General features: G+C 44.0%; 2 protein-coding genes and 1 long non-coding RNA gene across 6 annotated transcripts; 2 read left to right on the top strand and 1 right to left on the bottom strand.

Annotated features, from left to right (window-relative positions):
- The first annotated feature begins 4705 nt into the window (after positions 1-4705).
- Positions 4706-197067, top strand: PALD1 (phosphatase domain containing paladin 1). 4 transcript variants are annotated; one of them, XM_075130902.1, is made up of 20 exons: positions 4706-4928; positions 78727-78921; positions 79659-79761; positions 80653-80832; positions 83720-83884; positions 84675-84835; positions 85635-85710; positions 88529-88680; positions 90175-90271; positions 90482-90586; positions 106831-106926; positions 107674-107808; positions 108331-108447; positions 108595-108774; positions 112551-112748; positions 114647-114787; positions 116818-116889; positions 121029-121169; positions 173438-173593; positions 195273-197067. In XM_075130902.1, the coding sequence occupies exons 2-20, from the start codon at positions 78740-78742 to the stop codon at positions 195420-195422; spliced, it is 2607 nt and encodes an 868-aa protein (XP_074987003.1). In that variant the 5' UTR covers positions 4706-4928; positions 78727-78739; the 3' UTR covers positions 195423-197067. The 4 variants fall into 4 exon arrangements, with proteins under 4 accessions (XP_074987003.1, XP_074987001.1, XP_048715498.2 ...); XM_075130900.1 differs by having other exon boundaries at positions 4706-4955; XM_048859541.2 differs by lacking the exon at positions 4706-4928 and adding an exon at positions 19811-20182.
- LOC125640686 (uncharacterized) lies at positions 44788-47481 on the bottom strand. Its single transcript, XR_007357858.2, has 2 exons — positions 47305-47481; positions 44788-46639 (listed from the first exon to the last, which is right to left on the bottom strand). It is a non-coding gene; the product is annotated as an uncharacterized LOC125640686 (long non-coding RNA).
- On the top strand, positions 182769-185854 carry LOC142072903 (uncharacterized). Its single transcript, XM_075131176.1, has 2 exons — positions 182769-184735; positions 185317-185854. The coding sequence occupies exons 1-2, from the start codon at positions 184330-184332 to the stop codon at positions 185835-185837; spliced, it is 927 nt and encodes a 308-aa protein (XP_074987277.1). The 5' UTR covers positions 182769-184329; the 3' UTR covers positions 185838-185854.
- Positions 197068-217464: the final 20397 nt, after the last annotated feature.

Here is a 217464-nt window from a genome sequence, read left to right as displayed (position 1 = left end):
GATATTTGAGCTTGCATATTTTGGATGAGATCTAAAACTAAAGTAATGCAATCTTCTGTGTTGTTTTTGCAAGAGATGATGTGCTAACTGATGTACAAGTTAAATTTCAATTTGGGCAGTCACATTCTGCCTACCTGGAGGTTCAATCAGAGAAGCTCAAATCCCTTCCTAAAAGTGTTGTTTTGTACAGCATTGCTCAGAGAGGTAGCTTCATTTTAGTCTTGGCAGAGGGATCTCGGTATACAATGCTTTGGTATCTTTTAGGATGAAATATGTCATGTACATGTAAGAATTAAATTTACTTTTGGTTATAGATAAATATGGGGTGGGAGGGGAAATGCCATTCAAGAAATACATTTTGGCGTTTCACCTTTTCTGATGGATTTCTCTAGGCTTATGCTATGGTGTCCAGAATTTTCCTGCTAGCAGGCAGCAACTAAGAGAAATTAGAGGCCAGATCACCACCCCCTCTCATGAAGAAAACTACAGGAAGGGGCCATAGGGCCAGGAAAACTCTGAAGGAATTTCCTGTTATGAAGCAGCCTCTCAAGAGGGAGCAGTTTGGGCAGTTGTGGAGTGGGCAGAGGATGGTGCCTCCTAACATCTTAGTAGAATTTATATTGTCTGTTGGGCTTTCCTGCTATTACAAATACTGAAACTGGGGAAGCCTGATAAGATTATACCAGTGAGATTGCAAATTCACTATGTTGTCAGCTAGCACTGAGATAAATTAACTTGTTCTTTGACAGAAATATATGCTGAGGCAAACTGTTTTCTCAGATTTCGTCCAATATGTGATCTTAATGGGGCATAATATGCTGTATTTGTAGAATTCATGTCATGTAGCTGTTTCACTTTTACATACTACTTCATTTGTATTAAGATATATAATGTAAAATAAGTCACTTTTTATAACTTAAAACAAATAAAAAAACCACCATGGAGCCTATGGTTCCATAAGGAAATGGAAAGATTCCCTCCTCCCCACACCCCACGCCTAGTCTAGAGAGAGAAGAGACAGCTGTGTGCATGCAGACTGTACCGGGCCTCCTTCCACTAGCAGCATAACTCTCGCAGGAGCCATTCTGCTATTGATGGGGTACTCCCACGGCAGCACAGCAGCAGCTGCTGAGGAAACACAGAGTAAATGTTACTATAAGCAATTTTCTTTTTAGTAATGATTCTCTCTTTACTCCATGAGAGAGCATTAAGTGTTTTCCTCACACTCTCTGGTTATTAAGGTATTATTTCAATATTTGGGTAATTCTGTTGCACTTCTTGCTATTAATGTATATACTCCGCTTTGCTGTACAATACTCAAATGTCAGTAAAATAAGTAAAATAGATAATGATGTAAAGTACATAGTCAATAGCATGCTTTAGAAAGGAACAGCTGCTTACAGATTTTGGTCCCAGTCTTCAGGCAGCTCTAGACAGGTGGACCTTTGCACCAATGACTTCATTTAAGACTCTGCATGGAGGCAGAGGTCCATTTGAATGGAATTTTTGCACTTCTGGGGCTTCTAACATCATATGAAGGAAAAGGTATTAAAGGCATCTTGCAGAAATGAATAAGTAGAAAATCAAGGCTCACTATTCATATTTTGTCATTTGCCTTTGCAATAAGAAACAGAGCAAGCCTTAATACAAATTCACACTTTGGATGGTGCAGAATAGAAGAATATTGCAATATTTTTCAAAGACTGTGAAAGATCTCTCAGGCAGAATACATATGGAGAACAAAAAAGTACTGGTATTCATTAAAATTAAACTCTGTGTATATCTAAGAAAGGACAAAATAATAATCTTCCTTTTCCATAAATAATTTTAATAAAAACACTCTTGGTGCTTTTGTGCCATGGACAGTATTATATGGATTTTCACTGACTACATTCCTAGATACATTTAATGTCAATGAACAGTATGAACATATGTAGAGAAATACATGATAAACCTATAGATTTGGCTCTATTTGGGTTTAATTTTAAAGTTTTTTGTTCCCTGACACACAGTCCTTCATACATAGGGCCCTTTGTTTTCGGGGGGTTTTTTATTTAATTTTTCTTGGGAATTTATTGGTGTTTATTACTACAACAACAAAAACAGGTGAAAATAGGTGGAAAAAACTATTAATATTTTTTCTGGGTAAATATTGGGGTTTGTTTTGGTGCATGGAAGGATGGGGCTGAAATATTCAGTAGATTACTACTTTGGTTAATGGAATTCAATGCAGTTTGCTGCAAAACTAAAATAGAACTCAAAACAGTGCTATCTCTGAGTTTAAAAAACAATATAGCTCTAATCCTAATTAAAACTTTTCATTTCAATAAACAGTTTACTGCTGTAGACTTAAAAATATTAGCCTATAAATGTTTACATTTAATAATTGGGCCACACCTTTTGCAGTGTATACACTAAATTTAATCCTTTTCTCTTGTTTTTTTTTAAACATTCGAATACTTCCTTGTGTTCTGAAATGTATTCTGATACCGATTTTCATTTTCCTCCCATTTTAATGTGTCAGATCTTCAAAGCATTACCTACTAACAGCTTGAAATGTGTACATGGTGAGCGTGAGATTCATCAGTACGTTCAGATGCGCACACACTTCAGAGCTTGTGTGCATGCCTGTTTGTTTATTGTGTGTATCTTCTAGACTAATACATAGCCTTACTTCATCAGGTAGTTTTGCATATACGCACAGACTAACATATTATTGTAATACACATATCTCATGCAATGTATTGTATTTTCCTAATAAAACAAGTTATTTTTTATATATTTGAATTATATAAAATTAGGGTGAAAATTGGAAAAAAACAAATACTTTTTGTAAAACCTGGGATTTTTTTTGTAAAAATTGGTTTAAACTAAAATGAAGGGGCTTATTAATAGATTAGGAAATATGACTTTTTATCAAGATATAGATCTTTAGGTTTATATAAAAATAAAAGTCGATATTTTCTTAATAGAATTATTTTAAAAGGGCTACTGCTTTCAAGCCTAGAAAACTACTTTGTGTTACCTCAATGATGGAAATCTGTTATAAGCCCATTTTAATTGGCCAGTTAAACCAGGTTTGTGGCTGTCTGGTTCACTGGAGAAATGGAAAGCAGCCAGAGATTAGCCAATGTTCTTTTTAAACCAAATTATTTTTTTAAATACTTGCTGTCACCATGACTGAATGAGCAATGGTCATCATTTTGGTATCCCTATTTGTCAGAAATCTGTACCTCCTGTAGGATCCCATATGAACTAATCAAATAGGAAAGATTTACTTAGTGTCTAAGGTTTATCCCTATCAGTGCAGGACTGTTAGCATATCTTCAGTACTTTGTCCAGTATAGTGTTAGGGGCCTCAAGTGATGAGACTTCCTGCCATTACTTTTTGGGGGACTATTTCACCATCTTATTCATATTGTAGTTAAGAACTTGAGCCTAAATTGATCTTTGCTTATTTTCACTCCATTCCTCCTTGTTGTACATAACGCCTTTCCGCTAAGGAAAGCAAAACCACAGAGAATGCAGTTCACAAGATATGTGCCAAACATAGGGCCACTTTGCCTTTATCCCACCTCTGCACCTTTGCTTGATTACATGTAGATTGTACACTCTTTTGAGAAGAGGGATGTTTTCTTTATATATGGTTTCAGAGTAACAGCTGTGTTAGTCTCTAAGGTGCCACAAGTACTCCTTTTCTTTTTTCTTTATGTATGTCCATAAAGCAGCAAGCACACCTCTGGAATTACATATGTAAATAATAAGTATAACAAAATGATAACACTTTTAAAAAGTAAGCTATATGCCATATTCTTGCTTGGCCCTTCTATGAGTGCACAATGGAGGCTTGGGGGTGGGGGGTAGGAGCAGCTTTCCTCTTTCACTTGGCTTCTGTAAGGACCAGGCAGAAGGGTGTTACCTGCACTCAGCAGAAATGAAGGGCTGTCCTCCTTTTCCTTCCCCGGGGGCACAGTGGCCCAAAGAAGGTGGGGGGCAATAGATATGATTCCAAAGGACACCAGTTAAATTCATTTATATTCTGTGGCCTTTACTTAACTTCACGGGACACTTTCAGGCTAAACACCCTATATTAGAAACATAAATCTTAAACTGTTATGACTAACACCTGACCTTAGACTCCCTAAACCAAAATAATAAACTAACAATTGTTCACTGCTTAATTGCTTTTGCACTTGTCTCATCTTAGACGACACAAAGGGGATGATGTGCACTTTCTGGCTCTCAAACAGTAGCCCCGCGCGACCACATTTGAGTGCAAAATATTGCAGGGGATTGTTTGTCGGAATAATAACTAATATTATATATATATATATATATATATATATATATATATAATATACAAAATATAATAACTAATCCCATAAATGATTATCAGGGAGAATACTAACAAGGGAATCATGCCATCACACATGGAAACGTTTCCATAGAAAAGAACTTTGTGGTGCTTTTTGGTGGTGTTGTTTCTCTTTCTTTTAAAAGCACTTCAATGTTGGGTCAAATAACAGCGGATCGGGTCGGTTCACTTATTTCCGCTGCAAGGAAGGAAGGAAGGAGGAAGGAAAGGGGGTGTGGGGGGGAGATGAAGAAGGTGAGGGGAGGCTCAGAGGGAGGGGCTGGGCAGCGCTCTCTGCCCCGCTGCTGGAGCACAGCTGTTGCAGCTGTGGCGGGGAGACGGCGCATGCTCAGGAGGCGGCCGGCGCCAGGGGTTGTCTCCCTGCGGTGGGGCACCCGCCTTGCAGAGCTCGGCTCCCCGAGGGAGGCAGGCGGCGGGGTCCCTCCGAGGCGGTGAGAGCACCGCCGGCTCCCCGCACGCCGGGTGTGTGCCTGGAAAGAAAGACAGAAAGTTGATGAGCCGGAGCCAGAGGCTGCTGCAGCGTGCGCGGCCGGTGCGCGCTGCCCCCGGCCCGGTGAGTGCGGGGGATGCTGGCGGCCCGGTGAGTACCCCACGCATTTCCGGGAAGCCCCTTCCTGCTGCCGCTTCACAGCGCACCGAGGGCCGGAGGGGAGCCGCAGCTGCCTTGGGTTAGATGCACAAGCTTCCCAGAGCCCCGGAGAGGAGCGTGGCTGTTCTAGCTGCTGCACCGGGGCCAGTGCCTCTTTCTTCCCTGGCTCTGCGGCCGCTTGGGGGTTTCTCTCGCCGCCCCCGTGGGGAGGAGCGGCATGGGGCATTTGCGGGAGGCTGGGTGGGAAGGGGGAGCTGTCTCGTGGGCAGGACATTCCACGCTTCCAACTTCCCTCCAGCAAAAAACCAGGTTTGAGGAAGGTTCCTGTGTGTGCTCCTCCTATCGGGCAGTCTCTGGTATGCTCTCTTCCCCCTCCTGCAACACCACATCCCTCCGGTCAGACACTGGGTTGATTGTCCTCTTTCTTGCCCCATCAAAACGGTAACTCGGTAGCGCCCTAGCTGGGTGATCATCTTCTTCCCCAAGTTATATAAGTGTCAGTCTTGCTCCTTTCACATGTAATAATACCCGTTTCGCTAAATATATTGGGAAAAATATTCCAAGCCTCTCTTTGGAATGGCTGATAAAATCAAAAAGAACAGGAGTACCTCTGGCATCTTAGAGACGAACAAATTTATTAGAGCATAAGCTTTTGTGGGCTACAGCCCACTTCATCAGATGCACAGAATGGAACAATTTATATATATATATATATATATATATATACACACACACATACACGCACAGATAAATTGGAAGTTACCATACAAACTGTGAGAGGCTAATTAGTTAAGATGAGCTATTATCAGCAGGAGAAAAAAACTTTTGTAGTGATAATAAAGATGGTCCATTTAGACAGTTGACAAGAAGGTGTGAGGATACTTAACATGGGGAAGTAGATTCAATATGTGTAATGACCCAGCCACTCCCAGTCTCTATTCAAACCCAAGTTAATGGTATCTAGTTTGCATATTATTTCAAGCTCAGTAATTTCTCCTTGGAGTCTGTTTTTGAAGCTTTTCTGTTGCAAAATTGCCACCCTTAAATCTTTTACTGAGTGGCCAGAGAGGTTGAAGTGTTCTCCTACCAGTTTTTGAATGTTATGATTCCTGATGTCAGATTTGTGTCCATTTATTCTTTTGCGTAGAGACTGTCTGGTTTGGCCAATGTACGTGGCAGAGGGTCATAGCTGGCACTCTATGTTCCATTTACGCATCCGATTAAGTGGTCTGTAGCCCAGGAAAGCTTATGCTCCAATAAATTTTGTTAGTCTCTAAGGTGCCACAAGTACTCCTGTTCTTTTTGCAGATACAGACTAACACGGCTGCTACTCTGAAACCTGATAAAATCAAACCACCCAGACCTATTTTGAAACTTCTGCAGCAGAGGGAAATGAATGTGATTAGTGGGTTTGGCATTTGTGTTGTATTTGGAGATACAAGCAGGGGCACAACATTTTGCATTCAGGATCCTCCTGAAAGAGTTACCGCTATACCAGTCCCCATTGTGTATTCTTCGTCCCCATCGCTCTACCAGATATACCTTTGACCAGCAGGGTAGTTCAATTTTTGTGCCCCTTTAGTTGTTGGCCACTCAATTATCAATGATATAAGGGATGTCAGTGATGTGTGGCAGAGTGTTTATGACAGGGGTGGGCAAACTATGGCCCATGGTCTGGATCCTGTCTGCGAGCCGTTTTAAGCCAGCCCGCGAGCTCGTGCTGGGGAGTGGGGTCTGGGGCTTGCCCTGCTCTGGTGCTCCATCCACGGTGCTGGGTCGGGGGCCGCACCACATGGCTCGGCCCCGCTCCGGTGCTCTAGCCAGGGCGCTGGGTCAGGAGCTGCTCCGGCGCTCCAGACGGGGCGCTGGGTCAGGGGCTGCACGGCTCCTGGAAACTGCTGCATGGCCCCCGTTCCAGTTCCTATGTGCTTCAATGGGAGCTGCAGGGGTGGTGTCTGCGGATGGGGCAGTGTGCAGAGCCACCTGGCTGCACCTATATGTAGGAGCCGGAGAAGGGACATGCCACTGCTTCCGGGAGCTGCTTGAGGTAAGCGCTGCTCAAAGCCTGCACCCCTGAGCCTCTCCACTCTCCCCACCTCCCTGCTGCAGCCCTGATCCCCCTCCTGCTCTCCAAACTCCTTGATCCCAGACTGGAATGCTCTACTGTACTCCAAACATCCCCAGCCCCACCCCAGAGCCTGCACCCCCAGCCGGAACCTACACCTCTTTTTGCACCCCTCCCCCAACCCTGATCCCCCTCCTGCATTGTGAACCCCTCGGTCCCAGCCCAGAGCACCCTCCTAGACCCCAAACTCCTCTTAGGCCTAGATCCACAAAGGTATTGGGCTCTTAACTTCCATTGAAATCAGTGTGTATCCCCCCCCCACCTTCTCCAGTAGAAGCACTTGTGCCACCATCCAGAAAGGCAGAGTACCAGACATAATCTTTGATTCTGTATTCTGCACGTGTTTGAACAGAGTTGTATTTAGTGGTTAAAATTATACATACTCCTTACACAGTTTTAAAACAAACCCTAAACTCTGATGATATTGATTTAAGAGGACACAGTCTAAAAACTGCTGATTTTGTTAATGAAGTTTCCCTCCATCCTGAAAACATTTCCACTGGCGTACTTATCGAATTATTGTACAATACATTTCCTGAGGAGAAATACCTATGTAGATATCTGAAGTGTGCTTTATGGGGGATGGCCTTACTTTAACTTTCCAACAGGGGTCACTACAGGGCAAACAACATTCATAGAGATTATAGTGTAAAAACAACTACTATTGCGGGCAAAGGCCTGAATAGAATATTTTAAAATAAAATTGCAAGTTAAAGCATTATGTTTTAAATTTATGAACTACAAGTTTTAAGTGGTGTAACAAAAAGGTTTATAGAACACACTTGACAGTGTTTCTCAAATTTGTAACTGAAGCAAGTCTGGAAGTATCATACACTCTGCTTCAATAACAACTTTAACATTATTAATGAAGTGGTTGGTTTCTGAGTTGTTTTGAGGTTGTGGAATCTATGTAATCCACAATCTGGAAGCCTTGGATTTCTCTGTAGACATAATGCTGTGCCTGGTCTGTTTTCATTATACATTCTGGCTAATAGAATTGATGGGATCAGCTGCCATAATTTCATACAGAGATACTTGTCCCTTTTGCAGAGGGCTAAATAGGAGAATGGCAACTTCAGCCTTGAACATCTTGCTTCTCTCCTTTTCCTAAAAGAAATTCCACCACAAATAAGCAAACCCCCAACTACAAAACAATCTTTATTGCTCCTGGTGGAAAAAAATCAATGTTCACATCACAGCAGGAGTCAAATGAATTTACATCAGCCATATGAATCTGGAACTGCTCATTGTCATGGAATGGTGAATATTTTGGAAAGTTCCTGAATGAATGTGATGCAATTACACATTCTTCCTGTTGTGAAAATGACAGCTTTATGCTAAGGACATGTCTACACTACCACTTATGTCAGCAAAACTTATGTCGCTCAGGGGTGTGAATATTCCACCGCTCTGAGTGATTTAAATTATGCCAGCATAAGTGCTAGTTTGCACAGCGCTATGTCAACGTGAGAGCTTCTCCTGTCAGCATAAAGCATCTTCGCCACACATGCTGTAGCGGCGCAGCTGTAGGTGTAGACGTGCCCTGTGTCAAATGATGAATAGCAGTTTAAGGAAACAGGTGCATGTTGCCCTGAGAAGGAGAAGCCTTTTGGAATGAGACCAAATGTATTATTTTGAAAGAGATACAGTCCTTTCCATTTTTGATAGGGCCCTGACAACCCTATTTACACCTCACCCTTGAGTTTTCATATTGCATCCCCTGCCACTCTGGTGTAGACGCCTTGTGGAATGTATTAATTCAGTTGTTCAAATAGCCAGAGGAATCGTTGAATGGCTCCGTCAGCTGCTAGAAGCTTGGAATGTTGTTTGTTCCAGTTCCTGCTGGCCTTGGGAGTAGAAGGTTGGGAATTGAACCCAAATCTGCTGCATGGCCATGCAGTGCACTGGGGTTGTCTACAGGTAACTTACAGTCAGTCATGCTTCGGAAATACTCAAATCCACACACCTGTAGCATCGTAGAGCAACTCATTGTGCATCTCATGCTGGCTGCAGGGAATTATGATCCTTGATTTACTGACTATTGCTCAGTTTCCTTGGAGTTGCTTGCTGCTGCATTTCAGAGTAGCAGCCATGTTAGTCTGTATCTGCAAAAAGAAAAGGAGTACCTGTGGCACCTTAGAGACTAACAAATTTATTTGAGCGTAAGCTTTCATGCGCTACAGCATGCATCCGATGAAGTGAGCTGTAGCTCACGAAAGCTCATGCTCAAAGAAATTTGTTAGTCTCTAAGGTGCCACAAGTACTCCTTTTCTTTTTGCTGCTGCATGAGTCTGCTAAAAAGATGTACAATAAGCTATGTTGTCTGCATTCTGTTCCTCTAAATTTGGTCTCCTTGTTCACTTTCTCCTTTCTTGTTGAGGGATGGTATTGAGGATAAAGAGTTTCTGGGGCTACTGCAGTATTCATAATAAACCATAGAAATAACATGGATGGGTGATGGCCAGTCATTATATAGCTGCCTCAGATAACATCATACACATGGATGAATTTCACTGAAGTTTGTTGTTTTGGCAATGCCCTTGGCAGAATTCTGTGCATTATCTATACGTTATCTTGTATAGCATTCAAGTCCCTTAAAGACAGGTTTCAGAGTAACAGCCGTGTTAGTCTGTATTCCCTTAAAGGAACATTATCAATATGAAAATCACATTTCCATCTGAAAATATTGTTCCTACCAATTCTTGTTATGGGTAACCCCACAGATAATGAGGACAGAGCAGGCCTGGAGAAAAAGTGTACATTTCTCTGTTTTCTGTTGCTCTGTGCATTTGGTGGCCCTCTGTTTCACTGTTCTGTTGAGGCCCATGCAGTGCTCTGTGCACCGGCGTAGCGCTCACATGCATGCTCCATTAGACTCTGCAATTCGGTTTTCTGCAGTAGGAGCATCAGCAAAGCTGGCCTTTCGGTGCTACTGTTATTTAAATTTAAAAAAAAAAAAAAAAGGTAGTAACACGCATTCCAGTAAAAAAGACTAGAAGTTATATTATGTAGAAAATAATGTGGTGTGCACATCAGCATGCTCAAATGGATTAAGTCCAGGCAAGTTTAATATTTAAGTCTCCCCATTCTTAATAGTTTTGGATTTGATTGCACCCTCTATAATTTGCAATTGCTTTTGTTATAGATAGGGCTCCCTGCCCAGGCCTTGTCAATAATGGATTTTTATGGATTGGTTTTAAAATCATTGCCTAGAGGATTGAATAATAATAATAAAACCTCTGGGGTTCAGAGGATGGGGGAAATATCAAATTCCAAATAGCTGTTTTTAAATAGCAGATAAAACACACATGTGGTTTGCTGACAAAACCTTTTTATAGAACTTTAACTTCACATATCCTCTCTTCCATTTTCAAGTATTTGAATATGAAGATTTCTTTTCATATATAAAGTTTGTTAAGCTCTTCTCTTTTTTCAGCACTTGAGCTTCATAAATAGTATCATGGCACAAAATCTATGAGAGGAAAGCTCTGTTGCTTAGAAACAGTCTGGCAACAGACCCAATTTAAAAAAAAACAGAGAGAAAAAAGGCAAGACAAAAACACGCTCCCTCCTCCGCTAAAAGGGGATGGTTGAAAAAATTCTGAAATGTTAGCAAAAATTTTGGGAAAGAATAAACAGGAAAAGTGTCGGTGACATTCTTGCAAATTCCTTTCTTTCTCTACTTCCTGCCCATTTTTAACCAGTTAACGAGTTTGTCATTTTTGTCTAAATTTGAAGGAAAAAGGGAAATATTGCAATTTCCCCCGTTTCTTTCTCACCCATTTCTACTGCTAAAGTTTCTCCAGGGTAATAAACCAATGATCTAGTGTGGTTAGCTCAGACAATTGAAAAATGGGTGCAGATTGGAGGGAGGGGAGCTGGTGGAGTGACAATTCAACACTTTCTCGTGATTCTTAAAGAAGAAATGATGAAAAGTGATCTTGAAGCTAAAAGGCTAAAATGTCCAGTGTTTCTTCCTGGATTGTAAACTCTTTGGGGGTGGGACTTTTTGTTCTCTTTGTGCAGCATCTAGCACAATAGGGTCCTTGGTCTGTGACTGGGGCTTCTAGGTGCTACCAGGACATAAGTAACAAATGAATGAGGGGCACATTAGGTTTATTTTGATTTTGCTCATTTTTTTACGTTTACATTTTTTAATCTTATTGTTAATGTTATGTTTCAGAGGAACAGCCGTGTTAGTCTGTATTCGCAAAAAGAAAAGGAGTACTTGTGGCACCTTCACCTGATGAAGTGAGCTGTGGCTCACGAAAGCTCATGCTCAAATAAATTGGTTAGTCTCTAAGGTGCCACAAGTACTCCTTTTCTTTTTGTTAATGTTATGTTATTCTTGATAAGACAATATAAATACAGGAGTGTGTGAGAGAGAGATATGATCACAAAGAGTTTTACAAACTGTATAGAAATTTCCTCCCCCTCCCCTCCGAAAAGCAATTAGATTTGGGATACAATGCAGCAGCTATTTAATGTTTATATTATTATAGACTATGTCTTTTTTCCTTTGAAAGTTCTTCAAAAATTGTACTACATTCCTAACATATTCTGCCCTTGTTGTTATGCTTCTGTGGTTCCCACCAGCAGATTAAAATGTGATATTTTTTCCCACCTCTGTTACATTCTTACACCTTCCTGTTGGTAGTTTTCCCTGTTGCCCTTACATGTAATGTACACTTTTGTTTACATCACCACTGAATTTGGCCCATATGTCTAATTCTTGTCTATCACTTAATTTTCAAAGGAGGATTGTAAATATTTTGGCTTATCAGTGAGTGTGTATTCTCTGTGGAGAACTTAATGAAAGCTCAAGATTTTTATCTCTTTCCTATTTTTTCTTGTTTATTTCCCCATGGAAGCTCCGTTCAGAAGCACCACCTAGTTTTGCAGGGGAGGGTCTTGCTTTCTAGTCCATTCTCTAACTGGGGCACTGCAGATCAGTGGTTTTCAAACTTTTTTTCTGGGGACCCAGTTGAAGAAAATTGTTAATGCCCGCGACCCAGCAGAGCTGGAGATGAGGGGTTTGAGGTGTGGGAGGGGCTCAGGACTGGGGCATAGGGTGTGGGGGTGAGGGCTGCGGGGTGGGGCTGGGAACGAGGGATTCAGGGTTTGGAGGGGGCTCAGGGCTTGGGCAGGGGGTTGTCGTGCAGGAGGGGGTCAGGGCTCTGGGCTGGGGGTGCAAGCTCTGGGGTGGGACCAGGGGTGAGGGGTTTGGGGTGCAGGAAGGGGCTCTGGGTTTGTGGGGGGCTCAGGGTGAGGCAGGGTTTGGGGCATGGGGTTGGGGCACGGACTTACCTCCGGCGGTTCCCAGACAGTGGTACAGCCAAGGTTTTAGAGGCAGGCTTCTCGCCTGTTCTGGTACTGAGGACCATGCTGCACCCTGGAAGCGGCCAGCAGTGGGTCCGGCCCCTAGGCAGAGGTGCTCAAGCGGCTTCACACGGCTCTCACCTGCAGGCGCAACCCCCCCAGCTTCTGTTGGCCGGTGACTGGCCAATGGGAGTGCAGAGTGGGTGCTCGGGGTGGGGGCAGCGCACGGAGCCCAATGGCCACCCTGTCTAGAAGCCGGACTCGCAGCTGGCCGCTTCCGGGGCGCAGTGCAGAGTTGGAACAGGTAGGCACTAGCCTGCCTTAGCTGGGCAGCACTGCCGACGGGACTTTTAACGTCCTGGTCGGCGGTGCTGATCAGAGCCGCTAGGGTCCCTGGGTGCTGAGCAAAGCAACCCAGTGCCTTACATGCTGGCCCAAACTTTGAAAAACACTGCTATGGATGATTTGCCTCCAGTCATACAGAACATCAGAGGCCTGGCAGAGAATCCAGATTAGAACCCTGAGTCCTGTTAGCTCCCATCTCTTTGCTTCTAAACAAGACCACATGGTCTAATTGGCTTGTCTGGAGTTGTTATTGGCTTTGCTATGACAATGAAACTGTTGCTGTGGTCAGTGTGCTCTTATGGCCCAGCAAGGAGTTTTCATCCCTGCCTAAAGTAAACCAATTCCTAGAGCAGCCTGTAAGGTAGGGAGTCTGGCTATTATCTAGTAGCCTTGGCACATGCGTCATATTAACAAACTTTCAAGCCCCGTCTTCCAGCCTTACCATTTTCGGATTGCATATGGGCTCCGTTTACATTCCTTTCCCTCACTCCCACTGACATCTAATGTGTTAATACTATTTTTCTTTTCCGTTATCCTGTGGTATTCTATAAATATTTATTTGGCTTCTGCTGGGCAGCTGTAGTGTGAACTGACAGTGTCTTCAAAGGAGGCATAATATCCACAGAGGATATTCAGTATATTCTTAATTTGGAGGCTCTGAAAATACCCATACCATTTCCTAAAATTAAAAATCTCTTACATGGTTGAGGCAGAGAGGAGAGAGAGAGAACTTTAAATTAGCGCCGTATGCAGATAGAATGCTTCAGTTGCACCTCAGCATTTAACCATGTCTAGATCAGTCTAGAAGATCTTGGGATTGGTTTTAGCTCTCTGTGACACAGGTTAAGAATGCTGCCCAGGAAATGTCAGTGGGCAGCAGCCACTCTGGATGATTTAGGAGCAGCAGTGATTGGCTTCAGAGGGAGCTGTATCTAGTTCTTGTCTTTGTGACTGAGGATTTAAATCTGTGTGGTCAAGTAAAACTAAGCAGGATAATAGATGGGAGTCCTTGTGTCTCTGATATGAGCTAAAATGACCCTCTCCCGCCCCTTCACTTCCTTGGAGTTGAGAGGAAAAAGGAGTTAGGACTCTGACTGATTTTTTTTTTTTTCTGGTTGAATTTTCTCTTTTCATCAATCTGTACTCAGGAAAAAATTGGCTGCCTGGCTTGAGGTTTCTGATGAGGAACTGAGACGGAAAGTGGATGCAAAGCCATTGTCTGCTCTGCCAGCTCTGATCTTACTTGGATTGTTTCCAAAGCCTGAAGAATGTTCATAGTACTTTCCATTTCCAGTGGTGCCTCTTCTCTGGAGAACTCAAAGTGCTCTACAACAGCCTCCCAACAGGCCAGGGTTGGGATTTTAATTAGGATTTAAATCAGCTAGCAGGAAACCTTGATTTATATTACTGACTTCAGTTGTGATTGTACTTTTTAGTTATGGACCTAAAAGAAAGTTTAATTCTCATTAGTTGGTAACTGTTAAAACATGTTGATTTGCAACAAATATAGCCTTACATTAAATTTGGTGCTTTCTTATGCTAACCAAAAGGGTATGCTATATTTATACATATTTATTTAAGCAATTAAAAATTAAAATAAAAAAGTAGCCAATTTAAATACAAAACTGATTTTGATTTTAAAAAATCCGTTTTTATCCATTCGTCACCAGTCGCGTGCAGTGGATAAATATCAGTATACCTGTCTAACCGAGGTTAAGTGTCTTGTTCAAAATCATACTGTCTATAAATGGCAGAGTCAGAAACAAAAACCAAGAGGTCCCAAGTCTTCTGATTTAACTGTGAGATCATATTGTCTTTCGTAGGTCAGGATCATAAGAACAGACTGAGATGTGGAGTGTGTTGAATACTTCACTTGCTGTTATTCAGAAGAAACAACTCTGCCTGGCCATGCTGAGGTTCTTGTTGGTTCATGCTCATTCCTATTTGCCATCTTTTGCATCACTGACCCTTCCTGCCTGTGGCTCACCAGTGTTTACCATCAGTGAAATAATATTTTTCCATCTAAATGATGATGGTTATTATTTATATAGCTCTAGTGCTAGACACTTTACAGATAAGAAGCCTAGCTCATCTTTTCCACAAAGAACTTACATTCCTTGTCCAACATTTTATTTTGACTGCAAATCAGGGTGTGATGCTTGGCCAGAAAGCTTTAAACATCATGCAAAATAAATGACTCAAATTCAACCCTTGAAGACATATGGGGAGATAATGTTTGTGTTTTTGTGTATTTACATATGTATGCGTAGTGGTAAACAATGTAATCAACAGTCCCTGTCTGTGCTGTATTCTGATCATTCAAAGATCAAAAGAACATCCTAGCATTTAAATGAAGTGTAAACATGGGATATCTCTGTATTCATCTCTCTTTGAAATGTATAGCAAATCAGTGGTGAATGGTGAAGGAATAGGTGATTGTCTTATGTTAATTCATATCGTTAAGTACCGGAGATAGACTGCCTGATGGATAAATTGCCATAATTAATCTGTGTGAATAATTATAATGATGGATGCTTAGGAAATAAGGGCCTATTGTTCCCCGAAGGACTCCAATTTGTCAAAGAAGACCTGAAATTGTATAAAAGATCCTTGGGTCCTGATCCTTTTAATCTCAGATCTGCTTAAGCTTCATCTGGGGAAGTTTGAATTGCAAGATGAGATCCCAGTTAAACTGGTACAACCTGAATATGATATTGGACATTGGACTTTAACCTATGAACTGCATTCTAAAAAACTCTTTGCAACTACAAAGCTCACTATCTCTGCTATGAATCTGAACCTCAACAATTGAACTCATGTCTGTATGTATATTGATCTTTTAATCATACTCTCTCTCTTTTGTTTTTTAACAAATTTTAGTTTAGTTAATAAGAATTGGCTGCATGCGTGTATTTGGGTAAGATTGGGAATATCCATTAACCTGGGAGGTAATGTGCCCAATCCTTTGGGATTAGTAGAACCTTTTCTTTTATATGATAAAATCAGATTTTCAGAAATCTTCATCATATTTGACTTGGGAATCTGTATGGAGGCCTGAGGCTGGGTTACTTCAAAGGAACTGTGTTGTTGGCTTCTGGACAACCAATGAGGTAATAAAGAAGCTGTTTTATGCTGGCTTGGTAAATCTAAGTATTGAAATATCCACTGGTTTTGGGGATTATCTGCCCCATTCTTTGCAGTTCATCCTAATTGGGTGACCTCGCCTGGCCCCCTCTGGGACCCCGGTCACACTGGGGCAGGAGTAAAAGCAAGAAGAAAACCCTAAATGAGAACAGACAAAACTTAAAGATTTTTGTGTGTGTGTGAATCAGCTATAATTGGTGATAGTAAGCTGCAGCAAGATACAAGTGGCATGGTGCTAGGACTTTGTAGGGTACAGGGAAAAAACCTGGTTCCATAGGAATGTGACTTCCCCCTATTGTGCAAGATAGGGACAGCCTTGCTGTTTGACTTTCCATTAAATGTGAAACCTAGAGGAAGGAGAACAGGGAAGCTAGATTATTGTAATTGGCCATGGTGGGGAGAGAAGAGATGGCTACCTGGCTCCTCTGTGTGAAGGTTCCCTGACACCATGCAGTATGCTCAGGAATTCTAGGGGATGTGTATGTTTGTGGTGATGGCCTTCAGCCATTGAGATATTCTTTCAGTACTACTAAATCTAGTCCAGACAGAGTCCTGAGGTTCTCTCCACCTTTTTTCATTTTGAGAGAACCATCACTCTGCTCCTCTTATAATATTTTTGCCCATAGGTGGTGCTAGCCCACTGGGGGGCCACCCACAAACAACACATATTAAAAAAAGCGAATGGGGGCCCGCTTTTGCTGCTTGGGGCCCTAAGCAATATAGCCTTAGTCTGCTTACGCCTAGCGTTGGCTCTGTTTTTGCCTTTAGGCAACCACCACTGTAGCAGGTGAGCATTCTCCTTCCCACGCTGTGCCATCTTTTGATCAGCGAGCAGAAGCTGTTTCCATAGCAGCTGTCAGTATTGACTCTTCAGAAGCAAAGTATTGCGCACCAACCAAACCAGGGAGCAGAAGACTTAACATTGTATTGGAACGTAGGTTTCCTGCAGTCACCAACTGTTGGGGTAGCTGATCTGAGACACTGGAGATATAAAGAGTGTGTGTAGTAGACTTCCAGAGTATTGAAAGAAAAACAGAGAACCATGTAGAGGTGTACAAATTAGTGAGTAATCGTCTCTATTTGCAGCCCTAAGTAACATAGACAGCACCACTCAGAAATGGAGTTTGACCACAGATTCCATATTGGCATGAAGTGGACAGTACTAGTGGGAAATGGAGCTCTAAATTCGATCCCAAATTATTTTTTGTTAATGTAGTCTCATTGAGTACAGTTACAATGTGCAAACTTAATAAAAAAAGTGAGAGACTATAGGGAGACTGCTTGTCTTTAGGGATATTGCCCTATTCTGGACTGTCATAAATATAAAGGGAAGGGTAAACACCTTTAAAATCGCTCCTGGCCAGAGGAAAAACCATTTCATCTGTAAAGGGTTTAGAAGCTAGGATAAACTCACTGGCACCTGACCAAAATGACCCATGAGGAGACAAGATACTTTCAAAGCTGGAGTGGGGGAGAAACAAAGGTTCTCTCTGTCTATGTGATGCTTTTGCCGGGAACAGAAAAGGAACGGAGTCTTAGAACCTTAGAACTTAGTAAGTAATCTAGCTAGATATGCATTAGATTCTGTTTTGTTTAAATGGCTGATAAAATTAAGCTGTGCTGGAGGGAACATATATTCCTGTTTTTGTGTCTTTTTGTAACTTAAGGTTTTGCCTAGAGGGATTCTCTATGTTTTGAATCTGATTACCCTGTAAGGTATTTACCATCCTGATTTTACAGAGGTGACTCTTTTACTTTTTCTTTTCTTTTAAGAACCTGATTGCTTTTTCATTGTTCTTAAGATCCAAGGGTTTGCATCTGTGTTCACCGTTGCAAATTGGTGAGGATTTTTATCAAGCCTTCCCCAGGAAAGGGGGTGTAGGGTTTGGGAGGATTTTTGTGGGAAAGACATTTCCAAACGGGCTCTTTCCCTGTTATATATTTGTTAGATGCTTGGTGATGGCAGCAATAAAGTCCAAGGGCAAAAGGTAAAATAGTTTGTACCTTGGGGAAGTTTTAACCTAAGCTGGTAAAAATAAGCTTAGGGGGTTTTTCATGCAGGTTCCCACATCTGTACCCTAGAGTTCAGAGTGGGGAAGGAACCTTGACATGGACAGATGGCTCCTCCCTTTGAGAGGGAGAGTGGAGCACTCTGTATGGCTCATGCTTTGGCATTATTTGTATAGTTTGTCATGTCAGTGAAGTGTTATTGAATTGAAATGAATGTGTGTGGGTGTCTGGCTGGATGGGGACACTAAAAACTACAAGGAAGCGTAGAAACAAGGGGAAGGTGAGACATCCAGCAAGAAGAGATGTGGTTGTAGTGAATAATTCAGAGGAAGAGGAGTCTGATTTATCCTGGGCCCTGTAAATCTCGGTTAGATGCATTTTTTGCATTGAATTCATTGTAATAAAATGTCTTTCCTGGTTGCAATAAATTGACTTTGTTGTCAAGTGCCCTGGTATAAATGGAAGGAGTTAGGGTGAAAAATGTAAATACTTAAAAAAAAAAAAAAAAAAGAAATTCACAGATCCTATATGGGAGGAGATTAGAGATCAACCAAGATCAGGGCCCTACTGTGCTTGACGCTATGTAAAGATAGGATGAGAGTCAGTCTTTGCCCTGAGGAGCTAGCAGTGTAAATAGACAAGATGGCAAGGGGTGGGGGAAAGGAATATAACATACAAGTAGAGTGAACAGCGTGGTGGTCTCCAAACAGCATGAGAGTTCCATGAATGTTTGCCTTTTTAAAAACTTATGTATCTGTTTTATTTTTTAGGTGTCAATTTGTTAGAGGAAGAGTAGATAAATGGGTAGGAAGGAAAGTGAGATGTTAAAGGGGGAGAGGCATGGAGGAAAGGAAAGCAAGTGTGGAGGGTGGGTCAAGTGAGGCTGAAGTGCAGTCACTGTGTGGCGTAAACTTTATCCATGTGTGATAAGCATGACATTTCTAGCTTCAGCAAATTGATCCAGCAGGACCTAAATAAATGCTCTAAAAGGTAGTAAAAAGTGGTCATTTTGAAAGCTTCTAACTGTTAACCTCATCAATAAGCTTATATCAGACATTCTGAGAAATTCAAGCTGGGCACATGCGTGCCTTTAGGGAAGGAATAATTTTGTTTTTCTAATACAATCAGTGGGGTAGCTCCCCACTCAAAACAGCATTTTCACACAGATTTATCTGTGGGATTGAGACCAGTGCCTGGCTTGTGTATGTCACATGCTCTGATCACTGTCTCTCATTCTTTATGCTTAAATGGGTAAGAAATTGCAGTTTGTAATTCTGGTGTGCAGCTGCCAGGTAGTGCCTTTGACATTGCAGGAATGAAAAAATGTGTGACCCTTTCCTCCCCTTTCCCTCTTTTTTACCACTTAGAGTCTGGTTTTAGGCTGGACACACTGATCCTGTTCTGTTCACCCTGGGACTGCTGATCTGGGCAATTCACAGATTCCAAGCACTTGGGAGATCCAGATGAAGAGACAAATAACTGTTGCTCCCCACCCCTGCTACTGTTGTTCTCTCCCCCTTCCAATCCAAGGGCAGCTGAGGGCCCCTTAAAATGGGCAGCATAAAAAGAAGGTAACATCAAACAGCTTAAATATCAAACATTAAAGACTCTACACTTTAATGTTAACTGAGACTAAAATCGCTTGACAGCTGTTCTTGTCAGTAAAGTGCAGTGCTGTCTTGCCCAGTAGGTGGGGATAGGGGTCAGGGTGGGAAGAAGACCTCCTGCTTTTGAGCCTTTTATCAGCATGGCCTGCATTGAGCTACTCCTGCTGCAGCAGTCCCCATGTAGTGCACTCACTTAGGTTGTGTGCTGCTGTTGTCAGGAGTCCCAGGCCTTTGATTGGCAGAGAGAGGCCCACGGAGTTGGCCCTCTTTAAAGTCCGCCCCCACATCCTCCAGCACACAGACAGTCAAGGCTGTTCTGCTCACAGAGTGAGAGAGCGGGCGAATGAGCCAGTGCCTGTTGCTTGGCTGGTGCTGTTTTTGCTGGCAATGGGTAGGGTTTGATCACTGACAACAAACTATTACAGATTTTGCTTCTCCTACTGGCTCCTCGATCAGCCCAGAAGGATGGGTTTAACTGCTTTGTCGCCATAGCAGCCCTTAATGGATTGTTCTGAAAAGTTACAAAGGAGAGCGAGAGGATTTGTTTAAACCTGTGCGGGGAAACTGCTTTCTGCAGCTCTGAGCTTTACGGTTTTTTTTGGTTTTTTTGCGCCCCTTCAGCACAGCAAAGAGGAAACTGAATGATCTCTGGAGCTGCTGGAATCCAGGTACTGTAGCAGCTTTGTGCAGGTTGTTTTGCTCCTTTTGGGTGAGTTTGAACCCCCTACCACCTCACGTTGAGAATTTTGTGTGTGTGGTGTTTTTTGTGATGCTGTTGTGCTACTTTCAATAGAGATTAGTTGGGACTTAACTAGGTCTTGTTTGCCAACTTCAGATGGACTCGGCTTTCTTATTGTGTTTGGTCTTTGTCAACAAAATTCCCACTCTCTCTCTTCCCCTACCTCTCCATTGTGCGTGGTATTATTTCTATAGTCTCTGATGTTGGAGTGATTTTCTTCCTTGCTTTCTCAGCATGGCTGAGCTATACCAAGCACAGGGCTTCCATATCTTCTGTCTTCATGTATGAGACCAAGGACGTTTTCCTGTCTTGTCCTTCTGAGATCTTAGTTATTGTCCTACTGTTGGTGGAAATATTTAGATTTCTGCCCCTCTCTTTTGCAGAGGCAGGAAAGCACCCAGGTAACTAGTGCTTCTTTGAGAGGGTGGCCTAATATAATCGTAATGCAATATAAGTCTCTAATGTCTTTCTTTGCCTGCACTGGGGACCATCAGTTTTATAATGGGCTTCTGCCTATGTAAAAAAACAAAATATTGCTGTGGAGACAGCAGACTTTACTCCTTGGGGTGAGGAGTGGAAAGGGAGTTCAGATCGTCACAGGTCTGTCTGAGATGCAGAAAACCAGAATTGACAGAAAGAGGGGTGTGTGTGTGTACACTTGCATAGCTAGTTGTATATGTTGATGAAAAGTGCTGTGTAAATGTAAATTATTAATTATTCTGTGTTCCATTTAGCTTTGATTACTTCTTAAAGTTTGTAAACATTTCAATCTAAAATGGATGTTGTTTTAGCTTGTGTTTTTAACTATATACACTGGTCTTTCTGTGGGCTGCACTGTCCCTTGGGGGTAGATATACAACACAAGATACCCAGTTTCATTCCTTGTACCATATAGTTGGTGAGGCCTGGCATTCTCATAATTCAAGTCCTTCAGCCTGGTATAAGTTCTTTGTGCCTAAGGCACCTGTCACTTCCATTAATGTTAATAGAGCTGACACATGTGCAGAGTGGCTAGAAAATAGATGCTTTTTATTTTCTGTTTACAGCATGAATTTAAGATACCTAAATCAAAGGACTTGTCTTGGGCTTGATTTTTCAGAAGTGTTAAGCACCCACAACTGCACTTGAAAGTCAGTGGGAGCTGTAGATGCTCAGCACTTCTGAAAAATCAGGCCCTTAACATGTTACTCTATGTTGATACGTTAAAGTAGTCTTGTGATAACAGTTACATTACAGGATAGGAAATGTGGTTTTTCTTAACCTCTACATTTGGCGCACAGACATTCACCCATGTTTGCAGACACGCAGCCTGAGACACACCCATGTATACATGTGCTGGTCTCAAGGCTTCAGTTCTGTAAAAATTTATACTTTATAAAGTTGCTTTTAAGTCACAAACAACATGACAGCACTGTAAGAGCTTTAGCCTTGGTGATGCAATTGTCTGTTCAGGCTGATTTCTTAAATACTAAATTAAACACAACCCAGCCAGTACCCGAAAGGAAACTCTCCCCTGTACATCAGACACTGTTGTGAATCTACATGGTATTTAATGACACCATCCCTGGTCATAACTATGCTTTGCAGAAGCCCACTGTAAACATGACTTGCTCTAACACACTTCTGGCAATAACACACGCACATACTCTTGCATTCCAGTGCTCTCAAGTCTACCAGTTTTTTTTTGTCCTCATCCAACACAGCAAGAATTGACAGAAAATATTTTTAGCTTTCGAGGATGATGTTCAGCTCCATCTGTCTGCAAAAAAAAGTCCATGTGCTGGAGAGAGAAGGGGACTAGTCTCTCATATAGGCTAAAAATGAGTGCTGCTGTTACCGAAAAAAGGGCATCAAATCAAAATAATATGTTGCATGTGTATACATTTGACTTTCTCTTTCTTTAGAGTGACACTGCCTTATATCTGCTTGATTTCAGTGAGAACATGAAGAAACCAGTTTGACTTTGTGATGTAGAGACCTTCATTGCTGCCCATCTTGTAAAATCAACATGTGCACAGTAGTTTTTTCTGTTTTTTAAAAAAACAGAAAAAACCCCCACAACAATGTATGTGATAACACAGGCAACACATCCACATCTCTGAGAGTAGAACCAGGCCCTTAGGAGGTTAATGGTACAGGTGGTTGTGTTAAGAATGGACCACTTTGTGATGTTAGTTGCCACAGATGTCTGTGACTGTAAGATGAAGAAACAAAGTCAGCCATTGAAATTTATCCGTCTCCAGTTTAATTTCATCATGCTGGCTTTGATTCCTGCCAGAGAGGTTCTTAACAGTAATGGGAATCAACCTGTGACCCTTGTTTGACTCTCTAGATAGAGCCTGGCATGCAGCTCTCTTTATCTGTAGGTCTGCTGTTGGTAATAGTTTGCACTTCTCTAATGCCTCCCATCTATTAATATTAGAGCATTTTTCCAACTCTAGTAAATTAAGCTTCACAATATCCCTATGAGACAGAAGTAATATTAATGCTCATTTTGCAAAGGAGTAAATGAAGACAGAGAGAAATAGCTTGGTTTTTAACCCCATCAAAGCCAGTGGGGACTGTTGGTTCTCAGAACCTCTGAAAAAACAGATCCTAAATAATACCTAGCTCTTAGGTAGTGTTTTTCTTCCATAGAAGAGCTTTATGGTGGGGTGGGTGTGTGTGTGTGTGAGAGAGAGAGAGAGAAATATGAGTATCATTATCCCCATGATTTGCCCAGGGTTGTGCAGGATGCCTGTTACAGAGATAAGAGTCACACCCAGATCTCCTGAGACCAGTTTGGTGCTTTAAAGGGACACTGTCAATATGAAATCTTGTCAGTTTTAGAAACCCGAGATATAGGTAATTTCAGGTCCTATGTCTTCCCCGCAGACCCCTGCCAACTTTTGTGGCTTTGGAATCATATTTTTCTGTTTTTAAAAGTAGTTTTTCTCTCCCCTGTTGCTGTGTGAAAACCCCACACAAAGAAAAGAGGAAACTCACCTTACAGGGGAAATGGTGAAAATGGCTGTACGCAAAGTACTGTCAAATGCACACAATAACACTGAGAAACAGAGACAAATATTTTCTCCACTTGCCTTTGTACTTGCACTTGTTACAACAGTAGCTAAGAAATTTCCAGACAGAAGTGTTCTATTTAAGTCAATGGTGTCCCTTTAACCAGCATTCCTGCCTGACTCACATGAAGCAGTGCAGGGGTGCTTTGTGTACACCCATCCTGTCACAGAAATGAGAAGCTGCTGGAATCTCCCCTTACTTAAATAATGAAGAAAGATAGAGGAAGAAGAAAGAGAGGACACAACTCCCACTTCCTCCTATCAAAATGGGTGGGGAGGAAGGCAAGAAAATTGGGCATTAAACTTAGTCAAAGAAAGTTATAAAATAACCCAAATGTAGTGTTTTGATACTGTGATATAGCATCAGTTCCATACCTCTGGTGTGAAGAGAATGTTAATTGCACCCAAGTCAGGAAATGCCGGTCAAGACTGATGCATAACCTTAACTCTGTCCATTAATACATATGCATTACGTTAGTCTTTAGTTGTGCAATCACATACTATTTCTCAGCAATGCAATAGAATATTATATCAATTTTTCTAGAACTCTAGGTACATGTGTATGGCAGGGAGTCTTAAATTCAAGTATGTGGAAAGGATATGGTAACTGACACATAGAAGGCTTTCGGGGGGGGGGGGAAGAAAGAAGGCTTGGCATGCAATTAGGAGTGCAGTTTGCAGTACTGTTGTACATGCTCTGTTTTATAGCTGGAAACCACCATAAGATGCCAAAAGTTGAATCCTGGAGCTGTTTTCTATTGCAGCCTGTATGCAGTGGAACACCAGCATTTCAGAGGAGCATAACTGGTACTTTGGCTGCAGCTAGACTTACGCATCCCCTGATGTGTGAGGAACATAAGGCACTGAGGTACCCAAATGGTTCTTACGTGGAATGCCTCATTTAACCAATCCCAAATTCCTCACTAAGGCAAATCTCCTATGGAAATCTTAAAGTGATTTTCATTGGCATCAAATCCTGCTTTTTCATATGTGCATGCAAGTCCCATTGAAATCAAATGGAATTAAGTTAACACCTAGGAGGGCAGAATGGAGCATCCTGTATTAAAAGGGATACTGTGAGCTCAGTCGTGAGGGACAGGGAGAAGAGGGCAGGGGGAGAACTGATTTATTTAAAAATAAATACATTTTCCATAGAGTGTGTTTTTATTGTTTTTATTTAAAGAATTAAAATGTTCAGAAGACTTTTTCTGCCCCCAAACTGTGCTCATAAGTTTCTTCTAGGTACCCCTCTCCATTGTACATCCTCTACCTTCCCCCCCCCCCACCTCTTTCCTTTCTCTCTGTACACATGCCTGCTTGCTGATTCTTCAGTTTCAGCTCTGCTGCTGTTGGTGGCGGTGAACACCCTTTTGCAGAGCTTGTGGCTTGGTGTGCAAGGGAGCTCCTTCCAGTGTAGTGTATGAGTCTTCCACCAACAAATCAGTGAACTGTACACCAGATGTTATCTAATGCACAAAGTAAACAAATTGGGGGGGAAACACCAGGAAAATAATGTTGTTTTCAGTTATAAAGATCTTATGGGTAAATAAGCGGTACAAAGTTTTGGATGAAACTATGATTTTTTCAGGTTGAGGGTGTCCTTTTAATGCCCCTGGCTGTAGCCTGTGGTGGGAGTAAGGTGGTTGCGGGGAACCTTCCTCCTTGGAAGCCAGGAGACTGTTGTCTGGGGGTCTTGGACTATTCAGGCCTGGTCTGCATTTAGAATGTAAGTCAACATAGCCACGGCACTTGGGTATGAAAAATCCACGCACGATCATCATAGTATGCAAACCTAATGCCTGGTGGGGATGCAGCTAGGCTGACAGAAGAATGCTTCCATTGACCTAGCTACCGTTGGTCAGAGAGGTGGAGTTCCTACAGTGATTCAAAAACCCGTTCCATTGCTGTAGTCTGTCTATGTTACGAACTTACAATGGCATAGATAGGGCACTGCTACAGCGCTTGAAGTGTGGAAATGGCCTCGGTCTCAGAGACATTCATGCAAACTAGTTTTGCTGTTTTGAATACACCAAAACAACTTGTTATGAAAGTGCTGAGAGAGAGAGACAGTCGGTTTTCATTGTCCCCATATTGAATACAAAGATGTGGAGGGAGGAAAGGAAATTTTTTTTGTTTTGCAAAAGGTGTGGCTTATAAGAACCCGGTTTAAGAACAACTGTCTCTTGTGTGCGCTGCAGGAATGTGGAAAGACCATGCGTGGCTTGTAAACTGATCCACCTTGTTGCTTTCAGAACTTTCTAATCAGGAGGGGAGGTGGTGGTTAACTATGAATAGAACAAAATCATAGCTTTCAGTTTCCAAATATGCATCTTCTCATATGCAGTGTGCTCTCTGAGCTGAGTATTATGTACACAAGCTTTTCATGTTGCCTTAGCTGGCACTTAGCACTTGGGTTTGCTTGGGTGTTTCCTTTTCTCTAGGTCAAAAACCCCACTCAATTTAATGAAGGGTTGTTCCTGTCATCTAGCTTCTTATTTTGGCCTATGCTATTGGCCTCCATGTAGGAAGAACCAGGGTCATACTGTGGCATTATCTTCTGTAAAACGGTCTGCTTCATCTGCAAAAGGAAACTAGTCCCTTTTTCTTTCCCTTGCCAGCTAGTGCAGTGTTGCTTTTGGAGGAGTAGGGATATTTGTTGTCATTCACTAATGATTGCTGTAAGAAGTTAAATAGCGTTTTATTGGAGGAAATGCATTTCACTTTGAGGACACCTGTGAAGGAGCAGGAGAGAAGGCTGCCAGGCACAGCAGGGATTAAAGAAAACCTCTGGGCTCAGTTAGCTCTGCCTCGTTCTACCTGCAGCCAATGCCAAGCCTGGAGGGGGAGAAAAGAAGGGAGCCCGGCTCAGTCAAGGTCTGACTGGTGAAGAGGCAGGAGCTCTCTGTATGCCTGCCTGAAGGCACAGACCAGCAACCTGCCTGCCAGCACAGCCACTGGAGGCAAGTGAGTCTTCCCCTGCCAAGGGGAACCTACAGAGAAGCCTCAACTGTGGGGCAACTGGACTAAGCCAGGCCACGCCCCAAACTAAAGGACTTACATAGGGAGCAGGCCAGGAAAACAGGCCATGAACTCCCCCTTATGGCTGGGAGAAAGCTCCATCTCCCCTGTTTAGGGGTTGAGCGACACGGGACCCTGAGCCAAGACCTGAGGGAAAAGGATGAGTCAGGTCACTCTACTGCCCCTATAACCAACTATCTAGCCACTAGGCTGTCTGGCCACTGAAGACCCTATCACAACACCCTATAGTGTTACCATCTAAGTAATGATTGGGAGTGGTGGGTGCTTTGACCAGTGGCTTGCAAAATCTGCACATGCTCCCCAGTAACTGCTGTCTTGGATTCCCTCTGACAAAAGGGAGTCCTTGGCAGCATAGCTAAACTGGTGGACATGCAGCTTTTTACATGATTCGCTCTCCCAAAACCCTGATGGGATCCCATGGATTGGAAATATTATTGGGCCACAAATTCTGAAGGGGCAATGGAACTTGGAATTCCCATTATGGGGAGTGGAAATAGATTTCAACTTTCTGAAATTATGTTGGCAGGAAGACGATCTAGGATTTTTCATTTATGTATGTATTTATTTATTTATTTATTTGATTTCCACCCGACCCCCACGACCCACACTTAATAGTTAACATCGAGTTCCAAAGAGAATCCTGGTATAGGTTTTAGCTGTTGAGACAATGGCCCAGACCCATAGCTGGTGTAAATCAGTGAATGAAGTTAAGATCTGGTCTGGCAATGATACTTTGCACTTGCATATGACTCCCATTTGAAGATCTCAAATATTTGAGGTTTGCTCATTTTTTAAAATATCCCTCTGATGTAGGGAAGTAATATTACACTATGTTACGGAGGAGTAAACTGGCACAGAAAGAGGCTAGAGTAAAGGGACTTACCCAGGTCACATAATGAGTTGGTGCTGGAAGAAGAATATAGGAGTTATGACTGGCATTGATGTAACCGATAAGCATCCCCACCATAGTTGGTCTGTTATCATCAAGCTCCTGAAATTTGATTAGACTGCGAAGTAGTCTTCCAAGAGAATAATACTTAGTACTTATATAGTGCTCTTAATGTTCAAACATGGAAGTGCATTATACACATTATTTAATGAATCCTCACAACAGTCCTTTGAAGGGTAGGTGTGATGTTGCACTCTATATGATTTCATAAAAATATGCTAATGAGTGTGAATATAATGTAACTGGGATATGCTTCATGCAAAAGGTCTCTTGTAAGGTATCATTACAAAATTTATAATATACTGAATGTGTTCATCCTATTTGTATGAATGTATCATTCTTGTATCTGAAACTAGAAATATAAAATATAACTCTGAGGGCCTATTGTAATTATGCAAAGTGTGGGCCATTAATGGTGGTTTGGAATCTTGATGGCTTCCGTTAACCAGGACAATTGACTGTAGATGGCTCTGTTTTATTGGTAAGTTTTCCTGTATACTTGTGTGCTGGGAAATGGGTAATGAAGTCTTTCACTGAACTGGAATCCATCTTTAACCTGGTGTTTTTCCATTGAGAAGGAGGGGTGGGAACCCAGAGAGGGACAAAGGATTCCTGCCTTATGCAAAAGATACATAAGTGGCTGGAACAGAACAAAGGGGGTGGCCATCATGAGAAATCCCCTAGCTACCACCTGAGCTGGAACAAGGGCTGTACCAGGGGAAAGGATTGTGCCCAGACTAGGCAGGCGTCCAGTCTGTGAAAGAAACTTATTGAAACATCTCTGACGGTGAGATTTTATCTGTATTCAGTTTTATTACTGTACTAGACTTAGACTTGCATGTTTTATTTTATTTTGCTTGGTAATTCACTTTGTTCTGTCTGTTATTACTTGGAACCACTTAAATCCTACTTTCTGTATTTAATAAAATCACTTTTTACTTATTAATTAACCCAGAGTATGTATTAATACCTAGGGAGGTGGCAATCAGCTGTGTATATCTCTCTATCAGAGTTATAGAGGGCGAACAATTTATGAGTTTACCCTGTATAAGCTTTATACAGGGTAAAATGGATTTATTTGGGGTTTGGACCCCATTGGGAGTTGAGCATCTGAGTGTTAAAGACAGGAACACTTCTTAAGTTGCTTTCAGTTAGGTCCGCAGCTTTGGGGCACGTGGTTCAGACCCTGGGTCTGTGTTGGAGCAGACTGGCGTGTCTGGCTCAGCAAGACAGGGTGCTGGAGTCCCAAGCTGGCTGGGAAAGCAGGGGCAGAAGTAGTCTTGGCACATCAGTTGGCAGCTCCAAAGGGGTTTCTGTGATCCAATCCGTCACAGTAGGTTAACAATTATCCCCCTTTTATAACTGGGAAAACTGAAACAGGGACATTATGGGATGTGCCCAAGTCTACAGAATTAGACAGTGGCATATCCAATAATAGGAATTGATGATTCTCCATCCTGTGGCCCAACCACTGGACTAGGATTCTCATGGAATCCCTGTTGCTGGAATTATTTTAAAATAGGCTGGGCACAGGATTTGGCAATATACTTTGGGAAATAATCCTTCACAGACTAGTGAATGGACTTGATTAACTACTGTGGGATTTTTCCTCCCCTATAGAATAGGTGTATAATTTTTGAAAGAGTTTTTGTGGTTAGTTGACTGGAAATGTCTCATGGACATCTGTGCAGTCTTTCAGTTGTGTCATAAGTTTAATGTGGTTCTGGTTCTCAGTCTTGGAGATCCAGTCCCCATTCTTATCCCCTTTATCATAACTACTGCAACTTATTTGAATGGTGGCTTTAGTCTGGCAAATGTCAATCCTTGCAAAATTGATGTCAGAGGAGAGAAGGAGAAGCAGTTTTTCTGAGTGTATTCATTGTGAAAGTTTGAATACCTACTTTCAAAACAAAATAGCATGTCTAGGAGTTCCTTTCTAACCAGATTCAATTCTGCAGTGGCAACTCCAGACTAACAGGCAGAACATGAGGTACAGGGCAGGAGGTTTGCTGATGAGAGATTTTCATATATATAAAAATGACACACAAGGAATCCTCTATTTCTTTCTCTCTCTTTGTTTTGGTGTGGGTATCTTCCTTGTGATAGCATCATGGACCTTCTAGAAGCCTTCTCTTTTAAATGGAGTAAATTGCCTTTTCAAGACAGTGAATTGAGTCAAGGGTGAAGAGGGCAGGTCTACTGGTCAAGTCACAGGATGTAACTGAAATGAGGCTACTGTGAGGGTAAAGCCTGGTTTGATCCTTGAATGGTGAATGCTTTTAGGGATACTTTTGGGGATTGAGGCTTTCCTATTTGTAGGCCTTGTCTACATTAGTCCTACTAGCCATGAGTCGTATTCCACTTGGGTTCTCAGAGCCCATTTTGGAATATCTATTGGGGTCATAATGGTGGTTTGATTGATAATGACCCCTAGAGGGATTAATGGGTAGACCCAGGCTATGCTAGCATTAAAGATGGTAAGTATATCAAATTTGCTCCTTTTGCCATGCGCCAGCAGGGTTGACACAGGCCTGCTGCACATTAGAACTTAAATCCCTGCTGGTGTGCACTAAGGCACCATGTAGACAAGTTCTAAACAGAAATTACTTGCTGTGCAAATTCATCCTTTTGTGCAAACTCCATTTTCTTCAGCCTAGTTATATCAGGGATGAATTTGGCCCATAATGAACTTCTTCTTAGCTTGTTTTCCTTCTGCTCTAGAGATTCTATCTTTGCTTTATCTCCTTCTTCTGCATCAGTGTTTACTGTGTCTTCCTTTCCCCTGGCAACTTGCAATAGTGTCTAAGTATTTATATGGCCCCTCGGCCTTCACCTCAGTATCTGAGCACCTCTCAAGCATTTTAAAATAGGAATAACAATTTCTGTTCCTTCCTAGCCTGGAGGAGAACATAACTCGATTAGTTTAGTGGTTTTTGTTTTATTTGTGTTTGTGAGAAACACTTGTTGAAGGGAAGCTAAGGCTCAGAGCTGAGATTTGTCGTTATTTCTGAACATGGAAAGGTCTGTGGCCAGTTATATCAAAAATGGATTCCAGAGGTTAGGCCTAGTTCCTGTGACGATTCCCCTATTGGTTGACCATTGAGTTGCTCCAATGGAACAGAGTCATGGGAGGTCATGGTTGTGGAGGGAAGGATGATTTTTCAGGTAGTTTCCAAGCTCTGGGATATCAGAGCAGTGATTACAAACTGGACTATGTATTCAATAGGGAACCAGTGGAGAGGGTTTGAGAAGTAACATATTGGATCCTGATGTGGTGATGTGGTCGGAGAGGTGCCATAGAAAGCAGACTTGGAAAAAACCTGTTTTTTTTTTTACAGATTGATCTTGTGTAGAGCAGATCATCATCCTGCATAATATTGTACAGAAAAACAATGCATGGCAGTTGCCAGTAGCCCTGAACTTTGTGGATTTTCAAAAGGCTTTTGATCAGGTAGAGAATCACTGTGGCAGATAATACGAATCTATGGAGTCCCCAGCAAAATCATTCAAATTATTAGGAATTTGTATTGGAATGTTCAATGTGCAATAAAGATAAACTAGGAGCTAACAGACTGGTTTAAAGTGACTACTGGTGTTAGACAAGGTTGTATCTTGTCCCCCATTTTGTTTGTAGACGCTATTGACTTTGTGACAGACTGTCAACATGATTATCAACGTTGCCAGTCAGATGCCCTTGCAATCTCTGCTAACCAGAAAGGTGTTGTTAATAAATCAAAGATGGAAGTTATGAAAATTAATTTAGGTTGTCCATAGATTGAAGTGTTATGAAAACTAAATCTAAAGCACCACAGAACTGTTTCTATATACATTTGGTTTATAATGCCAATGGAAAAAGTGGGCTTTTAAAAGAAGCAAATTCCCTTTTAGAGTCTGCAGCTCAAGACCTGCAGCACTTTACTAGAAGCTGAGTGGCTCGAAACTGGGCATTGTATTTTCATTGTGCAAATAAGCAAACAGTGTTATTGGCAGATAATTAAGTTAGTGGCCTTCTAAGCCTTGTTATAGAAAGAGGAGGGTCTGGAACAAGAAAAGAGTTTTAGAAGACCAGTATGCAATTAGGTTTTGTGTCATTTTAAATTATCTCCTTTTTTGTTAAAAAGTGGTAAAATGATATTAGGGAATTCTGTGATCTTATTAGTCGTCATTAATGATGTTTTATTGATCTCTTTTCTTAGAGAGTGAAGTAGTTCAGCAACTAAAAGTAGGTCTCACCCAAGTTCTGTTGCCAGGATATTCAAGTTTTGTTCCTAAAACATCTTTTTACCATCTCTGGCATAGTGCCAGACCTTTGCTTAAAAAGGAAGATTTGAAATGGGTGATAAATGCTTTACAAAAGGGCAGCCTGGAAAAGGCATCTTAGTCAGAGGAGGCACCTCTGATTATATATTGTCCAGAATGTAGCATATTCAGAATACAGGAGCACAAGGGTGAGATTCACCCCTGGTATGAAGGGGGCCACGTTCTAAGGAGGGAGAGTGAATTTCACTGCTAAACATCAAGATGGCTTTATGGGTACCAACCCTGCTCTAAAATCGCTGTACTGATTTCCTGATAAAATTCAGAATTGAGATCAAAGTATTTTTTGCTAAAGTAAAGCACAAAGGAACTGTGGTAATGCGTACTTGATAAACCTTTTATTACCATATGTTAGTTGCACAGTGAAGTCTGAATCAACAAACCATTATCAGTGTCTGCGATACAACTTCAGGTCTGATTCTGATCTCACTTAAACCGGTTTAATTCAAGAGTAATTCCTCTAAAATTAGTGGAGTTAGACAAATATGAGAGGAGAATCAAGCCCTTACTATCTGAGACTGTCTACACTAGCACTTTTGTCGGTCAGGGTGTGGAAAAAACCACCCCTCACACTGACATAAGTTTCACCAACAGAAGCACTGGTGTGGACAGTCTTCCGCCAACACAGCTACCGCTGCTCATTGGGGGTGGTTTAATTATGCCGATGGGAGAGCTCTCTCCTGTTGGCATAGAGCAGCTACATGGGAGATCTTACAGCGGTGCAGCTTTAGCGGTACAGCTGTGCTGCTCGAAGGTGTGTAGTGTTGGCATAGCCTAGAGATACAAGGCCTATAGTAATTGTATGTCTATTGGGGAGACTCATTACTCAGCTTTCTCTGTAGCATCTCATCTGTCACCATGACATGAAGACTGTGCAAGAGAGAACCTGTTTGTTGTAGCCTTTGCTTTCAAAATTTTAGAAATGCTAGTGCTTTATTGGGCAGTGTTTTATGTCTCTCCCTGGACAAAAGAAGCTGTATGTAAATACATTCTGTTGTGGCTATCACCATGGTTATTGAAAAATATCCTAATGTAACTTTTATTGCATGTATATACAGTATACATACGTGCAATGTATGTGTATTTGTTGGTTTGCAGTTGCTGTGGTTGAAATTGATCAGGGGTTTTCCTGGCGCCTTACCTTGCTTTCATCACTGTTGTCAATAAAAAGGACCAGCTGGCAGGTCAAGGTCCCTCCAGGTACTAGTGATAACAATTATTCTATAATAATGATTGATGCAATAATTATAATCATAGTAAAAACCCTTTTTAAGACAGTTTTAACCCTTTCTGAAGTCTTTTTAGACCCTTTTTTAATTGTGGTTCCTCATGGTAGTTTCTTGGCCTCATCTGTGCACCCCTCCATTTTAATACCCATCTTCCCTGGTTAACAATAGTGGTGGCAGCAGAAAACAATGTCTTGCCTTGATTAGTCTAGTTGGATCCTCATACCCCATCCCGATGTATATATCAGGTGATGGTAGGGGTTTTTACACTTCATATATTAGCAATAGATACGGTGTTATTTATTTTCTATCTCTAGTTGCAGGCACAGCAAGCATAAAACAACAATTAAAGCAGAACAAATTAACCAAATCTTAACTCAAAAGAATCCCTCCTCAAACCATAATGAAAGTACAGCATGCATACCCTCCAGTCCACACTAAGGCAAAAGCATGAGTGATGATAAATTCTCCAACAAATGCAGATTCTGTGAGAGCAAGTAGGAAGCAAATTCACAAGCTGAGGGTTCTGCACTGAAAAAGCTATTCCTCCAGGTCCCAGAGTTCAAATCTAGGATCTGAAAATGAGCATTCCAGCTAATGTCCATTGTCAGCACAAAATATGATCTCCAGGGTATCTAGAACTGAAACTAAACAGACTTTATTGATCAAAACCTACACCTTGAATTGCATCCAGAAACAAATGTTTAATTTAGTGCAAACTATGGAGCACATGTATGATATGTTTTGAGTGTGAAACACTAAGTAAGCAGGCTGCCACTTTCAGCATTAACTGAAGTTTGAGTGGACTTAAGTGTAACCCCATGTAGAGAGCATTAAATGAATCCATTGTGGATTTGATAAAAGCATGGATAACTATGAGGAGGTCAACATCCAGAAGAAGAGATCACGGTCTTCTCAACAAGCAAAGATGCGGAAAAAAACGTGTTCTTGGCTGGTGATGTTTCCTGGAAATCCAAGAGCAGCCACAGACACAGCAGGATCCTTATATTGTGAACCTTAACACAAGGAGTTGTTACGCTGCAGTTGAGGAACCAGATATTGCTTCGCCAGATGTTGGCTGGGTGGAAGAAATCTTATCCACATTGAACCTTAACCAAGTAACAAGCCCAAATCTCAGCTGGGACACGGAGAAAGAAAAGGATATGTCTATGCTGCAATAAAGGACCCAAAGTATGGCCACTGCTGGCCCAGGTCCGATGACTGAGGTTTGTGAGGCTCAGGCTGCAGCACTATAAAATAGCAGTGTAGGCATTTGGGCTTTGAGATCCTGCAAGGCAGGGGAGGGTCTCAGAGCCTGGGCTCCAGCCTGAGCCTGAATGTCGAACTCTGCTGTTTTTAGTCCTGTGAGCCCGAGTCGCCTGGCCTGGGCTCTGAGATTGGGTGTAACAGGTTTTTTTTTTTTTTTTTTTGCATTGCAGTGTTGGCATACCCAAAGAAGTTATACCACCTGGGTCCGATGAAAGAAGATACAGAGCTGAGTCAGCACACACACGTGACATGGCAGTCAAAATGGTTTTCCTTGGCAACTTCTTGGTTACTTTTACTGGTTTATTCTGGCACATCTCCCATTCAATCTTCCATGAGGGCCCATAGGTCAGATGCAGCCTATAAGAGGATGTTTTTCTCCTGTAAGGGCTAGAGGGCCTGGAGCCAGGCAGCCCTATTTGATTATCAGACCCAGTTGGGAAGGGATCAAGTGATCATAAAAGCCAACAAACAGCTCAACTGGGCAGGGGGAGAGCTGCAGAAGGGAGGTTGGCTCCTGTGACTGCCCCTGGAGAAGAGAGGGATATTGACTGAAAGGTCTTTGGGCCCCCAGCAGGCTCTGTTGGTGAGGGGAATAGCTTTATTTTGCGTTAGGAGTAATAAACTGTCCTGAGGGAAGAGCCTGAAAGAGATCTGAGTATGGCATTAGGGTTATTTTCCTTGGCTGGTGAGGAAGACCCTAGGCCCAATACCTCAGGGCCAATACTGTCCTCTGGGTCCTTTCTGAAAGGAATGAATGATGCCACCCAAACATTACTCTGCCTTCCCTGCTGGGCACACACCAATATCTGGTGGTCAGTGCTATCAAAGGCAGCCGGCAGATTTGAAAGTATCTATATGGACACCTGCCATTTGTCTATCATCAACAAGACACACACCTTCTGTCTGAGGATCCTATATAATAATAGAGCTGACTCATTACAACCTTCTTAAAACAGAAAGACTAGAATCAGACTGACTCTTGTGTCTGTCAGCATCAAGAGGTGATTTCTTGAGCGTGGGCCTACCAGTCGCTTGCTTATGTGGGGCCGGCACCTTGTCCTCTTAAAGGAAGGCATTGACAGTTTATACCAATAAAGGTCCCAGTGTTCCTCTGATAGATTAGGCCAGCCATGATTAGCATGGCCCCAAATTATGTAGGTGACAGCCCAAATCTTCCACAGCAATTTTAGAACCTCAGTGACAGTGGCTGAAACTCAGACTTTGCTTTTTCCCAGGCAAGGATTTATCACCCTGGAGGTAGCCAAGCCATTCTGAATCTGATAAATCTTGTCCTCAAAGTGAAGAGAAATCTATGCAATGGGAAAACTTGTCTTTGCTTGTGAATGATGGCAGGCAGGCTTTACAGGACGTTGTGTCACTGTCAGAAGACTGAGAGTCATCTGAACAACAAACTGTTTTGCTTTGAGTAGGCAGAGAAAATAGTAATAAAAAATGACTGAGCCCTATTTATAGTGCAGCTTCTATCACTGCTACCACCACTGGAACTTCACCAGTGTTGAATGGTGGGTCCCATCTATTCCAGCATAGACCAGCCCAAGAGTTACTGTGACCAGTATACATTTTTATTATTTATTATGGTAATTTATTTGAATTATGATAGCACCGAGACACTCCAAGCAAGGATCAGGGCCTCATTCTAGGCATTGTACATACAAACAAGACTGTCTCTGCTGGAGAGGGCTCACAATTTACATGTTTGACAACACAACGGGTGGACAAAATAGATAAATGGGTGCAGTGGATATGAACTAACCAAACAGAGCTTAGCAGAAAAACATTTTCCTTGCCCCCCTTCAACATGGTTTCTCTAAATACTCCACAGGAAATAATTTTGTGAAGCTTGGGCCAGGTATATAATGCAGCTTTCACGTTCTGGGGTGGAATACAGACTAGTGAGGTGTTGTGTCACTGCCTGCCCTGAATGCCCCAAGTGTCTATGCTGCTGTGGTTCTCTTGTCTGGTAACTCCCAGCCAGTATACAAGCCTGCACTGAGTGTCTGTGGGTTAAGCAGCTCTGACTCAGCATTCCGTTTCCAGCAGCCTGCTTGTCACATCCCAGCCACACTCTGGTTACCCCAGGCAAGATGACCCTACCAGTCCCAAATTTTCTCAAAACCACATGGTCTGAAGCTTGGAACACTCAGAGAAATAATAAGGTTTATTTTCTCCTTTAAAGAGAGAGCCCAACAACTTGCCACATTAACTCCCGTTAAACATCCACTTTAAATCAAACACAGCACTGGTTGGTTTATATTACAAGTAAAAAAGCTCATTAACAAAACGAGATAGGACTTTAAGTGTGTTCAAGTATAAAGGACAGAGTTAGAAATGGTTACAAGCAAATCAAAGTGAAGAACACTTTCTAGACTTAGCCAAACAAGCTGCAGTCTTTTTTCAAGGTAGTTTTCTTACCACTCTTCCTTTCATCAGGATGGCCGACCAAACCCTCTGGTCAGGATCTTCCACAAAGTCCAAAGTGCTCAGTTCCTTTGTCGTCTTAGGTGAAAGATAATTTGGGGTTCTTCACCCCTTTCATTTATAGTCTAGTCCAGTGGTTCTCAACTTTTCCAGACTACTGTACCCCTTTCAGGAGTCTGATTTGGCTTGTGTACCCCCAAATTTCACCTCACTTAAAAAAGACTTGCTTACAAAATCAGACATAATAATACAGATGTCACAGCACACTATTACTGAAAAGTTGTTTACTTTCTCATTTTTACCATATAATTATAAAATCAACTGGAATATAAATACTGTACTTACATTTCAGTGTATAGTATATAGAGCAGTATAAATAAGTCATTGTTGGTAGGAAATTTTAGTTTGTAAGGACTTCGCTAGTGCTTTTTATGTGGCCTGTTGTAAAACTAGGCAAATATCTAGATGAGTTGATGTACCTCTGTGTGCTCCCAGGGGTATACATATCCCTGGTTGAGAACCACTGGTCTAGTCAATCTTTGAAATGGATTCTTCTGACGATTACTCTACAAAGTAAAGTTTGCTCAAGCTCTGAGGAAAGCAACATGGAGTCTTGTGGTGAAGGAAGCTCCATGCTGACTTCTTCTCCTGCTGGTGTCTGCTAAAATGCAAATTATTCTGTTTCCTGCAATGTCTTCCGTCTGCAGTGATGCTGAGTGGTTACCTCCTCTCCTTGTTAGCTTGATGGTCCTGTTTATCTTCTATGTAAATTGTACTCCCATTGTCTCCTCTTAATGTACCGTTTAGGTGGCAGAACCACCTTCCTTTGTCTAGGGTGGGGTAACTTGAGGGCTTGTCTACACTGGCACTTTACAGCGCTGCAACTTTTTCGCTTAGGGGTGTGAAAAAACACCTGGCTGGCCGCAGCAAGTTTCAGCACTGTAACGTTCCAGTGTAGACAGTGATGGTAGGTAGGCCACTCGTGGAGGTGGTTAACGTTGCCAGTGTAGGCTAGCCCTTAGTTCTGCCTGGCAGACACATTTTGGTAACAATTCCCAATATGTTTGTAATTTTGCGTTTGCCCTTGTTACATACAGCACACAATAATATTGATGATCAGTATGTTGTTAGCTTTCCATTGATATCTTGCATGATACCTTTTTAGATACAGGTTATGACATTACTTGAGGTACAGTGAACTGGTCAGGCCAGCTGATACTTACCACCAGATATCAGGGAGCCCTTGCCCTCTTTCATTGGGATGCTGTTAAGGTCACAACAGCATAAGTTGTGTGGTGTGTTTTTTTTTTTTTTTGGTGTGTGCTTTTTTTTTTAAACTGTTTTATTTTCTCTTTAAGTACAGGGCCTATTTGTGTCCACCCATAGGGAGCTGGAATCTAGGTGTAGCACATCCGTTTTGCAGTGCTGTTATGCTCCAGCCACTTAAGACACTGGAAAAATAATCAACCGTAAAGGATTCTCTGCTGTCAGAGGTGGACAGGTATCTGTGAAGTCCTATAAGGGTTGCTTCTTGAAGTTACTGGACAACATTTTAGCAGAGGACACACAGACACTTGATAAATATACAAATGGAAAAGATATTTTAAAATCTAAATGTTTGCAGTTCACTTTCTATGGCATTTGAAATACTAATAATTACAGACAATAAATCTAGTCTGTATCCAGAGTATTTAAATACACTAAATTTACAATAAAACAAGTACAGGCCCTTTGTTTAGCTCTTGCCAGTGATTGTTCCTCTTGCATATACATAATGAAAGCCATCTGTTATGTCTAGTTTTTCCAACTCTGCTTCCTATGCTGACATTAGGTGGTGTTTGGTCAGTGTCTTCATCTGTAGCTGTCTCCATTAAATTACCAGCTCTCTCAGTGGAGGTAGAATATCAAGGTATAATGTAATTATTAAAGATATTTGTGTGTAAATCCATTTCTTAATCAATAGATTAAATCTTAATAAACCCACAAACCCAATGTTAAGGTGGAACAGACCTAGATTAGATTGGGTGCTTTTAAGGTGACATGCAGGGGGCCTGAGTTTGAGTTCTGATTTTGGGTTTGCTGGGCTGGGCCTTGTGGTGGTCGTGAATGAAGAGAATTGTTTGACTCTGTTACTCATGAAGGACTGATAGCCATATGTATAAACCTTAATTTTACTATGTCCATAGCAACATTCATTTTTAAATTAACATAGTAACACTCAGTTGCTGCTACCATGGTAGTCCATGCACGTGCTTGGGAGCTGCTAATGCAGTTAGCAATCAGGAGGTGTGGGTTCCATTCCCAGTTCTGCCCCTGAATTGCTGGGCAAGTTCCTCCTCCTGTCCTGGCTGTTTTGTCTATTTAGGTTGTAAATTCTGAGGCAAGGGCTGTTTATTATATGATTATACAGTGGGGCTCCAATCTCGGGACATCCTGGTGATACTGTAATACAAATAATAGTAACCACCCTGACCCTAGCGCAAACAGGGAGAATGCAAGGAGCCTTCTCCATCACCTGTGTAAGGGCCAGGGACAGTTGCAGCAACACTTGGGGTGTGTGTGTCTTGTTTGCCATCTCTCCTCTTTACTTTGCTATGATGTTATCAGCAGTTTCAAGTGATTAACAAGTGAAGTGCAACATTCTCAAACAAGTATAGACAGACAAGAGTCAGTGTTTCTTCTGTAAAAAAAATCCCTAGTTCTAAAAGAGCTGTGCAGTTCCTATTCCCCCACCTCCTTTCTAGTTAATCTAGTTGCCACCCTTTATAAACAACCTGCGAAGTGGACACTTTAGTGATATCATCTTATCGTGTTCTTTTGCGTGGTGGTTTTCCTGCAGTATTATGTAGAGCACTTTAGAAAAATGGCCTAAAAATGACTACTGCATTTGGCCGCTGTGTTTGTCAATTGTTTTCAAGAAGGGCAGATTGAAGGCTCTCTTGAAGCCTGAAACTGAGCCATTCAGGAATCTTCAAGCTACTCCAACCCTGAGGAAATGAAGATCAACACTGCCTGTCGCAAAACAACTATACAGCACAATGCAACAAGGCTTCTCTGCTCAAGAGATTGTTGGAAATATTAAGGTTTCTGTCTCTCCGAATTGAGAGAACTGTGGTGGGGAGGGAACGTGTAATGCCAAGGTTCACAGAAGGTCAGGATTAGGGGTGAGCCGTGGCAGCTTCCGCTTGTGCAAGTTGTTCTGTGCACAAATAATGGGCTCAGCTTTAATGAGTCTTAAACTAACTTCAAATCAAGCAAAGTGCTGAATGTTCTCTGTGTAGGAAATGCACGCAGACCTGAAGTATTCCGGTCTGAAGTGATCTGGTAGCAAACGGTACTAGAGAATACTACAGCTGTCCTGCTGCACAGGATGTCTCTTGGCTCTGATCTGCCTTAACTCCAGGGCTATCAAGGGTTAGTGCACTGACTTAGGGGAAAAAAGGCCTTTCCATCTTCCTGTTTTCCTCTTAAGGGCTGCATGCTTAATGTTCTGTCCCTTCCCTTTCCCACTTTTACAAAGCTTATTGCCACTGCTATAATGTTCCTTGAGGTTTCTATCATCATTGAAATGGTTAAAGTTGAGAAGTTAGTGCTGGTGAAAGGAGCCACGCTGATAGCTTTGGTGAACCTTAGCCACAGGACAAACACAATAGGGACAGTGCCTTCTTCCCTTACATCGTCCTATCAGTGTACGTTGGTCCTGATGTGGAGGGATTGCATTGAGTGGCTGTAGGAGAATTCACTCTGTTTTCATTCACTTCTCAGACTCTTGGCAGAAGTTGCCATCCTAAAGTGCCAGCTGGTACTGACTGAGGTGATCTTTTATAATGTGGCCATCAACCCACTAGAAACCACCGGGCTGAAACCATCAACTCATTTCACCTAAGTCACAGGGTGTAAGATGCCAGCTACTTTCTCTCATTACTGATACAGTGTTCTAGAGATAAAGAAAAGGAGTACTTGTGGCATCTTAGAGACTAACCAATTTATTTGAGCATGAGCTTTCGTGAGCTACAGCTCACTTCATCGGATGCATACCGTGGAAACTGCAGAAGACATTATATACACACAGAGACCATGAAACAATACCCCCTCCCATCCCACTGTCCTCATGGTCTCTGTGAACATTTCCTCATGTATATAATGTCTTCTGCAGTTTCCACGGTATGCATCCGATGAAGTGAGCTGTAGCTCACGAAAGCTCATGCTCAAATAAATTGGTTAGTCTCTAAGGTGCCACAAGTACTCCTTTTCTTTTTGCAAAGATAGACTAACACGGCTGTTACTCTGAAACTAGAGATAAAGGGCTCTGTATCCTATAACAAGTCTCCTCAACCATCCATTTTCCCTTTTTATAATCCTGGAGCCACGTACGCACAGAGGAGAAATAACTGAGGTGTCTTAGTCTCATTTAATTGCTCTTTCCTGACTCTTTTCTTTAATCTACCACAACCTTCTGCAGAGAAAGATGCGGGCAGCATGTCCACCAAGGGATCTTTATTTATGGTGGCATGGGAAGAATATAATGCACAAGGTATCAGATCTGGGTGTGTTTTGTTTTAGTTTACTATTAAAGGGATTCTGTGGTATAATGAAGGGAGCAGGTCTAGCAATTGTTAATAGCTGCAATTAAAGAGAGCAGGATCCTGCTGTTTTTGGTCCCTCCCCTACTCTAGCTCACTGATCTTACCCTATCACACATTTACAAGCTGTTTGCTTAACACTGTTCAAAACAAGAAGTACAGTGTGATGGCTGGGAATGCAAAGATAAGGAGCCATCCAGATCCCCTCTGCTGGAAATAGGATACACTGCATCCGATGAAATGAGCTGTAGCTCACGAAAGCTTATGCTCAAAGAAATTTGTTAGTCTCTAAGGTGCCACAAGTCTTCCTTTTCTTTTTGCGAATACAGACTAACACAGCTGCTACTCTGAAACCTGTAGATTTTAAGAGGCTGTTGCTTTGTGAAACAGGGTGAAAGAGGCGTGCATAGGATGCACAGGATGTTCAGTGGGAAATAACAGAGGACAGAATGCTTGATTAAGTCACTTCCTTCCAGGTTCAATCCTCTGACTGCTACTGTCTTCCACAATAACATATTTCCGTTTTTACTGCCACACATTTCCCATTCCATTTATTCCAATGGCCCAGTTCGCAAGCAGATGTGTGCCTCTCAATTAACATATTGCCCTCGGACAGAAAATGTCTTTGTCCATTTGTGTGATCACTTCCTGTCAAGGTAGGCCAGCACTTCCTGCTTGGGTATTTATTTATTTTCTGTCTTACTAAGAGAAGAGTATCTGCTGAGACTAGTGCTTGTTTTCTCTTTAATAGGCTGACCTCCAAAAGGGGAAAAGTTTAGAAAACCTTAAAGAGTGATACATTGCAAACTGTGGGCCTGATTCTCATTTACTACTGCCAGTGTGGAGTAAAGGGGCCTTACTGTAAATCTGAATCAGGGCCTTTGTGCTTTGGTTTTATCTTAAATTAAAAATACTAGGAGGGACAGATAGCGCCTCTTTTCATCCATTCTCTACCAAACTTTTAGAGCTTTGGAAGAAACCCTGGTAGGTGAATTAAGCCTTTGATTTTTACTAATGTTTTGGTGAATATAGAGAATATAAATGTTCAGGGTTTACCATTCCAGCAGCATGATTTGGTGGACTTAGCATAAAGTAGGAATCAGGAACCCTGATTTTTAAAAAAAAAATACTTACCTTTATTTTCATTTTGCTGGTATTGTGATGTGACCTGATTGACATAGGATAAACTTGAGAAAACATAATCAATGATATAAATAACTGATTTGGGGAGGGGGGGATTGGGCACTTAAATTTCAACCCAACCTAATTAATTTTTATTTTTATTACATTTTAACACTATTTAAAATGATTTTTTTCTAAATTTGTTGAAAATAATGAATTTATTTCTAATCCAGTTCCACTGTTCATTTAGGAACCAGTTCTTCAATCCGATTCTTGCAAGATCTGTGCCCAACTCTGCATCTTTGAGCAAGTCACATAATCCCTGTCTCTCTATTTGTAAAACAGAGATGATTATTTACCTAACTACCTACCTACTTATGTACATTGGGTGTTGTGTGGATTAACTGGTTAGTGTTTATAGAGCACATGGGAAACATAAAACACTAAAGTGCTGTATATTATTTTTATATTTATCATCACCAAGATAATTAGACTGGATTCTGTAAACCTTTTTTTCTATTTCCCTACAAATACCTGTAGTCAAGCTGTATGCCACAAAGCATTGAACTATCTGTCCTATTTCTAAACAGACGAAAGGCTTCATCATGTGAGGTGATGACCACTCCCGCCTTGATCCACTTAAGCACGTGGGTAGTCCTGTTGACTTCAGTGGGACTGCTGGTGCTTATTTGCTCTGCTGGATTGGGGCCAGAAATACTCAGCACCTTGTAGTATCAAGCCCTAAGTGATGATGCCAGGAATTAAAATACAGTAGAATCTCAAAGATACAAACCCCAGAGTTATGGACTGATCGATCAACCAGACGCCATGTGAAACCAGAAGTAACCAATCAGGCAGCAACAGAGATCCAAAAAAAAGAGGCAAGTACTGTACTGGGCCTGTATTGTGTCTTAAAGATAGGCACATCTGGGCTGCCTGTCCCCACTCCCATTCACAGGGCAGCCACTTACAGCAAGATGCTGGGGCTGCCAGCCCAAGGCAGCCGGAGACAACAGCGCAGGAGCAGCTCTGGGGTCTGCGCAGCTTTCACCCCTCCCGCCGGGGGGAGGACATGCTGTTTTTACCCCTCCTCCCCCCTCTGCTGGGAGGGAGACAAGCTTGCAAACTCATGCTGCGGCTGAATCCTGTCCTGGCATGTCAGCTGGAGCCCAAACTCCATTCCCGCGGTGTCCATAACTCGGAGGTTCTACGGTATCGCTGTTGTTTTGAACTATGCACAGGGTTGGGAAAAGAGCTGTGATTCCAGGTTTGGAAGTGTCACAGGAAAAGAGAAAACTTGCAGTATCCCTCTGTGTATGCGTGGCCACATCAACATACTTGACACACACTAATGCACGTTGCTAGTCTCTGTTCAGGAGAAAAGTGGGACTAGAATATCTGTGGGTGTTGTAGATTAAGGATGAAGTGCATTGACACTGCTGCGTGCAGTGGCAGGAAGCGCCGCAAGTTAGGACTGTGAGAGCTGTTTATAAGAAATAGCAGGAAAAAAAACAATGAAATTCAACGTTGCTTGAACATCATCCCCTCATTAAGAATTGTGCGTTTGAATAATTTAACTTTCTATGTAATAAGTTTTTAATGTGCTAGTCTGGTGCCATATGCAAGTGGGTCAGACTAGTGCTTTATATACAGTACAGATGGAGATGTCAGTGGAGTAGGAATGAAGAGCTAAAGTTTCGTTGTATGATACCGTACACCATGCTTTTCATGGAGGGCATTTGTTTCTTTATAGGAATTCTAAGGGCCTCACCACTGTAGTGTTTGTGCCAATCCCAGACTGAGTAAATGAGCCTTGCGGCCTGTGACAGTGGTGGGCAACAGCAGCTCAGCCAGCAGTCTGATCACTGCAACTCCAATTAGTTGCATCAGAGCACACCTCTGTACGGGATCTTCTCCCAAGTGATAGAACTGGAATGGAGTGGGAGAGTTAAAGGGCTAACTAACTCATTAGCCCAGATGGTACAAAAGGCACAGGAAGGAAGTGCAAATGGAGAGGTGGGAAGGGGGAGAGGTGGATGCTGGTAGGCAGAGTTAGAGCCGTGAGAGATCTCTCCTCTCTTTGCCTCAGAAGCTGAGGACTCCATCTTACTGTTGGTATGTAGTGGCATAGTCTATAAAGGTGGTGGAGAAGTACTTTGTAAATGAACTGCATGAGGTGCTTTACCTGGAGTTAGAAAGTAGGTAGGAGAGAGTCTGCCTTTTCCACAATGTCCTGAATAACAACTTGCCATACATAACAATTAGGAGCAATGCTGACTATTCCTTTATGGGGACTGGTTGTTCCATTTACCAAGGGTCTTGAAGACTTGCTACAGTACATCTGTAGATAGATGAGAGTTTAAAATATTTGGTCAAAAATGCCCCTTAACTACTAGACTGTTCTTGGTGGTTTTGGGAGGTTGCCCATCTGTGAAATAAGAGAGCCCTTCAGAGTAAAGTCTAAAAGTTCGGTACTTCATGGCTCTGTATGTAATGCATCTAAAGAAATGTATGCCTCTGACGCTGACAACCTGATGCATAATTATATTTTGAGTATTCAGTTAGATGGAAATGAGATACTGTATAAAACATATGGAGACTTACCATTGTTGAATTTTTATCTGTAGACATAGGTATAGTATATATATCTGCAATGCAAAGCCAGTGACCTCGGTAGTGAACCAGGAACATGTCCCTTTCTCAACCCCACAAGTTCATTTGTCTTCCCTGGAACGGAGATGTAAACTATCCATACCATTCCCTTGCAAAGGGACACTGCCTATTCATTTTTTTTTAAACTGACTAATTAAAAAAAAAATTCTGCCTGCTCTCTAAGTAGACATTCTAATATATTTTAAATCATTTTAAAATCATTTACAGTTTTGTTAATTAGGTTTTTTGCTCCTTTGTTGATGTTTGAGAATCTCTTTAGCAAGGGAGAAACTGACAATGCAGAGGAACAGTGCTGTCAGATACACAAAGTAAAGAAACGTATTTTTGTTTAGTTTCTGAGTTTAAGTTCTAGTAATCTCAGTTGTTGTTTGTGCCTTCTGTAGGCACAGCATTTCCAAGCAGAAATGCGATTCCCTCCCTCCCTCCCCCAAGTTGAGAATGTCCCTTTTAATCTCAGTCTGTGGTATGAATTTTAAACTATCTGGCACAATCAAATAGCATCAGACAAAGCCATTGAGACATGTACATAACAGAGTCCAGTCCTGGTGTAACACTTTTAAGCAGGGTAAGAGCCATACTTGGCTGACTGATTGGCTTGTGCGTGTGCACTCTGTCCTGTGTGGGGTCAGGTGTCTGATTAAACCCTGGGCAGTACTGCTATGTAAAGATTGCTTTCCCTTTACTTCTGTAGCAAAGGGTATGTCTACGCTACGAAATTAGGTCGATATTATAGAAATCGATTTTTATAAATCGATTTTATACAGTCGATTATGTACGTCCACACTAAGCGCATTAAGTCGGTGGCTAGCATCGACTTACGGAGCGTTGCACTGTGGGTAGCTATCCCACAGTTCCGGAAGTCTCTGCCGCCCATTGGAATTCTGGGTTAAGCTCCCAATGTCCGATGGGGCAAAAACATTGTCGCGGGTGGTTTTGGGTACATGTCGTCAGTCGCCCGTCCCTCCGTGAAAGCAACGGCAGACAATCATTTCATGCCTTTTTTCCATGCGGACGCCATACTGCTTTCAGCAGACGGTGCAGTAGGATTGCTAACCGTCGTCATCCACCACTGCCGCTGCAACTCTGCTATGCTGCTATTGTCTCAATAGCGAATTTCTCCATGTTGTCTGTTATGGGCTCCCGGGAATGTGTGTTCTTCCTCGGGAAATGTACGCGGTACTAACTGTCATCATCCACTGCTTCTGCTGCAACTCTGCTCTCCTGCTTTCATGAATCCATCTCGCAGGTCCTCTCGTCATTCTCTATAAATATCTGTTCTTGTGGCATCCGTCGTCAGCCACCGCCTCTGCTGCAACTCTGCTGTCCTGCAGATGCCATACCACGGGAAGCATGGAGCCTGCTTAGATCACCGCGGCAGTTAAGAGCATTGTAAACACCTTGCGCATTATTCTGCAGTATATGTAGAACCAGAACCTGTAAGAGCAGGCGAGGAGGCGAAGGCAGTGTGGTGATGAGAGTGATGAGGACATGGACACAGACGTCTCTCAAAGTACGGGCCCTGGCAGTTTGGCCATCCTGGTGGCAGTGGGGCAGGCTCATGTCGTGGAACGCTGATTCTGGGCCCGGGAAACAAGCACAGACTGGTGGAACTGCAAAGTGTTGCAGGTCTGGAATGATTCCCAGTGGCTGAGAAACTTTTGCATGCATAAGGGCACTTTCATGGAACTTTGTGACTTGCTTTCCTCTGCCCTGAAGTGCAAGAATACCAAGATGAGAGTAGCCCTCACAGTTCACAAGCGAGTGGCGATAGCCCTCTGGAAGCTTGCAACGCCAGACAGCTACCGGTCAGTCGGGAATCAATTTGGAGTGGGCAAAACTACTGTGGGGGCTGCTGTGCTGCAAGTAGCCAACGCAATCACTGAGCTGCTGCTCTCAAGGGTAGTGACTCTGGGAAATGTGCAGGTCATAGTGGATGGCTTTGCTGCAATGGCATTCTTTATTAATTCGTCACACAAATAGGGGGATAACTGCCAAGGTAGCCCGAGAGGGGTGCGGGAGGAGGGAAGCACTGGGTAGGGTGGTGGAAGAGGGAAGGACAAGGCCACACTGCACTTCAAAACTTATTGAATGCCAGCGTTCTGTTGCTTGGGCAGTCCTCTGGGGTGGAGTGGTTGGGTGCCTGGAGCCCTCTTCTCTTCTCTCCTCTCCCTCCCCCCCCGTTCTTGGGCATCTGGGTGAGGAGGCTATGGAACTTGGGGAGGAGGGCGGGTGGTTACGCAGGGGCTGTAGCAGCAGTCTGTGCTCCTGCTGCCTTTCCTGCAGCACCATCAGACCTCAGAGCATATCAGTTTGATCCCCCAGTAGCCTCAGCATTGCATCCTGCCTCCTCTTATCACACTGCCGCCACCTCTCACCTTGCTCGTCCCTCCTGTCCTCGTGTTCATTTTCTGCTTTTGTGGACTCTGCCATTGTTTGTCTCCACGCATTCTGCTGAGCTCTTTCAGTGCGGGAGGACTGCATGAGCTCAGGACATTTCATCACGAGTGCGGTTTTTTTTGCCTTCTTATCTGCGCTAGCCTCTGGGACGGAGATGATAGGGGGAGCGTTGAAACATTTGCAGCTGCGGGAGGGGAAAAAAGGGAAAGTAGTATTTAAAGAGACACATTCTAGAGAACAGTGGGTAGACTCTTTCACGATGAACCAAGCTGTTAACGTTAAATAGCACGTGCTTTTGGTACAAGGTCGCATTTTGCCTCTTATGTTGAGGACTGCTGGTTTGGTGTGAGAGATCACACACGCAGGGCCGGGCAACAGAATTCGGCTTGCAGACAGCTGTGGTAAACCACAGTCTTTTGGCTTCTTCAGCCTTCATAACACCTGGGAATGCTTTCAAACAGCAGCGCCCTCCTTTCCCAAACCAAGCACCAGTTGGGTTGGCCATTTAAAACGAGGGGCTGCGGTTTTCTGGTTAATGCGCAACACAAACCCAATTTACCCCTCCCCCCCATTCTCTGGGATGATCGCTTCGCCCCTCCTCCCACCGCGTGACTAGTAACAGGGAAGATCCCTGCCAGCCAAATGTGAACAGCTCAGCGTGAACCAGTTCCCCCCCTCTCCACCGCATGGCTAAAAGTGGGGATGGTTTCTTTTCAGCCACAGGCAAACAGCCCAGCAGGAATGGCCACCTCTGAATGTCCCCTTAATAATGTCCCTGGAGGATTTCTGCTCCATCCCTAGACACGTTAACAGACTTTTCAGTAGCTGTACTGGCTGCAAATGCATCCCACGTCTTCTGGGCAAATTAATCATTAAACACACTTGCTTTTAAACCATGTATTTATATTTACAAAGGTACACTCACCAGAGGTGCCTTCTCCAGCTTCATGGTCCGGGAGCCCGCCTTGGGAGGGTATTGGCTCCAGGGTGATAAACAGTTCCTGGCTGTCGGGGAGAACGGTTTCTCCGCTTGCCTGATGTGCACTCTCCTCCTCCTCATCTTCCTCGTCCCCAAAATCCTCATGCCTGTTGTGTGAGATTCCCCCCCCCTTGCAGGTGTCCACGGACAGAGATGGGTTAGGGGTAGTGGTAGGGGCACCCACTAGAATTGCGTCTTTTGGAACGGAGTTCTGATAGCACAGATTTGTCCCCCATACAGCGATCAGATCCAGTACCTCCCGTTCAGTCCGTGCTGGAGCTCTTTTGCGATTCTGGGACTACATGGTCACCTGTGCTGATGAGCTCGCCACGCTGGCCAAACAGGAAATGAAATTCAAAAATTCCTGGTGCTTATCCTGTGTACCTGGTTAGTGCATCTGAGTTGAAAGTGCTGTCCAGAGCGGTCACAATGGAGCACTCTGGGATAGCTCCTGGAGACCAATACCATTGAATTGCATCCACACTATCCCAAATTCGACCCGGCAATGTCGATTTCAGCGCTAATCCCCTCATCGGGGAGGAGTACAGAAATCGATTTTAAGAGCCCTTTAAGTCGACAAAAATGGCTTCGTCGTGTGGACGGGTGCAGGGTTAAATCGATCTAATGCTGCTAAATTCGACCTAAACTTGTAGTGTAGACCAGGGCTAAGACTGTGTTGCTTATCTGCTGTCAGACCAAGAAATCTGCATGGGGATGCAAGGTGTGGGATTTGGTTTCTGAAAAGCCAGTGTACAAAATATGGAAATGTTGTATCAAGGGCTTCTGCTTTAAACTGATATTTATAGTCAGCCCAGCAGTCACACTACCACAGGTCCCCTGCTTTTTCCGGCCAGTCAGGCTGAGAGCACTGGGAGGCAGTCTTGCTTGTTGATCCACCTTTGGTTGGTTGGTATGTGTCTGTAATGTGTAGGGTGTTTGGCTTGGGTGATAGATGGAGAAAGTGAGGAGGTAAAATATAAGAGCAGAAATGGGTTAGAGCTCAGAGATCCCAAATCCCCTGATATTAAAGGCTGATTAAATCCTAAACAAGTTATATTATTGGTATGATTAGTTTAACAGTTGTTTGAACTGCAAAACCTCATCCCCCTCTACTTTATCTCCTATGATCTCGGCTCCTAGTCAGGTTAAATTAGGAAATGGTGTCTGGCAGCAGCTGACAAGGAAAGTGTAGTGGAAATACTCAGAATGAAGTTCCCCATGCCCTAAATTGGTTCCTTTTGGCTGAACATTTATTCCCCTCTTACTCCACAAATCCTGCTCACCATACTCACACATCAGTAGTCCTAGTGACTTGGGTGGGATTAGTCACATGAGTTTAGGTGAGCAGGATTTCACTTTCTACCTATAGACCTAGATGACAACTAAAGGCATTTTAAAACTTTAGTATTTGAAAATCAGTTAGTCCAGGGGTTGGCAACCTATGGCACGTGTGCCAATTTTTAATGGCACGCTGCTGTCTGCTGGACCCTGGTGGTGTAAGATCAGCATTTTAATTTAACTTTAAATGAAGCTTCTTAAACATTTTGAAAACCTTGTTTACATACGACAATAGTTTAGTTATATAATATATAGACTTATAGAGCGAGACCATCTAAAAAAACGTTAAAATGTATTATTGGCACGCACCTTAAATTAAAGTGAATAAATGAAGACTCGGCACACCACTTCTGAAAGGTTGCCGACCCCTGAGTTAGTCTCTCTATTACCCACCCAAATGGATAAGAAAAGTGTTTTCTCCAGGGCAGCAAATGAGCCTCAATGGACTTAGGGTTGGCCTTAGCATGGGAGACTTGGGAACCTTCCCAGAGCACCAAAAAAGTAGGAGGCACATTTCATGCATGCTGGACATTACAGAGGATACTCCTGAGGGCATGCTGCGCCAAAAAATTAAAAATGTTGTGCACAATATTTTAAAATTCTGCAAACGTTTTGTCAAATAAATGCGGAGGCTCCAGCATAACATTGAGGAGCACAGGCCACTGGCTGCACAGAGGTGGAAGATCACTGTGCAGCTCCCCCTGGGACATGGACTCAGCAGTGAGGTTGCACCCAACCCTGACACAGTGCAAGGACCGGGCCTGCCCAAGAAACACTCCAGGGCTGTGCCCCTCCTTGCCAGGTGTGGGCAGGCAGGCTCAACAAGGCAGCACCCAAGTGTGGAGGGGCTTAGTGGGGGGGGAGGATTCAGGTGTGGGTTGAGAGGTTTCTGTGTGGGGCAATCTGGGTGCAGGCAGCTCAGTGGGGGATCCGGGTGCGGGGGTGGGATTTGGATGTACAGGGGCTTGTTTGGGGGTTCTGGGTGCAATAGTAATGGGCCTCTGCAGGGGGGTCCAGGTGAAGGTGGTTGGGGCTCAGTGGGGGGGGGGGGCTGGGTGTGGGAGGGAATAGAGCTTGGCATAGGGGGTATGGGTGTGGGGAACTCAGTGGAGGGTCCAGATGCAACTGGTTGGGGCTTGGTGGCGTGTGGGTGTGGGTGGCTCGGTGGCGTAGTGCATGGGAAGTGGGGCTCACTGGGAGGGGGCGGTTCTGAGTGCAGGGTTGTGAAGCTCATTGGGACGGTCTGGGTATGAGCGGGCCTGGATGCACAGTGGTTGGTCGGATTGGGGAGCAGCTCCTTGCACAGGGATCCCACCCCCTGAAGCTGAGGAGCGATGGGTGCAAGAAGCGAGGGGTGGGGGGTAGAAAGACTTTGCAGAGCTTCCTTCAGCCGAGGGAGAAATCTGCGGGTGGGTCTGACCCAGCAAGGGAAGAGCAAGTCCCATCCTCCCCAGCCCAGCCAAGACTAGCAGCTGAGCTGGCACAGGGTAGGAGCCACCAGCCGGGTCTTCCCCAGTCCTGCCTGCTGCCTCACAGTTACTTATCACTCTGCTGGCTGCCCTGAGCCTCTGAAACTTATCGTTGCGGAGGGTCGCATGACCACTCTTGTGGCTTCCCTTTGCTTCCCTGTCAGAACGTCATTTTTCTGAAGGGAAGCAAAGATATCTGCGGGGGACACACATTCTGCGCATACGCAGTGGCATAGAATTCCCCCAGGAGTAAGAGGGATAGAGAGTGTGCTTCTGAAGTTTAGAATTGTCATGCTGGCTATGGGCTATGAAAATCTGGCTTACCCAGGCACTATTTATCCATGTGTGGAACCAACTATGTTAGCAGACAAGGGAATTAAGGTGCTTTTGCCTCAGGAGAAAAAAGGGACGATAGCCCTCCAATGTGCTGTTTGTGACAGGTATATCTGCTGTGACTCCCTGAGTAGCACTGTGGTAAGAAGCTAAAAAAGGGCACCTGGGAATTCAGAAATCATGCAACCTTTGTATCCTTCTCTCAGTGCTCTTGCAGTTCCTGTTCAGGACAGATGAAAATGTACTAAATAGGGAACAAAGAACATTAATTTGAATCCAGAGTACGTTAATAGCTAAAAACTTAAAAGAAACATGCCTAATTGTTTCCAAAATGTACAAAAATAGCCCATTCTCCAAGTGCATCCCCCTTTGAAGCCCTCCTGAAATGGTGCCGCTAAATCATGTGGAGCCCTGGCAAAGCTGTGTGAAGGAAAGTTTGCATGGTACTTGCCTATGGCATGATTAGGACCAGTTAGTGCTGCGAGTCCTTTGTTTGCAGAGAATCATATTCACTGTCATTTTTTATCATTCAAATCTCTCTAAATACACTATCCATAGCAACTCTGTCATTTTTGTAGTCATGTCACAGTACGAAGACTGAAATCTAATGGAGCCTCATTAAATATTCTTGGTTACTGTAAATGTAGTAGCTTTATTCACAAAGCAAAACCTTAGCTAGTACATTTCTCCCAGAACTGGTTCAGGTGACTCAATAGCATGACTTACCATGTTTGGTTTGGAACATCTCCCATTCGGTAGAGTTTATATGCTTTGTTGGAGGCATTGTACTTGGGACAGGAGAACCAAATGCTGGCTACTGTTTACAAGAGTGCCTGCGGCTATGCATGTTGGGATTGACGTTGGTCTCTGAATGGTGGTTTGGGTGCATATCTTCCCTGGACAGAAAGTGAGAGAGATCTCTGGAGAGAGGGCTTGGGGCAGAAGAAGGGAAGAAGAAAGGTGGGAAGACAGTGGTTCCTGTAGTCAGGGGCAGCCCTAGACCAAATGGTGCCCCAGATGAGGAGAGTCTCCCCACCCCCACCCCATTTGTTAAACCTTGGAATACGTTACAGAACTCCCCAAGCCCGGCACTCTTGGCGATTGCCTGGGTCGCCTGCCCCTAAATCCGGCCCTGCCTGCAGTGGAAGAATCCTCAAGATACCATTTGGCTGAATCTTCACGTAGAGTCAGTCAGGGTAAAGATTTGGGAAAGACTTTTACCACCAGAAAAGTGAGTGTGTGTGTGTGTGTGGGGGGGGGGGGGGAGTTGGGGAGGTAGGGAGAGAACAAACAGAGGCATAGTTGTGTTGATTCCTCAAGCTCACAATGAGAGAGCCAGGCAAGTATACGCTTCCTTCTAATTAGTGCAGTCCTAGACAGATGCATCCTGCAGCTGCGGGGCTCTTCCTCCTCCCAGATAGACACACTGTCTATATTTAGTCCTTTTGTTAAGTCTGTCTTTGAATCCTTGCCAAGTTCCCTACTTTGGTGGAATGTAAATTCAAGATGTATGAATAATTGTGGTGCTGGACATTGGGGGGTGGGGGTGGGGGGAAGCAGTGAGTCTGAAACATGTAGAGTTGGCAGAAAATTACCTTGTTGTCATTCTGTTTCTAGGGGCAGAGAAAAGAAATGCTGCTTTGGGATGTTGAGGGATTTTTTGTTTTGCCTACTGAAGAAAATGCTCAGTGTGTTTGACTGGGAATCAGGTTCAAGTATTTTCCTACATTTGTACCCCCACTCTACAGTTAAGATTGCCAGGCGTCTGGTTTTCAACTGGAACACCCAACTGAAAAAGGACCCACGGTGCTAAAAGTCCGGTTGGCAGCGCAGCAGGGCTAAGGCAGGCCCTGACGCCATGCGGCTCCCAGAAGCATCCGGCATGTCCTGGCTCCTAGGCACAGGGGACGGAGCTCTGTGCGCTGCTCCCACCCTGAGTGCTGGCTCCACAGCTCCCATTGGCTGGGAACTGTGGCCAATGGGAGCTGCGTGGGCAGTGCATACTGACGCGGGCAGTGCGCAGAGTTGCCTGGCCACCCCTGCACCTAGGAGCCGGACATGCTGGCTGCTTCTGGGAGCCGCCTTAGGGAAGCGCTGTGGGGCTGGAGCCTGCACCCTGAACCCTCTCCCACACACCAACCCCCTGTCCCAGGTTGGAACCCCTCCCACACCCAAACTCCCTCCCAGAGCCTGCACCCCACACCCTCTCCCACACCCCAACCCCCTGCCCCAGCCCGGAGCCTCCTTTTACACCCCAAACCCCTCATCCCTGGCCCCACCCCAGAGCCTGCGCAACCAGCCAGAGTCCTCACTCCCTCCCACACCCCAGTCCCCTGCCCCATCCCAGTGAAAGTGAGTGACGGTGGGAAGAGCAAGGGAGGATGGAGTGAGCAAGGGGCGGGGACTTGGAGAAGGGGTGGGGCAGGGGCGGGGCAAGGGTGTTCGGTTTTGTGTGATTAGAAAGTTGGCAACCCTAACCACAGCGCAATGTAATGGTTTATTGTGTCCTTTAAACTCTGATACCATATGGTAAAAACAGATTTTTCCTGGAAGGTACAGGAGAGTATTAGCATAGACATAGAATTAGATCCTCAACCCAGCAGGAGTTGGGGGTTCCTCAAGATAATCTCAAGGATCTATAGGCAGGGTTTTGTGTCTGCTTCACATCTTAATCTCCAAGCATTATAAAATATTTATATTTTAAAATCTTTATTAATCTAGGCAGGATTTTTTCCAAATTTTATTTAGCACAAAAGAGGTAGATTTTAGGAAACCAAAACCAAAACCCCAACCCATTTAACTTAATGAAGAGTAGTACATCAAAAGTGCAGATTCAGCAGTGTGCGTGTGTTGAGGGTAATACTGCATCTTGATAGCTCTTTTGTATTTTAGAGTGGGGGTGGAAGAAATCAATGAAAAGATGTTTTATAAGAAGAAAAATTCTTAATGGAAGCAGTGAATGCTTCTGTGAAGCTCTTCCTGGGACTTGGTTTTGCTGTGCAAATGCGATGTTTATTCCTTTAAAGTGTTTGCTTGTTTATGATTATTCTTCTGCTCTTTTCCTTCATGCGTTTCTTCTGCTTTCTCTCTTGCTCTTTATTTCTGCTGTTGCTGTCACTCCCTCTTCCCTTGCTGCCGTCCCTTTTTTGTTTACAACCCTGTGACACTTGTAGGAGAACTGCCTGCCTCTCTAGCCTGTAAGCCACTGCTTTCTATGAAAAGGTGAAAGACCGCAGTCAGTCTTTCAGGGAATTTATTGCAGCATTCTTGAAGCAGGTTGGCCCTTTCTTACATCATCTTATTGCTTCATGCCAAAGTAAATGTTTTCAACTATAGCTCTGTTCTCAAATCAAGACTGAGAGAGCCTGGGTTTCAGAGGTTCTAAGCACCTGCAGCTCCCATAGGCTTCATCTGGAGTGGTGGGTGTTCAGCACGTCTGTAAATTGGGCCTGGTACCATGCCATGGCTTCTTTGCAGAGGACTACAGCACAGATGGGTGATTTTAATAGAGCGAAAGTAGGCGTGCTTCATAGTTCATGTTGCCATCTATTTCTAGTCCCTTTTACCTTCTAGTAAAGTGTTTATTAATCACAGAAAATGATGAAACCTCAAGGGGAGAGAATAAGAGAGACTTTCACCTGAAGCAAATGTTAGCTCAAACTGAGCCAGTGGTTAATTTTCTCAACTGGACCTGGTTTCTGATCCCTTACTCACCTGGCTGGGAGCGTAGTGAAGGAAATACACTTAGCGCCAAAGAAGAGTATTTCAAATCACTTGAGCAATCACAACAGCCAATTAATAACAGCAATATTAAATTACAGCACACAGTGGCATTGACAGGTCATGAAGGGACATCTGATTAATCCTCATTTCTGGAAGGATGGTGGCTGCTGTGGTGGGAAACGCAGGGGATCCTTGGGCCTGTACAAGGGATCGGGAGAAAATGGGGGTGATGGGAAGGGAAACCACAGTCCCAGTTGGCACAAACAGACTGCTTTTGTTGGACTTCCCATTTAGAACACAGGAATTAAAAGCCGGCAAACTTTCAAGCCCACTTCCAGCAAAGCTGTACTGGACTTATTTATTGGAGTAAATGTACATTTTAGCCATAGGCTGCTGGAAAACAAAAATTACTTCTTGCCAGTCCTTCACAATTTTCTCATTTGTGGGGGATGAATGGAGATGTACACTTGCTATTAAATCTCACCGTGCTCCATGCAGTACAATTCCTTGGTCATTTAAATTCATAGCCTCATTTTAAATTTTAAGCAAATCACCTAGCAAGTTAAACTAGCCGTTTTGGTTCAGTTGGGCCTATCATCTCCAAAAATGTCAGGCCTTTCTATCTACGATCTGAAAATATTATTGTCCTCAGACCATGGCAGTTGATTGGTTGCTGGTGTCTAGAGCCTGTTCTGTGTCTCCTGTGAGTGAGAAGGTACTCAGATACTATGACAATGATCATGGACCAGAACTGACTTGTGTGATTCCTAGAATCCCACTCTCTGGATGCGAAAGGACTGGGAGTTCCTCAAAAGCAGCACATCCAGCCCTTTGAGAGAAAACAGAGAGGTGAGGTGCTTTGCGTTGCCCAAAAGTGGGCCACCTGTTGATTACGGGAAGGAGTTGGGAGGCTACAAATGGAATTTTATATGTTCCCCCTCATCTCAAAGAAAAGTGGGTGGGTGTAAATACAAGGCCTCAAGCTTGTGGCTAATGGTAAGAGGTCAGGTTACCATGTTTCGAGTTCCCAAAAAGAGGACACTGCCAAAGGGGTGGGGGTACAGTTGTGGGGTGCTGGAGGTGTGTGTACTGGGAAAGGGAATTTGTGGGTGTTGGAGGGGAATTTGGGGGGTGCTGGAAGGGGAGTGTGTGTCTGTGCTGAAGGGGGTACCTGGGACCTCACTCTTGTTTCGTGTGACAGTGGCTGGTGCAGACCCAGGAGTCAGCGACAGCTGTCAGTCAGTGTTCCCCGTGGGGCGCTCCCATTCCCCAGGGCTGGGATCTAGGACTTGGGTGGGTGGGATCTGGCAGCTGTGAGGGACCAGTCAGATGTGGGATCAGGGGAAGGACCAATTGGGAAGTGGACCAATAAAGGCTCTTTCTGAGCTGCAACGTCTGCTCACAAAAAACCTGGACATTTCCTCTTATTTGAAAAATCTGCTTGGACAGAGGGCAGAAGATCTAAAAAGAGGCACTGTCTGGGGAAAGCCGGACGTAGGGTAACCCTAGTAAGAGGAGTACTTTGTATGAGAGCAGAGAAATCCTTGGGGTTATGGGGGTAGCCATTTACCAGATGTCCTTACAATAACTGCTTAGTGGCTTCATTTTTTAAGAAAGCCAGAGAATGCTACACTGAAATCTCAGCAAAGCACTTTGATTCTTGGTTTTAAGTTCATATACAGTTTTCCTCCTCCTTTTTCATCAACCACAAGAACTACAGGCCACAGACATTCCTGAGAATTGATTCTTCCATTGCTATGATTGGAAGAGAAACCATATTAGACACTTTCAGATCTCGTGATGCCCCTCATATTACAGGAATCTCTTCTAATTGTACACAGAAACAGTAAAATAATCCACCCTTTTGGGTAGGTAAGCGGAGAGAGGGAGTATGTGGCTGTAGGCATTATAAACTGTTAGAACTGGCAGAGTAATACATCAGAGATTTGAATGTTCAGATAGTCTGTGACATTTCCTCCATATCCACCTCAGAGGGATATAGCTTAACCAGTTGCCATCTGTGAAGCTCTTTGAGGTCCTTGGGTGGAAGGTATAATAGCAGTGCTAGATGCTATTGTAGGCTGAACATCTGACCTCTATATAGTGTAGAATAGAAGAATGTCAGGATATTAGGGAAGAGAGTGGAATCTTGTTTCCCTGGCCTCAATTCAGGCCCTGAGGGCTCAGATTGTAGGGAATTTCCCGATACTATACACCCCTTGTGCAGGGCCAGTGCAACCACTAGGCGAAATAGGCGGTCGCCTAGGGCGCCAAGTGGTTGGGGGCGGCCAAAAGCGCGCTCTGGGGAGGCGGTGGAGTGGAGGTGAGCTGGGGCAGGGGGGCGCGGGGAGGGCCGCCTGCAGCAAGTAACGGGGGGGGGGGGGGCGGGGCGGGCGCACAGGAGAACCGCTCCCCACCCCAGCTCACCTCTGCTCCGCCTCCTCCCCTGAGCATACCGCCCCACTCTGCTTCTCTCCCTCCCAGGCTTGCGTGCCAAACAGCTGATTGGTGCCGCAAGCTTGGGAGGCGGGAGAAGCGGCAGCGTGCTCAGGGAGGAGGTGGAGCAGAGGTGAGGTGGGGCGGGGAGCTGCTGCACGCGGCTCCCCGGGCTGAGGGGAGGGAGGGAGAGAGGGGGCGTCAGGGAGCTGCCGCAGGGGGGGTGCCTCAGGGCGGGGGGGGGGGAGCTGCCATGGGGCTGTAGGGGGGGGTGGTGGGTGCAAGGTAGAAATTTCACCTAGGGCACGAAACATCCTTGCACTGGCCCTGCCCTTGTGAGCATCGTGCGCTGCCATCACATTGTTCCCAGCGCCTGCCAGGAATTCTTTAAGTTTATCTTGGAAGAAAGAAATGTTGCTCTGCTCCTCTTCTGTATTGCAGCACTTAGGGAAGTGAAAGTGATGAGGAAGACTCGCTCAGAGGCAGCGTTGCACTGCACAGCATTCCAACAAGAGAGAGGTTTTATCGCCTGGACTTCTAGTCACTGGAAAGAGACAAAGTGTTGGCAAGGCCATTATTTTAATAGGGGGTTTTGGCTCTACGTCATTTCTGGTACATAAAGAGAAACCATAAATACTAGTTTGTACAAAGAAGGCAAAGCATGAAACCCAGCAGAACATTCAGGCTAATGATTAACTTGTGTATTTCTACAGTTTTCCCTCTTCCCTCACTTCCCACAAAATTATTTGCTTTTCCTGAATGTAAAGACAGGCTTTTAGTATGTTCTCCCAACCTGACAAAACTCTCTTCTCATGCAAATGTTTCTGTGTCTTTTGCATTTCTGATTACAAAGCCAAATATTCAGCACTCCAACAATACACCCTTGCAGTGTGGCTTGTTGTTTAGCCCTTGCAAAGTGGTGCCCGTGGCTGGATAATCCTATGTGGTGTGGTGATATATCTAATTGTAACAACTTTTCATAGCAATAGGCATGTACAGTAATGCAAAGTTCCTGGTAGCTAGAGTCCACTGTAAAGAAACAGGCCTGTTTAAAGGAATCATTTTTTTACACCTCATAGTGAAACACAGGCAAAAATAGTGAGGCCCTTTGAAACAAATATTAGGTAAAATAATAACTTTATTTTAAAAACTAAATTGCTCGGAGGAAACTCATGCATTGGTTTATTACCACTATTTTAAAAAGGGTTAAATATAGTAGCAGCCAGGGTTGGAGTAAGGCAGTCCAGTGCTCTAGGCACTCTCTGACACAGGGCTCCCAGCAGCCCTGCTTTATCCTGCGCTGTGGTCTTGTCTCACATTTGGACTGATAGTGGCAGAGGTCACCTTTTCTTCAAGAGAGGCAAGGACAATGGTATGGGGCCCCCTGGTACTTACCCCAGTAGTAGAGCATATCCACTTGGATGGATAAGGCCTGCTGCACTGTTACCCTGCCATACACACAGTGTGCTGCTCTGGTGGGCCCACCAGGGCAGTGGTGTTAATTTCAACACCCCATTGAGATGAATGGGTTAGTTCTTTCTCTCTGAACCTGTCTCAGGTTGCCTGCAGACTCAGGTAGACAGTGCTGCATCACCTACACTGGGTCACATTTTCATGGTTTTCTTCACAACCATGAAAGCTGGAAACTCACTTCGTTAGTGAAAGCTGAGATTCTGATGTAATCATGTGACTCTAGGAGCAGAGGTGCTGTGCATGGGCCTGTAATGCTATGCTCAATTCGGCCCTGTATTAGCAGCTGTTTGGGTAGGAGAGGTTCCAAGTACAAACCATTCCAATGAACTAGTGCAGAGCAGGTTGTTCCATTTCTAGAGATGTGCCAGTTCAGGTATGTGCCAAAATTCCTTAGCCTCTTTTAAGTTCACATGGCTTCACACCCCAGGAGTTTTTCCTTTCGACTTTCAAGTTCATTCAAAGTCAAACTGGCAATGGCAACGCTCAAATGGAAACAGGAAGGCTAGTTAAGCTCTGTTCATTGCATGTGCATTTTTGAGGGTTGGTTTGACTAAAAGACCTGTCAGGTGACCAGCTCTCTTGCTTTGAAACCAAAATGATACTACAACATTCCAAATTTAAAAATCTGTGCCTATCCAGAGATTGCAAAAAGTTTTACTTTGAGCTTTGATGAATGATGTGTGCATCAAAAAAGTTCGGCATAAAACTGCAGGGCCTGTTTCCATTTTCAACCCCAGCCCTAGCTGAATTTTGCATAAATTCAGGACCCAGTGTGGTAGTTTCAAATGGCTCTTAAATCCTTTCTTTTGTAGGTTTTTTTCCTTGTAAATGGGTAATGAGTACATTTAGGGTATGTCTACACTGCAGTTAGACTGTTCCATGTCTGGCCCACACCAGTTGACTGTACGCTCCCTGGGCTCAGGCTAAGGGGCTGATTAATTGTGGTGTAGATATTTGGCGTCAGGCTGCAGCTTGAGCTCTGGGACTCTCTCACCTTGTAGGGTCCTAGAGACCAGGCTGCAGCCTGAACCCCAAGTGTCTGCACTGCAGTAAAATAGCCCTTTAGCCTGAGCCGCACAGGCCTGAGTCAGCTGGGATGGGACAGCCGCAGGTTTTTAATTGCAGTTAGACATATACTTAGAAGGTAGAAGAGGTAACTTTTTTCATGGCGTTTATAGTATTTCCTCCCTACTCTTCGTAGTAATCCCTTGGAAATTTGAAATCAAAATCTCTGTCCTGACTGAGATCTCCTCTATTGTATCTGCATGCATTGGTAGAGCCCCGCAAATCTGCAGATAGCCGTGGACCGTGTTTGTGGATTGGATGCGGGTACACATTTTGTATCTCCGCAGGGCTCTATGCGTTGGCTGCCTGTTGTTAGTTGAGGAGTGGGCAGCTGGTTGCTCCCACTTCTTTGGGGGCAGGGGGATTAAAGAGCTCATTGACGTGTTTGGAGCGTGGGACAGATCTTAGGCCTGTTACTATGCTTGATCTGCTCTCATGATGAGGCTTGTAGCAAACTGGGAGAGGGAGGGCAAGATGCACGTGCATTCTGATCTCCTGATCGTGTCAGTGTTGTAGGTAGAGCTAGTCTGAAAAACTACAAACAGTTCTGTGTTGAACGTTTTTTGTCCTCCTTTGTGTTGACATTGAAATCTTTCGGAATCTTTCACATTCAGTTCTTGTCCCAAGTGCAGACGTCCCACCAATCCTGAGTTTGCTGTGTTTGGGGCAGCAAGTCTAAGAATAAAACTGTCAGAGTGGCTATGTAATTAAGCTGGAAGAGATTAAGACTTGCTCTGCTCTCAGTTACTCTGGTGTAAATGACTTTGGTTTGTGTTATGGTAGCTCCTAGAGGCTCCAAATGAGATCAGGACCCCACTGTGTACAAACGCACAGTGAGCCATGGTCCCTACCCCAAAGAGCTAACAGTCTAAATTGACAAACCCGACACTGGGGGGGGGGGGGGGAGATAGAGCTAAGGGAGGTGAAGTAAGTGGCTGAAGGTCACATAGGAGATCAGTTTCAGAGCCAAGAACTAAATCCACGCCCATTGACTCTGGCCAGTGCTCTCTCCGTTAGACCATGGTGGCTCCCAAAGCAGAAGTAATGCTGTTGAAAGCAGTGTCCAGTATGTGAGCTGTTAAGCATGAGTGACAAACTCTAAAGTGACAAACTAAAATTTTTGACCTATTAACTGCTTACAGTCTCTTGTGGAATGACTTACAAGTAATTGTTTACCAAAAAATAAGAAATCTCAGTTCTTGTAGGAGACTTATAAAGCATGCTGAGTTCTTACGTGCCCCCTATTGCCACTCTCCAACACTTCTCTGAGAACTGTATCAAAAACAATTTTATTAATAAACCAGTTAGGAGAGAAATCAAATGTTCCTGGTTAGAGTGGGTGTGAGCTGGAGAGCAAGGAGGCAGAGGAGCTCCTTTGGGATTGTCATGTTGCTCCTTTTGGTCTGGAAGCTCACAGCAAATATCAGCTGTGCTTACAGAAACTGCTGAACATGGTTTGACCCTTCTCTGACATCGTAGTCAACCTGCACCCTTTCCTGACAACTACTGTCAGCCGAGGCAAATGTCCAGGGCCAGTGCAACCACTAGGTAAACTAGGCAGTCGCCTAGGGTGCCAAGTGGTTGTGGGCGGCCAAAAGCGCGCTCTGGGGAGGCGGTAGAGTGGAGGTGAGCTGGGGCAGGGGGGCGCGGGGAGGGCCGCCTGCAGCAAGTAACGGGGGGGGCGGCGCACAGGAGAACCGCTCCCCCCCCGCTCACCTCTGCTCGGCCTCCTCCCCTGAGCATACCGCCCTGCTCTGCTTCTCTCCCTCCCAGGCTTGTGCGCCAAACAGCTGATTGGCGCCACAAGCCTGGGAGGCTGGAGAAGCGGTGGCGTGCTCAGGGAGGAGGCGGAGCAGAGGTGAGGTGGGGCGGGGAGCTGCTGCACGTGGCTCCCCAGGCTGAGGGAGGGGGCTGCGGGGAGCTGCCGCAAGTGGCTCACTGGGCTGAGGGGAGAGAGGGGGGCGACAGGGAGCTGCCGCGGGGTGGGCGCCTCAGGGTGGGGGGGCGTGGAGCTGCCGCAGGGGGGCGCCTCAGGGCAAGGGGGGGGCAGGGAGCTGCCGCAGGGCTGGGCGGGCGCAAGGTGGAAGCTTCGCCTAGGGCACGAAACATCCTTGCACCGGCCCTGCAAATGTCCTAGGGAAGACAAGATGTTTGAATGGAGTAGTCATCATGTTCCACATGGCCTTTATAGTGCTGGGATCGGGATACCGGACTAGATGGATTGCTGGTCTGATCTATTATGGCAATTCCAGTGTTTCGTTAACAGGAATCTGGTTATTAAATCAGAATATTATAGAGCTCTTGAGGGGTCACTGTTAGAGCATAATTTGGGGGGAATGGTACATGGAGAGCATATTTCCTATAACATTATACGTGGGCCCCAGCTAGAGTTGCATTCCTGATCCAAACTGTCCCAAAGTTCAAGGGTGTCCGAATCTATGGTTTTGATTCAGTACACTGCAGAGAAAGAGGGAGCGAGGGAGAGTCCAGATGTGAAATTAGAGTCTGGATCAAAACTCTTATGCAGAGTCTGGAAGCGTTCAGAGTGCAGTCCAACTCTAGTATGTATGTATTAGTTATAAAAGAAGAAAGTCCTTAGAAAATGGCAAGTTCCTCAGTCAAGTTCAGAATATTTATAGATAACAAAACTGAGTCTATAATGGGACGGGGGGAACCTCTTTTCTCTCCTCTCTCTTACCCCCACCTATCCTTTTTTCTTTTTGCTGACCTGCAACAGAAGCTTATGCCTGTTTTGGAAGATGTTTCTTGGCTATCCCCTCTTAGCACAAATAACATAAACGCTTCCCTATTATGGTGGTTTTCTCCAGAGTTGTTTCACTGGGCACACAAGATGCCACTGTCAGGATGCACAGCCTTGATAGTGACTAGAGAGTACTAGATCTTCCCTTATTATAACCTCTTCTCCCTCCGTGTAGAGTTCTGTGTGTACATATGCACTTGTGTGGTGGTGAGCAGCAATGAAATAATTCTTTCTTGATTTTCACTGTGCATTCAGTGTGGTTTTAAAGAACATTTCAAAATCTGTCAATTTTTTTTCATGCAATTCATTGTTGTTCACTGCTGTGGTTTATTGCTTTAAAAAAAAAACCCCTCCTTTGGAGGTTTGCCATGAAATACCATGGATTTCTAGGGCAGGACTGGAGAGACATATATAAGGCTGGAAGGGACCATTGTGATAATCTATTTTGACCTCCTGCATAACGCAGGCCATAGGACTTCCCTGAATTAATTCCTGTTTTAGAAAAACATCAAAGATCTGCTCTATTTCAATCTTGATTTAAAACCATATCACCTTCACCGTACACATGCAAGTATAGGGCATTCAGTATTCCTCAGGGTCAGGGGGATCCTGTGCCCAGAACATGCATATTTGCAGTGAAGATAGCAAAGTCATCTGGGCATGTTGGATAATTGTAGTGTATTGAGTTGTGTTTGCTGTTCGTAAAGTTCTGCTGAATCTGAATGAAACAAAATTTTGCAGAAAACAATTCTGGCTAAAAGCTTTTCTCCTGCTCAAGTCCTTGAACTTTTAAAACCAGCTGAGGGCTGCTACAAATTTTGAAATCCTTTTGATGTAAAGTTTTTCTCATTGTTAATGTGGGAGAGGTAGTGGCCAAGACGGTGAAGCCTCAAATTCTACTTCTATTATAGCCCCCATTTTTTATTTTTTCAGTGGCCCATACTTTCTCAAACAAACTTGGGCATCGAGTTTATCATGCTTGGACTCTTCCCAGGATTGACTTGTTCAGAAAGTGTCAACAAAATCAAGGTATTCATAAAGTGAGTGTATGTACACACACACACACACACAATTTTAGGTGAGGGTGTATGTGTGTGTGTGTGTGTGTCTCAATTTCTTAATCAGTTTTTTCAAGTTAGTTTGTTTCCCTGTGGATGCGATAGGATATTAGGTTTTTTATGGCTTAGAACATTGAGGGCACACATGCATAGCAGACTGCGCTGCTAGGCTTGAGGTGAGATCACTAGTTGTTGCTGTTGAGATGATGAAATTGCAGAAGATTTTTATTTCAATCAAAGAATAATCTCCAGGAGCCAAAGTTTCTCAGAAATAATCTATTTTTATGCAACTACCTTTAGTAGTAAGGAGCAAGAGAAGAACTGGGGAAAAAAATTGCTACAGAAGGTAGAATAGTCTCAAAATAGGACATTTTCCAAAGTGTTCTGTGAAGTGTCAGCAGCTGTTTAAGGGCATCATGTTTCCCCAGGGGGAGCCTTTTCTGTAAATACTCTTAGTATCTATGTGCATAGATTTATGTGGTTTTGGTTTCTTCCAATCTGGTTGATATGTAGAGAGGGCTTGCTGCTTTCAGCTGCCTCCCAGAGGTTTTGCCATGTTGGTCCCAGGATATTAGAGAGGAAAGGTGGGTAAGGTAATATCTTTTATTGGATCTACTTCTGATGGTGAGAGAGACTAGCTTTCAGGCTACACACAGCTCTTCTTCAGGGCTGGAGGAAGTACTCAGAGGGTACATCCACACTGAGATAAAACACCCACAACACTGAGTCTTACAGCCCAGGTCAGCTGACTCTGGCTTGCAGGACTCTGGCTGCGGGGCTGTTTCATAGCTGTGTAGACTTCTGGACTCTGGGATCCTGCGGGGTGGGAGGGTCCCAGAGCTCGGACTCCAGCCTGAGCCCAGAAGTCCATACAGCACAACACTTTCAAAAGACAAGTCTAGGAGCTTAAATTCATTACTCTGCCAGACACTAAAAATCATGGTCATAATACAGACACCAGATTTATGTCTTTTTACAATAATCTGTAACCCACTAACTCCCCTTGTTTGTCCATGACTGTAGAAGTATTAAAAGGCCACTTCACCTTGAATGGTCTCTTAAAATATGTGTTAATTGCTTGTGCTAAGCAATCTGTTCCTGCTTGTATTTAGCTGTGATGCTCCTGAGGCTAAGAGCTTGTCTACACTTGAAATGTTAACTTTCTGTTGGTGTAGAGCTTCAGTGTAGACCTTATATGCAAGTGGGAGGGGTTCTCCCTTCGCCATAGGTAATCCACCTCCCTGAGTCCTGGTCTACACTACAAAGTTAGGTTGACATAAGCCACTTTGCGTTGACATAGTTGTGTGTGTCTGCACTTACATTTGTAAGCACCCTGTTATACCAAGAATTGAGTGGCACTGAGCCATGGTTGATGTACTGAGGTTGACGCACTGCATTGCTTTTGTCAACCTTAACAGTCCTCCAGCAGCTGTCCCACAATGCTAGACACTGACCGCTCTGGTCTCAGTTGTGAACTCCATTGCTCAGGGATCACAGAGACCGGAAGGCTCCCCGACTCTCTAAAGCTCCACAGATTTTTGAAATGCCTTTTTCTGATTACCCAGTTTGGTGAGCAAACTTAGCAGCCCTCCATTGTTGTGCACAAGTGCCCAGCTGACCATGTTGGCTACATGCTCCAGATGTGCTGTGGCTTGGAGTAGATGGGAGATATTGGATCTCCTGGGCCTGTGGGGAGAAGAGGCTCTGCAGGCACGGCTATGGACCAGCTGTAGAAACATTGATATCTAAGAGTAGATTTCATGGGGGATGCAGGAGAAGAGGTAGGGCAGGGACCAGCAGCAGGGCCAGGTGAAAGTGAAGGAACTACAGCAGGGAGGCCCACAGTCGATCCGGTGCTGAGCTGCAGACCTGTTGCATTTACAAAGAGCTGTATACCATACTTGGCGGAGACCCCACAACCACCCTGCATATCACCATGGAGCTTCCAAGGAGCCCAAGCCACAGGCCCTTGTCCTGAACAGAGAGGACAAGGAGAAGGATGGGGGAACATGTGACTGAGGGGTCCAGCTAAGCCACTTGTCAGGAGCTGTTTGAGACTCCACCACAAACAAGTCAGTCCTGTCAGTGGAGCATGGAAGAACCCAATGTAGAGAAGGATCCTGGGGTAAGTGTAAATGTATTTCCCATTACAGTGATGGGAACTTAACAAGACACAGCTATTAACTTTGCATTAATTTACTTGTACTGGAAGTGGACAAGAGCTAGTGTTATCTGCTTTTCATTCCCCTGTAGAGTCAGGTGAGGAAGGGCATGTGGAGCAGTTTGTTTACATACATAGAGATGTCCCTTGAATCCTCCTGAGAGATCTCAATGAAACTTTCATGGAGGTATTCTGCAGTCCTCTCCTGAAGGTTTCTAGGGATGGCGGCCTTATTTCTTCCTCAGCAGTAGGACACTTTACTTCGGCAGGCAATATACGGGCCCGGGCATCTTTGGGATGCCAGCAGCAGCTGTGCTCTCTCTGCCTTTGTTACCCTCAGGAGTGAGAGATGGGCTAAAATCACCACTACCTGTGGAAAGTAGTGCCAGTATTCAATGCGATTGACCTATACTCATAGTTTCATGCAACTGAGCTATTCCCTTCTCGTTTTCCTCACCCCTCGTGGGTCATACTCACCATGACTGGTGCTGTGAGTGATGCCGTGCACAAGGTCTCTGAAGCAGAAGTGTCAATAAGCACGTCTTGTTTAAAACGTTAGGGGGACAAAGGAAGGCAGTTCAGAATCTTAAGTTTCGCTTGCCATTGTGACTGTACCGACAACAATAGTACCTCTGTGTATTGTATCTGCAGCTGTTGCCATTGTAGCCTGGAGGGGTTCCCCCTTCACAGCTGCAGTGTGTCTGTCAGATAAAGAGGACAAAGAAGACAACTCAGGTGACATGTTCAAGGGGATCCTGCAAGCTACTGCTGGATCACCCTTGAGGCCCTTTGCTCACAGTTAAACATTGTAGCAGCCTGGAGAAGGAAGGAGTGGAGTGGAAAAGCACCAGGACAAAATGGGGCTTCTCTAGCAGCAAATACAAATGCTGCAGACTCTTGTGAATCTACAGATTTAACACGCCCAGGCTCACCTCCCTTTGCAGTCCATGGAGAACTCCATTGCGGCGCATCCCTACACGCCCCTCAGCATTCCATGTGGCATCAGGGGCCACATCCCTACCCTACCTCTCCACCCGTGGGACATTAAGGACAACCTTAAGGACACAGCTTCACATGCACTGACCTGTGAAAGCCATGGCAGCTGTATGTGTAGCTAAAATGGATATGAATGTTCTTGCCTTTTGATACATTAAAAACCTAAAACTAATAGAATAGAATTTATTTGATTTTAAATTGCAGATTTTTCTTTTCACTGGTCTGTTACTGAATAAAATTCTATTATTTGGAACATATGTTTTCTTTATTAGTTCACATTATATACTGCAGGGTGCCTAGCAGTTCTGAAACCACCCACATACTTGTTACTTTTCAGTGTGACACAACTCATAGGATTAGTGACAAACACACACAGTGTAGTAATCATAAATGTACAGCAAGCGCTGCAAAATTAGTAGGGGCATTGACAGTGTTATATTAATACATGTACACCAAGCACCACACAATTCCTAACAGGCCCTGAAACAGCAGGGCCAGGCAGAGCATGTTACACCATAACGCATTACTGAAGCTCACAATTCTTACAATCATAGAATATCAGGGTTGGAAGGGACCTCAGGAGGTTATCTAGTCCAACCCCCTGCTCAAAGCAGGACAGAACCAATCCCCAATTTTTGCCCCAGATCCCTAAATGGCCCCCTCAAGGATTAAACTCACAACCCTGGGTTTAGCAGGCCAATGCTCAATTAAAGTGTTCCTTCAGCACCTCCCTGAGCCGTATAGCTTGTGTCTGGCTCTTCAAACTCAGCAGACATCCACTCCATTTCCACCCTTCACTCCGGCAGCAACTTTCCCCCCTTTGCTTCACAGATATTACATAGGACACAGCAGGCAGCTATAACCGTTGGGATTTTTTTTTCACTGAGATCCAATCTTGTGAGTGAACAATGCCAGCATCCTTTTGATCTACCAAAAGCACATTCAACTGTCAGCCTGCACCTGCTGAGCTGGTAGTTGAGTCTTTCCTTGCTGCTGTTCGGGTGGCTAGCATATGGCTTCCTGAGCTAGGGGAACAAGGAGTAGGCTGAGTCCCCCAGGATCACTGCTGGCATTTCAGCATTGCCAGTAGTATTCCACTGGTCAAGGAATAAAAGTCCCTGCTTGGAGCTTTCTGAAAAGTCCTGTGTTCTTAAAGATGCGAACATCATGCACCTTCCCTGACCAGCACACAGTAATGTCGGCGAAGTGTCCACGTTGATCCACAACCATAGAAAAGTAGCCCTTTCTGTTGATGTTCTCTGTGACAAGGGAGTCTGCTGCCAAAAGGGGGATAAATGTGCCATCTGTTACTTCACAGTTTGGGAACCCCATTGCTGCAAATCTATCCCCTGGGTCCTGCACATTGCCGAGAGTCACAGTCCTACGTAGTCCTGTACACGTGCATGACAACAGCCTTCACAGTGAAGTTTCCAACTCCAAACTGATTTCCCACTTCTTAGTGTATGTGCAACATGCCTCAGGCGGCATGTGACCAGGATTCATCACCGAATTTGGTCCACTGGTTGGATCATTAGCTTCCCTGACCGGTGCTGTATACTGAAGGGGAGTGCGACGTGAACGCTGATCCATGTCGCCCATTTCCCACTGACTGGTAGCAATCCAGCATTGCAAGTTTCCACAGTGCGATTGCCACTTACTTCTCCACTGTCAGTGCAGCTCTCATTTTGATGTCTTTGCACTGGACATCTGGGGTGGGGTGAGCTCAGCACACGGATCCAGGAATGTGGCCTTGTGCATCCAAAAGTTCTGCAGCTTGTCATCCCAGGCTTGCATTATGATGCAATGCCACCAGGCAGTGCTTGTTTCTCAGGCCCAGAATTGGTGCTCTACCATGTGCTCCATGAATGCCAACAATAACCTTGAATTGGTTCTCGCTATGTGCCACAGCAGTCTGCCCTCCAGGAAATCGTCATTTTCCTTGCAGATTTGGTTATTCTTGCTTCTCTGCAAATACCAGAGTGTCCTGTACTTGCAATGTTTATGACAATAATGGAGCCTGCGCAGCTCTGCATGCTTCTGTCAGAGATGGCGAATAGCAAGGAAGGACATACGGGTTCATGGGATTTTTTGAAAAGGCGTGAAAAATTTGGGATATAGACTACATTATGGGATGGAGACAGCTGCACACTGGGAAGTTGACCTTCTGCTCCCAGTCACCCCTGCATGATTCATTTTGGACCCACCAGGCATTGCCAAAACTTCCCAAAAGACAATGCGCTGGCGGTGGCAGGTTGCACAGTGGGATACTATGATGCACTGCATTATGCATTGATGCAAGCACTTTTGGTGAGTATGCACAGCGCCAACACAAGGAGACAAGTATGTACATGGACAAGCGATATACAGATTATGGCAGCTTAATGCTGACGTAACTTGCAGTGACCAAAGTTTGTAGCGTAGACATGGCCTGAGAGGCAGTAGGTAGGTTGATAGAAAGAATTCTTCTATCAACCTAGCGTTGTCTATACCGGGGGTTAAGTTGGCTTAACTGCGTTGGTCGGGGATGTGGATTTTTCACACATCAGAGAGACATAACTGTGCTGATGTCTAAACTGAAAACTTACTAGCCCTGTGTCTCCACTAGAAATGCTGCAGCAGCAGTGCGTCAGTATAGATCCTCTCTACAGTGACAGTTAATCCACCTCCCCGAGAGGCATTAGCGAGGTCGACGGAAGAATTCTTCATTGACCTAGTGCTGTCTACATTGGGGGTTAGGTTGGCTTTATTAGGTAATTCAGGGAATCTCACTTTATAGTGTAGACCGGGCCTGAGTACCTTTCCCAGACCGGAAGAAGAGCTCTGTGTAGCACAAAAGTTGGTCCAATAAAAGATTTTTCCCTCATTCCTTTTGCCTCTCCCAGAGGTTTTGTAAGTTGTTTTGGGGCTCACTAGCCATACAGTAAATTTTCTGCCTCCAGAAAGAAAATCTCCACAATAAACTCCTTCAGTCTCAAGTCAACCTCCTGTATTGAGAGTTATTCATCTTTGGACTGTTGACTTTTATCTGCTAGCATAAAGATATTGTCCTGTTGCTCTGTTTACTTAGCTTAGCACCTACCGGCAGCCAAGCTCGCCTCTTCCGCCCAGTGCCTCCCCCCGCCGGCGCCCCCACTGATCAACTTCTCTTCCTCCCTAGTGCACCTCCTGCTCGCCATGATCAGCTGTTCCACGGCGTGCAGGAGGCGCTGGGAGGAGTAGGGGTGGGAAGAGGGAGGTGGGGGTTTTGGGGGAAGGGATCCGGTGGGGGCAGAGCTTGGTGTTGAGCACCCCTGGGTGAATTGAAACAAGAAAAACAAACAAAGCTTGCTTAGTTGAAACAAAAAAGTCAATAATTTTATCACATCGGTGTTAATTCATAAGAGCAGATTGCAGAATTCAGTAAAAGACCTATCAGAACTCATCCCTCAGTCACAAACAGTCCTTCTTTCTTTCAACATCTGAAGGAAGAGACAGTTGAGGGTTTTGTGGTCCGGAAGTTGTCTTGCTTTAAGAAACGATTTCTTATCACTAAGTTCTCTTGATGTATCACTACTTTCTTCTACGTGATCAGAAATTAGAAAAATATCTTAACATCGTGACTTACAATAGTGTAGTCCTAACATAAAACTGTATACTAGCATCATGTGCATCCAAACAGATTTGTTTTTAAATTGTTTATCTTCAGTAAAAAAAATAAAAAAATTATTTTTTAGCTGCTTGTAGGATTTTGTTTTTCTTTTAAAGTCAGGGTGTTAAATACAACAGGAAAGAGTGACATTTCAAACTAGAGGTTGGAGCAAGTTATTGGGCATCGGGGGGCTATTCCTTTCTCTGCCACTAAATTGCTATGTGACTTTAGGCACGTCACTTCACCTCTCTGCTTCAGTTTGCCCATTTACAACCCTGTGAGGTAGTTAATTCACTGAGATTTACAAAGAGCTTGGAGATCCCTGATTTAAAGATTCTATGTACACCAAATGAGTATTACTGTATACTTCTGGGTCTAAAACCTTGACAAGCTTCCCTTTAAGTCTAAGATGTAAACTACCAGGGTGGATTTTCTGATGTGATCTCTTCTGCAATGCCATGTTGTTAGTCAAAACTGTAACTCTGTTCAGTTCTTTCTGTATTGTTTTTGATGGGTGTGAGTCCTCTAGAATTCATCTCACTTCCTCTCCATCCTGAACCGGAGTCATACTTTTCTTCTTTCTTCCATACCGAGACCTCCAGTGACAACAATCTTTTTTTTTTTTTTTGTTTGGGTGACAAGTTCTGGGCATGGCCCACTCCAGTGCCCATCAGTGACAGTTGACGTATTGTTCTAAAGGGGTCAAGTGATGCAAGATACTCTTAGCTGGTGCCAATTCAGGGGAGGATCCTCCTGCTTAACTGTTTGCTTTTGTCTGGATTTTAGAGTGTTGGTCTTGTGAAGTAGGACAAATGGAGTTTCATAAGAGCACAAAGTCAGTGCAGTGTGAGAGCTCTGAACTGGATTTGATTCTTTGTGCTACTAATTTGGGGGGAAGGTGGGGGAACGTCTTTGCCACAAACTCAAGGGGGAATCTTTGGCTAAAGCAGAGCTTGGGGGAGGGAAGGAGGTAGGTTCTGGCACACATTTTTTCTACAGAATTACAGAGATGCTTTTATAGTGAAGGAAGGAAATCCCCGATGACAGTGGCTGTCTAGTAGCCAGCTGCTGGGTGGATGACTGCAAACATCTGTCTTGTCTGGGTTCTTCTGCGTTGAGCAGCTGGATCTTGTCACCAGCACCATGTTTTCCTGTAGACTCGAGTGAGAGGGCTGCAGGCGACTAAAGGGAAGTATTGCCATTCCATTAAACCTCCAGAGTTGCTCAGAATAATTCTCCCAGCTCAGTAGTGACAACAGCGTTATTCCGCAGCAAATAACTTACTGTAACTGTTTCACTCTTCTGTTCAGAGCAATGTTGCATGGTAAATTCTTTCCATCGTGCCTAGACTCCATTTCAGTGTATCCCAACTTGTCGTTGCAGATAGTTCCCGGTCTTGTACCCTCTTAGGGTCTGAACCTGCTCCTGTTGAGTCAGTGGTGCAAGATCAGTCCCTGGAATTGTTTCCTTTCTTGTTTCAAGGCTTGGATCTGTGTTTAATTGCAGTGTTGCTTGGTGGTGTTTTTTTAATTTTTATTTTGGTACTTTGTGGAGAAACATTACTAGATAATAATTATTATTATTATTTATTTATTGTAGAGTGCCTAAGTGGTATTCTACAAACATTGGGAGGCTGGATGCACCTCAACATTAGCGTTGGAAACAATCCATGGAAACAATTGCTGCACGTGAAACTGTGTTTAAAGGCGCCTGAGATGCCGGCACACAGCTGCTATATTTTCAATATACACAAATCTCCCAGTGATTAGCAATGATGGGATGGTAAAAGGAAATGCTAATATTTTACCAAACTCTAATTAAACTTTTGTGCATTTTCTTTAATCTGTCAAGATTGCCTGTGGGGCAAGTACAGGGGAGGAGAATGTGCATGGCTGGAGAGGCTGGATTGGATTAGTAGAGACTTTCTGAACCGGCTTTGACAAATCAGAGGATATACACTACTGGCCTGGAGGCTGCCAGTAAGTCTGAAAAGCAGCCACGAGGCAATTCCGTTAATGATGGAATGATAAAAATCTGCCTCCTCTCCACCTTCCTTGAAGAGAGCAATGCCACGTGAATGCAAGCAGTCCGCTAGCTTGATGTCGTCTTCCCACTCCACACATATTCCAAATGTAGGCTGGAGCAGGGAAAATTTGCATTCCTTGAGCAGAATAGAATAATCCCTAAGTCAAACAACGGTTGCACAGTGTCTACTCCAGATATACATCAAAAATTCCCAAAGTGACCAGAATTAATCATGACGCAGTTAACAATCAAAATACCACCTGTTATTAAAGCACCAGATCCATGTAAACAGCAGCCAAGACCACTTCAGAATTATTTAACCACATCCAGAGTAGACCGTATTTATATTTGCATAATACTTAGTCACTAGCATCTGCAAAGTCAGAAATGCCAGGTGTAATCAGGGCAGCTGGGGCAGAAGTTGATCCAATCTGTTAGCAGGCGTTGAAATCCTTCAGGGAATGGCTGACTGACTTCTGCTGATATATTGTGGTAGGTTTGGCTTGTTAATGCCATCCTGAATGTAAGTGAGATGGGAGTGGTTATAGAATAGAGGAATCTAGGATTTGAGACAGAGGAGTCTATAGGGAAGCCTTACAAACAGCCAAGCTAACAAATAAAGGCAAACCCCAGGGAGGGGGATGTTTATGTGGATTGCATTTCATGTAGACTCTCTCTAGAACAGCTAGGGAACTGCACCCGCTTATGCCTTAGTTGACTTATCTCTCTCTATTCCATGCAGAACATAGGGCCTTCAACATTGCCTCCCATCTTTGACAGTTTCTTGCTTCTGTCTTAGCTTCCTGTTGTCATTTTGATAGCTTTCAGTTCCGCTTCTACTGTGCGCTTTCATAGAGCCCTGGATCTACCTCATCACCTCTTGACCTGGGGATTTCAGTCCAATGCCTGCGTAACTTTGTCATTTGGGTCTTTCCTCCATGTACGTCCTAGCCGTCTCCATTTTCGTTTTGTCCTCCTCCAGAGTTCCTCGTTTTGTGAATTTTTTTTTTGACCATCTGATATTGAGAATTTGTCTAAGGCAGTTGTTTATAAAAACTTGGAGTCCAGGTAGTAAGGTCTTAATAAATCTCCACGTTGCTTATAGTAAGACTGACATTTACAATGGTGTTAAATATTCAAAGTTCAGTTTGGAGGACAAAATTTGTTTCTCCAGATTGGCTTTAGAGTTAGGCAGGCGTGTTTGGCTTTCACTTTTCTGGCTTTAATGCCTTCGTCTGTTCCTCCTGTTGTACTTACAATGCTGCCAAGATGGGAAATATCTGACCCCTTCCATGTCAGTCCTAGAAAGTGTTGTTGGTGTTTCTTGTTGTGTGCTAATTCTCATGGTTTTAGTTTTCTCAGTTGGTCTTGATTTTTCACCCCTACTAATTGTGCATAGACCTGAATATATTTGTTTTGGCTTGCATGTTTCTGTGGGTATAGGATAGCAAGTTGATGTCATCTGCTAAGTTAAGGTCTTCTAACTTCTGTGTGAAAGTCCATTGTTTATCCTGTGGTCTTTCTCATTACCACATCTGCTATCAGTAAAATGATTATCTGTGACATAAGACATCCCTGTCTGACACCAGTTTGCTGTTGTATATTACTTGGCATGTTATATTTTCATAGATGCTCTGAATGATGTTCAAAACTTTCTGTTCTAAACTGTTTTATTCACTGTATCAAAGGCGTTTTGGAAAGCTATAAAATTCATGTAAAGGTGTGATTGCCAATCGATCAACAATTCTGTGATGATACGTAGAGTTATTTGATCTATACATGATTTCTCCTGTCTGAACCCTATCTGTTCTTGTCATAACCTTGAACCTACTGCTTTCTTTATTCTGTCTAGAATGATGCATGTAAAAACCTTACTTGGGATAGACAGCAATTGAATATCCCTCAATTTTTGAACTGACTGATATCTCCTTTCTTTGGCAACTTCACTGTATGACCCTTTTCCAACTCCTTTAGTATTTTTTTCTTCTTCCTCCTCCCATATCTTTTGTAAGATGCCCATCAAAATGACTTGTGCTCTTCAAGTTTCCCTTAAGAACCTCTGTTGGGATCTTATCTGGACCTGGTTGGTGCCTTTCCACTTTTTAATCATTCTTATACCAAGGGGAAAGTAGTGTTTCTTGCCTTTAACTTCCGCTGTCTTGAATTTGGATGAGAGACTGCTATATCCCTGACATTTTATTTACCGTCAGAAGTGAAAGGTCATGCTGGCTGAAGTATTAGGCATGAATATAAATGCTTGATTGGGGCTGGGGAGGTAGAATGGAGTTCTTAGCTCCAGGAAAACTAAGTCAGATGGAGGCTTAAAATATCTTTACTAAAAAAGCAACATTACCTAACTGCAGGAGAGGAAGGTGTTTCAATTTATATCAAGCACAATCAATATTTGGTGAACTCAGTCACCTTTTTAAAAAACCTGAACATTTTTGTTAGGAGGCAGAATTAGCATATTAGCTATGCATCTTAACATAAAATAAAGAAACACGGGCAGAAACTTTAATCAGACTTGGAAATGAGGTGAGAGGCTTAGAGGAAAAAAAAGTCACTTGGACATTCAAAATAAATATTTATTAATATTTACTCTTTAAAGCATCTTCAGTCTGGGGCAGGGACCTTGTCTGTAGAGTAACACACTGTTTGGCACTGTACAAATAAACAATAATGCTAATCTTCCTTCTCTGAGGCAGAAGGCGCTGGGAGTACTTTGTGCTTTTTGCTACTGGGAAAACCTTATATCATGTAATGGTGCCACCTGCTGGCTGGTATGAGTGACACAACCTTAGATGTTGAAGAATATATGACAATGGATCCTTGGTAGTTATTGTCCTATTATGTTCACCGCTCCCTCTCTCCCCCAAATCTTAAAGCAAAATGTCCCTTTGGTAGGTTCTCTTGGTAGAATGGAGTTTAGAGAGGCATATTTTCCCTCGCCAGATGTCTCTATGTTAGCAGGTAGACTAAGGGAGTTCCCTACAACCCTTCTAGTTAGGGGGATTCATAACAATATGAATGAAGAGTTTTATATGGGGGAGCAAATGAGAACCTCCGGAATGGGCTGGCTGATCTGAAATGCACCTCTTCCCTGCCTTCACAGTTCCCATAACTTAACCAGGTTGAGGTGGTGTGTAGTCATTCTGCTGGAGTATTGCCAGATGACAGCAGTATAGGATTGCTGCTTCCTAGTTCTGAAGAGTAACCGTCCATGAGCAAACAAAAGGAAAAAATATAGGCATCCAACCTTTCTGTAAGACTCACTGCTAAAGCTCTATCTTCAGAGAGAGAATATTTCCCTTATGGTCTGAGAGCCAGTGACAGCCATCAGGGAGCGACTGAAGCACTTGTCCCTGCTCTTCTAGCCAAGTTCCTCAGATGGAATATAATCTTAGCTTTTGCAACACTTCCCTTGGATCCTGTACAGTTCTCCCTGCAGCTTCCTCATATCCCTTGAAATTAGTCTGAGAGGTCAGTATTTCTATCTAGGAAAAACTGTTTTCATTTTCCTCTTGCATATTAATTTCCAGCCTCCATCACCATTCAGTCTCATGCTCTCTATTTAGTTATCACTGGAAAGATGCTCGTGTGTGTGTCTGCTGTGTTGGCTAAGAGCAATTGAAGACCTCAGGAAAGCAGATGGCTAGACTCTGCATTCTCCTGATCCCTGCAAAAGCATCTTTGTTCTGTGTCTCTCACCAGAGTCCTTTGGGAGAGTGGCATGTTACCAGTTTCAAAGATCCTGCCAAGAATCTGTTGAATTTGAAGGGGGTGAGTGGGAGCTGATGAGTTGTGTTTGGAAGGGTGCTGTCATCTAGAGAAGGTTTGGGTGTAAGAGCATAGTTAGTCTGCAGCTAGAGGAGAGTTGAAGACACCCTCCCCCCAGAACAGCAGAGTCCCCACTAATAGCTCACATGCCTCCTTAGCTCCTCTCCTTCCAAACTCAAGGATCTTCATTTCTTCATGCCCCGTCAGCTTGTGTTTGTGCAAAGGGGACACTCAGTTAAGGAACTTACATCATGTTATGTTATGGGTTTAGGACTGTCATAAGAAGGCGGCTGGCTAGACACTTCCCTCAACCAGCAAATCTGGTGCTCTGATATGTACAACATGGCTGACTTCTGAGTTAACAAGAGATGTTAACCAAGGGGCCCTATCATTTCGTCCCTGAACTCAGTCCATCCCATACTTCCTTCCCCCGACTCCATTCATAAAGGCCTTCAATAGCCCCTAGATTGGGCTTTGAACTATTTTTAAAAGTGAGGGAAAACCAAGAGGAGCAATGTGACTGCTGGGACAACTGAACTGAATACTAAGGATTGAGTAAGAAGCCAGTACCTGTTCTGCGTCCTATCCCTTTTTCTAAAGTTAAAAGGATCTTGCTCTGAGGGCGATCTCTCATTCCCCTCCAGGTCTTTAGTGGGGACATCAGCAATACTTAGCGTGCTGTTCAGTATGTCTACACTGCAGTTAGACACCCATGGCTGGCCTGTGCCAGCTGACTTGGGCTCCTGGGACTTGGGCTAAAAGACTGTTTTCAATGCAGTGTAGACATTCGGGCTCAGGCTGGAGCCTGGTCTTTAGGACCCTGCAAGGCAAGAAGGTCCCAGAGTTTGGGCCGCAGACCAGGCTGGAATGTCTACACTGCAATGAAACAGCCCCTTAGCCCAAGGCCCATGAGCGCGAGTCAGCTGGCCTGGGCCAGCCACAGGTATCTAATTGCAGTGTAGACATAACTTTTCATCAGTAGCTTTCAAAGCCCTGTGCAAAGGGGAAAGCAGATGGAGAAAGTGAGGCACACAGAAGTTGTGTTTTGCCCAAAGCCACTGTAAGGGTACTTCCAGGCAGTGAGTCGAACCTGGGTTGGCTGACTTGGGCTTGCAGATCTCATGCTACTGCGCTGCAAACAGCTGTGCTGATGTTGCAACTCGGGCTGCAGCTTGAGCTCTGAAGCCCACCCCTACCCAGGCTTTCAGAAAGCAGGGCTGGGCTTCAGAGCCCTAGCTACCATGTCTACACAGATATTTTTAGTGCAGTAGCACAAGCCCCGCCTGCCCCAGCCTGTTGACCTAGGCTCTGAGACTCACTGCCACAGATTGCCGTTCACGGTGTAGACATATCCTCAGCAACTCAGTGGCAGAGCGAGGGTAGCACCTAGGTCTGCTGGGACAGCATGGGAGACTGCAGTGCTTATGTATTCCTTGAACTGGAGGGACAGAGACCCCACTTTAAACCGTGAGAGCGGAGTTCAGCCTACCCTTAAACAGCAAGATAGCTTAGCATTCATGACCAAGGGGACCATGTGTGTCCATATCCTGAAATGCCAGATTAATTCCATATATTCTTTGGAGGCCATTATTACTTTGCAATTTTATTTTATGTTTTGAAAATTGGGAATAGATGAGCTAAACCTCCTGGGTTCGGTTTCACATGGATCACTCACCAATGAAACGTGGGGATGTGCGTGTTTTAGTTGTCTGTCTGTCTGCCTGGTCAGAGTCCCCACAGGCTGACACATCTCTGTTGCTCAGGAGAGGCTGTAGGCCTACAGTAGCAGGGTTGGATTGAGGGATGGCCAGCCCCATGTTTGTTTGTGTGACCTGGGTGTTGGCTGTGAGAGCTGAAGGATATAACTGAGTTGCATTGGCAGAGGGGTGTGTGTGAACGGAGGTGGAATCTGCCCAGGCAGCTGCCCACACTCTGTCTGGCTCTACCCACACTTTAATGAGCATCAAAACCATCCAATTATGCGAAACCTTTAAAGGGGGAGACATGGTCAACAATTGTCTGTACAGTGTCAGATCTGAGCCTGTTTAAAGTGTAGCATCTGGTAATTCTGTCGTGACGTTTGGTTGGCGTTAAGTCCTCTTTAGATCAGCCCTAATGTTTTGTCTCATCGTTTCTCCTCCCTTTCCTACCGCCTGTTCTCCTGGCTGTTTTATGAAGCTGCCTGTGGATTATGGGTACAACTGCCAGCACAGCTCAGCAAACGGTCTCAGCAGCTACGTTTGAGAACGTTCACGGCAACGGGACCATGGAGGACCGCCACTCGCTTAGCATCCACTCCTGCCAGACGGTTGGCCTCCACAACAACAAAGCCAAGTCCATCATCACCAACAAGGTGGCGCCTGTTGTCATCACGTGAGTAGCTTCAGGCTGGAGTGCTTCTGTAAATCACATAACCTTTGCCCCAGCCCGTCAGCATCCAGAGTTTCCCCTCTGCTAACATTCTAGGAGCATTGCCCTACTGGTTTTGTTGAAGACTGGGGATTCTCCTCCTTTCATCCTCTCAACCCCCCCCAGCTCTCTGTGCTGAGAGAACAGACCTTCCCACAATTAATCTCCTGGGGAGAAGCAGCGAGTCCTACAACCTCTCCCTGCCTCCTGCTTCCCCTGTAGGAACAGCCTTCAAGAGACCCAGGCTCCTCTTTCCCTCCCCTCTCCTGCATCCCCAGATGAGCAGACTATTTGGTGGGTGCAGGATTCTGGACCATCCTTTTCCCCCCACCCCACTTTCTCCACCCTGTCCCATTGGAGCAGCCTGGCTCTCGCTTGTCGAAGCCTCTGCCAGTTATCTCTGTGCTGCCAGCAACTGTTCTGCCCCACAGCCTGTGTAGCATATCTGTGGTGGTGATTACCATGTATAGCACACAATTTAGTTTCTGTCACATGATAACATTTCAACCAGTGGTTGTAGTTATAGAGAATATATTGTACTTGGGGTTTACCAAGTGAATAGGATAGGGATGGGTGGCTTTTTTCACAGCCTGTGTCCCTGAGCTTCAATCCCTTGACATTCTTGGTCCATGATCCCCATGCTTACTGGAGAAAAAGTCTTTGTCTTAAATGCTGTATGTTTTGGTGTGTGGCTTTCACAGCTACAACTGCAAAGAGGAATTTCAGATTCATGATGACCTGCTGAAGGCCAACTACACAGTGGGGCAGATTTCAGAGACCACGTTGGAACACTACCTTGTACAGGTAAAGGCTGCTAACCCTGTTGTGCCATAAGCACGCTTTGTCACAGTATATGTAGAGCAAGCAAGTCACATTACCTGAGGTGAAAATTATACTGTGCATTTTATGAGCTAAGGGAAGGGTAACACAGCTGTGCAGATGCCACGGGATTCATTTCACAAACCCTGCAAGCATTGTTATCAGGGACTGGGAGTGAGGTTTCCTTAGAGGCTTTGGATCAGCTAATTTGATCCCAGAAAGGGATCCCTGTGCTTGTGGGGATGGAGGTGGGTAGCTGTTTGGGGATAGGAAAGGAAAGGGGAAGGAGAGAGAGGCAGCTGCGGTTAGTGTATTGTGTTATGTGAACACTTTCACCCCAGGCAGCTTTGCAATCTCTCTGAGCAGGCAGGCTGATGTTTACAAACACGTGGAAACCTTCATTTCTAGGCTGTGGTCATGTGGGGTCTAAGCTTCATATCGGTATTTCACTCAGTTTTGAAATTGAATCAGACTTGCTGCTCAGTGTATAAGCTAATCACCTTCAGGGGAAAGACCTGAAGAAGTTTTTTTCATTGCACATTTGGCTAAGTGAATTCTGAAGTTGTTTTGCATTTCTTAGAATGAGCAGCCACTATGAGCTGGTAAGACACTGTTTCTGCTGGCTGGTACTCTGCTTTCCCATTCTGCTATGTGCTTGTGATCAGGGATGATGGGGATATGGGCACATTGAACATATGTCTAGGAAGAGTTTCTTTTGAGTGAAGTGGTTGAAATACACTTCTTGGTCATCTCTTGCCCCTCTCCCTTCCTGCTGAATTAGAATATGCTCAGTTCTATGTAGATGCATAGTTTTATATAAAATGCTTGTTGTTTCACACTCAAATCATTGTCTTTTCTCCACCACTTATTTTGCAGGGGAAATATTTTATGGTCAGAGATGTATACAGTAAATTAGATGTCTTGAACACTACAGGCAATTGTGGAGCTCCAAATTTCCGACAGGCCAAAGGAGGGTATGAAGTGTTTGGAATGGGACAGCCCAGTCTCAATGGATTCAAGCAGGTGCTGCAGAAACTCCAGAGCTATGGGCACAAGGTAGGGGTGTGTGTGAAAGAAAACCAAATGCACACCTGTCTAGGTGATAAAAATTAGTGTTCCATATTACATGAGATATTCACCTCTTAATGTGCATATATAATCCCATCCATCAATGAGAATGGGAGTTACAAAATTTATTCCCAGGGCCAACTGAACCCTCGTAGAGTGAACTCAGATGCACTGTAAAGCTGTTTATAATAAAGTAGATGTTACATGAGGGTGGTGAGCTGTCAGCTCCACAGAGCTGACAGCCCCGAATCCCCATTAAATTAAATTAAACTCCCTTATTTTTAATTTATAAAGGGCGGGGGGGGGGGGGTGTCACACTCAGAGGCTTGCTGTGTAAAAGAGGTCACCAATACAAAAAGTTTGAAAACCACTGGCCTACAGTGAAAAAAATTCATTGCTATGAGTTTTCCACTGTATTTCTTAATGTGGATCTTAATGTGGAGAGGGGTGTGATAGGGCTCCTGGGATGCAATCTGGACTGTGGGGCCACTCAGCCCTCTGTCCCACCAACCTGGGGTATCCCTCACACTGTGTTGCTGTTTTCAAGCTACAAACCTCTGGCAGGTACTGCACTTACACAGACATCTACAGGCAGGGGCACACCCAACTGAATTATATGAATGCTTGTCCTAGCCACTCATGAACCAACAATAGAGAGTCTTCAATCAATTCTCCCCAGCCTTGCACCTCAGAACTGTACTGTCTTGCCCTGCTCAGAAGCCTGACCAGTGTAAGTTCATCACCTAATCTGCCCCTTCCTCGATGTGGAGAGGACACACACTAGCCTTTGTAAACTGAGCTGAGATTTCCCAAGCACTTCAACCAGAACGCACTGTTTTAGGTAAAATATAAAACAGATTTATTAAGTGATTAAGATATATTTTAAGTGATTATAAGTAGCCAGCATAGAGATCAGTGTTGGTTACCTAAGAAATAAATTTGCAGTCTAAGTTCTATAAACAAAATAGGAATTGAATCAAGCAATGTCTCACCCTGACAGATAGTATATTCCTCAATATACAGGCTGGAAGTTCAAAGTTCAGAATCTTTGTCCTCCAGATGTGTTTCCAGGTGTTGAATTGTGGGGGGAGTGAGGCCAAGTCATGATGCCACTTCCCCTTTTTGTAGTTTCTTCCAGCTTGCTGGAAAGATCTGTGCTTGTGACGTGGGGGTCCGCCCCCATTGGTTAAGTATTCTCCATTGTTTATGTGCTCTGTCTGAGAAGTCTTCTGGGATGGCTGTTGGGAAAGTGCATTCCCTTTAATGGGCCACTAGCACGTCTGACTACTCCATCTTTGTACCTGAAAGGCTGGTTGTGTCCCAACCTCACAACATATTTCAGTAACACACACATAGCAAAACTTCATAACTGCGCATACAATGATAGCATATACAATCCAAGAGGACATTAGTGTTCAACAGATCAAGACTTTTAAAATGATATCTCACAAGACATACTTTGCACAAAATATATCCTAATTATATGGAGGTGGTGAATATGGGGGTTCCAGGGGTCTGCTTTGCGGTATATAGAGTGCCACGTGGGGGAGGCGGGGAAGAGAGTCCATTAAATGTTTAACTTTGTTAAAATAACTTTAGTGTGTTTGATTTGCTCACACAAGCAGGTTAAAACTGCCACTCTTCTCTGTGCCTACATATAACAATGGGCAATGATACTTAGAGTAAGTGCTGCAGCCTTAAGCACAAGAGGGTGAGGTGAGGATGGATTTCCTGCTTGTCAGTGTGAGTGAAACTGTTTGATTTGTTTGGATGTAATGGCTCCTTTTAGAGTTCTGCAACTTCTGATTTTCATTGACATATTGGGCCTGTGGGTAACTGTGGACAGTATGAAGTGAAAGTAACTGTATAGTCTCCACAGGCTGCTGATGTTGTGAGTACACTGTAGCTATGACTTTAAGTCAAAATACAAACAGCTCATTGCTGGCCAATTCTAGTTTTAAACAAAAGCCTGTTGGTGTGTGATACAGTTACCTCCAGACAGCAGTGGGAGGGACCCAGGAACCTCACTCTGTGCACTGGTGGGTGGTGAATCATAGGAGTGGAATGCTCCTGTGGAAGTTATTAGCTGCAGTCCCCCTGTGGAATACCCAAGATAGCATTAGCCTTGAAAGAAGCCACTCTGCTCACTTGGATGTGGGTGGAAGTAGAATGATGCTCTGGTGGTGTTGCCCCTTACCTATTTATTTTTAATCCCTCTTGTTCCCCTTTTTTACTGAGTTGGGCATCTGGGAAGCACTATCCATTGCGGTGAGAGTGGCATGAAAGAGAGGGTTTGCCTTCTGCAATTCACACCAGTCATAAAATGGCCCTGCCTTAAGAGCTGTGACTGAAATAATTACCTCCAAAAATAAGGCAGCCTTCCAAAATTTTATGCCCCCCACTCATCTAGGACAAATACTTGGTGATTAATAATCTCATCCTCATCGTGGCACCAGGAGGTAGGTAATGCACATATTGGTGAATTTTCATGACACCTTTTTAACGCTGTCATAAGCACCTGTTGTGACAGGATTAAAGCTCAAGATCTTAAGTTCCTCCGAACACACAAAACAAATAATGAAAAATAACAATCCTGTCTCTTTAATATTTTCCTTGCACCGTCCCAGTGTTGGACACTGAGACCTTCACTCCCCCAGCTTGACTGGGGAAAAAAATGGCACAGCAGTATCCATCTGTCTAGGTCAGTATATCATGTCTGCCACTATATGCCTCACAAGCTTTTAAAAACCAGAATAAGAGTCTCTCTAGTCTAGTCTCCTCTCTCTAGATGCTGAGCTCAGCTAGGCATTCATCAACCATTCACAAAGCTGGAGCAGTGGAGGCTGTTGGCTGGCATGTACCTGTGTCTTTGCAGGAGTGCATCTTCTTCTGTGTTCGTGAGGAGCCGGTTCTATTTCTACGCATGGAAAACGACTTTGTGCCCTACACACCAAGAGGAAAGGAGAACTTGCATGAAAACCTGCACAGCCTGCCAAGAGGGGTCAAAGTTGACAACATGGAGCTTGCAATTCGGAAAGAGGTGATTGGGAGGCATAAGGAAGCTGTTCCACTGTATGAAATAGCGGGACCTGGGGTGTCGGTCAGTTTTGGTTTCGGGGACTGAGGTGAACTGAGGTGTGTGTTTGGCAGGGAATGGGGACACTTGATTGGAACCACCTGATAATTCTGATACACTGTATAGTGGAGGTTTTTTTCACTGTCCAGTGGGAAGTGACCCTTGGGAGGGGCCATGATTTTTATTTATATATAAAAAATCATTTCTTCGCTTTCCTTGGTGACTTTTAATGGCCAAAAAATAGAGGCTAAAACCCCACAGAATATTACATTGCACTTTGTTCCTGGCCTAAAGAATCCCTGCTCTGGGCCCTTACCCAGCTTTGCAAGTAAACCAAAGTCCTGACCCACAAGCATCCATGCTATTCCACCTTTGAACACCTGTACAGCTCTCCCATTGTGTCTCCACCTAGACCTCCAGCTGCTCTCATGCCTGCTACTTCAGTTCTAGATCTGCACACAATTTTACCAATTCACCTCAGTCCTTATATGCAACATCCTCCTTCCTGTTCCAGTCCTGAGCCTCTTGTGAGTGGGCACTGCCCGTTGTGCCAGATTGTGTAGCATGAACAAACTTCTAGTGACCAATATGTTGAGCCCAGTCAAGTTGTTTGTTTTTCCTTTGTCCAAAACAGCACATGCTGTATATAAGCACTGCGATTCCCATGTGCTGCTGGGTTGGTGGAGTTGAAAATGGGGATCAAACTGTAAAGCAGTTGTTTTAAACGTGGTTTTGTTGCATTTGTTTACTGAAGATACATGATTTTGCTCAGCTGAGTGAGAACATTTACTACATCTATAATGACATTGAACACTTCAAAGATGAACCGCACTCCGTGACCATCCAGCGCGAAGAGGACATCCATGTGATGGAGGAGGTGTACAAGCGGCCTGTCTTCCTGCTGCCATTTTACAGGTAACCCACAGGCACATAAAACATTCCTGGCCTTTAAATCACCCACATAGTTTGGCAGCCTCCTCTTTTTCTTTTCTGCTCTTTCTTTTCTGTTCCTCTGCATGTTTATTTAAAAAAAGTTTTATTTATGCCATGCCAAGGGAACCAATCAAATATTCAGTCTTATCAATACTTTTCCTAAAGTCCCAGAACTGTAACATAGACCTGGTGTTCTCATAAATGTACTTCTGGGTCATGCTCCCAATCTCCCAGAGGTCACAGATTCTGTGGTTTCAACATGTAATAACTTGAGCTCTGGTTAGAGAGAAGGAAGGAAGATTCCTTCTGTCCAGCTGGAGAGCAATACTGATGGGAAGTTCTGTCCAGTCCACCCTATTGGAAGAATGGCAATTGTGTTATGCAGCCTCAAGGCTGAGAGGTGTGAAGGGTGGGAAGGAGACTCAAACAACCCCCAGCATGGATGTGCATTTCTCCTACCCCCATAAAACCATGCTGTTCTCCGCCCAAAGGATGAATGGCAGAAGCACTCTACTTTTATAACCATGAAAGATGCCCCAAAACATGTGGATAATCCTCTTCTAAATTTAGAAACACAGTGACCATTACTGAATACATAACTATTTTTAGAGTCGTTCTTTTTACATCATTCTTCTTTTAAGTGAGGCCCTCACACACATCAGAAGGCAGCATTTCCAGTTGTCTGTGCTCTAGAACTTTATTAGAGTGTAAAATCTGCTTATTTTCAATGAATGGCATTTTGCTCACATCCTGATGAATGTCTTTTTACTGTGTTTGGCAGGTACCATCGGCTGCCATTGCCTGTGGATGGGGCACCTCTAGAAGCACAGTTTGATGCTTTCACCGATTTCCTCAGGGTAAGGACTGCAGACTGTGGAACTGCAGAAGGTGTCTCACATTAGCAGCTTGGAGGCAGTCAGAGTTAAAATATCAGATTTCTGTTAGCATGACCAGAAAGACTAGCAGCAATTACTTCACTAACTGTCACCTGTTCGTTGTTTATTTCCCTCCAGAGAAGCTACTTGGGTCAGATGCTGCATCTGATTTCTAATGAGGTTTCTGTGTTTTTTTTTAAGGCAGGTTCCCTCCTGAGATAAATCTTAAGGGGGTGGCAAATGACTTTGTCAAGGGCACATGAGTCAGTGGCTGAGCCTGGGTTAGGGCCAAGAACTCCCTGAGGTCAAATGTCTTAAGCAGAAGACCAATGGCCTGCTTAATGTGTACGTGTTGAATGGTTTTAATGTTAGTTACCACAGCTCCAGATCCACATTCCAGTCTGTTGGCAAGCTTGTGTGTCTGTTTTTAAACTTCTTTTGAAGCTTCTAGCTTTGTAGTAGCTGGCCAGAAATACAGTGTGGAACCCCTGTGCTTCGGGAAGGAGCACCTGTCATGATGAGCAACGGTATGGTATAGTTGGATCGAATCCAGTCCCAAAATGGCTTCCAAAGTTACTGATGGGATTGATCCAAGCTCTGACACACAAGCGCAGCGTGTGAGAGATGCCAAGAGCACAGCACTCTGGCTCTTTATTGCAAAGTTCTCAGGAGTGATTGTTTGTCTCCGGGGCCCTTAAAATATTTAAAATAACTTGAGGTCTGAAAATCATGTTTGGGATACTCTACATTGCTGATGCACATCTGGCTTGGGTTCATAGTGGTCAAAAGTTTTTGCCATCTTGTGACTGTTCATTGGCCTCTGAATTGAGTTGGAGGCCTTAGTTCTGTTCCTGGTTAACAATGGCTTTCATTATATTTGGCACTATGGTGGGAGAGTGATCCTTAGAGGTGGTCTCTTCAGGTGAAGGTGAGGTATGTTGGTGGGACATTGCAGGGGAAGCTAGCACTGCTACTGCTTGATTTGTACCTGTTCCATGGATAAACTGAGGGATTGAGTCTTCAGGGCTGCTGTTCTGGCGCTTCTCACCAGATAACTCTCTCACACAAATAACCACTCATCTTTTGCCTGGCCCAACCCCTGTGTGTGGCTGTACAAAACACTAGCCCCTAGGAAAACGTGTCTATTTTGTGTTAATTTCAAAAAAGATTTTTTTTTTTCAGTAGGATTTAAGGGGAGTGGAATGAACCTTTTTTCTAGGAACCAATGAAAATGTCACTAATGCTTTCTTGGCACCAAAATCTGCCTTAGAGTGAGATTTTTTTGTTTAGACTCAAGTTGTCTCAACCCTAAATGATAAACAGCTGCTTTGAGTTCATTTTGCTTCAGATGTAGTCACATGTTCTTGCTTTGACGCAGTGATTTAGAAAAACTGGGCAACCTGTGTTTATCTTAGTTCCTTCCTGTTTGAGGTGCACACTGAGGGCTTGTGTTCTTCCAGAACATTTTCCATCCTGCTTCATGTTCTTTCATGCATTCTCCTTTTTGCTCTGCCTTTTTTGGAGCATATGTGCTGGATGTAGCAGGATGCTTGCTCAACTGATTGGAAACATCACCATTTTTGTACGCAGAGAGCTCTGAGTGCTTCTTGTTCCCAAAAGACCAATGAAATACAAAATCTATTTTCTCTTTTCCTCCACCATCTCCCACTCTGCCTTTTTTCTCCCTAGACCATTTACTTTAGCCATTAATTTCTCTGCTGTTTGTAATTCGGATAGAATGTCTCCAGATGTCTTGATCCAGGTATGGTAGCTGCTTTTGGTCTAGGGCTCATTTAACCACTTACTCCTGCTTAATTCTCGTCAGTCCTGTAAATTAAGAGCTGCTGTGCTCAGTATGACATTCCGAAGAGTGCAATCAAGACCAGTGAGGGGCTGTCTCACCCATGCCTGGCAAACTTGGGTGTGTCTCAGTGCTTTCTGTCTCCCACCTTGGCCACTCACAAACAGCCTTTCAGCATGCAGGTAACACACTTGGTGTCTGTGTATAGCTGCAGATTGCCAGCCACACTTCAGTCACACTCTGGGTTCCACCAGCCTGGGTTACCACTTGCAGCGTATGGCATATTGTTGCATTTTGAAAGCTAGGGGTATAATTAATCTGTTGTAATTCCACTGACTCCAGGGGTAAAATTGGCCTAGTAGATTTAATTCTTTTTCTGTACTGCTGCAAAAATATCGTATGGCTTACATTGTTCCAGAAATCCCCAGCAAACATACAATTAGTTATTGTTTGTTCCCTGCACTTTAGTGTAACAAAAACTACAATGAAAAGAGAAATTGAAGGCTTAAGCCATAAAACAAGCAGGTCAAATGTATAACTGAAGTGACAGAGCAACACAATAGGTACCCAAAAGCTGGGCTGCTAAGGAGAACCTGGTGTCTGGTAGAGAGATGCAATAGATCTGCTCTACTCCTAAAGCCAAACAGAAAGTAGCAGGTCAGTGGTGATAGAGGAGGTAAACCCCGTCTAAGATGATCACACCATTATCTGTCCCTGGTATTACAGACCTAAGGGACAGCTCTCTGCTTATGCAGCACTGCGTGAACTTGAAACAGCTAAAGGAGTGTGAATGTGACCCAACTCATTTAATTTCTGTGTGCCTGTTTCCTCATGTGAAAATGACGCCGATGATATTGATCTCCCTTTGTATTTTAATGTTTGTCTTATAAGTACTGAGCTGTGTACTATTGTCTCCTTCCTGCTTGCATGTATTCACTGTGAAGCATTTTATGATGCTCTGTGTGAGAGATGATACATTTGTCTCTATCTCAATTATAGGAGAGTCCAAACCTGCTCCTGCTCCAGGACCCCAGCAGACTGCCTCCTGCTTTACTCTTCAGCTGCCAAACTGGTGTTGGCAGGACCAACCTTGCCATGGTGTTAGGCACTTTGGTGCTTTATCATCGCAAGGGGGCAGCACAGAAACAAGAGTAAGCATGCCTTCATCTCCCTCCCCTTTTAGATAGCTGGTGGAATGAAATGGGGAGGAGAGTGCCAAGGGCTTCCTTTAGTACCAGAGCTTCTTAAATAACTAACTTGTATTTAAGAAAACCCTCCCATGTTAATTGCTAAGGGTGCATGTATTGAGGGTGCTTTTCACAGGAAGAATTGAATTGCTGTAGAAATTCTTATAAATTCTTTTGTAAAAGAAAATTTACACTCAATGCTGCGGCTGCACCGGTGTAGCATTTTAGTGAAAACACTCTGTGCCAACAGGAGAGAGTTAACCCGTCAGCATAGTTAATCCACCTCTGCAAGATGCAGTAGCTACCTCAGCGGGAGAACCCTCCCACTGATCTAGTGCTGTCTACATCGGCGCTTAGGTTGGTATAACTGGGTTGCTCAGGGGGGTGTGGATTTTTCAAACCCTTGAGCGATGTCGTTATACCGAAGTAATTCCGTAGTGTAGACCTAGCCTTAGTGTGATCTCTCCGACAAGAGACACGCTGACTACAGGCTCAGTTCAGCCACCGCGCCACGGCTATTCCATTCCTGGTCTTTCTGCCCACATGACCTTCTCCAGAAGCCAGGCACAGTCTGTCCAAATCACTCTATCCGCAGAGAGTGCACAAGGAGGGTAGGTGCTTGGTCTCTGTATTAGAGACCGGAATGTGAGTAAAGGTATTGATGATTTAATTATATTCCCATTAAATGACATTTGGGGCCTGGGGCCCCCTTCATTAACATATTTGGGAGAGTGGGGCCTGCTCCCAGCAATAGCACTCTTGTGGGGGTATGGAGGGCTATTCCCCACAAGAGCACCTTCCATCCAGTGCCTGATTTACTGGTGTGCTCTAACAGCTTATACACCACAGTGAATAGAGGCTCCCAGCCCATTTATAATACATTCCCCTCTCTGGACCACTCCTGCAAGAGCTGCTTTAGGACTGAACATCTCCATACCCTTATCTGTAGCTTCCCCCAGGAGCAGTTTCTCCTGTCTTTCTGAGGAAGGCTTGCAGGTGGCAGCAGCTCAGACCTTGAAGCTATGCTGTCTGTGTAGACTCTGTCTGTGTAGACTCAGGATGATGATTACCTGCCAACAATACGCATCCTGGAGGAAAACAAAAATGAAAAATATGGACAGTGTGCTCATGGGAAAAGGATTCTAAATATACATAATATAAAAATAGTACAATCAAATGGATGGATGGTATCCCTTTAATCCAAAGTCATTTCCCTATTTTCAACATAGAGCAAACTATTAGAACCTTTCAAAATGGAAGACACTTGTAAGCTCAGCTACTGTACACAATCTTGCCTACTGGGTGCTAGGTTGATTGGATGAATTATGTGAAACAGGATAGTTTCCTTTAAGATTTTAAACTGGCATAAATGTAAAAGGAAAGCAAAAGGAGGGAGAGAAGCGATGGAGATTATTATAACTTCGAACTTACTCTGTTTCTTTCCTTCCTTATTTACAGCCTTCCACATCCTGCTAATACTTTGTCCAGGGACCGATTTTGGGTTATTCAGAACTTTATTGACATGGTACCAAAAGGCCAACAAATCGTTGAGGAGGTAAGTGTCTGTCTGTGGCTGGGCTTACATTTGTAGGTATATCTCATGCTGGTGGCCTTCAGGCAGGTGTATAGCCCTTGTGTGGAAGGGATGTGTCTCTGAAAGTGTGTGGGGGGGGGGGAAGGGAGAGACTCAAACAGGACCAGCTGGGAGAGGGTGAAATCTCATCTCTTGCCTTCAATTACTGAATTCCCTTTTGATCTCTCCAAGGTGGACAGTGCCATTTCCTGCTGCTCTGAAATGCATGACATGAAGGAAGCCATCTATGAGTATAAGAAGAAATTGGAAGGGATTGGAGAAGATTACCAGATTCAGGTACTGTGGGGAGCCAAACTACAGAACCATGGTGCCTATTGAAGAGAATAATTCATATTTTGTTAACAAAAAACAAAAAATCTAGTACTAAGAGAATAGGCACCTTTTTGGAGTGAAATGCAAATAGGCTAATGCAGGTGATGTACTTATTTTAAAAAAATCTGGGGTGAATTTTGCGCTGATGGAAGTCACCAGATTGACAACTCTCCTTGCTTCGTTTAGCATTTTAAACAGTAGCTTGATTATTTGCAGAAGAAGAATTTCATGGCCTCTAATTTAGGATGGGTATCAGCCCATCCATCAGATATTGACCTCTCTGGGCAATATCTGTATCAGACTCATGTTTGTGCTGACAGGTATGTCTCTAGGAGTGAGAAAGACTGACAATTTTTTTTTTGGTAAACATCTACTTTTACTTATAAACTGAGCACCTGTTTTTCCATATAAACTGAATACCTATCATCTGGAAATTACTGATCGATAATAAACATGGAAGCTCATGATCTTTTTTGCTAAGTCACTTTTTAGAGGAGAGCCCTGCTTTTAAATCCACACACAGGGTGGCTTAGTGGCTGGGGCACTAGACTGGGACTCAGGAAACCTGGATTCTGTTCCATGCTCTACCACTGCTTTGCTGAGTGATCTTAGGCAAGTCACGTAGCTTCCCTGTGCCTCATTTCCCCATCTGTAACATGTGTATAACAAAACTGACCTTGCATAAAGCACTTGGAGATCTGTGGATGAAAAGTGTTGTATGTGAGCTAAGTATTGTTGTCGATCCCTAGTAATTCAGACTGACTGTTTTATAGGGATTCTTGGCAGTGTCATAGTGAGAGCTCTGTCCTTCAGTATGACATGGGGGCAGGAGTGACACTGGTGATGGAGCAGCTCTTACGTCAGATTCCTGTCTTATTCCAGTTTACAGACTAAATACTAAAGTTCCTTCAAAAAATGTGGGTGAGAATACAGTGCTTGTGTTAACTTCTCCCATGTAGTTCTGCCAGTGCTCGTCTTTTTCCAATCCTGGACTTCCCTTGAGCAGAGGCTGCCTCTTGTGCCAAATGGTGTGGGTCTCTTTGTGATGTGGGCATTTGAGACAACCATACTCATTTTACCTGTGGCCGTGGAGTCTTTAACCTACATCCCCAGATAGTGAACTTGTCATTTATTAGAAACAAGTTACAGGGTGAGTGAAGAATTGAAGAAAGAAGGATGGAAAGATGGGAATACTACGTCATTTTTCCTTTTGAAGTCTCCTGTGCTTGAAGAGATAAACAGGATGTAATATGGAGTTCGGGTGTAAACGAGAGACACTATAAACACAGATGATATATGCTATTAGATTGTGTTAAAAGCCAGAAGACCATTTTTTGGCCAAAGGTTTATGCGGAATACAGAAGGAATGTTCCTTTCTTCCAAGAGAGAACTTTGGGAAGGAAAATTCTCATTCCTGCTGATGAGGTGGTGATGTAGCTGTCTGAGATGAGGTGTTGTTGTGTCAAAATACACAGGTGTGATTTTATCCCTGTCAAAAAGTGAGGTGTGTCTGAGGGAGGAGGCTTTCATGACGTTGTAATGTAAATGACATGCTCTTTACTTTATTTCACTGACTTTATTTATAACACTGACTTGCTTATGCCCTGAGGAAATATTTGTGATTTTTTTATTGTTGCTGGGGTATCCTTAGCTGCTGGGTGATTGCAGGAGTGGTTCCTTTTACAATTGTGTGTTTGAAAGTTATCAGGAGTGCCTAGAGCCAGGGATAGGAGCTCCTGTTGTTGGTTGTATAGAGCACAATGAATCCATAACATCATAATAGTAAAAGAGCATTCAGGATTAAGCTGCCACTTGGCTTGAACTCCTGCTGCTGCACCTCTGAAGACCAAGGATGGGATAAAGCTTTCTCTTTCTGCTTCCCTTCCAATCTTGGATGAAGTCAGAACTATAATATTATTTCATTAATTTTTTGTTGTACTGAATTTATGGGTGTGCTTTATAATTTACGGTATTAGGAATAAGTCATTTCTGCTACCTTTTGATTGGGACTGATCTCTTACCCTCTCATCCCACTCCAGTGCAATGTGGATGAACCCTATATAATGCAATTAAAAAGAAAAAGCATCCTGTTCTTCCTTTTGCTGAAATATTCCCGATCGATTGACAAGAAATGGGAAATTATAGTACTTGCTGGAGGCAAATACCACGTGAGAGCACAATCAGAGCCATATAGCACATTAGTGTAAAACCAGTGCTCCTCCATTGACTTCAGAGGTGTTATTGCTGATTTATACCAACATATGAGGAGACTCACTATCGCATATGCCACCACTTAAGACCTCCTCTCTTCAGCAAACTACATGTTCTATCCTTCTTGGGGAGGCTTTATAGAAGACTATCTTTTTATTTTATAAGGCTGTCCCCTGGGGACCTTGGCTGCTACCTCTATTTGTAGGCGCACCTTCCTAAGTGGGGTGGATAGGATAGGCTGTTTGTTTTCATTCTGCCCATGAGGGAGCATGAGCTAGGACCTGACCAGTCAAGTAACCTCTCAAATGGCCAGGCCAAATGATCCGTAAAATGGAATCTGACTGTATCTAATTTGGGTTTAATTATCACTGATGCTGCTGTCTGCCAGTCATCCCATCCTTGATCCAATGGACAAGAAAACTTGCAATAAACAGTTGGTGCTGCTAAGCCGGCATGTGGTTGGCAGGGATCTGGTTAATAGGGAAGTTAATTGTCTTGTGATGCATGACTGATTTTCTATCAGTTTGATTGGGATTCACATCCATTTTAATTTCATACCTCAAATACCATGTACTAGTTAACGGCAATGGCTCAAAGCAGATTTACACTTTATTGCTCATTTAAAGCAAGGGATATCAGAGTAGCTCAAATGTTCCAATCAGTGCTGCTTGTGGCAATGTTAAAGTGTGCACATGGTGCCATGGATTAAATTGGTATCAACCCATTGAAATCAATGGAGCTATACTGAGTTACAGCAACTGAGCATCTGGCCTATAGCAAAGAAAAGATAGGAAGAATAGTAAGAGGCCAATATGGCACCATCAGGAGTTCTTTAATTACATGAAAATTAAAGGAATTCCATAAAAAGTGGAAACGTGGACAAATTTCTAAGCACAAAAGAACAGTGCAATCTGGTAGGGATAAAATCAGAAAGACTAAAGGCTGGTCTATGCTACCGCGGTAAAGCAATCTAACTTACGCAACTTCAGTTCCATGAATAATGTAACTGAAGTCGACATAGTTAGATCCACTTACCGCAGTGGCTACATTGTGCTGTGTTGACAGGAGAGCGTCTCCCGTCGACTTCACTTGCGCTTCTTGTGGAGGTGGAGTACACAAATTGATGGGAGAGTGCTCTCCCATCGATTTAGCATGTTTTCACCAGACCAGCTAAATTGACAATTGCTGCATCAATTACAGCAGTGCCGATCTACTAGTAAGTGTTGACATGCCCTAAAGTGCAGAATGAGTACATTAGGAGGAAGGGAAAGATGAAGGAAATTGTAGGTCCGTTACTTAGCAGGGAAGCAGAACTAATGATGGAGGACACCAAGAAGGCTGCGGTATTTAATGCCTATATTGTTTCTGTCTTTATTAAAAAGATTATTACCAGATGCTTAATACAGTTAATATTAATACCAAGGGAGAAGGATCATAAGCCGGAATAAGGAAAGAACAGCGTTCAAGAATGTTGAATAAATTAGATGTATTCAAGTTGACAAGGCCTGACAAAAATTCTTCCTAGGGTACTTAAGGAAGTAGCTGAAGCAATCTTGGAACCATTAGCGATTATCTTTGAGAACTCATGGAGGATGGTGTGGTCCCAAAAGGCTGGGGAAGAGCATACATAGTACCTATTTTTAAAAAGGGAACAAAGAGGCCCTGGGGAATTCTAGACCAGTCAGCCTAACTTTGACACCTCAAAAGATACCAGAACAAATGATTAAACAATCAGTTTGTAAGCACCTAGAGGATAATAGGGCGATAAGCAACAGGCCGCATGATTTGTTCAGAAAAAATCATGGACACCAATGTAATTTCCTTCTCTGACAGAGTTACTGTCTTATTGGATGTGGGGAGCAGTAGACGTGATATATCTTGATTTTTAGTGAGGCATTCTTATAAGCAAACTGGGGAAATGTGGTCTAGATGAAAGTATTATGAGGTGGGTCCACAACTGGTTGAAAGACCATACTAAAAGAGTAGTTGTCAGTGGTTTACTGCTAAACTGGGAGGATGTGTCTCGTGAAGTTCTGCAGGGGTCTGTCCTGGGTCTGGTACTTTTCAGTATTTTCATTAATGACTTGGATAATGGTAGGGTATTCTTATATAGTTTGTGGATGACACCAAGCTGGGAGGGTCTTCAAGCACTTTGGAGGACAGTATTTAAATTCAAAATGACCTTGATAAATTGAAGAATTGGTCTGAAATCAGCAAGATGAAATTCAGTAAAGACAAGTGCAAAGTTCTGCACTTAGGAAGGAAAAATAAAATGCACAACTACAAAATAGGGAATAACTGGCTAGGTTGTCGTACTGCTGAAAAGGACCCAGGAGTATAGTGGCTCGTGAATATAAGTCAACAATGTGACGCAGTTACAAAAAAGGCTAACATCATTCTAGGGAGTATTAACAAGTGTCATACAGAAAACATGGCAGGTAATTGTCACACTGCTTGGCAGTAATGAGGCCTCAGCTGAACTATTGTGTCCCATTTTGGGCAGTACACTGGAAAAAAATGGACAAAGAGCAACAAAAATGATAAATGGTCCAGAGAACCTGATCTGTGAGGAAAAGTTAGAAAAACTGGACATGTTTGTTTAGTCTTGAGAAAAGAAGACTGAGAGGGGAACATAAGTCTTGAAATGTGTTAAGGGCTGTTTATAAAGAGGAGGGTGATCAACTGTTCTTCCTGTCCACTGGAGGTAATGGCCTTAATCTTCAGCAAGGAAGATTGAGGGTAGATTTTAGGAAAAACTTTCTAACTATAGTTAAGCTCTGGAATAGGCTTCCAAGGGAGGCAGTGGAATCCCCATCATTGGAGATTTTTAAGAACAGGTTAGGCAAACACCTGTTGGGGTTGGTGTAAGGATCCTGTCTCAGCATGGGGAGATGGACTAGCTGACCTCTTGAGGTCTCTTCCAGCCCCATATTTCTATGATTCAGCAATAAAAGTGTTTGATGGCACTTTTGTGAGTCTTCTCAGGAATTCATGAAATACCGGTTTCCTCCTCCCCACTCCCCTGCCCTTGTTTTTAGGAGAGTTTGGAATATTTCACTGCCCAAAGAGGAGTTGTACAGCACATGAGTAACACACTATCTCAGTGGGCATTCTCTGGTAATTCTTGGCATGTGTTCTTGGCTAACCAGTGGAGATGCTTCACAGTGCTGAATATGAGAGAACAGCAAGGTGAGGATCATCTTTCATTCATGTTTAAGCTTCAGGGCAGAGAGTTAGAAATCTCCCTCTGAGTCCAGAGGGTTGCTTGACTTTTTCATCCACTTTATATCCCCAGCCTTAAGGCTTCGTGTCCTTGCAACCATTCTTCCAGCAAGGGGTGACTGGATAGGACCCCCCTTTGAAGTCTGTCAGTATCACTCCTTCATGACCTTCCACAGTCAGTGTTGAGCCATGTGGTATGTCTCCATACCAAAGGGCTGAATGTGCTGCCTCTGAAGTTCTCCCAGCCTCTTTTAGCCAGGCAGCAAGAGACATGCATTGGGAGTTGGTGCCTCAAGTGTTCAGCTTTGCTGATGAGGTCTCTCAGCCAGGCTGATCCAAAGGTGATCTTTTATACCAGACAAGGGGCCTCCAATTAGGGCTAAGTGTTCAGAAAAATGCACCGGAACTGTCTGCACAAAATATGTCCCACTGGATCTTCACAGATAGGTTCTTTTGCATATAGATGCCTATTTGCATGTACAGTTGCAGGAGTGTTCTTCTAAGTTTCAGGCACAATGTAGATATCACTTTATGAAAGTTTGGCCGTAGCTATATATCAAGTGCTTTCTTCTTCTGCTGTTTTAAAGAGAAAAAGCTGACACATCCTGCTGACAGGTGGGCTTTGGAACTCAGAAACTGAAAGCTGGAATCTGAAATGCTCCCATTTACCATTCTTTGGGTTGGTGGCATTTGAAGGAGAACTCCTCTTCCTAGTTTGGTCTTTGACATGGGCAAGAGGATGGGTTTTTTTACCCATGTGGGGGATACAGTTTTTGTTTTGTAAAAGCTAAAGCTACCTGAGACCCATACCAAGCCCCCACTGCAGTGATTTGCTGTGGAGGGACATGGCTGGTATATATCGTTACTGACAATGGGAAATAAACCTTCAGGGATTACTGTAAATTAAACAAGAGGAGTGTTTAATTGAAGTTCAAATGTAGCAATAACACTTTTAAACAATGGAAAGTCTCCAGGAAAATTTGCTTATTGGACATGAACTGCATTTGGGGGCAGAAGGGGAGGGAGGGAAGGAAAGAAACCAGAGAGAGTGAGAGATGGGTGGGAGGAGATATTTGTATACGTAGATGTAGGACCAGATCCTCAGCTGGTGAAAAACAATATATCTCCATTACAGTCAATGGTGTTTCAGCATATGCTTAAGGGCTTTGCTGAAATGGGGTCTTACTGAATGGATGTCATATGCCTGATCATTTTCTTGGGGCTTTTTGGCACACAGAGGAAATCTCTCTCTCACCCCAAAAAAGTTGGAGCTCCTGAAAGGTGCTAACTCCACAGAAATGAAGTCTGAAATCCTTCGTGCACAGAAAATAAGTATGGCACAGTCAGCAGCAGAACATACTTCCATAAACCTCGCTGACAATGTGCCTCAACTCTTGACCAAGAGAGGTCATTTCTACGGATTGAGAGGGTTGTTCATTTACTCCTTCACATCTCTGCTGAGACTGCTAGAATGGGTGTTAACTTGTGTCAAATGAAGTGTTGGCTTTTGTGATCTGGACACCTGTGAACAAAGAAATAGATTAAAACATCCATTAGATGGCAACAAGGTTCTAACATTACAAACCTGGTCTGGCTTTGACCTGGTAACCAGAAGTAACCTCTGTAGACTTTGCTACCAATCCCCTGAGAAATCCAGTTCTCAGCTACTTTGAATTTTGCTAAACTAGTCACCTCAGGCTGGATCTAGGTATTGTGTGTAATATAAAAAAAACTAAGAGAAAACAAAAACTTTTTGTGGTGTGTGTGTTAGGAGATTCATCTCAGAGGTAAAAATGTGGTAAAGAAAATTAAACAAAATAAATACCTGGGGAAAAATAGCACGAATACTGATATTAACATCAATGAAAACCTGGCATATTCCCACCATTACAGACTTTGTTTTGAGTTTCCAGAGTAAGCACGCTTCTCAGTCTCTTGATAAATGACGGAGGGCTGGATTTATCTCATGGATCATAAGTAAATATTCATGAGTCAATTACATAATGTTAGAGATTTCCAAGTAACACTTACCAAATCCTCCTTCCCTCCCCTAGTATTACAGGGAAATCTCTTTATATATACACAGCTAAATGTTAAAACATTTTCCATAACATCCTGGGTCTGGATTTGCAATCTAACTGCTTAGTGATGAAATATTTGTGACCTTCTGGTTGATCCTGGGGTGTGTGTGTGTGTGTGTGTGAAGAAACATGACCTTCAAGTGCTTTGAGAAGGCATCTTATCTTAACATTGCCATAACATGGCCTTCAAGTTGTTTGGCTAACATGGGGTGCTCATGCTGTTTCCCCCCAACTCTTGATTTTAGCCTTTGATGATAGCAAAATTCAGACTGTTTGTCTTTAAGGCACCACAACAGTGTTTGTCTTCAACTTAAGTCTACACATGCAATTCCAGTCAACTTCAAAGAAAGCAGATTTTATTGGCAAATTATCAAACAGAAGAGAGAAGCATTAAATAAAACAAATTGGAAATTGTCAAGGTTCCTCCCCCACTCTGAACTCTAGGGTACAGATGTGGGGACCTGCATGAAAAACCTCCTAAGCTTATCTTTACCAGCTTAGGTCAAAACTTCCCCAAGGTACAAAATATTCCACCCTTTGTCCTTGGATTGGCCGCTACCACCACCAAACTAATACTGGTTACTGGGGAAGAGCTGTTTGGACACGTCTTTCCCCCCAAAATACTTCCCAAAACCTTGCACCCCACTTCCTGGACAAGGTTTAGTAAAAAGCCTCACCAATTTGCCTAGGTGACTACAGACCCAGATCCTTGGATCTTAAGAACAATGAACAATCCTCCCAACACTTGCACCCCCCCTTTCCTGGGAAATGTTGGATAAAAAGCCTCACCAATTTGCATAGGTGACCACAGACCCAAACCCTTGGATCTGAGAACAATGAAAAAGCATTCAGTTTTCTTACAAGAAGACTTTTAATAAAAATAGAAGTAAATAGAAATAAAGAAATCCCCCCTGTAAAATCAGGATGGTAGATACCTTACAGGGTAATTAGATTCAAAACATAGAGAACCCCTCTAGGCAAAACCTTAAGTTACCCCCAAAAAGATACACAGACAGAAATAGTTATTCTATTCAGCACAGTTCTTTTCTCAGCCATTTAAAGAAATCATAATCTAACACATACCTAGCTAGATTACTTACTAAAAGTTCTAAGACTCCATTCCTGGTCTATCCCCGGCAAAGACAGAATATAGACAGACACACCGACCCTTTGTTTCTCTCCCTCCTTCCAGCTTTTGAAAGTATCTTGTCTCCTCATTGGTCATTTTGGTCAGGTGCCAGCGAGGTTACCTTTAGCTTCTTAACCCTTTACAGGTGAGAGGAGCTTTCCCCTGGCCAGGAGGGATTTCAAAGGGGTTTACCTTTCCCTTTATATTTATGACACGCCCCCCAAATCTCAGCTAGGGTGAAACACTGGCTGGGATTTCTTCCTGGAGCTCTAGGAAAAACAGAATTAATAAGACACATGCATCTCTAAATATACTACCAAGTACATAAAGACTAACAATATTTTCTACATCTCAAGGACGATTTTAACCAGTTGATTCTGGGAAACTTTCACGGGAGAGTGCATCAGCCACTTTGTTAGAAGCTCCTGAGATGTGTTGGATGTCGAAATCAAAATCTTGGAGAGCTAAACTCCACCGAAGAAGTTTTTTGTTAGTTTCTTTGACGGTGTGAAGCCACTTCAGTGCAGCATGGTCGGTTTGCAGGTGGAAACGCCGGCCCAAACATATGGGCGTAGCTTTTCCAGAGCGTAGACAATGGCGTAACATTCTTTTTCAGTGACTGACCAGTTGCTTTCCTTCTCAGACAGTTTTTTGCTGAGAAATACTACAGGGTGGAACTCTTGATCAGGTCCTTTCTGCATTAAAACTGCTCCCACACCACGCTCGGACGCATCTGTGGTTACTAGGAATGGTTTGTCAAAGCCTGGGGCCCTTAGTACAGGGTCAGACATGAGTGTTGCTTTAAGCATGTTAAAGGCCTTCTGACACTTTTCGGTCCACTGAACAGCATTTGGCTGTTTCTTTTTGGTTAGGTCTGTCAGTGGGGCGGCGATTTGGCTGTAGTGCGGTACAAATCGTCTGTAATAACCGGCCAAGCCTAAGAAGGATTGAACCTGTTTCTTTGACTTTGGGACAGGCCACTTTTGGATGGCATCCACTTTGGCCTGTAGGGGGCTGATAGTTCCTTGACCCACCTGGTGTCCAAGGTAAGTCACTCTGTTTAGGCCTATTTGACACTTCTTAGACTTAACAGTTAGTCCTGCCTCCCTTACGCGCTCAAGGACTTTTTGTAGATGTTCCAGGTGGTCTGCCCAGGAATCCGAAAATATGGCCACATTGTCAAAGTAGGCGACTGCATATTCTCCTAATTCTGCTAGGAGACCATCTACAAGTCTTTGGAAGGTGGCGGGTGCATTTCACAGCCCGAAAGGGAGTACATTAAATTCATACAGCCCGAGATGTGTGGTGAAGGCTGACCTTTCCTTGGCAGATTCATCTAGCGGTACCTGCCAGTACCCCTTGGTTAAGTCCGAGGTAGAGATGAACTGGGCCCATCCCAGTTTCTCTAATAGTTCATCTGTGCGTGGCATTGGATAGTTGTCTGGGCGAGTTACAGCATTTAGCTTACGGTAGTCCACGCAAAAACGTATTTCCCCATCTGGTTTGGGAACTAGAACCACTGGAGATGCCTATGCACTTTCAGAGGGGCGGATTACACCCATCTGTAACATATCCTGGATCTCCCGTTCTATAGGAGTTTTAGCTTGAGGAGACACCCGGTAAGGTTGGACCCTAATTAGGTGAGCATTACCTGTGTCAATGGAGTGGTATGCCCGTTCATTCAGTCCTGGGGTGGCTGAGAACGTTGGCGCGTAGCTAGTGCACAGCTCCTGGATCTGCTGTCACTGCATACGCCCAAGGGTCATGGAGAGGTTCACCTCTTCCACACCACCAGCACATTTCCCTTCGTAGTAGACACCTTCAGGCCACTCAGCGTCGTCTCCTCCGTGGGCTGTAAACTGACAAACCTTTAATTCTCTGGAATAAAAGGGCTTTAGAGAATTAATATGGTACACCTTAGGCTTTCGGTTGGAGGTGGGGAATGCTATGAGATAATTAACAGCTCCCAGGCACTCCTGGACCGTGAATGGCCCTTCCCACAATGCTTCCATTTTATGGGCCTGGAGCGCCTTTAAGACCATGACCTGGTCCCCTACTTTGAAGGAACGCTCTCTGGCATGTTTATCATACCAGGCTTTTTGCTCTTTTTGAGCATCCTGTAAGTTTTCTCCAGCAAGGGCTAAAGAGGTTCGGAGGGTGTTTTGTAGGTTGGTTACAAAGTCCAGAATGTTAGTTCCTGGAGAAGGTGTAAATCCCTCCCATTGCTGCTTCACCAACTGCAATGCCCCCTTAACCTCACGGCCATATACAAGTTCAAATGGGGAAAACCCTAAACTGGGGTGTGATACAGCTCTGTAGGCAAAGAGCAACTGCTGCAACACTAGGTCCCAATCATTGGAGTGCTCATTTACGAATTTACGTATCATGGCCCCCAAAGTTCCATTAAACTTCTCCACCATGCCATTTGTTTGATGGTGGTAAGGAGTGGCAACCAAGTGATTTACCCCATGAGCTTCCCAAAGGTTTTTCATAGTTCCTGCCAGGAAATTAGTCCCTGCATCTGTGAGGATGTCGGAGGGCCAACCTACCCTGGCAAAAATGTCTGCTAGTGCCTGGCACACACTTTTAGCCCTGGTGTTGCTTAGAGCTACTGCTTCCGGCCATCGGGTGGCAAAATCCATGAAAGTCAGTATGTACTGCTTCCCTCTGGGTGTCTTTTTCGGAAAAGGACCCAGAATATCCACAGCTACTCGCTGAAATGGCACTTCAATGATGGGGAGTGGCTGGAGAGGGGCTTTGACCTGGTCTTGGGGTTTTCCCACTCTTTGGCACACCTCACAAGACCGGACATAGGTAGAAACATCCTTGCCCATTCCCTCCCAGTGGAATGACCCCCCCAAACGGTCTTTGGTCCTGTTCACCCCAGCATGGCCACTAGGGTGATCATGGGCTAAGCTCAAGAGCTTGGCCCGGTATTTAGTTGGAACTACCAACTGCTCTGAGGATGCCAGTCTTCCTGGTGTCCCCCAGAAAGAGTTTCCTTAAATAAAAGTCCTCTTTCTACAACAAACCTGGATCGATTAGAAGAGCTGAGAGGCGGTGGGTTGCTCCGTGCCGCCGTCCAAGCTCTCTGGAGGCTTTCATCTGCTTCCTGTTTGGTCTGGAGCTGTTCCCTTGATGTTGGAGACATCAGTTCCTCATGGGATTGTGGACCTAGGCTTGGTCCCTCTGGAAGCGATATAGGGGATGGAGCTGTTTCTGTTGACTGTGAACCGCTCTCCGCTGGTGCACTATGTTGGGATTTAGGCTCCGGCTGAGCCTCTTGTGTAGGGTTATCGGCTGCTGCCAGTTCAGGTTCGGTGGGGCCCTCTGGTGTTGAGGTTGCAAGTACAGGATTCAGTGCTGACACTGGGTCTGGTGTTGGTTGTTCGGCTGGTTCCGGTTCAGGGACTGGTTCCGTCTGGATCTCTGGGACTGGATCCACTACTGCTGTTGCAGACATTGGCCTGGGGTCCGGGTCCATCACCTCTGACCGGGTCCTGATAGAAGTTTCCGGAACAGAGCTAGGCCTCACGGCTTGTTTAGCCTGGCTGCGGGTGACAGTTCCCACCCTCTTGGCCTGCTTCACATGATTGGCCAAGTCTTCCCCCAACAGCATGGGGATGGGATAATCATCATAGACTGCAAAAGTCCACATTCCTGACCAGCCCTTGTACTGGACAGGCAACTTGGCTGTAGGCAAATTGAAAGAGTTGGACTTGAAGGGTTGAATCGTCACTTGGATCTCTGGGTTGATTAAATTGGGGTACACTAAGGAAGCATGGATAGCTGACACTTGTGCTCCGGTGTCCCTCCACGCGGTGACTTTCTTCCCGCCCACACTCACAGTTTCCCTCCGCTCCAAGGGTATCTGGGAGGTATCTGGGCCTGCGGACCTCTGGTGTGATTCCGGTGCAATGAACTGTAATCTGTTGGGGTTCTTGGGGCAGTTGGCCTTTACATGCCCCAGCTCGTTACATTTAAAACATCGTCCAGCTGACGGGTCACTGGGGCGAGGTGGGTTGCTGGAGAATGGGGTGGTGGGACGATAAGGGGTCTGGAGGGTTCTTTGGGAGGTAGGTGGTGCCTTGGGCGGCCCCCGGTAATAGGGTGTGGTCTGGGGTTGTCCCTTCTGGTCTCCGCTCCAACTGCGACCAGTTTTCTTCTTCTCTGCCACCTCCACCCATCTGGCTCCAATTTCTCCTGCCTCGATTACAGTTTTGGGCTTCCCATCTAGGATGTATCTTTCTATTTCCTCAGGAACACCCTCTAAGAATTGTTCCATTTGCATTATGAAGGGCAAATTTACTGGAGATTCAACACTTGCTCCTGATATCCAGGCATCCCAATGTTTCACAATGTGGTAGGCATGTCGGGTAAATGACACGTCTGGTTTCCACCTTAGGGCTCTGAACCTCCGACGAGACTGCTCGGGTGTTATCCCCATTCTGATTCTCGCCTTGGATTTAAACAGTTCATACTTGTTCATGTTTCAGAGGAACAGCCGTGTTAGTCTGTATTCGCAAAAAGAAAAGGAGTACTTGTGGCACCTTAGAGACTAACCAATTTATTTGAGCATGAGCTTTCGTGAGCTACATCTGATGAAGTGAGCTGTAGCTCACGAAAGCTCATACTTGTTCATGTGTTCTTTAGGCATTTCAGCTGCCACCTCAGCTAAGGGTCCACTGAGCTGCGGCCTCAGCTCTACCATGTATTGGTCAGTAGAGATGTTGTACCCAAGGCAGGCCCTTTTGAAGTTTTCTAGGAAGGCCTCAGTATCATCGCCTGCCTTGTAGGTGGGGAACTTTCTGGGATGGGAAGTGGTACTTGGAGAAGGATTGCTAGGGTTTGTTGGGATATTCTGCTGAGCCTTTATCTTCTCTATCTCCTCCACATACTTCCTCTCTTTTCCTTCTCCTCCAGTTCTTTGTCCCTTGCTTCCATAGCTCTCCTGTGAGCAGCCGCTTGGTGTTGTTCTGCCTCTTTCGTTGCCTCTCTCGCTGCCTCCCTTTCTTGTTCCTTCTCCTCCTTCTTCAGCCGCATGAGTTCTATCTGTCTTTCATGTTCCCTTTGTCTTTCCTCAGCCTGAAATTTGGCTAATTCCAGCTGTAGTCGAGCCGTGGATTTTGTCATTCTAACCTCTCTGTTTTTAACTAACTTTACACCCGAGGTTTAGAAATAAACAAACAAAACTTGGCTGTAAAATTTTGCTGTGCTGGAATAGAATACCTATTCTCTGATAGTGATTGTCAGCCTACAGAAAAAGACAATTCCCTTGTCTCTGCTCTGGGCCCAAATCAAAGCAAATAACCTCCAACTACTTGGAAATCTGCTTACCAGCAGCCCAAAGGAAAAAAAAATACTTTTTAAACTTGTGCTCCTTGTAAAAAATCAAAATCCTAAAAAAAAACCCCTGCCACTTTTGTCTCCAGGCAAATGGGTAGAACACCCCCCCCCCCCCATTTACTTTTAGGGAAAAAAAAACTCTGGGTTGGAAGACTGTGAATTTCCCTGCAGGAGTTAAGTACCCTGCCTCCAGGCAAAGAAAACCTGCAATTCACAAAGATAATCCCCTTTTGTCTCTGCTTGGCCACAAAGCAGAGAAAAACAAGCTGCTTTCACTTTCAGCTGCTTTGTGGACTTCCTTTCCAAAGGAAAAAAAAATTTTCCTTTTTTAAAATCTGTATTTCTAGTTCAAAAAATCTCAACTGGATCTCAGAATGATTTCAGGTTAATCCCACCACTCTGCCACCATGTCAAGGTTCCTCCCCCACTCTGAACTCTAGAGTACAGATGTGGGGACCTGCATGAAAAACCTCCTAAGCTTATCTTTACCAGCTTAGGTCAAAACTTCCCCAAGGTACAAAATATTCCACCCTTTGTCCTTGGATTGGCCGCTACCACCACCAAACTAATACTGGTTACTGGGGAAGAGCTGTTTGGACACGTCTTTCCCCCCAAAATACTTCCCAAAACCTTGCACCCCACTTCTTGGACAAGATTTGGTAAAAAGCCTCACCAATTTGCCTAGGTGACTACAGACCCAGACCCTTGGATCTTAAGAACAATGAACAATCCTCCCAACACTTGCACCCCCCCTTTCCTGGGAAATGTTGGATAAAAAGCCTCACCAATTTGCATAGGTGACCACAGACCCAAACCCTTGGATCTGAGAACAATGAAAAAGCATTCAGTTTTCTTACAAGAAGACTTTTAATAAAAATAGAAGTAAATAGAAATAAAGAAATCCCCCTTGTAAAATCAGGATGGTAATTACAGGGTAATTAGATTCAAAACAAAAAGAAAAGGAGTACTTGTGGCACCTTAGAGACTAACCAATTTATTTGAGCATGAGCTTTCGTGAGCTACAGCTTACTTCATCGGATGCATACTGTGGAAACTGCAGAGGACATTATATACACAGAGACCATGAAACAATACCTCCTCCCACCCCACTCTCCTGCTGGTAATAGCTTATCTAAAGTGATCATCAAGTAGATTCAAAACATAGAGAACCCCTCTAGGCAAAACCTTAAGTTTCCCCCAAAAAGATACACAGACAGAAATACTTATTCTATTCAGTACAGTTCTTTTCTCAGCCATTTAAAGAAATCATAATCTAACACGTACCTAGCTAGATTACTTACTAAAAGTTCTAAGACTCTATTCCTGGTCTATCCCCGGCAAAGACAGAATATAGACAGACACACCGACCCTTTGTTTCTCTCCCTCCTCCCAGCTTTTGAAAGTATCTTGTCTCCTCATTGGTCATTTTGGTCAGGTGCCAGCGAGGTTACCTTTAGCTTCTTAACCCTTTACAGGTGAGAGGAGCTTTCCCCTGGCCAGGAGGGATTTCAAAGGGGTTTACCCTTCCCTTTATATTTATGACAGAAATAAACTCACCAAATATGATAGCAAACACCACTAGACAGGCACCATGCTTGCATTATATTGTATGACATTGTTACCCCTATGGCATAGCCTTGGCCGTCTCTCACTCACTTTTCATCAACCCATGCCCACAAGAAGATGTCAGTGTCTGAACTTGTTAGCTGCAAGCCATGTGCCCAGGAAGGTGTCAGGACTGGAGCTCACCACAACCCCTCTTTCTTATAGCTGGTTTGCAAAGTTTTAAGTCACATGCTAACATTTGGATATTGCATTACCCCAGACTAAATGGAGGATAGCAAACCAGTTCGAATCCAGTTGGAAAGGCTCCTGCTGTGTCCAGAGCCCAAGCTATGCAGGAACATTAGGCAATATGCTATTCAAGTATCCTGTCCAACATTGCATGCTTAGCCGTAAGTCTTAATCATTCTCAGATAGGGTCTCTGAGATGGGCCAGTGTTTGCATGTTACTGGGTTTTCTCTTCTAGACAAACAGCAACAAGCGTAAAGTGATCTTCCATCCTTGAAGGCAAACAGCTTATGGAGAGACACATTTCATAGACTCAGACTCTGCATTGGTCTTAGGGTTTGGGTCATGTTTAAAATCTGCAGTTCATATTGAATGGGCTCTATCTCCTGTAGTCTCTCACAAATGCCATTGTTATGGTTTATTCCAGGGGAGCAGCACCAAAGAGTATTTCCTTCAAAGGACTTTGCAGAGCCTTGAGCGCTATTTCTACTTGATTGCTTTCAACTACTACCTTCATGAACAGGTGAGTGTTCTCCCCATTCTCCTTGTGAAGCCTGCCCCTATGCCCCCTCACCCCAGTACTTCATTTCAGCAGCTCTACTGGGGGTGGAAACAAACATGTATGCTGATGGGCTGGATGCTGGAAAGCCCAGCTTCTGCCACTTTCCAGACATTGATTTTGCCCTCCTCATGGTGTCTTCAGATGCTCTTGGTTTTATGTTTGGAGGTAGAGTTCTAATGGACTACTATGAGTAAAATCCAGTTAGGAGCTGGGGTAATGGTAATGGAGGCCCAAGCCCCTCTCCCACTATATACTGTGTGTATGGTACATGACGTTCCCTGAGAAAACAGTCCCCTTTTGTCTCCCCGAGGAAGGAACCCCAGGTACCAAGTGGTGACTCAGTGAACTGTTATATCAGCTTTTCACCTGTGGAGCATGGAATCAAATCTTGGCAATTTTCGAGTGAAAGTGGTTTGAAAACCTTTACTTTGTCTCTTATTTGTCCACATCACAAAACCACTGGAGAGTATGGTATCACTATGAGCCTGAGGCTTTGGACTGGAATAGGAAGGCGAATATCAGGGCCAGGTTGTGCGAAGCTCTGAAATGGGATTTTTAAAAAAGCAGTGAGCTTTCAACCCTTTTCTGAACTGCTTGTAAGGATTGCCCTGTAAGGTTGCTGTTCCTGTAAGATGTATGTGTAGCACAGTGCTTGCATTTATCTGTTCCTGAACAAAGCATCTCTCTGTCTCTCTCTCTCCATGATAGTACCCCTTGGCCTTTGCCCTCAACTTCAGCAGATGGAGGTGTGGGCACCCAGAGCTTTACAGGCTGCAGATGAACATGAACCTGTCGGAGCTCACAGTGACGGGGGAACTGATAACAAAGGGGACACGAGTGCTAGTGAGTGAGCTCCTTAAATCTTCTTGCAGATCCCATCCTTTTCAGGGCACGGGTAATACAATAGGCATGTGAGGCTTATTGCAGCCTCTCTAGAGCCACATACAGTGTATCAGAACCAAACACTCTTCAGGGGGAAAAAAAAAAAACCAACCATGCTTCCATAAGCTTACAGTGAAAATTCACTCTGATGGGGCCAAACCGGAGCCCTTGAGCCCTATGTGCCCCTCAGCATTGGAGTGTTTGAAATCTCGAGCCTGACTCTGTGACTTCGATCCCATTCTGACCCTTGTGTCAGACGTGCACATTGCAGTGCCCTGGGCAGCGTTTGAAGGGGAGTGGGAGTCTCTTGGTGGAGGTGGTTGTTTTACCATTCAGTGCCACTCTGACCTGGGGAGTGACCAGCTGGGAGAGTCTGTCTGGGAAGACCTGTGATGGCAAAGGTGCCAGCTGAACCAAGAGAGTGGAAATGTGGCTTTCATCTAAGTTGTGGCTCCAGCTTACTCTGATTTTGTTCTGCTGCAGGTGGTGGATGAGCGTTTCTCCCCAGATGTGCTCAGCACCGTCAAGGAAATGAGGGTAGCTAACTTCCGGAGGGTCCCCAAGATGCCTGTGTATGGGATGGCACAACCCAACTCCAAGGTAAGAATGCAGCGTGGTGGAGATTCTGGCACAGGGGGAGGTGACCAGAGTGCAGGACTGAAACCTTCTGGGTTGTGCCCAGTGCAGGTCAGTTTGAAACATGTATGTTCTGGGGGGGGGGGTTCATTTTGTTTCCATTTCCCATAGGCCATTGGAAGTGTGCTAAGCTACCTAACTGATGCAAAGAGGAAGTACTCCCACATCACATGGATAAACCTCCGTGAAGAAGTGGTGCTGGAAGGGAATGAACAAATCTACACCCTCCGGGAACCCGGGAACCTGGAACAACAGATTACGGTGCCTGTTACATCACCTGAACAACTAGAGGTGAACACTCAGCACCTTCTTCACCTTCTGCCTTTCCTGTTCTTGGTGGTAGTCTCCACTGCTACTGGAGGGCTTAATGCAGTGAAGCAGGCACTAGGAAATGTCTTGGTGCTATTTTGGTCCTGTAACATTTTGCGCAAGCAGCTTGTATTGCTTTATTTTCATTGGCATATATGTAACTGCTTTGTGGTTACAAAGCAAATACTACATGGTAGTAATACTTGAGTAACTACCACAGATTCTCTAAGCCAAGGCAGGTGAGGGGATATCTTTTATTGGACCAGCCTCTGTTGGTGAGAGAGACAAGCTTTGGAGCTTACACAGAGCTCTTCTTCAGGTCTGGGAAACTAAGGCCAGGTCTACACTGCAAATCTATATCGGTATAACTACATCACTCAAGGTTGTGAAAAATCCATGCCCAGGAGTGACGTAGTTATTATGAACGATCTCCCGGTGTAGTCAGCGCTATGTTGACAGGAGGGCTTCTCCCGTCGACATAGCTTCCACCTCTCGGGAGGTGAATTAACTATGTTGAAGGGAGAAGCTCTCCCATCAGCGTAAGAGTGTCTTTACTTAATCTCTACAGTGGCACAGCTGCATGGGTGTGTAGACCTGCCCTCACTCGGGCCTTGTCTACACTACCAAGTTTTGTCGCCAGAAATTGCCTTTTGGAGACAAAACAGTGAGAGCATACACACCACAATGCGATTTCGTTGGGAAAAATGCCCAGTTTCTGCGACAAAAAACTTCTACCCCTATGAGAGACATTTTTTTTCTTTTCCCCCCTCCCTTTATTTTGGACGAAGAGCCAGTGTAGACGCCACAGTTTGTTTTGTCGACAGAACTGGCTTCTCCCAGTGTCTCAAAATGCCTGCCCTGATCGTTCTGCTCAGCGTTTTGATCTCTGCTGCCTTGCAGGCGTGCACCCCTCCCCTTTCAAAGCTCCAGGAAATATCTGACAGCTGAGTGTGCTGCTCCCTTTGGGGGACAAAGAGGAAATCATTGGAATGCTCCTGTTCTGCCCGGCACTAGGAACACAGTGGCAGGCAGACTGCTGTTGTGGGATGGGGGTGGGGCTGAGGAGAGCCTGCTGGGCTGCTTTGACATTCCTCAGCACAGAGAGCTCACAGAGCTACTCACGATGCCGCTCCCAGCAGCTGAGGAGGCTGAGGGAATCCCAAGATGCGCAGCGATCAGCTCCACCTTCCCACAGCACTGCACTGTGGGATACATACCCACAGCGCATTGCTCACACTGTCAGTGATGGTGCCCCCAATCTGGACATGATCTGTCGACAGAGGGAGCAAGTGTGAACACCCTTTGGCGATTTTTGTTTTGTCGACTTTTGGGTGTTGACAAAGTTTTGTTGACAAAACTTGGTAGTGTAGACAAGGCCTCAGTGTCGCTGCTAAATACAAGATTTGAACAGATTGTTTAGCATAAGTAGGTAACACATTTCAAGGGTGCTTAAAGGGCCACTTCATCTTGAATGGTCCCTTGAAATATGTGTTAACCACTTATGCTAAACAATCTGTTCAAATCTTGTATTTAGCAGCCACACTTGTGAGTTAGGTTATATCTACAATGTGCACCTTGCAACGGCGTAGCTATGCCACTGCAGCCGCACCAGTGTAAGGTGTGCAGTGTAGCTGCTCTTTGTTGCCGGGAGAGAACAACAACAATGTCCTGGCAACAAAATAAAACCACCCTCAAAGAGGGGTGGTAGCTGCGTCGACGTGAGACCGCTCCTGCTGATGAAGCACGGTCCACACTGGCGGTCTTTGTCGTTAAAACTTCTGTCATTCAGGGGCTGTTTTTTCACACCCCTGAGTGGCACTTTCGTCATTAAAGCCGTTGTCAGTGTAAACAAAGTCTCAGTTTCCCAGACTTGAAGAGCTCTGTGTAAGTGCGAAAGTGTGTGTCTCTCTCTCTCCAACAGAAGTTGGTCCAATAAAAGATACATTACCTCATCCACATTGTCTCTCTAATATCCTGGGACTGACACAGCTACAACACTGCATATAACACAAATTTAGTAATTACTGTGTAACACGCTATGTTCTCAGGATACATCACAGTATTATTCTAATGAAGAATATAAGAAAAAGAGAGAGTTGATTTTGTTACTGCATAGTGCATGTATAAACTCAATATTTAAAATATAATTCTGTACGGAGTGGTTATTTTTCCCCTCTCAAATTGCTGTACCATGGCGGGGGGAGCAGGAGGAGGGAAGAACAACAGTTTTCAGTTTGCTAATAAATAAGTCAAAATACCACCAGCCTTAATGTATACCAAGCTGAAGATGGCAAGTGACCATGAGCAAATGAGATTTACATTGACGTACTGGACACTGCATTTAAAGATATCCCATCCATATGCTTCACAGCAGGGCATGGACCTGTGAGCCACATCAGTCCCCCTCTTCCTCTCACCCCGTTCCCAGCTGGTCACCTACCTGGGTTGCTGCTTATCACCCACCCCAGGGTGTTGTGCAATTGGCACAAAGAATTTCAATTTCTGGATACCGACCAAAGGTTTTTCATCTCTCTCGATTCTTTTCTTTTTTTCTTTTTTCCTTTCTGCCTTTCTGCTCACCCGTCCCACTCTCTCTCTTTTCATGTTGGCAAGTAAGAGAAAGGAGGAAGGAAACCAGTCTCATGACAAATACAGTTTTGTGTGGCGTAACATATTTTATATCAGCTGTGACCCTGGGCGTTGTGGCTTTGATACAAAAAGCGCAGTTGTAATAAAATTATTAGTAAATGTTTATACAGCACCCTAAATGTATATAATATTTTACAGAATGTGGAATAAAACTCAGCTCCAACCTGGAGAGTTTATAGGGTGGCTTGTAAGAGCATGTAAATAATACAGTTAGGCAAAGGAGAACAGAGATGTTCTTGGCTGGGTCTTGAAAAGGGATAGCCAGGACAACTTAGAGGAGAAGGGTGGCCCCATCACAGCGGTCAGATTGTGTGGTGGGACGTGTGGAGAAGGGAGTGTGGAGAGACTAGATTCCTGAGTTAGGCAAGCCCATGAGGGGTTTTAAAATCAGGATGGCAATTTTAACAGGATCTTGAAATGAATGAAGAATCAGTGGAGGTGTACAAGCATGGGGCAGATGTGGTTTTGTTTCTTTGTACAAAACAGAAGGTGGGCAGTAGCATTTTGAACATGTGGGAGCTTGAAGAGTTGGAACTTGGGTCGGCCATACAGAACTTGAAGGGAGTTGTCAGGCAACAATGAAGATGTGGATCAGGATTTCAACAGAGGCAGAAGCTGTGTACGAGTGATGTTGCAGAAGAGATTATGGGCACATTTGTACCCCTGGGAGATGAGAGGAAAAGGGGTCAGTCCTTGACTCCTTTTCCTCTCGAGATTAATGACAGTAAAAAAAAACCCTGAAAGGTCAGAGTCAAGGTGGGCGATAGAAGCATGTGAATTTGTGTTTGTCTGGGCATCTTAGATGATTAACAAAGTATCATACATTCCTACCTCATTGGCAGAGTCTTTGGGAGAGGTCTAGACCAGGGTTGTTGTAGATCTGTCTAAGGCATATTAGCAGAGCTGTGTGTGTTAAGTTTCCAAACTGTGGTTTTGCACTATGCCTGGCATTAGTTCCTCGCTTCCCTGAGTCCTAAGTTCACCTACAAATTTATGGGGAAATAAAAATTTCCTTTTAGGGTGAAAAAGGAAGAAAGATTCTGAAAACTTATGTTAAGTGTCCATACAGTAAAGGAGTCTTGTTCAGTTTCTTTGTCTCTCCCCTGCAGAAATTAGAGTCTACCTTGAAGAATGACTTGCTAAAGTCCCAGAAGTGGCTGGAGGTGTATCTGGAACAGGAGAAGCAGATGAAGATGTTTAAGAGTTGCCTGACCACACAGGAGATACTTAATCAGCACAAGAGCACATGCCAGGGGCTGGTCTACAAACGAATCCCAATCCCAGACTTTTGTGCTCCCAAGGAGCAGGTAATGGAGGAGCTAGAAGCTATTCCTTAGTTTCAACATCAAAACTCCCCTGAAGGGGCCATGGTGAATGCCTTCAGTGAGGATCTCCTGAAGACATTCTACCCCACCACTTTCAAAAGGTGGTGCGTGGGTAGGTCAGCTCTTCTCTCTCCCTTCCCCTCCCAATTTATGATATCTTTCTCCCTATGACCAAACTGATACTCCGCTTCCTTCCCGGTTTGACTTTCTCTTCTGGTTTCCCCCCCTCCAAATTGATGTTCTCTCTTCTTTTTGCCCTAAATTGTCTGTCTGTCTGTCTCTCACTTCCTTTTCCATTTCGCCCTGCAGTTGCTTTCCTCTCTTCTGGCTCCTCCCTTTCCCTCACCTTAAGGCACTGCAGACTCTTTCCCTAGAGGATTGCGGAGCTGATGCTGTGCTAGGTGTATGGTTGCTGAATCTGACTGCTCCATTTTCTTTCTTTCCCTGTGTTTGTACTCCAGAGAAGTGGATGAGGCAAGTTACCAGTCTCCTGTCTGTTCACCATTGTGGTCCTCAGTGCCTGGTGGCTGACATTGCTTTTGAAAAAACAAAGGCAGCATGATTGCAATCCCTAGCATGATGTCTGGTACTGTAACTCTGGGACAATCCTGGCCAGAATGAGATGCTCTGCAGCCCTGGGTTGTGTGTACTGCTTGCGTTCCTGCACAGTTTTATAGACTTGTGAAGAGGAGATTTGGTGTGTGCTCCTCTAGGGAAGCTGTGCAGTTGCTTACAATTGCTGAATCCTCTCCAGTACACCAGAGACACCTCCTAGCCTAAGAGTCACTGATCCGTATTCTAGTCATTTGGCCCATGCGGGGATCTCGGATGCTTTTGTCCATGAAATTTCATTTCTTTAGTTTTACAGGTCTGAACGCATTTATATAAGCATTGATAGAATCAGGATCACTTTTCAGTCATGTTTATTGTAAGTGTGTTATTGCCATCTGCTGGTCTCAACCTGCAATTATAGATTTGCACCTACAGTTGTTAATCTCAGACTTTCCTTTGCATTTCTGTTTATCCTAAACATCTTATGTCAATGCAAAAGAAATTAAGAGAACTGTAATTAGCATTATCCTAGAGAGATTTCCTATTTGCATTTTCACTAGAGTGAAAACGGATCACCTTGGGATAGCCACAGAGAGATGCGTATTTCTTTACAGCTGCAGAAACTGAGGGATTTAAGATCAGTTAGTCTGGATTTGGTATAATCACACACTATTCTTCCTTGGGAGGAGAAACTTTAAGACCTACAGTAACACTGTAATGTAGATGGTGCCTTATACCCTGGTGATAGACCCATTAGGAGTACCTGAGAAAGACGGGGAACAGCTGCTTTTCAACACCTCAGGGGAAAAAAGTTGGCCAATCACAGGTTGTGCAGGTGAATGCTGCTGGTTCACAACATATCACGGTGTAGGATTAAATGGAGGTCTCACAGAGACTCAGTGATGTCCCTCTTAAATCTGGACTAGAGTATTCAAGTTCCACATTAGGAGTAAGGATCTTCCCTAACTGCTGTCACTGCAGTGCACTGTGCTGCCATTCAGATTCAAGTTAAAGATGCCATGGCACTTTCTGCAAGAAATAGGGGGTTACGCCTTTGCTTAGGCCAATATTCCCTCTCTGGTATGGCTGAGTATGAGCAACTGCTGAATGCATCAAACTCTGTGGCATTTTCACACACAGTCACTGTAGTCCCAGTGTGTATCTTCTTGCTTTGTAGCACCCTTTGGGTTACCTGGAAAGTAAAAGGCACTACAGAAAGCCAGATACAGTTCTATTAATCCATGGAGGGGGTGGGGGGATGACAGAATCCATGAGTCACACCAAGCAGGGAAAGTCTGTATTTAATTCTTTTTGTTGTTCATTTTCAGGATATAGATCGGCTGTTGGACGCAATGAAGAGCGCGCTAGCTGAGGACTCTCACACGGCCTTTGTGTTCAACTGCCATAGTGGCAGAGGGAGAACCACCACAGCCATGGTTATTGCTGTCCTCACGCTCTGGCATTTCAATGTAGGTATTAGCCCAGGGATGGGTCTCTTGTTCTAAGGAGGGTTTAGAACAAAGGAAGCTCCGAGGAATGAATCCCTAAACACCCAACCCTAGCCTTGTGAGCAATGAAAGAGGGCTGTGCTGGAACCTCAGCAGGAGCCTTAGGGCTTGGCCACACTTGCAAGTTAGAGCACATTAAAGCAGTCCCAGGTGCCCTAACTCACGACCTGTCCACACTGGCAAGCCACTTAGAGCGCCTGCACTCTGCAGCTGGAGCGCTTCTGGTAATCCACCTCCGCAAGAAGCATAACGCTTGCTACGCCTCGGCTGAAATGTCCCAGCGTCAGTGTGAACGAGGTGTTGCATTACTGCGCTCTGATTGGCCTCCGGAAACATCCCATAATCCCCTTAAATCAAGTGGCCACTTTTGTCATTGTTTTGAATTTGGCTGCAGGAATGCGGATATGCCCTTTCAAAGCTCTGTTTCTGATAGCCGGCATGCTTATCTGCGCCGGGACAAAGCAGCCATTTGTGTGGAATGCTGCTTGCTATGACTGAACTTACAAGACAACACGCTGACACGCTCTCAGTTCCCCAAAAGCCCGCTCTCTCTTCCCTCACATACACACAACACACTCCCTGTCACACTCCACCCCACCCCCCATTTGAAAAGCACGTTGCAGCCACTTGCACGCTGGGATAGCTACCACAATGCACAGCTCTCTGTGGCATTGCAAGAGTTGCTAATGTGACCACGCCCGTGCGCTTGAATCGGACAGTGTGGACACACTGCAGCGCTTTCCCTACTGAACTCTCCAAGGGCTGGTTTAACTCACAGCGCTCGACATCTGCAAGTGTAGCCATGCCCATAGAGTGGAATAAGGCCTCTAATAAGGTTGTTTAAACTACATTGCTGCTGAGCAAACCAAAGAGTTTTCATTTTTGCTGTGAGTGTGGCCACTTAAGTGATGGAACAGATTATCCACCAATTCCTGCTTCATTACATCACTTCCAGATCTGACAAGTCTGTTTCCTTGAGCTCTACACTGCTGGGGCTAGTCTGGGGCATGTCCTAGTAGTGGAGCTGGAGGTTGTCAGCTGCATGAGCAGTGTCACCAAGGAGTTCTGCTGCAGCTTGCAATGTTAGCGGGGTTTTTTTCCAATGAGAAATGTGGATCAGTGTTTTTAAATGACCTTGGGTGTGGCTTTGAATTGTGGAAACATCTCCTTGTTATGAGCAACTGCTGTGTGCATTAAAGTCTGTGGCATTTTCTCACAGTCACTGCACTCCCAGTGTGTATCTTCTTGCTTTGTAGCACTCTTTGGATTACAAGGACATCTCCCTGTTATTAATCCTTTCTTAGATGTAGCCAGCAAAGAAGATTAAGAACAACAGCTAGTAGGACATTGTTGTTGTTATTTTTGGCAATTCTTCAGCACCTTCCATCAAAGGCATTGTACTGTGCTTTGTAAACATTAAGGAATTAAGTCACGTTCACCTCATGAAGTAGTCTCTTTTTACAGAGCAGGAAACTGAGGCACAAAAGTTCAGTGACTTGTCCAAAGTAACTCAACAAGTCTGGGGCAAACCTGGGACAAAGGGCATATGGGGGGCGGCTAGTGGTTTGTCATCAGACATAAAAGTCAGGAAACTTGGCCCTTTATTCTTGATACTTCGAATGACTGCATGGGCAAGTCATTTAACTGCTGTTCCTCAGTGTCACGTTCTGTTAAAAGAAAAAAAAAGGCATAAATAAGTGCTTTGAGAGCTATGGGTGAAAAAAGCTACATATTACAAAGTATTATTTGTAGAGCCCATGCCTCCTGGTGCGCAGTTCTTCCCTTAGACCACTGTATTCCCACATACGGTATTGTTAAGTGGATCAGGAGTTCACGCAGGAAACTATTGTGTGTGAAAAGAACAAGGAGTACTTGTGGCACCTTAGAGACTAACAAATGTATTTGAGCATAAGCTTTCGTGAGCAAAAACGCACTTTGTAATTGGATAGGTTTTTAACTGCTCAGCTTGGCTTGGCCTCTTTTTGCTGCAGGGCATCCCTGAGATGAGTGAGGATGAAATTGTGAGTGTGCCTGATGCCAAGTACACCAAAGGGGAATTTGAGGTGAGTCCTTCTCCTATATTAATCTGCCTTTATTTCAGGGTGTCTTGTGAAATCTCCAGGGGCTGCTCATGTCCTGTTCCTTCAAACAGCCTCAGCATTTCAGCTCCTTCATTCAGGAACTGAATTTCCCATTAAGTGATGTGGTCTGTGTTTAGGATTCTGAAGCAGCCAGACTGGAGTCTGTTCACACTATGGTTAAAACTCTGATAATAACAACCCGGTTCAAGCGTGGGTCCAGGCATTTGGGGGCTTTTCTGGGTCTCTGACACTGGGGTTAGTATGCTCATGGTTCGTATTTGGAGATAGGTTTTTTGCTGCTTTAAAAACCACACTATGTGCAGAACAAGGCAAGGGGATGATGATGGCCTGTTAAAGATTAACCGTTAGGCTGGTCTCAGGAGGTGCTAAATGTCTGTTTCCATCAGCAATATCAAAGCAGAGACCAGGTGTTAGTCTACAGGAGCCATGTCTAAAGAGCCCTCCATTTGTCTGTCAGCTGCAGACAATCTGAGTATCAGATAAAATAGCTAGAATAATAAAGTTTTTTTTTTTAAATAGGGCTCTCTCCCCACACCCCACCAGAGAGTAAATGTTAACCAGCTGAGTTCGAGCCTCATTGACCCTCCCTCATCTGCTGATGATGGTATATGATTGATTATGCCCTATTTTATTAACCCCAGCCTCTACTGTTTTCCCATTGTGACATCACTCCGTTCTGTCCATTTTTATTTTCCAAAGGCAACAAACATTTCACCGAAGTGTCTGGCATTGTGCTTCTGAAAGAGGCTTATGAATACCACAGCACATGTGGCAGTTATATTAGTGTGTCACCTTGGCAAGTCCGCCTTCTGGCTGGTGACCTGCAGGTGTGTAGTACTATAATGGCATCTGCTTATAGTGAAGTCAGATTAAGTTTCCATTGATCATGAAGTAAAATGAAAGACCCTGATGGTTCCAGGGCAATTTCAATTCTGGTCATATTGAAATTTTCCTGGGGGAAACAACAACTTGATAATCGTACTTTTATTTTTTACAGTATAATAAAGAGAACTCTGTTGTTGTATCCTGAACTAAAAATGACTCCAAACCCAAAATATAATTATTACCAAATTTATGTCAAGCCCACAAGCTGTTGCTGCTCCTGTTCTGAAGCCATATCAAAGTAGCTGGTTTTGAGACTGAATTGGATGAGAAATGTTTGGGGTTTTTTAACAGAAAGAGAAACTCTTGAAGTGTGTCCTAGCATCTTCAAGGTTCTGCTTGATTGAATCAAGAAACTGAGGTGGCCATGTGTGTTGAGGGAAGAAGAGTGGTCTGTTGGTTAGTCACTGGGCCAGGACCTGGGTTCAATTTCCTGCTTTGCCACAGACTTCCTAGGTGATCTTGGACAAGCCACAGAGTCTCTCTGTGAGGTCTGCAAAATGGGGGTGATAGTCGAAGATTTTAAGGCCAGAAGAGACAATTAGGTCATCCAATCTGACCACCTGTATAACACAGGCCCTAGATTCTACCCAGTTACCAGTAAACTGAACCCAATAACTGTTTGACCAAACATATCCTCCAGAAGGGCATCCAGGCTTGATTTGGGGAGAGAGAGAATCCACCCTTCTCTTGGAGATTGGGTAGTAGTTCCCTACCTTACAAGGGTGTGAGGAAGAGAAATATGTTAGACAGAGAGGTGCTCAGATTCTATGGTAATGAGAGCCATATAAGTATCTAGGATAGACAGATAATTTGTATCAACTGTCTGATAAGCTCTGAGGGGTTGTAGCCAGTCAGAGTTCATGGATCTACATGCTATGCAGTCACTGTGTAGATGAGAATCAGACATGGCTGCTCGGCAATATGCTCTGTCTGTGTTGTTGTAGCAGTTTATTAGTGTTAACTCCATCCTAATAGCACGTACTGTTTAAAATTCCAGTTGAATTGAGGGGGAGCAGGTCTGTCCGTCAGTGACTCTGAAAGGAATGAGTATGTAATCAGCACTTTGCGTTTCAGGGCAGAGGTGATAATTACTATGCTATTCGATAATAGATAAATAGTCTTTGTTCCCTAGGTGTTTTCAGGAGTCTCTTTCGGTGGGGAGTCAGTGAAGACCCACGATGATGTCACTCCCCTGCCTTATATAGCTTTTACATCTGGCAGGAATCCTTTGTTTCAAAGCTTGGTTCCCATGCCAGTTAGTGGAAAAATACTGATATTCCAAGATGGAGACCGGCACCAGATGACTTGGTCACATGTCCTTGTAGTGTCATGCCAGTATTACTTGGAGGCTGTTTGTAGGGTTCTCAGGAAGGCTCCCCAGGTGGGAGATAAGCTTCTCCTAGGGCCTATTGTTTTCCTAATGGCCCTTCCGCATCCAGCTATTCAGAATGAAAGCATCGGGTCTAGTGGGTGTTCCTCAAGTTTAAACACATATTTGTAATACAGATACACAGTCAATATTCCTAACTTCCAATACAAAAATTATACTTGCATACAAAGAGGATAATCATATTCAGCAATTCATAACCTTTCCCGTGACATCCCACAGGACCTATCTTACATTAAACACATCATAACTATGTCATAATCATATAATAATCTCTCTCTGAAGAATATGGGGTCGCAACAGGCTCCTCCAGATTTAGAGAGTGCAGTCCATCTTGTCTAAAGCTTTTCAGGGGCAAGCAGTGTGTGGGAGTGGGAAATATAGTGAGGAAGCCCCAGTACTGGACTGGGGGAGATAACCAGCCTTGGTTTAACTAGGTGTTTATGCTAATGGGAGCTTAGTAAGGCAGAGCAGCTGTGTTGGGGACAGATTTTCTCCTACACTAAGATATGCTCGAGGTGGGTGTGGGTGCGTTGTCAGAGTGCCAGTTGTGGATCCCTAATTTCTCTGTTCTGCACAGCTCCAGCTGTGGTCTTGGCAAGAGCAGCCTGTACATCAGCTGGCAGTGCCAACCAAATGAGAATTGATGGAGTGCATTGAGGCTCTTGCCCACTGCACATGTTCTACACAAGCGTTAGGAGGGAGTGATGATCAAAGGGTGGTTTCAGAGTAACAGCCGTGTTAGTCTGTATTCGCAAAAAGAAAAGGAGTACTTGTGGCACCTTAAAGACTAACCAATTTATTTGAGCATGAGCTTTCGTGAGCTACAGCTCACTTCATCGGATGCATACCGTGGATACTGCAGCAGACTTTATATACACACAGAGATCATGAGACAATACCTCCTCCCACCCCACTGTCCTGCTGGTAATAGCTTATCTAAAGTGATCATCAAGTTGGGCCATTTCCAGCACAAATCCAGGTTTTCTCACCCTCCACCGCCCCCCCCCCCACACACAAACTCACTCTCCTGCTGGTAATAGCAGGATAGTGAGTTTGTGTGTGTGGTTTTTGGAGGAGGGTGAGGGGGTGAGAGAACCTGGATTTGTGCAGGAAATGGCCCACCTTGATTAACATGCACATTGTGTAGAGAGTTGTCACTTTGGATGGGCTATTACCAGCAGGAGAGTGAGTTTGTGTGTGGGGGGGTGGAGGGTGAGAAAACCTGGATTTGTGCTGGAAATGGCCCAACTTGATGATCACTTTAGATAAGCTATTACCAGCAGGACAGTGGGGTGGGAGGAGGTATTGTCTCATGATCTCTGTGTGTATATAAAGTCTGCTGCAGTATCCACGGTATGCATCCGATGAAGTGAGCTGTAGCTCACGAAAGCTCATGATCAAAGGGTGCTGTGCTAGCTTGACACCAGCTGAGAGCTCCCAGCCCTCCCCTCTCTCTCATCCCACCCCAAAGGAATTCTGAGTTGGCCACTAGGTGGCCTCTTTGGTCTGCTTGTAAGGAACAAAGGGGCCAGACTGTGGGCAAGAATCTGGCCTTAAGTGCTTTCGGGGTGGTGGTGATTATTTGTATTACTGTAGTGCCTAGAAGCCCCAGTCATGGAGTTTGCTGTACAAGGCTCTGTACAAACACATAACAAAATGGTGGTCCCTGTCCCAAAGATCTTACAATCTATGTTTAATACAAGAGACAATAGGTGGCTGCAAGTGGATAGATTGGGGCGCACAATCTGGAATAGTCCCATCTATTTTGTGCTCCTCAAAGTGTGTAGGTTTTGGAATGAAGTCGGTTACTACTCTCATACTCCAGGTGGTGATGAAGGTGGTGCAGCTTTTACCAGAGGGGCACAGAATGAAGAAGGAGGTAGATATGGCCCTGGATACTGTGAGTGAGACCATGACACCTATGCACTATCACCTGAGAGAAATCATCATATGCACCTACAGACAGGTGAGTGCGACAGTCATGCTTCCGAGATTAACTCTCTTCATTCCATATTTATTTTTTCACCCTCCTGTAAATGACCAAGTGGAAAGTGCAGGCACTGTGATTAATGGCCTAGATATCTGCCTAGTTTCGTGTGGTATTTATATTACAGGACACTCCTGAGTCCTATTGTGCTTGGTGCTGTAGAAACACACACAAAGGCATGGTCTCTGCTGCAAAAGGTTTCTTAATATAGCATTGTGGCTTCTTCAAGAGCCTGTGGGTATGTCTATAGTACCCGCCGGATCAGTGGGCAGCAGTCAATCCAGCGGGGGTAAATTGATGCGATAAATCGACCCCCAAGCGCTCTCCCGTCGACTCCTGTACTCCACCGGAGCAAGAGGCGCAGGCAGAGTCGACGGGGGAGCGTCAGCAGTCGATTCACCGCAGTGAAGACACCACGGTGAGTAGATCTAAGTACGTCGACTTCATTGCGTAACTTAGATCGATTCCGCCCCCCCCCAGTGTAGACCAGGCCTTTAGTGTCCTGTCAGAATGCTGTTTTGTTGCTTATTTATTACAGCGAAGCTTTTCGGTGCGTTACTAGAGAGATCTCTGCACCTCCTTCAGCTGTGACATGCTGGCACCCCAACTCTCTGCTTTTCATTTTTCTTCAGTGGCCAAAGCGGTGTCGTAAAAGCTGCTACGATGGTACTATCGCTCTTCGGCCCAGACTCGGAGCTGTGACTCTGACCAGTGTCTGCTTATTGTCTTATGGGTGAACATTTGAAAAAGAAAATCTGCTTTCAAAACACAATGCTTATGCAGATGGTTTAAACCTTTTTCCCTGTGCTAGTTTGTTATTCGTTGCAGTAATCTCTAAAAGTATGTCTCTTAAGCACTTGCTCAGGATGGTATTCCTGCACTGTTCCCAAGTGTCACAACCTCTAGCAGAGCATTTCATTTTTACAGTGTGTATTGTATGGTTCAGTGGTAGCATGGGTTTGATCATGGAGGGAGATGGTGGGCAAAGGAAGTTTGAACCAAACCCTAATAAAAAGCAAAAGGATGGCTTCCAGAGATATTTGGTAAATGAGAAGGACTGATAGGTGGACATATCACTCCAGGCATAATGGGACAGGTTGGCTTTTGATCACAAGTTCATTGATTTTTTGGGGGGCAGATTAAATCAGTTGTTGCATGGTACTGATTGCGTTCAAGACAAAAAGGGCACTTCCTGCTTTCAGCCAGCAGGTGGCAAAGGTGCTCTTTACTGTCTCTATTCTGGTAATAGAGTTATGGTCACTTATTCATTTTATTCTTGAAGTGGAATAACTTGTCTTTTAATGTGGGGTGGTCTGGGTGGGGAGAAAGGGGGACTGTGTGAGGGGGGAGGGTACCCAGGAGTTTCCCAATACCTGTAGGAGACCTCTGATTTCCTTCTGTCTCTGCTTTTACATCTCCCTCTCTGAAGAACCTGCATGGCAGGCTCCTGTCAAAGCCAAGTAGTGCTCTGGACTCCCATCAGAGCCCATTCACACCACTCCCCTGCCAGTTTCAGTTTCCCATAGTGTCGTCTAGCTTCTGCCAATGAATTTACATGAATAGTTCTGAATATTAACAAGCTATTTCTTGCCATGAGCAATAGAGCGTGTGCACGTGGGATTGCTGGCATGGAAATCTTAAGGCTGCTTAAGGAACATGCTCACAGAATACTGTATACTGTGTATTTTCATCTTCTCTGGAACTAGCATAGAAATGAGAGAAACTAGCACAGAAAATGGTCACAAAGCTAAGCTTAGCAACAAACCCTGCAACTTCCATTTTCTCGTATGCAACTCCAAAGTGTATACAGCTGGGAAGGCCAGTCTATAAAGGAGACATTATCTGTTCTGACAGGCCCAAATATAAACAACTTTAAAAATATTTAATTTTTTTTATTTTATTTTATTTTATTTTTTTAATATAACCCTGTCTGGGAAAATCTGACTCCCTCTCCTGCAACCCCTTAGCAAAAACCAAAGCCTGTGAGATGGATGAAATTCAAACTTCATTGCTAGTTGGTGGCTGAGCCACAAAACCCAAGAGGGCTGTGGCTCTCCTCAGTTCCTTTGCACACTATACTGGCCCCTACTTGTGTGGTCTATCTTGAGATGCATCTTCTGCCCAGTGTATAGCTGGTATCCTTTTGCAGCTGCTCTGTAATTCAGCGTCAGAACTGGAATGTCATTGAGGTTCTGCCCTCTTTCCTTGATAGAACAGTGCATTTCATGCTGGATGAGCATTCCCCTTACCCGGCTGGTTGAGTTGTACTCACTGGGCAGAAGATGCCAGCATCTGGCCAATTTCTGGGTCGAGGCTTTAAATGTAAGCTTTTGTGGGGTAATGATGATGGATGGTAGAACAGTAAAATAAGAACCTTTTCAGTTGATACTTTTATAAGCTGTGGGATTGTTTTTTGTAATTCTCCTGGAACACAGAAGCCAAAATGTGAAAGGAGTTTTGCCAAGTTGGTTAGGCCCAAAATTCGACTTGCCTTAAAATGTTCTGACTTCTAAATATAACTTGAAAAAGTGAATCGTTGACTTTGCAGCTGAGAACTATTTTAATGCACTATGTGGGACCAAAGCAAGAACCACAAGTTTAGCTCCTTCCACAGTTGACTCTACAGCAGCAATTAGCTAATAAATTCCAAGAAGCATGCTGATATAATCCAGGATGCTAGTGCATAAATAAGAAAGTAAACATAAAAGGCATGTGAGGTTTAAGTTTCTTTAGAAACATGTGTGGGTGGTGTGGGAGAGTAGACGAAGTAGGAGGGTCACGTTTTGACATATAGAAAAAGAGCAGAACTGACAGTGGAAGAAACTTGAACAACTTTTAAAAGGGTTTTGCAGCTCAAGTTGAAATATATTTTGAAAAGTATTTGCTGGTAGTGCTGTTTTTGCTTAGTATGCACAGGTTTAAAGTTTCTTTCCTTACTTCAGTGCTGGTGCTCTGAGCGTTAGCTTTTAGTCTTGCAGCTTTTCCATATTAGCATGAAATGTAAATACAGGAAAGGGGACATAAGCCCTGTGTTCTTGCAGGTAGTCTTGTCCCATATCTAGTGAAAGAGTCCTCTTTCCAGTGACCTCAGATCAACCCTGTTCCACGTGGTGTTTTTGAAAATGGAAAGCAGAAACCTTCCAAAATAATAAGTGTGCCTCATGGGCATTAAAGTGAAACGGTCAGATAGGTAAGGCCCCAAGTAGAGGTTGAGTATATTACATATTTCTTTAATTATCATTTAATATTGATGGAAATAGTCTCGTGATTTAAAAAACAAAAATCAAATAAAGGTTGTTCAGAATGTGTTGATTGAAACATTCCCCTGCAGTATTTACAACTTAAGCTCTGCAGGAGAAATGGAAAGCGAAACTTATTGGAAACAAAATCAGTTTGACTAGCTTCTAAGTTAGGTTAAATCAGAAAAATAAACAAATAGCAAAGTGGTGAAAAGTGAATTTTCATGATTATTTCCCCCTCTATTTATAATTATCCATGGTACTCTTAGGATATGTCTCTGTGGTGTAGTGGTAAAAAAAGAATTGGGTAAACTAACCTAAACTAAACTCTGTATTCCCCAAATGAGAAGCTACACTACTGATATGTCTACCCTCTGAGCTGGTAGCATGATTCCCAGCTTGGGGAGACATGCTCATGCTAGCTGTCATCAAACTACTATGTTGTAAAAACAGAGTGTAGCTGTGGCAGAGCAAGCAGCAGGAGGGGCTCGCAGCCCATCAGAGAGGCTAGGTGTGCATTTGGGTCAGTTAGCCCCTCCTGCTGCTTGTGCTATCGCAGCTACATTCAATTTTTAATGCATTAACTTGATGAGAGCTAGTGCAGGTGTGTCTCCCGGAGCTGGGAATCAGATCTTCAGCTCAAAGTGTAGACATGCTAAAAAAGAAAACACTGGTAAAGGTGTTTAAACGCCCCCCCTCCCCCAAAAGAGACAGTGTCCTCTACCTCATGCAAAAGATCATGCTAGTGAGGATCTCTCTTAAACCTCGTTTGAACTAGCCATCCTCCTGTTCCAAACTGGAGATGTGCTGCAATCAGTGCATTTTCACTTTCTTGGCACTTTGAATGGCAGTTGTTTTACGCAAGGATCAGGAAAGGCTGAGACTGAGGCAGGAATGAAGTTTTCAGCCCTGCAATATGTTCTATTCACTGGAGTAAATGGGTTCCAAGCTGCAGAGGAAAAGCCCTGCCCTAGCCCAGTATAAAAATGCCATAGATATTTTGGTTTTGTCTTTTACGTGAGGTAAATTACCTACTAAAAGCCAAACTGCAGTCTCTGAGCCTTCCCACAACATTGGCACAAAGCTCCCCTTCTCAGTTCTGCAGGTCAGTGGAAGGCTAAGGGGAAATACAAGTCCATGCTTCAAACCCTCAACCATTATTTGCTTAAAAAAATATCCCAAAAGGGACAAGTTGGTGCTATAGTTATCTCCACCCTTCTCTTGCTAAATCTGCTCTTACCAAAACCCTCAATCACAGGGATGTCAGGTCCCTTCCCTCTCCTTCCTCTCCCCCCGCCCCCTTCTTTCTAACTGGTATCAGAGATCTGATTGTAGCCAGATGTGGCCCCTTTGACCCTGCTAAAGTGCCTGCCACAGTCTCTGGATACAAAACAATGAGGCTTTATCCCTCCTCTTTCTCCTGGTCTCATGCACACAGCTCTCTCTCTCTGCAGCTGTCAGACTGATAGGTTTATTTAACTGGGGCTCATGTTCTTACAACTGTGGAGTCGCCTTCCATGCACAAGTCTCCTCTCCACCCAATATCAACCTTACATCTTCAGGGGGGAAGAGAGAGTTACAAGAACCGATGGAAACCCGTTCTCTGATAAGCATGTGTGAAGCACTGAGTGCAGATGTCGGAAAGGAAATGGGAGAAGAGGGGGAATATGTAAATTAAAAAGGACATTGTTTAGGTTACATATTTTAAACTATTCTAAAGGGCCCATATAAAACTGAGTGCTTTCCCAGGAATTAAAATCCCCAGTGATTAAACCAGAATTGATGGCAATAATAATAGTAGCAGAAGCAGTAAAGTGCCCATATGTCTGTAACCTACCAAGCAGCAATAACCCAAAGACTCAGTTACTTCAGATTGTTGGTTCTGAAGCATTAGATGCTACTTTCTCCCTGATATCCCCATGCTAAGTGTAGGTAATGTGGCATTACTGGGTGGAGGGCTTACATATAAAAAATCCTCTATATTTTTACAGAGTTGCCAGGGATAGGAGAATGCACATGGTGAGTATCTGCCCAACCATCCATTCCAGATCTCATGGAGTTGGATGGCCCATTTGAGGAGCTGGATTTTCAACACAATTTCAGCTTTCATTTCAAGGCTCTGGAAGAGTTTTCTCTGTGTACATTTTTAATAAATCAGTACCAGGAGTTCAGGAGTTGTAATCAACCCTACAATAACTAACTAAGCACCCGTGCACTATGGAAAGCAAACAGATTTCAGTTGTAAGCATACAGGGGATTTTTATAAACAGTAAGTACTAAAATATTTTAAAGTTCTGAAATTTATTCCAGTGACACGCTACACAATGTCTTTTTTGTCATGAACATCTTTCCACTAAAATACAAAACATGTTTTGCTGCTTATTTAAGGAGTACCAAAATTTAATCACCACACCCAAAAATCTCTCACTGTCCCCCGCTATTTATCCAGTTGTGCCCTTGGATACATGCACTCAACTCTCATTGAATCGATGGCAGTTGTATTTATGTATTTGACTCTCATGATATAGCGCACACATTCACAATAGATGAGATTCTTGTTCAATGAATGGATATAATAAGAATGAAAAAATTACAGTGACATTGAAGTCTTCGGTCAAATGCAAGATTACATTACAAGATTACATACTTAATCCTGCCTTGAGTGCAGGGGACTGGACTAGAAGACCTCTCGAGGTCCCTTCCAGTCCTACACTTCTATGATTCCATGATTCCAGCTAGGGAAAAGTCCCTTTCCAATGACATGGTCTGACCCTCTGCTCCTGAGAGGCTGAGGCCTTCACCACTGACTGTACCTTCCAGATCATGTGTTTATTTTTAAAGGTCTCCCTGGTACAGAAAAGTCTCCAAACTCCTTGAAGTGAGAATCGAGCCATTGTTTAAAATCCTGGTCCCCTGCTGCGCGCCACCACCACCACCAGATTGAGAGTGCTTGGTTTGTTTGGTGTGCAGACATTCCTTGGGTGCCATCTGTTCTGTAGGGCAACTCTGTCCTCCTGACAGTGCTCTGGGAAGACATGAGCTCAAAGGAAGAGCTGAGGTCAGTTATTTTACACAAACTACTCTCAGCAGAAAGGGATTTAGTCTGGTTTCTCCTTTGCACTCAGAACACAAGGCTGCTTTTCCCTAATTCTGTCTCAGATTTTTCATAAATCTAGTGGAAAAAGAAAGATTGTTCATTCCTCCTTGGTGCGCAACATGCCACATAGATCCACTCACCATGTGACTATGGCATTTATAAAACAGTTGACTGAGGCCACCAGACGTTCTGCCTTGTATGTAGAAGGGCCAGGAAGGATTTTAGGGATTTTAATTGTATCCATTGGAACAATTACACATGTGTTCTTCTTACTGCTTACCCGAACTACTGACAGGACACCCTTGTAGGAGGACTCTCCTGAAAAGTGTCCAGTAAGGAGATCTTAGAGTAAATGCATGTATGATAGAAAAAATATACTTTTCTTCCATCCCCCCGTTTTGTTTATAATTTTTTAATTCCTTCCATTGCATGAAATGATGCCAAGATCAATATTTACAGCTCTGAGCCTCTGAGAAGAGTTATTAATGGGTTTATTTGGCTGGGACACAACTTGCTGTTGAATAAGCCCCATAGCAGGTGAATGAAATTCCCAGGTGGCACGTGACTGAATATTAGCTTACTTCACTTCACCCTATTTTTATAACTGCAAGGGTGGAATTACTATTACTATTTGCATAGAAGCTTCACTCAGGTTTCAAAACACTACATACAAGCAGGCATTAAAACAAGCAGGGCCTGTAGTACCTGCTGGATTTTAATTAAAACCACCCTCAAATAGAAAGTTTATTTAGAAAATACCCACAGCTTTTTGAGTGCCAAGCTCTTCTTGAATTCTGTTGGGATTATCATTGTGTATTGGATGGTTCAAAACCACCAGCCTTGTATTTTTGAAGTTCTCACAAACCAAGAAAATATTTTCCAATCAAGCTGGCCTAGGTTGGAGCTACTTGTCCTAACCCTATTGGAATTCTACTCAAGAATCCTGTTCTGCATTTTTACCAAAGCTGTGGACCCTTAAATTCAAGCACTGGGATTTATCTAAATCTCCCCTTGCTCCTATTCTTTACATCTAGGGTTCATCGTTATCAGTGGAGTCTGTTTAAATGTTGGTGCCATGCAAAGACACAATGCAGGCATAATTTAATGGGATGGAATGGGACAGTATTTACGTAAAGAAAAGGTCTCAACTAAGAGCTCATTTTGTTTCTTGCTTTTCTAAAAGGATATGGTGGATGGGAAATCTTCTGCCTGAAAAGGAAACACCACAGTTTGAATATGTTTCTAAAGATTAATACGTTTCAGTAATTAAACACAAAAGTTTAAACAGGTAAATTCCCCTCCTACTCTTCCTCCTTCTGTATCTAAAGCAGAGCTGGGTATGAGCTGCAAAGTTTTGTTCAGTGTAAAGACTCCTCTGGTTTACAGTGGTGACCAGCCCAGGACTGGGAAGACTATAAAGGTGGCATAAAGCATGTTCCTCCTCCCCCCGCCAGTTGCACTAAGAGCTTCTGGGCCTTATCCATGCAAGGAAAGTTCCTGCACAGGATTAGACAACATGGTTCAAAAAGTATCTATGCCCTGCGTACACGACACCTCCCCCAAGTTAGCACCAATGGAGCAGCACTGGTGTAATAAAATGGTTCACATTTTCCTAGTGTACACAGTGCTTCAGTGTGACATTTTTCTTCTCTGGTGCTCCACTATCCATCCAATTGCTTTTTTGATTCCCTAAGCTGTTCCCTATCACAGTGACACAAAACAGGGCAAAATCTATGAGAGGTGCTTGTGGGCCGTGCCCTTTCGAGCAAATCCTTCCAATAGAAAGACCGACACCTCAGCAGGGCAATGCTGGGGCTGGAAAACCTCTTGTCTGTCTGTGATCAGATGTTTTGAATGTTCTCACACTGATTCCAAACAACAAATTCAAAATGCCATAAAGAGCAGCAACAGTAATTAAATTATCCATATTACTCTGGCTAGGCTTGCACACAGCTTTCGTAAGAGAGACCTGGAGTTTCGCCCAACATGGTGTCCAAATTTTACAGTTACTAATCAGGATTGTGGCATTGCTGTGCATTCCTTTATTCCTTCTGCCCACTAAGAGCCCATAATCCTCTTCTACTGTGCAGACTGAAAGTACAGCATTCTGCATCTGTGTACGTTTCTGCTCTTGGTATGTGAAAAAAAGATTGCAGGTTGGAGCCCTGAGTTCACTGTGAGACTGCTCTCCCTTGGCATTACCCCTGTTTTCCTTTTCTTGATTTGTTTGTTTAAGATTTATTTGGTTGCTTTGTTCCATTGTCTGTTGGTTGGTTGGAGGTTAGATAGTGGGAACAGTTAGTGCTTATATTAGAGCGACTGATTCTCTATAAATACTTGAGTACTATTTTTCAGTGCCCAGATGTGTGCTAAGCCTTTTACAGGACAACTAGAATGACAGAGCTTACAAATGAATTATAAGACGTGACAATATGAAACAGATTTATTTTTTTAACTGATTCATTTTCTGGAAGAAAGGCTTTACATTCATGGACATTTGTAAGGATACTTCGGGGTAGAGGGGCATGAGGTGTTTGCAGAGAAAATATTATTTTCCATGATAATTCACTGATATGTAACGAATACGGCACTACCAAATTTATTGTCCATTTTGGTCAATTTACTGGCCAAAGGGTTTTAAAAGTAGTCAGTTTCACAATTTCAGATGTTTACCTCAGATATTTTGTGGTGTTGTAATCGTGGGGGTCCTGACCCAAAAGAGGATTGTGGGGGTTTGCAAAGCTGTTGTAGGGAGGTCATGGGATTGCCACCCTCACTTCTGTGCTGCCTTCAGAACTGGGCTCTGAAAGCAACTTCCCTGGAGCTTCCTGGAGCTGGAGGAGGTTCCCAGAGGTGGAGGTGGATCTGATCTTCCCCGTGCTGCTGGGAGTGCCACAGCCAGGGACTGCTAGTCCCAGCCAATGGGGGATTAAAGCATGGGCCTACAGGGCCTGTGACCAGGGGCCCTGGCCAATTTGGGGGCCCCCTGTACCACCGTCACTTCTGCACTGCCTCTGGAGATGGGTCTGATTTCCCCACCAAGAGTGGCTGTGCAGGGGAAGGACAAGTCCTGTCCCTCCCCAGCCCGGCCCAGACTAGCAGCTACGAGCCCCCGGCTGGGGCGCTTCTAGCAGAATGGGAGATTGGTTTATTTCACGGACTGTGACACGTTTTTCACGGCTGTGAAATTGGTAGGGCCCTAGTTATGAACAGTAAAACCAGCCAGATCTGTGACAATGGTTTACAGTCCAATCCTGATCCTGTAGAACTTGATGGCAAATCTCCAGTTGACTCCGTTAACTTGCTAGGTTAATACTGCTGGTAAGAGCTGATGTGACTGATTGCCATTGAGGATGCAAGGTCACAGCTGAATCTCTGCTGAATCACACTTGTTTGCCAGTGGCTGTTTCTGTTGGGGTGCTGTGGTTGTGGGTTGGGTTTTATTTCTTCCACAATACAGCTGCGATCAAATTATCATTTTCAATTAACAATCAAGAACAAGTGACTGGAAGAATAAAATATAATCACCCAATAATGTTCTCAGCTTCCTGTCAATTTGACTCTTGATTTATGTAACCCTCTGAGCTCTCAATCAAAAGCAAGCAGTGCATGAGTTTGACTTGGATTGTTCAGTCCCACATGGACCTTATATATGTAGCTTTTTAAAATCACATTTGTAAAACTGGAACTGACATCAATGAAAGAGAGAGATTGAAGGATCCACATGGGACTTCTGTTTAGTTCTACTGCACTGTACCTTTTATAGATACTTAAGAGTAAAAAATGGACTGCTCACTACTAAGTTATTTTATATTCTAGAGTTTTTCTTACGGCAACTCTATCTGGCTACAGTGCAACCATAATTTAGACTGGAGTGAATCATTAAAATGAGTGGGGTATTATTTCTCTTTTGTACAACAAGTTCCTTGTGTTCCCTTATTGTGTCTGAACTTTAGTGAGTTGTAATTTCTTACTGTACTGTACTAATCTTTATTGGATTAAGTTCGTTGCCAACCTATGACGAACCCCATGTGAAATGGGTGAGAGACCAAGGCAGTTTGATTTCTCATAAATGCATGTGAATAGGGTGAACACTGAGCAGTGACTTTGGGATAAAATAATCTGAAACTTACAAAAGTGCTATAAATGTTTTGTTGTCTTTAGTGAGGTGAATATTTGTGTGATGTCCTCCCGTGTTCAGTTTTTGCCATCCATTTCCAGGCAGCAGTGAGCACAGATGGAAAAGGCATATACATCCCTTCTGTATTTTATCTAATAGGAATACTGTACTCTGTGTTGGCCTCAGGCTAACAAGTGAGGCCAACAAGTTTGATTTGTAGCCAAACGTTTCCAGAGTGGCAGGTTGATTTGAAGCCCATCTGTAACTGAAATGAATTTTATGGCTGCTGTATTGTTTTCCTGGATGAATGTTTGCAGAATTCTGCAATATTAGCTTTTTTAAAAAGTACAGTGCCAACACTGTAAAACATACAGATTCCAGAAGATGCTGCTGAACACAAACCAACCCACCAATATTGCTAAACACCAAGAACTTCCCTAGTGACTGACCTGTGTGTTGTGAGAAAGATGATACTCAATTGCAAGAGCACACGGAAGCATGGAATCTTATCTCCAAACTTGCTTCACTTGTGATCTCTCAGGTTCACAGCAGAGACTTGCCAAATTAAAAAAATAAAATAAAATTCACACAGCCAGATTGTTCCCTGTGGAACCATGCACAGTGGGATCCTTTTACATGCAGCTCTTCCTGCTTCTATGTGAACAGGGGGCTCAGCTGCCTCCAGTCAGGATCAGGGCCCCACTGTGCTGAGTGCTATATGAACACACAAAGACATGGCTCCTCTGCTGAGTTGCTTACATCCTCTGTTACCCCATCGAATTGGTACCTGTCTGTCATAGGGATGTATCATTGAGAACTGGCCTGGTGAGGATTGAAGTCATCACACTGGCCACTGCTGGCTGTCCCTTTTTGGTTGTGCTGCCCACCTCAGAGACAAAGTCCCTGCACATTGAACTGTGAAGATTGGACTTGAGGTCAAAAGCAGTCACAGCCCTGCCACAGACTGGCGGCAGTCACACACGGTTGCCCATGATTAACTTGGCTACACCAGATCAGTAAAAACCCTGTGGCGCTCTTCACTGCCTGGAATAAAGCCATACAGTGTGGTCATGGACATTCAGTTCTATGGACCTCCACTGTCCAAGTGTATTGTTAGTGTTTCTTGAGAGGGATTGGCTTATAGCCTGTCTCTGTCCTGGACCCTGACTGATAATTGCACACAGCAGGAGCACACGTTCATGCCCTTTGTATTAAGATAAGTCGTATGTTGAAAGTAGCTTTTAAAGTATGCCAACTGGGTCTGCGCAGGGCATTTAGAGCACAGCACATTTGAGCATTTTACAAACCACTCCCCTCTAATGTGCTTTTCCTGAGCCCTGAGCGTGATCCGTGTCATGCAGACAAACCCTGAGCATGAGCAGGACATGTGCTCACTGTGCTGCTCTCACCAGGCCCCGCCATTTCTTTCATGGCCTTCTGTGCGGGCAGTGGTCTCCTGGCTGTGGCCCTTCTTACTTGTTTGTCTCCATTAATTAACTACTGAAATCTTTTAAATGGAATAACCAAGACAAGGAAATTCCTGCACCTTCTCCAGCTGTAAATGTTTAATCTTCTTTCAAAAAATGTTAGACCTTTCTCACTGGAATGCCTTATAAATGTTAGTCCCAATATAAATGCCACACTTGGCTTGTTACCAGATCAGCTAAACCTCCGGCACAGGCACCACAAACCTTCCTATAGCACATATTAGCAGCCACTTCTCTCTTGCTTTGTTCCTCTGTCTTGTGGAAGAAGAAGAATCACAGAAAATACTGAGGTATCACTTTCATGCCAGATTATTTTTGGTAATGTGAATGCTGTTAAATCTCTATTTTCTTTTCCTTTCTTTCCAAATTTTTAGATGAATTTTATTGCTTATTCAGCAGAGCGTAGCATGGACTAAAGTCAGACATAGTGTAAGCTTCTCTGCACAGCTCTGCCAGCGTACCTGTCCACACCCGTAATATCCCATGCTGGAGAAGTCTTGCTAGTCATTCTGAATCAGGTGTTAGTTTTGTGGTCCAGCTAGGCAATATAGTAGGTGAAGTCCAGATTCTTTTCATTTATGATACTGGGCAAATTCAAACCAAGGATCTTCAAATATATAAGCCCTGGACATTTATTTACCCACTTAAGCTTCAGTCTTGCATTTGGATTCACATGGATGTATCCCCCTGTACTTGTGTGGTGTGCCATTGCCTTTCCTGGGACTCCATGCCACCACAAGGGTCTGTGCTCGTGTATCTGATTGCAGGATTGGAGCCTAAATCTTTGTAATGAGAGAGTTCGCTTTCCTTTCCTCAGAACTCTTCAGATAATGCAGAACCCTAAAGTGAATCTTTCTCCTGTAGGCACACTAACCTGTGAAATGAATATCAATAATCCTGTCTTAAAATCAGGTTTTCAGAGGAAATGGATCTATAGAGATAACCCACTTTTGTGAAATTCTACTTGGAAACTGTAGGTACTAAATGTGAGATGAAAGATTGGAAGCTGATCCATTTTGTAGCTGTACACTTTTGGAATCCATCTACAGGTCCATTAGAACATTTCAAACGTCTGGATGAAGCTGCCACGTTTTGAAAAGGTGGTTAAGATGACTGTAAATAAGGTGCATGGGCTTAATTACGTGATTTCACCTGCACTACTGGATAGACTGCAAAAATTTTCCATTGGGGAGCATTACTTGAGAGCCAAAGTTATGTATTCAGGATAGCCCTATTTTCTCTCCTCTTTTGCCGTAGGCAGTGTTTCCTATACATGTCTCCCCTCTCTGTCTCCTTTATTGATTGCAAATGTTGATGATGATCAGCCCACCATCAGTTAGAATTAGATTTCTGGAATCTGCAGAACAGCTACAGTACAATGGAATAATTGAGGAAAGCAGAAATTCACAGGGGAACTGAAATGTTGTTGTACTGTTTTTCTAACTCACTGCCTGGTGTCCTTTGTTCAGACTGAGTATTTTTGATGGGAAGCAGAACATGCCAAACTACACCGAAAATATATTGGTTAAAGTTCTGCACTGCATCTCACAGGGGACACAGCCCAGGAACAAGGGAGGCAAAGCCCCTTCTGTGCCTTTGGCATTGGAGGTTGCTCCACAGTGTAAATTAGAGCAGCAACCAGGGGTAAGCTAGAGCAGCAACTAGAATAAACGGCACCCCCGAGGGCCCCAAGTTACACCAACATCAGTGCCAGTGTGACAGCGCTTTGGTGGCGGGAGAACTTCTGCTGCGCGTGGAGATGGTTTTCTATGTCGACGGAAGAACTCTCTCCCGCTGTCATACAGCGTCTTCGCTAGATGCCTGCTGCAGTGCTGACCGTGTAGACATATCCTTAGTTAATCAGGTTTTACTTCCATGGGATCTGTGACATCCACCAGCTTGTTCTCTAGTTGTTCATAGTGTCTTCCAAGAAAAAAAGCATAGACCAGCCCTGTATTGCTAATGTAGAGAAGCAAGGAAGTTGTTTGCCAGAGTGCCAAAGAATCAGAGGGCGTCAGAGCTGGTTCCCTACGGATACTGCTGAGGGAAGAGCTTCCAGCACCAGTGAATGTGGTGAACACACACACCTAATATGGAATGGACATGAGCAACACATCTCAAAGAACATCAGTTACGGAAAAGGTAACTGTCTTTTTGAATCCCCTATGAACGCTCCTTCCCACCAAGAGTGGGAAGTGGAGATCATTCTCTCTGATCTCAGGATCATCATCTCCTCTCCTTTAAACTCCCTCTCCCACACTTCTTCTCCTTATTACTCTTGAAGGGTCTCATCATCATCCATCTGATTGAGGAGGATAGGAGGGGCCTCTCTGAACAGTGAGATAAGGCAGCAGTTCTCAGCCAGGGGTCTGGGGCTCCCTAGGGGGCCGTGAGGAGGTTTCATTGGGTCTGCCAAGCAGGGTCAGCATTACACTTGCTGAAGCCCAGGGCAGAAAGTACAAGCCCTGCTGTGTGGGGCAGAAGCCCCGGGGCTCTGAGCCTCACCACCTGGGGCTGAAGCCAAAGCCTGAGCAGGCACACACTGTCTTGGCTTTGAATGTGCAATTTTAGTGTCTCTCCCTTCCTCCCTTTTTTAATAATTCTTTGGAAAAAGCTTTTGAGAGACCAGTTTAAGTATTAAATAAAGTCTAACTCATGTCAAGGTTTTCAGCAATATCAGGTGTGAAGTTTACATAGAAGATCTATTGTTCCCAGGAGAGGCTGGCATCAACATTTTATCTTGATAGCTGGTAACAAACTTGGGCTATACTTCATCTTAAGTACTTTAGCATGACAGATTATGGGGGCCCAGAGGCTGAGGGAGAGTGGGGAAGGATCTTATAGATTCTGGTTCAGTAGTGACTTCTCGCTATTTGTATTGGCGAGAAGTGTAACCCTAGTGTTTCAGAAAGGGGCAGGGTGACAGGTCGTCTTCTAGCAAACCTAAAATGGTTTTAACAGGCTGAAAGAATGATTAGACATGAGGACATAAAATGCATGCCCTGAATTTTTTGCAACTGGCTGGGAGGCCCTGTATTTTCCTCCTTCTTATTAATTTTTAATAGTAGGAGTTTTTCCCCGTGGGATGTGCAGCTCTCTTCTCTATGTTCTTGAAAGTTCATCTATTGTATTACTGAGCACTGCAGACCTCTGAGCCAAATTCTGCTCTCGCTTACACTGGTGGAAATCTGGAGTAACTCAGTTGATTTCAGAAGAGACTTTCTGGTTTTGCACCAGTGTAACCAAGAACAGAATTTGGTCCTCAGAATTGTTAACAATCCATAACCTGCCTTAAAAAACCTATAACAGAATAATGTAGCTTTGTTTAAAAACATGAATTAAACTGTTTGATCCCAATTTATTTATTTTTGATTTATTCTAAACTAGAGGGGAAAAAACAGTGTCCATCCCAGGCTATAGGTGTCCTTGACAATCTCTTTGAAATACCCAATCTGTGCTTAAATAAACAGATTCCCTATTCATAGAATATTTGTTTAGATATAATTACAAATATATAAAGTTAAAACAAAATCGTAGCTAATCAGTTCCCTGCTTACCTTCCATAGTTACTACAACACATTTCCCCTACCCCAGTTGATGACATCACTGACATCCTGTTCCCAGATCTGTTTTTGGTGTTAGAGATATAAATGAGGGGTGGGGAGTGGAAACAACAAAGGATCCCGTGCTTAGGTCTTGGCTAATTAAAATCTTCGTCTTTAATGGGATATTTCAGACTTCTCTGGGCCTTTGGAACCAGACTCTCTATTGTTGAGAATAATTTTCTTCCTCTCAAATGGGTAATGTAAACGATTTTTAACTTTTGAGAACTGTATGCTAAAACAAGGATTATATTACAGGCGTTAGGCTAAGAACACTTAAGTTTACTTGCATAAAAGAAGAAGAAATAGAACAAGAATAGTAACAAACAATACAGCTCCAGTAAAGAGAAAAGTTTGAAAGAGGAGATGGCGTCCTAATCTAGGATGGGATTTTCAAAGGAGTTGGAGAGAGAGGCACCCTAATCCCATTGAATTTCAATCCGATTTGGATGCTTGACGCCTTTAATTCCTTTGAAAATCCCATCCCCCTTTTCCATTTTCATTATAAATGATGAAGGGCAGTCAAGTGACCAATCACTTGTCATATGTATTCATTTTTAGACTAGTCATTTTTCCAATGGCTTCCTAAATGTTGTTCATGCTGCTGTCCATTGGGAACGTTCTGATTAGCTGATTTCGCCCAGGTATCATAGGTAAAAATCACCCATTGCTATTCTGAAATTACCACTGCTCATTCAGAGCACAGGCACACAACAAGGGAAGATGGAGACAAGGTGAAAACTTTTCCTTGCCTTGGTTAATTTTGGTCTGTCTTTTAGTTTTTTCTTCCCTCTCTGTCCTCCTCTTTCCCTCCTTTCATATATGTTACGCTGTATATACTTTATATTTTGTGTGTGTATGTTGATCTCTAATATAGATATGAAATGCTATTGTCTCAGCCTTTTGGACAACAGACCTAGTGTACAGTTGCTTATTCATAACTGTATATCTTTTTCTTCTGTAATTCTCTTCCCCCTGGATGAAGGGTGTGGGGAATTGTCTGATTTGCCTAATGCCTGTAAGGTTATTTTTCAGTCACTGGAACCAGTTTTTGTTGGAGGACCATTAGACAGCACCTTGAGTGACTTCTTTACACTTCTTGCTGAAGCGTGGCGATAATTGCCAACACATGGGTGTTCCTGTGTCTATCCTGTTTCCTACCCAGCTACACCCAATTCATTCTAACACCCTGATAGAAAAACAAGATAGGTACAAATAGTGCATTGAGTTCTGTGCCTATCACCCCCTAGAGATTCTCCTACTTTTATTAGTGTCCAAGTTTTTTCCATGGCACTTCTATATTTCCAAATGCTCTTGTCACAATTGTTCTTGCTACCCCAGATCTCTAATCTGGGATATTTCCATATATTTTTGCACAGCCAGGGCTGAGGCACTAGGAGAAGAATACAGGGTTGTCAGAAAGTGTGGGGGCTGCTTTGCATTGGCTGAGAGGACTAAGTAGTGGGGCTTGAGGGGTGTCTCTGTCTGTCTCTTTTTTTGAAGCACACACAAAATGTAGCACACACAAAAAGTGCCAGATTGACAGCCCTGCAGACTCAAGTCCTCGGTATAAATATAAAATGAAAAAAGACTGTATGTGAAATGGTGGTAGCAGTGAAATCAATAGCAAACTGGCATTGAATTCCACAGGGCCAGTATTTTACACTGTATTTCCAGAGAATGACTGCATGCACACTCCAAGTAGTGTCCCTATGGATGCTCCTCATCAAGATATACATGTGCCTGTGCACTATTGATTGGAGATTTTTGTCAGCAGTGACTGCAGGTCCACATCTGTGCCCCACACACCTTTGTGCCCCCAATATTAGGGTATATAGAGAGGGGCAGACCTGCTGCCATTCTAGTTCCTTCTCAACCACCTGTGACTTGGGATGGAGCATTGTGGTATCCTTCAATTGAGTCGTGAAGCTTGCTACACCTCGCTTTCTCGACCTTTTCCTTTAAGATTTTTCCTTAGTTATTTCTTTGTTTTCTGTTACTAGCACAAGTTTGTGCTTCGAAGGGTTCCACCCACTTTTTCCTTCTTTGCTCATTTTGGGCCCTTGCAGATTTTTTTCCCCTCCAGGCCTTATCCACGCCTCGAGTATGGGTTATTCCCAAGATCTCTAGGCTTCAAACCTTGCCAGACCTGCCACATGTCCTTTCCCTGCAGCGACAGAGATTCAAGCTACCCCCGCTGCTTGGGAGAAACCCATGTTCCCTCTAAATGTAAAATCTGTTTAGGATTTAAAAGCAAATCTAGAAAAGAGGGAGGACAGACCAACTCCTACTTACGGAGCGTTCTCTGAAACCCGCAGGGTCTGAGTCAACCTCCTGTATGTCAGTTCCACTGATCACCTCTGCTTCAGCAGTAAGCAAAGACCCCAGGCTTTGGGGTAGTTCCCAGACTTTCAAGAAGAAGAAAAGACTCCATTCTCCAGAACAAGAAAATAAAAGGGGAAAGTCACCTCCTCAGTCTGGGTCTCAGGAGGCCTCATGTCTCAATGCAGGTACCAATGAAGCTCCCATTCTCTCTGGCACTGCAACCAGGTTACCGACCTAAGGAGACCATGTCATGTACTGAGAGGCAATCTAGAGCAGCCACAATGTCGGCACCTGACTCGCCTCTGAAAGCCTGTATCAAGGTGAAGTCATCCTCTGTACCATCTTCCCTAACAAGAAGAGAAAAGCCTACTGTACCTATTTTGGTGCAGTCTTTTGTATCAGCCAATATTCTTATTCCTGAGGAACAACAGCCAGGGTCACCGGTACTGCCACTGGTACTATAACACAAATACCTTTGAATCCTCAAAGAACCCAAATCACTGTTATTGGCAAGTCACCAAAGAAATGGACAAAGGGTACGAAGTCTCTGAAGTTCATCGGTACCATAGGGTAGTGAGTCTCAGCATCTGTTAATAACTGCAGTCTTCCAGCCGTCCCTAGGAGGTACAAAACACTGTACAGGACCTTTCTTTTAAAGGCCCCAAGTTGTTTAAGGACACCATGGATGAGTCCCTCCATTCTCTCCAGGTCTTGTGGGTGACACTACAAGCTCTGGGCATCTATACACCTGAGATTAAAAGAAAATTCAGAAGGTTGCAGAGAACTCAACAATCTTGCCCAGCCCACTACCAGCCCAAGAGTCTGGCTGAACCCCCCTAAAAAGTCCAGATTCCCTAAGGAAGGGTCCTCCCCCTCTTCAACATCCTCCCAGCCACCAACATCTTCAAAATATCTGGTCTGACCCATTGTTCAAGGGTCATGAACTGTCTCCTGCTCCAAGTCCTACTTTACACTAATTCCCTCCGCACCCTTATTGTCTCTCCCATTTCCTGCCTTCTTGGGACCTCGTCATCTTGGACAGATGGATCCTATAAGTAATTTCCACAGGCTGTTCCATCCAGTTCTACTTCTTACTACCCCACACTCTCCTCTCCATCCCTCTTCAAGGGCCCCTCTCATGAAAACCTCTAAATGCAAGAGGTACAGTCCATCCTAGCTCTGGGGGAAATCAAACCTCCCCCACCAGCTTCATTGGGAAAGGTTTCTGTTCTCAGTACTTCCTTGTCCTGAAGAAAAACAAGGTGGAGACTGATTCTGAACCTCAGGACTTTAAACACACTTGTCCATTCCCAATGGTTCAGAATGGTGACCCTAGGAATAATAATTCCCTCTCTGGATTCTGGAGATTGGTTTGTTTCCTTAACCTTCAGGATGCTTATTTTTATGTTGCCATTCATCTCTTCCTACGTTTTGTGGTAGGCAAGCACCGCTACCTGTATTGAGAGGCTGAAGGGCAGGATCCTACGGCCCCAAGGAAGTCTCTCTTTGCCAGATAGGCATAATCACCTTTCCCTATCTGGACAACTGGCTCCGGAAATGCCACTCACTTTCAAAGTGCAGCCAGCAAGGCCCTGTCTCTGTTTCACTCTCTGGCCTCAACGTGGAGATGTCTACCCTAACACCCACACAATGTATAGACTTCGTCAGAGCCATTCTGGAGTCCTCTTCCGCCAGAATGTACTTATGTGGTGATAGATCCACCACAATGTCCAACCTTGTTTCAACAAACCAACAAAGTCGATAAACCACTGCAAGAACTTCTGGGCCATAAGGCATCCTGTATATTTGACTCCCCTAGCAAGATTTCACTCCATGTCTTCGAGCATGGTTGAAAACTTTCTACACCCCCAACAGACACAGTCTATCCAAATAACTTCCATATCTTGGAAGATCCTTGACTCTCTGTACTGGTGGAAGGACCCATAAAAGGTAGGGGTGTGTATGTGTCTGTGTGTGTTTGTACAGCCTCCTCCCACAAGGATTATCACCAGATGCCTCCCTCATACGATGGGGTACACACTTCCAGAACCTCACAGCTCAGGGCAAATGGACCAATCCGAAGGCAATCCAACATATTGGAGCTCAGAGCAGTCCATTGCCCTTGCCAACACTTCCTACCACACATCAAGGACCATCCAATCAGAATAATGGTGGACAACAGAGCAGCAGTGTATTACATCAATCGGCACGGAGAAGCAAGATCCCAGTCCTTAATGCGCCGAACCCATAACTATGGAACCGATACATATCACACTGCATACAGATCTCAGCAGTGTATCTACTGAGACTATAGGGGACAATGGTGGATTCCTACAGATGACCTTTCAGTGTTGACTATGAGTAGGAATTGAACAACAAAGTGTTCCAAGAGATATATCTTATCGGGGGCCCATCCTCTGGTAGATCACTTAGCAACTCCATGCAAGGTGATGCACAGATGATTCTGCTCAAGCAGAAGGCATGGCAGTAACTCAACGGGAGATGCGTTAGGCATTACGTGGCCTCAGGCCCTGCTATATGCTTATCCCTCAATGCCTCCACTGCACAAGCTCCTAAATAAACTCAGACAAGAAATTAGTAGCCATCCAAACAGCACAGTCATGGCCAAGACAGGTGGTTCCTGGAGCTGATTCACATGTCCCTGAAGCCTCCTTTCCACCTTCCTCTGACCCCAACACTCCTCACCCTGGTATTGGGACTGGTCACCTACTCCAATCTCGTGACACTTCACCTCAAAGTGTGGCTAATCGATGGCTTTCTGGTATAGAACAAATCTGTTCTCCAGAAGTTCAAAGAGTGCTACTCAACAGCAGAAAGGCCACAGCTAAAAAACCAAACAAACTCCCAACACTTACCAGCAGAAGTGGAATGCTTCCAGGCTTGGTGCAACTGTCAGGCTATACATCCTCTCGAGTCCTGTTTTGGTTCACATCCTCTATTACTTGCTGAATTTAAAGACCACAGGCTCATCATTGAGCTCCATCAAAGTTCATCTAGCTGACATCACAGCTTTTCATCCGCCCGTGGAAGGGATCTCAGTCTTCACTCACCCCACTATTGCAAAGATTATCAAAGGCCTATTCAAACTCTTCCCTCCTATCAAGGAACCAACTTTGCCATGGGAACTCACCTTAGTTCTCAATGCTCTGAGGAAACCCCCATTCGAACCTACGGGGAGTTGTTCCCTCCATCATTGTCCCTTAAGACCTCATTCCTCAAAGCTGTTACTTTGGCCAGGAGGGTAGGGGAGCTCGGAGCCTTGATGGCAGACACACCGTACACTGTGTTCTACTGAGATAAGGTGACTGCATCCTCGCTCTCTTCCGAATCCCATGTCAATCAGGAAATTCACCTACCCCAGTATTTTACCCCAAGCCTCACTCTTCTAGAGAAGAAGTGAGCTTCCATATACTGGATGTTAAAAGAGGTCTTGCCTTTTACCTCAACAGGCCTAGGCGCTTTCGAGTTTCCCCTGGACACTTCATTTCTATTGCAGAATGAATGAAGGGACATCCAATCTCCACCAAAGACTGTCCAAACAGGTTGCCGGTCCTGTCATGCTATGAAGCTCAAGAGTTTATCTCCCTCCCAGAGGTATTGCTCATTCCACCAGAGCTCGGGCTACAGAGGTAGACTTTCTCAAAAATGTACCCATTTCAGACATCTGCAGGGCAGCCACCTGATCTTTGTCACACACATTTTTACCCACATTATGTTCTTGTGACCACTTCCAGGACTGACATGGCCTTTGCTGATGTTGTCCCTATGGTCTGTACTGAATCTACTTCCTTGGCACCCTTCTCTGTGATGGAGGTACTGCTTGGGAATCTCCTGACGTGGTGCACCCCTAGGGATGCTATTCGAAGGAGGAGAGTTTAATTATCTTGTACAGTAACATGAGTTCTTCAAGATATGTCCCTATGGGTGTGCCACGAATTGCCCTCCTTTGCCACTGCCTTGGAGTCTTTCTTGAGACTTCTGTGGCTGAGAAGAAACTGGAGAGGCGGCACATCCGCCTTTCCCTGAATACCCTCATATTGGGGCACAAAGATGAGTGGGGTGCAGGCGTGGACCTGCAGACACTGCTGACAAAAGTCTGATCAAGAGCACACGGGCGTGCACGTATCCTGACCTAAAGCACCTAGAGGCGACACATCTTGAAGAACTCAAGTTATTGTGCAAAGTAAGTAACCTCTCCTCTCCTTCTTCAAGCCTGACCCAGAAGGGCCATCTCTCAGAATGAAAGTGTGGTTCAGTCTCCAGGACCCTTAAATCCTTGGCTTGTCTGTAGAGACTGCTAACAAAGTTGTCCGTTATAGCAATGTTTGTGATGTGTTTGTTCACTGTGTACTTTACTGTGTTGCCAAACACTCCACATAGGCCTTTGGACTGCCATCAGAAGTTAGTGACACTTCATTTCTATCATCCTGGATTTGCACTGTCAACCTAGGAAATAAAGGTTGTTATATCTCATTAAAATCCTATGAGCCACCCGGTCCCTTCAGCAGTGCTTGCTGAAACAGGCCTCTTTTTACATCACAGTAACTTGGCAGGTAAAACACAGCAAGGCAGACAAGGAGAAGGAAGTTGGAGAAAAATCATCTATTCACCTTTAAAATGATTTTAAGTTTCCTCTTTGTTTTCTGCAGTGTTGTTGTAGCTGTGTTGGTCCCAGGATATTAGAGAGACAAGGTGGGTGAGATAGTATTTTTTATTGGACCAACTTCTATTGGTGAACAAGACAAAGCTTAACTCTCTCACCAACAGAAGTTGGTCCAATAAAAGATATTCCCTCATCCACCATGTCTCTTTGTTTTCTGATTATTTCAATTTGAGGAACAGCCTAAACCTAATGCAAGGGAAGAGCCTGACATCTGTAGAATAGACTCTCCTTCAGCAAACAAGCACAGGCCTTGAATGAGTGAGAGGGGGGACCAAGAGGATTTGGAATTGAAAGAGCTCCCTACATCAGCATCTTTTAGCAAATTTCTCCTGCAGCCAGTTCCCAGACCACAGCAGCCACTACCCTTTGAGCTGCCTTCCCTTTATCCTCTCTGCTCCCGAGCCAGAGACACAACTTTGGGCAGCTTGTTATGTTTCCCTTCTAGTGCTCCATAAGTAAATGGGCTCCATGAATTTACACTTTGGACTATGGCTATAGTGAAGGATGAGAGCAGACTGGCTTTTTATCTATGGAGGGCATCAGTCTCAAGCTAAGATATCATTTTACATTCATGTGTCTAAACTTCTCTCCCTGGGGAGGAACAGGGTTTTCAGTAAAGTGAGACACAACCAAAATGCCTCAGACCTCACATGTTACATCCAGCTTTAGCGCTGATCATCTAATCAGTGCCCCTCTAGTTGTTTTTCAACACAAATTAATTTCCCCAACTCTGAACAAGTTAAAGGTGCACACTTACCTACACATCAATTATCACTCATCATACGCCACACAGTTCTAGGCAGATAGTCCATATACCACTGTGCATCTCTATAGCTTTGTATGTAGGACCTCCCGTAAGGATGATATTTGATTATTTGTTTTTAATTACTCAGATCTGGAGGACCTACCTATGTATTGTTTCTTGACTTTAGCAAAGCTTTTGACACGGTCTCCCACAGTATTCTTGTCAGCAAGTTAAAGAAGTATGGGCTGGATGAATGCACTATAAGGTGGGTAGAAAGTTGGCTAGATTGTTGGGCTCAACGGGTAGTGATCAATGGCTCCATGTCTAGTTGGCAGCCGGTGTCAAGTGGAGTGCCCCAGGGGTCGGTCCTGGGGCCAGTTTTGTTCAATATCTTCATAAATGATCTGGAGGATGGTGTGGATTGCACTCTCAGCAAATTTGCGGATGATACTAAACTGGGAGGAGTGGTAGATATGCTGGAGGGCAGGGATAGGATACAGAGGGACCTAGGCAAATTGGAGGATTGGGCCAAAAGAAATCTGATGAAGTTCAATAAGGATAAGTGCAGGGTCCTGCACTTAGGACGGAAGAACCCAATGCACAGCTGCAGACTAGGGACCGAATGGCTAGGCAGCAGTTCTGCAGAAAAGGACCTAGGGGTGACAGTGGACGAGAAGCTGGATATGAGTCAGCAGTGTGCCCTTGTTGCCAAGAAGGCCAATGGCATTTTGGGATGTATAAGTAGGGGCATAGCGAGCAGATCGAGGGACGTGATTGTCCCCCTCTATTCGACATTGGTGAGGCCTCATCTGGAGTACTGTGTCCAGTTTTGGGCCCCACACTACAAGAAGGATGTGGATAGATTGGAGAGAGTCCAGCAAAGGGCAACAAAAATGATTAGGGGTCTGGAACACATGACTTATGAGGAGAGGCTGAGGGAGCTGGGATTGTTTAGTCTGCAGAAGAGAAGAATGAGGGGGGATTTGATAGCTGCTTTCAACTACCTGAGAGGTGGTTCCAGAGAGGATGGTTCTAGACTATTCTCAGTGGTAGAAGAGGACAGGACAAGGAGTAATGGTTTCAAATTGCAGTGGGGGAGGTTTAGGTTGGATATTAGGAAAAACTTTTTCACTCAGAGGGTGGTGAAACACTGGAATGCGTTACCTAGGGAGGTGGTAGAATCTCCTTCCTTAGAAGTTTTTAAGGTCAGGCTTGACAAAGCCCTGGCTGGGATGATTTAATTGGGGATTGGTCCTGCTTTGAGCAGGGGGTTGGACTAGATGACCTCCTGAGGTCCCTTCCAACCCTGATATTCTATGATTCTGTGACCTGAGTTCAAAGCGAAACATCTGGATAAAACGGGGGTCGGAGGGGAGAAGGGTTTTGTCCACAGAATATTCACCACAGAGGATGACTCGATAGTGTTCCTTTAAGTGACTAAGTAACAGCTGGATTAATAGGAACTCTCAGGTGTTCCCTTGTGTAGGTCACTGCACTGGTGCTGGTGCTTGGGCATCCTGCAGTGGCATTAGGTGTCATTGGGCCTCCCATGCTGGAAGGAGTCCATTTAAAGGTGAACCTAAAAGTGTTAATAACAATATGGTCAGAGTTCTGAAAGTTCTTGAGTTCAGCTCAAGATCCAGGTGTCACCTACAACCATAGGAGGTATCTAAGAATTCTACTTTTTCATTGTCTTTACTTCCTAACCTCTGGAGGTTGTTCATAGCTAATACCTATCTCAAATTTTGTACTTTTTCACCTGAAAATTTAAAAGCACTTTCTAAGTGTTCACTAATTATTCCCATATCACTATTTATTTAATGCCATATTGTTGCTCTCATTTTAGAGGTAGAAAGAGGTCACTTACTTGCCCGGGGTCATTCAGTGACATAAGTCAATGTTAGAACTGCAATTAGAATTCAGGAGTCCTGACTGCCTACTGCCGTAACTACCAGGCAAGAATGGGTCCTTTGTTAGCAATGCCATTTAATGGTTATAAGGAAATGTGGCATCCAGACTAGGTCTTGCTACAGTACTTGGCAGTGGGAACTAATTTTCAAAGGTTTTTTTACACAAATGTAAATATTTTGTTTTAATATGTAAAAATACTTGAAATTATAAATCGACCTTGCTTATTTATGGGACGCTTATGGGGCGCACTCACCATTAGAGCACCCCCTTGCATTAGGGTTTGATGTTGCAGGTATCTTCAGTTCCAGTACCTCTTCTAGGCCATCTGCCTCTGTCTTGGTCTTCCATAGCCCAGCCCTCTGGCCAAGTCACATTAAAGTTCAAACTCTTTCTGAGGTAACAAAAGGTCCAACCATAAGTCCCAAAACAAATACCCACACTAATAATTCTTGTGCCTCCTCAGTCTCTACTGCATTTTTCTGCTTCATCTCTTCTCCTGCCCATACAGAACTTCTCCTGTCGTCTTCTCAACAGGTTTCCTCCACTGTCCCCTCCCTTTGGGGGCTCTGATGGCTTTCCTTAAGGTTCTGTGTGCTCCTTGCAGGCATTGTCTTAGGGCTCCTCCACAGGAGCCTTCCTGTTTGCTATGGGTCTCTTCAATTCCTTGTTCCCATTCTGAAACACCAGCCCCAGGTCTGCCTCCCTGGCCCCTTGTTCCAGAGACACAGAGCAGGACATAGTTCTATTCTGTTGGCTCAGCTCTCCTTTACAGCCAGCCCCAAACTGCTGGGCCTCCCCTCTTCTGAGTTCTTGATTTTGTGTATGTCCTCCTCCTTCATTTCCTCCTACAGCTGGGTCAGTCACTATAATTGTCTCCCTCGCAGATTGAGGTACGGTCACTAGTTATCCTTGATGTTGCTAGTTCAGGGGCAAGCCTGATCTCGGCTTGTCTTAAAGGGCCTGCCAGGCCATACAGTTTTCTCTATTGTAGATGCCACATAAACTCTGCTCATAGAATCATAGGACTGGAAGGGACCTCAAGAGGTATTCTAGTCCAGTGCCCTGCACTCAAGGCAGGACTAAGTATTACCTCCATGCCTGACAGATGTTTGTCTAACCTGCTCTTAAAAATTTCCAATGCTAGAGGTTCCACAAACTCCCTAGGCAATTTATTCCAGTGCTTAACCACCCTGACAGGAAGTTTTTCCTAATGTCCAACCTAAACTGCCCTTTTTGCAATTTAAGTCCATTGCTTTTTGTCCTATCCTCAGAGGTTAAGAGAACAATTTTTCTCCCTTCTCCTTGTAACAACCTTTTATATACTTGAAAACTGTTATCATGTCCCCTCTCAGTCTTCTCTTTTCCAGACTAAACAAACCCAATTTTGTCAATCTTTCCTCATAGGTCATGTTTTCTAGACCTTTAATCATTTTGGTTGCTATTCTCTGGACTTTTTCCAATTTGTCCACATCTTTCCTGAAATGTGGTCCCCACAACTGGACACTAATACTCCAATTGAAGCCTAATCAGCGTGGAGTAGAGCAGAAGAATTATTTCTTGTGTCTTGCATACATCACTCCTGCTAATATGTCCTGCTTCACTGATTTAGTATTGTAGACAGTTTATTTTCAAATGCTTTTCAGTCCACTTCTAAGCTGCATTGGTAGAGTGAGGCTGTGTTGGCAAGGTGATGGCAGCTAACTTTTTGCTCTTATTAAATCAGATTCTGCCACAACTTCGAAAGGATCAGAGCCATGTGGATTGTGGAGCTGGCTAAGTCATGCAGTTGTCACTGCAAAGGCTTTTCTGCTAGATATGTCAGGGCTGAAACAGATCTCGGCAGTCATGCCTATTTCTCATGGTGACCAAGGCAAACAACAGATTGTTAATCTTGATCCTTCTCTCCTGCCACTCGTTTTGGTACCACATCTGCAGGCAGTAAATTTTCAGAAAGTAAAGTTTTCCTCATCCAAGTGTCCCCAGGAGGCATCCAGTGTCCTTTGATGGGTTACCCGGGAGTTTCCAAGATGCATTTCAAGTTCTGTTGGCGCTTGCAAACAAGTTTTTGTGCTTTTGGCATTTTCTGTGATTGTGGATGATGATGTCATTCTGTAAAGACATATATTTATTCTGTACCCAGGATAGGAAAAGACAGACAAAGAGATTTCTGGACACCCAGATGATGCACTCATAGTTGATAGCCTTTAATTTAGGTTAGATTGGAGGCCCCAACTGGCTCCCATTGCTGTCCCAGGTGATACGAGCATATGGTGGTGTAAGTGTGGGTACCCATCTAGTGCAGTTTGACCTGGCAGAACTTAAACCTGAGCCTGGTGCATGCTGAATTTCTCCCCTCCCCTGGCCTCATGCTGATGACAGACCTTACAGACCTCTTGGCATTTTCAAAGAGTGCTTCATGTTCTTACAGTTCCCTCTCCGCTCGGGGGGCTGTTTGGCAGCATTAGCGTCTCGAGGCTGTTGAGCTGAATGAGATGCATTAATATTACCATCTGGCATCTCCGTGACACAGTGAGTTTACATGCTGACCTTTCACATCGGGAAGCCTGAGTTAAAATCCCAATTCAGTCAGAAGTGCAACATGATGGGCTCATCCTGGTCCCTAGTGGACAACTGCCTAAAGCTGCTGCTCCATTTGGTGCACTCCCGTGCAGGGTGCACTAGTGATGAAGGCTGCCTTCCCCATTGACCATCCTACTGTGTTTGAAGTGATTGTGGTCGTGGTGGTTCTGATCAGAAGCTCTAAAGTTATGCCTCTGAGTTCTGGAGCCTGGCTCTTATTTAATAACCTCCGTCACCGTTTTCATTAGAGCATAAGCAATTCTCCTTTCTTAATCCCCTTTTCTCCAAATCAGGGAGGAAATATCTGAGGATATAAAAACATTTTCTTCTGATTTTTTTCCCCTTGTCTGTGTTTTTGTGCTTTGCTAGTTCCCTTTCTCTTGTCCATGTAGTACTCTTAGAGCAGGTAACAAAAGGCTGAGGAATTTGGAAATGTGTTATTGACTGACTTATATGGGGAAGTTAATAGAAACAGCTTTGTGACAGGGATGGGTTTGTGAAGTCAGTCCTTACTGGTTCTGTTGACGTGAGACTCTCTCTGCTGCTTTCTGTCACTGAGGGTGCTGCAGTTGCAGTTAAACCAACTTTTTAAATACCTCTCATTTATCACTGTATTTTGCCTACACAGTGACCACTTTATAAAATAAAATATGGTCATGGGGCTTCTGGAAGAGTTAATGTTTTGCACTGGCCTGTAAAAGGTCTGGATTTCACACCCATTCTCAGGAGCTGGGGGTACAGGGATTGAAGTGTCTCCTAACAGCAGTGCCTTCAGATGATTACAGGACAGTTCTTAGCTCTTTGCTGTGAGTGACTGAAGGCTATAATGTGAGGCTTCAAGTGGGAGGGTGCAGTTTAAAGCAAGGAAAAATAAGGGGATACTTAAGGCTTTGTTAGAAATCTGGCACCCTTCCATTCAAACAGTAACGTGGTCCTTTTATAGCGACTGGTTAGTAAGTAAGAAAAGCAGCTGTTTGACAGCATGAGGGCATTTCTGGTAAAGTTACATTTTGGAGAAAAGCCTATTTATTCTTCATGCTCTTGCTCTCCTCCTCCCCCTCCCCTTCTAGCTTAGAGACATCTGAAGAGATTTACATGTTCAAATTATTGTGTCTAAAACTAAAGTTGCAGCCCAGGAGGAGTTCTTGTTTGCCATCATTTAGCCCAGAGGCTCTGGCTGGGGCTGAGCCCAATCGCCTGGGAATGGAAACTTCGACAGACCTATCCTAGGAGCAGTTGGAGTGGTGCCTCTGTACTATATTATACTGCTGTGTTTCTATATACACATGTGTGATGTGAGACCATCAAGGTAGATCTGTCTCAGGTGCATTGTCAGACACAAGGCCAAAGACTTTCAGCCTCCAAGAAGCGTGTGTATGTTTTTCTGACCCTTTCCCCCTTGCCCCCCTGCAGTTTAATAAACATGTAAAATAAGAAGTTTTTAATATGCATGCTAAATGTTTTTTTTTTCTTTTCCAACCTTCTCTTTTCAGTAGGGCTTGTTGTTGAACAAAAACATCTGCTTTTTAAAATGATACAAAACCTTTTAGTGTGTTCTGTATGATTTTAAAATAATTGAAAAATGACTGTAAAGCACGAAAGGTCTGAAGAGGACCCCAGCACATTCACTGACTTTGCTGCCTACAGCTAGTTAAGCCATGGAGCTTTCTGTCTGTTTAAACCAGACATGACTCAAGATGAAAGTACTCTATGTAGAGAAATTTGAGGAAGTATAAGTTTATTTTTAATGAAGAATAGTTAGCTCTTTTCATCAGTAGGTCTCAAAGCACAGTAAAAAGGAACTTCAGTATAATTCATTATCCCCATTTTACATATGGGCAAACTGAGACACACAGTGATTTGCCCAAGATCATGTAAAAGGCCAGTATCAGAGCCAGAAATAGAATCCAGGTCTCCTAAATCACAATCCACTGCTCTATCCACTAGACAACACTGTCCAATATTAAATTACTGATAAAATGACCATCTCCTTCCCCAAAGGCATTGCATTTATCGGCTGTGCAGTGTGCACTCTGTGAGTGCATAGTATCACAGAATCATAGAACTGGAAAGGACCTCGAGAGCTGGAGTGGGGCCATACTGTGGCTTCTGGGAGCCACAAGACGCAGCCTCGACCCTGCACCCTGACCCAGTGCCCCAGCCAGAGTGGGGCCGAGCTGCCTGGTGCGGCCCCCAACCCAGCACCCTGGCTGGAGCGGAGCCAGCTTAAAATGGCTCACGGGCTGGGCTGTAGTTTGCCCACCCCTTATCTAGACCATCCCTGACAGGTGTTTGTCCAACCTGCTCTTAAAAATCCCCAATGACGGAGATTCCACAACCTCCTAGGCCATTTATTCCAGTGCTTAACCACTCTGATGAGGGCTGTGCCAATGTCCTATGGAGTTCTATGTGAACACTGAGGTAGGGACCAGTCACAAGATCATGAAAACTTTTACATCCATTTTAAAACCTGCTTCTATTGAAGGGCCTCTGGAAAATGGGTCCTCTCTGCAAGTTCCAAGGTCTGTAGGTGCTTTGGGCTGGCCCTAGTTTATTGCACATAGACTAGGAACACCGTTGCTGCCCTCCTATGGGTTGTGCACATTTTTCTGTATTAACTGAAAATTACTTCAGTGGCTGATGTATATGTTATCATAGGATGGGAGGGAAGGGTCTAGCTCCTAGTGACTGATAAACATAAACAGGCTCGAGAACATATCAGCCAAAATAGGAATTTTTCTCCTAGTGGAAAACCTTAAACTTGCTGTCACTGCCCAGAGAAACTGCACTTGCATTCCCCCTCTGTTGTGGTCCAGCAAGGGCAATAATTTCTAGGCTCCCAGCTCCTAGCCATCTACTCTCTGGGGCAGAAACCTGTCTCCTACCCTCCTGGCCAGAGTTTTCCCTGCACAGTTCCCTACCTACACTTCCCAGGGTTTGCGTTAGTCTAAGAGACTTTAATTCAGTAAGGTTTTTCCAGGGTATTGCAGGAAACTGCCATAGCAGTCAGTGAATTTATAAGTAATTGGAGTTCACAAATTGTCCTTCCCCGGTACCTCCCCAGTCACAGTTTAGAGTGTTAGAAACCAGAAAAGCTCCAATGTATGAACATGGGTTGTGGGGAGACCGAGTGAAGAGTGAAACAAGAACAGGAGTGGGAGGAATGGCTACCAAAGGTGCTGCTTTTCTTGTCACTGTTACTGAGTGGTGTTGGCTTCCTTGGCTGGTCTGGATTTGCTGGTGACGTGATGCTGCAATGTGTAAAGCTGAACTGAGGTATGTCCTTGCCATCAAAAACATTTTTTCTGCAGTTGAGAAGTTTTGTTGAACTTCAGTGGTGGCTCAAGGGGTGGGGTGGTTAGGAAGAGTGTAGGTTGCCTGTCTGGGGAGGGATGAGACATTAGGAAGAAATCTGGACTTGATATTGATATGTGGGCAGTGAAGTGCCCCGTCAACATCGCTATTATGTAGAGATCCCAGTTCTGAGTGATGCATCAAAATATGTTGGGTGCAGGTATGGCCCTGTCCTGGCTTCCCTGGGAAACAGGTACAGAATAAGTAAGCCTGTGTGTGTGATGTTTGTGTTCCTTTGATTTTTCAGGAGTTGGTACTGTTGACAGATGTATGAAGTTTACCAAAGTAATATATTCCTGCTTTTGTGGGTGAGCAGGATTTTGGTGGTGATGCAGGCTCTTTAGTCATCTCACATGTTAAAATCAAATATAGTTCCCTCACGGACCTACTCTTAACTTTCTGTTTACTGATCTACTGACTGCATGAATGCCAAATCCTGAAGATGAGCTTATGGCAAACTCATTACATTAAACAAAAGAAACCTGGGTCATTTCAATCCTCTTCCTCTCTAGATATAATTGAAAAATGTGAGAACTCTGATTAACCCTTTAATAAAGTGCCTGCAGTCTTTAATTTTTCTTTTTACTCTGCCATTCAAAATTCCCTCTCAGGAGCTTGAAATAACTGAAATAACCAACTTCATCTGTTTCTTTTTGGTACATATTGATTCTATCCTATCAAACTTTCCTCTGTTTCTTATGGAACAAATGTCATGTGGGTCACTACTTGCTAGGCATCCGAAGACGAGGAACAGGAGTTCTGATTTTCTGAGGTGCCAAGCATTCACCACTTGCATTGGTGTGAATGTGGGAGCCGCAGGCAGTATACAGCTGAAAATCAGGGCACGAGTTCAGAAGCTGTCCAGGATGGATTTAAAATGTCATTGAATCTCACTACAAAGTCTTTCATTTTAACAACCTCAAAATTAATCCAAAAAGTGGCTGTGTCTCACTTCAGATTCCAGAGACTTGGTGTGTCTCGTGTAGGTAGAAAGTCAGGGGAGGATGAGGCTACTTCACTTAGAGAATATAGGTCACAAGTCAGTGACATTCATTCCTATCCTGAAGGGGGGGGTCTGGCCCCGAAGTGTGGGAATGTCTGAACATATAATCAACTTGGAGAGTATCTTTAACGGAGACGATTAACTGTTAGTCACTGAGAAGGAAATGTGTATTCAAGGCATTACACTAATGGGCTTTGAATCAGGCGTGGTTTAGAGTTTAAAGAAACATATGGTCTCAGTAAACTTGCAAATTTTAAAGGAGAGGTTCTGTCTGAGGCCAGGCCATAGTCCTCTGCAGTTTATTTCTCCAAGGTATTTTGAGCCACATTTAGAATCTTCTCTGCAATGTAGGTACCTGCAAAGTAAAAAAAAAAAAAATGTTCCCTTCACCACCCCACCCCACCCCACCCAAAAGTAACAGGGGTAGGGGTGGAGTTGGTGACCGAGCCTGTTCTTGACTTAGCATTTGTGCTCAGGGTACCTGCATTGACAACCCAGCTTTGGTTACAAGAAGAAGCAGGATTCGTGATCTCAACTTGGTGCACGACTATCTGCATTACAAAACTGCCACACAGTTCAGCATGGCCCTAGCATTAAGGTGAGACCCAGGAGGGACCCAGGGCTGAAATAGCAGGAGTTACTGCAAGATGGAAATGTATTTGGTAAACAATGGAGAAACAGTCTTTTTTCCTTATCTATTTCACTCCAAAATGTTGTTGTTTTTTTTAAAAGAGGGGTGGGATAGGAGAGGAAAGAGAAAAATAACTCCATAAGAGAGAGCAGTATCTTTCCTAATAGATTTCTCCAAAAGAATTTGGTTGAGTAGTTTAAGGTAGGTCCTGACCTTGCTTTAAGAGGGTGAGGGAGAGATTGTCTAAATTCTTATTTTGTTGGTGTTGGTTTTGTTAAAGAAAAACCAGCGATATCACCAGAAATTCAAACAAAATCGAAATGCACTGGTTGGGCCCCCCAGAAACTGGTGTAGGCTCTCTAGCTGGCACAGCAGTAGTTTAATCACAAGCCTATTCCCCTGAGTGGTGGTGGTAGACAATATGTTGATTATACAGTTGCAGCAAAAAAAAAAAAAAAAGAGGGCACTTTTCATTTTAACTCCATTAAAAACAAAGGATAAAGCATTGGTGGCTTACTAGCCCGGGAACGCAGGGTTAGTCAGAGGATCAGATTTCTGGACTGAGATCTTGGGAGCATGGGGTAGGGAATACTGTCCTCAGAGACCCACAGTCCTCTCTAGTGCCCCCTTGACAGAAGAAGCAGTATTGATTGATCCCAGGAGGAACTGCAGCCTGATCTCTGCAAATGGAGAGTTATGTGGGCCTGTCACGCTGTCTTTTTCAGTGTTCAGGCTGGGGGTAGGTCTAAGGCGGAGAGAAACTGGTATTTCTCAAAATGGAAAAAGACAAAATAAAGAAATTATTTTCTCTCTTCAGAGAAGGAGGCATACACAGTGGATATTTCCTTTATGGGACAATCCTATAGAGTCCAACAGACAATAATAACTTATCTATAGATTTTTGACACCCCCTCCACCCCAATAGATTGTAATAAAGATTTCTCTGCCATAGAATTCTGTAGAATGATTTGAAAAGCTTATAGAAAGGATATCATTCTCCTTTAAATTCTGTAGGTTTTTAGAGTAATTTCTTCAGGACACTAAGGGCTTTTCCATAACTGTTTATAAAGAGATTAAAACTCCAAATGATGGATTGGAAACTCTATTCCTTTACACAAAAGAGCAACCTTGTTTCAGTATATTCTCATCTGCCACGTTGAATGAATGCCTGAATGTTCCTAGCATCTCTAGTTCCATGGGACTCTTAGAATGTGAAGTTACTCTTGTAGCACGTGTAGGCCATAGCCAGTATATGATCTGCCACAGCCCCTTCATTTGTGCATTATGAATGGGATTAGAAGGCTGTTTTTCTTTTTCTAGCCACAGGGAAGTGCTTCCTGTTCTGAAACACGATCCACTTCCATTTAAAAACCAATCTGTAAACAGTGTTACTATTTTCAGTCACATATAACAGTGAAGAAGGCTCAGTCATGTTTGTTACTGTACCTTGGGATCTATGGCAAAAACTATATATTCTCTCTCTGGCTATAGGAAAGAGAGGCTTATAGTTCTACCATCTGATTTCTAGAGTCTCCTGCTTATTCATTGTACACATGATCGTATTCCATATCGTTTGGGAGGGAAAGAGAAAACATAGAAGTATTTTTTTTCTTTTTACATAAAAAAGTGAATATTTATTATGATTGGAAGTGGAAAACTCACACCCTTGGCTTCAGTCAGTTATGGTGTGAACATTCCACTGTGCAAGCATCTGATCACAGTTCTGCTAATGCTAACCTGCAATACATGTCCTCCTATTCCAGCCGTGAGCCACTGGTCCGCACCACCTGTACCTTGACCTACAACCATCCCTGGTATTCCAGCCCTAGGTTACCATACAGCTTTGCAAATGCACCTCTATTGACTCGACCTGCAAAAACCTGTTCTTATTTCAGTCCTGGTTCTCACACAGGGTTGCTGTCTATCTTGTTATTTCTAGGATTGCCCTCATTTTAATGGGCCATTACACATCCCACAAACCTCACCATAAAAATACCCACAATAAAGACAATTCTGTTTCATTTTCCTGTCATTTCCAAAATGTACAAATGGTTGTAAAACCTCAGAAACAGAGAAGCCTCCAGTGTTCATGTCTGCTTTTGTTTGCACATTCCACGCTTCCTATGGATTTCAAGGCTTGCAGTAACCAGTGGGGAAAAGTGCAGATCTATTGTCAGTATTCATGTGTTTTATGTACCCATTTACAGAGACATAACTGATGTCAGTTTCCCTGGGGAAAACACTGGTAATAGGCTGATGTGACAGAATACCTGCTTCGGGGAGAGAGGGAACTGGTGGTGGGTTTTCTTTTGCTGACTGGATTGTTGGTCATGGTGCTTGTGAATTGGCAGGGAGTCGGCTCGGTCATCGAAACCAAATCTTTCTGGAATGTTTTTGCTGGCAGCTATGCAGTATATGTCAGGGAAGGTGCTGATACCTAGCATAGTAAGTGGGCGATTAAACCAAGATGGAGTGTTCAGTGTCTTGGCAGCCTAATATTTTGTACAATATTCATTTCAACAGAGTCCTTTCAAGTACTGAATATTTTTGAAGTAAAGGACACATGAATAAATACTTCGTAATGAATTAACTTCAGGTCTAAAGTGGCCTTTGAACCAGGCCACAGATAGAGCTTTCTGACTGACCGTCCGTGATCTCATACACATGTGACTAATAATGCCCAGTAAACGCACACTCATTCTGTTATATCAACTCCATTTCATAATAGTACTAAAATACTCATGCTATGCACTACATGGTAATAATTATTACACTTCTTGGGTGGTTAAAGTCATTTGGCCTCAGCGTCTTGCCTACAGCACTTCCAGAGACATGTTATAATCATCTGAAAATGTGCTGCCTGTTGTGTCCTATTGCTTAAATAGTTGGGTGTCTCAGTTACAGGCATTAGGAAAATATCTTCCCCGCATGTGTCATAAGTTGTTAGAATAATACAGCTCATAAAGGTGTAACTCAGTGAAAGACACGCATTTTGGGGGGCCATGTTTTGCTCTTCTGTGTCTTTCACTCTTCCCCAGTCTCTCTCAGGAAGAACTATCCCCTTATAGTCAGTTCAGTGCACCACAGGCAAAGACTAATAGCGGCAGGAGCTGCAGGAGAGTGAATTTACAATCATGGGGCTGGTTAAGATGAACCAGGTTGTAAACTGAACAGATAACTATAAGGAGGGTTTGTGTTTTAACTGCCCTTCTGCTTATCGGGGCTGCCACATGTGTGAGGGACGAAGTCACTCCTGCCTCAGGAAGGTTGATTTCATATCCTCAGTAAAGTTATAACAGATTATCTCTCTTCCTCAAATATTATTATTCATTATTTGTATTGTAATAGTATCTAGGATCCCCCATGATGGACCAGGGCCACTGTGCTGTACAAGCACAGAACAAATGTATACTGTACAGTTCTTTTAAAAAGTAATGGTCTTAAAGTCCTGTGGGATAAAATGGTCAGAGAAATAGTCTGAAGTAAAACTAAAGCTTTTACAGTATCTAAAACAATTACTGTGTCCCCTTTCTCTGAGGGTATGTCTACACTACAAAATTAGGTCGAATTTATAGAAGTCGGTGTTTTAGAAATCATTTTTATATAGTCGATTGTGTGTGTCGCCACACAAAATGCTCTAAGTGCATTAAGTGCATTAACTCGGCGGAGTGCTTCCACAGTACTGAGGCTAGTGTCGACTTCCAGAACGTTACACTGTGGGTAGCTATCCCACAGTTCCTGCAGTCTCCGCCGCCGATTGGAATTCTGGGTTGAGATCCCAATGCCTGATGCGGTAAAAACATTGTCAGGGTGGTTCTGGGTACATGTCGTCAGGCCCTCCCTCCCTGCGTGAAAGCAACGGCAGACAATAGTTTCGCGCCTTTTTTCCTGAGTTACCTGTGCAGATGCCATACCACGGCAAGCATGGAGCCCGCTCAGCTCACTGTCACCCTACGTCTCCTGGGTGCTGGCAGACGCGGTACTGCATTGCTACACAGCAGCAGCTCATTGTCTTGTGGCAGCAGACGTTGCAATAGGCCTGATAACCATCGTCATCATGTCCGAGGTGCTCCTGGCCACCTCGGTAAGGTTGGTCAGGAGCGCCTGGGCAGACATGGGCGCAGGGACTGAAATAGGAGTGACTTGACCGGGTCATTCTCTTTAGTCCTGCCGGCAGTCCTTCTGCCGAGCAGCCAGGAGATGAGGATGGCTAGCAGTCCTACTGCACCGTCTGCTGCCAGCCAAAGATGTAAAAGATAGATGGAGTGGATCAAAACAAGAAATAGACCAGATTTGTTTTGTATTCATTTGCTCACCCGTCTCTCCCTCCCTCTGTGAAATCAACGGCCGACAATTGTTTCGGTGAGGTCTGTCAGGGGCACCTTGAAAATTTTAATGGAGATTCAGTCCTGCCTGAAATACCGGGGGGAGGGATAGCTCAGTGGGTTGAACATTGGGTTGAGTATTGGCTTGCTAAACCCAGGGTTTTGAGTTCAATCCTTGAGGAGGCCATTCTGTATGACAGTTGTTGTTTTTTTTTCTCCTTGATGTAAAGCCACCCCCTTTGTTGATTTTAATTCCCTGTAAGCCAACCCTGTAAGCCATGTCGTCAGTCGCCCCTCCCTCCATCAGAGCAACAGCAGACAATTGTTCTGCGCCTTTTTTCTGTGCAGACGTCATACCACGGCAAGCATGGAGCCCGCTCAGATCACTTTGGCAATTAGGAGCACATTAAACACCACACGCATTATCCAGCACGATATGCAGCACCAGAACCTGACAAAGCGAAACCGGGCGAATAGGCGATGTCAGCGCGGTGATGAGAATGATGAGGACATAGACACAGATTTCTCTGAAAGCATGGGCCCTGCCAATGCATTCATCATGGTGCTAATGGGGCAGGTTCGTGCTGTGGAACGCTGATTCTGGGCCCGGAAAACAAGCACAGACTGGTGGGACCGTATAGTGTTGCAGGTCTGGGACGATTCCCAGTGGCTGAGAAACTTTCTCATGCGTAAGGGCACTTTCATGGAACTTTGTGACTTGCTTTCCCCTGCCCTGAAGCGCATGAATATCAAGATGAGAGCAGCCCTCACAGTTGAGAAGCGAGTGGCAATAGCCCTGTGGAAGCTTGCAACTCCAGACAGCTACCGGTCAGTCGGGAATCAATTTGGAGTGGGCAAATCTACTGTGGGGGCTGCTGTGATGCAGTAGCCCACGTAATCAAAGATCTGCTGATATCAAGGGTAGTGACCCTGGGAAATGTGCAGGTCATAGTGAATGAATTTGCTACAATGGGATTCCCTAACTGTGGTAGGGCCATAGACGGAATGCATATCCCTATCTTGGCACCGGAGCACCAAGCCAGCGAGTACATAGACCGCAAGGGGTACTTTTCAATAGTGCTGCAAGCACTGGTGGATCACAAGGGACGTTTCACCCATGTCAACTTGGGATGGCCGGGAAAGGTACATGACGCTCGCATCTTCAGGAACTCTGGTCTGTTTCAAAAGCTGCAGGAAGGGACTTTATTCCTAGACTAGAAAATAACTGTTGGGGATGTTGAAATGCCTATAGTTATCGTTGGGGATCCAGCCTACCCCTTAATACCATGGCTCCTGAAGCCATACACAGGCAGCCTGGACAGTAGTCAGGAGCTGTTCAACTACAGGCTGAGCAAGTGCAGAATGGTGGTAGAATGTGCATTTGGACGTTTAAAAGTGTGCTGGCGCAGTTTACTGACTCGCTTAGACCTCAGCGAAACCAATATTCCCACTGTTATTACTGCTTGCTGTGCGCTCCACAATATCTGTGAGAGTAAGGGGGAGACGTTTATGGCAGGGTGGGAAGTTGAGGCAAATCACCTGGCTGCTGGTTACGTGCAGCCAGACACCAGGGCGGTTAGAAGAGCAGAAGAGGCCGTGGTATGCATCAGAGAAGCTTTGAAAACCAGTTTCATGACTGGCCAGGCCACTCAGTCCTACTTCTTGTTCAGCCACTCGCTCAAATAAGTTTATTTACATTTGCAGAAGATAATGCTGCCTACTTCTTGTTTACAGTGTCACCTGAAAGTAAGAACAGGCATTTGCATGGCGCTGTTGGAGCCGGCATCACAAGATATTTATGTGCCAGGTGCACTAAAGATTCATATGTCCCTTCATGCTTCAACCACCATTCCAGAGGATTTGCGTCCATGCCAATGACGTTCTGCTTGATAACGATCCAAAGCAGTACAGACCGATGCACGTTCATTTTCATTATCTGAGTCAGATGCCACTAGCACAGGAGTGGGCAAACTTTTTGGCCTGAGGGCCACATCTGGGTATTGAAATTGTATGGCAGGCCATGAATGCTCACAAAATTGGGTTTGGGGTACAGGAGGGGGTAAGGGCTCTGGCTGGAGGTGCGGGCTCTGGGATGGGGCCAGACATGAGGAGTTAAGGGTGTGGGAGGGACCTCCGGGCTGGGGCAGGGGTGTGGGGAGGGCTCATGGGTGCAGGCTCTGAGTGGTGCTAACCTCAACCAGCTCCCGGAAGCAGTGGCATGTCCTCCCTCCAGCTCTTACACAGAAGCGCAATCAGGCGGCTCTGCACGCTGCCCTGTCTGCAGGCGCCACCCTGCAGCTCCCAGTGGCCACGGTTCTCGGCCAGTGGGAGCTGCAGGGGTGGCAGATGGGGTGGGGGCAGCATGCAGAGCCCCATGGTTGCCCCTACTCGTAGGATCCGGAGGGGGGACATGCCGCTGCTTCTGGGAGCCGTGGCCCCCAATCCCACTCCCCATCGGGAGCTTGAGGGCCGGATTAAGTTGGCTGCGGAGCTGGATGTGGCTTGCAGGCTGTAGTTTGCCTACACTAGCAGAATATTGATTTTCTTTTTTTTGATCGTTCAGGTTCTCTAGTTTCTGCATCAGAGTGTTGCTCTTTTAAGACTTCTGAAAGCATGTTGCACACCTCCTCCCTCTCAGATTTTGGAAGGCACTTCAAATTCTTAAACCTTGGGTTGAGTGCTGTAGCTATCTTTAGATCTCACATTGGTACCTTTTTTGTGTTTTGTCAAACCTGCAGTGAAAGTATTCTTAAAATGAACATGTGCTGTGTCATCATCCGAGACTTCTATAACATGAAATATATGGCAGAATGCGAGTAGAACACAGCAGGAGACATGCAGTTCTCCCCCCAGGAGTTCAGTCACAAATTTAATTAACACATATTTTTTTTAATGAGCATCATCAGCATGGATGCATGTCCTCTGGAATGTTGGTAGAAGCATGAAGGGGCATACAAATGTTTAGCATATCTGGCACGTAAATGTCTTGCGATGCCGGCTACAAAAGTGCCATGAGAATGCCTGTTTTCACTTTCAGGTGACATTGTAAATAATAAGCGGGCAGCAGCATCTCCCGTAAATGTAAACAAACTTGTTTGTCTGAGTGATTGGTTGAACAAGAAGTAGGGCTGAGTGGACTTGTAGGCGCTAAAGTTTTACATTGTTTTGAGTGCAGTTATGTAACGAACAAAAAATCTACATTTTTAAGTTGCACTTTCATGATAAAGAGATTGCACTACAGCACTTGTATATGGTGAATTGAAAAATACTGTTTCTTTTATTTTATCATTTTTGCAGTGCAAATATTTGTAATATATAGTGAGCACTGTAAACTTTGTATTCTGTTTTGTAATTGAAATCAATATATTTGAAAATGTAGAAAAGCATCCACAAATATTTAATAAATTTCAGTTAGCATTCTGTTGTTTAACAGTGCAATAATCACGATTAATTTTTTTGAGTGACTCCTGTGAGTTAACTGTGATTAATCGACAGCCCTATTTATTACTGAAATGGAAGTTGAGGACTACTGGGAAATATTTGTTTAATCAAACAATGTTAAGTTGGGGATTACTGGAAAATATTTGTTTAACCAAACATTAGCCTCCAATTTTCCCCACTAACTCAAAGGCTAGGTTTTCCCTTTTGTAGCTTTGTGCTATTCCTAGATGATTTCACCTTGACAAAGAGCATGAAGGGGGGATTGTGGCAGAATGGAGAAATATGATAGTGACATTTGGGTCTAGAAACATTTAGCTTGGGGATGCAATATTTATTTCCCAAAAAGTAAGTTAAGTGATTTGAAAAGTAAAAGCAACTACATACCTTTAGGAGGAGAGCTGAGCGAATAATTCCCAGCAAAGGAGTGATCTGATGAGTTGTGTGTCTTTTCTGCTTATGGAATGTTTGTGAACTGATGGTAACTTTCTTACATGTATTTGTTGTTTTGAAATTATTTGCCAATTTATTTTTTTTAACTTTGACTTCCTTATTCCAAATGTGTTTTGTTGCTTGGTTGTGATTTGTTAAAATCACATTGCACACCAGCACAAGCTTTAACATCGAGTTTTTGTTAGAAGTGCATGCAGAAAGCCAATTTAAATTTTGCATTGTGTGAGCATTGAGACATGAGCTTCAGAGATTCCCTTGCTGAGAGCAGATATGCTAGTGGATCTGATTGCATGAATATTTGTTGAAACAACGCAGAGAGCACAAGTGGGTTAAAAAAAATCCTTCAAATGAATATTTGTGGAAACGTTTGGCCTACATACCATGGTGATTAGCAGCTTACAAATATCTAGATAGAATAGAATAGACTATTTGCCCAGCTCTATTTATGACAGGGGATGCAGATTTGTACTCATACCAGCGAGTCAGTGAAGCTGCTGTATTAGGGGATTATAAAGTGAAACTGAAATGACAAAAGGGGATGGGAGTTCTGTGTCGGGAATACTTGCCGGATCAGGCCCTAAGTTTTCCCAGAACAATAATGAAAGTGTAACTAAAGCTTCTAGACAGCAACTTAAATCTTTCCCTTTTCCAGCAAATTCCCTCCCCCAAAAACAGCCATTTTAGACCACCAGTCTGATCGGCTTTCTCCCCAGAGATATCATTCTAGCAGGTAATATGTCTCGAAGGCCAGGCCATGTGTAATTAGAGCAGCTTTGGAATGCTGTGAACTGTCATATAAAAATGATTCAGAGAAGAATTGCTTTCCAAAACCAGTTAACGCCTGGCTTAAAATAGATCTGACGGGTCATTCTTTTGGCTGCCAAAGCCAGCACAGAAATTCTTGTTCGTTTTTTCCACCTCCACTGTTGTCACCACCATTCTCCTCTTCTTCACCCAAGTTCCATTTATTTTATGGCAAGACACATTGCAGTTTTCAGTGTGATATTAACTTTTTTTGGTGATATCCTCTAGTTTCCCAGGCAACCAAACAGTTACACCATCAAGATCATGAGTTTTAAATACAGTGTGTGAAGCGGGTCGCAGGTGGGGATAAATGCATTCTCCCTCTGGCATTAGCAGAGCCAAGGAATCTGAATGTTCATCTCCCTGTGTTGGCTTGTAGAAGATGGTCTTCATTTAGAGATGTAGTGCCTACATATTCCAAGTCTCTAAAATGGTAGCTATTATATTTCTGTTAGTCACGCAGGGCAAAAGCCTGGAACTAGGGTACACTGGACTGGTCCAAGCTGCATGCTAAAGCTGTCTCTGGAGTAGTTGAAAGGAGTCTTTACCGCCTTCCCTTGCCAGCTGTGGAGTGGGAATGGAGCCACTCTGAACTCATTATTCTAGCCCTAGAGCAGTAGTAATACCCTAGCAGCCAATATTCTCCCACTTCGCAGGGAAGTTAGGACCAGTGGGTGCGCCAGCCATGATCCCCTGGCATGCTGGGGCAGAGGGAGATGCTATAGAGTTCCATTGTGCATATGATTATGGACTTCCTATGTGCCCTGGGATCTACAAATCTTGCTCCTATCCCATGGTAGAAATGCACCAGACCTTACATAACTCTAGATGAGGGGGCAAGGTCTGACACTACTGCTTTTTTTTGCCTCTCCCTTGTGTGGATTCCCAGAGAGCTGTAAAGCTTTCCTTGTAAATAAGTCAATCCAGGAGATAAGGGTTTGTGATGACAATGGAGGCAGAGCTGAAATCTCCAGAGCCCCCTTGAGAAAAAATTAACTCTTTATAGCTCATTACATATCTGCAATACAGTAGAACCTCACTAATTCACCTCAGCACACTTGAGAATTCTAGGGCAAAAATAGAGGTCTCTCCCTGCTTTGTAGCAAAGATACCAAGGGCTGTTTGACTAGTAGTGTTCAGAAAGATGAGGGTGAGAATAAATCCAATCTGGACTTTTAAAATAAGGTAACTTGTCAAAAACCTTTTCATTCTGGTTGTGGTTTAGGTTGTGTGGAAGGTTTATATAGCTGCCTTGCGTAGTCATCTTGATGTGAGTGAATTTCCACAGTACCAATGTCTGTATAGAGTCAGTAGCCCAAGGCTTATGCAAATAGCTCGTGCTATACCAGGAACATTTGACCAAATTTTGTATCCAGTGACCACTGTCATCTAAGCATGCAGCTGAGTCTGCATACCAGCAGATGGATATCTTTCTGCTGTTATGTTTCCCATATCGCCTCCAGAGTGAAAATGGAGCTGAACTCACTGCAGCTGTTATTACAGAGCTGAAGCTAATGTGGAAAGAATTAGCAATTATCCATGGTAAGTCTCATCATCCACAAAGTCAAAGATTTGTTTAGTTTTTGGGAAAGGAGATATGAAGAATTGGTTTGCAGTAATAAAAAGTGAAGATAATACCAGTGCAAGGCTATTGGGATCCTAGTTCATTCAATTTCACAAAAAACACAGGCTAAGGGACCGGACAATCACCATGTACCGTTCTCTTCAGTGGAGATGCAAAGGTCTGACTAATGTAATTGGACCATATTCTGTGCTTGCGTATGCCCTGTAACATCACAGTATTTGCACTAGGTTGGATGGGGTGTGAGTAAAGGCAGAATTTGGCACATCATCTCTACAACTGGAAGACATAGAATGGGTGCAACCAGAAGGTGATTTATTGTCTGTTTAGCCCTGTAATGGGGTCAGCTGCCTCCCAAGCACCCCTTGGTGGCTGGGGGTGGCTCTGTGGCACCTTCCCTCCGTGTCCCTTCTTCCTGGTCCTCAATAAACTTCACACAGGCTTCTTTCTGTGCATACACCACTCACTAAAGTCTGGGTTTATTAATATCACAATTGAAAACAAAACTAAAGTCCACAAGGTCCAAGTCAATTCCTGTTTTAAGCAGGCCACTCTAAGCCCTACCTGGCTGAAGTCTTGTTCCCCTAATGCCTCAAACTTGCCTGTAGGAGTCTGTTAACTCTTTGCAGCTTCCCCAGCCAGCTTCCATCTTTATAAGGCCTAGTTGCCTCTCCTTCAGCCCACTTGAGCATCAGGTAATTGGTCACAGAGACACTGGACCCCGCTCCCTCTTAAAGGTGCAAGTCAACCTACGACAAGGCCCTACTTACAATCAGAAATCTCATGACCAATCAGATTTTCATAGCCAACATCCTTGTCATCAGCACCACTCCTGCTAGTAGTACTTGCACAATCTTCCAGAAAGAAGGAGAAAACCTCAGCAAGCAGATAAATAGGACACATGATTCTCGGCAAGTATATGGAGAGTGAATGATGCAATTAAGTAGAATCAAACTTAGCTGGAAGAGAAGGTTGCTGGAAAAGCAGGAGTCAATGTAGCTGTACACTTTGCATGTTGAGACAGTCCCTAGAGATTGAAGGAAAATACTTGGTGTTATTTTAAACGTGTGTGTGCGAGAGAGAGAGAGAGAGAGAGAGAGACTACATTATTGGTGGCCTTTCAGGGTTGCGGATGGCTGGGAAGCTGTTTATACTTCCACCTAGTGAGGTGATGCAGTGACCCTGGTGAACAGCAGGAGGATGGGGAAACTGAGCAGAGCCCAGGAGGGGCTAGAGCTGAGCCCAGGGGAAGGCTTGAAGAAAGATAGAAGAACCTCTGGAGAGAAGGGCTGTGCCCACCTTAAGACTGGGACAGAAGCCTTTTAGTTTGTGGTGTTTGGAAGATGTGAACATTTTTGTGACTTGGCCGGAGGACCAAGGCACCTTGGCAACCAAACCATGCTGAAGGCTGAGAGAGCCATCACAAACAAGGGCGATTGCAGCTCCACACTCGGCATGCTCTGCACCCTGCTACAATATTGACATTGGTTGAGATTTTCAAACTAGCCTAGGGGATTTGGAGGCCCTTTCCATAGAAGAGAGTTGGGCCTCCAAATCCCCTAGCTAGCTTTGAAAATTCTTAACTGCTGTCTTTTTTTATATCTGTTTATACCATTTTTATTATGCACCTACTTATGGCGCATGTGACGTTGCTTGTGTCAATCATTGTTAAATAAGAAGTTAATTTCTTATTTAGAAATATTGAACCTATTAAACTGAGATATTTTTCCCTAAGTGTTTTACCTGAGCTCATTGGAACTGTATTTTTTGCAATTGACCTGCTTCAGTGCCAGCATCCATCATTCTGCTATAGCTTGGGATAGAATATGATTTACTATGTGCTTATTGCCATAACCATTTTATATGCTACATTCCTGCTCATTACCTGAAATGATCATAACTTCAGGCCTCCCAAGCCTGCTTTCTGAAGCAGGGGACTCCTGCAATGGTAACATTTATCCTGCTGTCCCTCAGGATAGCTCTGAGTTCCTGCCAGAGGGAGATTTGAAGTCCTGGCTCTGTGCTAGAATGCAGACATCACCAGACACCTGCTGTTCCCCCACTCAAGCCAAGGTTCTGAAGCTGTTCCGGCAAAGCCTGCTACTTTCTGGCATGCTGCTCATCACCAGCCAGCTCCTCTGTTACAGATACCACTGCTCCTTACTTTGCCTGAAACACAAGGCCAGAGGCGGGGAGCCAGCCAATGGTCACAAAAGCACTCCTCACTCTAACATGAGTACTCTTCTGATCAGTGCGCAGCTCGGGCCATGTGTTCCAGTTGGAACATGGAGCACTGAGAGTCTGTGGGAAAAGAGAGGACCAGCACTGAAGGGAAGGGATACTGACAAAAGCAGGGACAGCAGGAGAGAGGGAGAAATTACTGGGCAATGTAAGTGTGGGCAGAGACATATGTGAGTAGAGAGAGAATTTGGTTTGAGGGAGAGAAAAGAAGAAATGACTAGGAGTTAGAAGACGAATTGGGAAATAACAAAGGAAGACCAGTGGAAAGAAAGATCTCTAGTCTAGAAAAAGGGAAGAGGGTTAATTTTGTTGGAAAAAAGAAACAGAAGAGAAAATGAAGGCGTTAAAACCAGACAGAAAGGAGGAAGCTGAACGCTAAATGAATTGACGATAGTAATGGAGGAAGAGAATAAAGACATCTAAATGGGAAAGAAAAAGCAATAAAAGTAGCCCACAACTTTTCTGTGCTCTCCCCCCTAGGTTTGGTAGTGTTCCCCTGGTGAACAACCCACAGCTTCACAGATTTTTGGGAAGAGGGATTCCAAAATATCTTGGCTGTGGAGGTTTGAGTCCACTGCTTCCAAACCTTACAGTTGGTCATATATTTGTAAAATAACATACCATAGCAGGTGTGTGCAGTTAGAAACAAGAGTTTCTCAGATATGGGTGATTGCTGATTTGCTAAGCAATAAGTATTGACTTTTCTTTATCCAGCTGCACAGAATCTATTTCTAAACTGCATAATTCTGTAGCATTTGAAAACTACATTTTGGGTACTCCTCTTATGCTTTTTTATCTGTTAATATTACTAGATGAAAGGCCATCCATCTAATAGGTTATTTTAAAAATGGACAAGTTTTTCAGATAACCAATTTTGAATGGAAATGTAATTAAAAGCAAAATTGTCTTGTTGCCTTGAGAATTTGGCACTCCAGCTTCGTACGTACTCTGGTGTTCTTGCTTCCTTGTTTTCCTGTTACTGTTTTTCTCTCAAATATTAATAAATAGAAAGCCTTAAATTAAGGCAACTATTTTGTGTTCTTCCTTTAGAGATAGGCTCTCCTAATACTCTCCTCAGTTACATATGCTCCTCAGTGTGTAAGTGGACTGTCGAACTCCTTGCTACAGGAGATTGTTGAGGCCATAAGTTTAGCAAGATTCAAAGAAGGATTGGACATTTAGAGGGCTAACAAGAATATTCAGTTATCACAATTAGTGATGATACATTTTGGAAAGGGTGTTAAATCTCATGCTTCAGGGCTTAAACCAGACTCTAATTCAGGGGTCAGCAACCTATGGCTCGCGTGCCAAAGACGGCACACGAGCTGATTTTTAATGGCACGCTGCTGCCTGCCGGGTCCCAGTCACTGGCCCTGCTCAGCCCACTGTCGAACCCAGGCCAGCAGCTGGCTGAGCAGGGCCGGCTGCCAGGACCCCGGCAGGCAGCAGCGTGCCATTAACAATCCTGCCCGCCCCGGCCCGCTCTTCTCTGCCCCCATGCCCCCCCTCCACTTCCCCCCCCCCCCGCAGGGGCAGGGTGAAAAAGTTTGGTCCTGCTGGCTGCTGCTGCAGGGCAGGCAAGCTCCCTCCCACCCCGTGCTGGGTTCCTGCCCCTCCTCCTCTCCCTCCCTCCCTGCCACCGATCAGCTGATAGCCCTTGCGAGGGAGGGGGAGAAGCGGAGCCGCAGCGAGCTCGCTGCTCCGGGGAGGAGGTGGAGAAGAGGTGGGGATGGGGCTTTGGGGAAGGGGGGTGGAATCAGGACTTATCCCCTCCAGCTCCCTGCCATGAGCTGCTCTGGGCAGGGGACTGGGAGCACCCCCAGGACCCTAGCCCACACCCCCAGCCCCCTGCCCTGACCCCTGAACCCCCCCCACAACTCCAGCCCTGACTCCAGCACCCCTACACACACACCCCAGCCCCCTGTCCTGATCTCTGCACCCCCCACACACCCCGGCCCTCTGCCCTGACCCGTGCACCCCCTTCACACACACCCAGCCCTCTGCCCTGACCCCTGTACCCCCCCACGACCCCAGCCCTGACTCCTGCACCCTCCCCACACATACCCAGCCCCCCCACACCCCCACCCTGAGCACCAAACGGGAACTCCTGCACCCCCCCCCCCCGCCCACATTCCCACCTGTACCCCTTGCACCAAATGGGAACTGCCCTGGTAAGCACTCCACACCCAAACCTTCTGCCCCAACCCTGAGCCCCCTCCCTCATTCAAGCTCCTGGCCAGACCCTACACCCCAGCCTGATCCTTCACCCCCAGCTCGGTGCACTCCCACCCTCAGCTCAGTGCAGAGAGAGAGGAAGAGAATGAGCTAGAACCAGGGAAAAGGTAGGTACCCACTCTATGTGGGCAGGGCCGGGATCCCAGACCGGCAGCAGGCTGAGCAGGGCCAGCAGCCAGTACCCTGGCTGGCAGGAGCCGGCAGATGGAACCCCAGACCGGCAGCGGGCTGAGCTGCTCGGCCCACTGCTGGTCTGGGGGCCCAGCCGCCGGCCCTGCTCAGCCTGCTGCCGGTCTGGGGTTCTGGCTGCCGGTCCCTTGCCAGCCGGGGTTCCGGCCGCAGGCCCCACTCAGCCTGCTGCCGGCTTAGGTGAACGGATCCCCAGGCTGGCAGCGGGCTGAGCGGGCCGGCGGCATAAGATCAGCATTTTAATTTAATTGAAGCTTCTTAAACATTTTGAAAACTTTGTTTACTTTACATACGACAATAGTTTAGTTATATAATATATAGACTTATAGAGAGAGACCTTCTAAAAAATGTTAAAATGCATTACTGGCATGCGAAACCTTAAATTAAAGTGAATAAATGAAGACTCAGCACACCACTTCTGAAAGGTTGCCGACCCCTGCCTAACATACACTAGGATGTGTATGTGTTGTGGGGTAGATCATCCCACATCTGCAGGGTTCTTACATTTCCTCTGAAGCATCTGGTACTGGCCACTGTCAAGATACTGGACTAGATGGACCTTGGGTCTGATCCAGTCTCGCAGTTCCTAATATTGCCATTTTGGTTTGTTTTTTCCCCCGCACTCTAATGTAGGAGATGCTATTTGCAGACCAGTTTTGGATTTTCTTTTAACAGTTTGAGATAGAGATGTCAAACTACCTCTTAAGCTTGCTCATCAGCTGATTGATTGTTGTGCCACTTCTTAATTTTGATCCTGGTATAGTGAACCAGAGTGATAGGGAACATCATGCTTTGTCTGTCAGCCTTGACTTGCATTCATCTTGGAAATAACAGTAGTTTTACTTTTCTATTAATATAGATCTCTGTGTGGCTCTCACAAGCTCTGGACCCTCCTTGAGTTAGTTATCCTGAATCTAGAAGGACCTAGTGTCTACTTACAGTGTGGTATTCAAGGGGAACACAGGCAGAGTCTTTTGAGAGCTCAGCAAGAAATTGTGACACAAAGAGCAGACACCTGTAAATCCATGTCTCCCTTAATCGCTGCTGTAATACAGTCAGATTAGGGACAAGAAGTGAGGAAGAGCCAACCTTCAGTTGCCTAGTAGCTGTAGCCATTCAAAAATAGGACAGCCATAACAAAGACAGGGTATAGTTTGTAGTCTGGTGAGGCAGGGAATGCCTATTCCTGGACCTTCTCTATATTACACATGTGCCCACAAGCACACACATAGCAATACCTTTTCTATTTTTGAGGGCTACATCTTAAAGAGGAACTCTTTATACAGTTGAAGCCACAGTTTAATAAGAGCTTGAATTGCCAAGCTAAACCAGGAATGATTTTCAAGTACGTACTTATTTTTGTCACCAGCAGAAGGCTGGTTGGGCCTTTCTTCAGAAATACTCCATTCTAAGATGATTTCAAGGAGACTAAGGTGTACTAAAGGTCAAGACAGACTGAGGTCTCAAGTCATTAATGGAGCAGCTATAAAGGGCCACGGACTCAGAAAGCGAAAGCTAATGTGCACTTGTAAAAACATTCCTCTACACCTGGGTCCACGTTTGCACACGTAAGTATGGAAACTAACTCAATGCGAGCCAGGATTGGGGCTCACATTTCATAGTGTCCTTAAACTTTAAAAGGTGGTTAGGCTACGTTGTCTTTTGTTCCCATGGATGCTTTTGAAGCAGCCCATGATTTAAACACGAGTCGTTTTCTTTATTTTCTACAGATAGCAGAAAATGAGAGTTTTTTTGTAGGTAGCCTGCTGTGCGGTGGGGTGGGCTGGTTGACGTTCACGAAGCCTAGGGCTTTATGTATATAGAATCCACTTGAGAGTGTTCCTCAACTTCATTTTTTGATATAAGTGTTGTGCGATCACTTGTTACATTTGTTGTTGCCAAGGAGACATCGTGTGATACCACTTTAAAAAAAGAAAAAACAAAACTTAAATTTGTTGACTCCTCAGCTTTGTCTCTTCCTGTCTTGGAGAGACATAATCCTTTAAGAGAGGAAAAACTGATCACAAAGTACTTTTTTTCAACCGCATAATAGCCTGTCAAAAAATGGGCAAGCCGAACCAGGACAGGCACTTGATAGGGCAGCAAGGGAAGGGATATAGTACTTATTGAGCAGGGAGATTTGTCCAGTAAGAACATAATGGCTGACCTGGTCAAGGAAAGCAAGGATCCTTCTACAAGGATTTACAGGGATTTATACCAGCAGTATGTGGAAAGACCAATGAGAAATAGTGAGAGAATCCTTGGACTGGGGATGCTGTATAATAGGCCAGAACTGCTGTGCATTGTGGTGTGAACAGAATGTGTTCCAGGAAGTAAAATCTACCTGGTGTGCAGTAGTGCTGATGAATCACAATAACATGGAAGAGCTTTAACAAAAAAAAGTGAAACTAAAAATAAACTGTACTTGAACCTTCCTGGAGCAAAGAGGAAGCAAAGACTTTCCACCAGGGTCTGATGTGAGATCATCACATTCATTCAAGATTACAAGATAGATATTGTCCTAAATGTCATGGCTTTTATTTACCAGGCTGTATCTGACTTCTCCCTCATTCTTGTAAACATTGGTTTGCCCTATGATGGGAAGGTGAGATTGAAGAGCTGGCTCAATTCTTCTTCCTGGGCATTTGGAGACTGGGGATAGTGGATAAATTTGTGCTCATGTAGGAATATTGTGAGAAACTCCTTCAGGGGGATTTCACTGACAGACAAGATGATGTGAGGAAAGGCTCATGGTTTTATGCAACTTGTTCTCCAGTGTGATAGATTCTTTATGGCTTCACACCTCCCACCAAATTATGGGGACTTCTACTTGGAGAAAGCCTCACAGGATTGTCAAGGTTTCTTCCCCACTCTGAATTCTAGGGTACAGATGTGGGGACCTGCATGAAAGACCCCCTAAGCTTATTTTTACCAGCTTAGGTTAAAAACTTCCCCAAGGTACAACCTTTGCCTTGTCCTTGAACAGTATGCTGCCACCACCAAGTGTTTTAAACAAAGAACAGGGAAAGAGACCACTTGGAGAGGTCTTCCCCCAAAATATCCCCCCAAGCACTACACCCCCTTTCCTGGGGAAGGCTTGATAATAACCCTCACCAATTGGTACAGGTGAACACAGACCCAATCCCTTGGATCTTAAGAACAATGAAAAATCAGTCAGGTTTTTAAAAGAAGAATTTTAATGAAAGAAAAGGTAAAAAAAAAATCACCTCTGTAAAATCAGGATGGTAAATAGCTTACAGGGTAATCAGATTCAAAACATAGAGAATCCCTCTAGGCAAAACCTTAAGTTACAAAAAGACACAAAAACAGGAATATACATTCCCTCCAGCACAGCTTATTTTACCAGCCATTAAACAAAAGAAAATCTAATGCATTTTCTAGCTAGATTACTTACTAACGTTACAGGAGTTGTAAGGCTTACATTCCTGATCTGTTCCCTGCAAAAGCATCACACAGACAGACCAAACCCTTTGTGTCTGTCCCCCCGCCCAGATTTGAAAGTATCTTGCCGCCTCATTGGTCATTTTGGGTCAGGTGCCAGCGAGGTTACCTTAGCTTCTTAACCCTTTACAGGTGAAAGGGTTTTACTTCTGGCCAGGAGGGATTTTATAGCACTGTATACAGAAAGGTGGTTACCCTTCCCTTTATATTTATGACGATACCAATGGATTTTAAAAGGGGAATATCTCAACTGTAGGAATATTTTTAAAGGGGAAGAAGACTTTTTTTTCAGTAGATCATTTGCTAGAAGGGAGAACCCCTCAGTGATGGACTATCTTTTAAAAAGTAGAAGGCATTCTGATCGTTGTGGAATTGCTGAACTGAAAGCCTAAAATGTTATAGTAAGGGGTGCCTTAAGTACAGGCTGAGAGTCCAGTGACTAATTTCTTAAGGATTCCCCCAATAAACTAAAGCTAACTGTACTCTTCCCTTCCACAGAAATAGAAAGAACCATCTAATGTCATTGTGATGATATTCCTTGCTCTTGACTATTCTGTTCAGATGAAGAAATAATGTACTCTTATTTCTTATAGATATCCTACCCCTCCTGCTTACATCAGCTCAGAATTAGGCCCATGGTATATAGATCTTTGTTTTCAGTGCATTCTTGTATGTGGTGTTCAAATGGAATCCGTGATGGTGACTTTGAATCATTCCAATTATGTCATCCTTCATTTCAGGGGAAAACAGCCAAGGAAGAGAAGGAAATGCGGACGTTGCAACTGCGGAGCCTACAGTATTTGGAACGATACATCTATCTGATCCTGTTCAATGCCTACCTGCATCTGGAGAAGAAGGACTCTTGGCAGAGGCCATTCAGTGTCTGGATGCGTGAGGTAAGAATTCTCCTAGCTCCCACAGTTAGCACTTAGGAAGAGAAATCAACTGCATTGAGTGTGTGTTAATGGGGCCTACACTCAATCCTGCATTTGTATTGGAGAGGAAATGATGACTGGCTCAGGCAGCTGGTTTTTCTGATTACCAGTGTGTTCATGACCAAAGGTTTCACCAAAGCAGTATTTCATAAACCTGTTCTTCTCTCATGTTTGCAATGGACCTCAGAAATGGCTCATCTTTGTATATAGGGTTTATATGCTAGCCCATCCACAAATCAAATTCAGTTTGGCTGAATGCCGAAAAACTATTGCCTGGAAGGGGAATGGTGATTTCTGAATACGGAAAAAGACCCACTTGACCTACTGTATAGACTAGGCGCAGACCAATAGAATAATTTTCTCCAGTCCTTCCTCTTGGTCCACTTCAACCAAATAAAGAAGCCAAATGAAATAATTTAAAACATGTTTCAAATTTATTGCTAGTGACACAATTGCTTTATAAGATAGTATCAGCAATACACAATCCCACTATACAGCAACACATATTGGTCCTTATCTGGATAGAAATTGTTAATGTAAATGAAAAAACCTTTTAGGTACATGGGAGGTAAGCTTCCTATCTGAGCTAGTGAAGTGTATACTTGAAAAACTTCCATTAGAATGTGTGCCCCAGAGTGTGGGTGCTTAGCTGAATTTATCCAAACCTTTGGTCCCATTTCCCCACAGTAGGCCCTAGTCAGCTGCGCCTTCCACTCCAGCTGCAGAAGTAGTCCTGCCATTGCAAGTGACAAGGGGCAGGGATGATAGGGTGAGTGTAAGGACTTCCCCCAATTTTCTCCCTCTAAGAAACTTTATGAAAACCTCACAAACATGTGTGTACTTTGGGTACATTCATTTCAAGGGATTGTGGTGGTGGTTTAGGCTGGACCTTGGGTTTTGGTTTTGTTTTGGGGGGGGTTTTTTGGGTGGGGGGGCATTGTTTTTTTATTTTTAACTGAACCCTGCTATGAGGTTCCAGTGACTAGTAGTACATATAATAAAGTAATCCTGCCATTTGTGATAAAATTACCCAAAAGAGCAACTTTTTATTTGTTACTTGTGTTTTTTACTTTCATCCCCGGCCACGTTTCTACTTCCTCATTGTCAACAATTGCTCACAGCCACTAGCTCTTCACCTTGCCTCCACGCAGAGTTTTCACAGAAAGAAACACAAACCTCCTAGAAACTGTTCACTTGCAGTCATATGTTGCTGTAAATCCAGAATGGGTTGTTGCCACTGCAATCCTGGATTTACTCTCATGGAAAACAGCTGTTTTCTTCTTTTGAGCCATTGTTCACAGGATGTCCTGATTAGTATCTGAATGAGCACTTGTGTTATGATGTCCAATTCTGTGTCACACCATTTGCGTCTTCATGTCTCGACGCAGTGTCCTGATAGGGTGATACAATATGATCATATCCTCAGATAACTTTTGGGCTCTGCCGTTATCCTGTAGCGTAGGTGTGGGACTAGCCCATGAATCTGAGGATGAGTGGTAATTCAAACACATGAGACATGACCAAAGAAAAAAACTCAAACCCTTTCAAGACAGTTTTAGACATTTCAGCTGGTATATACAAGTCCCACTTCTTTTGATCATCCAGAATCCTGCTGTGAGCCTGAATGTTTGGTATTGTTTAGTGTGCTGGTAAGATGGCAAGTGGACCTTTTATGGAAATATCCTAATTTTAAATTGGATCTCCCAAGCACTGCTGCTGCCTCAGTTTGATTCATTCAAACAGGAGGCTTAGGGACCTCCTAACTATTTTGTCTTCAGTCATGTTTAAAACTACTGACTATCTATTTAAATAGCAACATTTTGGGCTGGAAGGAGAGCTTGCAGCCAATCTAGTTCCTCCACCTATCTGTCTGCTTTGCTGCCCTATAATGTTTTTTCCCCAAAAATGCCTGTTTCAATTTCACTCCTGTTTTGAGTATTCCCAGTTACATCCTCTCTTCCTCCCTCTGATTGCACCTGTTCTACATACTAAATATTCCTGAACTCCCACAAGTCCCTGCTGTTTTTTTATCTGCAGTTCATGCCCTCTTTTTTGGAGTCACTCTGTGATACAGTCCAACCTGTGATCCATCCTACACTTCAATTTAAACCTGAATTAGATTAACTGAAACCTATTCTGGGCAGCTGGCACTGTTTACATTGTTAGAAAAACAGAAGGCAATTATGGTTTGGCAGTGCATGGATTCCATGAAATTTCCCTTCTTTACTCCTCTTGCCTCCACATTGTAGCCAGTTCATTGCCCTTCTAGACAAATAAGAGGGGATGGCATTCATTTTAGTACCCATCAGCATCATGCTTTGGTCAGTCAGAGGTCACTGCTGAGTGACATTAGTTACCCCCCTCCCTGCCATCATCCTATCTGAGATGAAGTGCATCACAGCAGTCGCAAGCTCAGATCGATGTGAGAAAGTTGTGCCAATTTATTGAAGGTGTGATTTTTTAAAAAACTGATTTAGTTAAACTGGTGCAAAAGGCTATATGCATGTTCTTACTCTGGTGTAAACCAGGCTTATTTTGGTTTAGCTTAAAATGGTTAGGAATCAGTTTAACTAAACCAAAACAAGTGTGTCTACACAGGGTTTTGCACAAGTTTTATTATATCACTTTTTAAAAAGACATCTTCTGTCATTGCCACTGTTCAACATCCTAGCACTGGTACTGCAAGATTTCTTGATGTTTATCACCAGTCCAAATTCCTGGCATCACTGGGACGATCAGTACAAGTGTAGAGATGTGAAATACAGAAGCCACCTTCTTTTCCAAATGGCCTTTGTGGGTACCTGGAAAATTTGATCTCTTTGCTGCATGTAAGTTTGTTGACAAATTCAAAGGTGTTCAGAAAAGAACTACATAAATTATTTGAAGTCTAGAAAAACTGCCTTTCCAAAGCACCTCAGTCTATTTAGCTTAACAATGAGATGGTAAAGTGATGCTTTGATCACGATTGATAAGTACTATCTGTAGAGAAAATTTCTGATAGTAGAGGGTTCTTTAATTTAACAGACAAAGGCATAACAAGTTCCACTGTCTTGAAGTTAAAGCAAGACAAATTCCAACTAGAAGTAAAACATGTATTTTTAACAGTGAGGGTAGTTAACCATTAGAACAGCTTATGTAGGGATCTGGTCTCTTCTGTCACTTAAATCTTTTAATAAAGTTTAGGTATCTTAAAAGATGTGCTCTAGATCAATCATAAGTTATGGGCTTAATGTAGGAATCACTGGGTGAAATTCTATGGCCTGTGTTATGCAGGAAGTCAAATTAGATTATCTTCATATCTCTTCTGGCCTTAAATCTATGGATGAAATCCTGGCCCCATTGAAATCAATGGGAGTTTTGCCATTGACTTCAATCAGGTCAGCATTTCATCCTGTGAATCACTGCCATTATGACATTGCTCCTTCCTCCCTGCCCACTGCACAATTACCTTGGAAGAAGAATTTTGCCTTTACAGTTAAATAATGAGTATTTTTCTGTTTCTTTATTAACCCGTAGTTTTACCATAGTACAAATCTGAAAGCAGTATCACCCATTGTATTGAAACATATGACTCAGAGCTCATGTATATGTTTACAAACTAGAGCCTCGATGGGGCTGGGATATACAAAAAGTGCTCCATTCAAAAATTCTCTGGGTGGTGTCAAATGAAAGTAAGTAACTAAGTGAAGGTGTCCAAGCTGAATGCATTAATGTTCACACCTAGACCAGCTCTTAAAAGGTGACCTAGGAAGGGAAAAAATTGGGCTTGTGCTCTCCTTACTGAATTAATGCGATGAAAGTCTGAAAGCTTTTGTGTCTAGGAGGGACGGGATTGAAGGAAATGGCAAGTTCGTGCTTTTTTAGCCCCCCCCCCCCCCCCCCCCCCGCCCGCCCCCCGATTTTGTTTAAGCATTTGAAATTCAGGTCTTGTCTGCTCTGGCAGACTCTGAGATGACTGAAGAACTGGTGAAATGACATCACAAAAGTCAAGTGTGTGAAAAGTAAGCAACTGAGAGGTGAAGGGAATTTTAGTCAGTGTTTAAAACTTTCACTAAAATGTTCTTAGTTGGGAGGTTTAAGTTACATTCCTGTGTCTGTATTTAGACACCTAAATAAGTGTATAGATTTTCAGTGGTGCTGACCACATAACAGCTCCACTGAGATCCATAGGAACTGCTGAATGCTCAGCACCTTTTGGAAAATCTGGCTTCTGATTTAGGTACTTAAATAACTTTAGGCCCCTACTTTCTTTTAAAATTTGACCTTTTAAATTTTTTTTAACACCTATGTAGGATCAATGACTCATGAACATTTTGGATAAAGAATGTCTCTTTATTAGTGTCAAAAACTGCACCCTTTCCATTAGGTGTTTGAGTCACAGTAACCATACTGTGAGAGCTAGACTACACTTAAGACAATGCAGCTGTACCACTGTAGTGCTTCAGGGAAGACACTACCTGTGCTGATGGGAGGGCTTCTCTTGTCAGCCTAAGTACTCCGCCTCCCCGAGAACCAGTCTGTCCACTGTCCACCCTGGGGGTTGGGTAGATTTAACAGTGTGGCTCAGGGGTGTGGATTTTTCACACTGACCTAATTTCCTAGTATAGACCAGGCCTGAGACCCTAGAGGGCTCTTCAGTGAGGGAGAGGCAGACTTGCAATCACTGACATGTCTGAGGTAAAAATCAAACAGAAAAAGAATTATTTAATATCCCCCCCCACCCCCCAAAAAAACCCAGAAAGTTAGGCTCTCCCTTACTACATCATAACGATGTTAAACATGGGTACAAGCCCTTTTTTTTTTTTTTTTTTTTTTTTTAAGAGCAAACTTTTGCAGATCGCCTTGACTCCTAGTCAGAAGTGATTATTCCTGGTGAACCTTTTGAAATTATGAAAACCATCTTTGGAAGTAGGGAATGGACAATATAAATAATAAATTCATCCCCACTCCACAAACTAGACCAAACCCTGCACTGTCTTTAGTGCTGGGACATAGGTTTCTGCATCTGAAATATCAGGGTCCCTCTTGGGGAATGATTATATTCCAGTGGTAATTGCCATGATTGAGACAGCTGGCTTTTGATTTATAGCAAGGACTTCCATGAGAAAGTTTGGGATGGATACAGGCTAGGATGTGGGGATAATTAAAGTGTTTGTCCCACATTTTAAGAGCTATGAAATAATAATATACATTATCTTTGTGTGACCATAATGGCAGAGAGATCTTTGTTGTGCAGGACCATGTTATCTGACTCTTGGATCCGGCAAGTCTGGAGTTTTCTATGGTAGCACCACAGCATCCTGCATTAGTGAGCCGCTTGGGAGCATCCTGAGCTGTTTCCTTCAAGAGTTTGAGCAGATATCCGACAACCAGACACCACTCTACAACAATCTAATATAGCCGGTACTCCTAAGGGCCCAAACTCGCTAACCTCAGTTTCTCATTTTGTGTATCTGGGGGGTCATGGTCACAGCTAGCATGGAGGGCGGTCCAAGTCCCACTCTCCCAGGATGGTGTGGAAATATGGTGTGTATCTTAATTTTGAAAACCTGAGGATTGGATAGGAAGGAAACTAGGGACCCATCTACCATACAAGTACAACCAGGTGTTTGCAAATATTCTGTGAACACCTTTATCTGTTAGATGTGTTCGTAACAATTTGTGGCCCCACAACAGCATTTTTCACAACACAACCGTGTATCATCTGAGTTTGTGCATCCACACCTACACGCTGGTTAATAATGTTTGCACCTGTGCATTCTGGGAAAATCTGAGCAGCTATCCTATATTGCCTCAGAACATGCACAGAGTGGTGTCAGCAACACATGCAGCAGTGTGCTCTGGGATGTCCTGCCTAACTGCTTACACAGGCATAGGTATAGGGTCTCATTCACATGGCAAAACAGGTTACAGGAACACAAACATATGCTGGCTTAGGCCCCTTGCAAGGGTGAAACATGGTGAGTTGCCATGGTTACAAACTGAGTAGAGACTAACCACTAACTGGTTACAAACAGTTAAAAATTGTATTGCAGACAGAATTTTAATCAAAACTTTGGGGTGATGGGGTTTAGCAGCACCCCTGTTTACCTCTTCAGATCATGGCTTGGGGTGTGTGTGTGTACATAAAATGTTTGTAACATGAATTTCCATTTCCTCTGTACGCTTTTTCTGCTGCTTCTCTTTCCTGGTTTATACATCTGGCAAGTATCCTTAGAGGTTAATAGCTTTCTTGTCCTGGAAGTAGTTTTTGGATTAAGATGATTTTATCTTTTGTCTGCTAGGAGCTTTGTTAATGGGGCCTTGCTAGGTTAACTTTCAGCACACAGCATAGGTGTACCCCCCTTCCCTCCCACCCATAAAACAACGCACAGTAAAAAACCTGAACCCCCCCCCCCCCCACACACACACACAAATGTTACTGTTGAAAATGAATCCCTGTAGTTTGAAATGGTTTGGCTATTTGTACCTCTCTAAACAAACAGAACAGGAAACAATACAACTCTTCAAACAAGTCTGGGCTGGGTCACGTCTCTAGGGGATGAGGTCATGTTGAGGAAATGAGGGAGATAGAGTGCAATCCATTAAACTGAAAGGACGCTTGTTGGAGCAGTGAGGCAGAGACAGGCTGCTTCTTTCTTTTCTCCCCCCTTCCCCTTCTCTCTTTTTTATGAGGTATTAAACTGCCCCTTGAAAGCATTCTCCTCCTCCCCATTATTCCCAGGCACAAAGGGCTTTTTGAGGCTTCTCCTTTATCAGGAGTTTGGCATCTCTCATATCCAAGCAATCAGCTCTTTCTGTGCAGCAGTCCTACTCATTTGACGCAGGGAAGGTTTTGTAGATGCATGCAAAGGTTGGTTGAGTTGGTGCACTCTCCACATCTCTCAATACAGAGATTAAATTTGTGTGTGTGGCGTGTAAGGGGGTGGAGGGGTTAGCTGAACTGCACATTTGTACAAGCTCTGCAGAGGTGGGCAGTCCAGGAAGTCCCAGTGCACTTAAACATAAAACTCAAACAACAACATTTCATTTGCCTAGAATTAAGATTACTTATGTGCAACTCTCAGTAACGCGGTCAATGAAAATCAAGAAAATCACTGGTCAAGGCAACCTTCCTTCAAGTTCTTTAACCCTCCACAATCAATATTTGTTGGAAGTGTAAGGGAGCTTGCTGTGGAAATGGGGGGTCTGGGTGAGCATTTGGGTGTTAAAGGTTCTTAGATGTCCCCCATCACTGTAGAATGGGCATGGGTCAGTGTTCATGTTGTGCTCCCAGTCAGTACTTGGTCTGGGCCAGGAAAGCTGATGATCTAATCAGTGGACGAAATTTGGGAATGGATTCTAGTCACGTGCCACCTGAGGCATGTTGCGCATAAGCTAAGAAGACTGTAGAATCAGAGCACCTGTAATACCAACATTGATGCGTCCTCCGCACATGTGACAAATGCTCTGTTAACATCTTAAACTATCACATGATGCTCAAATCCTACATCTTAAACCCAAGTTAGAATTCTTTTCAAAAACGTAAATGATGGCTCCTAGCCGCAGGAGCTGAAAGGGAGCAAACTCCATTCTGCTTCCTTGGCCAGCTTAATCTTTTGGCATCCAGGTGGTCAGACTTCCTATGGTGATGTAGCATGATGGGATGTCATGAATTCTGCCAGCAAGAGTTAACTGGGACAAACTAAAAGGGTGATGGGGACAAATATGCTAAATATGAAGCAGCATATTTGTCAATTCTCTCCCTCCTCCACTGTTTTCTGTAGTAGACTGTTGTTCTTGCTTCATGCAGTTGTACCCATTGCAGTGTGAACGTACCCCATTGCACTTCTCACCTGGGGAGTTTAATCTAAAGCTAAAAAGTTAAATATTCTGGCAAATTTCAGCCCTCTCCCATGTCTCAACCCTTCAAAGGCTTGATCATAAACTAACTGAATGCGTACTGTACATGAACACAAATCAATTCTGAATGCTTCTCTGTAGTGAGGCCTAGTCTGAAATACCCTCCCTCTATACAAAGCCATAGGTTTTTTTCCTCTAAATGCACTTCTTTATAAAAGCCACTGTTCTATTTTTTTAAGGACTTACTGGGTCCCAAAGACCCTTTTCATAAGCAGAATTCATTGTATAAGGAAGAATAAGCTTGATTTGAACAGCATAAACTCTGAGTCTGAAACTGTAAACCACAGGTCTAATTTCTCCAGGGAGAAAATACAAACTCCATTTCTTAAATGTCATTCATACGTTTTATTTGTGTGTGTGTGTGTGTGTGTATATATATATATTATATATATATATAAAATATACACTAAACTGTCTATAATGAGCCACACCAAAACCCTGGATCCAAGCAGCCTGAACTTTGGAAAAGTTCTGATCTGGAAAGAAACATCATAAATAAATGTTTTATTAATTTATTTGGATTTATACAAATCAGACATTAGAAAAACATACATACTCTGGTCTCTTTGCTTCATATTAACAATACAAATACTACACCAGCAAAACTAAACCTAGCAACTTGACCCAAACCAGAAAATAAAATAAAAACTAAAACTACCCAAGTCCCAGCCCTGAACACACCTTTCCCTCCTTGGAACCTGGGAAAAGAGATTAGCTTTGCAGTATTCCCTGAAGGCTAACAGATTCAGGCTATATTGGTGTAATGTGGTTGCCTGTGCCTTAAGGGGACAGTGGCCTGACGCTGGCCAGCCCCATACAATTAGCCCTGCTTGCCACACCTGGGATGGAGTGTGGGGTTTAATTAGTAGAACCAGCTGAGTGTGAAGGAGCTGATTTTCCTATGATCAGCAGCAGGAAGCTGCAGAGAGAGAGAGAGAGGTGCCCTGGGAGAGAAACAAGAGTGAAGCTGGAGTGAGAGACTTCAGCAGAAGTTTGTGAACGCAGGGATTGGCTACTGGGCACGAGGAGGCCCTAATAGGGGACTCTGAGGATATGTCTACACTGCAGTTAAACACCCATGGCTGGCCCATGCTGGCTGACTCAGGCTCACAGGGCTCAGGCTAAGGGACGGTTTAATTGTGGTATAGATGTTCAGGCTTGGATTGGAGCCCAGACTCGGAGACCCTGTGAGAGGGAAGAGTCCAAGAGCCCAGGCTCTAGCCTGAGACCAAAACATCTACACCTCAATTAAACAGCCCCTTAGCCCGAGCTCTGCAAGCTTGAGTCTGCTGGCACGGCCAACCCTGGGTTTTTAATTGCAATGCGGACATACCCCGAGAGTACGTCTGCACTGCTATTTTAAGCCCCAGGACGTGATCCCTGTGAGCCCCGAGTCAGTTGACTTGGGCTCTGAGACTCACAGCTGAGTTTGTTTTGTTTTTTATTTTTTCCCCGTGTATATGTACCCTTAGTCATTCAGGACAATCCAGGGAGGGTATGACCTGGGAGATCCCAGCAGGAAAGAGTGGAAGTGTGGATTTGGGGAAGATTTTAAAACTTTATTTTGGGTCTGATTTTGTTGTTTTAAAAAATCCAGTCCCAAAGAGGGGTGTGGATGAACCAAAGAAGAGTTGTTTTGATAGTTTGGTTGTAGGGGCCCTGAGCTGAAGAGGGAAACCGAGGCAGGGTGCCTACAGAGTGATGCTAGGCCGTAAGAGGGTGCTTGGGAGGTGTCCAGCCCATTTACAATTGGACTGGGATGTACTGAATTCTAAAGTTCAGAGCCATCCACAGAGAAAGCTCTGTCAGCTGCTCCACTTTATTAAACTAAAAGTGTTCCAAACTGAGCACCTCTAATTGTAACTATGGTGATATCACGCTGGAAGAGAGACCTTATTGTTAGTGTACATGTGTGCATAGGGCTCTATACATTTATAAAATCTTGTCCATGCATCTGTGGTGCATCTCAGTTGCACCTAGGCATCAAATACCAAAATAAAATCGAAGATGCAGTGTTTGCAAGTGACATGTACTCTTCAGCTGCGGTAACTTAGAGTGACATTCGATTTTGGGCTTTGAATTACCTTTAAATTTTGTGCAAAATATTGTTTTAGACGTTAACATTGAAGAGAGACTGGGAAGACACTAAATTTGCACCTAAAGAGCCTCAGTACAGTGAAAAAGGATCTTCCAAGATTAAGCAAATAATGAGGAGGCAAGTGAGATGTACATAGGTGGTGTTTAGTTATTGAGTCATTCTGAGCCCTGGTCTACACTAGGACTTTAGGTCGAATTTAGCAGCGTTAAATCGATGTAAACCTGCACCCGTCCACACGATGAAGCCCTTTATTTCGACTTAAAGGGCTCTTAAAATCGATTTCCTTACTCCACCCCTGACAAGTGGATTAGCGCTTAAATCGGCCTTGCCGGGTCATATTTGGGGTACTGTGGACATAATTCGATGGTATTGGCCTCCGGGAGCTATCCCAGAGTGCTCCATTGTGACTGCTCTGGACAGCACTCTCAACTCAGATGCACTGGCCAGGTAGACAGGAAAAGAACCGCGAACTTTTGAATCTCATTTCCTGTTTGGCCAGCGTGGCAAGCTGCAGGTGACCATGCAGAGCTCATCAGCAGAGGTGACCATGATGGAGTCCCAGAATCGCAAAAGAGCTCCAGCATGGACTGAACGGGATGTACGGGATCTGATCGCTGTATTGGGAGAGGAATCTGTGCTATCAGAACTCTGTTCCAGTTTTTGAAATGCCAAAACCTTTGTCAAAATCTCCCAAGGCATGAAGGACAGAGGCCATAACAGGGACCCGAAGCAGTGCCGCGTGAAACGTAAGGAGCTGAGGCAAGCCTACCAGAAAACCAGAGAGGCGAACGGCCACTCCGGGTCAGAGCCCCAAACATGCCGCTTCTATGATGAGCTGCATGCCATTTTAGGGGGTTCAGCCACCACTACCCCAGCGGGGTTGTTTGACTCCTTCAATGGAGATGGAGGCAACATGGAAGCAGGTTTTGGGGACGAAGAAGATGATGATGATGATGAGGTTGTAGATAGCTCACAGCAAGCAAGCGGAGAAACCTGTTTTCCCGACAGCCAGGAACTGTTTCTCACCCTGGACCTGGAGCCAGTACCCCCCGAACCCACCCAAGGCTTCCTCCTGGACCCAGCAGGTGGAGAAGGGATCTCCGGTGAGTGTACCTTTTAAAATACTATACATGGTTTAAAAGCAAGCATGTGAAAGGATTAATTTGCTCTGGCATTCGCGGCTCTCCTGGATGTACTCCCAAAGCCTTTGCAAAAGGTTTCTGGGGAGGGCAGCCTTATTGTGTCCTCCATGGTAGGACACTTTACCAGTCCAGGCCAGTAACACGTACTCGGGAATCATTGTACAACAAAGCATTGCAGTGTATGTTTGCTGGCATTCAAACAACATCCGTTCTTTATCTCTCTGTGTTATCCTCAGGAGAGTGAGATATCATTCATGGTCACCTGGTTGAAATAGGGTGCTTTTCTTCAGGGGACACTCAGAGGTGCCCGTTCCTGCTGGGCTGTTTGCCTGTGGCTGAACAGAAATGTTCCCCGCTGTTAGCCACGGGGAGGGTTGAGGGGGTAGCCATGCAGTGGGGGGAGGCAAAATGCGACCTTGTAACGAAAGCACATGTGCTATGTGTGTAATGTTAACAGCAAGGTTTACCCTGAAAGAGTGTAGCCACTGTTTTATAAAATGTGTCTTTTTAAATACCACTGTCCCTTTTTTTTTCTCCACCAGCTGCATGTCTTTCAATGATCACAGGATCTTCTCCTTCCCAGAGGCTAGTGAAGATTAGAAAGAAAAAAAAACGCACTCGTGATGAAATGTTCTCTGAGCTCATGCTGTCCTCCCACACTGACAGAGCACAGACGAATGCATGGAGGCAAATAATGTCAGAGTGCATGAAAGCACAAAATGACCGGGAGGAGAGGTGGCAGGCTGAAGAGAGTAAGTGGCGGACTAAAGACAGGGCTGAAGCTCAAATGTGGCGGCAGCGTGATGAGAGGAGGCAGGATTCAATGCTGAGGCTCCTGGAGGATCAAACCAGTATGTTCCAGTGTATGGTTGAGCTGCAGCAAAGGGAGCTGGAGCACAGACTGCCACTAAAGCCCCTGTGTAACCAACCGCCCTCCTCCCCAAGTTCCATAGCCTCCACACCCAGATGCCCAAGAACGCGGTGTGGGGGCCTCCAGCCAACCAGCCACTCCACCACAGAGGATTGCCCAAAAAACAGAAGGCTGGCATTCAATAAATTTTGAAGTTGTAAACTTTTAAAGTGCTGTGTGGCATTTTCCTTCCCTCCTCCACCACCCCTCCTGGGCTACCTTGGTAGTCATCCCCCTATTTCTGTGATGAATGAATAAAGAATGCATGAATGTGAAGCAACAATGACTTTATTGCCTCTGCAAGCGGTGATCGAAGGGAGGAGGGAAGAGTGGTTAGCTTACAGGTAAGTAGAGTGAACCAAGGGCCGGGGAGGGGGTTTCATCAAGGAAAAACAAACAGAACTTTCACACCGTAGCCTGGCCAGTCACGAAACTGGTTTTCAAAGCTTCTCTGATGCGTACCACGGCCTCTTCTGCTCTTCTAACCGCCCTCGTGTCTGGCTGCATGTAACCAGCAGCCAGGCGATTTCCCTCAACTTCCCACCCCGCCATAAACATCTCCCCCTTACTCTCACAGATATTGTGGAGCGCACAGCAAGCAGTAATAACAGTGGGAATATTGGTTTCGCTGAGGTCTAAGCGAGTCAGTAAACTGCGCCAGCGCGCCTTTAAACGTCCAAATGCACATTCTACCACCATTCTGCACTTGCTCAGCCTGTAGTTGAACAGCTCCTAACTACTGTCCAGGCTGCCTGTGTACGGCTTCAGGAGCCATGGCATTAAGGGGTAGGCTGGATCCCCAAGGATAACTATAGGCATTTCAACATCCCCAACAGTTATTTTCTGGTCTGGGAATAAAGTCCCTTCCTGCAGCTTTTGAAACAGACCAGAGTTCCTGAAGATGCGAGCGTCATGTACCTTTCCTGGCCTTTCACGTTGATGTTGATGTTGGTGAAACGTCCCTTGTGATCCACCAGAGCTTGCAGCACTATTGAAAAGTACCCCTTGTGGTTTATGTACTCGCCGGCTTGGTGCTCCGGTGCCAAGATAGGGATATGGGTTCCGTCTATGGCTCCACCACAGTTAGGGAATCCCATTGCAGCAAAGCCATCCACTATGACCTGCACATTTCCCAGGGTCACTGCCCTTGATATCAGCAGATCTTTGATTGCGTGGGCTACTTGCATCACAGCAGCCCCCACAGTAGATTTGCCCACTCCAAATTGATTCCCAACTGACCGGTAGCTGTCTGGCGTTGCAAGCTTCCAGAGGGCTATCGCCACTCGCTTGTGAACTGTGAGGGCTGCTCTCATCTTGGTATTCATGCGCTTCAGGGCAGGGAAGGCAAGTCACAAAGTTCCATGAAAGTGCCCTTACGCATGCGAAAGTTTCGCAGCCACTGGGAATCGTCCCAGACCTGCAACATTATGCAGTCCCACCAGTCTGTGCTTGTTTTCCGGGCCCAGAATCGGCATTCCACAGCATGAACCTGCCCCATTAGCACCATGATGCATGCATTGGCAGGGCCCATGCTTTCAGAGAAATCTATGTCCATGTCCTGATCGCTCACGTGACCGCGCTGACGTCGCCTCCTCGCCCGGTATCGCTCTGCCAGGTTCTGATGCTGCATATACTGCTGGATAATGCGTGTGGTGTTTAATGTGCTCCTAATTGCCAAAGTGAGCTGAGCGGCCTCCATGCTTGCCTTGGTATGGCGTCCGCACAGAAAAAAGGTGCGGAATGATTGTCTGCCATTGTTCTGACAGAGGGAGGGGCGACTGACGACATGGCTTACAGGGTTGGCTTACAGGGAATTAAAATCAACAAAAGGGGTGGCTTTACATCAATGAGTATTTCAGGCAGGACTTCACGGAGGGTTCCAATAAGAAATGGTTTACCTAAGTAATTGTTCTTATTGGAACAAGCAGGTTGGTCTGGCCTCTGATTGATGCATGGCTAGATTTACCTCGCTGCACCTTCTCTCTGAGTGACTGCAGTGTGACCTAGAGGAATGAGTCCCCTAGACGGGCGAAGCAAATGAGTACAAAACAAATCTGGTCTATTTCTTGTTTTCATCCACTACATCTATCTTTTACATCTTTGGCTGGCAGCAGATGGTGCAGTAGGACTGCTACCCATCCTCATCTCTTGCCTGCCTGGCAGAAGATGGTACAGTAGGACTGCTAGCAATCCGTATCGCCTGCCTGCTCACCATAAGATGGTTCAATAAGAGTGACTGCAGGATTAAAGAGAATGACCTGGTCAAGTCACTCCAAATTTAGTCCCTGCGCCCATGTCTGCCCAGGCGCTCCTGGCTGATGTGGCCAGGAGCACCTCGGACATGACGATGACAGCTACCAGTCCTACTGTACCGTCTGCTGCCACAAGGCAATGGGTTGATACTGCTGTGTAGCAATGCAGTGCCACATCTGCCAGCACCCAGGAGACATACGGTGACGGTTACATGAGCGGGCTCCATGCTTGCCGTGGTATGGTGTCTGCACAGGTAACTCAGGAAAAAAGGCGCGAAACGATTGTCTGCCCTTGCTTTCACGGAGGGAGGGAGAGAACGGGGGCCTGACGATATGTACCCAGAACCATCCGCGACAATGTTTTAGCCCCATCAGGCATTGGGATCTCAACCCAGAATTCCAGTGGGCAGTGGAGACTGCGGGAACTGTGGGATAGCTACCCACAGTGCAACGCTCCGGAAGTCGACGCTTGCCTCGGTACTGTGGAAGCACTCTGCCGAGTTAATGCACTTAATGCACTTAGAGCATTTTCTGTGGGGACACACACAGTCGAATATATAAAACCGATTTCTAAAAAACCGACTTCTATAAATTCGACCTAATTTCATAGTGTAGACATACCCTGAGCGATGTGAGAAGGTAAAATAGAGTGGGCAAAGGGAGTAGAGGGGGCTGGGACTCTCTCTGTCTCTCTCTTTTTTTTTTTATCTGTGCATTGAGATTAGCCTCTCTCTCATTTGTGTAGGCAGTAAGTGGGGAGTCTCTGGCTTGTGTGTTGTGGGAAAACCTCCTCCCCTCTCTGTCTCAATTAGCCCTGCTAATTCATATTGGCATGTTTGATCTTTTCGGAATGAGATGAAAGGGGCATCTGCCAACTCTGGTTACAATCAGAGCCTGCCCAATCTCGATTGAAGGGACTGTGCTGGAAAAGGACATTCATCACTTTGAGGGGAGGGAGGGGGAAGAGAAAAGCGCCACGAGTGCCCTGCCCAAATCAGGGGTGTAGAATGCAAGGGGAGGAAGGAATGTTATCTGCACTGCCTTACCCAACATTCTCTTCGAAAACAAAATCGGAGTGGAAATGTGCTCCGCTGTGTTCAAACTGAAATAGCTGAGGGAAATGGCACCTCATTTATTTCCTTGTTTTCATTGCCAAACAGTGGGAGTAGGGAGGGAGAGGCAGCTTAAGTGCTTCTAGTGCCCTGAGCAAAACTGAATTACAGAGCTAGTCTTGCCCACCCCAATGCGTGGTTAGACATGAGAGAGTATGAAGCAACAGATCTTTGCTGACTAACGAAGCATTGGGATTCCACTTCAGAGGTGCCAGCAGAAGCCTCTTTGTGCTCTTAGAGCCTTTTTAGACGCACAAGTTGTATAGTTAAAGCAGTACAACCCCGTGGTGTGGCTCTACCAGTAAAAGCTGCTTTATAGCTATTCTTGTACAGGCAGGGGAACAAGCTATACTGGTATAAGTTACCTTTATACAGATAAAACTGCGTCCACACAAGGGATTGTACCAGTATAACTCTAGTGGTATAAAATCATACCCCTAACCAAAATTGTACTGTTGGTACAATTTTATAAAACGTATACCAGCGTAGCTGTGTTGGTCAGAAATGATGCTGATGACTCCATCTTCCCATAGCGCTCTCGCCATCAAGAGTGTCTAAGCTTTTTCTGCCTTAAATGTTCCTACATGGAAACTGGAGTCTGCACATCATTTAATTCTCTGCCCTTGCATTTGCCTAGAGGATTTCATTATTCCTAAAGCACCCTTAGTGGATGGGAGGGATGGCATTGTCTAGTCTGGAGTACCTTGTGCTATTGGCAAACTGCACTCACATCTGTGATTTTTTTTTTATACTAATATTTAAAATTTCCCTTGCCTTTGCTTCCTTTCCACTCTTAAGGGGCTCTAAAGTGAGAGGTTCAGTCTGTGCCCTGGGGATTCGTTTAGAATGTTTTTTGTTTTCCTGGCTCATAATGCCACCTGCGGTAGGCCATTTCAGGCATCACAAAATGAGGGAGTTCAGTGCACAAAGCTAGAGAGAGGAACAAGGTGCAGTAGCACCATGAGCCCCCTCACCACTTACAGCCACTAAAAATTCCACCGCACTTTTGAAGAGTAGTGTGTTAACCCTGGTGTCCTGGCCAGATTCCAGCCTGGGTCATTACACTTTCTGAGGCCTGATTCTCCTTTTACTTACAGTAGTAAATGAAGTTACACTGTGAGAGGAGAAGAAGGCCCTTCCTGTCTAAAGTCCCTCTGTCATTTCAGTTGGATACAGTATTCCCCCCCGCCCCAATATTAAGTAGCATCACTTAAATAGTGGCATGATTCCACATCAGAAGTGACTCTTTACAGTGGCAGGTGAATGATCCCTGTATATTACCTCTGTAAAGTGCTTGAGATGTTTCAGAATGAAAAATGCTATATAAATATAAGCAAGGCCCTAGATCCTATGCAGCAGGAAGGCAAGGATTCAGGAGTGTCTTCCCAAGCCTCCCCATGCACTGTAATGAAGTACAGAACAGGCTGTACGGTATACCTTATTTTTGCATTTGATATTACATTAATGTTGCACTACTCGTACATATTCAGTGTGCTGCTGATTTTATTTTTATATTGATAATGCAAGATTGCATTGTGGAAGTTATGGGGATGAGGAGGAAGCTGAGAGTTTTGGTAGCTGTATAGGGGACAGATGGGGTGGGAGCTAGTAATATGGAGAGAGATGCACTTCTTCTTTCTCTTCTGCCTTCTAGACAGGGGTGAAAGTCACTTTAAAATTTGGGGACGGAGAACGAAATTCCTCATTTCCTACTCCAGCAAACATCCACTGCATCCTGGCCTACTCTCTGCTCTACTCCCAACAATGGAGAAGTACAAACTAATATGTGTGAAATAGTTAACAATGATGACATATAATGTACTTTCATTAGGGTTCAAAGTGAGATGGATGGGAGGAGTTCACACTTCTCAGAGTTCTAGTTGCAACCAGTGAGCAGTTTCAGGCAGGTCTGACTGCATTGGTAGATTCACTTTACGTTTTGCAGGCTTTCTTTGTGAGCATAGCAAGTAGAGACTTAATTTTTTAAAAACAAATGAAAGCTGAGGTTCTGGAGCCAATTCAAAGAAAAAGCTGCCCTGGGTCCAGGGTTAGCTGTACCTCAGTTCCCTTTCTGGTCTCTCTAAATCACCCCCTCAGGGGATAAGCCTCTTGCTCTGACCAGTTTTGCATGGCATTTTGCCGTTCTTCCTCTCTTAGGGGCTCTGGTTATGATACCTTATGCACAGCAACCGCTCGTCTCACTGCAAATCTGATTTGGTTCCAGGCACCTGCGTTTCTTCCCTTTGGGAATCTGTGACCAGTGCCACTGAACAACAGCCTTCTCAAAGTATTTTTATTTAGTCGTTGGGACAAAGCATTAAAGAAACAAAAAAAGATTTTAAAACAACTAACAGCTGACACACACATTTAGTCTCATTACAGGAATAGAACAGACCCAATTCACATTCTCTTAAACCACCAAGATCTTTCTGTGCATGTCTGTCTCGCTCTCGCTCTGACTGGTTCCTTCTGACAGGTTCAACAAAGCGCCACCCTCCCTGTGTGGGGCCTGGGTCAAATTACCATATTGCTGAATCATTTTTTTGTTTATGGGCCCAGGTGTGAAATATCCTGGTGCCTGACAGTCGGTTTTTCCAGTCAATTGAGCATACAATAGGGCCTCTCTGGGAGAATGCCCTCTTGATGGCTGCTGCAGTGTTTGGACAGTTAGATCCATTCAGTCTCAATGGGTTGTAATCCCCAGCCTGATGTCTGCCTGTCTCCTGTGGGTGAGTGCGTTGGAACTGTCTGCTCTCCTTTGATAGTCTAACACACCGTCTTAGAAGTCAAGCACATAGAGCACATTATGATTACAGACTGAAATGAGCAATTGATAGAGACACTTTTGGACACATATCATCACAGAAGGACACTTATGTGACTGATTACATGGCCATGTAATCACATTATGCAGGAGGATCTGAATACAAGATGGTATGATGATCATCATTTTCAGCACCTTAGAGTACAACGAACCTACTGATAGGATTTAGAAAGAGGGTTCTAAAGTGATATTTACTGTCTAAACAGTAAGGAAACATCACGAAGGATTGACCTAATGCTGACCATTATTGAAATGCTTTTTGGCCTGTTGAATTTTGGCAAAGGGGAAAGTTATGAAAAAGTCCTTATTTTATTCATGTGCAAATGAGTGCCCTCTACGTTATAGAATAAAATGGCAGCTCCTCTGCTACACTCTTCAGTAAATCACTAATTAGGTGCAAGATTGGCAGCTAGCTTCCCAGACTGACAGCAGCTGGATGGGAGAGACAGAGACAGATGAAGGGTGTGTGTGAAAGTGGAAGTTCTGGGAAAGGATAAGATCAAGTCACTCGGAGCATCCCAGTGCTGAATTAAAAACAGGCATTGAGACAGGAGCTCAAACAAGCAGCTATTTATTCACTGCAGAAGCTTTGTTAACTGAAACACACACTGGGCATGATTCTCCTCTCGCTGAGACCAGTATAGAGGGCTAGAGGTAAACTTACCTGTTCAACTTAACTTCAGCATTTCCTGACTGAGTGATTCACTTTGCACCCTTAACATTCTTTATTGTGTGGGGTGGCATACAAAGTGCGGAATGTGGTTTATGTGTATATAACATCTTCAGTAAGAATCCTGATTACCAAACATTTGAGACGTCTGATCTCACTGGTTTGGTAGAACACTTCTCTCTATGCCAACCTCTGTCTCTCACCAAACTGTGCAGTCTCTAAATCGATACTCTTTCTTTCTTAAGGCTGACACATGCTGGATAACTTCCTATATGAGTCTTTATCTTCCCGCTGAAACCAAATTACATTGTGTGGATGTGGCTACACGGCAAACCTTGTCTATATTCACTGTTATAGCACCTTTCTCTAGATAGAAGCTTACCGGTTGTTTATTCCTGAGTACTACACTTGTAATGCTTTTGTTGCCTGTGTAAGTGCTGAGAGCATCTGAAAATCTTTTTTTTTCAATCGGTGTATAGGACCATGCATAAAAAGTGAGCTATCCAATAGCTTTTTATTTGAAAGATGTTGACTATTTATCTAGTTGACAACCCTGGGATGCTACATCAGTTATCGTCCATCCCCATGGATAATACAGAGCGCTTCCCCTAATGAAGAGGCTGTCATGCATTATCAGGCTGCAGGAGCTGTCTGTTCAGAGAGTCCAGGCATTAACAGAAAAGGAATTGATTGTAACAGGACTGTTTCCTTAGCATGCCCACAGCAAGGGCAGTGTATGTACACTATTTAAATCTGTCTCCCTTCCACCCCTGCTCACTTCACATATCCATGATGGGGGATGGTTGAGGCTAAGCTTGAGGTACTTCAGGGGAGGCATGTGCCTGGCTTATGGATAAAAGGAAGTCTTTGGGCTGAAGTGCTGTCAGTCCCTCTCTGCCCTTTCATAAGCACTACATTTTTAGCAAAAACAAGGCAACATTGTAACTTTTCCAGAACTCCGCCAAAGCTAACAAACCCTGCAAATGCTAACACAAACAGTTAAAAAGTGGCTTATAAAATGTTTAAGCACCAGATGTAGGAAAGTACGAGGTTTTATTTGTTACCATATGTATGACCATAGTTCAAGCTTTTGTTAGGTTAAGTATGTACTGGACCTGTCACAGTGCCTCTAACTACCCGCTCTAACAACAACCACAGCTCCTTTAACTACCCAGACATCTGTTGGAAAAGTAATATGGTAAAACACAAGATTTCCAATAAGTTCTTGGACTATATTGGGGACAACTTTTTGTTTGAGGAAGTGCAGGAAGTAACCAGGGGAACAGCCATTTTAGACTTGATTCTGACCAACAGGGAGAAATTGGTTGTGCATCTGAAGGTGGAAGGCAACTAGGGTGAAAGTGGTCATGAAATGATAGATTTCATGATTCTAAGAAAAGGAAGGAGTGAGAGCAGCAGAATAAGTACAGTGGACTTAAAAAAAATAACAACCGACTTTAACAAGCTCAGAAAACTGGTAAGGTCCCATTGGGAAGAAAATCTTTAGGGATAAAGGAGTTCAGTAGAGCTGGCAATTTCTGAAGAAAATAATATTAAAGGCACAACTGAAAACTATCCTGATATGAAGAAAAGATCGGAAGAATAGTAAGAGGCCAATATGGCTCCATCAGGAGCACTTTAGTGAACTGAAAACTAAAAAGGAATCCTACCAAAAGTGGAACATAAGGAGGAGTACAAAAGAATAACACAAGCATGTATGGACAAAATCAGAAAGGCAAAGGCACAAAATGAATTACATGTAGAAAGGAATCTAAAAGGCAATAAGAAGAGGTTATTTAAATACATTAGGAACAAGAGAAAGTTGAAGAATGTGTAGATCCTCTACTTAGCAGGGAAGGAGAAACTAATAACTGATGACATCAAGAAGGCTGAGGTGTTTAATGACTGTTTTGCTTCAATATTTACTAAAAAAGGTTAATGGTGACCAAATACAACTAATATTAACAACAAGGGGGAAGGGACACAAGCCAAAATAGGGAAAGAACAGGTTCAAGAATATTTAAATAAGTTAGAAGTATTCATATTGGCAGGGCCTGATGAAAATCATCCTTGGGAACTTCAGGAATGAGCTGAAGTAATCTTGGAACCATTAGCAATTATCTTTGAGAACTCCTGGGGGAGGGGAGGGCCCCAGAGGAGCGGAGAAGGGCAAACAAATTTCTACCCTTCGTCCTGAAAGAAGTAGATGTTTTGTTGGTGGCATTATTAGATATTGTGTGACCCAGTATGCCCAAAGGTTTGGCTTTTGGTGATGTTTTTGTTTTTGGTGGAGAGTTGTGCCAGGTTGGTGACCCATGGTAGTACTGCTGAAAGGAGCTGTTAGGAGAGACCAGAAGTGCTGCAGTGTTGTTAAAGATTCCTGTAATAGGAGCAAGTTTTGCACCAAGCAGAGGGAGAGAAAAATCCCTTTTTCTTTTTTCCCTTTCTTTCCGTAGAGATATGCAGAGCTGCAGCAGTGGACATCTGCTGCCTTCCCCCTTACTCACATCATTATCCCTACCATTGTATAGAAAGCACATTTGTGTCAGAGTTGCCCTTCTTGTTTTGTGTGGTGTTCTTTCTAATCCTGTTCACTTACCCAGGTGGTTTTACATCAAGGGCAACGGGAATGCCATCCTGGTACACTTCTGCGCTCGATATAATCCAGCCTGTATACTCAGAGGAAATTTAAGACTCTTCCTTCTCCCTTTCCCCCTCCTTTGCTTTCAGGTGGCGGCCAAGGCTGGAGTTTACGAGATCCTGAATCAGCTGGGGTTTGCTGAGTTTGAGAACCTAGAAGACAAGTCTCTCTCCAAGCTCCGCTATCGCTGGCAGGAACAGAGCTGTAGCCAACTTCCATTCCGAGGGGAGTTCATTTAGGACCTGATGCTGTGAGGCACCTTGGGAATTTCTGCGTTTCTCCATACTTGGCTGGTTCTCTTGCTTTTTATGGATGGGGGGAGGGAGAATTTGCCTTAAGGAAAGACTTTGTTTCCAGAAAGATTGGAGCAGGACGGGACACACCTTAAATTGACTTTAAAAAACAAAAATTTATAGTGTTCTGTTAGACACAATAAAAATATTGTAAATTAAATAACAGGTGTCTAATTGAAAACATTGTGTAACCTTTAAAAAAAATCTCTGAAATGTTTAAAACAAATCTTCTTAATTTAGTGAATGTATTAGCAGCAAGTGCCAAATTTTTCATGGCCTTCCTCACTTTCCCACTATAGCAGTGCAGTCTATGCACTATATACAGAGAGAGTCATATAAATGTAAAAGAATTTGCAGGCCAACTTGGGATTCATGAAGAATCCCGTAGGCACTAGAATGAGATCTGGATTTTTATGTTTGTGCATATTTATTACACTTTTTAAAATTAACTTTATTAACAAACTAGAGGTGTTTGAGAAAAATATAAGGAATAACTTCCCACAGCCCTGCTACAGTCAAAAGCCCTGTTTCCAGAGCCTGTATGCTTATGCTGCAGTATGGCACCAAAGCTTCTGTTTAGCAAAAAGCCACATTTTGTGGATCCAGAAATGAAAGATGAAATCTTGGCCCAACTGAAATCAATAGGAATTTTGCCATTGAAACCAGGATTTCACACAGTGTATCTAAAGCAATTTAAAAAAACCCTTCACAGAGGAAATAATAAAAAAGAAGGGATTGGAAAGATTGAAAAATAAGGTGAATCAAGTGTGTTCAGATACAGAATAAAGTCGCATTCTCGCTATCACATCTGAGGGAGAGGCTGGTTGCAGAAGGTTTGGTGAGCAGAAATGGAATAGTCCAGAGCTAGCATGAACAGGATGACAAAATAAGATATGAAGTACAAATGCACAAGCATGCAGTCTGTCTCTTTCCAAATCTGCTTTCATCGGCTGCCAGCAGTTCAGGAGGTGCATACATCAGAAATTAAAAAGTGAATTTTTTGAAAAAATTAAAATACCAAGAGGTGTGTATTTTATTTGGAATTGTTCCTATTGCTACTTCAAAATCCAAGCACCAAGGCTTCTGTTTATCAAGCATTTTATTTTTGGCTTCTTTCTGATGGAGCATTTTGTTTTCTTTTCTTTTTATAAATGCAAAGCATCAGATCAAGTATTTTACATCTCCAGCAGGATATTTTAGGGTTTAAATTATTTGCTGGTGATATAACCGAATAGATAAATTGGTAACTTGCAAGAGGCAGTTGCTATTTCTTTGTCTTTTGTTACCTCTAACACAGCCATCTGACAGCATAAAATGTTTTCACTTCTCCTCGTCGCCTATAGTAACTGAAAGGTGGCTATGTTGAAGTGACGTAAAACCAAAATAAACTTGCTCGTTGAAGGTAGTTTATGGCACCGGTATGCAGAGAACTTTGAAACAGCCCTGTTGTTGACTGATTTCTGTTACAAACAGATGTATATCAATTTTTGTATTCAGTTCCTTTCTGATAATGGAACAGACACTGTATTTTTTGCAAAACTACTGTACAGCTGTATGCCTCCACTTTGTTTCTAAATTTTATGTGATCTTTTGGGTTTCTCCACGTGTGTGTTTATTATTTCATTAAGGTTAAAGATCTTTGTGGGGAGTAGGGTGCCTAAATACCTTTGAGGATCTGTGCCTAAGTGTTCCCTGCTTTGCCAAAACAGTTTTGCAAAAATTCTTGTACTAACCTGATAACTTCATGTTTTATAGAGTGCTACTAACAAATCTATCATATTACAGGTTTCCTGAAAGTTGTACCTTTAACATTTCTTGTAACTGGGCAAAGACCATTGTGGTTCTCCAAATGGACATTTTATTCCTTAAAGGTATGATGTCTGGGGTGAATTCTGGCTCCATTGAAGCCAATGGCAAAACTCCCAGTGACTTCAGTGGAGCCAGGATTTCACCCCTCATGTCCACATTTCCACAGGCCATGAACATTCAATGTATGGTTTCAGAAAACCTCTCTCTTGTACAGAATCTTTCTTACTGGGCTTCAACATTATTCTGCATAGACTGTCATAAGGCAACAAAAATGGCTAAAAAGCAATAAGCCCAGGTGCTGGGTAAAGCAAATGTGGTCTCTTTACCACTCATAACCAGTTCTAAGAGGTGCATTCAAAGCACCAAGCCTAGAAGAAATTGGAGACAGACCCTGCCTGCCCTTCCCTCAAGGGGGACTTCACATAGATCCTTTAAGGCATAAAAGGCTCTGGTAATTCAGTGGTTGATGCAACTGATGTTCTTTGACGTCTCTTAATGAAATTAAAACTATTCTGAAAGGGGATTGTTATCTGGGATCTAGGTACCTATATATTGGTAATTTCTGGGGCCACATTTTCTCTTGTGCAACTGAATAGAATGCAAACTCCTCTGAACAACGGGTAAGGATTTGTGATTCATTAACAAACTTTGGTTATATTTTCAAAGGGAGCATTTCTCTTTTGACCTTGTTTTGGGTCTTTTTTAATGCCACTTTTTAACCTTTGGGCCTGAATGACCCAACTGCATGCTTTTCAAATGTAATATTTTGCTAAACCCCACGTTTGTCATAACATTTCCTCACCATGAAAATGGACACAGTCAGGCAGGAAGTGGCTGAGTCTAGAGGAAAAGAATGCTCTTTGCACTCATATGCTGGATCTGAGTTACCACAATGATGCAAAGAAAATACAGGCCTATTAAAATGGGAAGTGGCTCAGTTTTGGAAAGTTTACCTTAGTCTGGCATGGGCTCATTAATTTGGTCTCACCAACAGACATTTCCTCCCTGTAAGTGCTGCTGTATTTTACAAAAGTTTAAACTCCAGCTCGTCATCAAGTATCCCCTCAAGCTGGCTGTTGAATCTATTCCCTGTGAGCTACTGTCCAAAGAACCAATCTACTGTACTTGGTTATAAGATGTTCGTGTAGCACGTTTTTGGACACAGTGCTGGGCACTGCTAATGTTCCTGTTTTCCAGGGTTGCTGGGTGAATTCAAACCAGGATCCAGGAACTTGGAAAGTCCACAAGATTGCCACCAACTTCTCCGCCATTCCCATTAGTCTGAGTTTAAACTCTGCTTATTAGTGCTGGTTGAAAAAAAAATCAAAACATTTTCATAGCAAAGAAGAACAAATCATTCACAAAAATTCCATGAAATAATATTCCCATTTTTTAATTAACTTTACTGCCTATGTTGACTGGTTTATAGCTAATACAAATAGTGCCCGGTATTTCACAGTGGTTTATGTACAGCCTGCTAATCCATATGAGAAATCTGTATTTTTAAAAATCCTGTCAGATATAAAGTGCGAAGTAACTGAAGTGCTGTTTGTATAGCTAGCTTTGTGTGGCAGCTAACACGTGGTTCTTGCTCCCCTGGTCGTTTAAGACACCATACATTTTCGGGGGCTGACCGTTGCTTAGTGGATGAGACATTGAGTGGGTGGCAAGCACCACAGAAGGTTGCCTTTTGACTTAAGGCATCATTTTCAGAGGAGCTGAGTGCCCACAACTCCACTTAAAGTCCTAATGAGCTGCAGGTACACAGCACTTCTGAAAATCAGGTCCTTTAAGTATCTTTTGGGGTATCTGCCCAAAACGTTATGGGCGGTAGTTGTGTGAAGGATGGAGGGTTGGGGAGCTCACCTGCAGTGGCCCTTAATTTGTGGAAAAGGCCAGGTGACAGGGGACTTACAATAAGACAGAAAGCAGTTCCCAAGTGAGGTTATAATATTCCTCTTAAACATTCATTACTACCCTTGGTTTCTTATTTATTTATTTTGTAGTTGCTCAGCCTTGCCCTGCAGGGAGACCAGTATCTCTCCAGGTTGTGGGTGCAGTAATGTCAAATTAGCCTTGAATACACAAAGTAGCAACTGAACCTCTTTAATGTTACAAAATGTTCTGATTAGCTTTTAAAAAATATTCATTTTATTACACCTCTTGCCATTTCACCCATAGGGAGAAAAAGCCCCTTTCCAGCTTTATCAGTGTAGACTAGAAACTTGAATGACATCACCTGGATTGCGATGTGAAAGGTCTCTTTCCACAACTCCATCTTTACATCATGCTGTTTTAAAGAGCAGCTCAAACTTTGGAAAAACTCAAAAGAAAAATCCAGGAAAATGGCCTTTTAAAAAAACCCATGAATTTCGTGTGTGGGAAAAATTGCCATTTTCAATGTTTTTCATTTTTTAAAAAAATTAGTGCCTTTCTCAGTATTTTGAATTTTTTATAGAAAACTGTAATAATAAAAATGTGGTTGAACTGGCTATTGAAATTATACATTTACTAGAAACTGGATTTTCAGTAAATGAAAAATTATTATAATAATTTTGATACTGCTTTTGTTGTGTTCTCAAAAATTCTAAAAGAAAATCTGACAAAATGTAATCTGCAGCCTAGCCCCTATAATTCACTATTAGCACTAACCTAGGCTACTTTACTGATCACATTCTTTGCAAATCTCCCTGCTTCTCCTTTAATTGAAAAGTAACTTTTTGTTTAGATTTCCCATTTGTTCAATCCAATGAAACTTCTGTGATTCTCTTACCTTTTGTCCACTTTCATTTCTGGCCTCTTTGCAACAAGAATTTTTTTCCCCAGGTAATGTTTCTGAGAATATTAGATCTTTTAGGGCTAAATTCAGGCTAGTGGTGAGAGTGACCTGCCTCTTTTTTCCCCATGTGCATGCTCCCTAAATGAGCACATATATGACCTGTACAAGTGACATTAGTATGTTCCTGTATGATCCTGAACCAACCCAATGCACAGTCCTCTCACCCATTTGATGCCTGCTCATTGTGGAATAATTTTCATGGGGGCCTTTACATTGGGATCATCAACTTGGACAGGACATTTGCAAATGGGCATATATATGCAGGGGTTTCTACCATTCCCAGACAAGGGGATATTGCTGTACCAAACTGTTTTAGCGCTATTCATCATTCTCTTGGGCCACAAAGCATTCATTATGGGCCATCTCCATAGCAGGTGTGTTATATTTCCATTCTCTTCTCCACAGTTTGAGCATTCTGTGATTCTTCTTTTCTGCTTTCGGTGTTTTTAGCCCCCTGTGTTTTTACTGTTTTTTTTTTCCTGGTAAACTGCTTTGAGTGACTATTAAATGGCATATTTACTATAGGTATCTCTTAACTGAGTTCTTCTTCCATGTTAGTGAAGAAATAGGTTAAAGCATAGGAGTTCAGGTTTTTTAGACTTGGATATGCACATTTCCCCTAGTGTGTTTAACAGTATGAAGCTGAGACTGATTCGTATTATAAAATTGGCAGCTTAATGCTGCTCACAGGGGAACAGGCCTCACACATTCTTCCTCTTTGGAATTTACCCATCCCTATGTACTTCTGTTTTTGACTGTCAGCCAGGATATGGCGTGCTTCGTGATTAAAAAAAAAAAAAAAAGTCTTGGTAGGATTTTCAAGTTGGGAAATCCTAAATCTTCCATTTTCTGTGGCAAGAGTCAACTGTGGGAACACAATTCTACTAAAACTTTGGACATCTTACTCTCTTTGGAAAAGAAATACTTAAATCACTCAGCAATGAGATCAAAATATCTATTTATCTTGTTTAGTACAGTCTGCTAAGGTATGTGTGGGCTATTCACACAGCTCACTAAATCTAACTGTATTGCATGTAGAGCCTGGATTTATAATGATGTGTGTGTGAACTGAGATGTTTGGTACCCTTTCTAAATGTCATTTCAAATTCATGCCATTCTAGGAGTGAGCTCTGTAGCAGCCTTTTTGGGCCATATTTCTAAATATGGCCTCAAATTCTATGCCAGCCAAAATGCTGAACTTGCTTTCACCTATGGTATTGGGATTCACGCACTTAGCTCTTATTATTATTTGTATTATTGTAGTGCCATTTTGCTATCCATTTTGCATGAACAAGTACAGTTTTCAGGCTGATGCTGGGCCACTATTACCAGAGATAACCATCACCTCATACCCCTGAGAGATGTCAAAATGGGGGCAGATGCTGTCAAGCCCCTCAGATGAAGCCTGTGGATTAGCTTGGTTTGAGGTTATATTGGGTTTTTTTCTCTTCACTGATTGCAGAACATATTAGCACAGACCATGCTAATTATGGCCTTGGAGTTCCTGTTCTGAAATAGTATGAACTAATTACCTAAATTAGCACTACTGGTTATTTGTGGAATTCTTTCTTGCTGTTCTCTTAATTGCAACTGGAGGAATCTTTTTCTGAGACTGGCTCCACATGCCACTAACAGGGCAGAAAGAAGGCAAAGAGATGTGGGGATACATGGAGCCATGACTCTGCTCCCCCAAATGCATCACCCAGTAAAGGCTAAAGTATGGTGTGTGCGGTGCTCCCTCTCCACCACTCCCCAATTACGGACAGGTGGCGTTCCAGGGGAATTTTGTCTCAGTGGGGCACAATTACTTCCTGGAGCAGCACAGCAGTGACTCCCACCCTACTTAGGTATTGAGCCTAAGGGCTCAATCTAGCTCTAAATTTGTACTACCCCAGACACACCAGTTATTCCAGCAGGGGCTGAAGCTGTGAAAGGAGACGTGCTCTGGTTTCACACTGCCCATCACATGCTCCCTTAACAGGTACAGGTGTGGAGGCAGTTGAGGTGGCTGCGAAAATGTCAGGCACTCTCTAGTCAAATCTGTAATACAGCTTCTCAAAGGATGTTTCAAATTATTTTTTTCGCTGCAATAAAAGGTAGGGAAGATCACTGTGAACTCTGAGAATAGGATAGATATAGGGGAGAGGAAATTCTGGCCCTGCTGAGTGGGTGGACCCTTGCTCCAGTAGGGCTTTGCGCAGGCACAAGAGTTCATTTGCAAGGGTGTGACTGCAGGAATTTGGCCTGAGACTGAATTTGGGGTGGGATGGCCATAGCAGTTGTGGATTCATAGAATCATAGAATATCAGGGTTGGAAGGGACCTCAGGAGGTCATCTAGTCCAACCTCCTGCTCAAAGCAGGGACCAATCCCCAACTAAATCATCCCAGCCAGGGCTTTGTCAAGCCTGACCAAGCTTTTCATTCCAGTATTTTCATGTGTATTTGTTTAAATAAAAGGTGATATCCATTACTTTTACCATTCAGGGATTTTTGTGATTGATGCATGTGATGCCAAGTGTCACAGAAAGCTAGAAAATGAAACCCTTTTGTTGGCTAGGAAGCTAATAGAGATTAGGAGCTCACACCACCATCACCCTGATGCAAAGGATCAAATCAGCTGACTACTGTTAAGAACAGCAAAACTGGACTGGAAAAACCAGTGACCACAGGCTCTCATTTCTAGTAGTGCATCTACCCTGAATTTGTGTACTGTGTATTGTTCAAGCTGCAGTGATGGGTCTGAGACAGAACGACAGCAAATGGGCATGATCTCTATTCCTTAAATGCAACATTTAAGTAGTATATTTGGAAAGTGTGGAGCAGGAAAAGGTGGATCAAAATCTCAATGCTGTCTCTTTCTTATAAAGCAGACTTTTTATTATCTTTTCCTCTTTGTGCACAAGTTTCCATTGAACATCCTTGTGATTGAGAGAAGGTTTCTTTAGAAATGAAGGACCTTACACTAAGAGAGAGGGAAATGGAGAGAGAGAGAGTTTCTCCCTTGACAGATAAAACATTCAGTTCTAGACCGGAATGATCTCCATTCTATAATATCTCAGTTTCTATGTGGTGCTGAAGATCCCACAAGTGTTAGGAAAGAGCGTGACATTCCTTAGGGGGGCTGTTTCTAAGTAACAGGATCTTTACTAACTACCTTGCACCAAACCAAACTGCTGCATCAGCAGAATATATGAAACAGTGGGAGGAGAGTTGAATTCTAGGGATGATTGTGGTACAGTCACAATCCACCATCCCATTGGGGTGGGTGATGGGTGTTGCTATGGGCAGAAGAACAAGAAAGCTTAGGGGAGGATTGTGGAGTGAGAAAAAAAAAACAGATGGGACATTAAAGAAGGTGAGAATGCAATGCTTGTTTTGCTTTCTGTTTAACATATGTATATATAGTTGCAAGTTGTCCCGAGTAAATCCATTTAAAAATAACAAACCCTCAAAGTATCAAGATGACTTCACTGAATTAGAAGCATACCATGGAGCCTTCGAGCTGGGAGAGGGATTTCTTGTCACTTACATCACAAACATATTACAGGAAGAAATTCTTTTGCCCCCACCAACAGGGCAAGTAAACACTTCAAGCTACCATTACACCAGCCCGAGGGAGAGTGGGTACACTTGATTGTTTCTGAGCTGGCTCTTTTGGGAACTAAAATTCTAGGTGAAATAATTTTTTAACAGCGGAAGTAATTAACCATTGGAACAATTTACCAAGGGTTCATGGTGGATTCTCCATCACTGACCATTTTAAATCAAAACTGAATGTTTTTCTACAAGATCTGCTTTAGGAGTTATTTTGGGGAAGTTCTATGGCCTGTGTTATACAGGAGGTCAGACTAGATGATCAAAGTGGTTCCTTCTGGCCTTGGAATGAATGAATGCCCCAGAGCCATTCTAAACCTCTGTGGTGTCAAAGCCTCTGGATCAGTAGATTATCCCTTTTGCTGCTCTACGAGCTTCCAGTGAATTCTGTGGTTCCACTATTTGCTGAGACCATTTCCTCAGGTTGAAGTGAATGGAACGTCAAGCTGTAAGAGAATTATATTAGTAGGATGTATGTTGAAGAATCAGGATCACTGAAACCCTTGAGGCATACACTACATACATGATCACATCCCCAATATCAGACTCTTAATGGAATGAGACTAGAATAAACCCCCCACTGTCCGTATAAGAGGACAAGTATATACAATGTTATCATAAACATAGACACCATGGGACTTGCTGGCACAGCAATTATTCCACTAACCTTTTTTGCTAGTGGTGTCAGTGCTTTGGCTAATACATTTCCATCCTGGCTCAAAACACCCTGACCAATCTCATTCCTAGCCCACCCTCACCCTGTCCGTGCTCTCTCCCTCCTTCTCTCCCAGTAGTGCCGTTGATGCACATCTGTTGATGCAGCCTTGCTATTCTAGTCTTGGACCTTTCACTCAACTTTCCCATACACTTCATCCCTGACCTGCAGCATTCCCTGCTGTTACAGACTTGGGCCTTTCTGAGGAGGTTCTGCTGAGTGTGTGATGCTGTTGTTAAATGAGCAACGTGGAGAATGAGGAAGTCACCACCCCAGACACATTCGTCACCTGAGGTCAAAGGCTATTCCAATAATTAATTATCATCTTCCTCCTCTTCCCCTTATTTGTTGAAATTCCTTGAAATTGTAGCTGTCATCAGCAAGGAAGAGGTTTCAAAGATTTCTTTGTCTGGAGCTGCATAAATTTTCCTTCTAGTTTATGCCACACCTCAAGGGAAATTGAAGATTCTTAGTCCAAAGAAAATATCAGCAATTGAAAAGCATTCCGTCTGAGACAAGGAAAATATGGCTGTGTATATTAGGAACCTGTTATTAAAATATGGTTAATGAACAGAAAACTGACCTTGTTCCTGTATCTTCAATTAACTGAATTTGATTAAATCAAGAGTTTCGTTCCATCAGTCCTGTGGAGGCAAAAGCTGCCTCACACATCATTAATGAAAGCACCAGCTAACTGACTCCAGAGTCCTTATTGCTGGAGATAATGTATGACACGGGAAGGACCCCACTTGCTTTTCAGACGCCAGGCTGAGTTGCACACATCCCAGCTTTGGACATTAGAAACAGAGTAAGTCCTGCAGACACTGAGTCCATTTAAGGGACTCTAGGGGCATTCTCCTCTCAGAAATGCTTGTAAGATAGAAACTCAGAATTGTACTATTTTCAGGCAGATGGTTGTCTAGTTGACCTTTTAACTGATAACTATTTTATTTAAACCCCAGGGACCTTATACTTTTTGTTAGACTGAAAAAACAACAACCTATACCGACCCCTATAGTTCTTTTAAAAAAATCTGCTCACACGGTTTTTTAAAAAATATTCTGATTTAGCTGATTGTTCAGATATTTCATTGTTCAGTGTGCAGGTCCTGCCCTCCTAGTACTGTTTGTCTGGAAGCTAGAAGTTTGCAGCATGAGCTGGCAAAAAAAATCCTGTTTTGACTTGTAAACGGAGCATGTTTGATCGAGAAGGCAAAGGAAGGAGAATAAATATTGGACACTGAGATGTCATTTAGACAGAGTCACTTTTCTGACCCTCTCCCCTTTTTAACATAAAAGGGATGTGGAACTAATGACCTGAGGGGCAACCTCTTGGAGCTTTTTAAAGCTGAACTTTTAACATAAGAGACTCTTAATGATGGTTAAAAAAGGAGGTAACAGATTTGCACGGAGGCCAGGGACTAGAGGAAGGAGATGGTGCTGTCTAATTTGAGTGCAGCTGCTCACCTCAAGCAGAGGAAGCACCTCGGGGTGCAGCCAAACCCTTTCATTACCTCCTTCAAGTGTTTGCATCCCCCTACCCTTTGTACGGGTCAGCACCATCTGCTACTCCTGCTGAGACATGTGAATGCCTAAAGAAAATATTTAGTTCCAAGAGAGGTGATAACTGTTTAGGTTTTTGTTTTGTTTTTTGCCCTGAGTGACAATTATATCTGTCTACAGAACCGCTGCACTGCTGGGGACTTGTATGCTTGGCCACACACACTGGGAAAGAAAATAATTTGTTGCATTAAGAGGATATAAGGCAGCAGCGCTAGCATGTTTTAGTCTTGGTTTTGCTCACTGTGTCTAAGAAACACTTGGAAATTGAAACTCAGTATGTGCTACATACGTGCATATTGGATACTAAGTGTGAAGATTTGGAACCACACTAATGTCTATTGTTTTCCTGGAAGGGCTGTAATATCGTGATCTGGACATATAATGTTTATATCTAGAGCTACTCTAGTCTAGCTCCACCTTGAAAGATGCATGAAAAATTAGCCATTGCATGGAAATATAGGGCCCAGTCCTGTGAGGACTGAAATTGTATCCAGTGATGCAACTTAGGTGCCTAAATTCCAGAGATAGGTGCCTAAGTGCCCATGCATGGCACCAGTGTGATCCATGAAACTCCCACTGAGCTGCTGCCTAACCCTACAGGTGCAGAGTGAGTTTAACTTTCTGTAGTAAAAGTCTCCTAGGTGCCTAGGTTCTAGACCCTGGGGCATGTGCATTGCAGTCCCACTCTAAGCATCTGAACACCCATCTACCACATAGGCCCCCGAGTGAGTCACAAACTGGGGGAAGATAGGCATTTGGCCACTTACGTCATGTGGGGCCCAATCTGGTGCAGGATGGGGTGGAGGAGGTGGTGGTGGTGCCCACCTTATAACTTAGCCCTGTGTTTAGAGCAGTGACATGGGATGTGGGACACCCAGGTTCAATTTCCTCACCTCTACCAGAGGGGACAGAGGATTTGAACAGGGGTCTCCCACCTCTCAGGAGAGTGCTCTCACACTGGGCAATGTGATATTCTGAGGTGGGCCTTCCTCAGTCTCCTGCCTAAGCTGTTCCACTCTGGATAAATCAAGAAAGGCTACGTCTACACTCGTCACTGTACACAGTTACATGTGCGTTGTTGTGCCATAACCTCCTTATTGTCCACATAGCATGTTCCTGAAGGAGAGCGCATAGTGTGAGAGCTAGCACACAGGAGGGTGTAGGTATGTATATACCTGCACTGTGGCATGGACAGCTCTACAGTGCAGTGCGGACGTGGGCAAGGGGCATGTACCAGGTCACAGGTATCAATAGTCCTCCAGGGCCATTCCCACAATGCACTGATCCTTTTACTGCCTGACCCTTACCAAAGGTGTAGAGGTCCCTGATCCTTCCCCCCGCACCGGTTGTCAGTGGTAGTAGCGACCTGCACTGAGCACTTCAGTTCTCCTGTGAACTCTATTGATCAGCACAGGCGAGCGTGGATCATGCTCCAAGAGCAGCCACCTGGTCTCCAGAGCACACCCAGGTGCTGATCAATGAGTGGTGAGAGTACACTACCCTCCAAGCCTTAGCCCAGAGCAGCAGGGACATACACCCTGTACCAGGACATGTCGTGGAGGCTAGAAGAGACCGGCATTTCCTGGATTCTGTCCTAGTGCTGGGAGCGCATGAAGCACCTCAGGCTCTGTCCTGGACGGTGAAGGACTCTAACGGTTGCTCTGGGAGGGGACCTAGCATATGCCATGTTACAATGAGCAGGACTGGGTGCTCTCCAGGACTGCAACTACGGCGCCTGAAGTGACTTACAACCCCCTCTTTAAACTGTCAGCCTCCTCATAGGATGGGAAGCTGATGAGGGGCAGGGCATGGAGGCAGCAAGGACCTTGGAGGAAGTGCTGGGAGACCCAGAGGAAGACAAGTATATGATTCTGCACCTCTACCCAGCGGACCTAGTTGGGGAAGTCCTCCCTCCCACGAGGAGCTGTAGGAGGACCCCCAAGCTGCAGCAGGAACCAGAACCCAAGGCTGGTAAGTTACAATATACCCCTACACTCCCTGGAAATATTCCCTCTTGCTCCCATAATATATGTCTGAAGCCTCCCCGCTCCACCCTGACGTGGTCCCTGAAAAAGACACAACTGTAAATTGAGACTAAGGGTATGTCTACACAGCCAAAGAACACCAGCAGCAGCAAGCCTGAGAGCCTGGGACAACAGACTCAGGCTTGCGGGGCTTGGGCTGTTTGGCTAAAAACAGCAGTGTACACATTCAAGTTAGAGTCTGGGCTCCAAGGCCCTTCCCTCCTGCCAAGTTTCAGAACCCAGGCTCGAGCCCGAACATTTATGCTATTATTTTTAGGCCTGCATCATGAGCCTCACAAGCTCGAGTCAGTTGACCCAAGCTCTGAGACTTGCTGCCACAGAGTTGGGTTTTTTTTGTTTGTTTGTTTTTTGCTGTGTGGATGTAGCCAAAGGAAGCTAAAACCCTCATCTTTATTAACATAATTCATCTTGCCTCAAGACAAGACTATTCCCTTACAAAAGTTTCCTCTATTAATGTCCAGATGCAGCACTTTGTACTGTCCTGGCAGTCTGTTTGTATCATCCATTAGCTTCTGTCTTTTATACTTAGATTGGAAGCTCTTTGGGGCAGGGGCTGTCTTTTTGTTCTGTTTGTACAGTGCCTAGCACAATGGGGTCCAGATCCATGACTAGGGTAGTGGTAATACCAATAATAAATAATTATAGTAATGTTCTGCAAACCCCCTAAGCTATGGCTTATGCTGAGCAGAACTTTGCAGTCAGACTGAGGTGACCTTTCATCCTTGTAGGAAGTGGGGACTTTCTGTACACAACTGCCAATAGTATGGAGGAGAAGTGTGCATTCAGCTACCTCCTTATTGCTCAATACTTTGTAAGTGGTACCCTGGCCAAAAAAACAGTTTTACCAACCTCGCAAGCAAGACCTTTCCCCTTCAGATCTGCAGCTCCTTATTGGACTGCTAACTAGAGAGGTTTCTTATTCTGTTATTGTTTAGTAAGTTGGAGGGAAGAGTGCTCCTTTCCTCAGGGGCTTTTAGCACTCAGTGAAAAGGACTTGTGGTGTTTTCACACTTGGCTTCCTGCGAGGAGGTGGCAGCTCTTCATTCATTGCTTTAATATAAGTTTAAAACATCTAAAGGGGAGGGAGAGTCCTGTCACTGTAACTCCTCCTTGCCTCCCCATCTGATCTCATCCTGGTACAGCTCAGAAAGGAACTGTGTTAGGGCTTGTCTGTACTGAAAATGCTACAGCTGCGCTGCTCTAGCGCTTCAGTGTAGACCTGTCTATGCCGACAGGAGGGATTCTCTTGTCAGCGTAGAGAATCCACTTCCCCGAGAGGCAGTAGCTAGGTCAACAGAAGTATTCTTCCATCAACCTATCGTGGTCTACTTGGGGACTTAGGTCGCTGAATTATGCTGCTCAGGGGTGTGGATTTTGCACACCCTTGACCGACATAGTTAACCTAATTTTTTCACATAGACCAGTTCTTAGACAGCAAGAGAGAGAACTGGAAAGTGAAACGTTAGGAGGTGCTGATGGGTTGCCACTGATAAAATCTGTCCTGCAGATTAAAAAAGCGTTGGTTATAATCGATGGGTTATAAGGGGACCACCACTACCATAGCTGCTGTCATTTAGCATGGCACCTGATCTCTTAGGTGGCCTCTGAGAACACCCACTGAATCAGGCCCCGCAGGTGAGATAGGTGGAGAGACGCCTAGTTTCCTAGAATTAGGAGCCAAGCATTTTGGTGGTGTCAGGACTTAGGCAGCTGTGTGCATGCCCAGCAGCAGAAATTGAGATGCCTAAGGTTACTGACCCCACGAGAACTCCGAACATTGCCCCAGACTGCTTCCGATATGGATTGACTTGCTGGTTATCCAACCACTTGCGCACACTTGACTACTGCTATAGACTGTCCCCTAGCCCGCCTTGACATTACAGTTCCATGTTTTAGGATGGGTTGAATTACAGTTTTATACACTCTACCTATTAACTTTCTTGGCATCTTTTTATCACAGATAACTGGGCTCCCATCATCTGCACCAAGCAGCGTTGATACAATGCTGGGCATCTCTCCAGAGAGCACTATTGTCAGCAACCATTGATCCCAGGTATTTAAATTCTTTCACTCTCCTAAATTCTCTGCCTGTGATATCCTTTAAGGTGAATTCCCTGCCCCTGCCCCCCTGCCCCCGGTATTGTAGCCTCAATCTTACCAATGTTAACTCTAAGTTCTGCCTGCTCACTGGGTTGCCACCATTCAGAGTTGGTTTGCAAGATCTCATAATCTTCCACACACATCATTAAGCCATCAGCGAACAGCATATTCCAAGGCTGCTCCCTTTGTAGATATTCACTTATCACGTCCAAAACAACCGCAGACAAAAAAGGCTCAGTGTTGACCCCCTGGCGCAGGCCAATGTTTACCGAAAATTTTCTGCTGTCGACCCACATGCTTTTCACTACAGTAGTCACTCTGTCATGCATGCTCTGGATAATATGGACAAATCCTTCCAGCACATCTCTCCATCGCAAATTCCATCAACCTGCTTATCTTGGTACCTGATCACATGCCTTCTCCAAGTCCACAAACACCATGCCCAGCTGCTGTCTCTTTTTTCTGAACTTCTCCATGAAGAGTCATAGAGCAAAGGTGGCATCAATTGAACTCCTTCCTGGCATAAATGCACACGGACCCTTCCAAATTTCAATCGTTCCATGCAGATATTTTTCAGTAATCTTCTCCTTACTTTCATAGCATGTGATGTCAGGTTAACTGGGAAATAATCAGTGCATAGCATAAAATGGGCACCGCGAAGCTTTCATTGGGCATTTTCTCTATCTTAAAAATATCGTTGAACAGACTTGTAAAATAGCTGCCTTTCCTTCCCATTGACTTCAGTGCAGCCACCTGGTGCCTCATCTGGTCCAGGTGCTGGAAGATCTTAAAGAATAATTAACAAACTGAAAATGAGCTACATCTGCCAACTTGGCAACATCTGAGAGAATTCAGGTCACATTAGAAACTGCTGAAAATCCACAGATCGAAGGGTAAGTTCTGTAAGGACTGTTTGTCCATTGCAACTGAAAATATTTTGGGAAAATACTGCAGAATTTACCTGAGAAGACTGTAGCAGTCTGATTTGATGTGGTTTTTCATGTGTGTAATAAATATTTATTTAGCTGTCCGTCACATTATAAGAAATCACTGCAGTTTCCTTTAAACAAAATAGCTCAAACAGCATGACTATGGCAAATCCTTCCTTTGAGGTGTGTCTATCAACATCTGACTTGGTTTGCCTCAAGGATTTTATACAAAAGAGACTTGGGGGAAAAATAATTGAAAAATATTTCGCTATCCCCAATTACCCATTAAGAGTTGCTAATGAATATGATACTGAGTCACTAGATAGCTAGTGTGAATCCAGCAGTGTGAGAATGACTGTGACACCCATGAAAGGTTTATTCTGCTCTTTGATGTTGCTAGACATGTGTCCTGTCCTCAGGATCACTGATCATCCAATGAGAGTCTTTTTTTCTCATGACATAATGGATTCAGTTTAATATTTGCTAGAACTTGTGTGGGTGCAGTTCTTTGAATACCGCTGGAACCTAATCTCCTAGTTCAGAAAAGCTACCAGCTCTCCTCCTTACGTAGTTGAATTATACTCTAAGGTGCCACAAGTACTCCTTTTCTTTTTGCGAATACAGACTAACACGGCTGTTACTCTGAAACCACTCTTTTCTTTATGCTCCATTTGAGTATATTGTCCCAGTTCTGAGAGGTAGTGCAATGTACTTATGTTAGGACAGATGACTACAAGCTGGGAGGGGCTGCAAATGCTTTGGAGGATAGGATTAAAATTCAGAATGATTTGGACAAACTGGAGAAAGGATCTGAAGTAAATAGGATGAAATTTAATAAGGACAAATGCAAAGTACTCCACTTAGGAAGGAACAATCAAAATAGTCCTTGTATACACACATACAAAATGGGAAATGACTGCATAAGAAGTAGTACTGCGGAAAGGGATCTGGGGGTTATAACAGATCACAAACTAAATATAAGTCAATGGTGTAACACTGTTGCAAAAAAAAGAAAACATAATTCTGGGATGTATTAGCAGGAGCATTGTAGGCAAGACACAAGAAGTAATTCTTCTACTCTACTCTGCACTGATTAGGCTTCAGTTGAAGTATTGTGTCCAGTTCTGGACCCTACATTTCAGGAAAGATGTGGATAAATTGGGAAAAGTCCAGAGAAGAGCAACCAAAATGATTAAAGGTCTAGAAAACATGACCTATGAGGAGAGATTGTTTAGTCTGGAGAAAAGACTGAGAGGGGACATAACACTTTTCAAGTACATAAAAGGTTGTTACAAGGCGGAGGGAGAAAAATTGTTGTTCTTAACCTCTGAGGATAGGCCAAGAAGCAATGGGCTTAATTTGCAGCAAGGGTGGTTTAGGTTGGACATTAGGAAAAACTTCCTAACTGTCAGGGTAGTTAAGTAACTAAGTTGCCTAGGGAGGGTGTGGAATCTCTGTCATTGGAGATTTTTAAGAGCAGGTTAGACATACACCTGTCAGGGATGGTCTAGATAATACTTAGTCCTGCCTTGAGTGTGGGGGACTGGACTAGATGACCTCTCAAGGTCCATTCCAGTCCTATGATTCTATGTTGGGAGATCTGTATCTATTTCCAGCTCTGCTGCTGACCTGTGATGTAACCATTGACAGGTTACTTCATCTTTTTGTGCCACTGTTTCCCCTTCTACCCTTTGCCCTGGTCTACACTGCGGGGGGGGGGGGAGGGGAATCAATCTAAGTTATGCAACTTCAGCTACGTGAATAACGTAGCTGAAGTCGATGTACTTAGATCTACTCACTGAGGTGTCTTCACTACGGTGAGTCGACTGCAGCCGCTCCCCCGTCGACTCTGCCTGCGCCTCTCACGGTGGTGGAGTACAGGAGTCGACAGGAGAGCGCTCGGGGGTCGATTTATCACGTCTAGACTAGATGCGATAAATCAATCCCCGCTGGATCGATCGCTGCCCGCTGATCTGGCAGGTGGAGTAGACATACCCTTTGTCTGTCCTGACTAAATAGACTCAGTTCTTCAGGACAGGCACTGTCTTGTATAATGTGTTTGTCAGTGCCTGACACAATGGGGCCCTGATCTAAATTGGGGCCTCTAGGTGCTACTTTCATACAAATAACCATTTCTTTCTAATTCATTTCTGGACTCTTAATACTGTAATTGTTGCTCTAAACACAAAAGCCGCCTCAACAGAGATTCAAAATGCTAGCGCACTGTTTGTACACTGAAGAAAATGCATTAAAAAACCTACCTCAGGGAATTTTCTGTAGCCTGAGAAAGAAGAGCCAAAGACTCCAAGAAGTCTACGTGGGGCTTTGCTGTCACCACACTAATTCGTGTGGAAGGCTTTCAGATGTTCTGATGATGGACAGCAGCACAGCGTTAACTAGAAAATATATCTGGGGAGCACATCTCTTTTTATATATTGGCGATCAATAAATAGTTCTCCCCTTCCTCACTCTACCTCTTTCTTCTTTCTGTTCTTTTTACTCTGCTCTTGGAAATATGCTTTTGAGCATGGTTGGGTGGTATTGGAATTGACTAATGCTGAAATTGGTAGATGCTTGAAGTATGTGCATGTGTGTACAGATATGCAGGCCTACGTTTTCAGCCCAATCAGTGTTATTACTAGCAGTATTGTAAGAAGGACTGGCCTCTTTAAAAGGGAGTAGGCCAGGCTCTAGCACCTGTGAGTTGTAAGCTGCCACCCAGTTGGGGTTAAAAGAAGGTACCTGGGCTACTTGGAGACTCATGAAGTGGCAGGAGAGAGCTGTCAGCGGGGAGTGGGGTAGCGGTCAGTGAGGAATGGGGCAGCTGAGAGTTGCCTGAGAACAGACAGAGAGACACAGATATGTGCCTAAAGAAGAAAGGAGAGAGGCAGGAGTAGCAGAGGAGAGCAGTGGTTAATGGTGAGGCCTAGCCAGAGCGTGGAGAATCCCTGCTGAGTTAAAAGAGAGCTTGTGCAGACCCCTAGGAAGAAGGGGAAGAGGCCACCTGGTTAGGATATGCTGAGCCCAAAACAAGAGGGTTGCGTTGGAGGGTGGATCCTGGGAGAAGGTTGGCATGGGTGAGTGGAACACTGCAGGAGGCCCCCTTGCAGCAGGCCTGAGTGGAGAGCTGCAGGAAGCTGAGCCCAGAGTAAAGGGCTGGTCCTGGAGGGATGTTCCCTGATCAGGGGTAGGACTCCTGGGGAGGTTGGGCTGGCTGTGTGGAACACTACAGGGAGTCCTCTCATGGGAGACTTGACTCAGGGCTACTGGAGAAGTTTTGGGAAAGAAGGTAATCTGGGGGCTCCCAGCCTGATGGCCTGAACAGTGGAGCCCTGGAACAAGAGCAAAAAAGGTCTGGGGACAGACTGGTTAATGACTCTCAGGAGGGTGAGCTGGAAAGGACATCCTGCAAGGGGACATAGAAAACTAATGTGAACCTGTTGTACTTTGGGATTTTAGGGAGAATGGTTTTACTATGAGGTTTCTGTGGACTATGGTAGAGGTACAGGAATAAATTATGCCTACAGGCAGGCTTTTGAATTAGACATTGAGAGAGACTGTGTTCCTTCTATAGCTAGACCAAGGGAAACTGAGGCAGGTTTACCGGTTGTGCCACAGCCTGACACAGGTGGGGGGATGCCTTATGACAACTATCTAATATTGGATATTATATCTGTTATGTGTAATATAGGACACATGATGGGAGTGGATAAAGGTTTTATCAGCATGAGTGCAATGACTTCATATGCCCTTAGAGTGCAAGATTGAGCAACTTCATGGTCCTTCTGCCCTAAAAATTGCACCAGACAGAGCTCACAACAAGCCAAGAAGTGTGGTTCTCAACCATATTGCTGAAGGAGCAACCAGTTATCTGCTTTCAAGGGTACGTGTGAGCACACTGGGGCCTCCTGAGTCACTTATACAGGGGGGAAGGAGGAGGAAGCAGGCAAGGCAGCAGCTACTGCTGCAGTGGAGGGGTTTGGCTTGAACTTCTCTCCTGTTACATTTTAAGCAAGGAGATACTTGCCAATCTTGACTTAATAAATAAAATATCCTTCTGAAGGGTTGGCCTGTTTTAAAATGTGCCACCTGTTGAATGTGTTACTACACAAGCTCCAGAACGATGTGTGAACAAGAAGGTAATTGGTGGGGTGAAGGGACAGAACAGAGAGGCCTGTGGGAAGGGGCGAGTGTTAATGTGACCCACAGCATGTTTTGGGCTCCCCATGGTTGTCTAGACCTCAGCTCACTCTTCTAGACGTGGGTAAAGTGTATGTTTGCTCTTGCGCTGTAAAGCTGAAAGGCTTTCCAGCCGGCTTGCTAGCTGTGAAAAGACTGCTGCTGACCTCATGGTTGAATTGTAACTAGGGTTGGGGGTGGGCAAGGGATGGGAGAGCTGGTGCAGTGATGTGGTGGTCTGTGGCTGGAACTCTTTCCTCCCCACTCCCTAGGGAGCTCATCACCTGCCTAGAAAAAGGAGTTTTTCATGAAAGAGCCACAGTTGTGCACGGTGTAATAAAAGCAAGAGGAAGACCAAGGACAGGGCAGGTAGGCCCGTTACTCAATGAGGGGAGTGGGAACAATAACAGAAAATGTGGAAATGGCAGAGGGGCTTCATGACTTTTGTTTCGGTTTTCACCAAGAAGGTTGGTGGCCATTGGACATCTAACATAGTGAATGCCAGTGAAAATGAGGTAGGATCAGAGGATAAAATAGGGAAAGAACAAGTTAAAAATTACTTAGACAAGTTAAATGTCTTCAAGTCACCAGGGCCTGATGAAATACATCCTTGAATATTTCAGGAGCTGACTGAGCAGGTATCTGAGCCATTAGCGATCATCTTTAAAAAGTCATGGAAGATGGGAGAGATTCCAGGAGACTGGAAAAGGGCAAATATAGTGCCAGTTTATAAAAAGGGAAATAAGGGGAATTACACATCAGTCAGCTTAACTTCTGTATCTGGAAAGATAATGGAGCAAATAATTAAGCAATCAATTTGCAAACATCTAGAAGATAATAAGGTGATAAGTTACAATCAGCATGGATTTGTCAAAAACAAATTGTGTCAAACCAACCTGATAACTTTCTTTGATAGGGTAACAAGCCTTGTGGATGGGAGGAAGTGGTAGACGTGGTATATTTTGACTTAAGCTTTTTATCACGTCTCACATGACCTTCTCATAAGCAAACTAGGGAAATGCTACCTAGAGCTACTATAAGATGGGTGAATAACTGGTTGGAAAACCGTTCCTAGAGAATAGTTATCCATGATTCACAGTCATGCTGGAAGGGCATAATGAGTGGGGTCCCGCAGGGATTCATTCTGGGTCTGGTTCTGTTCAACATCTTCCTCAATGGTTTAGATAATGGCATGGAGAGTACACTTATAAAGTTTGCAGATGTTACCAAGCTGGGAGGGGTTGCAAGTGCTTTGGAGGATAGGATTAAAATTCAAAATGATCTGGACAAACTGAAGAAATGGTCTGAAGTAAATAGGATGAAATTCAATAAGGACAAATGCGAAGTACTCCACTTAGGAAAGAACAATCAGTTGCACACATACAAAATGGGAAATGACTGCCTGGGAAGGAGTACTGCAGAAAGGGATCTGGGGGTCATAGTGGATCACAAGCTAAATATGAGTCAACAGTGTAACACTGTTGCAAAAAAAGCAAACATCATTCTGGGATGTATTAGCAGTACTGCTATAAGCAAGACACAAGAAGTAATTCTTCTACTCTACCCCGTACTGTTTAGGCCTCCACGGGAGTATTATCTCCAGTTCTGGGCACAGCATTTTCAGGAAAGATGTGGACAAATTGGAGAAATTCCAGAGAAGAGCAACAACAATGATAAAAGGTCTAGAAAACATGACCTATGAAGGAAGATTGAAAAAATTGGGTTTGTTTAGTCTGGAGAAGAGAAGACTGAGAGGGGACATAACAGTTTTCAAGTACATAAAAGGAGGGAGAAAAATTGTTACCAGGAGGAGGGAGAAAAATTGTTCTTCTTAACTGCTGAGGATAGCACAAGAAGAAATGGGATCAAATTGTAGCAAGGGAGGTTTAGGTTGGACATCAGGAAAAACTTCCTAACTGTCAGAGTGGTTAAGCACTGGAATAAATTGCCTAGGGAGGTTGTGGAATCTCCAACATTGGAGATTTTTAAAAGCAGGTTAGACAAACACTTGTCAGGGATGATCTAGATAATACTTAGTCCTGCCTTGAGTGGAGGGGACTGGACTAGATGACCTCTCGAGGGCCTTCCAGTCCTATGATTCTATGAAAAGGCTACCATTCCCCTTCAAAAAGGAAAATCCAGAGGGCGATCTCTGCATGGTGCTCCTTATACAGTTATTCCAGATTCCTTCCATTCGGAGATAAGTTGGAGAGGG

The sequence above is a fragment of the Caretta caretta genome, chromosome 7, assembly GCF_965140235.1.
Source record: "Caretta caretta isolate rCarCar2 chromosome 7, rCarCar1.hap1, whole genome shotgun sequence".
Classification (NCBI taxonomy): Eukaryota; Metazoa; Chordata; order Testudines; family Cheloniidae; genus Caretta; species Caretta caretta.
This window is presented reverse-complemented; position numbering and strand designations above follow the sequence as displayed.

Bases quoted from the DNA above. Each gene is read 5' to 3' on its own strand.
- PALD1 (XM_075130900.1), top strand. The intron at 83,885-84,674 runs GTGATTGGGAGG...TGTTTACTGAAG, and splicing joins AGCTTGCAATTCGGAAAGAG to ATACATGATTTTGCTCAGCT. The intron at 114,788-116,817 runs GTAGGTATTAGC...TTTTTGCTGCAG, and splicing joins TCACGCTCTGGCATTTCAAT to GGCATCCCTGAGATGAGTGA.
- LOC142072903 (XM_075131176.1), top strand. From the start codon at position 184,330: ATGAAGGACAGAGGCCATAACAGGGACCCGAAGCAGTGCCGCGTGAAA. The intron at 184,736-185,316 runs GTGAGTGTACCT...TTTCTCCACCAG, and splicing joins AGGTGGAGAAGGGATCTCCG to CTGCATGTCTTTCAATGATC.